The sequence below is a fragment of the Malania oleifera genome, chromosome 4, assembly GCF_029873635.1.
Source record: "Malania oleifera isolate guangnan ecotype guangnan chromosome 4, ASM2987363v1, whole genome shotgun sequence".
In the NCBI taxonomy this organism is placed as follows: Eukaryota; Viridiplantae; Streptophyta; class Magnoliopsida; order Santalales; family Ximeniaceae; genus Malania; species Malania oleifera.
In genome coordinates this window covers 6684860-6973217 of record NC_080420.1, presented here as the reverse complement: position 1 = coordinate 6973217, position 288358 = coordinate 6684860, and the positions used below count along the sequence as shown (strand labels likewise).

The following is a 288358-nucleotide window of genomic DNA, read 5'->3' as shown; positions in this document are numbered from 1 at the left end:
AGCCCAGGATTAAGGGTTCGGGGCATTACAGGCTTTCTTTAGTAACAGCAGCCGCAGTGGCCTAGTGTCCTCACGGGATTTCGACAGTGGCTGAGAGGCCTCGGCACAGTAGCAAGCAGACGTTTTCTTCAACAGCAGGCAGCTGGGCTTCCAGCTGTGGTTGGTGTGACTGGAATAGCAGGAGGAATAGAAAAATAGAGAGAGAGGGAGAGAGAGAGAGAGAGAGAGAGGAAAAGGGAGAGAAGGAGGAAGAGTAGAGAAGAGAGGGAGGCAGAGAGAGTTAGAGAGAGAGATAGAGAGATAGAGAGAGAGGAGAGAGAGAGAGAGAGAGAGAGAGAGAGAGAGAGAGAGAGATCCGAGAGAAAGGGAGAGTGTGAGAGTAAAGAAAGGGAGAAGAGAAAGTAGGGGAGAAAAAGAGAAAGGGTAGGGAAGAGAGAATGAAAGGAGGAAAGGGAGGAAAGCCCCCACGGGCTTGCTGTCCAGAAGGAGGAAAAAGAAGAAATTATAAAGGAGAGGGGGTTGTCTGCCCTATGACACTGCAAAGACAACCTGACCCAACCTACATGGCCGAGTCACATCAATGTTTAATGTTTTGTTTTATTTTTTTTCTTTTTTCTTATTTTTTTCTCTGAGAACGAGGCCTATTTTGACTCTTTTGGAGCCCATTTCTCTCAAAGTTAAAAACACGAAAGTTATAGATAATCTTCTCGTCTTTCTCTAAAAGTTCGAATCATATCAATTGGAACTCAGACGGAAAAGTTATGCATGAATTACAAACTAATGCCGATTTTAACTCCCGAAAATTTTCCTGTGATAAAAAAATGCCGAAAATTCATAAATCACTCAATAAAACCTAGAGATTATAAATAGGATACTTTGTTAAAATATTTAGAGTAATTAGGTATTTAATTAAAGTTATAATCCCTAATGCTCAGATTAAAATGCCTAATTACGCAGCTTAAGCACGTAATCAGACCCCCCAACTAACTTTTTGTTAGTCTCTAGAAAATAACGTGAATGAATTTCAAGGCGGTGCCCACGACTACAAACTCCAGCGAACATGAAATTAATGCACATGCGACACAACCATACCATTTCACATACAAGAATATAACTGAATTTCACACAAGCTCATTCATATTCAGCGCACACAATTACGAAGCATGTCACTCATGCAAGTTTCATTATATAGCATTTAAGAACGGTATACTCACATGAAGTTAACCAGCGGTACAATTCATAGTTAATGCGGTCATATAAGTTCGAGTATAAATAGGTAAAATCTCGAGGTGTGTGTGATGTGTGTGACTTATTACACCTAGGATACCAGTGGACACCTACAAAATGATCGCTTTGACTCGGCTTACTGGTATACCCTCAAGAACACTCAAAAAGAATGGATTCACTCGTCATATGTGAGGAGGAGTGTCGCGATCAAACATCCCACATATTAAAAGGAACAAACGCTAAGTGTATGGAGTGGACTAGTCTAAAAAGGATCTAGCCTATCTATGAGGTGTCGGGTCCTTCACCTTAACATCTTCTCACCTACTCAACATGTCCAACTGAGACCACCTTATATCAACTTATTCACAACTTGACGTGAATACATCTAAAGCATTAAACGATTGAAGAATCTTCATACGTGGAGAACATGTGTCTTGTCCTTAACTTTTTTGTTGTATTTCTGTGGAGCGGGCATTAGCATTTCATTTCATGTGCATTTCTATTTTTTTATTCTTTCTTTTGCTCATTCTTCATTTTCTGTCATTTCTTGATCAATTAAGACAATCATTACACTTTTTTTGTTATCTCTATACAATCAATGGGAATTAAGCTCGAATAGTAGTCCATGAACTAAGTCTATTTCTAGGGGTGGCTCAGCCTTCACATCTTGAGTAGACTGGCTCAGCCTTCACATCTTGAGTAGACTACAAGACCTAGGTTTTTATCTCCCCACTGGATGTCACCTCTAGGCTAGCAAGTCAAAAACAGAGACTAGTGTACGAAAAATTGTCTAGAAGAAAAGAGAACTGAGTTTCAAGAACGCTAATTTGATGTTAACAACTCAAAAGAACGATAAATGGCTCAAGAATACCTCATGAGGTGTCATAGTCACCATAGGTGTTCTCTCAATGCCCACAAGGAACTCTAAGTGCTACGAATCACGTGAATGTGTATATTCAGTCTTATGAGATACCGTGTAAATACAAGAAATTATATGGCCAGATTAACACAAGTGTACTTCCAATCAATTTTTCATGGAGTTACAAAGTCATATAAAGAGAAACTGCGTAAATGATTCAAGTGTCTAATTCTTAGGTTATATGCAAGTATGTGAAGGGTATAAATTAGTGTTAATCATGAAATAATCATGTAATTCCTCACTACTCTTCCTTTCTTTCTTTCTTTCTTTTTTTTTTTTAATTTTTTATTATTTTTTTTTGTTTTTTTGTTTTTGTTTTTTTTTTTCAAATTAATATATAAAACCCAGTAAGAATACGTGCACAGTTACATATGCAAATGCTCACCCCCCCCTCCAAAACTAAAGTGGAACATTGTCTTCAATGTGAAAGCATAGGGGAAATAGAAAAACTGTGCACGAGAGAAGTAGGGCGTACCTGGGTGGCAAAGTAATGAAAAGAAAAACTGAACTATAAGAAAATGTACCTAAAAATTAACTAAAAATAAAATAAGGTAAAACAAAAGGAAAAGAAGTGAAAGAAAAATATCACAATTGTTTGGAGGAGGCTCTGGAGGAATTTCGTCTGGTGGGTGTATGTCTATAAATTGAACTAGCGGGTCTCCAAATTTGAGCCACCATAATGAGTCGGTCTTCATACCTGCACGAAAGTCGGCCTCAAATGAATTAATACTCGTCAAAATACTAGACAGTATGTGTGCAGATCGACTTTCTTGTTATAACAAGAAAACGTCTTTATTTGGCATATTTTCTAGAAAATTTACTTCTTTACGAACTGGTGTTTGAGAAAAAGTTATTGGAACAATTACCTTTAGTTCTAAAGAAGCATTAGCATTAAAAGTTTTACCTAGTTCCTTGAAAGTTAAACATTCACCATTCTGCTCACCCTCTTTATCGGGTGTATCAAACATCTTACCGCTGCAAGGATTTGCTTCAACATTGGGCTTTTTGATATTTAATCCAGTCGGGAGTGACAGTTCTACGGTTTCCAAGCTCTGAGGATGAGGTACCATAGGTTGGTACCTATTATTAGTATCAGCCTCCTCATTAACTAACTGCCACTTCTAGGCCCGCTTCCTCTAGTTTTTCTTTGACTTCTTCTGTTTCAGCCATAACTTTTGGCGTTAGGACAATTGGTTGTTCGGCGATGAGCATCTTAGGTTGGGAAACTTCTTTCCCGCTTCTCTAAGTGATGGCGGCCTCCACTGTCTCAAGAGAAACATTATGTATTTGTTATTGTTGTTGCTGGTATTCTTGAGGACTAGGCTGAGGTTCCACAGGTAATTCCTCTTTTTCTAAGATATCCAACTGCGTGCTCATTGCATGAATGGTGTCCCGTAATTCATTATAATGATTGACTTGAATCTGCATGAATTGCTAGAGCATATTCGTCATCTGTGTCATGTTATCATCAAGAAGTCCTAACGGCGCATAGCTCTGAGGGATCTGTTGTGGCTGATATTGAGGCGGAAGATTGTTTGGGTAGTATGTTGGCTCATATGTATCTCCACCACTGATTGTGCTGATAGGGTGTACTATCATGGGTTCCTGATTGTATCATGTATTTCACTGTGGGACACTGTCAGCTAGGTAATCAAAGAATGATAGTACCTGATTTGGATCCTCGCTGAAGGGTTCTCCATTGCACATGGTTTAAACAAAATGCTTGCAATCAAGGGTAAGAGCAATATAAAAACAATTAACTAACCTCCATGATTCAAACTCGTGATGTGGACAAGTACTTAACAAATCCTTGAATCTCTCCCAGCAAGCCCGAAATGTCTCATCACCTTGCTACACAAATTGCATAATCTGTTCTTACAAAAATTGAGTTCTCTATGAGGGACAAAATATATGCAGAAATTCACGCTCCATATCAGCCCAATTAGTGATAGAGTGAGGTCTCAAGGAATTAAACCACATATGTGCCTCATCCTTCAAAGAAGTAAGAAATAAACGCAGTCTAGTAGATTCATCAGTCCTAGCATAAGAGAAAAACATATTGCAAGTTTAACTCGAACTCTATTAGGTGCTGATAAGGGCACTCAGATTCCGTCCCGTAGAATTGGGGTAACAATGACGCCCTCCCGCGCTACATCATGAAATCAAGTTCTTCATTAGGTAAAACAGTGGTAGATGGTACAGTGGTGTATTAAAGCTCCAAAAAGTCCATCATCGTGCGTGGTGCGGGTGCAATCATATTTATTTGTTTAATTTTTTTTCAAGACTCGATTTTTTATTTTTTTGTTTTCTTCTTTTTATTTTTCTTTTTCATAAGACTAATTAAAATGATGGGAAAAATGCTAATTTGAGACGAAGACCGACATTCCCCGACAACGGCGTCAAAAACTTGACTCACTCGAAAAATGAGCAGCTCGAAAGCTATCCCAAGTATAGGAGTTATGTCGTGTAATATTCAGCCTAAGGATTAGATTGTCTCCTCAGGGAATGCGTCTTAATCTCAAGTTTTATGTTTTTCCAATCAAAATTAAAAAGTTACTGAATTCAGTTCAAATTCGGGATTTTCAAGATTGTTAAGATTCTTCTAACAAATTAAACGAGAACACAAATTAAACCCTAATCCTAGCATGCACTGAATTAAATAACAAAAATGGAAACCTTACATTAACAACCAAACAAGACTTGAAACACGCGTTAAACTTCAGAATAGAAACTAAAGACGGTAACTTAGACACGTAACTAAAACACGAAATAATGGAGACTCAATCAATCACATACGCGAACGATAAAAATTGAACCTTTACCAAAATCAAGAGCTTGAACTAAAATCACAATTTAATCGCAACTGAACTCAGATATAAATTAAGCTTTAACAACCTAAACTAAATTGAACACGATAAAAATGACAAATTTAATAAGACTTGACCTTAAACTAAATCGAGCTTTGACAAAAAAAATTTAAAATTTGAGAAGATTAACTAATCTAATTTCTTAAAAACAAAAACACTCCTTTTTTTTCATATTTATTCTTTTTTTTTCTTTTTTTTTTAGAACCAACCCAGACTTTACTAGACTAATTCAATAAATCAAGCATTAATTAAATCTAATTGAAAGAAAGTAAATAAATAAGTACTTCAATAATAGTAAAAATTCTAAATAAATACTTCAATAATAATAAAAATCCTAACCAATATTCAAAGTCTAAAATTTTTAGTAAATTTCAATGCAAACTCAACAGTACTCAACTAAGTAATAAAAAAAAAAAAAAGATGAGAGAGAGAGAGAGAGAGAGAGAGAGAGAGAGAGAGAGAGAGAGAGAAAGAAAGAAGTGGTCTTGGCTGTTCTGGTGTGCGGTTGGAGAATCTTGGGTCTTCTTGGCAGAGGTGGTGGCTCGTGGTGTTGGAGGGGACTGTGGCTGTGGAGTCTCGGTGGTTGCAGCAGAGCCTGGAGTTAGGGAAGCACGACTGGCTGTTGATGGTCGCAGGGAGGCTCGTGCGTGAGAAGAGAGAGCATCATGAGAGAGGCTTCCTTCAGCAGCAGCAGCCGCGGTGGTCTGGTGTTTTCATAGGATTCTGCCAGTGGCTGAGAGGCCTCGGCGCTGTAGCAAGCAGAGGTTTTCTTCAGCAGCATGCAGCTGGGCTTCTGGCTGCGGTTGGTGTGATTGGAATAGTAGGAGGAACAGCAGAACAGAGAGAGAGCTAGAGGAAAAGGGAGAGAAGGAGGGAGAGCAGAGAAGAGAGGGAGGCCGAAAGAGTTAGAGAGAGAGAGAGCCGAGAGAGAGGGAGAGTGAGAGAGTAGAGAAAGAGAGAATAGAAAGTAGGGGGAAGGAGAGAAAGGGTAAGGAAGAGAGAATGAAAGGAGGAGAGCCCCCCACGAGCTTGCTGTCCAGAAGGAGGAGAAAGAAAAAATTATAAAGGGGAGGGGGGTGCCTACCCTACGACCCGGCAAAGGCAACCCGATAGGCCTGGCCGGGTCACATCAATGTTTAATTTTTTTTTTTTTTTTTTTTTTTCATTTTTCTCTCTAAGAATGAGGCCCGATTTGACTCTCCTAGAGCTCGTTTCTCTCAAATCTCAAAACATAGAAGTTGAAGATAGTCTTCTCATCTTTCTTTAAAAATTTTGAATCATCTCGATCGGAACTCGGACAGAAAAGTTATGCACGAATTACAAACTGATTCCGATTTTAGCTCCTGAAAATTTTTCCTGCGATTAAAAAATGCCAAAAATTCATAAATCGCTTAATAAAACCCAGATATTAATAATATGATACTTTGTTAAAATATTGAGAGTAGTTAGGCATTAAAAATATAAGCCCTAATGTTTAGATTAAAACGTCTAATTACGCAGTTTAAGCGTGTAATCAAGCAGTGAGACTGAAACTTGAAAATTTAAACTTGAACGTTAAGAGGATTGATTTGTGGGGGAGAAGTCCCTAAAAGAGAGTCTCTATAATCTAGTAAAGTGTGTTGAATACCTTATAAATTTCTTCTGAAATATTTGTGCCAATCGTGTTACAACGTTAGGATTCTAAAAAGATTTTTGTTCTGTTTTTAGAATGGACCACAGGGATAAGAACGTGAATGCTGGAGGGAGTAATAATGTGGGGGACTTTGACATAAAGGACAATGTGTAACTCCCCAACCTGTCAAGTGAGGCCTGAGGTGTTATGTGTTCCATTCACCAATCTCTGGTACCATAAATATCATCCAAGTAGAGGAATATAATTAAACATCCTCAAATATAACACTAAAGTACTATATTACACATCCAAAAAGGAATTTTTGTTTGTCCATATTACATACTAGAATTTTAAAAAAAAACTTATATGTTCCGATATCTTATATTCACTCACAGACACAAAAAAAAAACTAAACCCTTCCCAAGATTTCAAGCCCGATCTCCAGAAGGACTTGAAAAGTTAATAAATCACTGGGGTGAGACACTTTTCAGTAAGGATGGAATAAATTATATTAGTGTGTGGCGGATGAGTTTTAGTATAGTCAAAATATAACAGTTTAATTATTCCCAATAACTTAATAAACACTAGCAGACAGTACTCGCACATACATCCTCATCCATAACACAAAAATCCGCATACACATATATCACACGTATTACCATAGTACGTCCACCATCACAGATCACACCACAACATATCCACAATAATGATACATTCAATTCACATATACTATTATTTATAGCTAGAGTTTCTCGAGGATTGGGGAGTTTACACGCCCATACATGTAACGCCCCTTTGCTCTGATATTTTATGTAACTTTGCCCAATTAGCCAAGGTGCATCTACAATTGATACCTATCAGGGCACTCGCCTTACTCAGCAAGCCCTCGGACGAAGAGTTTACCTTACTTCAATCATACATAATGCCACAGTATAAAATTACATTTAATAATTTGCTATAATTAACTTTCATTTGCCAACTAGAACCCACACACATTCAATATCAACCATACCATAGAATCTGCATACATGTCTACCACATCACATCACAATTACCATACATTCAATTCATATTTATGCATGCACATCTATAATTAAAATGCACATATCTCCATCACACCTTTACTTTCTGGCCTTCTCGCTACGTACTGAGCATCCCTCCCCATCGTTCTTAGTACATGGCCCACACAGGCACTTTTACTGCGTACTTCTCAGTACATAACCCACACAAGGACTTTCATATCACACAACTGTGCACTGAGCATCCCTCCCCATCGTTCTTAGCACGTATATTACAACCAACATCCACTATTACACTTTCACAATGACCTATTCATAGTAATTCAGTAAAACGAACTCCTCAGGCCTACCAACGTTTTACCCCCATTTATATAAATGACAATATAACGAACTCCTCATATCTTGCTAACGTTATATTGTGATTTATATTAAGGACAATATAACGAACTCCTCAGGCCTGCCAACGTTATATTGTGAAATACATGAATAACCACACATCACCCAAACATATAAGTTTATCCACCGCAGTAATCACAACCAATTTATTATGAAAAATTAATCTCATGCCACACGATTTGTAGAGACCCAAAGAATTATGGTATTTAAATAATAAAAGATGGAGAAAAATGGAAATTGTAAAGGGGGGTCATAGCAGGTCCTCGTCGATGAACGTGAAGCTTATTGGGATCGTCGATGGAGACACATGTCTCATCGACGAGAAGTTACTGAGAGGCTATTTTCAGCTCTGAATTTTGTTGACGAGAAATAAACATTCATCGACGAAGTGATGTGGCTCGTCGACGAGTGCATGTGTATAAATAGATCAAACTCAATTTTCAGCGCAGATTTTTTATACAAAACGGTGTTTCTTTCTCCTCTTCGATTTTTATCACTTCTCTCTAAGATTCTGGGTCCATTCTTCCCCGGATCAACGATCCGAAGCTACTACGACACTCTTGGGAAAGTTCTTTTCAAGTCTACTGGAGTGGATCGCTGGTGGGGCTAACTTGGACTCCTTCCTAAGTTCAGGGTAAGGCTTTTTATTTAGTATTTGGCTGTCCTACATTTATAGATAGGTAGTACTCAAAGAGATACTGAAATTTTGTTATGGGCGATGTTATTTATAAGGTGTTGAACGGGGAACCCTACGGGTGCAGGACTGATTATTTTAGGGGTTTTCCAGAAGTCAGGTAAGGGGGATAAACTAAGTTAGGATTTCATGAAAATGTATTTATTATTTTACAGCATTTAATTTCAGATAAATATGTATGTTGTAGAATTATGTTGGAAATAATGCTGCTGATCAGAAATATGATTAATACCTCTTTTGTGTGGCATGGGTAAAATTTATCATGGAATATTATGTTTACAAAATAAGCATGTTTTTACTACTTCTGGGAAAATATTAAATGATACAGGGATTTTTCAAACTGAGGTTTTTATATGATATGTCGGCATACGGGCCGAGGTTTTTATATGATATGTCAGTGTACGGGCCGAGGTTTTTATATGTTATGTCGGTGTACGGGCCGAGGTTTTTATATGATATGTCGGCGTAAAGGCTGATGATTTCATATGGAACACCGGCGTACAGGTCGATGATTTTATATGGAATACCGGTGTAAGGACCGAAGATTTTTATGATATGTTATGCAAAATTATATGAAAATATTAACTTGACGGTTATTATTATGAAATAGCCATGTATCAATATTTTAAAATATATTATATGTTATTAGAACCTGGTTGGCTTGGTTTAGGCTTTCACGAAGCGCGGTACTGTAGATATATGATCACGATCATGATTAGTACTACCGCTTGTCATATGAGGCAGAGGGAGATCGGCATGCGATGTGGTTTATTGTAACGCAGGCGTCCCTCTGGTGTCCGGACCAAGATGGGCAGACCCATTGTACTTACAGACTTTTGTTTGATCTAGCGTGGTCGGCCAGCCATAGCTAGGTCCTACCTTTGGACCGCACAACCCAGTCATGTAGGGGTAAGACATGACACCAGCCAACTAACCATCTAGGATGTTTTCTATGTACAGTTATATGAGATGATTTATACGTATGGAAATTCAGTATGTTATATCATGTTATGATTATATATGTTTTCCTAGATATGATACGAATAGTTTTATCAAGTATGTTTATGTACTGTTATATGTATAACACGAAAATACTCATGTTGCCACACACTGATATTTGTTTATTTCCTTTATTGAGAGGTGTCTCACCCCAAATTATATAAACATTTTAGGAGTTCCAAATAGGAGAGCGGATAGAGCTCCGCAGCGTTAGGATTCAGCTGTTCTACCCTGTTTGAAGGGTAAGTCTTGTTGCTAGAGTCTGACAGATTTTTGCGTGGTGACCCTAGACCATTTTTGGATGTTTTGGGATATGTGTATGTATATGACGGTTGTAGTAAGACTCTGGTATTGTGTTGGTTGGACAATTGGATACGTATATGATTTTACGTTTCCTGCTGCTTAGGAATTTGTGTGGTGTTTCAGGTATTTCCCTGGTGCTCATGGGTCCAAGTTGACTATGATTTGCCAGAATTATTATATTGGATATTATTATGAAAAAAAATGGTAAAATAAGCAGGTCGTTACACAATTTAAGTGTTAACCATACTATAATATACTGCTTGTAGTGGTTCCAAAAAATAATTAATTAATTAAATTAAAATTAAAATTAATAAATAATTATTAATTATTATTAATGAAAGAATATAATATAATATATTAATATAATATTGTAATATGTTATATATATATAAGGTATCCTGAAGCTTCTTTTGAAGCTTCTAGAATTAAAATTCCTGAGAGCAATTTGCACCATCTCTCCACTCTCTCCAGCCGTCTCTCTTATCTCTCTCTCTCTCCTCAATTTCTTCGGCAAATCGTGCGCCGATTGAAGAACAAAAAGTATCCCTAGATTCCATTTCCAATCACTAACGTTTTTATCGGGGTGATTTCGCTGTTAGGGCGTCATAGGCACCACTCATGGGTGAGGTAAGGGGAGTAGATTATGTCAGTTTATTTTGAAAATATTCCTGATTAAATTGTAGTATTTGGTTTCAAGAACAATATACACGATTTCCTGAATATTTAGGCTTATAGGAATGGTAATTTTGAATTATTTTACATATGTTTTGGGGAATAAATTTTAATTAAATTAAATTGCATGGTTTTGATCAGATCAAAATTTTTGGGAATATATTCCAATTAAGTTAAAATCTAGGGTTTTGGTCACATCAGACTTTTTTGGGAATATTTTGGTGTTAAATTAAATTGAGGTGATTTGATCATATTCAGGTTTTTAAAATACATTGGGGATTAAATTTTAAAATGGAGAATTGAACATACATGTGTTATAATTAAATTTACTAATTATATATTTTAAAAATTCTGCAAGCAATTGGTGAAATTATAATTATTTAATAAATCGTGTGGCATGAGATTTAATTGTATTTTACTGCATAATTGAATCTGAGTATTTTTGTGGTATTATCATGGAAAAAATGTGATTTATACTGATTGATGAAAATACTGAAATTGTGGGAAATGGTGAAACTTTGAAATGACGGCTGAATGACGAGATTGATTTGACAGCGAGGTATCGGGTTTTGATATGACGATTGTATGCCGAGATTGATTTGATAGCCAAGTGCCGGGTTTTGATATGATGGATGTATGCTGAGGGTTTGATATGACGGCTGAATGTCGGGTTGTTGACTTTTTGAGTCCGATCCCTGATTTTGATAATGACAAACCGCATGTTACTAATGTGTGTATCTAAGCACTTAAACAGGTTAATCATTCAGAAAACACACATGTAAGTAAAGTGGAAGCTAGAAAGGGCTTAAAACATATAATCCTAGCTGATTCCATGAAGAGTCAAAAGCAAAAGAGGACATTCGTTTTTATTGTAAATGCATTTTGTTTCATTATTTGGTCTATAATATTGTGATCTGTAATAAATGCATCTCATGCATGATAGGTTTTTGCTCAAAGGTCATAGTCTGACCATAGGGAAATCAAAAGACCATAGAAAAGATTTCCGTCAACTAACGCCAGGTTTTTAGGCTTAATCAAAAAGCCTAGGCCGTAGAACGACCCTAGGACCCTACACGTCACTTGGAAAAATCCCCTTTATCTTATAAATCATTAGTATGCAAATAGGGGTAACTTATGCTAAAAAACACGACCTAGGTTTAAGTTTGAAAGGGCTTCAGGCGACCGAACCTAGCACGTTGAAAATGCCTAGGTCGACTGAATTGGTAGAAAGTCAACATGTTGACTAAGGCCCGGGCGACCAAACCTAAATTGAATATATTATTCTCGATCGATCGACCGAATGTAAAGGCTGACACTTTCTACCATCCCCGAGCGCCCGAATACTAAGTTCAATTTTACCCCGGGCGACCGAATCATAAAGTTTAGCAGACTAAACCTACCACCAGGTGACCGAACCTCGAACGATTGGGAAATTGCCGTAGTTCAGTCACCCAAACTTGTCCTTGGGCACCCAAAATTGAAAATTCAACTTTTTCAATTGTGAGTGTTCGGGCGACCGACCCTGAGGTCCGGGCGACCTAAACTCTCGGGTTGCCATATTTTTAACCAGGGTAACTGAGGTTAATTATAGGTAAATTGGATTAAAAATTCATTAAACATTTTAATAATACCCTTTATATCCCAACGATTATAATTTTAAGTATGTCTATATATATTCTTTCATTTGGAAAGATTAAGCATAGATTAGGAAAATCATTAGCCAAAAATTTCTCTGAAATTTCTTGTAACTTTCATTTCCATACAAGCCCATATACTCTACGCATTCTCATTCCTTTGCTAAAATATCTTTGGTGAGAGTATTGTTAGATACCCCATATTGTTTATACGTGCTTATACTCTTAAATACATGAATTGATTGTTGATTTTTTGTGAGAGTAAGCCAAGAGGTCTTCCCCGGTGATTTAATTCATAAATTCATTGTTGGGGAAACCTTCTTAAGCTTGTGAGTCTTTGCATCTTTATTGCAAGACTCTTGAGCTTGTCTTGTGTGTTGTAGAAAATATTTTTGACAAGCTTGTTTACTAAATATCTCTTGTGCTCAAACTTTTGGAAATCCTTTTCGAGATATTTGATTATACTCTTGAAAATCTTTGAAACCTTATTTATGGTTGATATATTTATATATATTGTTTCAAAGAAACTTTGCTAAACTCACTCTCATACTTTGATTGCATATTGACATAATATTAAGAGTAGATTCACATATCTTCACTGAGATTATATTTCCTATCATATTGAAGTGCATTGGATATTGCTTATACGTATCTGTACAAATCTTCTTGTACTAGAAGCATCTTTATTTGTATGTAAATTTTATATTCATTGTTGTATTCCAGGCATGGCCTGAGGGGGGTGTTGATCTAGCCTACAAGGATCGGTTGTTAGGGCCTTCTCCGCCCCGTAAGAAGAGTGTGTAAAGGTTGAGGTCAGCCCTGGTAATTTGTCCTGGTTCTAACCAGTGCCGCTCCACCCGTTAAGTGAGCATTAGTCGATCCTCAGGCTTACGAGCTGAGGCGAGGACGTAGGCAGTATTTGCCGAACCTCGATAACATATTGTGTGTGCATTGTTTTATTTTTCAGCAATTTATTTACTACACATGTATGTTATTTTCAATTGACTGTGAATGTTGCATGTGATTTAATTTCTGCACATTATTTTTATCTGCGCACTTGGGATTACATAGACAGACCCTAGATTGTGAAATACTGATAATATCATGTTAAAGCTAGGAATAAGTTTAGAATTCAAATTCACTCCTCTCTTGGGAACACACCAATTCCAACAATTTTTATATGACAGATTTTATACTAAATGACGAAATGATTTTAAATAACAATTTTTATTACTTAAATTGCATTATATTTTTTAAGAACCCTGAGAACTAGATGTGATGAGAGCACAGTACCATAGCTAGTGATTGAGAGAGTGCAACCACACTATTATGGATAGAAGTGTTGGTATTGACAAGTCGATTTGGCCACAGAAGGGTTGTGTACCCCCACTAGAATTTAGACCAGGCTGGGTAGGCAAATTGGACTTTCAGACATGAGATTTGACTTAGCCTGGTAGGCTAGCTAGGGCTAGGTCCAGTCTTCAAACTGCATAACCTGATCATGAGGGTTTATACATGATGATGTTGTATGTCCAAAAGGGGGTTTCTTCTACGCATATATGTGAATTTATGTAAATGGGGTTATTTAACGAACTATTTTATATTCTGAAAGAAATGTGTGTTTTCAACTATATAGGTATGAGCTATGTTGTACAAATGTCATATCTTTCAAATAAATTATATTAAAGAATGTGTTTAAATTCATGAGAACTCATATTAGCCACATACTAACAATAATATATTCCATCTTACTGAGAAGTGTTTCACCCCATTAAATATACAAAATTTTCAGGACCTTCAGGAAATCGAGTCTAGGAGCTTTGGGGCGGGACCTAGACGAGCTTGCTAAGAGTGAGTAGTGTTGGGACAATATTTTGTTTATATTTGATTGTTTTGATTATTCAAGATTGTAATATGTTTTTGGGGAGATGTTGATATTAAGGTTGATAAGTAGTACTCTAGTATGCATGGTTGTAAAAGTATATTTTGTTTCCGTTGTTTGTTTGTTTAAATTAATTATGAGATGGTATTACTTTCGACCCCACTAGGTCTAAGGATATAGTGTCTGTCGTATCAGAAATAGCATTGATGATGTCATTATTATGATTATTTGTGGATTAATTTTCAGGGGCGGTACAGATGTGGTATCAGAGCATAGATTGTTAGGTTCTGCAGACTTTAGAAGAATAGTACAACCAGAGTATAGGATTGAGTGGTGATAAAAGTAGGAATGGATCAGGTATAGGGTGGATAGTGAATCAGAGTACCTAAGAGGTTGGGGTTTTGTCTTGTAGCCTGGAGACAGAATTCCATTGACAATCTTCTGTGGTTTTCTTGGGACAACGGTCTCAAAAAAATCATAACAAATCATTGACGGTTTTGTTTATGAGTGGCGGGGCTGAACCTTGGGTTGGGAGTCTGAAAGTCAAATGGTTTGAAGTGAGTGGGGAATTTTACCATTTTAGCTAACTAGTTGTTCTGATCGTGCTCTACCAATAGGATTCTAAGAAACTATTCTTTGCTCTGTTTTCAGGATGGATCTTAGGGATAAGGGCGTAGACGCCGGAGGTAATAATAATGTGGATACTTCCAGCGAGGAGGATGTAGATACCTCAGCGGTATTGTGAGGCTTAGCCCGACAAGTTAGGAAGGAAATTTGGTGGGACCCCAGAGGACAGAATCACCTATAGGTAGATTAGGGTTGCACTATCGAGCAGTTCACCTGTATGAGTCCGCCAACGTTTGCAAAAGGAGCGGACCCAATCACGGCTGAGGATTGGGCTCAGGAGATTGAGGAGCTTCTGGCTGTTTTACATTGCACCGATGAGTAGAGGCTGATGTACACCACTTTCAAATTGATAGGAGAGGATAAATGATGGTGGAGAGCAGTAAGTTGGTGGAGGAACAGAGGCCAAGACTTGCGGCTATCACCTGGAGTTGATTTAGGGAGATTTTCTTCAACATGTATGTTGATTTAGGTGTAATCCTAAGAGGGGGGTGAATTGGGTATTTAAAAAATTCTTTGAAACTTAGTCACCACTTAATCCCTATGTCTAAATATAACCAATTACTTATCAAGTTCGTATGCGATTATTCAACAAACATACATGCAATGAAAGTAATGAAATGTAATGTGGAAAATAAAGAGATAAAGGAAGAGAGAGAATGCAAATACAATTTTTACGAGGTTCAGGCAACCCGGCCTACGTCCTCGCCTTGAGCAACCCACTCAAGGATTCCATTATAATCCCTACTCCTTAAATTGGGACGGAGCTTCCCTTACAATCCGCTACTTACAAGAGATACAACTCTCTCCTCAAACTCGGTTCACAACCTGAACCGTGAATACAATGAAATCTGTAAAAACACTCAAATTTGCTTCGAACAAAAGCTAGTGAGTACCATTCAAATTCCTAATACATAATCATATGATGAAACTTGAAGCTCAAAATGGATGAAACGATACAATCGTTTATGAATGAATATGCTTCAACACACAAATCCCTTTTTATCAAAACTCCTAAAAATATTTATATGAATCAATGCTTTGAAGAACTTAGGTTAAATTTTTGAGTACACAACAACTTTGAAGATTGCAAATACTTCAAACACACTTTATCACAACAATATTTCTCTCAAGTTTCCAACCACTATATGATCTTTGTAATATGCAACTTAGTATAAATACAATATGTATAACAAGGATCAAAATCCTAATGTAATATATTTCAGAAAATATCTCTCAATAATATATTGTTATGAACACTAAAGATATTCAAATAAGTAGATTTGCTATATTAAAAATATCAAGTCTTTGAAAGAAAACTCACTTGAACCTAAAGTATTTAATCAATAACTAAAGCTCTTCTCAAGTAGTAATCTTCTCAAAATTGATTTACTATATGCACACACAAGATCAACCTCTTATCAAATATTCAAAAATAGAGTTTGCAGTGACAAGCTCTTTAAAAAATGAATATCAACAAGTAGATCAGTTTATATATGAAGAACTCTAAGCAACTAACTCATAGCAAGAAGTTTGATTTACCAAACCTCAATATCAAATAAGCTTGTATAACAATCACAAGAAAACCTTTTGAGGATCAAAGTAGGTTTAACTCAGATGTGTAGCGTAAGTTTAATATCCCAGTCACAACCACAGTAGTGTGATCTCCCAAGCGGTGCTAGTATGCTCAATCACATTGCCAAGCTTTGATTTTCTTCTTCTTGTGGTTGATTTTTATCGTTGTTCTTGTTCTTGTTGATCTTAACTTCAGAACTAGGGTTTAGATGATGTATAAATAGGTGTCTTACCCTTAGAATCAATCTTGACCGTTGGATTAAAAAATATCTCGTGAGTTCTCTTAATAAAAATTAAATTTTTAAGTTTTCCTGCAAGTTCAGGCGACTAAGGTCGAAGGCCCAGGCGACTGAAGTTCCTTAGTGCTTCGAAAAAATTAACCTAGATATAGGGTCAGGCGATTGAAGTTGGGTTCAGGCTCCTGAAGTGACCAGTTCAGGTGCCTGAAGTTCCATGTTCAGGCGACCGAAGTGCCTCGGCCAGGTTCTATGTTTCCCATTAATTCTTCAGGCGACTACACTTAATTTTCAAGCTTGTGAAGAAATTCTTCAGGCGACTGAAGTTGAGTTCAAGCTACTGAAGTCCCTATTTTCCAATTTTTTTCTTTTTTAGTTTAAAAATCTACTTTGCTTTCTTTTTCTTGGGTCTTTTATAAAAATACTTTCTAGGGTTTTGAAAATAGTTCTAAGTCCATGAATGTCCCCTAATGATGTTCATGAAATGCATGAGTCCTAAGGTCATTCTAGTTTATGATTTGAGTCTCAAATTAAATCATATGAAAATGTAAATACATGAATTCTAAGTACCCATTCCCATGACGCTCTTGAACTTGGTGCTTGCATCTTCATTCTTATACTCTTTGAGTTCCATGGATTTTCCAAGTTGTGTATGCATTACTCTTTATGGCTTCCATGACTTGTTATCCTTCAATGTATACTTAATATAGTTCATGTTTACCATCTCAATGCACATATCAAATACCAAGTGAGTTGTCATTATCAAAAAAGGATTGGACTCGTAGAGTCAACAAGGTATTTCCCCGCTTCCATCAGGGAAGCTAAGGCAAAGGAGTTCCTAAATTTGAAATAGGGGCAATTGACCATACAACAGTATGCGGCCAAGTTTGTGGAGCTATCTCACTTCACCCCTTACATGATCCCAGATGAGCCGAAGAAGGCACGAAGGTTTGAGAGAGGTCTAAGGTAGGGAATACATGCGTAGGTGATGGCGTTGCAAGCCCAGAGTTGTTCTAAGTTGGTGGACAAGTCCATAGTAGTGGAGGCCAGCATACTGGAGTGTGAGGGGGTAGCGAACCAGAGGAAGAGACCCCTACCTCATAGGTTTCAGACTGGCACCAGTCAAAATACATAGAAGAGGCATGGTGATTACATGGGTTAGCAACACGAGGTGAGGCCTCGAGCCCCTCAAGGAACTCAGTCACGCCCTCCTTGCCCCAGGTGTCATTAGAAGCATTGGGGCGAGTGCTGGGGTAGATTCGCTAGTTGTTACCGATGTGGTAGATCTGGCCACATAGCATGAGATTGTCATGCACCGTTCAGTGATGCGCCCGCACCTCATCAATTCCTAGGACATAATTAGGCACCCCGAGGTGGCCACTAGAGGGGCACCGCCTAAGCGTGGTTGTATTCACTTACGCCGAGAGATGTAGAGGACGCCTGGTGACATGTACTATTTTATTTTTGTCGCATAAAGCTATTGTGTTGTTTGATTCAGGGGTGACACATTCATTCATGGATAGATAGTTCGTTAAATTGTGTGGGATAGAGGCTCAGCCACTAGGCGTCAATTTATCAGTGGCTACATCGACAGGGAACTTAGTAACGTGTAGGAGGATACTTGAAAATTTTTTGATCAGTATTCAGGGGAAGTCGCTACTTGCTAATCTTGTAGTTCTCGACATGCACGGATTTGAGGTGATTTTGGGGATGGACTGGCCTGCTTTTGGTTATGCCAGTATCGACTGCTACAAGAAGGAGGTGGTGTTCATACCTCGAGGAAAGCGGGAGTTTAGATTTTTGGGGTTATGTGTGCATGCCATGCCATCTATTTTGTCAGTCACACACTCTTGAATGGGTGTTAAGGGTACCTAGCTTGGGTAAAGGAAACACCAGAGGGGAAATTAAGCTAGAAGACATCCCGATAGTGAGGGATTTTCTTGACATTTTTCTTGAGGATTCGTCGGGGTTACCTCCCGAGCGTGAGGTGGATTTTTCTATCGACCTATCTCCTGGAATGGCACCGATCTCTAAGGCTCCATAAAGGATGGCTCCAGCAGAATCGAAAGAATTAAAGGAACCACTACAAGAGTTGTTAGATAAGGGATTCTTCAGGCCCAATGTATCTCCGTAGGGCACACCAGTGTTATTTGTTAAAAATAAAGTTGGGCCAATGAGGATGAGCATCGACTATCGAGAGATAAATAAAGTGACGATAAAGAATAAGTACCCACTATCGTGTATCGACGACCTGTTCGACCAGCTTCAGGGAACGCAGGTTTTCCCAAAAATCGATCTTCGGTCCAAGTATCATCTAGTGAAAGTTAAATCAGAGGGTGTACCGAAGACTACTTTCCGAACCTGGTATGGCCATTATAAATTTTTGGTTATGCCATTCGGACTAACGAATGCGCCCACTACATTTATGGACCTAATAAACAGGGTCTTCCACTAGTACTTGGATCAGTTCGTGGTAGTGTTTATTGACGACATATTGGTGTATTCAAAGAATACTGAGGAGCATGAGGATCATTTGAGGATAGTACTTCTGGTGTTGAGGGAAAGGAGACTGTATGCTAAATTTAATAAATGTGAGTTTTGGCTGAAACAGATGGCATTCCTAGGGCACGTGATATCGAGGGAATGGTATTTATGTGGATCCGGGCAAGATAGAGGTTGTTGTGGACTAGCCAAGATCGAAAAATTTCCACGAGGTCAGGAGTTTCTTGGGATTGGTAGGTTACTACTGCCGATTTGTGGAGGGTTTCTCCATGTTATCAGTTCCTCTAACAAAGTTGACCAGGAAGAATATGAGATATCAGTGGACATATGAGTGCGAGCGAAGTTTTTAGGAGTTAAAGCAACGACTTATCACTGCTGTGGTACTAACAATCCCTTCAGGAGAAGGGGGTTTTTTGATCAACAGTGATGCATCTCGAAAAGGGCTCAGGTGCATACCGATTCAATAGGGAAAGGTTATTGCATATGCTTCTCGGCAGCTCAAGGAGTACGAGAAGAATTATCCTACGCACGACCTGGAGTTGGCAGCGGTGGTCTTTGCACTAAAAATCTAGAGGCACTATTTGTACAGTGAAAGGTGTGAAATTTTCACAAATCAGAAAAGAATTAAGTATATTTTCACACAAAAAGAGTTAAATATGAGATAAAGAAGATGACTTGAACTTATAAAAGACTATGACTGCACCCTCAGTTATCACCTAGGGAAAGCTAATGTGGTAGCTGATGCTTTGAGTCAGAAGTCAGTGGATGCATCAATTTCAGCAGTAATGGCCCAACAACAGATCAGGATGGACCTGGAGAGGCTTGGCATGGAAATGGTGGAAGGGAATCACTCGGCATTTATCGCAAGTCCGGTAATCCAGCCGACCTTGCAACAAAGGATTAAAGCTACTCAGATGAAAGATGTAGAATTGGTGAAAATTGTGGAGAAAGTATGGAGTGGGCAACAAACAGATTTCAGTATCTTAGATGATGGGGTTCTCAGATTTCACACCAAACTATGTGTACCTAATGATGCAGAGATAAAAAGGGCGATTCTGGAGGAGGCTAATCGCTCTCTTTATACCATACATCTAGGGAGTACAAAGATGTAAAGAGATCTGGGAGAATTCTTCTGGTGGAGCAATATGAAAAATGAGATTGCCAAATTTGTGGAACAGCGTCTGATATGCTAGCGAGCAAAAGCGGAACATCAAAGACCAGCAGGACCACTACAACCACTCCACATTCCTGAGTGGAAGTGGGAGCACTTTTCTATGGATTTTGTCACAGGATTACCATCAGCGTTGCATGGACAAAACACCATCTTGGTAATTATGGATCGATTGACAACGACAACGCATTTTGTTCCGATTAGAGTCAGTTACTCTATGAATAGGTTTGCAGAACTTTATGCGCAGGAGATAGTTAGACTTTATGGCATGCCTGTGTCCATTTTTTTAGATCGAGATACACAGTTCACCTCTCGATTCTGGAAGAGCTTGTAGGAATCTTTGGGATCTTAACTTACTTTTAGTATTGCATTTCACCCACAGACTGACGGACAGTCAGAACGAATGATTCAGATTTTAGAGGATATGCTGGGGGCCTGTGTGCTGGATTTCAGAGGTAGATGGATCCGATTTTTACCACTGGTGGAATTCGTCTACAATAACAGTTATCATGCTAGTATCGAGATGGCACCATATGAAGCGTTGTACGGTCGAAGGTGCTGATCTTCGCTGTATTGGGACGATGTTAACTTTGGTGTATTCCTAAAAGGAGTGAATTGGGTATTTAAAAATTTGTCCTTAGGTCAACTAATCTAGTAGTAGCATTACACAAACCTAGAGTATTTCTATTTATTTATAAACCCAATCAACACATGTACTACATATAATGAATTAAGCATACAATATACATGTGTTGAAAATAAAAGTGCGAAAAAATAAATTTGCGAAAATATAAAGAACACGCACGATATGTTATCGGGGTTCGGCCAACAGTGCCTATGTCCCGGCCTCTAACTCGCAAGCCCGAGGATTTCACTAATGCTCACTTAACGGGTGGAGCGACACCTAATACAACCAGGTCAATTAGCACAGGGCTGAGCTCAACCTTTACAAATTCTCCTTGTGGGGCAGAGAAGACCCTAACAATCCTTACAGCCTGGATTACCGCCCCCTTAGGTCATGCCTAGAATACAACAGTATTTTTTACAATATAATTGGTACAGTGATTATGCTTTCATGTAAAGCAGATATGTACCCAATACGCGCAATCATATACACATCAACAATATAGGTAATGTAAGCTCAATGATGTGAATATATGTGCAAATAACACTCAACAAGATATGATCACAATAATTTTCAAGAGTATTCTAAGCAAGTTGTATCTTTGAAACAAGTTAAATGAAATCTCAATAGTAAATCAGGGTTTCAAAGATGTTGATCAAATATTCAAACTTAACTCAAAATATTTTCCTTCAATGTAATGAGCACAATAGTAGTATGAAAATATTTTAACTTGTAGAAAAATATTTTGCACACCAAAATCAAAGCTATGTGACACTTGCAATAACAATGCAAATATCCTAAGCTTGCTAGTTTATCCCAACACAAGATATATAATATTGAAATTTGTGGGATAAACTTAACTAAACTCCCAAAAATGAATCAAACAATCAACCAAACAAATGGGAGTATTAGCACTATCTAACAAACACAAGAATAATCAATAACCTCTCACAATATCAAGATCTATCAAGGGAATAAATATTTGAGAGTATTTTGGGCAAAATGAGATTTTGAGATAGAGAGAATTTTTGCTAATTATTTTGGCTAATCTCATGCTAATCCTCACAAATAAACCCATTTTTATAGGTTAGGGTAAAATTATAACCGTTTACAACCTATTGGGTATTATTAAAAAAGTTTCAAAATGCTTAAGCATTATTAACCCAAATTAACTCAATTTTACCTCAGTTAAAATAATTTTAACCCGACAAGGTTCGGGTGGCTGAATCGAGGTTCGGTCGCCCGAACAGACACATTTTTAAAAGGCCTTAAAAATAATTTGGCAGCCTGAGTGTAGGTTCGGTAGACTGAACAAAAGTCAGAAACATTTGTTCGTAGGTTCGGGTGCCCGGTCCTAGGTTTGGTAGCCCGAATGCACGTGTTTGGTCACCCAGAGCCTATTTTGAACTAAATTCCTCGACAGCCTGAGTTGGTGAAAAGGTCACATCTAGGGGTTCGGTCGCCCGGGGCCTATTTTGAACTAAATTCCTCGACAGCTTGAGTTGGTGAAAAGGTCAAATTTAGGGGTTTGGTCGCCCGGGGAAGATATGGTCAAAATGTATTTGGTCACCCGAAGCATGGTCAAACTGTTGACTTCTCAACAGTTCGGGCACCCGAGGTGAAATGAATCCCTGGGGTTCGTCGCACGAGCTCTCTCAATTTTCCCTATATTATTCAATTTTATTCATTTTTAACACTCCTCAATTTTGTATGATATATGTGCATGAGTGTTGGGACCTAGAGTCATACTAGGGTCTTTTCAAGGGCCGTTTTGAGATAGTCCCAAAAATCTGGCGTCGGTCGAACTTCAATCGACTGAAGGGTGCCCTAAGGTCAAACTATGGTCATGTTGAGCTTACAAAACCTATATGCATGACATGCAGAGATTATTATAGACCGATATAAATTATTACAAACCCAAATAATATAAATTACAACAAGAAACAATCTTCAAGGTCTTTAGGCTTTACTTCGTGTGCCATCAATTAATTTGCTAATATAAACCTGCACACAAACTTGAAAGCTATCAAATACTAGAATATTTGTCATTATCAAAACCGGGTGTGATCTATAAGGTTAATAGACGAAGTTGGAGAACGATAGATTTTGGGGCCAGAATTGATTCAAAAAACATTTGAGAAAATCAAACTGATTTGGGACAGAATCAAGACAACTCAGAGTCAGCAAAAGAGTTACGTTGATACTCGTCATTGGGAATTAGAGTTTGATGCGAGGGCTATGATTTTCCTGAGGATTTCTCCGATGAAGGGAGTCATGAGATTTGGGAAGAAGGGTAAACTAAGCCCTAGGTATATTGGGTCATTTGAGATACTAGAAAGAATTGGCCTGATTGCCTATAGGTTAGCATTACCCCGAGCATTATCCCGAATCCATGACATATTTCATGTGTCTATGTTGAAAAAGTATTTCCCAAATCTATCACATAATAAGTTATGAGACACTAGAGCTTGGAGGTACTTTATCCTATGATGAAGTGTCAGTTCGTATCCTAGATCGGAAGGAGCAAGAATTACATACTAAGAAAATTTCGTTGGTAAATGTACTTTGGAGAAATCATGCAGTTGAGGAAACCTCATAGGAATTAGAAGAAGAGATACGTCAGAAGTATCCGCAATTAATTGTTGAGGCCCCAACACTAGGCAGTTTAGTGTAACTGTTCAGGTTAGTATTTGTTTGTATGTAGGTAGGTTTGGTCTAGAGTAATTAGTTGAGTGTAATTAATTGTTAATTTAAATGTGATGGTTTTTATGTTGAGTGGTTTTGGGAGAATTTTGGTTTGGGCTATTTGTAATCTCCCAGAGTCATTTATGTAACTATGATATTCCTCTACCATAAGTGAGGGTTATTAATAAATTTGGGGCGGGCCCGTTATGTGGGTGGCCACTGGCTCTTTCTAGAGTCAGGTAAACAATTTGGTGATTTCCAGAGGAAATTGCAATAAGTAACGATTAGCAAATTTTGAGGACAAAAATTTTATAAGGAGGGGAGAATGTAATGGTTCAAAATAATATATATATAAATAAATAAATTTAATTAATTAAATAATATAATATAATATATTAATATATTAATATAATATTATAATATGTTATATATATAAAAGGTATTGAAGCTGCAGGAATTAGAATTCTTGAGAGCAGCCTGCGCCATCTCTCCGCTCTCTCCGGCCGTCTTTCTCACCTCTCTCTCTCCTCAAGTTCTTTCTCTCTCCTCAATTTCTTCGGCGAATCGTGTGCCGATTGAAGAACAAAAGGTATCCCTAGGTTCCATTTCCAGTCACCAACATTTTAGCCAGGGTGATTTCGTCATTAGGGCGTTGTAGGCAACACTCCTAGGGTGAGGTAAGCAGAGTAGATTATATCAGTTTATTTTGAAAATATTCCCGATTAAATTGTAGTATTTGGTTTCAAGAATAATATACATGATTTTCTGAGTATTTAGGCTTATGTGAATGGTAATTTTGAATTATTATACGTATGTTTTGGGGAATAAATTTTAACTAAATTAAACTACAGGGTTTTGATCAGATCAGGATTTTTGGGAATATATTCTAATTAAGTTAAACTCTAAGGATTTGATCAAATCAGATTTTTTTGGGAATATTTTGGAGTTGAATTAAATTGTGGGGATTTGATCATATTCGGGTTTTTAAAATATATTGGGGATTAAATTTTAAAATGGGGAATTGATCATATCTGCGTTATAATTAAATTTACCAATTATATATTTTGAAAATTCTACTAGTAATTGGTGCAATTATAATTATTGAATAAATCGTGTGGCATGTGATTTAATTTTATTTTACTACATAATTGAATCTGAGTATTTTTGTGGTATTATCGTGGAAAAAATGTGATTTATACTGATTGATGAAAATACTAAAAATGTGGGAAATGGTGAAACTTTGAAATGACGGCTGAATGCCGAAATTGATTTGATGGCTAAGTGTCGAGTTTTGATATGACAGTTGTATGCCGAGATTGATTTGACGGCTAAGTGTCGGGTTTTGATATGACGGCTGTATGCCAAGGGTTTGATATGACGACTGAATGGTGGGTTTTTATATTATAGATTTTATACTGAATGACGAAATGAGTTTAAATAACAATTTCTATTACTTAAATTGCATTATATGGTTTAAGAACCGTGATGACCACATGTGATGAGAGCACGATACCTTAGCTAGTAATTGAAATAGTGCAACCACACTGTTTTGGATAAAAGTGTTGGTATTGACAAGTCGATTTGGTCACGGAAGGGTTGTGTACCCCCCTGGAGTCTAGATCAGGCTGGGTAAGCAAATCGGACTTTCAAACATGAGGTTTGACTTAGCCTAGTAGGCCAGCCAGGGCCAGGTCCAATCTTCGGATCGCACAACCCGATCATGGGGATTTATACATGATGATGTTGTATGTCCAAAAGGGGGTTTCTTCTACACATATGTGTGAATTTATGTAAATGGAGTTATTTAACAAACTATTTTATATTATGAAAGAAAAATGTATTTGCAACTGTATAGGTGTGAGTTATGTTGTACAAATGTCATATTTGTCAAATAAATTAAATCAAAGAATGTGTTTAAATTCATGAGAACTCATATTAGCCACACACTAACAATAATCTATTCCATCTTACTGAGAAGTGTCTCGCCCCATTAAATATACAAATTTTTCATGACCTTCAGGAAACCGAGTCTAGGAGCTTCAGGGCGGGACCTAGAAGAGCTAATTGAGGGTGAGTACTGTTTGGACAATATTTTGTTTATATCTGGTTGTTTTGGTTATTCGGGGTTGTAATGTGTTTTTGAAGAGATGTTGATATTAAGGTTGAGAGGTAGTACTTTGGTATGCATGGTTGTAAAAGTATATTTTGTTTCCGCTGTTTGTTTATTTAAATTAATTATGGAATGGTATTACTTTAGACCCCACCAGGTCCGAGGATATGGTGTGAGTGGTATCAGAAATAACATTGATGATGTCATTATTATGATTATTTGTGGATTGATTTCAGGGGGCATTACTTGTAGAAAATATACCATAATATGCTTGAATACATTATTCCAGAAAAACAAGGATATGATCATCCCCACAAATTATAATAACCTAAGAATTCATATTTAAAAGAGAACGGAGATGATCAAACATATTCACTCTAATTCTTTACAAAACATATTTAATAACTCAAACTAATAATTTCAACCATTCAAATCATTCAGAAAATCCCTTACTTTAACCCTACAATCTTATATTTTTGTTAAATCGGTTCAAATTTAATAAAAAGCTGACATAATCTATTCTCTTTACTTGATCCTGAAAATATGCTTGAAATGATCGTGAAATGAAAACCCTAGCTTTATGAAACCGCCGCAGAAATTGATCCGATAACCCAAGAGAGGAGAGAGAGATGCTCGGGGAACGAGAGCGGCTTTAGGTGAGCGTTGAAGTGAGAGAGAGTCACGTAAGGGATGAGAGAGTGAGAGATTTGAAGCTGAGGGAGAGAGAATTGATTTTTCTAAAAAAAATGACCTAATGTCTATTTATAGGCAAGCTGTCCCCATACGAAATTGTAGACGGTTTCCCTAAAACCATCGACAGTTTGGCCTGTGCCAAACCCAAATCCCCTGTGTACTGCTCTCGGTAGTTTGGACCTGCAAGAAAACCGTTGACAATTTTTTCGAGTCCCTCCAAACCGTTGACAATTTGGTCCTAGCCAAACCCTTTTCCTTCATTTTTCTTATTTTTCCTTTCCTTTATATATTTTCCTTTTCTTTTATTTATTTATTTTTTATTTTCTAGGTTCGGGTCTTTACACAATGACTCTACTCCATTACTACGTGGGCTAGCTCAGTAGGTGATGACAGAGATTATGAGGAACTCTAGGGGACAGAACTATCCATTTGCTAACCAGGGTTGTACTATTGAGCAATTCACCCGTATGAACCCCTCAACTTTTGTTGGAGGAGCTAATCCAATTGTGGCGAAAAATTGAATTCAAGAGACGGAGGATATACTGGCAGTCTACTGCACTGATGAGCAGAATGTTCTGTACACCACATTTAAAATGATTGGGGAGGCCAAACGTTGTTGGCTTTTTGTGAAGCTACTCGAGGAATAGAGGCCAGGACCCGTAACCCTGACATGGAACAGTTTTAAGGAATTCTTCTTTGACCGATACTTTCCTTCCTCCACCAGAGTGACAAGGCGGAGGAGTTTATGAATTTAACCTAGGTGAACTTGATCGTTCGATAGTATGCGGCCAAGTCTATTGAGCTATCCCGATTTGCCCTGTATATGGTTCCAGATGAGTCTAAGAAGGCGTGGAGATTTGAGAGAGGTCTGAGTCTGAGGATCTACGAGCAAGTGGTGGCATTTCAAGTTCAGAACTTCTCAGAATTGGTGGATAAAGCAATGGTATTGGAGAAAAGCCTATAGAGAAGTGCAGAGTTGTCAGATCAGAGGAAGAGGCCCAAGTCTCCAAGTTCCCACGCTGATACCAGTCAAGGTCCATGGAGGAAAAATAATAGTAATGTGGGCCAGAGGCAAGAAGTGGAGAATCAAACCTATCAGGTTGAGTCTTCACGCCCTCATGCTTTCATTCGTTCTATTTGTTCTCGTGACGGGACATCGATTGGGGTGATTGAATTGATAAAGGTAAATGATCTCCGAAAGGACAATTGGAATAGGAATTATGAGAGACATCCATGATTGTTATTGTGACGCCCTGAACCCTATAGGGTCCAGGGTGCCACTTTCCATAAATAAAATCAATACAAGCAACGAAAATAATATAAAATCTCAAATATTTTAATACCAGAATACTAAACCACCAAATTTACATGAGTATCACCAACTAACAATATTTACATCCTGTGAAATCAAAAACATATTTAACTGGTTTTACACGAACACTTACTCTAAACTATATTTTTCTAACCCCGTCTAGAAGCTTGCTAGACCTGGTCTCTAGAACGTCTTGAAATATGAATTAATTATTGGAGTGAGACACCTCTTAGTAAGTAAGGACTAGATTAACATCAGTGTGTGGCTAGAATGTGCTTTAGTGTAGAAATAATTTAATAATAATTATAACTATAATAGAAATTTCATTTATAATCTTTAGGTCACATATCTATAAATAAATAAATAAAAATACGTATTTTTCTTCCAAAACAACATTTGGGCCTGTTAAATGGTCATAATCACATAAATACACAAATATGTATAAAAGAACTTATTTTGGCCTATGCACGTCATGTTTAACCCCTATGATCAGATTGTGCGGTCCGAAGACTGGACTTAATTTGGTTGGCCGACCAAAGCTAAATCAAAATATTATGTCTCTAAGATCGATTTGCCTACCACATTCTGGTCCGGAAATAGGTGAGTACAACCCTACTCCGATCAAATCGACTATCCACCGCCAACACTTCCACAACAGTATTGTGGCATTAATATTTCTCTGTAACTACGATACCGAACATTTACCACATTTAGCCCATCAGGGTTCTTAAAACACATAATTGCAATTTATGCACTTAAAATAATATCATAATCTCATCAATATTCCCAATATAAAATCTGTACAAAAATATCATCCTTATTCCTAATCTCATCAACATTTGCAATAAATCACATATTAAATATACACCACAAAAATCTCCAAACTTGCTCAATTATGCAATAAAATAAAATAAACTCATGTCACACGATTTGTATAATAATTATAATTTTATAAATTACTTGAGAAATTTTTATAAATATATATCCATTAGATTTAAATAAAAACGCAGGTATGATCCATTCCACGTATTTAATTTAATTCCAATATATTTAAATAAAACTGATATTATCAAATCCTCGCGTTTTAATTTAACTCAAATATATTTAAATAAAAACGGACTTGGTCAAACCTACGCATTTTAATTTGCTCGAGCATATATTTAAATAAAATAAATATCACCATATTCATATACTCAATTTAATCGGGTAAACTATAAAATAAAAATCTGACATGATATCACCATATTTATATACTCAAATTTAATCGGATAAATTTTTTTAAAAATAAAAATTTGACATAATCTAGTCCACTTTCCCTATCTTTGGAGTTATGCATTCAGCGTGCATAAGATGAAATTTCAGTGGTCAAATCTTTGGAGAACGAAATTGGGACTCGGGAATGATTTACGCTCTTCAATTTATGCAGATTTGTAGAGCAATTTGAGAGAGAGAGAGAGAGAGAGAGAGAGAGAGAGAGAGAGAGAGAGAGAGAGAGAGAGATAGTGTTCAAAGAGGGAGAGAGAAGGGAAGAGAGGGAGTGAGCTATGCAGAGATGGGGGTGAAAGAAATGGAATTGATCACAATGCTTTTGCAACCATCCTAATCCTTTATAAACTTATATATTTTATTATATTATTATATTATATTATTTAATTAATAATAATTATTAATTAATTTAAAAAAATTTACACTTACATGCATATTATTTTTGGGATCGTTATAGTTATCAATTTAACTCTTTCAATTATCTTATAAATGACTTCAAATTGTTGTCACTAAAGTCTAAATTAGGGTTTACTGGGTCAATCACGACCTTAGTTACCTAGAAAAAGAAGAAAGAGAAGCTTGAAGGACTCGAGTGTGTTTTGGGAGATTGTTTCAATACTTTAGTCTGGAAAATGAAGGGTAAGCAACAAAATATGAAAATGGATTGTTATAAGATACCTTATCTCTTCCAAGAATATCCCTTTTATAATCGTCCAAGTATTTCTCTCATTAATTTCCCTGTTAAGGAGAAGTTATTGAAGAGTTATGAACCTTTAATTCTCTTAATTCTCTAGCCTTTATTTTTTGGGGGGGGGGGGGGGTGAGGGTTTACAAATGTTTTAGTACCTTTTGATTATCCTTAATTACAGTCTTAATATACATTTATCTTGTGCAATAACTTTATTATTGGACTAAGATTTTGTCTCTTATCAATATTTATTAAATTATTCTCATAACTTTAAAATAAATTAGTTATGTTATAACTTAACTATTTTTATTCATATATTTGTCAATATACATTATTTTAATAACAATATCAATTTCTAATTAATTTTTTTCAAATACTATTAAAATCTTAGCCAGATTAATAATAAATATTGGTAGTCCATATACTTTCAATTTCTAGGATGAAATTCAACATCCATTAACATATTTAATTTTTTATTTTACTTCTATATTTGTAAAATAAATATGGTAACAGACATTGACCTCCTCCTAAGGATTGACAAAAAGATAAAGACCTTTCCTTAGGTTTTAAAAATCTCATTGACCTCTCCCGAGGCTTCAACAATATTTCAAACCTCCTCTGATATTTTATTTTTGGGACACTTACGCCCCTCCTCGAAAGACTTGTTTTTTCATAAAATACAAGTGGAAATTTGTACCTTTTTTGGCAAATCTTATGACAATCCTTAAAATTCTTAAAACTTCAATTTGGATTTGTGTGAATTTGAATAAGATGTAATACAAAATTATATTAAATTTTATCTAAATCTATCAAAATCCAAATCTAAGATTTGAAATTCATATTCCTAAATGCAACATAAGAGTTGTTGACACTAGACCGAGTAGCCTATTTAGCCAACATGTCTAATGACTAATTCTGTTAATAATGTTAAGTAAAGAGAACCAATTTATCGGTTTCCTAACTTAACCCTTTTAATTTGAAAATGAAGTTGGTACTTTATTTTTAGTTCTGAAAAGGTTAAAAATAAAGGGAAAACCATTCAAGGATTTGAGTTTGAGAGTATTTTTATTTATAGGGAAGGTAATCAATTAATTTCTTAAAATATATTTCAATTGAAAGAAGATAAATTAAAGAATTTTTTCATGTATAATTATTAAACATAAAAATAAAAATATATAATAAATTACTAAATAAAAATTCATTTTCACGTGATTAACATTTATTTTAGTTTTTTATCATGTTAGAATAAAAATTTATCTTCTCTCGAGCACATACGAACCTTCTGCGAGCCTATCTCGAGCAGTGCCATCATATTGCTTGTGGATGTGAGCAAGGTTCATAATCTTTGGGCCTAAATTACAACCAAGATGGGCTCCCCGGCCCAACACTTTGGCGGGCTAGTCCACGTCCAACATTATGGGCTTGTCTTATTCAAGTCTTAAAGAGGCAAAAGTATTTGGACTATGCACCATATTCCAAAATAAATTATAAACATAAACTTTCCAATAAACTAACGAACCATAGCCTTTAATGATTGTACAAGAAATTTATTTAAATTATTTAATATCTCATCAAATCTTAACTTGTGAGTGGAGCAAGCTCTTCCATTTTGATTTATGCTCTTTTTTTTTTGGATTACGCACCGAATATCCACATGTCCATTTTACGGTCCACGTGACTAATCCTGCGCCCCTTGAAGTTGACCCCACAACTCCAAAGGTAAGGTAAATTCAGAAGTTCAGGGGCGGAAACGAGTCAAAGAGGATTTGAACACCTGACCTCGTAAAAGGCACTCCTACAACCCGCACTACCATCTAAACCACACCCTGGGGGTGATTTATGCCCTCTCTTGATTATATGGGTCCCGGAGTAGGTTAGGTTACCCAAAAGATGGTGATCGGTTCAATGGTCCCAAGGGACATAATCGTAGGGCCACCAATTTCTCTGACCCATGCATGCGCAACATGGTGATGGAACCCATTACCAAAAGTCTGCATCACAACCCCCCACTGGCCACTATGCCCAGATATTAATAAATGTTTATAATATTAAAAATTATTTTGAACAGTATATTGCTTTTCTCTTTTTCCATAAAAGCTAGAAGACGAATACCTAAATTTGAGGACTACTTTAGGAAAGACAGAACAAGTTAACATGTAGGTTGTTAATCAGTAAGATTTAAACGAATTAAATTTGAGTTAACAATGAGTTGTAAACTGATACTTGTTAATAAATATATAATAAATTTATTCTATTTTTTTATATTTCAACAATATGAATTAAAAATTTTAAAAATAGCAATTATTTTGACTATTATTATTTTTAATAAATAGGAGTTCAAATTTATAAATTGGCTATATTTGGGTGAGCGTTATGGCCTACAAATATAAATCATATTTATGATTCATGATTCGGTCAAGTAAATTTTGATTAAGTTTGGGCCATGAACAATTAAGTGCAAGTAGGACGTGAATTAAATAGTAATTGACAAGTATTTGTTCCAAATTAACCTTCTTAATCTATCAACTAAATAGATTAAGTTTAGTTTAACCAGATCGATTGTAAAGGATCACTATAAGATAGATTGGAATTGACAAATCATGAATTATTTTTTGCTTTGCAATCTCTAACTTTTTCTTTTAATCTTATAGGTCGAAATGGACAAATCATGAATTATTCTTCGTTTTGCTATCTTCAACTTTATTCTTTAAGCTTTTGTATTTATATATGTTGTAAGTATTGCAGATGCACAAAAAAAAAAGAAAAAAAAAAGTTAAAGGAATAAAGTTGAAAAGGAAAGGAATATGGGTTGATGAAAAAGACAACAGCGTGCAATATACCAGTTTAGCCTATTTGATCAATTAATGGAATTAATCTAAAAAATTATGTTAACCATTCATCATAACTGAATTAACCGAACTACCCTTCTTACCCAAACTTTATCGGAATGACCCGAATATTGAGTTAATTTGATTAATCGAATTAACCGAATCAAATTATAATTAATTATGGAAAGAAAATATGAGTGTATGCTTTTAATATTTAATATATATTTAATTATTAATTATATAATAATATGGAACCCTAATTATAAATTATATAATTTATATTTAATTATTAATTAATTATATAATTCAATTAAATCGGTTAAATGTAATTTCTCCATAACCGAACCGAAAATTGAATAACTGATTTTACAGAAATATAAAGCCAAACCAAGCTAATTGAAATTTGGTAGGTTATTTTAGTTAATTCGGTTTTCACCGAATTATGCACATCTCTAAATAGAGTTAGGAAAGTTGGGACACTTGAAAGTATTTTAATTTTTTTATTCTTTAAAATTATTTTAAATTAATTATAAAACTCTCTCAATTAATTAAACAAAATATAAAATTAAAATATTTGGGAGAAAAGTTGAAAAAAAGCTATAACCAAATATCGAGCTTGTTTTATTAACAATTTGTCCTTCACTGCATTATATTCACGCACATCAAGTGTCTTTGTTTTATTTTTTTAGATATTTAATTATTCAATAAAAATAAGAAAGGACGAGAAGAAAATTAATGATCGTAAATAATTAATTTTATTGAATAGTGACTTTATTTCTAGTGGTGTTAAAAAAGTAGGATCTTATCAAATAATATTATTTTTTATTTTTCTAAAATTTACAAAAATTCTGCCCATTTTTCATATTTTCATAATTTAACTAACAAACCTAAGGGTTATATAAACTTTAATACAAAGTTATTATAAACATTTGTTAAGACTATACAATTCGATTATTTGCACACATAACAATTTATGTGATTTGATATTGATATAAATTAAAATTGAATATTTAAATTTGTACATCCAAACACAATCATAATAAAATTCAACATAATATTTATTATAAATATTAACATATTTATAAAATTATCATTCAAAAAATTTAATACAATTTTATGTTATATTTTTATTGAATCAAAGTAACCTAATAAAATCAAGCCTGCCAAATATAAATTATGCGTTTTGTTATGTTCATATTGTAATAATTGTAATTATTGAAATGAGAACATACTTTAAAAAGGTACAAATTCTCATTTGCATTTATTTTTTCATATGCTAATTAATAACTTTATCTTAATTTTAGAATGAAATGACAATTTTACCATTTTTTTTACTTTTTCTTTCATTGGTAGGAGAAAAATTGAAGGATAAATTTGTCATTTCAATATATAAAAAATATATTTAGAGAATTAGAGTGGTAAGATGTGCATAAACGTGGGACTACTTTTTGGCAAATATTTTTCAATGACGTGGCCGAATGTTTCATTGCCACGTATTCTCCACGTGGACATTGGAGGCGAATACGACGACAGCATTACGTCCGTCATCAAAGACAGAGTGACCGATTGTCACTGCAGCTGTTCTCAGCTGATGACATTGTTGTATAAAGAAGGTGGAGGTTCTTACACCGTTCACGATCGTTCTAGGGCTTGTAATCAGTCATCTTCACTCACTCCGGTGAGCTCCGTCTTCCTTCGTTTCAAGCTCTTCCGGTGAGCTCCGTCTCCCCTCGTTTCAAGCTCTTCCGGTGAGCTCCGTCTCCCTTCGTTTCAAGCTCTTCTGCTGGATTAGCTTGTCTCTATGTCAATTTCTCACTGTTTCGAGTTCTAGTCTTGAATTCGATGTTTATTTCATAGCTCTGTGTGTTCGTATTTTGTTTATTCAGACTCTGGTTTGATCGAAATTTACTGAGTTGATGCGTTCGCAGCTACACATTGACACAATTTATGTTTCTGTTTGAATGCGAGCCTTGTCTGTGTCCGATGATTTGTTAATTCGCGGATATAGCACCTTCGGCGTACAAAATTATCTCAATCACTGCAATTTTTTTCCCCCTGTGGTCACTGTACATTCTTTCTGGTTGCAATTGGCATGCTAACCTGATGCAGTTCTTGGAATTGAAATTGCAATTATTTAGAAAGCACATGACTATAATCGCAATAATTTAGATTGTCCAGTGATCACGTTAGAAAAGAGAAATTTGCAATGACCAAGGTAGAAAATTTCAAAAATTTAGTGACCAATAGTGCATATATGATTTAACTCTCTTTATGTCCTTTAAAAATCAGAGAGTCGAATGGTGCACTTTGGCGTGTGTTGATGTCTTAGAGTAGAAACATGTGAATCCTCTTTGCCTAGAGCAATTAGAGTCGATCTATTTTGTGTTGCATAGCTTTTAAGATGAGTCTTTCTGTTGCCCATAGAAGATTGCCCAAGCGTTTAAGAAACCGTGTCATTTTGCGTGTTTTGCCAATTTTTTTATGGATCTGTTTCAAATGACAAACACTATCAAGAAAAGCACAAACACCATCCCCAAGAAATTACAAGCCACGTTGTTTTGTGTTATTTTGTAGCACATCTTGTTTGTTGTGTCAAGTTTTTGATGCAAACACTATAGAAACCATGTTTTCTGTGAGGACATTTTGTATGTTGTATCAATTTTTCAATGAATCTGTTTCAAAGCACCAATGCTATACCCTAAAAAAGAAAAAGATAAAAGACCCTCTGCTTTGGCCCAAATATTCATAAAATACAAAAAATTGATTGTTTAAATCATATGCCATGTTGCTGAAACCAATCATTCGTGCAGGTTGTTGACATTGATTTCAGTATGTCTGGGTCTGCGCCTGCTGTTCCAAGTGATGAATTATTTGAATGGGCCAAAAAAGACAAGCGCCGCTTTCTACATGCTGTTTATCGTGTTGGAGATCTTGATCGTACAATCAAGTATGCCTTTAGGACTCTCGTTTGATCTTGTTATGCAACTTATAATTTCAGAACCGTAAAATTTCTCAATTGACAATTCGGTGTGTTGTCAGGTTCTACACTGAATGCTTTGGAATGAAACTGTTGAGGAAAAGGGACATTCCAGAAGAGAAATACTCTAATGCTTTTCTTGGTTTTGGTCCAGAAGATTCTCATTTTGTCGTGGAGTTAACGTACAGTAAGTTAAAAGTTCTGTTCTTTTGGAAATTCTTCTATAGGCACATCTCTTCCCCACACATCGACACATGTATGTAGACACATGTCTGTTTGTTATGTGTTATTGGTGTTCTCTAACAGTTCTGTTAATTATCTATATGCTGAAGACACAGCCCTTTGATGCTTATGCAGTAGTGTTTGGGAGCATAGATTTAAGGTTTTGGATCTAGATTTGTGGGGATGGATGAAATGCAAAACAAAATTTGCACATCTGCCTTTTTTCCACAGTGCACTTTGGATTTTCTGGACCACTTGAGAGCCCATCTAAGGGGAAATGCTAACCTGTGATACAAAAGGCACCGATTCAATCTGCTCACCCATCCAAAAGCAAACTCTTTGGACTAGCTTCATTTTGACCTTGTGGAGACTTGGGAGCTGTTAAGTTGCAATATACTGGCATTTTGCTTTTCTTTAGACAAAATTCATAGGAAATCAATGCAATCAGCCTTCATTTATTTACTTCATTTAAATCTTGTTTTATGGTATTCCTGATCATAAATATGAATTGAACAATAGCAAGGTGGACATGACTTTTTGTTTACAAAGAAGGTTTTTGTCACCTTCTCTAGCTAAGGGGGTCGGTCTCAAGCTGAATAGAGTGAGTTTAATGTAAAGAAGGTTAATTTGTCGCCTTCTCTAGTGTGGTATTATTACAGATGAAATTGCTAAGGTGTGAACCGCTGTTTGACTGTTCACGAGTGTATATTTGAGTATGCATATAAAGCCTGGTATTATTGCTGTATTGCAGATGAAATTGCTGAGATGTGAACCTGTGTGTGTATGTGTGTGCGCGTGTGTGTGCGTGCGTGTGTGTGTGCGCATGTTTGAGTATGCATATTTATATGCATCTCTGCATGTGATATACTATTGATCAACTTCGATACTGATTACAGACTATGGTGTCGATAGCTATGACATAGGAACAGGCTTTGGACATTTTGCAATTGCAACTCAAGATGTAAGTGTCATTCAGTTGTTCACAAAGTGTAAGCAAATGATTCAGTGTCCATTTTGAATTTGGATACCTCTTCCCATGGACTTCTAGGTTTACAAAATGGTTGGGCACATAAGGAGCAAGGGTGGAAATGTCACTCGGGAGCCTGGCCCAGTTAAAGGTGGAACGACTCATATTGCCTTTGTCAAGGATCCTGATGGCTACGTTTTTGAGCTCATCCAAAGAGGTCCAACTCCTGAACCACTCTGTCAAGTCATGCTGCGGGTGGGTGACATGGATCGTTCTATCAAGTTCTATGAAAAGGTAATTCAATCTTTATATTTAGTACAAATCATCATTGAATATCTATTCCAAGTTAACCTGCTGCTTAGACCTGTTTTGTGCTTGTGTTGGATGCATAAAATTTTTAAATGCATACTTATTTCAGAAAAAAAGTTGCTGTCGGATGATCTTTCCACATCCTATGTCCTGCACTTGAGAAATTTATTCATGTGGAATTCTTTAATTTTGGTGATTGCATATATTCAGATTTTTTAACAAAATCAGCTGTTTGGATATGTAAAATGGGAGGAAAATACCCAGTGAGTGCAAAACACTGGATCAATTTTTGAAAATTTGGAATTAAGAATCTGTCTGATTACTAGAAATTTTGAAGTTGCACATAAATACAGTGGCGCATTATTGAGTGAAGAACCAGAAAAATGTAATTTCACATTATGTAAATGTAAACCTTTGCCATGAACACAAATTAAGCATATGAAATTTTTGTGGCACAGGGAGAGTTTAGACTTCAGAAGCATTTATCCTTAATGATTTGAACCTGGTTACCATTTGTGGAGTTGCTCATCCATTATGCAGCCTTTATTAATATATTTTTTTTATGATGCATATATTGTCACTTAACATCTAGGTTTGATTTGGTTCTATTAAGTCTTGATATATGTTGTTAGCCACAGCCAAACAACCTAGAAGTTAAAACTGTTTGAGCAAGTGAGACATTGTTAGCTTTAAGGATAACCGGTGACCAGCAGAATCAGTGTTTGACAAAGTTGGTTTGATATTATTAGGAATTTCATATCTATCGAGTGTAGGGCAAGTGATATGGAGGACGTAGGCAGGGTCCTCGACTTGCACATAGCGAGATCTTCAGAACCCAAAGCAAATTCATTTTTTAGTGGTTCTCCTAACATTAAGGAACTTGGATACTTGCTTTCATATATATATGTCGAAGTTCTTTGTTTTCTACACCAATCCACTCTGTCTGCAACATGCTCTATGACATTCCTCATGTTATTGCATTTTACTCGATGTAGGCCTTGGGGATGAAGCTATTAAAGAAGGTTGATAGGCCCGAACAGAAGGTGAAATGTGTTTCTGTGTTTTCATGTTGTCTTCTGTAGGAGCTGCATTACTCTTCACTGAGACCAACTAATTCCCATAATTTCGGTTGTATGTTAATCAGTATATTATAGCCATGATGGGGTACGCAGATGAATATGAGACAACTGTTCTGGAGCTGACTTACAACTATGGAGTGACTGAATACACAAAAGGGAATGCATATGCACAGGTTATTGTTATGATTTCTTTTTCTTTAAATCTATTTGTTGGGTGCTTGATGCAAAACCGCTTTACATTTAGATCACTCTTTTCCCCTCTGTGAATGCGATTTCCATTCTAGGTTGCCATTAGCACTGATGATGTGTATAAGAGTGCTGAGGTTGTCAACCTGGTTACACAAGAGCTTGGGGGAAAGATTACCCGACAACCCGGACCGATTCCTGGACTCAACACCAAGATCACCTCTTTTCTGGATCCAGATGGCTGGAAAACGGTAAGCTTTTTGTAGAGTGAAGATGTTTATATTCGGCAGTTTTTGGTATGATTTTGAAAGCAGCAGCCGAAAAATGCAGGCACGAGCCACTTACGTTGTGATTTTGGTGCTTGTATGTTTCTAGGTGCTGGTTGACAATGAAGATTTTCTGAAGGAACTGAAGGAAGAGTAATTGCTCGCAGGGCGTGGGGAGTTTATGTGATTCCTCTTTAACAAATAAATACTAGTATCACTTTCTAATATTAGTAAGCCAAAAGCTTCTGCGAGGAATCAGCACCTTGAATTCAAGTTTGTGTGTGATGGGTGTTTTCAATAGTGTGTAAAGCCTAAAGCTACTGGTGGATGCAAGGCAGATGTGTAACATGTGTTTGTGTTACTATCTATCTATATATATATATATATATATATATATATATATATATATTGATCATTGGTACAGAAAAATCTGAAACATACACCGAGAAGGGAGGTCAAAGCTCCCAATAAAAAACAAGTAGCATCAAAATTAGGAAAAAAATTAGGATGAACTTAGAAACAAGTACAGTTAAACCTGGGCATATCCCGGGCATAAAGACTTAATAACAAGCAGCATCATAATTAGGAAAATCTAGAGACAAGTCTGGGCATACTCAGAGATCAAAGGGAGCTTGGAGTGTTGGGGAAGGCGAGATACGGAGGTGATGGTAAAGTATAAAATCTCAAAACAAATTTTTTTCCTAATTTAATTAAGTATAATTATCTAATAATTTGAAATATTTAGCAGTCAAAAAGATTAAAATTAATCACATAATCACAATGAGAAATTGGGAATACTCAATTTACTTGATTTTTTAAATCACGGGATTGGAGTTTGCTTTTGATTTTTTTATTATATTAAATAGTATGTTATAATGTCTTTTTCAATTAAAATTAGAGGTATATATCAATTAGATTCATCAAAAATAAGGAATTTTTTATATACAAATCATCATGAATCATCATCAATGGAAAAGTGGGATTTAACTTTAAGAAAAATGGAGAGGTCTCAAAAAAAATAGAGGTTGTATCTAAACGATGAAAACTAATGAAGATGATCTAACAAATATGGTGGCAAAAAATTAGTTTGATATGATAAATTACCATATGATTGTAATAATTAATTGATTATTGAGAGGCACCTCTAAACTTGGCTTTCATAAAGTTATTTGTCCTTTTTTTCTCATCGTTCTTCCTTTTCAGTTCTCACCATAATGCATAAAATTTTGTAACTCTTAATCGTAATTTTCTCTAATTTGCTACCTTTAATTTCTCTACAGATAATCAATCATTTTTCAATCAAATCACAATTAATTACGTAATGAGTTAATCATTCCATAACAGGTAAGTATGTTATATTCAAACTTATAAAAATTCTTTTCTTCCACTTAGGCATAGATTTCACTTGGGCATTGACCGAGAGATCTAAGTGAACCAACACAAATACTGGCTATTGTTCATATAGAAGGGAAACCCAACAAATCTCGCCCTCCTAATTATGTGGAGGAATTCATCATTTCGACAATTATACAACAAGTTTTATGTTTCACCCTTGATAGAGATTTTATCATGTCTAAACTATTGTCATTGGTATGAATCTTTTCAATTTTTAGTAAACCAGAATCCAATGCATCTCTAATCCAATGGTAGTTCACATCAATATGTTTAGATTGTGAATAAAAAGCATGCTTCTTACAAAGATAAATCGCACTCTGACTATCACAATGCAACACATACCTCTCTTGTTTCAATTTGAGCTCCTGTAGAAATCTTTTCATCCACATCACTTCTTTGCAAGCATTACTAGCTACAATGAACTCCGCTTCAGTAGTAGAAAGGACAACACATTTTTGTAACTTTGAATGGCAAACCACAACTCCCCTTATGAAAGTAATCAAGTACCTCGATATAGACTTTCTAGTATCAACATCTCTAGCCATGTTTGCATCTGTATAATTGACCAATAATGATTTTCCATTCCCGAAGAAAACATATAAGGAGGTACCTCAGACTTGAGAATCCATATCATAGCATTCCAATATCCTTTACCAAGATTGGAGAGAAATCTACTAACAACACCAACTACATAAGTTATGTCTGACTTTGTACAAACTATTGCATACACCAAACTTGCAACTACTGAAGCATATGATACTCTTTTCATCTCTTCCTTCTCCTTCTCAGCTGAAGGACATTACTTGGAGCTCATTTTGATGTGATTAGCAAGAGAAGAACTAACTGCCTTAGCCCTATCCATGTTAAATCTTTGAAGTACTTTCTCAACATACTTTCCTGTGATAACCACAACTTCTTGGCTTCCTCGTGATAAGTGGTTTCCATGCTTAGGATTTTCTATGTTGGCCCTAAGTCTTTCATGGAAAAATACCTACTCAAATCTTTCTTCAACTTGTCAATCCTACATATCATGGCCAACAATTAGCATATCATTAATATAGAGCAATAAAATAAGAAAATTACCTTCAAAAAATCTTCTAATGAAAACACAATGGTCAAAAGTAGTTTTCTTATAACCATGTTGCTCTATAACTGATTCAAACTTCCTATACCATTGCCTTGGTGTTTGCTTTAAACCATACAAACTCTTTTTTAACTTGCAAACTTTATTTTCCTTTCCTTTCACCTAAGAACCCTCTAGTTGCTCCGTGTAGGTCTTTCTTTCAAGTCACCATGGAAAAAAGCAGTCTTCACATCCATCTATGCTATCTCCAAATCCATATTAGCTGTTAAACCAAGCACCACTTTGACAGATGTCATCTTTACAACTTGAGAAAAATATGATTAAAGTCAATTCCATATTTTTGGTTGAAGCCTTTTACAACCAAGCCCGGGTTGTGAACTATTTTCTTCAATCTTCAATCTGTATACCCATTTATTCTTCAAAACTCTCTTGCCCTTAGGCAACTTCACTAGCTCAAATGTATGATTTTTATCTAGAGATTTTAACTCTTGCTACATAGCCTTCATCCACTCTTCTTTGTGCTTGTGTTGTAGTCTAATTATAACACTCTGGTTCTCCTTCATTAGTGAGCAATATATATTCATATGGAGAATACTTGCTTGATGTTTGGTGATCCCTCGATGATCTTCTTAATGGTATATTAGATGAAGTTGGTGGTTGCTTATTTAGTTCAATTGCCTCATTACTGGCTGTAAGTGGATACACATCACCTGGATCACCTTGATCATCATTTGCATCATCTCCAACCTGATCTGAACTTGTAGAAGAAGGAACTAGATCTAAATCAACAAAGTCACCATAATTTGTCTTTACCTTTTCAACAACCTTTTTGATGTCTTCAATGGTCTGGTATTCAACAAACACAACATCTTTGCTTCCGATCAATTTCTTCTCAAATGGATCATACAACCTATATCTAAAACTGCCAAGCCTATATTCTAGAAAGATACGTGGCTTCATTTTTTAATAAAGCTTTGATCTCTTATCCTAAGGAATGTGCATAAAACCTTTCCAACCAAACACTTTCAAGTGATTGTAGGAAACATCTTCCCCACTCTAAACTCTTTCTGGCATGTCATACTGTAAAGGAATGCATGGAGAAAAATTTATCAAATGGACTGTTGTACTCAATGCCTCACCCCAAAAAGATTTTGCAAATTAGCATGTGATAACATACATCTTACTCTATCTACCAGACTCCTATTCATTCTGTCTACCATACCATTCAATTGAAGAGTTTTTAGAGGAGTCTTCTAATGTTGAATGTCGTAAGCTTTGTAATACTCATCAAATGACCCTAAATATTCACCATCATTATTTAATCAGATGCACTTCAATTTTATGTTTGTCTCTTTTCCAACACTAGCCTAAAATTGTTTAAATACATCAAAAACTTGGTCTTTGGTCTTCAAGGTGTACACCCATGCTTTCCTCGAATGATCATCAATAAAAGTAACAAAGTGTAATGCACTATCATTTTTCATAGGATCACACACATTTGAATGCACTAAATCTAAAACATTAAATCTTCTAAATGAAGGAGCACTTTTAAAAGAAACTCTATTTTGCTTCCTAGCTAAACAATGATTATAAGACTTTAGAGAAATCCCTTGCTTTTTTTTTTTTTTTGGCTAGAAAATCAAGTCTTTTCTAACTTATGTGCCCAAGTTTCTTATGCTACAACTCTAAAACTAAATCATTCTCCTTTATACTAACCATGCTCTTGGAGAGCACTGCTTGCATTAAGTAAAATGTAGAACACTTTTTCTCTCTACCAATAACCATAGAACCTTTAGTGAGCTTCCACTGCCCATCACAAAGGCGTTATAGTATCCCTCATCATCAAGCTTTCTTGTAGAGACTAAATTTAGTCTGATGTCTAGAATATGTCTCACATCTCTAAGAATTAACATGCTACCATGGTTAGTTTGCAAGCATACATCTCTTATGCCAAGAATTGTAGATAAACCATCATTCCCTATCTGCACTACACTAAAATCCATAGGTGTATATGATAAGAAGAAATCCCTTCTGGAAGTGGCATGAAGGGAGGCACCACTATCTATTACCTAATTGGTCTCCTAGAAAACAAAATTAATATCATCATTATCACTTACAATAAGAAAACCATAAGATGTAGTAGCAACCTCATCCTTGTCTTCGTCTATTTTGTCATCTTTTTCTTTTAGTTGTTCTTTCTTCCACTTCTGACAATGTTTCTTTATATGCTCTTTTTCAATTTGATTCCAATGTGGCCTCACTTAGTTACAATTATGTTGATGAGGAAGAAGCTGATCTTGTACCATTGAATAGGGTTGGTGTTACGACATAACATGTAAGGACTAATGACATTGAAATTGATGATGTACATGTTCATTTCATCGATAATGATGATACTGATGTAGAAGATGAAACAATGGTGCATTACTATACTAAGGAGGAAGAGATACTAAAATGTCATGATGACACAGATATTGAGGATTTGTAATCATTTCATGCATGCTATCATACTACACTTCATAGGGGTAAGCATATTATGTTGTCATATTACATTCCATATATTTGATATGTATAAATTACTGAAAATATATTTACTATAATTCCATTAAATATGCATTTATCTTATTCAATGTTGTCTATAATGCAGACATGACACTAGGAGGTCTTAGACAGCTGAGGCGTATGCAGACCAGGATGACCAATCAAGACCATGCTACGGTGCCAATACATTTGCAACATGTCCATGTCGATGTGTCACTAACATAGCCAGAGGAAACCCATGCCAATGTGGCACGATCAGTTAAGGAGACCCAAGGTGATTTGCGCACCCACATAAGTAGCGTTGGTAAGATTATTGTTGATTTTTTGAGTCCGTCTCCTGTTTTTATTATGACAAACCACAGTATCTCATCTGTGTTCTAAGTGTATGGACATGTTTATTTTTATAAGCACGGTTGACAGATGAGATATGGAAGCCGGGATGCACTTAAATGAGCACATCTTTCAGCGAAGCCCATGGAAATGACGAGGAGTAGAGCATGAAACCTTCGTTTATTTTAAGTTGTATTTTTATTCGAGTCTGTAATAATAATCTATCAGGCTATAATAATTAATGCATGACATACATGGTAGGGAATATAAGCTTAAGACCATAGATGGACCTTAGGGATCACCCTTCGGTCGACCGATGTCAGATTTTTTGGACTATGTGCTCAAAGACCTTAGACTGACCATATGTAACGACCCCCTTATTTATTTATTTATCTATTTATATATATATATATATATATTACTGTTATGATACCCCCTGCTATGGAACTCGAGCCTCGGAAGGCACCGGGCTAAATCTGAATATATAATCATACCTATGCAGCGAAAACGTAATCCATACATCCATACACATCATACAATACCAGAAATCCGTATTTCTATACCATAACTATATAATACATCTCTCTCCAAAATATCTGTCCCAAAATACAAAACCCTATACAAACTTACCCTCTAAACCAGGGTAATCAATATACTTTCTATCCGTGAGACTGATCTGCTCGCCCAGCTGGCTCACCTGAAAAATGTTAAAGTCATAGGGTGAGTCGACACTCAGTAAGTAGAAATATGATATTACTAGTGTGTGGCAACTAAGTTAAGAATACTGTTTGAAGAACAACTGAACTGTAATATAATAATAAATCTGTAAAGCATATATTTCTTTTCACAATTTAAAATATAATTGTATCATCTGTGTTTTTTACTTTTCATACTGCTAATATCATACTATACTCATCATATACTGTAAAGCTGTATACATATACATAACTGTGTTTTATCCCTAGAACTCTGTATGTCATGATTTGACCCCTTATGACAGGGTTGTGCGGCCTGTAGGCGGGACTTAATATGGTCAGCCCTCTAGATAAGTCAATATACTCTACACTACCTCAGCCCAGCCAAACTGCATCCACTCCTAGGCTCGGGACTGACTGCTACCTCGTCAAATTGGCCCCCTCCACCCAGTGAACTGAGGAGCTGCATACTCTCCGAGCACGGTCGACGGTACCCACACACTATCTGAGATATGTGGTTGCACTCTATTTGTATATAGCAACGGTAACATGCTCTGTATTCTTTATCTATATCTGTCTGTATTCTTTCCTCAGGGATCTGATACTCTATATATATATATATATATATATATATATATATATATATATATATATATACATATATACTCTTTTACTGTTTTCATCATGTTTCCAAAATTACCATAACACTACCTTTCTGTACTGTAAATACTGTAATCTCTATATATATATAGTATCTGTAGCATCTTGATGCTATCTCTGTATATCTGTCTATATACTCTGTCTATATGCTCTGTCTGTATACTCTGTATGTTATGGTAATGGGAAACATGACATACTATAATACTGTATATACTGTTCTATATAAAACTGTAATATATACTGATCTGAGTAAAGTTATAATATACTAATCTGGATAATATATCTGTTTTATGAAACTATTCGTATAAAAGTTGTATATGCATGTATATCTTTTTGTATAATCTCTGTGAATATAAAACTATATCTATATATTCTGTATAACTCCATATACTGGAAAAACTATATAAACTGTATATACTGTCTATATTTATGTATTCTGTATAGTATGATACACTGTAAAAACTATATACATTCTTCATCACATAAATTATCCACTCAAACCACACAAGCATTTAAAACTCATACTTTGTAAAACTAGGTAATAAGCTGGTATATACATATGTGAAAAATCTCTGTTATCATTATAACAATTCCTAACATAGCATATTTTCCTTACCTCATCTTTGAAAAGCCCCTACTGTACTTTAGCCCGATACCCGTAGGGTTCTCCACTCAACACCCTGAAAATCAAATCCCCCAGAACAAAACATCAGTATTTCTTTGTGTATTGTATTTTTTATAACTGAGGAAAAGACAAATACTGAATAAAATGTCTTACCCTGAGATTGGGCCAAAATCCAAACCAACTCCACCAACGATTAGTTCCAGAAGACTTGTAGAGAACTTTACCAAGAGCATTTTGGTGGCTTTAGATCGTCGATTCGACTTAAAACGGGCTCGGAATCGAAGAGAGAAAGGGTGGAGAGCATTTTTAGAGAGAGAGAGAAGTTTCTTGTGCCAATTCTCATCAAAAATCCGGTTTTTGGCAATTTATAGCCCTGGGTTCGTCGACGAGACACGTCATCTCGTCAACGAGTCTTTAAGGAATTTCATTGACGATTTTCAAACTACCCCAAAACCTCTCTTGGTATTTTCTTATCGATGAGGCGCGGCTTCTTCAACGAGGTCCCTTATGTGCTCGTTGACGAATTCCCTGTGTTTTTCGACGAGGCCTTGTGTAAGAGTTTCGGGTTATTCCATCCAAAATGCAATGTCATCGATGAACTCCTTTCATTTCTGTTTTCATTTCCCTCTCTCTTTAATATTTAAATACCATTATTTTCTGGGTCATTACACCTTAGGTCCAAATATATTGCATGAAAAAGTTCTCTATTGACTTAGAACTGATTATCATGTGATTAGAGACATTGCATAAGAGAAATAGAACCGAAATGCCCAAAGTTGGCATGTTTTGTTGACCAAACTCTAATACATAGAGGACCTCAGTCGAACAAACTTCCCCAGGGTCAATAGTTTGACCCTTCGATCGACCGACCTTAAAATGTGCTGCAATGCCCTGGTCAACCGAATAGACACGTGGGAAGAACCCAACAGCCTGGTCGACCGAATGTTTAGAAGAAAATTTGGCTGGTTGATCGAACACCCCAGTTTGGTCAACCGAACTCAATCCGGTCGATCAAACCTCGGAGGTTCTGAAATCGCCTCAAGTCCGGTCGACTGAGCCTATAGTAAAAAAATGCCTCGGTTGACCAAAGCTGGCAATTGTGTCAACCAAACCTCAAGTACGGTCGACTGAACCTCTCGAGTTGCGTAATTTTTACCAAGGTTATTTGGGGTTAAAACATGGTTAATTTTCCTAAACATTTTTTTAAACAAATTTAATAATACTTCATGTGTCCCTAACGGTTATAAAATTGGGGAAGTCTATAAATATGAGTTCATTTGCTCAAATTAAAAGGGATTAGCATTTTGATTAACTCAAATATTTTCTGTATTTTCAAAAGACCATTTTCCAAAGAAAAAGCCTATACTCTCTAAAACACTCATTCTTTTGTTAAATCAAACCTTGTGAGAGTTATTTGAGTGGTTATACATCATCCATATTTACTAGGAAACTCTCATTATATTGTGCATTTGATTTTTATATTGAGAGTCGAGCATAAGATTTTTCCCTGGATTTTATTTGATAAATCGGAGTGTGGGAAAATCTAGTGGCTAGTGAGTCTTTGCATCTTCATTGCAAGACTCATTGAGCTTTTATTTTTGCGTGTGCAAAAATCATTTTACAAGCTCATATTTGAATATCTCTTTGTGCTTTGATATTGAGAAAACATTTTTCTTGAGATATTCATATTACTCTTGGTAGAAATCTTTGAAACCCTAAACTGTGATTGAGATTAGCTTCAAAGATTAGCTTGATACACTCCTGTGCTTGATTAGATATAGTCAATACTATTGAGTGTTGATTGCACACATATTGCACTGAGCTTATAGTTCTTATTGGATTGAGATGCATTGCTTATTGCTTGTGCATATTGGTACAAATTTTCTTGTATTAGAAGCAACTTTATTTATACGCAAAAATTCATAGTGATTAATTGTATTCCAAGCGTGGCCCTGAAGAGGGAGAATTGCCCTATGGAAAAATCTCGGATTGGCTTTGACCCGGTTAGGAAAGTTAGGTGCATCATCCTGTTAAGGTGTTGTAATCGGTGTTGCTCCACCTGTTAAGTGAACTATAGTGGAAACCCTCTTGCTTGTGAGCTCGAGGTGGGGACGTAGGCACAATTGGCCGAACCCTAATAACATATCGTGCGTGTACTTTATATTTCCGTAATTTCTTTTCTGTACTTTCATTTTCAGCACATGTATGTTCTATGCCTGATTTATTGTATGCTTCACATGTGTTGATTGGGTTTACGATTATTTAGACAGACCCTAGGTTGTGGTTATACTGCTACTGGAATTTAGTTGAACCTAGGCATAAATTTTTAAGTACCCAATTCACCCCTCTTCTTGGGAATACATAAATTCCAACAATTATGATTCTTTAATTTTTTTTAATAAACTTATTATCTTAGATACACATGTGTGTGTGTGTGTGTGTATTATAAATCCTCAAAATTTATTTTTAGCATCGACCTCATTACAAACGAGGCCAGGGCATGTTGCAGCGAAAAACACCACACTCTAGAGGCATCTGCAGCTGACGAGAGAGCGTATTGGGATAGAGATTCCTGTTGGCAACACGACACCGATGGATGTTTGGTGTCAGACTTGTGTACACAAGGTCGGCATTATATGCTGACAATTTGCTCTAGTTACGTGCCACACTTGGCCATAGGTGATTAAGGAGTAGCGCTTGGTTTTGTACAAATGCATATTGGTAAGACTTCCAACAAGTTGTATTAATTTTAATATACTTTATTTATTTACTTTCTAAGATTCTATATGTATTTCATAAGCATGTGTCTTTTGATATTGACATTTTCACTTACACTCACGTCAAAAAATCGGTGAACAAGAAATTATGTGCTCGGTTTAAGAGTTACCGACATAACATGTACAAACATTTCAAGAAGATCGGAGATGAATCTGAATGACACCCGTTCGATAAGATCTCCCATGAAGATTGAGAGCTGGTGTGTCGACATTTTTGTGATCCTCACTACTTGGTGATGTATTTAAATTAGTACTACTTTTTGGTATCGATATTATATTTTGACTACTATGCATTAACATTGATGTGGATTATGATCTCACCAAATCTATTCTATAGGAAATATGTCGAATAAATTTTTAGAATTGAAGTAGATTAGATGTGATGCATTGTGGTGGGTCAAGGTTATTTATGCATCATCGAGGGATAATTTCTATAAAACTAGCATACGATTATATTAGAAATGTTATGTTTAAACATGAAAAGTTGTTAATATATAAGTTTTGATATGATAATGTAGCATGATTCAGTCACTAGACAACCGAAGAGCAGGTCTAGTCTGTATTAGAGAACACATCAAAGGAAGTCGAGGGAGTGTTGCCAGAGTGCTCAAAGGAAACATGTTAGTATGTTATAGTTGTAGTTATTTAGTTCGTTATTGAATTCAACTAGCTTATAGCATTGTTATTTAATTATTCTATAATTTTTTTTATGAATGAAAATAGGAGAGGGTGGTCTAGCTGAGGGACGTAGGCATTTTTTAGGGTAGTCAGCGACCCACAAATGGTAGCCATCGACCAGGGGTTCACATGAAAGGTCTTCAGGGTGGATACATAGCCCTAGCATCATTGAGGGAGGGTTTAAAGGGACACACTTTTCTAAGACCTTGTCAAGTGTTTAATCTTGCAACACTTGATTTGTAAGAGTAAGTTACTGAGAGTTGCTCTGAAAGTGTGCCCCCTTGAACCATCCCTCAGTGAGTACATGGATTGGTGCAAGACAAGATGGTACACCCTAGTTGTTTATGCTCAGATGATGTAAATGTGATGGATGGATTGTGATAGATAGATGTTGGAGAGGTTGTTAGTCTCACACCAACTGATCTCCAAGGAGAACATCGTAGCCTCTCGCCACTCAATCACAAGGACCAGAACAAAGCTTCAAAAGCTTCACAAAGGAAGAACCTTTTTCATTCAACAATAATACTTGGCTGCCTTCCAGCGTTTACAATAGCAATATATATAGGGAAAAATAAAGACCTAAATGATAAATGATCTAAACTGTAACAACCTCAAAATTCTTACCATTTTTTTTTCTATCTATATAAATATATCTGTGCAATTACATCCATACCTAAGCAGCGGAAACACATATCATGCAAACATTTACATAATTACTAAACAACCCCAGAATTCAGTGTATACAGACTATAGTTATACAAAAATACCCCTCCAATATCCTCTACTAAAAAATATATAGTTCTGACAAAAACTCACCCTATAACCAGGGTAATCTAACTACTTTCTATCCGCGAGCCTGATCTGCTCGCCCAGCTGGTTCACCTGAAAAATGGTAAAATAATGGGGTGAGTCGACGCTCAGTAAGTGGAAATATGCTAATACTAGCGTGTGGCAACTAAGTTAAGAATACTTAAAAATAGCAGCTAAATTATAATGCAATAAATAATCTGTAAAGCATACATTCCTTTCTCAATTTAAAATATACTTTATCGTCTGTATTTTCTACTTTTCATACTGATAATATCATACCGTACTTATCATTACTGTAAAACTATATACATATACATATCTATGCTTTATCCCTAGGACTCTGTACATCATGATTTGACCCTTCATGACAGGGTTGTGCGGCCCGTAGGCGGGACTCTATCTGGTCAGCCCTCTAAATAAGTCAATATACTCTACACTATCTCAGGCCAGCCAAACTGCATCCTCTCCTAGGAGCGGGACTGGCTACTACCTCATCTAACTGGCCCCCTTTACCCAGCGTACCAAGGAGCTGCATCCTCTTCGAGTACATTTAGACGGTACCCACACACTATCTGAGATATGTGGTTGCACTCTATCTGTATATAGCAACGGTACCGTACTCTGTAATCAATATCTGTACTATATCTGTCTGAAATCTTTCCACAGGGATCTGATACTATATACATATATATACATATATACTCTTTTACTGTTTCCGTCATGTTTCCAAAATTACCATAACTCTATCTTTCTGTTCTATATATTCTGTAATTTTTGTATACTGTATTCGTAGCATCTTGATGCTACCTCTATATATATATTTGTCTATATCTTTGTCTATATACTCTGTCTGTATACTTTGTATGTTATGGTAATAGGAAACATGACATGCTATAACTCTGTATTACTGTTCTGTGTAAAACTGTAATATAAGTACTGATCTGAGTAACTGTAAACATGTGTATGTATATATGTACATATCTGTTTCATGAAACTATTCATATAAAAACTGTATATGCATGTACATTCTCTGCGAATATATATATATATATATCTGTATATTCTGTATAATCTCATATACTGGAAAAAAAACTATATAAACTGTACATACTGTCAATAACTGTGTATTCAGTATAGTATGATACATTATAAAAGCTATATAAATTTCTTCATCACATGAAAATCCACTCAGGCCACACAACATTTAAGTTCACATTCTATAAATACTGTATAATAAATTGGAATAAATATGTGTCTATGAAATCTCTATTAACATTATAAAAACTCCTAGCATAGCATATTTCCCTTACCTTAACTTTGAAAAACCCCTATATAATTCTGGCTCTGTACCCGCAGGGTTCCTAGCCCAACATCCTGAAAACGCAATATCCCAGAACAAAATATTAGTATTTTTCCGCCTACATCATTTCCTATAACTGTCATAAGGCCAAAATCTGGATAAAAGACTTTACCTTGAATTTGAAATGAAATTCAACTTTGTTTTCCTGACGATATGCTCCGGCAGACTTGTAGAGAATTCCGCCAGGAGCATCGTGGTAGCTTTGGATCGTCGATCCGGCGACTAGTGGGGCCGGAATCGAAGAGAGAAGGGAGAGGATTCGTAGAGAGAGAGAGAGAGAGGAGAGAGAGAGAGGGGTGCTGGTAAATGGATAAAATCCTGGTTTTCAAAGATTTATACTGCCAGATTCGTCGACGAGACACATCACCTTGTCGACGAGTCCTTCATTAATTTTCTCGACGAAGCCCTGTATTCGTCGACGAAATTCAGGCTGCCCTAGAACTCCTCTTGTTATTTCTCGTCGACGACAAATTCTCTTCTATACTCGTCGACGATGCCCTGTATTCGTCGACGAGTTTCCTTATGTACTCGTCGACGAAGCCCTGTATTCGTTGACGAGTTCTGGCAATTCCTTGAAATTACAATATTTTCCAAAATGCAATGTCGAAGTCTACTGCCTCCTTCTATTCCTGTTTCTATTTTTCCCCTCTCTTTAATATTTGAATATCAATATTTTCTGGGTCGTTACATTCTCCCCTCTTTATGAAATTTCATCCTCAAAATTTACTAGCTGGATCCCATCAATACACTTCATCATTCGATAGAAGTAAAAGGGGTCTACTTATTTTATTACCTGCCCTCACTTGTGGCTGAGGAATACCGTGGTTACATTTACGTCCTGGGAGATTACATATATAAACTAAAACTATTACATATATAAACTAAAACTATCTACTAAATAGAATCAATACATGTACCTGCAAAAGAAACCTATCTAACTATTATGCTTTACCTGAGTACCTCTATACCTCTTGGAACAACTGCGGGTATTTCTGTCTAATATGTTCCTCCAGCTCCCAAGAAGCTTCCTCTATAGCATGATTCCTCCACAAAACTTTAACTAACTGTATTTCTTTAGTACGTAAAGTCTGAACCTTCCTGTCCAAAATCTGTACTGGTACTTCTTCATATGTTAATGAATCTTTAAGCTTTATCTTTGCATAGCTAACGATGTAGGACGGGTCCGGGATGTATTTCCGTAACATGGCAACATGAAACACGTCATGAATAGGAGCCAAAGCTAGCCTGTAGGCAACTGACCCAATTCTCTCAAGTATCTCAAAAGGGCCAATAAACCTAGGACTCAACTTGCCCTTCTTTCCAAACCTTATAACTCCTTTCAATGGAGCTATCTTCAAAATACTCGATCTCCCACATCAAATTCTAACTCTCGGCGGCGAGTGTCTGCATAACTTTTCTGCCGACTCAGTGCTATATTGATTCTTTCTCTAATTAGCCGGACTTTGTCGGATGCTTGTTGTATTATCTCGGGACCCAAAACTCGCCTTTCACCTACTTCATCCCAGAAAAGAGGAGAACGACATTTCCTGCCATATAATGCTTTGTATGGAGTCATGCCGATACTAGCCTGATAGCTATTATTGTAAGCGAACTCAACCAACGGCATAAATTGAATCCAATTGCCCCTAAAATCAAGCACACAAGCACGAAGCTATCTTCTAATATCTGAATGGTCCTCTCCGTCTGATTATCAGTTTGGGGGTGGAAAGCAGTGCTAAAAGCTAGCTGCGTACCCATAGCCTCCTAAAAACTTTTCCAGAATCGTGAAGTAAACCAAGGATCTCGGTCTGAGACTATGGATACTGGCACTCCATGAACACGAACTATCTCCTGAACATATATCTCTGCCAGTCTATCCATGGAATAACCAATTTTAATAGGGATGAAATGAGCAGTCTTCGTCAAACGATCAACAACTAACAAAATTGCATTCAATCCCTGCCGCATCGGTGGCAACCCTGTAACAAAATCCATCGAAACGTGGTCCCACTTCCACTCCGGAATAAACAACGGCTGCAACTGTCCTACTGGTCTCTGGTGTTCATCTTTAATCTGCTGACACGTCAAGCACTGCTGAACAAATTCGACTATCGCTCTCTTCATTCCACTCCACCAGAAATTCTCTCGTAGGTCCCTGTACATCTTAGTACTACCGGGATGGACCATGTATAAGGATCTGTGAGCCTCCTCCAGTGTAGTCCTTTTGATCTCAGCATCTGCAGGAACACATAGCCTAGTACGGAATCGCAGAGCTCCATCATCTGATATGCTGAACTCCTCACCCTGTCCATCACGTACTCTAGCCATCACTACTACCAACTTTGCATTATCACCTTGAGCTGCCTTAATTCTCTCGTAAAGTGTAGGCTGAACCACTAAGCTGGCAATAAATGGCTGAGGACTCTCCTCTACCAATTCTATACTAAGCCTCTCCAAATCCACCAGAATTGAGTGTTGAATATCCATGGTTGCCAGCACGAATCCCCCTGATTTTCTACTCAGGGCATCTGCCACTACATTTGCTTTTCCTGGGTGGTAGCTAATTGTGCAATCATAATCTTTGATAAGTTCCAGCCACCTTCTTTGCCGCATATTCAACTCTTTCTGAGTGAAGAAATATTTCAGGCTCTTGTGATCCGTGAAAATCTCGCACTCTCTACCATATAAATAATGCCTCCAGATTTTAAAAGCATACACCACTGCAGCAAGCTCTAAATCATGGACAGGATAATTTTTCTCATATTCTTTAAGCTGCCTCGATGCATATGCAATAACCCTGCCGTGCTGCATCAATACACATCCTAACCCCTTCAAAAAGGCATCACTGTATATCACAAAACCGTCCTCCCCTGATGGAATAGCTAGTACTGGAGCTGAAACTAACCGCTGCTTTAACTCTTGAAAGCTCTGCTCACATTCATCAGTCCATTCAAATTTTACATTTTTTCTCGTAAGTTGTGTCAATGGACCTAATAACCTGGAGAAGCCATCCACAAAACGCCGGCAATAACCTGTTAACCCTAGAAAACTCCTGACTTCCTAAACATTTCCCGGCCTCTCCCAATTTACCACTGCCTCTATTTTACTTGGATTAACTAATACGCCTGCTTCAGAAATCACATGGCCGAGAAAAGTAACCCGCCTTAACCAAAACTCACATTTCTTAAATTTTGCATATAATTTCCTTTCTCTCAATATCTGTAATACCAGCCTCAAATGATGCTCGTGCTCCTCCCAACTCCTCGAGTAGACCAGTATATCATCAATAAACACCACCACTAACTGGTCCAAATACTGGTGGAACATCCGATTCATCAAATCCATGAAAATCGCTGGTGCATTAGTCAACCCAAATGGCATTACTAAAAACTCGTAATGCCCATACCTGGTACAAAATATGGTATTCGAGATGTCTTGTGCTTTAACTTTCACCTGATGGTATCCAGACCACAGATCAATTTTAGAATAAACCTGGGTCCCTTGGAGCTGATCAAATAAATCATCGATCCTAGGGAAAGGATATTTATTTTTGACTGTTAATTTATTTATTTCCCTATAATCGATGCACAATCTCATGGTTCCATCTTTCTTTTTCACGAACAGAACTGGCGCACCCCAAGGTGACACACTAGGCCTGATGAAACCTTTATCCAGTAACTCCTGTAGCTGATCTTTCAATTCTCTCAACTCGACTGGTGTCATACGGTACGGTGCTTTAGATGCTGGTGCAGACCCCGGCAACAAGTCTATAGCGAACTTAATCCCACGATCCGGTGGTAAACTAGGCAATTCTTCTGGAAATACATCTGGGAATTCCCTCACTACTGGTATGTCAGCTTGTCTCAATTCTTCTTTTGGCAATTCTTTTATGTATATGACATATCCCTGGCAGCCACCCTGTAACAGTCTCCTTACTTGAATAGCTGACACCAGCTATGGCGAAGCATGCACACGTGAACCTGTAAATCTAAATTCTGGTTCACCAGGGGGTCTGAAAATTACTTCTTTCTGATGGCAATCTATGCTAGCATGATAAATGGCTAACCAATCCATGCCTCATATCACATCGAACCCTTATATATTCAGGACCACAAGATCGGCTAACAGCACTCTCTCCTGAATACCTATTGGAAAATTCTGAAGTACCCTTCTGCATCTAATCACAGATCCCATCGGCGTACCCATAGAAAGTTCTATATCTAACGGTTGTGTCTCTATCCCGGCTATCTTCACATACCCCACCGATATAAAAGAATAGGTGACACCTGTATCAAACAAGACAATCATTCTATATGGTAAAGCAGTAAGAGTGCCTGTGACAACGTCTCCAGCCGTCTAAGCGTCTCCTGGTGTCAACGCATAAACCCTCGCCGGCGCAGTGTTCCTCTGCTGACCACTTCGGGGTGCCTAATATCCACCTTGAAATGGTCTGGAAGCCTATGCATAATTCGATGGCAGCTGACATAATCGAGCCATATGACCGGGTCTCCTGCAGCGGTAGCAGACATTCTCCCCAAATCGACATTCACCCGGGTGTCTCCGTCCACATCTGGCACAAGTGGTGGGAGGCTGACTGCTATGGAATCCCCTGTGCTCTACCATCTGTCTCTGACCTCCACCAGATCTACCTCCTCTCCAAGGGCCTGGACTAGGACCTACCTGATAACTCGAGGGCACAGCCCTCTTCTTCTGACTTTGTGTCTCTGTCTCTCTAGATAGACTCTCCTACACTATAGTGGCCCTGTCAACCAGTTCTGAAAAGTCCTAGATTCTCAACCGCCACCTACCTGTAAATATCGCGCCTCAAATTTCTCTCAAACATTCTAGCCTTCTTTGCTTCATTTGGGACAATATAGGGGCAGAAGCGAGAGAGCTCAATAAATCTCACTGCATACTGTGGGACAGTCAATGACCCTTGGGACAGACTCAGAAACTCCATACTCGAGCCTTTCCGACTGAAGTTGGATAATATCTATCAAAGAATATGTCCCTAAATCGGGTCCAGGTCATCTGCACTGCTCTCTGTTCTTCCAACAACCTGGTGGCTACCCACCATCTCTTGGCCTCCCCCGCCAGCCTATATGTGGCATATAAAACTCTTTGCTCGTCGGTGCAATAGAGTACTGTCAGAATCTTCTCTACCTCTTGCACCCAGTTCTCCGCAACTGCAGGATCAATCGCTCCAGAGAAAACTGGCGGATTCATCTTCATAAATTTCTCTATGGTACATCCCTGAGCTGAGGATGGACCTCCCTGCTCTTTAGAGCTTTGTGCTATCTCAGCCATAACTTGCTAAGCAACACTGCATAGCACAGCATCTGAATCCCCACTTGCTGCACCAAAAGGACTCGCTCCATCATCCCCACTGGCGTGAGTGCTATTACCTCCTGGGTCCATCCTGCAAACACATAGAACATCGTTTCAAAATTCTATCCTTCTACAGACCCAACTTATTTAACTAAAATTCCAAATCCTCTATTAACAATCCCTCCTATTCCTAGTCCCAAAATCAACTCTTGTAACCCAAACACATGACTCGTCGATAGTTTACTATGATTTTCTTGGAATCGTCACCCCAGGAAAAACACAGAAACAATCATGAAATCCTATATTCGGATCACAGAACAAAACCTCAAATCTCTTTTCTATATTCTGGTATTATATTCTGCTGCACTTTAGAGTTTACAGAACCTAACAATCTAGGCTTTGATACCAAATTGTAAGGACTTCAAAATTCTTACCATTTTTTTTTCTATCTATATAAATATATCTGTGCAATTACATCCATACCTAAGCAGTGGAAACACATATTATGCAAACATTTACATATTTACTAAACAACACCAGAATTCAGTGTATACAGACTATAGTTATACAAAAATACCCCTCCAATATCCTCTACTCAAAAATATACAACTCTGACAAAAACTCACCCTATAACCAGGGTAATCTAACTACTTTCTATCTGCGAGCCTGAGCTGCTCGCCTAGCTGGCTCACCTAAAAAATGGTAAAATAATGGGGTGAGTCGACGCTCAGTAAGTGAAAATATGCTAATACTAGCGTGTGACAACTAAGTTAAGAATACTTAAAAATAGCAGCTAAATTGTAATGCAATAAATAATCTGTAAAGCATACCTTCCTTTCTCAATTTAAAATATACTGTATCGTCTGTATGTTCTACTTTTCATACTGATAATATCATACCATACTTATCATTACTGTAAAACTGTATACATATACATATCTATGCTTTATCCCTAGGACTCTGTACGTCATGATTTGACCCCTCATGACAGAGTTGTGCGGCCCATAGGCGGGACTCTATCTGGTCGGATAAATCAATATACTCTACACTACCTCAACCCGGCCAAACTACATCCTCTCCTAGGCGCGGGACTGGCTGCTACCTCATCTAACTGTCCTCCTCTACCCAACGTACCAGAGAGCTGCATCCTCTCCGAGCACAGTTAGACGGTACCCACACACTATCTGAGATATGTGGTTGCACTCTATCTATATATAGCAACAGTACCGTGCTCTGTAATCAATATTTGTACTGTATCTGTCTGATATCTTTCCACAAAGATTTGATATTATATACATATATATATATATATATATATATACATATATACTCTTTTACTGTTTCTGTCATGTTTCCAAAATTACCATAACTCTATCTTTCTGTTCTGTATATTCTGTAATTTTTGTATGCTATATTCGTAGCATCTTGATGCTACCTCTATATATATCTGTCCGTATCTTTGTCTATATACTCTGTCTGTATACTCTGTATGTTATGGTAATAAGAAACATGACATGCTATAACTCTATATTACTGTTCTGTGTAAAGCTGTAATATAAGTACTAATCTGAGTAACTATAAACGTGTGTATGTATATATGTACATATCTGTTTCATGAAACTATTCATATAAAAACTGTATATGCATGTACATTCTCTGTGAATATATATATATATATATATATATATATATCTGTATATTCTGTATAATCTCATATACTGGAAAAAAAACTATATAAACTGTACATACTGTCAATAACTGTGTATTCAGTATAGTATGATACATTATAAAAGCTATATAAATTTCTTCATCACATGAAAATCCACTCAGGCCACACAACATTTAAATTCACATCCTGTAAATACTGTATAATAAACTTGAATAAATATACGTCTATGAAATCTCTATTCACATTATAAAAACTCCTAGCATAGCATATTTCCCTTACCTTAACTTTGAAAAACCCCTATATAATTCTGGCTCTATACCCGCAGGGTTCCTAACCCAACATCCTGAAAACACAATATCTCAGAACAAAATATTAGTATTTTTCCGCCTACATCATTTCCTATAACTGTCATAAGGCCAAAATCTGGATAAAAGACCTTACCCTGAATTTGAAATGAAATTCAACTTTGTTTTCCTGACGATCCGCTCTGGCAGACTTGTAGAGAATTCCGCCAGGAGCATCGTGGTAGCTTTGGATTGTCGATCCGGCGACTAGTGGGGCCGGAATCGAAGAGAGAAGGGAGAGGATTCGTAGAGAGAGAGAGAGAGAGAGGAGAGAGAGAGGGGTGCTGGTAAATGGATAAAAATCCTGGTTTTCAAAGATTTATATTGCCAGATTCGTCGACGAGACACATCACCTTGTTGACGAGTCCTTCATTAATTTCGTCGACGAGGCCCTGTATTCGTTGACGAAAATTAGGCTGCCCCAGAACTCCTCTTGTTATTTTCTCGTCAACGAGATGTAGCTTCATCGACAAATTCTCTTCTATACTCGTCGACGAGTTCTGGAAATTCCTTGAAATTACAATATTTTCCAAAATGCAATGTCGTCGACGAACGCTACTGCCTCCTTCTGTTCCTATTTCCATTTTTCCCCTCTCTTTAATATTTGAATATCAATATTTTCTAGGTCGTTACATAAACGTCCCCATACATGCATGGGAAATAACTTACTTAATGTTCAAAATTAAAACTTATTAATCACTCAATATTCTTATAAATTAAATACCTAACAACTCATAATGCAATTAATTAAATAAAATAAAGTCAAAAGGGAGGTCCAAACTATGTGGGGCCTAGATGAGCCATGTGGGGCTCAATTGGTCCGTGTGGGAAGGGCCTTGATCTTGGAATTGCAAAATCACAACTCGGGCTTCTTTATGCTGAAAAATCTTCAAGTATATTCATAAAGTCTTCAAATATATGTGGACATCTGGGGGGCCATCCACGTGTCACCATGTCGGCGAACAAAAGGTGGCCATCATGTCAGTGAAGAACGTAGACATCTGGAGGTCGTCCACGGTTGTCACCATGTCGGCAAAGAACGTAGACAGTTGGAGGTCGTCCACATGTCAGAACATCTACAAAAGGAAGGGGTAACGCATGCTGATCCCCATCATCTCTCCCGTGCCCAAAACAATTCTTCTCCGAATAATTAAAGACAAAGTGCTAGGAGTAACTTTCCGGGTTGAGACGAATTAGCTTCCTTCAAAATCCAGCTGCACTATGAAATTGGCTTATCTCTCCACTTGACCCAGAATTTCTGATAGGATCAAGCTCGTGTGATCATGGTTTTGTCATCCATTATTTCCTCAATGTCATCACGGTCCTTGGATATTGGTGGTAATGGTGGTAAAGGCAATTTTTGTGGTTCGGGTGCATGATGAATGGAGAACGAAGTGGGATTACCTGCAGGGTTAGAAATAGAAGGCTTTACAAAAGTAGATGCTCTAAGAAATGGGGTTAAGTTCTCAACATTAAACACATTACAAATTTCAGGTTCAATGGGAATATCAATCAGATAAGCATTAGAACTAATTTCCTTTAAACTCTTGAAAGGACCCATTTTCTTAACATTTAACTTTCTTACCTTTCCTATCGGAATCTGTTCGAGACAAATACGGATCATGACCATATCACCCTCTAAAAATTCTTGTAACCTGCAATGAATATCAACAATAGATTTATAATGTTCACTGTCCAGATTGATCATCATTCTAATTTCAGAGTGTAGCTCATGTATGTGTTTTGCAAAGGCATCAGTCGGCTCACTCACTCTAGACTTAAGTGGTAGTGGAATAAGATCTACAGGCTTCCTATTCACTACTTCAAATCTCAAGCTCTTGTGAACAAAGTCATATTCTTTTAATTTCCGCCACCAACATTTCTACTGGAGCAGATTTATCGTGGGAGTGGCGTAGGCACCATTCATGGGGTAAGACAAATTTTCCCTAATTTCTAAATTTCTCTTTAAATTTGTTGTTAAATCGATGATTGGGCATCACTGCGTGGTCCTAGTCGTGATTGTCGTCATTTTGACATGAGTAAATTTTCAATTGGAATTTTCTAAGCCCCACTCCAAATCGAGAGTGGGATTTGGGGAATTAAGTAAATTGGTTATATTTGTGAGTATAACTATTTATTTGGAAATTATGTCCCTAGGAAATATTTAAATAATATTTTATTTTAGGTTAATTTAATGGAACTAGGGTTTTTGAACCAGGGTCCGGGTGAGCGCCGCGGGCATATGTGTGGGGTTCCTACAGTGTAATTTAAGGATTCAAGTAAGGGGAAATTACATATTAAATCAGGGTTTTTTTTTTCATGAATTAAAATGGATTATGTTTATTTAAGTATATATGTTTCCATGTGGGTATAAAATGTCAGTCATGTAAAACTGTGTTTTCTGAGCCTAAGATTGCGTATATAACTATGTATATGTGAAAGTAAACGGATGAAAGTGAAAAGTAATTTCTGAGGAATTCTGTAAGAAATGAAATGTATTTTCAGTATGTAAATGTTAAATGTGGGTTGGCTTATTTTACGAGAAATATATATGAATTTTACTGTTAAATTGTGTGGCATGAGATTCTGTGCAAATATATGTTAAATGTATGAGATGCAGGCTAAGTAAGTAGAGCATTGAAAATAAAATATGAAATGTGCTATGTTGCTTGTGTATGTTAAATGCAACCATGTAAATGTAAGACAACTAAAAGACAGCTATGTTAGCAGATTCTAGCACACTTCTGTGTAGAATAACTTATGACAGCTAAAAGGAGCTGTAGACTAACTGATGATGGCTAAAGACCAGCTGTAGTATGAAGGAATGAAATGAAAACGTTATGAAATGATAATGAAACAACAATGGAATGAAATGACAATGTGAAAGATGTAATGTTGAAAATTACGTAAAGTGAAATGCAATGCAATGTTTAAGTTATAAACATGAACAAATGTGTATGATTGAATGATGACAGAGAGAATAATGTATTATGATATTAGAAGTATCTATGTATATAGAACATGTTATGATTGGACGAGGCGTACTCTTCGCCCGAGGGCTTGCTGAGAAAGGCGAGTGCGCTAGTAACTTCAAATGTGGCAGTAGCTGCATAACGTACTAGGGCAGAGGGAACCTACTTGTATGGGTGGGTAGATTTTCCTATCATTGGGGCCATCGCTAGTAAACCATTGTTGAACTGTGTGAGTGCGATATTAATATAATACTTAAGGGCTTACTAAGTAAGGTGTCACGACCTGCTCATTTTTCACATATTTTTTTTTAATAATAATATCAACGTCATACATTCCAGCTCAGCAGGTCACAATCCTCCTGGACCCGTGGGTACCAGGGATACATCAGAATATATATATATATATATATATATATAGCAGAAGCCTAAGCAGCAGAAAACATACAGACATATACATCTTAATGTCATATATCACAATATATCAAAGTTACTACAATCACTGTATCTCAATATATACATCTCAAAAAAATCAAATTTAGGGACATTCCCCACAAAATCTAACTGTTCCTACAAAACTTACCCTTCAAAAAAGGCAATTAAACCACACTAGATCAGCAGGGCTTTTCCCGCTCTCCTATCTGGGGCTCTTGAAAAGTTTATAAGATTTAGGGGTGAGACACCTCTCAGTAAGGGAAATAAACTAATACTAGTGTGTGCCAACATGAGTATTCTGTGTTCTACATATATCATATATAACATATTCAATACTGTTTGTCAAATCTGGGAAAACATATGTGTATTAAATCATGGCAGAACATATTGCATTTTCATAAACATATCTCATCTCATATAGTAATAATAACATAAAAACAATCCTGGTAGGTTAGCTGACTATTGTCATGTATTACCCCCACATGATTAGGTTGTTTGGCCCGAAGGCGGGACCTGACAATGGTTGGCCGACCACTGCCAAGTCAAACAGTAGTCTGTAAGTCTGATGGGTCTGCCAGACCAAGTCCGTACACCAGGGGCGATCACAGCACGCTTCTTTAATAACCACATCGACCATCCAATCTCACACCACTCCGTACAGCGGCGTTAACACAAATATCATGATCACGAAGACCATGGACACATAGCAATGGTACCGTGCAAGTGCTAGCCTAGACCAAGCCAACCAGGTTATGATATCATATACATATACTAAAATTGTGATACATGAATATCTCATATCATTAATTATCAAATGAATCATATCATTTACACATATACGTATATCATGAAAATCATTGGCCCGTACGCCAGTATTACACATTTTATCATAGCACAGCCCGTACGCCGGCAACCACATCATAGCACAGCCCATACACTGGCAAACATATCATAGCACAGCCCGTACGTTGGAAAATCACATCATAGCACGACCTGTACGCCAACAAACATATCATAGCATAGCCCATACGCTGGCAAATCACATCATAGCACGGCCCGTACACCAGTAAACATATCATATATAAAAATCTCGGCTCGTACGTCGGTTTTCCCATTATAAAAATCCATATCACCATCCCATTCCAGAAAACAGTAATTCATACATTTTATACTCATGTCACACCAAACAAGTTTTCCATATTCAACATACGATTATATTCAACAATATTTCCCCAAGTATAAATCATGTATATATATATATATATATATATATATATATATATATATACATACTTTCTTTCTAGAAATCAAGTGCTATAAATATACATACATTTTTCATAAGATACTAGCTTAGTTTATCCCCTTACCTGGCTACTGAGAAAGCCCCCAAAACAATCTAATCTAACTCCCGTAGGATTTCCTGACCAATACCCTAAAAATGAAAACTCCCAATATTAAAGTTCAGTATTTCTGTACGTACAACATTTTCTATAACTACCACAAAGTCAAATTTGGCTTAAAAAGCCTTACCTAAACTTAGGAATGATTTCCAACTTTGTTTTCCCAACGATCCGCTCCGGCAAACTCGTAGAGAACTTCGTTAGGAGCGTCGTGGTAGCTTCAAATCTTCGATCCAGCGAGAAACGAGCCCAAAATCAAAGAGAGAGAGAGAGAGAGAGAGAGAGAGAGAGAGAGAGAGAGAAACCGAAGAGGAGAGAGAGAGAGGGAAAACTTAGCTTCTTTAGAAAGTCAAAATCCAGATTTTCATATTTATAGAACAGGGGATTTCGTCAACGAGACACGTCACCTCGTCGACGAGTCCTTCATTAAATTCGTCGACGAGACCCTGTATTCGTCGACGAAATTTAGGCTGCCCCAAAACCTCTCTCATATTTTCTCATCGACAAAGCCCTATGTTCGTCGATGAATTTTCTTATGCACTCATCGACGAAGCCATGTATTCGTCGACGAGTCCTGGCAGTTTCCTTGAAATTATGGTTATCCCCCAAAATGCAATGTTCGCGTTCGTCGACGAAGTCGACTGTCTCCTTCTGTTTTTGTTCCTATTTTCTCTCCCTCTTAATTATTCAAATTTCATTTTAATTCGGGTTGTCACATAAGGTGAGTGCCCTAATATGCTTCAACAGTGACCCTAGGGTTGCCCAAGTATCAAAGCAGAGGGGTGCTACTTGTATGGGCGGGTAACCACCCCTATCCTTAGGTAATCTCATGGGTTAAATCTTTTGCATGTGTTTGGTTAGGTTCAGAGAATGGTTTCAATGTTATATTAATGATTTGTTAATGTCATTAAAATGATATCTATATACCTTATGTTAGTCACACGTTGTTTTAATATGTATATATCTTTCTTTACTGAGATATCTCTCACCCGAATATGATTATTTCTTTTTCAGGACATCCTTGAGGTCGGGCTTAGGGAGCTCGAGGGTTTATAGTCTTTTGAGAATTGTAAAAGAGAAATGGTATATTATGATAATACTTTGAGGAATGTAAGCATTTATGTTTTATGTATTTATGTTTTAAGACTGTTGAGTAAGGAATGGTTGTGAAAAATACTGAAATGTTTTAGATTATGGATTATCAGGTATAACGCACCGGACCCGAGTTTAAGTGTTCGGGGTGTTACAACACATGTCACGGCCTAGCTGCTGCACAACCACCCACTCGGACACAACCCACATGGCCTCTCTACATATGCTTGTTACTTATCAATAGGCCTCACAAAAAAAATTTTCTTCGACTTTAATTTTTGAAAGAATTTCCTACAATAATAAAATATCAAAAATCTGTAAATTATTGAATAAAAACCCAAATATTATAAATTGAGTTCACTGTTAAAATATTGAACACAATCAAACATTAATTAAAATTATAATCTTTAATGCATGGATTTAAATGTCTAATTACGCAACTTTGACACGTAATCAATTATGTTTAGTACAGGTTCAAGGGACGAATACATGAAGTATTGGTCATAAGGCAAAGATCGGACCGAGTTGACATTCAAATATGAAAATCAAATGGACACATACTCAGAAAAACCCAAGCACAACCAAAGGAAGCTTAAATGTAGTCTTATATGTATTTGGGGAATGTTTGAGGTAGTCTATGTTGCAACTCTTGCGGTTTTGTTTCTTGCGTGATTTTTGAGAAAGAGTTAAGCAACATGCATGCATACTAGGATGCATGAATTTATAGGATTTCACAAAATCACAAACTCACATTCACGGTTTTCAAAGTTAACTCAAAGAGTGTGTCAAAAGAATCCTGAACTCAAAGTTGTTTTTCAAAGGGACAAGTTTTCAAACATTTTGGTTTTACAAACATTTACATACTTTGTCTCGGTTTTGACAAAACATGTCTTATGTCCTAAAGGCTCAAAGAAAGTCAAGTGTATTTTCAATCAAGGACATAGAAGTATATAAGATATCAAAAAGGTTTTTCAAATGTGTTTTTATTAACAAGATATCTTATATTCAAAGGGAAACTCATTTGGACAAGTATTAATCTTCATTATACTTTATATATTTTATATACTTTTGTCCAAAAATGTTTTCAGTGATTAAAAGGCTTTTTGGTTGGGTTTAAAACCTCTGTTATGCACCTATCAAATTTCCTAAATACCCTTCGATATTTGAGGCATAAATTTTGCTAGAAGAGTTCAAAAAAGACAATCTTGGTATCCCTAGAAAGTTAAGAAAAAATCCCACAACTTTCATGTTGGTGACTTTTTCTTGTTCAGGGCACTAGTCGACCAGAGCAAGGGACTAGTCGACGAGTGATAGCCAATAGCTAAAACATATCTTTCTGCCAGTGACTAGTCGACCAGTGCAGGGGACTGTTCGACTAGTGTGGTGACTAGTCAACCAATGAGGGTGACTAGTTGACCAGTGGTCTCGTGAACAACACAAAACGGTTAGTTTTGTTTGGGAATTGCTCCTAATGGTATAATAATGGCTAGTTGGGTGTTTTGGTTATAAATACAGGTCCATAGATTTTTTTAGTGTGGTTTTGGTGATTTATACAAGCTTATAGTGAAAAATATCATTTTATACAAAACCTAGACTGTAATGACCTACTATTTAACTTGGGGGGTTTTTTTATTTATTTATTATAACATCTATCATGCTCTGATGCCAAACTGGATTAAACTCAACCATCAACCTAAGCAGCGAGAAGCGAAAATCAAACAACATAACCATATCCAAAATATACAAGATCAGAGTGCTAAAATGTTTCCAAAATATACATGTACAGTTGTTCCCCAAAATACCCTCAACTGGGCTAGGGCTATACAAAAATACTCCAAAAACATACTCACTCTACTAACAAGGTGGTACTGAGGCCCCCCCTCTATCTGTGAGCCTGGTCTGCTCGCTTACCTGGATCACCTAAAAAATGTTAAAGTAATGGGATGAGCCTACGCTTAGTAAGACGAAATATGTTATTGCTAGTGTGTGGTAAATGAGTTACAATACTATGAAAATCTATTACTATATAATCATGTATCACTGAAACTGTAAAATACAATACCAGTAATATAACCATCACCTTTCTCCTGTTGCTTAACACTTCTATACTTTAGGTTTCTACTCAAAATACTTCTAATATATATATTTTCTGTCTCTATAAATCTGTATAAATATAGTAATAATTGAAAACTTCCCTGTGGATAACTGTGTGTCATGATTTAACCCCTTATGATAGGGTTGTGCGGCCTGTAGGCGGGATCTACCTTGGCTGGCCAACTAGGAATAAATCACTATACTCCATAGGTCTGATCAAGCCTCCTCAACCCATATCAGATGGGGAGCATGGCCACTTGTGGGCTCTATACGATCGACCTTTATACCACATATTATCTGAATAGGTGGTTGCACTCTATATACTATATGTAGTTACGGTATCGTGCTCTGTAAACTGTATGATCCAACAGGGTCTAAAACTATATAATACATCTCTATATATAACTATCTATTTTACCATGATTCTGTAATAACTGTATAAACCATGATGTTATGATAAATTGTATCTGTATCAACTGTATTTTCTAAAATAAACTGTAAAACTATATGTCATGGTACTGTAAACTGTATCTATATCAACTGTATTTATGTATAAACTATAAATCTGTATATTCATGGTATTCTGAAGATGCTGTAAAACATATTCACTATCTGTATATTCTATATAACATACTCTGAAAATACTGTAAAACATACTTTTGTACTATATCTATATTCTCAAGCCACACAGTAATTTAAAACATATTAAATATACTTGATAAACTGTATTAATTTCTACTGTGAATAATAATCTGGTATAAATATATATACTACACTGAAAATCATACTAAATTTACCTAACATAGCATATTTCTCTTACCTGACTATTAAAAACCCTTATCGTACACTAGTCCTACCCCCGCAGGGCTTCCTACACGACACCCTGAAAACGATATTTGCCAAAATATAATATCAATATTTCTTTACCTACATCATTTCCTACAACTACTAGAAGGCCAAAAATTGACTAAAATGTCTTACCCTGAATTTGGGATGAAATCCAACTTCGTCCCACCGATGATCCGCTCCAGCAGTCTTGGAGAGAACTTCCCCAGGAGCGTCATGGTGGCCTCAGATCGCTGATTCGGCTACTGATGGGGCCGAAATCGAAGAGAGAAGGAGGTAGAGCTGTAGGAAAGAGAGAGAGAGAGAGAGAGAGAGAGAGAGAGAGAGAGAGAGAGAGAGAGAGAGAGAGAAAGAGAATTCAGTGAATTTCTTGCCAAGAAAATGAGCTAAGCACTATTTATTCTGCGGCCTTCATCGACGAGCCACGTCATCTTGTCGACGAGTCCTGTAGAAAGTTCATCGACGAACTTGCACTCTCGTCGACAAATTTCAGACTTCAAAAAATCCTCTCTCGGTATTCTCTCATCGACGAAACCTGCCCTCGTCAACGAGACCTTCTTGTACCCTCGTCAACGAATCTCATGTGTTCGTCGACGAGGCCATGAGAAAATCCCTTGGGTTATTATATTCAAAATGTAATGTCGTCGACGAACGCTCTGTCAAATGCCTCCTTCTATTACTGTTTCCATTTCTCTCTCTCTTTATTATTTAAATACCATTAATCTTCGAATCGTTACATAGACACTTTGCATCTTTATTATTCATTCACAAGTGCTCAAACTCTCTTTGTTCTCTAATCTTATTTGAATCATTCCTTGAGAGAGTAGTGTGAGGTTTGTTTTGTAATTACAATCAGCTCATTGTGAGGCGCATCATTTGTACACCTATCTTATTGTAAAGGTTCTTTGTGAACCAACTTGGTGAAGGTTCTTGATGAACCGAACTTGCAAGGCTCTTGGTGAGCGCGGTACGGATTTATTCCTGAGTGTAGGATTTGGTACCCGAGTTGTAAGACTTGCTCCGCCGACGAAGGAGTATTTATAGTAGATTGTGCAATTTTTGACTTGATGTTAAGGCATGGACATAGACTTGGTGTCGAACCACGTTATATCTCCAGAGTTAAGCTTTCTCTCCCTTCACTCTTTTATTTACGTGTTGTGCTTGAATTTATTTTATATATTGTGATATAATCGCTTGAATTCTTGCCAAGTATTTTGTTTTGTAGAGAAAATTTTAAATACGCGAAAAGAGTCCATTCACCCTCTTTTCTAACTCTATATACTCCCAGGTGGAACGTTTAACACATGGTATTTTGTGTCTATATTAGACACTTATTAAAAACAAAAATTTGTTCTTATATGGTTAAACTTTTTTTTTTTTTTTTAAATCAAATGATATGATGCATAGATTAAAATTTTATTCATTGATTTACTACAAATCAAATGATATCTATGGAAAACATTTTCAGTTTCCATTGTTTAGCTTTCCAAAAAATTATCAAAATTTCATCTATTCATATTGAAAAGATAGACAATAAAAAAAAAATGTTTAATTATGTGAAACAATTTTTTATTTCTATTTCTTGATTTCAAAATAATTAAAAGGAGACAACTACTTTTTCAAATTTTAAGAATTATATAAGGTAGTATATGTGATAATGTATTTGGGACTTAACTCTAGATTTTTTGTGTGAATTTGAAAAAAACTCCATACATAATTCGTAAAAATCATATGGGGCAAAATCCAAATTTTATGCTCTTATACACAGTTAAAAGTTTGAAATCTAGAAAATAGTAATAAGATATGTTTTAACTTTTTCATATAAATTTAGCAATTTTTTTAAAAAAAGGTTTTATTTTTATAATTATATAAAAAAATAAAAATAAAATTATTTTTACAAGAAAATACTGCCAAAACTTTTTATTGTTATTTTATTTCATACAAATGTTGTAAAAAAATAACAAATTAAATAATTTTTTCAGCAACTTTTTGAAAATTAAAATTAAAATAAAACTATTTTTCACAATTAAATTGTCCTTAATTTTTAAATATATTTTTAAAATAAAATTTAAATTTCAAACAGACCTGAGTGCCTAGTCAGCATGCAGGAAAATAAGATGACTTGATTAAAATTGGTAAAAGAAATTTATATGGAAACATGGAAAAGCAAGCCAATCAAAATTTCCAGCCTAGAAAAATTAACGTTTATAAAAAATTTAGGATTCTTTTGAAGATGGAAGTTGTTCAAAATTCTGACAATGATTTGGCTTATTGGGCAGGGGAATTAAATTGTACTGCGGCTACAGTCCATTTAACCAGGCTGTCATTGGCCTGTCTTCCACGTCAATTGCTCATCTTCTCACTCACTTTTAAGTAAATAAAAACCTTTACTCACTTTTTTTTGCTTTTAAAAAAATCTTAATACATTATTGTGCCGGAAAAATGATTTGAAATGACGAGAGATAATAATAATAATATAAGTTCGATAGAGTTGTCATATTATTTACTTAAATATGATTAGTTTACCTAATGATTACTCGTTAATTGGTCATTATGTTAATCCTAAGGTCAAGGTATTAATAGTCTCAATTTGTATTTAACAGAATTGGAATCGGAAGTTCAGTTATACATGGAGAGGTACTAGTACTCCCTATACACTCAATCTAGGAACGGTACCTAATTAACCATGAATTATCCCTAAATTAAATCTAATGGTCTTTAATTAACTCTTTAAAAAAAATAATATTAAAATATTAAAATAAAATATAAAATAAGATCCGATTTAGAAATGTCTAATAAGACCTTAAATGGAGGGGATCTCATTAGATAAATCCCCCCTTAGTTTTAATATAAGTATGGTTAGAAATATCTTTTTACCATTTGTTTAATCATTGGAGCATACACATATAAAAATAGAATATATATGGATAATAATCAAGAAAACATCATCAAATTTGATCAAAAAGAATCTTTTAAATATTCCCAAATTTGTTTAATTTTTTTCTTTACAATTTTTTGAAAAATTTTCAACACTTTTTTACAATTTTTTGAGATTTTTAAAGACTTTTTTCTTCATTTTTGATGTTTTTATTTTTAAATTGTTTATCTGAGTCAAAATAACTCAAACAACTTTTTTTTATTTTTTCTAATTTTTAAATATTTCTCCTAATTTTTTTTACTATTTTTTCCAATATTAAAAAATTCAAAAATTAAATTTTAAATTAAATAAAATGAACCGATTGTTAGTACGAGTCAAATCGGTTTAACTGGTCTGAATCGGGTCAATAGGTCAACTCAAGTTAACTCGAGTCAAACCGGTTGGACCTGGTTGGGTCAAGGTGCTCGGTCACGTGTTAGCCCGTTATGATGACACATGACACTACTTTATTATTTATTATTTATTCTTTTTGTTAATTTTCTGTAAAAGGGCAACATTAGTACAACATCATCAACTACGTGGTAGAGTGTGATTCGTTTTGGGAATTTGACGCGGATCACTAATATGGCAACTCAACCCTTTACATGGACCGAGGTGTCACTCACTCATACCAAATATCTGTACTTGTTTAAGATACATAAACAATCCGCTCTAAACAAGGACATACAGGTATAAATCATACATAACTTCAATGTAAATGTTGCGGAAAAACATAAACATCCATTGGGATTTCTATCAATCTTATACCAGAGTTTACTAATACATCCATAATTATATAAAACCAGACATTGAATAAATCTTGTTATTACAACCCTCCAAAAAGGACTTTCATCTAGGTTTAATACAAGATTCAAATGCTCACGTAAGCTAACCAAAAATAATCTCTCCAGTCCCTTTAGCTACTAGGACCAATGTACTGATGAACCTGAAAACAAAGGTTGTATGATAGGGTGAGACACCTCTCAGTAAAGAAGAAAGTGTTACAACAGTGTGTGACTGCATAATTGCACATTTTCATATAAACTCATACATTTGAAACATTTGTTTATAATACTGTACCATATAACATTTATCTGCACATTGAATATTTAAATTATGCATATGATTATTAGAACCCCTCTAGCTTGGTATGACAATTTGTTTGTTTACCCCGTGGCACGGGTTGTGCACTGATTGCCTCTAATAGTGTCCTGTTCATGCAGACAAAGCCGAGCATCTTTATAATCCGATCGCCCCCTGGTTTATTTTTACCAGTAGCTTACTAACTCCTCGCAGATCAACCATCTAATATGCCCATATTGATTTTCTCATGTATGGTTGCACTGCCAGCATCGGTACCTAGCCCTAGAAGTTTATTTCAACCCTCGAACTGGAGTATCTTTCAACCCCTTTTTCTGAAGTTTCTTTCAACTTCTTTTAGTCACAAGTTGTGGTTCCAGTATTATATATATAATTTATAGCAAAACAGTAACCTGTGCAATTTTAGTATTTTTCACAAATTCAGATAATCACATTAGGTTCAAACCGGCGTCTTTCCACTCAGTTTACCCCTTTTTGTTTACTGATTCAATTCGGTGTATCATTGGCCTCCGTTTTTCACATTCTTACTATAACAAATTGGAACTTTGTTCCTATATCTGTATCAATAGTATAAAAAATTCATACATTTCCATTTCAACATATTCAGTATAACAAATTGGAACTCCGTTCCCATAATTTATATCAATAGTATAGAAAATTCATACATTTCCATTTCAACATATATCACACAAGTTTAATCCAAAACCCGCTAAATGAAAGAAATCCAGTAAACATCATTTAAATGAATAAGTAAAGGATCGAGCATCTCCTACTATAGTATAAATATAAATAAATGATTTTTGTAAAGTTTGGAAATTATACGCCGAAATCCTTGTTTTTACTAAAAATCGTAAAATCGTAAAACCAACATTTCTACTCGGTATAATTTAACAAATAAGCAGTTAAATCATACATATTAACATAAACTAGCTTTTTAGCGGTTTGATTTTTCAAAAAAAATGTTGTTGTAATCAAATTCCCCTTACCTTAAACTCGAAACGAAACTTCGTACGATAACAATCCAAACCGACAACCCAGAATCCCGAAAACCTAAAACCACAAAACATAATCTTACTATATTTTCTACTACTATCTAAATATCCAATCAAAACTAAGATTAGATCTCTACCTCGATTTTTGAGAAAAACTCGAAAATCTCTAAAACGACGATCTGATCCGCTAAAATTGTAGAGTTTCATTTTCTGATCCACGCAGTACCCTCTATTTTTGGAAACGGAGGACGAATGACAAAGAATCTTAGAGAGAGAGAGAGAGAGAGAGAGAGATTTCGTTGGTAGAGAGAGAGAAAGAGAGCTTTTTGGAGAAACTTAACTCTTAAGCAACTCAAATTAGATATTTATAAGACCTTTGACCAAGTCTAATTAGTCAACGAGGCGGCATCTTCGTCGATAAAGCCGCCACACAGCTCGTCAATGAGGCCATCCTTTTGTCGCCGAGTTCAAGTACCAAATATTTCTCTGATTCGCTCGGTATTTGCTTGTTGACGAGGTTTTGAATTTCGTCGACGAGTCTCTGAAGGACTTCGTCGACGAATGTGGCTCCTTCGTCGATGAACCCAGCCTATTACGGTTTGGGTCTCTAGAGCTAACATGACAATGATCCGATCGTTCGGAGAAAACACACATTAGATGATTAGGATTGCACCACGTTGCTTTCCAGATACGTGACCCTAGTTGTGTCGAATAGTGACACGTGTCCCACTTGTGTGTATATAAGAACCTTTTTTTGTTCTCTCTTTTATTTTCTTTCTTCGCTCTCTCTCTCTTCCCTTTCTCTTTATTTTCTATCTCTCGCTCTTTCTCTTGTTTTCTGTTTTCTTCCTTTCTTTTTCTCAATCTCCCTCACCCTCCCATCCGGCTTGTCTCTCTTAGTCTCTGTGTCTATCTCTCAACTGCCGGCCTGCATATATGGTCACCGTCTCCTCCAGTGGTCCTTCCAATGTAATCACTTCCAATAATTAATGGGTCTCGTTGGCCTACATATGAGTCTTGTTAAGCGGTCTTATATGAACTACTATTCGGAGTGATTTTATTGAACAAGAAAAGTTTGACCAAAGGACCATGCTAGTCTTTCAGGAAGACTTTTTTTTTTTTTTTTCTCTTGAAGAATAGTGTTAATAATTGGGGCAAAAAAACACCAACATCCCTTGAGGTGTAAGACGAAAAAACTGACTCCCTTTGAGGTTTCAAAAATTTCAGAGACATCTTCTGAAGTTTTGAGAATTTCAAGACCCCTCTTGAAATTGGTAAAATAGATACAAATTTCTCTTTGTATTTTGTTAAAAGACAAATCCTTTGAAGGGAGATTTTATGTCTATTTGAAAAATCTAGTGAAGGTTTAAGATATTTCTAAATCTCATGGGAGATTAATAGAATTTTTAAAATTTTATGAGAGGTCTTTATATTTTTGTCAAATTTTAAAAACGGTCGGTATCTTTTGTCCTAATTTTTTTTTTATTTTTTTTTCATATTTTCATATTATACTAGGACTAAATATAAGATGGTGGGACCCATGGACACAGTGGCAACATCCAGCATTTGCCTCCTAAAAAGGCAGGAAAGAGGGATATAGAGTCCATAATGAGACCAGAGAGGTGTCCTCGGATTCTATTTTCATACACTAAGAAATAGAATCCCAGCTATGGACATGCCAAAAGCACATTTCCTTTTTCATAAAATCACAGGGGACAGCTAATTATGTGTATTTTTAATAGGAATGAAGGACATTCTGCAACTGCACCCACTATCCCAACTTCAACTTGCTCTCCCACATTCCATTTTCAGGGTTTTGAATTCTTTCATAAGGCAAGGAGAGACTCTTTTATGGGGCTGCAAACCCTAAAAATCACCTCACTGACCAACCATGCATCGTCAATGTTGTAATCCCCTACTCTATTGTTGAAGAGGAGAGAGCAGGCATACAATGGAGAAGGGCTGGTTGATTCTTTGATGGGCACAGTTTCCTTGTGGTAATTAATTGGACAAGAGTGTTTGGGTGCCAGATTATAACATTAAAGTTTTCACTACTTTTAAGCGTTTTCATCAAACCTCTCACCTCTCTATAATATTGATTTTCTAACTTGTCCAGTTTTGCACCAATAAAAACATGTACTTTTTTTTTTTTCAATAATTCAGGGACGCCAACCATCATCGTGTTACTTTGAATATTATGGTGTGACATCAAACCCGAGAGGGTGAAAGTCGCCCGCCTATTGACGGACCCTTAATAATTTACCAGCATAATACTTCAATGGGGAATCGAACTCGTGATCTTAGGAAGGAGTAAACGTCATGATAATGCATCGATATAGGGAAGACAATAGTGCGGCTGATTTTCTTACTAGAGAAGGAGAAATAAAAATAATGTAATTTACAAAAAACAACACATTCTACCATGTTATCTGAAAGATATTTTTCAGATAGATATGTGAAGTCTCGTTTCCGTTCGTCGTTAGTTCAACTCTGGAGTTTCGTTTGGTGTATTTTGATTTGATTTTGGTTGTATTTATGTTTTTAACTTCTTTGTTAGTTATGTTAAGTTTTGTTATCCTAATTTCGTTGGTTACTAGTATTATTATTATTTTTTTTTTTTGGAGGGTTTTTCTGTAATCTACTTTTTACTTATCTTATAACCATGGTATTATTCCATCAAAAGTGATGGTATGTTAATAAATAAATGAAGATGCCGCCCACTTTTAGTTAAAAAAAAAACTCATGATCTTGTAATCACCAAAGTCATAAGTCGCCCTTATTTAAATTTTTAAAAATAATTTTCTTAATTAAAACACTTCACACTTATTTTTGGTTACTATTTTGTATACTTTATACATTGTATGCGTTTTGAATTTGTTAGCCAAAGAATATCTCGAGAAGACACAAGATGTAAAGAAGACAAATCACAAACACCTAAGCATGAGATCTACTTAGATATGGGGCTACTCACATTCAAAAAACTCTTCTAAGAAGTATTATCATCTTTTTTTTTATCTTTTTTTACTCTTTAGAGATTCACATTAGAGCATATGATATAGAACACTAGATAATCTTATTTTCTTCCTTTATTCTTTTAATTTTAAATTTAAACTTTTAATGTGAAAGTCTAAAACTTTAACAATTAGATTTTCTCATTAGGATATGTATTCCGATTTCTTGGATTTTCGAACATCAGCTTAAAGCAAGCTAATAAATTAATCCAATACTTTAAGAAATAATCAAATTCAACAAATTTTACTTCAATTGTTGAAAAGAAAAAAAAGTAGACAAGCAGTTAATATTTACAAAAGAGCCAGCTTAAACCAAGCAGATGAAATAATCAAACAGTTAAAATGCAAATTCAAATTTAACCTCGACTTGTGAAATTTTTTTATTTTGTAAAATTGACAAGACCCAGCTTAAATTAAACGGAAGAAATTCGTCCCATGCAGTGCCGACGACGCCGGAGCGCTTTGATTTTGTTGTCGGTCCACTAGGTCAGTTTAGTAATTTACCGCTGGCAAGTCACAACATAAGTGCCCTGCTTCAACAATTCAACTTGCATTCGATGTCTTTTAGGAAGCCAAAGAAAAAAAAAATCCAGCAAGAACCTTGTGAGGTGCTGTGGCTTCTATAATTCTTTTTCTTTCATCTCTCTCTGTCCCCTTCTTCTCCTTCCCCAAACAGTACCCCCCGTGGGTCTGCGACACATTTGCCGGGAAAGTATCAGAAAAACTCGAAAAGGAAAGCAAAATTTCTCAGTTTCTCGAAGATAATGCAAGGATTTGCAGCAGACCCAGAAGCAGAGGGTGAAGGAACAGAGCTCCACCTCGTCTTTAATGGCGGATTCTAAGCTCTCTCCCCTCATCTTTTTCTTATTCTTCTTCTTACTCTGTACTTCGTCTTCCTCAGGTAATTCCCACAAACCCACTTCAGAAACAACATTCAAATGAAGAAATTCGAAACAAAAACAAGAACAAATCCTTCAGTTTCCACCACCATTCTCATGCCTTTTTTGCTCTGTTCGCTTAATGGGTTTTCAACAGTTGCAGAGATTAAGCAACAGTCAAACCTGAACCAGCCCTTCGTCGGAATCAACATCGGCACAGACGTATCCAACCTGCTCCCGGCGACGGAATTGGTCTCCTTCCTCCAATTGCAGAAGATCGGCCACATTCGGATCTACGACGCGGACCCGAACATGCTCAGAGCTCTGGCCCGAACCAAGATCCGGGTCGTGATCGGAGTACCCAACAACCAGCTCCTCGCACTCGGCTCCTCCAACGCCACCGCCGCCGCCTGGGTCGCCCGAAACGTCGCCGCTTACCACCCCGAAACTGTCATTACCGGCATTGCCGTCGGCGACGAGGTCCTCACCACCATACCCTCCTCGGCTCCCTTGCTCCTTCCGGCGATAGAGTCACTCTACAGTGCTTTAGTGGCTTCAAATCTTCATACCCAGATCAAGATTTCAACCCCACATGCCGCCTCCATCATTCTCGATCCTTTTCCCCCTTCGCAAGCCTTCTTCAACCAAACCCTAACTCCAATTCTGCTTCCCCTGTTTCAGTTCCTGTCAAAAACAGAGTCTCCCCTGATGATGAATCTGTACCCTTACTACGTTTTCATGGAGAACAAAGGGGTTGTACCTCTGGAGAATTCGCTCTTCAAACCCTTGACCCCTTCCAAGGAAATGGTCGACCCCAATACTCTGCTTCACTATACCAATGTGCTTGATGCAATGATTGATTCAGCCTACTTCTCTTTGAAGAATCTCAACATCACTGACGTTGTGGTTTTGGTCACAGAGACTGGGTGGCCTTCAAAGGGCGAATCGAAAGAGCCTTACGCCACTAGAGATAACGCAGACACCTATAATTCGAATCTGATAAAGCACGTTAATGACCAGAGCGGGACTCCCCTGCACCCGGAGATCACCTCCAGTGTGTACATATATGAATTGTTCAATGAGGACTTGAGGTCGCCTCCCATATCAGAGGCGAATTGGGGGCTGTTCTATGCAAACATGACTCCTGTGTACCTGCTTCATATATCTGGAAGTGGGTCTTTCTTGGCGAACGACACTACGAACCAGACATACTGTGTGGCCATGGATGGGGTGGACTCGAGGAGCTTACAGGCTGCGCTGGACTGGGCATGTGGACCGGGGCGGGCGAACTGCTCAGAGATTCAGCCGGGGGAGGATTGTTACAATCCCAACAATGTGAAGAGCCATGCTTCTTATGCGTTTGATAGCTATTACCAGAAGGAAGGGAAGGCTGGTGGGTCGTGTGACTTCAAGGGTGTGGCCATGATCACCACCACTGACCCTAGTAAGTGATTACTCCTATCTAAACAGAAGTTCATTTTTTTCTTTTTCGAACTTAGCTTTGAAATAAATGAAAATGAGGGCATGCAGTTCTGTGTAGAATTGGTAAAAGTGATAGTGGTTATAGCACAAATGATATAGATTTGGATAATCAGAGATAACCCAGTTTGGCTGAAGTCCAGAAAAGGAATTCACTAATGCTTATAAGTGTGTCCCTGATGCCTCTGGTGGGGGTTTAGATGATAGCTTCATATGCATTACTGCTTAATCCCGCACTGCTTAACCCCTTGGGCCAAATTCTCCAAAGACTGGAATTCTTGATACAATATTTGGTACATAGGAATGCAATGGGATGAAATGAAATTGGTCACTTTACATCTAAAACCCATTCCTAACACATCCCATTTGGCATTCAAAGCATTGCCCAAGTTCCTTGGAGGAGATTTGGTGCCTAATTCTGTGCCATGTATGAAGAAGTAATAGAAATGGTCACATTCCCATCACAAAAATGATAAGAGATGGTGCAGTGGGAATTGTGTGATGCTCACCCACAGGCACCTTGCTTCTTCTGTGGCTGTTTGCTCGGAAAATGAATTGGGAACAGCTTTTTTCCTGCTTGGAAGAAGTGAATTGTAATTCGCATTTCAGCATCCTTCTGACCAAGGCAAGCGAGAAACTGTCCCCATTTGTTAAGATGACCCAGGAAAGAAGACAATGTCCCTTTCCTCTTTAAAAGGGGCTCCCACTTGCATTTTGCAGTTATTTTGCTATTGTACTACCGGGTTATGGCGATCTGATCTTTCTAACCTTGTCTGGTCTGTTTGGAATATCTGCAGGTCATGGAAACTGCATATTTCCTGGAAGGTGAGAAAAAGACTGCCTTTTGTTGCAACCCTTCTTGTTGTTTTTGACCTTGGTGTTCGATCTCCCAAACGGAGATCGATTGTTCCCCTAAAATGGGATTTTCTTTAAAGCATTGTCTCAATCATTCAACTTATAATTCATCTGACGTATATATATTAATAAATCTAATATGGGTGCAGTAAGAAGGTGAGCAACAACACAAATGAGGTAACGAAGAACAACACAGAAGCAACTAGTGCAGCAGACAGACTAAGATTCATCAGCATCACAAGCACTCGAATAATTGTAATCCACAGTGGTTTGCACATTCTCTCTGTTGTAGCTGTGTTCTGTAGTTTATTCATTTCTTCAATGACTCCATGGTGGTGAGGTACAAATGAAACAATTTTTTCTTCTCATTTTGGTGATTTCAATCTGGAAAAAAAGTAGATATATGTTGTGATTTCAGTGCCAATCAAGGGAGGTGTAGCTTGCAATGGATGCTGTCATTTTTTGACTTATCCCTTAATTCTTTTATAGCAGTGTCTTTGTTACAAAGTTGTATCAGTGTAATTTTCAATATGATTGGTGAGATAAAGTGCTGTACATCCACAAAAAAAATGTTTTGACCTTTGGACTTACTCTTTTCTTAGAATCTTAGGGAGCGTTTGGGATGGACTTGGGACCCAAAAAGGAAAAAACTTAATGACTCTTGAAGAAAAGTAATTTGTTTGAATGATAAGACTCCAAAGTTATTTTAATGCCTTTTATTTTTTGTTTCTTATTTTTATTTTTTGTGAGAAAGATGACTTTTTGGGGGTTAAGATTTAGAAGTAAAAGCTTTTTGGCCTTTTATTTTGTTCATGAAAGAGATGGTAGGGTTTTACCTTTTTTGTTTTCTTTTTTTCGCTCATAAGCTGTTGCAAGAATGAATTTACATTAAAAATTTCACTGTTATGCTTATGATCATAAGGAAGGTGTAGACACTCCATTTTGCCGGACTTATATTACACAAATTGGGCAAAATTTATTAATGTAATAAAGTAAAAAAATATTGAAAAAATTTTCTAATACTGGAAAAATGAAAAAAATTGAATACATTAAAAAAATAAAAAAAGGAGAAAATTCAATGGGTCAATATCTTTAAGCCCGCAAGCAAAAGGAAAAAGGGGTTAGACATATGGGGTTGCAAAATTAACATGTGGGTAAAATGTGAGTTTAATATAAGCATAATTTGAGCTATCAATTAAAATTGGATTGATTAGTTAAATGCTGCTAGATTTGATTGACTTTGATCCCTCAAATCTATAAATATTGAGCCTCAAAAAGGGGAGGGGGGGGGGGGGGGAGAGACAGAAGCATAGAGAGTAAATTGTTTATTGAGAGTTTTTGAAAGACTTACAAGAAGAGCAGGGAGTTGATAGCAGAAAGGTTAAAGGAAGGGTGGTTCGAAGGGCAAGTGCAGCAAAAGGGAATTCATGGCGTTTGGATAAAAGGAAGAATTGCAAAGTGGAGAATTCATAACAGAAGATGAAAGATTGGCATAATGGAATTTAGGAAGACTCGGGCAAAGGAAGACGAAGCTACAAAAGTTAAGAGTTCAAGGACAGAGGTAAAAGCTGATTAATTTAGCAAGACAAACACAACACACACAATCATGAACACAAAAGAAATACGTGGTTCGGCCAAACTCGGCCTACGTCCACGAGAGAGAGAGAGAATCACTACATGATCTTTAAGAAAAATACAATGGAGGAGGAGAACACACTCTAACTCAACTCTGGGCTCAAACCTCTCTGCCTCACGCACAACTCTCTCTTCTTCTGCACTCTGTATATTTTTCACACACACTTAACATTATAAACCAGTGTATAAATATATGCTAGAGAGAAGCATTGAGATGGAGCAGCAATAAAGACAAAATGCATGCTCGAAGCTGCACATGCTCCACGAGTTGTATCTTCCCGAGCAATAAATAAATGCACCCACATAGGTGGGTCAACAAATCACCCCCTCCAAACATGTGGGGGCAACCAAGTGTCCACTACTCTAATGCTGCAATATTGACCTCGCCCTAGTCTCTAGGTGTCCGCACCCCCTCGAGAGAGTGAGTGCCCGCACCCCCTTGCTAAGATGCTCATGCAGGGATCATCTTCTAGATGATTTCAGTAGATCTAAGAGACCCATTGAATCTGAGCATGACTCTAATTTCTCTCTAGTTAGTGTCTTTGTCAACATGTCTGCTGGGTTTTAACTGCCAAAGATCTTCTCAACTGCTAATAACCCTTCGTCTAGAAGAGATCTGATGAAGTGATAGCAGAGTCCAATGTACTTGGTCTTTGAGTGGAATGCTGAATTCTTCACCAAGTGTATAGCGCTCTGACTATCACTATGCAAAACACTCTTCACCTGCTTGAAACCCAACTCTGTCAACAAATCCTATATCCAAATCATCTCTTTGCTAGCTTTTGTCATGGCTACATACTTTACCTCTGTAGTGGGTAGAGCAACGATTTTCTGTATTTGTGATACCCAACTAACGATAGTAACACCTACTGTGAATACATATCCAGTAGTGCTTCTTCTGTGATCTATCTCACCAGTAAAGTCTGCATCTATGTATCCTTGCAATGTCAGATCACTTTTGGCAAAGCATAAACATTTTTTAATTGTACCTCGGAGATATCAAAATATCCATTTTACTGCTTCCCAGAGGATTTTTCCTAGATTCGACATGAATCTGCTAATGGCACCCACTACATCACTGAGATCTAGTCTCGTGCAAAGCATGACGTACATTAAGCTTCCTACAGATGAAGCATATGACATTTTGTCCATTTATATATTCTCTTCCTCTGACTTTAGAGACTGAGTCTTTGATAACTTGAAATAACCGGCTAATGGTGTGCTAACTGCCTTAACATCACTCATATTAAACCTTCTAAGAATCCGCTTGATGTACTAGGCTTGAGACAGCTGCAAGGTTCTCTCCTTTCTGTCTCTAGTGATTCTCATCCCAAGCATCTACTTTGTTGGACCTAAGTCTTTCATTTCAAATTTAGCGGACAACTGCTTTTTTAATTTTTTGATCTCGTCCATGTCTGATCTTGCAACTAGCATATCATCAACATAAAGTAAAAGAATTATGCAACTTGATTTATACCTTTTGAAATAGTAACATTGATCGGCGTTGCATTTTCGATAGTCATTCTTTTGCACAAAGCAGTCAAATTTCTTATACCACTACCTTGGAGCCTGTTTCAAACCATACAGACTCTTATTCAACCTACAAACAAGTTTTTCTTTACCTTTATCTACAAAACCTTTAGGTCAGTGCATGTATATCACCTCCTCTAGATCACCATGGAGGAAATGAGTTTTTACATCTAACTGCTCGAGGTGTAAATTCTCTGCTGTAACAATGCTCAAAACTGTCTGAATGGTTGTGTGTTTCACAACTGGTGAGAAGACTTCTGAGTAGTCAATACCTTCTATTTGTTGGAAACCTTTTACCACGAGTCTTGCTTTGTATCTTCTTGAACCATCATGCTCTTCTTTTATGTAGTACACCCATTTGTTTTGAAGAGTTTCCTTTCCCTTGGGTAACAAAGTTAGCTCCTAAGTCCTGTTGTCGGTGAGGGATTTCATCTCATCTTTCATGGCAAGTTCCCACTTGTTGGCCTTATCCACCTGACATGCTTCATCATAGCACTTTGGTTCACCTACATCAGTTAGTAACAAGTAATCAAAATATCTCCTATTTGATACATGCGGTCAGTAAGACCTCCTCAGTGTTGGAGTAGGAGTCGGAGTTGGAGTCTGTGGTGCTTGTGAGCACTCCTCTATAATAGCTTCCCCTGTTTGGGAATTATCAATAGTCTATTGTGCCTCGTTTCTGTTAGTGATCTCATCCAACTCTACAATATCGGAGTTATATAGTGTGGGATTACTTGATGATGTCGCGTCTTTGAATATAACCTTTTCATTGAAAACAACACCTCGACTTCTGATTATTTTCTTATTTTGATCATCGCAGATGCAGTAACCAAACTCATCTTCACCATACCTAAGAAGTGTGCTTTTATGAGATTTTGGATCAAGCTTGTCCCTAGACTGATCACTAATATGTACATAAGCAACGCAACCGAAAACTTTTAAATGTGAAAGTTTAACCTCCTTTTTGCTCCATACCTCCTCTGGTAACTGGAACTGCAATGGTACTAATGGACTTCGGTTGATTAGATAAATAGTTGTGTTGATTGCTTCTGCCCAAAACTACTTTGGTAAACTTGCTTTTAATCGCATACTTCTGGCTCTGTCAGTTAAGGTTTTGTTCATTCGTTCTGCTACGCCATTGTGTTGGGGTGTACTTGGCACGGTTCTTTCAAGTCTGATCCCATGCTCGTAGCAAAACCTTTTGAATTATCTATCTTCATATTCACCACCATTGTCTGATCTCAGCTTTTTGATTTTTAAACCTTTTTCATTTTCCACCATGACCTTCCATTTCTTGGAAACATCATACAATTCAGATTTATGTCTTAAGAAATAAACTCATACCTTCCTGGAATGGTCTTCAATAAAGGTGACAAAATAGGATTTCCCGCCAATGGATGAAAGTAGACTCAGTCCCCAAACATCGGTGTGCACCAGCTCTAATTTTTCTTTCTTTGGAGTTCTGCCGAATGTCTGAAAACTGACTCTTTTCTGTTTGCCGAGAATGTAGCTCTCACATTGGTCAATATTAGCTGATTGGAGACCTGGTATCTTTCCCTTTGAGTTCATAATTTTCAAACATTTCTCACTCATGTGACCGAATCTTTGGTGTCATAGGTTTAAATCTTCATTCCTTTCAGCAACTAAAATTGACATGCAAGCATCCATGGTCATATAAAGAGTACCAATTTTCTTACCACATAAGCATGTCATTGCACCTTTGGAAAATTTTCAACTATCGCCACAGAAGGTTGTAGAGTAACCTTCACTTGCAAGTTGCCCAACAGAGATTAAATTTTTCTTAAGATCAGGGATATATCTAACATCAGTCAAACTCCAGGTGGTACCTGTCAAATTTATTTTTGCTTCTCCTTTTCCTGCAATTTCACAAGGTTTTTCATCATTAAGATAAACATTGTCAAGGTTTTCAGGTACATACCTGTTAAGCATTTCTTTGTTGCCTATTGTGTGAAATGAGGCTTTAGAGTTTCATACCCAAGACTCTCCCTTCCTTTCCAAAGAGCATAACAGTGCATCTCCTGCTCTTGAAGAAGAGGCGACATTTGTTTCAGTCTTATTTTCTGGCTTCTTCTTCTGTGATCGACGTTGATTTTTGTAGTGGTCATTCTTGCCACAATTCTAACACTCAATCTGCTTTTTACTCTAAGTGTTGTTGGAATTTCCTAAAGCTCTTGATTTGGACCGTCTGCTTCTCGATCTTCCACAGTTTTGATTTCTGTTTTGATTTCTGCCCCTGGTTTGTTTCTCACCTTGTGTGACCAAGGCACGCCCTTGGAAGTTAACGGTTGGCTTTCTCAGGGTGTCAGTATCCTGTAGTGAAGTCATCACTTCTTCCAAATTCAAGGTTTCCTTACCAACAAGTAATGCTGTGATAAGACTATCATAAGAAGGTGGTAGAGATGCTAGGAGAAGAAGCGTTTTATCTTCTTCTTCAACTTTTACACCAAGACTCATTAACTGGGTCATGATCTTGTTATAATCATTTATGTGGTCAAAAATATTTACCCCTTCTCCCATTTTTAGTTGATAGAGTTTCTTTTTTCAGAAATAGCTTGTTTGTTAGAGATTTTGACATGTATCTCTGGTTGATAGAGTTTCTTCTTCAAAAATAGCTTGTTTGTTAAAGATTTTGACATGTATCTCAGTTCTAATTTTTGCCATAACTCAATCAGTGATGATTCATCTAACATAGAATAGTTAACTTCATTTGACAGGCATTAACGAATGGTACTAACCATTTTCATTTCCATCTCTGCCCAATCATCTTTGATATTTTATGGCTTCTTCCCGATTAGCGGCTTGATCAAGTCATGCTGAATCAAGATATCCTTGACTGTACTCTGCCATATACTGAAATTGTTCCGACCTTCAAATTTCTCCATGCCGAACTTGGATAAATTATCATCCATTATAAAACAACAGCTTAGAGGCTGATTTTGGCAAAATCGACTGCACCAATGCGTCCAAAAAGACCAAAATAGCTAAGAAAGAGTCTGATCCGATATATGTGGGCCCCACAGATGACGTAGTAGGTGGGCCCCACTGGTGACGTGGTAGATGGGCCCACAAGTGACGTGGACAGATTGAATCTTTGCGGCGTGTCAAGTACTTTTGCAATCTTCTGCTTCCAACAATTTTTTGTGCAGATCCCTCCTTACTTTTGTATTAAAAAAGTGAAGTGACAACACCCCTTTTATTTAATAATAAAGGACCTCTCCTTTTAGTGACTTGTTGGGGAAGATTGAATTATCTTCTTCCTTTACCTGCTTCGTCTCTGTCTCTGTGGAGAGAAAAAAAAAAATGGTCCTCACCAGACGTTACAATCACTCGCGGTTGAAAGATCCGACACGATCAGCAGCAAACAATTTTGTGGCGTAGAGGCGGAAACAACTCGAGGAGCTGATATGGCGACACATGAAGTCGCCGTTTACGCCTCTACGACTGCTGTCCCAGCTTTGTCTCAACGTCGCCAAACCCAAAGGTAAGCTTAGACTTCTCCAAGCTCTGATACTAGTTGTTAGGGATAGGGAATGAATCCAGCAACACAAACACAACACACACAATCACGAACACAGAAGAAATACGTGGTTCAGCCAAACTCGGCCTACGTCCACGGGAGAGAGGGAGTCTCAATGTATGATCTTTAAGAAAAATATAATGGAGGAGGAGAACACACTCTAACTCAACTCTGGGCTCAAACCTCTCTGCCTCACACGTAGCTCTCTTTTCTTTTGCACTCTATATATTTTTCACACACACTTAACATTACAAAGCAGTGTATAAATATATGCCAGAGAGAAGCATTGAGATGGAGTAGCAATAAAGACAAAATGCATGCTCGAGGCTACGCGTGCTCCATGAGCTGTATCTTTCGGAGCAATAAATAAATGCACCCACATAGGTGGGTCAACACTGTCATTGGTTTTATTTCAATATTTGGCAAATGTTTAATTTTGAACATAGGGTTCAATAATTAGAGTTTAAATTTAAACAAGACAACAATTCAGACTTTTTCCACAAATTCCAAATAAATTCAGGTATTTAACCTTAGTTCAAAATATCCACACCCGGGTGTTCACCTTGATTTGATATGAACACTCAAGTTAGCTTGACCTAGGACCAAGTCAATTGACCCGAATACCCAACCCGGGTCAAACCCAAACTCTTTGACCCAAGCTAAAGTTGATTTGGGTCAACTTAGCTTTTTTTCCTTCTTTCAAGACCCAAGTGGGTCTGATTTTAATTTAACCCATTCCCCAACTAGCCTACAGGCCAAATAAGCCTAGTTCAACCTAGCCTAACCTGATTCCAGCTAGATCTAGCCTAAAACCAACCTGAGCCTAATAAGCCCAAGCTTGAAATTAAAAACTAAGCCCAAACTGGACTTAATCCAATCAGGATAGCCGATACCCAATTGGGCCGGCCCCAGTAAGACAATTCAACCCAAACTTAACTAACCTAATTCACTTAACCCAACTTAAACCTGACTAACCAAACACCAATTTTAACCCAAACCTGAGTCTAAATCTAACCTAGGTTAGAACCTAGGTTAATCAACCCTTAAACCAATTTGGATCCTAGGAAAATGTGTGAGAACTCAAGAAAATTCATAAAAAAATCACATGATAACAAAAAGAAAAGGTAGATACTCATCATTAGGGGCTTGGATTTGTTGTTCTCTGCTCCTACTTTTGAATCGAGGCCTACAAAAGAAAATTAGGAAGAGAGTCAGAGAAATAGAAAGAAAAGAAAAAAGGAAAGAGAGAGTGAGAGACAGAGATACAGATCCTTGTGAGAGAAAGGAAGAGTGAGAAACGGAGAGATAGATTTGTAAGAGGGAAAGAAAGAAAAAGAGAGAGGATTCATGTGAGATTAGAAGTGAGGTGTGTGTAGGAGAAGGAAGAAAGGAGAGAGAAAGAGAGAGTGAGAGACAGAGAGGGATTCATGTGAGAAGGAGTGAGAGAAACACAGAGAAGGAGAGAGTGAGAGGCAAAGAGAAAGTGAGAGAAAAAGAGAGAGAAGAAGGAGAAATAACAGAGAAAAGAAGGTAGGAGAATAGAGCACTAGGAAGAGAGAGAGAGAGAGAGAGAGAGAGAGAAGAAAAAAGAGAACCACGTAAGTGATCTGCGTCAAATTCCCATAACGAACCACGTTTTGTCACGTGACGAGTGGCGTCATGCTGATGACACCCTATTGCAAAAAATTAAAAAATATATAATAAAAAATAACTAACAAAAAGAAACAGTGCCACATGTCAGAATTACTAGTTGACGTGTGGTCAGTCATCCTTTCCCAATTGGGTCAACCTAGTCTGACTTGGGTCAACTTGAGTTGACATGTTGACTCGGTTTAGACTAGTTGAACCGGTCAGGCCCATCTTAACTGCTGGTTTATTTATTTAATTTTAAAATTAATTTTTTATTTTTAAAAATTGGAAAAAATAGTAAAAATCAGAAAAAATATATTTAAAAATCATAAAAAATAAAAATGATTTGAGTTACTTTGACTCAGACAACAAAAAAATGGAAAAATAAAAATACGAAAAATGAAGAAAAAAGTCATTAAAAATCCTAGGAATTTGCACCCAAAAAAAAAAATGTTGAAAAATTGTCAGAAAATTCTAAATTTTTTTTTTTGAAAAAATATGGAAATGTTTTAAAGACTCTTTATGATAAAAAATTGTTTTATTATTATCTATATATATATATATATATAGAATATATATATATATATATATATTCTATTTTTATATATGTGCATTCTAATGATTAAACAAATGGTAAATTAGGTTTATAAGACCTCACCTATATTAGTTTTGAGTGGGGTTTATCTAATAAGATCCCCTCCTTTGGAGATCTTATTAGATATTTCTAAATTATACCTTATTTATATTTTTTAAATATTAATATTTATTTATTTATTCAAGGAGTTAATTAAAACCATTATATTCAATTTAATGATAATTCATAATTAATCGAGTACATTTCGTAGAATGAGTGTGTTGGGGTGCTAGTGCATTTTCCTTGCATAACTGAACTCTCAATCCCAACTTTGGCAAAAGCAAATTAAGACTATTAATTCCTTGACCTATGATTAGTTTAGAGACCAACAATTAGGTGAGTTAACCTCACCTAAATAAATAGTAGGTTAGTGACGACTCCATTGAACTTTTAACATTCTTATTCCTTACTATTCCAGACATTTTCTGTGATGCCCCGATTTTTGTATAATTTTTTTTCCAATAATAATAAATAATTTACACATCATCAATAACATCCACAAATCGGTCACGTTAACAATCCTACTATCATTCATATGACCCGACTCGCATTGGGTACCGGGTAAAAAGTTATTTTATTTATATAACCTAACAGCGGAAGTTAATACATACTTAACTACCAAAATATAATACCCAGAGTATCAACATACATACAAATATATACACTACCATCACAACCTAAAAACACAACTTTAGGGGAATTACACCTCCCATAGTCCACAAAACTCACCCTGTGTGTCAGGGTCCCAGCTCCCATTGATCACGAAGCTCTATCACCCGATCTATCACTGTTCCCTGAAAAATTTAGATAATTTGGATAAGACACATCTCAGTAAGAAGGAATAAATTATTCACAGTGTGTGGCCATATGAGTTCAATTATAACATACTTTACTTTTCAAAATAACATTTCATCTGAGAAAATACACTGACAAATATATTCTCAATCATATAGATATACAACACAAACTTTTATAAGCTTTAAGATCATTTCTCAAAATCAATCATTCCAACACATTTTTACTTGCGAAGTTCCTGAGAATATGGAAGATTACCCGCCCATACAGGTAGCTTCTCTCTACCCTAACACGTTATGCAGCCGGGTATGGCCACATCTGATACCTATTAGGGCACTCACCTTACTCAGTAAGCCATTAGGCGGAGAGTTTCATTTCGCCTCAACTATTTATGTCGTTAACTCACACAGTTCATTTCTCATATTTAACATTCTTTATTTCTCAATTTCCATTCTTTCTTTCATTTCTCATTTTAGCCAATTTTATCATTCTTTCACTTTCCGTTTTCATTTTACTTTCTGACTCATGAGTATCCTTGGTATCAAATACCAATATCACGTCTGTAACTCATGGCCACCCTGAGGATCTTTCTATCCACGTCATGCTTCCCTCCATGGTCAAGGTTATGCATCTCGAAGGCTGGATCTAACCGCGATTGCCTGACCTGGTTAGATCAAAGTATCATATCACATATCGCGTCTGTAATACGACTGGTCAGCCTATAACCCTGATCCGAACTCAGGGGGCCCAACAACCTTACAAAATGGCTCAGTCAACTATCACGCCACACGCTCCAAGAGTCCGTGTGGTTGCACTAACACCACTAGCAACGATACCATGCTCAATATCATAACCATTCATCAAAGTTCACTACCACATACCCGCAATCATTATGCGGTATTGACATTTCATCAATCATATTTTAGTAAATCACAATTCAGTTCAACATAAATATTCTCATCATGTTCTATGCATATTTCATCATCTCGTTATAATATATATCATATTTCATGTATTTTCATATTTTCCCAAAATACTCATACCAGTAATTTGTACAAACTCATTTCTTATGCAAATAATTTTCACTCACATACAAATACCACATTTCATTATTTTTCATTAGTTACATTAATCATTCTCATTTCAATATTTTTTCAGAAAATACTCATCGTTATATTTCATATTTTTCAACACATGTCAAGTGTCACACAGTTTTCATCTAATATTCATAATATATTAATTTCAGACTCCAAAGCATCACAAATTAATATTACTTAAATGCCACACAATTTATCTGATATTTATATCATAATAATTTTCAGGCAAAATACAATATGCTCATTTTCACATATTAATTCACATAGTAATTCTAAAAATACTGTTATAATTTATTTCCCTTACCTGACTTATTGAGAGTCTCGTTAGGATCCAAATCCTACGCCACTGGCGTCCGAAATTCAACACCTGTAATTTACATTTTTCCCATATTAATTAATTCATTTCTCCAAAATACTACCCAATATAGCCTTCATTAGGCTCTATGTACTCCAAATTAACATTTAAACCAATATTTGACATCCCCACTTAATCTTCTGAATTTTACCTGTGAGTCCCAAAATTACACCCGCAGCGCTCACCCGGACCCTAAATTCTGAAAATTTTACTTCAACTCCAGATGCTCAATATTTTAGCATTTTTAAATTAATCCTAATTAATTAAAAATAAGCCCCTTAATAACCCCGTACCTCAAATTTGGGATTTTGCCCACGACGACCCCACAAGAATTATGTCCAACTAGACTTGTAGAATCATCTCTAAATTCTCGTGGTGGTGTCTGTTCGTCAATTAGACTTATAATTTGTAAGAAATTAAAGAAAAAAGAGAAATTGACTTATCCCAAAAGATACGTCTACGCCGCTCCTACCATCGATCCGCTCAGGTAGAAATGACGGCAACGGAGAATGGAGTTCAACGGTATCTTCTGATTCTCGATCGGGCGAGAATCCGCCACGTAACTAAGGAGAAAGGGAGAGAGAGAGTCTGTCTGCATGCAGGATAGAAGGAGAAAAGAAGAAGAAAGAAAAGAAGAACACAAAACAAAAATAAAACAAACCTCTTTAAGCTAGAGGCTTCAGGAGAGTAATAATAATAATAATAATAATAATAATAATAATAATAATAATATATTTAATTAATATTAATAATAACATATTTTATTAATAAAAAAATAAGTTTTAATTATTTTTTTCTTTTTTTTATAAATCTGATTAATTAATTAATTTTTTTTTTGGAATCACTCCACTAATCTTGTATATCCCTTTTTGGGATTATTACACTTTCTCTAGGACGTTGCGACAGAAGACACATGCTTATATTGGACAAATAGAAAAAAAATATATATATGCAATTGGCACCTTTTTAGGATTTGATAAAAGATATAGACTTATTCTGAGGTCTTAAAAATTTTATAGACATTCATATTTAATTTTTAGGACATTTATAACCCTCATCGAGTTTTTATTTTTGCAACTATAAGAGGAAGTTTATTTTTTTCTTAATCAAAATTTATGAAAAATTCATGGCATTTATAAAATCTAAATAGAGTTTCGTAGGCTTTTGTCAAATCTCAATGAGCTTTGTAAAATTTTTGAGATTTGAGAGATTTGTGTTTTTTGCCAAGTGTTACATAGCTTTATGTTGAAAATGTTTGTTGGAAGTTGATTTTCTCCTCTTGACCATCCCAAAGGAAAATAATGAGTTAGTCAATAGAAAAGCTTTCCAACTTTTCTCCCCCTCCCCATCTAATTCTATCAAAAGTTTAAAATGAAAAAATATTGCCAATTGAAAATGTTGACTAGTGAATGAAAAAAGCTAGCTTGCGCACTTTTCAATCAAATAATTATGAATGAAACATTTTAATTATGGAATATTTGTTATAAAAATTTTATGACTTTTCATATATTTTGTCGTGGATGATACTTTTTTTTAAATTCTTTTTGGTGCTATATTGGATTTGAATTAGATTTCGGATCAATCTATATTAATTGAGTGTCTCTATTATGTTGTTGCTAGCAAATACCGCTATTTTTTTATTTTAGATCTTCCAAATTATTCGTGCAGGAGATCCGAACCCTTTTTTTTTCTTATCCTTCAATACAAAAATTCATTATCTTAAAAAAAAAAAATAGGAGCTAGAATCAATAAAGATTTCTTTTTCGATTCATCTTTGAAGTTTAATACCTTATTCAAGAATTGTTTTTTATACAATTTGTAGGAATCAATAGCAACGGTAAATCCCTTATGATACACCAGATCCGACTCCGTTATTAATAGAGTTAATAGATTTGTCATTTCTTGACAATAAAGGTGTCTTTGGTTAAAGAAATATTTTTAAAAAAATTTTATTCTCAATTTTCTAAAGAATTACAAGAATACAATATTATTTTCTAGTTTTCCAACACTAACATAGAAAGCTACAAATATGTATATATATAATTTTACAACTTTTTTAATACAAAAAATGCAAAATTGAGAAGTAATGTGGTATTTTTTTTTTGTAGTTTTTAGAAAATTGAAAATAAAAAATAAAGCTATTTTCGAAATTGAATAGACCCTAAAAAGTTGTTTGTCAGCTTTTTATCATTATCTAAGGAGAATTATCACAACCAAAAAATTATCATCCTAAAAGATAAATGCAATCTTCTTATTTTATCAAGCTCTACGGCCTCTTCTTCATCACTTTAGCCCACGCCTGCATATACGCAGCGGCCTTAATTTGTTTCTCCCTGTCTCCCTCCGCCGCTAATGTCCTCCATCTGCGAAGCTATGGCGGCTTCCAATATCTTCGACCAGAGATACAGGGTGGGTCGGAAGATCGGCGATGGCGGTTGCGGCGCTGCATTCGCGGGTTTGTGTATTCTTCAACTCTATGGTTTTCTTTCCGGAAAACACATACATGTTTCTTTTGGAAATACTTAAATTTAAAATTTTCATTTATTTAATTTTAATTTGAGTTAATATGTACTTGTTCAATTCAAAAATTGACTGATTGTAACTAATATATCATAATACATGGTAAAGTAATAAATAATTATGTTTAAATATATTTTGAAAAATATTATAGCTTATAATTATAATTTTAAATAAAAATTATAGTAAATTATAATTAAAATTTAAATATTCTCTATTAGTTACAATAATATAATATAATTATTTATTGATTAACAATAATTTTACTTTTAATTTATAAGTATAATATATGATTATCGCATTACTTTATGTTAAAAATAGGATTAATAACTAAATTAATTTTTTTAAAGATTTATTTGATGTTAATTTATATTTATAGACGGTTCTTTTTATTTATTTCAAAATTTAATTATATTTTATTAATAGCTAATAGGTTATAATGCACAATAAAATAATATATATTTAATTTCTAATTAGTAATTTAATAAATAATTATGTTAATTGTTATTTTTAATTAATATTTCAAAATATTTTTATCAAGTAAAAAATAAATATTATTTTTGATTATCAATAATCTTGTTCCTAATGCAGACTTATAACATATGATTATCATGTTAGTTTGTAAAATAATATTATTGATTAAATTAATATTTTTAATTTTATTGTTAATTTAAATTAACAGATGATTTTTTTTTCTTCATTCCAAAACTAAATTATGTTTCATTATTAATTAAACATTATAATATATAATAAAATAAGATATGATTTTTTAATAATATGTATTTTAAATTATAAAATAGTAACTAAGTTTTCATATGTTTACAGAGTTGATTACGCTTATGAACTATATACTTATAACTGACCAAAAAGTTATTTTATATTAGTTATCAAAATTTACTTAAATAGTAGTACTTTTGTAATAAGTGTTTGTTATAATACAAGTCAAATGTCAATTTTTCTTTTTCTTTTTATTTGTAAAAATGCTTATTTTAAACATGTTAATATAAGGGTTTTGTATGTGTACCGATCTCTTTACGGGTGAAAAAGTTGCCATCAAGATTGTGAGTGTATATTAACATCAATTATCTCTTGTTGCTTAATTTATATATTAACTCTTTGTCTTATTCTTAGGAAAATGCAAGTACAAAACGTCGTCCTGTGTTAGAATACGAGTCAAATCGTACAATATTCTCAGGAGAGGAAGTAATTAATAACACCAATAACTTCACCCCAATTTTATGTTACATACATATGCATACATAAATATATATAGGGGTGTGCAAATGGTTGGTTCGGCCAAATTCGATTAATTAACTGAATTAATTAAATTTTTTGTTTAACACTAATCTCTAACTGAACCAATCGAATTAGTTGCTATGACCGAACCGTACCCGATCAAACCAACTTTTCGAGTAATTTAGTCAATAGAATTTGACCGAATAAATTTAAATTTAATTATAAAAACAAAATATGATTGCAAATTTTGTTTCTAGTTTACCAATTACAGCTTAATTAATAGAAGGGTTTATTGATAAAAGGGATATTTTAAGATTTAACATATATCATATATTAATATTACTAATTTATATTTATATACTAATTAATTAGTAATTCGGATAATTCGATTAACCGAATTAAATATTTTCCGTACCCAAACCGAAAATTAAATACCCAAAATTATCCAAATCTAGAGCCAAATCGAACTCGATCGATTAATTTGGTTAAACTCGAAATTATGCTCACCCCTGCACACACACACACACACACACACACTGTAATGCCCCGAACCCGAAAACCCGGTCTGGTGCGTTATACCTGAATAAACCGTGCTTTGTGGCTCCTTGAACCCGCCGAGTGGGACTCGGGTACCATCTCATTCATTCATTTACCTGATACCTAACATTCTATTATCATTTACGCAGCGCAAAACATAACTACAATCCTCAACCAATATAATACCAGAGTTTTCTACATCTATCTACAATCCAAAATAAACCATTCATCTACCTGTATCCACATATTTACATATCTCCAAAAACATAATTCACAACTCTCAGTATTCACAACTCAGAAGACTTAAAACATAAAACATAAAACAGAAAACTTATACATCCCAAAAGTATCAACGTTTATACCTTTTTTCTTTCTAAATCCAAAAATGTTATAATAACCCCGAGCTCTCTAAGTTCGATCACGTGGAGGTCCTGAAAAAGATAAATTTATATTCGAATGAGACACATTTCAGTAAGGGAAGAAATAATATATTAAATCAGCGTGTGGCCAACATGAGGTTTGTAAATAACATATGTATATGTATTCATCATTTGCATATCATTATCATAATTTATAAAATCCTTTCCTGAACCTGATCAAATATATGTAAGGTATTTTACCCACGAGAATACCTAAGGATTGGGGTGATTACCTGCCAATACAAGTAACACTCCTCTGTTTTGATATTTTAGGCAACCATTGGTCACAATTGAAACATATCAGGGCACTTACCTTATTCAGTAATCCTCAGGTGAAAAAGTAATCTCGTACTCACACAGTTCATACAATGGTTTACCAACAAAGGCTTATGAGAATAAAAAAATTTACCTGCTCATACAAGTAATTTCTCTATGCCCTAATACGTTATGTAGCCCACTGCTACATCTGATCCTACTAGGGCACTCGCCTTTCTCAGCAAGCCCTCCGACGAAGAGTTTGCGCCACCCACATAAATACATATCATAATAGCATAAAATACTGATACTACAATGATATATTACTCTGTCTATCATTTATTTTGTATTTCTCATCTGTTCATGTTCTCAGCTTTGACATTTTGTAGCATTTCACTTTACGTGACTCTTTCCCATTTTATATTGTTCACATTTTACATTTCATTTCCATTTTATTTACCTTTTATTTAATTCTTTCATTTCATTTTCTGCATTCATTACTACAACTCCTTTTAACTGTACATTAGTTAGTCCACATATATATGCGCTATTTTGCTACTATATCTCCTTTCGGCTGTTCATCAGTTAGTCCACATAGATATGCGCTATTTTGCTGCTACAGATCCTTTCAGTTGTTCATCATTTATCAATTGTTGAATTAACAATCGCATGCAGTATAATTCATAACACATTTTCAGTCTCTTTACATTTCCTGTATAACCTGCATTTTATACATATAACATAATTCAACATAAAATTTCCATTTTACTCATGCCACATAATTTAATAATATATTTCAAATATTTTCTGTAAAATAAGTCAACCCTCTTTTATCATTCATATACTAAAAGTGTACTTTTAATTTCCTACACAATTATCCTGAAAAATCTTTCACTTTCATCAGTCCATTTTCACAAATACATATATAATAAAACAACCTTAGGTTCAGAAATTATAATTTAAACGGTTGACATTTTAAACCCATACAGAAACATATACATATATACATAACATAATCCATTTATCCGTTTAATTCATAAAACCTGATTTAATATATATTCCCCCTTACCTGCTTTTTTGAATTACGCTAACAGGAACCCTGAAAAGATACATGCGGTGCTCACCTTAATCTTAAATAAAAAATCCTAATTCCATTAAATCAATTCTAAATAAAATACTATTTTAATATTTTCTAAGCTCATAAATTCCAAATAAACAATTAAACTCTCGAATATAACCAATTTACTTAATTTCTCAAATCTCACTTTTACTTTGGAGTGGTGTCTACGACCCCCAAATTGAAAAATTATTTAGACCAAAATGACGACGATTGAGACTAGGACTCCGTGGTGGTACCCGATCGTCGATTTAGCTGAAAATCTAAGGAGAAATTAAGGGAAAAAGTGAGGATTTACCTTACTCCAGGAGTGGTGCCTATATTGCTCCCACGATAAATCCACTCCAGTAGAAATATCGGTGGCGAAGTAAGGAACCCAATGGTATTTCTGTTTTCCGATCGGCCGAATATTTGCCAAAAAAATAAGGTGAGAGAGGAGAAGGGCGGAAGAGGAAGACATTAAAGGGGGGGAGGGGGGGCTCTATGTTCTTCGGAAATTGAAATTCAAGATTTGAATTGAAATCATTGCTTTAAATGCAATACTGTCTACATATATATTATTATTATAACTTTACACATATAATAATAATAATAATAATAGTAATAATATATTATTATTATTATATTATTTAATTTATAATAATTTAATAATTTAATTAATTAATTAATTAATTATTTATTTATTTATTTATTTATTTTTTTAGGATTACTACATTCTTCCCTCCTAAAAAAAAAAAAAATTTCATCCTCAAAATTTTGCTACCCGATCATTTTCATATTTCTAAAATTTATCAACTAACTATCTCACACAATCCAGTACATATCATTATATAAATTTCTACATTGTCCATAATTAAATAACATCATCATATAAACTTCCAAATCATCCATAACTAAATTAAATTATAATTATTTATCTTAAATATAAACACATACCTGCATTCCTGGCATTATCTGGCTTAGGTTGAATTAGCAAGTAAACTTGTGCTGGACTACCTCTGCTAAGTGGTATCTGCTACTTCCCCCGGTCCTGGTCCGGTACAGGTATAATAGGCAACGATTCCTGACAATTCTTCTTGATATGCCCTAATTTACCGTACTTGAAACAATTAGGAGTTCCAAAACAGCATTCACCCCTATGTCTCTTGTTACATTTCTGGCATACGGAGTAAGACCGATTACCCTTATAACCAGGATAACCCCAATCTCCTGTCTCCTATCTCGAGCCCATAGCATCTTTCCCTTTTTTCTCCGATCCCTGATTGACCTCAGTTTGGATGCTAGATGATGCAGGTTTCTTCTTCTGCTTTGTAGGCTCTGTACTGCCTTGGATGCTCTTTTCTTGCACCAAAGTCTTTTCAACTAAGTCTAAGAAATTCTAGACCTGAAATCCCACCACCAGTTCATAAATTCTGCGTCTCAGGTCCTTTTCAAATTTTTTGGTCTTTCTTACCTCATTCGGGATCAAGAACGGTGCGAAGCAAGATAACTCCACAAATTTCGCTGCATATTCCCCAACGGTCATATTCCCTTAGGTCAGGTTAGTAAATTCTTCAATCTTTTCCTCTCTGATAGATAAGGAAAAATACCTATCAAAGAATAGCTCTTTGAATCGTTCGCAAGTCAATGCTATCTTTCATTTATTTATTTTTTTTATGATCACTACACACACACACACACACGATGGATTTTTTTTTTTGTTTTTTTTTTTTTTACTAAAAGAGGGTGGCACATCCATTTATTTATTAATATACCCTCACTTTTGGTGGAGGAATACCGTGGTTATAAGTTAAAACAAACCAGCCAAAACTAGGACAAACAAAATTAAACATAACTAACAAAGGAGACAAAAATATAAAAACTACCAAAATCAAAACGAAATACACCAAACGAAACTTTAGAGTTGAACTAACGACGAACGGAAATGAGACCCCACCTATCCATCTGAAGGATACCTTTCAGATAACGTGGTAGAAGGTGTTGTTCTTCATAACTTAAATTGTTTCCTATTTCTCATTCTTTAACAAGAAAATCAGCCGCACTATTGTCTTCCCTATATTGATGTATCACCATGATTCCCAAAGATACCACAAAATACATCTACCTTTTCGAAGTCAATCAACTACAATTCGTGAGTCACTTTCAATAATCACATTAAACTAAAGCAAACGTTTACACAAACGAATTCCTTCCCTGATTACTTTTAATTCCGCACTATTATTCGTACCTTTGTCAAAATAACTTGAAAAAGCCGCTTTTATCATGTCATGACAAATCCGAATAATTTTTCACCTCCTGAAGTACCCGGATTGCCCCTACAACTCCCATCACAATTAAGTTTTATTCATCCTACTAGAGGTTTAACCTACGAAATAATTTTTTTAGGCCTGTCGCAAACTCCACACACGATGGAAATGTAATATAATAATGCATGTTGATTTTGGCATATGGAACTCCAAAAAAAAAAAAAAAAACAAGGGTTGGAGTGGTAGAAATCATAACATTCTTGTACCTAGAACACTTGTTCAACTTTTGCAATGGAAGATTTTCTTTAATGTCTGTCCTTATGATCACGGATCACTTGGTAATTAATTATGTTTGCATTTACATGTGTTCTAGTTCAGTTAAATCTTTTGATTTAGTCTTATTAACTAGTAGTTTAAGAATTATTCGTGGTGATTTTTGTTTTTTTGGTGTATCTGACAGATCCAACGGTTTAAATTTATTCACTCTAATTATTTAATACACCGCGATATAAAGCTTAATAATCTGGTTATGGCCGTTGGGAGTCATGCCGATAAGGTCTAATATTGAAATTCCATGTTAAAATATTTGGACCCTATTTAATTATTGGACCTACACTAAATTAATTAAATCATATACTTCACACGTGTGAGTCCAAGTGGCTATGATGTGGCTTCCACTCCCTCCTTTATACAGTTTTCTTTTTGTGATGCTTTGTCTAATGCTCTCTTTCATTTAGGTTTATCTTATTGACTTTGGTCTAGCCAAGAACTACGGAAGTCGTTCAACCTGTCAACATATTCCCTATAGGTTGGTGAATCATTTGTTCTATTAAAAAAAAAGATTATCAAATGTTTGTGTTACTAATTTGAAATACCATGTTTGTTATGATTTTGTTAATTAATTAATACATTACTCTTTTTTAAAGTGCATGCATATGATCATGCACATCAATTTGTTTATAATTAATTATTATTATTTCTTTTGATGATGGGAAGCGGGTGTTTGGGTCTTTCAAACTCTTGCCTAGGATGAATTTACTACACCCAGCAAATTCAATTAAATATGTGAGTCTCAGATAATGACCCATTTTGCCTGGCTTTTATCAGCCAACAATGATAATTTAACTCATCATGAAACACTCGTTTGATTCACGATATAAAATTGCTTATGTCCATTTTCAGTAATATTGATTCGACTAAATTCAATTGTCTTTGGAATTAATGGTTAATATTAATTTGCATACGCCTATTTCATTATGACTAATCAACAATATTAATGTAGAGATGGTCTAGGCTTTGTTGGAACTTCAAGATATGCTAGCAAGAACGCTCACCTTGGCATTGGTAAATTTTATGTTTATTTCTTTATACAATTTTAATGACATATTTATCAAACATGAATACACTTAGGTTTTAAAAATTTTGCACACCAACAATTTGTTTTTCTTTTAGTCTGCAGAACAAAGTCAAAGGGATGATCTGGAGTCTCTCGGATATACTCTTGTATATTTATTATTAGGAAGGTGAACTTGTTTCAACCCTAACTTATTATAGTCATTGCTCTTTCTCTTTTAAAACGGTGGTGTCTGATGTCTTTTGGACATTGGACTAATCCACCGGCATAATTGACATACCCCTCTACCATTCTCCTCTTAAATATCAAGGTTAAATTTCAAATGAAGAGTCGTAACCCTCCAAGACACAACTTTGAACATTAAACCCAGAGTACCTTGAATTTATCGACTGAGCCACCCTTGGAGCATCATAATCACTACTTTACTACAGGGCCATTACATTCTCCCCATATATATACTTCATAGTCATTCATATGTTCTTTCCTTTCTCTTTTTCAATCTCCTATGGCAAGCACAAGCGCCATGGGAAATAATGCAACTGTGTCAGATTCTATTCAAAAGAAGTTATCATTGTGAGCAATGTGAATGACACTTTGATTGTCACAATAAAGAGGATGTTGGAATTGGTATATTCCCAAGAGGGGTGGTGAATTGGGTATTTAAAACATCCTAAGTTGATTTCAGTTCCATAAATAGTATTTCGTAACCTAAGGTCTGTCTATGCAATCTCAAATGCACAAATAAATATAAAGTGCGAAAATTAAGTCATGCGCAACATTCACAAACTATTGAAAGTAACATACACATGCAGTAAATAAATTGCAGAAATATAAATTGCACACACGATATGTATCAAGGTTCAGCCAATACTGCCTACGTCCTCGCCTCTAGCTCGCAAACCCGAGGATTCCACTACGGCTCACTTAACGGGTGGAGCGGTAGCGATTGCAACCAGGTCAATTCACAGGGCTAACCCTAACAATTACATACTCTCCTTGCGGGGCGGAGAAGGCCCTACCGATTCTTACGAGCTAGATCAATGCCCCTCAAACCATGCCTGAAATACAACAAATATTCAATACAAATTTTTTGTCCAAAGATATGTGCTTCTAATGCAAGTAGATTATGTACCAATACGCACAACCAATAATCAACGCACGTCAAATGATAGAACTATAAGCTCAGTGTAGATATGTGCAATAACACTCAATCTAATGTCAATAAGCAATCTAATGTAAGAGCGTATTACCAATCTATCTTTGAAACAATATGTAAATATATTTCAACCACAAGTAGGGTTTCAAATATTTTTAGAGAATGTAATCAAAATATCTCTAAGATGATTTTCTCATAATTCCAGCACAAGAGATATTTGAAATCAAGCTTGTTTGAAAAATATTTCACAAAGCACAAGAACAAGCCTTTGAATACTTGCAACAATAATGCAAGATTCACAAGCTCTAGAGAGTATTCTCACTGAAGACTTATGAATTAAATCACAAGGGAACTCTCAAACTCACTTTCAAAAAATCAACATCAAACACATACAATGAGAGTGTGAGCCAATATAAACAATCTCAATAATACTCTTACCAAAGGATTTTAACAAGTAGGATGAGTAAGAGATGAATTTATGGCTTGTATATGATAAAACAAGGGTTTTGAAATTCAGAGAGTTTTGACTAATGATATTTGCTAATCCATCATTAATCTTTCCAAATGAACTTGTATTTATAGACATTCATAGAAATATAACCGTTGAGGGACATAGGAGTCTTTTTGGAAAAGATTAATGAAGGTTAGATAAAGTTAACCTTATTTTACTATAGTTAAAAATTGACCAACCCGAGAAGTTCGGTCGACCATTTTTACGGTTCGGTCGACCGGGTCACTTAGTTTGGTCGACCATGGTGTTTTTGAATTGAGGAGATGATCGACCAAACTTGAGGCGATTTCAGAACCTCTGAGGTTTGGTCGACCAGACCAAGTTCGGTTGACCGAATTGGATGTTCGGCCGACCAGGCCATTTTTCTTCTTCAAGTTTGGTCAACCAAGATGTTGGGGTTTCCCCACATGCCAGTTCGGTCAACCAGGGCATTGCAGCTCATTTTAGAAATGGTCGACCAACTAGTCAACTTTTTGACCCTGTAGAGGTTTGATTGACTGAAGGACTTAGTGTATTTTGGTTCGATTGACTGGCCATATAAAAAATTCAATTTTGGTCCTATTTTTCTTTTGAAAACACCCCTATTCTCATGATAATTATTTCTAAGATATGTGGGGGCTTTTTCATGCAATATATTTGGACCTATACTGAAAAAATCTGGCATTGGTCAACCAAAGGGTGATCCCTAAGGTCAATCTATGGTCTTGAGCTTATAGTCCCTACCATGCAAGATATGTAGATTATTACAGACCGATAGAAAATTAATACAGACCTGAATGATAAATATAAAAATATAATATAACTTGAAACACAAATCGATCTTCGTGCAAGATCATATGGCAAAATAGATGACTGTGGCAACACAACATTTTTCAACATAAGATTTTCAATAAAGTCAATTCATTTTATCACACGCCACAGCAAGTTTAGATAAGATCTAAGCTAAACAGGTTGGTGAGCATAACGAGATAGAAACTTTTCAATTTAGATGCTCCCCCTTTCAATTTGAATGATTGCTTAGATGCTTCTAAGTGCTTATACATATCAAAAATTACTTTCATTTGGAGGGCCAAGTAGTATAAGATGTTAATTAAAATCTTTTAACATAACCATACTGGATATTAATTAATTCAATTCGATCTTGCAGTCAGTATAGTCTTCTTATAAACACGTATGCATAATATATATTCAGGCATTGCAAAAGAGCACATAACCTAGAACAATCCATATAAATTCATAGAGTTTTAAAAGCTGGATATGATGTTCCAAGTTTTTCAGAAGAGCCTCAATATACAAAAATCAAAACACTGATGCATATGAGTCTTTTAAGTTCCTTTTCTAGGGATGGAGCTTAGCTCCCCTAAGTGTGTACTCATGCATGCATTTTCATATAAGGATGATGATTAAATATTTAGTTGATTTTCACCCATCCTTTCAAAAATATTTTAGCATGCATTTTATCCTCATCATCTTGGTACATGGTTTTAATTTGGAAAAATCTTAATGAAATTTCGGTAGCATGCCGTCTGTAAATTGAACATTTCTCAAATTTTCATGTACCAACACCTGATAGATTCAAGGAACAACCTATATCCACTACTAGCATGATATTCATAATCTACTGCATCAGCCATGCAGTTGGCGTTTCTATACAAGCATGCATTTCAATAGTACAATCAAAAGTTCATAAAAAATAAACTATCCATCAAGATAATATGAACAATAAATAACAATTGATAGTTATGAGTTCAGTGCAGTTCTCATAAAGGCATATGGATAAAACAGAATCATAAGAGCATTAAATTTATAGCCATGAAAGAGATATGCTCCCCCTGAGTTATGTGCTAAACAACTTTATGCCTTTTCTTAATTTTCTAATTCCATTAGCCAAGTTTTTTAAGATTTTCAATGGTTTAATCTTGGCGTTGATTTCTTGAGGTTTATCGGACCAAAAAGTCACAATGAATATTCGTTAAGGTAATAAGCCTATGTTTGCCTTTTTTTCTTATGATTTCAATACGTGAGAGAGGCACAAGTTCATAATGGCTTTCAATTTATACTACTCGTGTATAGGTTTCCTTTGAAATATGATTCTTCATCCAAATTGAAACCTAAGCAATTATCTTAGCCATTGAACACAATTCTAAGGATATGAAGCTCTAACTGATTTAATTTAAAGTCTGAGAGCTTGAGAAAGAAGTTAAGGATAAATACTCTCAACAATTAAATTTCTATTAAGTTCAGAAGAGTGTTTTAGAAGTAGCGGGACATTTTTCAAAATATTTTCATTCTAGTTAATGTGTCCACACCTTTTTGGCAAAGAGCAACTAGGAGTATATGATTATATTTGGCTGTAGCTCTTTGGTGATTGGAAGGTATCCTTTAGATATGATCACGAATCATGGCAAGAATACAATCCAATGGATAAGTAAAATCTCTACCTGATGTGATCATGGTAAGGTAAATATTTCTTGTGGATGAGAATAACCAAAATTGGAGGATTTATAATTTAAACTCAAAGGGCAACTTTTATGATATCAAGATGAAGACTTGATTCCCTTAGTGGATGCCCCCTAATTTGGTTGAGGAAGGATGTCTTCTGATGATAAGCACTCAATATATATTAGTCATTTATGATCAATAGTGTTTTAAGCCTAGAGCGGTGACTCAATTTTGATTAAAGAGTTTAGGGTAAAATGATATATGGCCAGATGATTTCCCTAAAGCTCGGCTTTGTTCAATGGACAATAGTTGCTTAACTTAAGGTGTTTACATGTAAGCATGAGTTAAGCATTTTGAATTGTTTACCAAGCAAAAATGTTTTGTCCATTTTGAAAGTGGATTTTATTCAATTTTTATATTGGCTTGGTTATCTTATGATTCTTAGTATGGCAATAGTGTATAGTGAATACGTATACTAAGATTTGGAATTTTAAGCATGCACCACTTCCCGAGCCTATAGTCATCACTACCCCTTAAACCTAGGAACTAAGGAAGCTTAAAAATATTTATGCAATGTTAATTTGGATCCATTTCACTTTAGGTCCTATGAGGTTTGCTTTCATGATTACCCACATCATTTCTTTTTCTAGGCCTCTGGCACTTCTGGATGAGCAAGTAAATCGATTGTGCCCTTTTCTTTTACAATGTAAGCTAATACGTGAAAGGTTATGCTTACAATTCTTATGATTACTTGTTGAAATATGACAGTGGGAATCATATGATAATCCTAAATCCTTTCAAAAAAAAAAAATTCTTTTTAATCTCTAAGGATTTATTATGATTATTCTTTTCATTTATAACTTTAAGTGTCGCTCTAGAATAATCATCCATTTCTTCTTTTAAGAAAATAATTTTTAAGATCTTCTTAATCTTTCTCTTTTCTAAGATGACATAATAATCTTTTATTTCTCCTAATTGCTTTGCCATGCTTTTATTTTCCTTTTTCAAAAAGGATTTCTACTTAGATAACTTCGCTAGAAATTTATTCATTTTCAATAAAGTTTTATTTAACTTTTTATATGAAGGCATGCTTTCTTTTATCAATTCAGCAAATGATTCATCATAAGATATATCATAGTTATTATATAAATCATTGCATGCAATGTTAGCAGTATTATCACATGGAATATTAGATGATTCATCATATAACACAACATAGCATTCAACATAAGAATCATCACATGCATCATCAACAGAATTATCCTGGTATCCAATAAATGATTCAACATTTGACATATCACAGCATTTAATGTAAGAATCATCAAATAGGTTTGAGTTAAAATCATATACCTCTTTTTCTATTAATGCATTTTCACTATCATTTACCACTCTGTGATCATTTGAAAATGATACTGCTGGAGTGGTGGACTCCTTTTCCTGGGTCTCTCCATATCTCTTTTCTAACTCAACCCAGATCTCCTTCACATTTGTACATGCCATAATCTCATGAAGAATATTAGCCTCTAAAGCATAGTATAATAAATCCATGGCATGTGAATTTGCATACATCAAACAATTATCATTTTCTACTGGCATATAAATTCCTTTATAAATCACCTACCAGGCCCTCCAGTCCATAGATTTTATAAAAATGTTCATTCAAATTTTCCAGTGGGTGTAGTTAACACCATAAAACAATAGAGGACTGGAAGGTGATTGTCGCTCTTCGAATGGGGGTACACCAATGTGAGCAATCCCGATTTTTAGCAAAAACATTTAAGTCAATGCTACGAGACTCTGATACCAATTGTTGGAATTGGTGTATTCCCAAGAGGGGGGTGAATTGGGTATTTAAAACTTCCTAAGTTGATTTCAGTTTCACAAACAGTATTTCGCAACCTAGGGTCTATCTATACAATCTCAAATGAGCAAATAAATATAAAGTGCAGAAATTAAGTCATGTGCAACATTCACACAACCCGAATAATAATGGAATTTAAATAATAAGAGGAGGGAAAATGGAAAGGGTAATAGAAGGAGGAAGTCGACTTCGTCGACGAATACACAGGATTCGTCAACGAGATCTTAAGAAAATTCGTTGACAAAGAAATACCGAGAGGGTTTGAGCTGACTGAATTTCGTCGACGAATTTATTAAAGGATTCGTCGACGAATGACGTGGCTCGTCTACGAATCCAGTTCTATATATATCAAAAATTTGATTTTTTACTTCATTATTAAGCAATCTTCATTCTCTCTCTCTCCCCTTCGGCCCTCTTTCTCTTTCTCTCTCTTCATTTTTTGGCCATATTTACGTCGGATCGACAATCTAAAGTCACCACGACGCTCCTGGGGAAGTTCTCTCCAAATCTGTTGGAGCGGATCGTTAGTGAAAGCTAGTTGGAAATCATCCCTAAGTTGAGGTAAGACTTTTTAAGCCAAATTTGGTCTTACGACAGTTATAGGAAGTGATGTACACGTAGAAATACTAAAATTTAATACTGGAAGTTTTCGGTTTCAAGGTATTGATCAGGAAACCCTACGGGTGTGAGATTAAAGTTTATAGGGGCTTTTCTCAGTAGTCAGGTAAGAGAATAAACTAAAACAGTTATTTTTTTAAAATTATTGTTATTTATGAGAAATGTTATTTTCAAGAAAAACATATATTATATTTGTATATTACAAAGGAAATGTATGTTTGCGAAAATACTGCTATATGTTGAAATGTATATATATATATATATATATATATATATATATATATATATATATATATATATATATGTATGAGATGCTAGAAAGTATGATTTTAAAATGTAATGTATGGTTTTATACAGCAAATGTGTGGTATGAATATTCTTTTACATGGAAGAATAGTATGATATGATGATGTTATGAATGCAGTATGATTTGAGAAACTATGAAAGTATACAGTATATTATGATTTTGACAAATATATGATTAAATGATCATTTTCAGAATGACGTATATATGTATGATTTCGGGGCAAGGTTGTATCGGCACGAGGCCGTATTTATGTATAAGTTCGGCGCGAGACCGTATTTACATATAAACGGCATGAGGCCGTATTTATGATATATTCGACATAAGGTCGTAATTATGAAAGATGTTATATAATCATATATTATATGTTATCAGAACCCGGATATTAGTTTAGTTCAATTCAGGGGCTCGGTACCGTAGCTATGTATAGATCAGATATCTATGTTCAGATTAGTGCTAACCACCCCATGAGGGGGTGGGAGATGGATAGTCGGTGTGGCTTTCAGTATAGAGTTGTAGATGCCTACCTGGCAGTCCGGACCAGAGTGTGGTGGGCCCATCGTACTTATAGACATTTTTTACTCAGCAATGGTCGGCCAGCCATTGTCGGGTCTCGCCTTCGGGCTGCACAACCCGTCATGAGGGATAATACATGACATTAGCTAGCTATTTATCTTGAGTGTATTTCCAGTATTACAGTTATAGAAGATGTTTTATGTACGTTATGAGTTATTAGAAAATATGAAAAAGTATGATTATTCAGTATGATATGATGAATGTTTTCTGATTTTATGAAATGTACTGTATATGTATAATTGCATTAAATATTCATGTTGCCACACATCTGTATTTAATTTATTTTCCCTTACTAAGAAGTGTTTCACCCCCAACATTAATATATTTTTCAAGAGACCCTGAGTGATCGGCGGATCGTGGCCGCCGTTAAGTTAGGGATATTACCCCGTTATGAGGGTGTGGTTTTTGTACTAGGGTCAGAATTATTTTGTGTTTGACCCTAGAGTTATTTTGATGTTTATGGGGATGTATAAAAATACAGTTTTATGATATGTAGTAAACTCTAGTATTATGCTTGATAGGTGGATGATTTAAATTTTATGATTGTTGCTGCTTAGGTTTCCGCTGTGATTGACAGGTGTCCCCGTTACCCACGGCTTTGGGTTGACTTTTCCATTCATTATATTACATTTTATGTTAAGAAATTGAGGTCTCTACACATGTGCAGTAAATAAATTACAGAAATATAAATTGCACACACGATATATTATTGGGGTTTGCCCAATACTGCTTACATCCCCGCCTCTATCTCGCAAGCCTGAGGATTCCACTACGACTCACTTAATGGGTGGAGGGGCACCGATTACAACTGGGTCAAATTCACAAGGCTAACCTCAACCTTTATACACTCTCCTTGTAGGGCAGAGAAGGCCCTACCGATCCTTATGGGCTAAATTAACACCCCCTCAGCCCACGCCTCGAATACAGCAGATATTCATTACAAATTTTGTGTACAAAGATATGTGCTTCTAATGCAAGCAGATTATGTACCAATACGCACAACCAATAATCAACACACGTAAAATGATAGAACTGTAAGCTCAGTGCAGATATGTGCAATAACACTCAATCTAATGTCAATAAGCAATCTAATGCAAGAGTGTATTACCAATCTATCTTTGAAACAATATGTAAATATATTTCAACCACAAGTAGGGTTTCAAAGATTTTCAAAGAATATAATCAAAATATCTCTAAGATGATTTTCTCAAAATTCTAGCACAAAAGATATTTGAAATTAAGCTTGTTTGAAAAAAAATTTAACAAAGCACAAGAACAAGCCTTTGAATATTTGCAACAATAATGCAAGATTCACAAACTCTAGGGAGTATTCCCACTGAAGACTTATGAATTAAATCACAAGGGAACTCTCAAGCTCACTCTCAAAAAATCAACATCAAACATATACAATGAGAGTGTGGGCCAATGTAAATAATCTCAATATTACTCTTACCAAAGGGTTTTAACAAGTAGGATGAGTAAGAGATGGATTTATGTCTTGTATATGACAAAACAAGGGTTTTAAAATTCAGAGAGTTTTGGCTAATGATATTTTCTAATCCATCATTAATTTTTCCAAATAAACTGGTACATAGAAATATAACCGTTTGAGGGACATAGGAGTCTTTTTGGGAAAGATTAATAAAGGTTAGATAAAATTAACCTTATTTTACTGTAGTTAAAAATTGACCAACCTGAGAGATTCGGTTGACCATTTTTATGGTTCGGTCGACTAAGTCACTCAGTTCAATCGACCAAGGTGTTTTTGAACCAAGGAGATGGTCGACCAAACTTGAGGCGATTTGAAAACCTACGAGATTTGGTTGGCTAGACCAAATTCGGTTGACTGAATTGGGATGTTCGGTCGACCAAGCCATTTTTCTTCTTCAAGTTCGGTCGACCAGGACGTTGAGGTTTCCCCACATGCTAGTTTGGTCGATCAGGGCGTTGCAGTTCATTTTAGAAATGGTCGACCAACTAGTCATCTTTTTGACCCTAGAGAGGTTCAGTCGACCGAGGGTTTTAGTGTATTTTGGTTCGGTTGACCGACCATATAAAATTTTCAATTTAGTTTCTATTTTTCTTTTGAAAACACCCCTATTTTCATGATAATTATTTCTAAGATATCTAGGTACTTTTTCATACAATATATTTGGACTTATGGTCAGTTTAAGGTCTTTTGAGAGCTGATCGAAAAAATTTGGCGTCGGTTGACTGGATCCCTTAAGGTCAATCTATAGTCTTGAGCTTATAGTCTCTACCATGCATGATATGCAGATTACTACAGACCGATAGAAAATTAATACAAACCCGAATGATAAATATAAAAATATAATACAACTTGAAACACAAATCGATCTTCATGCGCTGCTCCTTTGCAACTCTATGGAATACGCCGGGGTATGCTCGTTCAGGTGCTCTTACGGCTTCCTCATTGCATCATCATCTATGCTAACTAAAACATAAACCTGCTCAAGTACTCAAAGCACTCAGATGAGATACTGTGGTTTGTTATAATCAAAATAGGGATCTGACCAAAAAGTCAACAAATGAGTAGCAGAGGATGTGGACACACCTAAGTCCTTAAGAAGTTGTCGTAGCCAAAGGAGCTCATATATGGTATCAACAAGAGCATGATATTCTAGTTTAGTATTAGAGCGGGCCATAAGGGTTTGTTTCTTACATCGCCAAAGAAATCAGAGAAGTGGTAAGAAGAAAACAATAACCAGTGGTGGACCTGCGATCAATGGGATCTCCAGCCTAATCAGCATTAGAGAATGCATGGAGAACAAGCAGAGACTAAGCAAAGTAGAAAAGTCCATGGAAGAGAGTGCCCTTCAGATATCAAAAAATGCGCATTACAACAACATAGTGTGTCGATTGTGGAGCAAATAGATACTGGCACACCTGGTGAAGAGCATAGGAGATGTCGATACGAATGACAGTGAGATAAACTAGGCTGCCAACAAAGTGTTTGTAAAGAGAGAGATTAGACAATGGTTTCCCCCCTGAGAGAGTCAGATATGCATTAAGTTCAACTAGAGTGTCAACAATCTTGCTATCAGTGAGTCCAACTTGAGACAAGGGTTCATATGCATACTTGGCCTGAGAAATGTAAAGATCATCTGTGGAATGAGTGATTTCAAGACCAAAGAAGTAGTTGAGATGACCAAGATTTTCATCTCAAACTGCTGTCTGATAAAATCCTTGAGTTCTTGAATGCCAAGGAGGTCATCACCAGTTATGATCATATCATCCACATATAGGAGAAGCAAAATGATGCCTTTATAGTGCGATGAAGAATAAGGCAGAATCATAAGAATTGGCAGTGTAACCCAAGCTGTTAATTTAGGTGTAATCCCAAGATTGTGGGGGGGGGGGGTGAATTGGGTATTTAAAAATATTTTGATATTTCAATACTTAATTGAAAACCCAACCATACAAGCACAAATTTGGATATACATCGATTTCAATATTATACAACTTAATTGATTTAGTAAGTGGATATCTCAATTAATTTAGCATTGCCCAATTATTCTCACGTATTTTAGATATTCATATATACCAATATTTAAAACATGCGCAACAGATATAATATGAATATAAGTGCGGAAATGTAAAGAGAGAGAGAGAGAGAGAGAGAGAGAGAGAGAGAGAGAGAGAGAGAGAGAGAGAGCAGACACCGAATTTTTAACGAGGTCCGGTTAAACTCGGTCTACATCCTCGCCTTGGGCAAAACCCCCAAGGATTCTACTATTTCGCTCCTTAAATAGGATGGAGCTTTCCATTACACTCCGCTTCTTACAAGAGGCACAGCTTCCTCTTACTCCGCTGCTTACAAGAGGTACAACTTCCTCCTACTCCGCTGTTTACTTGAGGCACAACTTCCTCCTCCTCGGTTCACAACCCGAACCATAGATTGATAAAATTTCTGAACACTTAGATGTTTCTCAACAAGCTAATGAGTACAATAAAATCTTAAACATACTCACAGGATATAATCTTGAAACTCTGTGAGTGTATGTGATGCTTTCAATAATATTTTAGCAATAATCAAATATATGATCTTTGTCTATAAATATATATATATATATAATACATTTGCTCCAAAGATCTAAACTTTATTTAAAAAATTTCTCCACAAAAGATATCTCAAAAATATGTATTTTGGAGATTTTTGGATTTGCTCTCAAATAGATTTTGCAATAATGGAATTCTATAAAATATTTGAATAAAGTATAAACATGAATGCTTTCAAAGATCTAAGCTCTAGAATAAACTTATCCCAAAGGATTTATCAAACAACGGATATATGGAAAAGCTAGGGTTCTTGCTCTCAGTAAAATATGAAATAAAAATATGAGAGAAGAAAAACTTTTACAATGAAGATTAAATGCCCAAATAAATCTTGTATACCAAACCTCAATATCAAACGTGCTAGCAAGATGTGTGCAAGAATGCCCTTTGTAAAACTGAGAGAATGCCCAAAAGATGTTTGAACTTGATACAGTGTTGGCAAAGTATGCAAAAGTTGTTCAAATAGGGTTTAGGGTTGGTATTTATAAACATGGTCGACAGATGGGCGTATCTTGACCGTTGGATCATTAAGATATATTTTAGTTAAGAAAATTTTGCCTATTGTGCGCTGGAGCGTCTGTCTGCCCGGCAGACTCGTCGACGAGTGCACACGTTTGTCGACGAGTGTTCAACACTCGTTTGTTGACGAGAACATGGGTTCGTCGACAAGTGCACTATTTAATATTTTTGAGCTCTCAGTATTTTCTCGTCAAGGAGAGCAGAGCATTTGTTCATGGTCGAGTGGACATATGAATTCGTCGACGGGGTCAAGAGGTTCGTTGATGAGGCCTCTGATTTCAATCCTATTTTTCCTCTAAAATGCAAATCCAATCCCATGATAAATGTATGTAGATTTTTCATGAAGTGCATGAGTCCTAGGGTCAGTCTATTGATCATTTTGAGCTCCCAATTATATCTTATAAAATATGTAAATACAAGTGAGACTAAACACACATTACAACTTAAAATCTGAAGTATCTTCATTCTTTTGCTCTTTTAATTTTATGGAATGTGCCAGGTTGAATGCGCTTCAAGTTCCTCATGGCTTCCATAGCATTCGTATCATCCGTTCGTGCTAAATAATGATCCTGCTAAAAGGCTCAATGCACAGATGAGATAATTGTGTTTTGTCATTATCAAAACAGGATCAGACTCAAAAAGTCAACACAAGCAAATGATGGTGGAGTTGAACTTGGCAAACCAAGCTCACTGAGCTTGTTTAAGACCATAAAGTGCACGTCGAAGGTGACAAACCTTGTTTGGTTCAATAGAGAGACTAAATGGAGGTTGCATATAAACTTTTTCTCTTAACTCCCCATTAAGGAAGTCATTTTTTACATTCATCTGAAAAAGGTTCCACTTACTAGCAGCAGCAACTACTAAAAGGGCACGTGTAATGCCCAAAAAATTATGCTATATTTTTTTAAATAATAAAAACCTCTGATACAATAAGACATAAACAAAGTCAACCCCGACCCAAGTGGGGTGCCGGGGATATACTTGTTCATAAATACATATCAACTATGCAGCGGAAAACATGATATACCCAAACCTTATATACAATACTAGAGTTCTATTGTTTCCGTAAAGATACATATACAACCTCCAATATCCATAGAAATATATCAGGGACACACAAAATCCATACCCCAGCTCAACACTTGCCCTGCACTAGGGCAGTGCTAAAGTCCCCTCTATCTCGGAGCTCGCTCCACACGTTGGTTTGGATTTCCTGTAATGTTTGAATTATGGGGTGAGATACTTCTCAGTAAGATGGAGTAAGTTATTCCCAGTGTGTGACAAATAAGTTTTACATAAATATCATAATTATTAATTAAACTGTAATTGAGATAGTAATTGAATATAAATACGTATCTTAATTCACACCTTTGCCATTTAAAATACAAACTTTCTATTTGATCATACTTTTAACTGTAATACGTAGTTCCTATTTTCTGTAAATCTGCTTATATATAGATATAACTATGAAAACTTCCCTAAATAGATAATTGTAATCATGAATTAACCCCGTATGATCGGGTTGTGTGGCCCGTGGATTGGACTTAACCATGGCTGGCCTACCAGGTTAAGTTAAACTGTAACTAGTCTATAGTACAATTGGCCTGCTCAACCTAGTCTGGACTGCCAGGGAGCTCCTCTACTCTCCTCTGAGACACAATCGACTATCAACACCACACTCTATCTGAGATGTGTGGTTGCACTATCTATTTTGTATTATCTACCGTACCGTGCTCTGTGTTCTGTTTTGGTCCATCAAGGTTCTAATATTGTACAATATTATTACTATATATTACTATTTTACCATGATTCTGTATAAACTTTATTACCATGATTTTATAATAACTGTATTACCATGATTCTGTAGTAACTGAAATATCATGGTTCTGTAATAATTGTAATATCATGGTTTTGTGTAACTATAACATCATGGTTCCGTAAAACTATAATATCATGGTTATGTAAAAGTTATATAAAATTCTATATTAAATTCTGTACTAAAACTGGTATTTCTCATGCCACACAATTGAGTAATGCTCATAATACTATATTCTATATGGGAAAAAACTGTATTTTACTACTGTATGGGTAAATTATATTTTCTACTGTCTGAAAATAGTATATCATCTATAGGAATTTTTCCTGTAATCCAAATTTTTGAATTTTTCCAATTATGCATATCATATGAAAAATCATAAATTTTCATGCCTATAATTTCATATCTTGTAATATCTAGAAAATCAAACACTGTTATCTCATTATCTTATACTATACTTTAACCGGTAAAATTTCTAAAACAAACTGGTATAACTTATCCTCTTACCTGATTCTTGAGAAAACACACGCAAGGATCCTAAATTCCTGTTTGCGACATTCGCACAAAACCCTGTATTCCACAATTCCTAATTTTATCAGCTCAAACCCAAAATGCATACCATCCTACTATTCCTAAGTCCACATAATCCCAATAACTATTTAAACTTAAAAATAACTCCCTTACCCTAGTTTTGGAGTGGTGCCTAAGAACCCCAAATCACGAATTCGCTTTGATTAACTTGTAGAGAATCGCCCCTAGAACCTCGTAGTGATGTCTAATCGTTGAATCGGATCGAGGAGAGAAGGGAGGAAAGCTGCAGTCATAAGAGAGAGAAATGAGATGAAATTTTTTCCATAAGAAAAATGATTTAAAGTCTATTTATAGGCTACTAGCCCAGTCGTACTCATCGACGAGAACATAAGATTTCTTAATGAGTCAAAGAAGAACACTTGTCAATAAGAACAGTGGGTTCGATGATGATCCTTTAAATATGAGATTTCTTGGCTTTCGGGATCTCCTTGTCAACGAGCACAAGGCACTTGTCGACGAGTCTCTGTTGTGTTGCCCCTTCAAATTTTCTTCCTCCTTCTTTTCTTTTTTCTTTTTTCATTTTCCTTTATTATTTTCATTATTATTACTTTTCCGGGTCTCTACAACACAAACAGATAAGATACGAGCTACTGGAGGAAAGGTGTCCTCATAATCAATCTCGTACTCCTGTGTAAAACCTTTTGTAATAAGACGAGCCTTATAGTGCTCAATGGACCCATTAGAGCGAGTCTTGATCTTGTAGATCCACTTACAACCAACAACAGACTGTCCAGGAGGGAGAGTAACCAAATCCCAAGTATGGTTCTTAGATAATGCATCAAGTTCCTCTTTCATTGCAATCTACCATAAAGGGTCGGTGGAGGCCTAATGATAGGTGTGAGGCTCGTGCAGTGTAGCAAGGGCAGTCTAACAATGATAGTCTAGTAAATGTGTAGGAATGGATCTTACCCGAGTTGAGTGATAAGGTGGAATGTCTTTTACAAGATCTTCTGGTGGAGCAGGAGTAGGAGACCCAAGCTCAGGGTTGGGTAGCCCGTCGTATGCCTGTTCATCTTCCACCTATTCATTGAAGGGTGAACTAGGAAAGGGATCAAAAGTATCTGGTGGTTGGATAAAGAAGTCTATAGGAGGATCATAAGCATCTATAAAGGAAATAGGTGACTCATCTGGAAAGATTTCTAACACAAAGGAGGTAGATAGGGAACATCGAAAGTAAGAGAGCTCAACAAAGGATCGATGTTCCTAAAAGACAACATTACGATAGACACGAAGATGATGAGAGATAGGATTATTACACTGATACCCCTTTTGAGTTTCGCCATAGCCAAGGAAACAACAAAGTCTGGATCGAGGCTCAAGTATTTTGTGCTTGTGTGGCTGAAGAAGAATGAAACAAGCAGAACCAAAGGAGCGAAGGTGATGATAGTCTGTAGGTGACCCAAAAAGACGCTCATATGGAGTTTGATTTTGGATAACAGGTGTAGACATCCCAATTTTCACTAGGCCTTTTCGAGGAGACCCCGTGTGATAAGAAAGTCGACTTTGTATATCATGAGTAGGAGGATCCAATTGAATCCTGATTTATTTCAAAATTGAGCCTCTTTGATGCTAACTTTGATTCCTACAACCCTCACGCGGCGTATAAGCCCCACGTAGCTTGTGGGCCCTACATGGATTATGGGCCTCACATTCCTTGATACGCTACGGCTTGGATTCCCACATCCGATGCATGCCATCTCCTATTACACTAGATCGGATTCCTACATTAGGTGCATGTTACCCCCTTTAGTGCATTAGCACAGATTACTACATCCAGTTCACGTTACCCCTTTTAGTACACTAGCACGGATTACAACATTCAGTGCACATTACCCTCTTTAGTATGTAAGCTCGGATTACTACATCCGGTGCACGTTACCCTCTTTGAAACTAGCTTGGATTCCTATAACCCTTACGTGGCTTGTAGGCCCCACGTAGCTTGTGGGACTCACATGGCTTATGGTCCCCACTTCCCTTGGTACGCTACTACTCGGATTCCCACATCCAATGCACGTCATCTCCAGGTATGCTAGTTCAGATTCCCACATCCGGTGCACGTTACCCCCTTTAGAACACTAGCTCAGATTCCTACATCCGGTGCATGTTACCCTCTTTGATGCTAGCTTGGGTTCCTACAACCCTTATGCGGCTTGTAGGTCTCATATGGCTTGTGGGCCCCACATATCTCCATTGGGCTCCACCTGGCTTCATGGGCCCCACGCGGATTGGGCCGTACTCTACGTATATTTGTTTTTATTTATTTATTTATTCATTTATTTATTTATTTATTTATTTATTTATTATTATTATTATTATTATTATTATTATTATTATTATTATTTATCTAATTTGTAAAATGCAAGCATGCTTTTTTCATCACCCTATGCTATATTCCCTTCATTATTATTCACTCTATACATTGTTCCCCTTATTATCATTCATCCCATGCTATATTCCCTTCCTAATTATTCACCACATACATTGTTCCCCTTATTATTATTCACCCCGTGCTATATTCCTCTCATTATTATTCACTCCATGCATTGTTCCCCTCATTATCATTCACCACATGCATTGTTTCCCTCATTATCATTCACCCCACGCTATATTCTCCTCATTATTATTCACCCCATGCATTGTTCCCCTCATTATCATTCACCCCATGCTATATTTCCCTCATTATTATTCGACCCATGCATTGTTCCCCTCATTATTATTCACCTCATTCTTTGTTCCCCTCATCATTTTTTACCCAATGCTTTATTCCCCTCATAATTATTCCCCTATATCTTATTTCCCATGCTTGCCCTAAGCTAAGTTTACAAATAGCCTTCTCATTGTAAGCACAAAGAAGGAGATTTTGGGAGATATTGAAGTCTTGCATTATTAAATTTGTTTCTCTTTTGCGAGTGAACGATAAGGTTGCGTTTCATTCTAACAGAAAATCCAATGGTCGACCAATCATGTTTCCTACTACTGCTGGGTCATCCCATCTGAAGGAAGTACTCCATAGTGCCTCAACTCAGAGTTCAGGAACCATCCCCAAAAAGATGCTATAGATTGATCCCCTGAAGACTAACCAAAAGGAAAATAAGACCGGAGGAGAGGAGGGCGAGACGTAAAACTAATAGATTGCTCCCTCCTGAGTTACATTTTAAATTATGATAGAACAGGTATGAAATTGTGAATGCAAGAATTCAAGCTCAATGTTAGGTTCAACCTTGGATTTAAACCCCGTTTGCTCTTCTAAGAAACATTGGATTCACTGAATCGGTTTGAACCAGTTACCCAGTATTTTTCTTATTTATTTTTCTACTATGTTATCTAATTGAAAATTTAGGTAAAATGTGAAAAAATTTAAAAAAAAATCCAAAAAAATATTTTTTTCAAAAAATCGTTTTGTAAACTTTTCATCCAAAATGAGTTTAAAAACCTCCCAGAAAATTTATAAAATACTATTTGATATTTTGAAAAAATCTATAGAGTTTGTGAAGCAATTATGGGAGTTATTTTCATAAAATATTTTCTCGATTTTTATCCCTATGATTTCAACAAATGGGCATAAGCTTTTAAAACTTCCCGTGCCTTAGTTTTGAGGGAATATGCATACTGTATTATTTATTCGTTTGTTTGCATTTTGTAAATTCACAAATGGAGGAATCTAAATGATAAAAATTACCTCTGCTAACTAATCACTTTAAAGTTAATGTGAATAACCTTGAGGATCACTCCTTCCACTACAATGTCTCTTTTTCTTATGAAGATGGTTGATCATAGATTAAGCTGTTTAAGTTTCGTATACTCTTGCATTTCATAAATTCATAAAAGGGGGTAATTTCAAAGACTTGTTAAATTTACTATGTGGGATAATTTTTGATTAATTAGATACCATTCGCAAGTACGGGCATGTAGGGGGTGTTCACATCTTCCCTTTGTGTAACCGAACTGCCGATCCTGACTCTGGTAACACGAACCGATTCTACCCTTAATTGGATAGTAATCAAGTGTTCTAATCACACTAAAATTTTAGTGGTGACTCCATTACACCATTTTCACGAAAATTTAAATTCACTTTTCATTCGCCTCGTTTCGCTTTGGGGACACTTGAGAGTCGAGTCAGTAATTAATTAAGAATTATCCCAATTTCAAATATAATAAGTCTTTTTGGTTACTCCACCATATTTTGTACATGATATTTGATTATGTTGATTGTTTCCATGGTTATTTGAATAAGCATGTGATTAATACTTTGTTAAGCATATGATCGATTGTGAATACTTTAAATAAGCATGCTACTTTGTTTCCTTTGTTGTTTTATTAAACATAAGATTACTTATGAATATTTTGTTTGAATACGCATGAGATCACTTGTGAATGTTTTGATTAAATAACATGTGGATGAATGTGGGATAGAGGGTATAGGCTAAAATGGATGGACTCACACACTTGCGCACACCCTATTCGCGGGCTTTCCTACTAGGACTAGATATCGGTGTTAAAGCATTTGTCCCTTCGTAGCTAGAGCTTGATGGGACCCACGAACCATAACGTTCTGTGCAAGGTTTGTCTGGACCTCTGTGAGGGAGGATGAAGTCTCAATCTGGGAACCTATTGTCTATAGGAAACAGAGCCTAACCACACATGATTGCCCGAAATCCCCCACCTAGGATAGAGTCTCGAAGAACCCTGTATATATCTACCCCGGGTTTAGGACAGAAGCTCCATCGTTCTCCAGGTGGTCTCATGTCTGTACATATATGCTTTAAATTGCATGGTAGTATTACTAACATATTCCATCCATATATGCATCCCATTCACTTTACCAAGGTTTCGGAAAAGATCAGAGTCATTTATGGAGGATACGGGGATTTACTAGGAAACCGAGTCTGTAGTATAGCTATATTATGAAAATCAGCAGAGGTGGTGGGGAGATAGTCTGAACGAAGAGTCAGTGGTGAAGCTACCGACCAAAGTCTACGTATATACCTGATCAAACCCCTTGGATGAACTAAAAACTATTTGGAAGGGGTGGACACCGTAGCACCATTTAGAGTTCTCGCAGTTATATGGCCATATCAATTTCCTGTTGCACATATTAGTGAACCTCCAAATGGTGGAGGCAATAGTCAATTTCTGAAATCCCACTTACATATGCTTTACAGTAAATAGAATAGACATGGTTCCTACAATCGAAGAGTACACATCATTCATGCATCTGATGAAACAACAGTCACCTTACCAGATCTATACAATCGATTCTTGTACTTCCTTGGCAAGAGACTGCATAATGTCACGAGAATCAATATTCAGCTAATCATAGGGGAAAATGAGAAAGTCACTTGGAAATGTTTGAAGGAACTATTGGAAGAAGAGGAAGATAAAGAAACCCAGATGCATTTGTTAGCCCTAGCCATATATGGTCTAATTATATTTCCCAAGGAGCTGGGAACCATTGATAGAGCCATTATTTCTTTTGTGGCGCAAATAAAGAATGGAATTAATCTAGTTCCTAGCATTTTGGTAGAAACTTTCCGATCCCTCAACAAATGTAGGAGCAAGGGTCAGAAACCGAACCTAACAATGACTCAACTAAATGAAAATAGACTAAGCTAGACAATAAATAAAGTTCAACTAAATAAATAAAATAAACCTAACAATAGATAAACTCAAATAACTCTTAAATAAAGATAACTAGATTTAAACTAACTAAAGCTCCAACAAGATATTCAATCATGACATTAACTAGGACAAAACAACAAAACAACAACTAAATTTTTCAACCTTGATGCTTCTAAAATAACAAAATAAAAGACAAGAATTTATTTTAATCTAATGAACATACTCAACAATAAAGTAACATTTAATATTCAGTCTAACATTAAACTACTCCAACAATCCATTAAAACAAGTATTCAAACAAATAAACAAGTTGAGAGAGGAAGCAAAAATAAAAACAAATTAAACCCACCAATACAATATTCAACATTAACTTTAAACAAAGTGCTTAATATAGTAAATAACTCAACCAACACAAAAAAAAATATATATTGAAAAGTCAAAGAATAATAAATAACAATTTAACAAAATATTTAATTAAATAGAAGAAGAAAGAGAGGGGAAGAGAGAGAGAGAGAGAGAGAGAGAGAGAGAGAGAGAGAGAGAGAGAGAGAGAGAGAGAGAGAGATGAGGAATGAATGGAGAGTTGTGAATTGCCCCACACAACAGCTATGACTGCTGTGGTTTCTCCTTGCTGCGGCGCAGAACCCAAGGTGAGTCCCTCTCAAAAAACCCTAGCTAAGGCCCTACTAACCCACTTTTTCTCCCTTTTCTTTTCCTAACCTTTCTTTCCTTTTCTGCCCTTCATGCCTCACTTCAGCGCTCAGTGTGCCAGCCCACATTAAAACCTAGGGCACACACACACATATTGGGCTTGCATGGTCGGGTCACATCAAGACCCGACCCACTTTATTTTTTTTATTTTTTTTTGTTTTCTTGTTTCTTTTTTTTTTAATATATTATTTCCCAATGCACAAATCCAATTTCAACCTCCTACAGCCCGTAACTCTCAAAATTCCAAACACGAAAGTTGTAGAGCTTTTTCTTGGCTTTTCACATCATTTTGAATCGTCTCGATCAGAGCTCAGACAAGAAATTTACGCCTAGGATACGAAGTATGGTGGGTTTTTAGCTTCCAATAATTGCCCTGCAATAAAAGAAAATACCAAAAATTCATAAATTACTCAATAAAACCAAAATATTATAAATAAAACACAATGTTAAAATATTGAGAGTAATTAGGCATGAAATTAGAATAGTTTTCCCAACTCGTAGTGCCTTTGTCGTACCTCATTTGTTTTAAAGTGGTAACATTGAAAAGATCATATCGGGTTCATTTAACAAAGAATTCAGAACTACTGGTGATATGAAGATGAGCAAAAGGAAGGGTGAGAACACCACCATAGGGGAGAACAACTCTGGAGGATTCTAGTTTGGCCCACATCCATTTCATAATTAAGCTGGCCAAATCTACCCTTTTACCCTTAAGAAGACGCCAAAGGACAAAACATTCCATGTAGGAAAGATGATCAAACAAACCTTGTTTGGGCAGAATATTATAGGAGATAATCTTATGTAGAATTTAAGCTTTTAAATTGAGTTGTTTATATAATGGAGGATGCCCAAAGTATACAAGTTCGCTATCCATAATTAAAGGGAGAAAGGTTTCGGGAGTAAAACCTTGTTCCAAAATCCAGGATTGAGTGAGAGTAGGACTTTCAAATTCTCCTAGAGTGATTTTGAAAATAAGAGATAGTATTTCAGAATTTAACAAAAATTTCTTCCCTTTGACTTTGGATGAAAAAATGTCATTTTCATAAGTCATGTTTGCGTAGAATATTTTGATAAGATGAGGAAAGATGCCTTTGGGTTGTTGAGTAACAAAATCATAACAACTATGTTCTTAAATAATAGAAGAATTTTAGGAAATTCAGCATTGAAGAAGGAAATATCTAAAACCTTACCCAAAATAGGATCAATGGTGCCAAGAGAGGCACGATAACGGAGTTTGGCTTGTGATGCAACAAGCCATTTTTCAATAGTTTTTTCATCCCTTCCAGAAGATGATCCATGATTAGCTGTTTGTTTGAGACAAGGCATGACTGGATAGGCGAAAATAACTTGTTTGGAAACCCTAGACAACGTGAGATTGACTTTGGAAGAGTGAATGGGGCTTTGGATTGAAGAATTTTTTATTAAGAGTGAAGGGAGATAGAGAGAGGTGAGTTCGGAGGAGTGATGGAATAGGCTTCAGATGTCTGAAATTAGGGTTTTGAAGGAGTTGTTATATTTAAACTCCGCGACTTCAGAAGACTGAAGATTATCTTCAGTCATCTGAAGATTTTCAGATCCTAAATTTGAAAAGTCAATAGCCTCTCAGACGTCTGAAGTTGTGACGCCCCGATTTTCCATACAATTTTTTTCACTAATAAATAAATAAATTTATATTCACTCTTCATCCACAACACTCACAAATCGGCCACTTCAACAACCCTACTACCATTCATACGACCCGACCTGCATTGGGTACAGGGTAAAAAGTCATTTTATTTATAAAACCTAACAGCGAAAGACAGTATATTCATATCAGCCAGAATACAATATCCAGAGTACTAACATACATATTTACACAAATACTATCTCATACCAAAAAATGATACAACCCTAGGGAATCACACCTCCCTAGTCCAAACTCACCCTGTATATCAGGGTTCCAGCTCCCTACTATCACAAAGCTTTATCACCCGGTCGGTCTCTGTTCCCTGAAAAATTTAGATAAATTGGGTGAGACACATCTCAGTAAGAAAAAATAAATTATTTACAATGTGTGGCCAAATGAGTTCAAATATAACACACTTTACTTTTCAAATCATCATTTCATCTGAGAAAATACACTGATATACACATTCTCATAATCATATAGATATACAACACAAGCTTTTATAAGCTTTAAAACCATTTCTCAAATTCAATGATTTCCAACACATAATTATCCGCGAAGTTCTTGAGAATAGGGAAGATTACCCGCCCATATAGGTAGCTTCCCTCTGCCCTAACACATTATGCAGCCAGGTATGACCACATTTAATACCTATCAGGGCACTCACCTTACTCAGTAAGCTCTCAGGTGGAGAGTTTCACTTCGCCTCAATTATTTATATTCTTAACTCACACAGTTCCATTTCTCAATTTTATCATTCTCTGTTTCTCAATTTCCATTTATTCTTTCATTTCTCATTTTAGCCAATTTTATCATTCTTTCACTTTCCGTTTCCATTTTACTTTTCGGCCCATGAGTATCCTTAATATCAAATACCAACATCGCGTTTGTAACTCATGGCCACCTTGAGGATCTTTCTATCCACGCCATGCTTCCCCCCATGGTCAAGGTTGTGCAGCCTGAATGCTGGATCTAACTGCAGTTGGTCGATCCGGTTAGATTAAATATCATATCACATATCGCGTTTGTAGTGCGACTGACCGGCCTATAGCCCTGATCCGGACTCAGGGGGCCCAACAACCCTACAAAATGGCGTAGTCGACTGTCACGCCACATGCTCCAAGAGTCCGTGTGGTTGCACTACACCACTAGCAACGGTACCATGCTCAATATCATAACCATCCTTCAGGGTTCACTACCACATACCCGCAATCATTATACATTATTAGCATTTCATCAATCATATTCCAGTATATCACAATTCAGTTCAATATAAATATTTTGTTGACTTTTTGAGTCCAATCCCTATTTTAATAATGACAAACCACAGTATCTTACTTGTGTAACTGAGTGTGAATAGGTTTATATTTTTGTAAGCACAAGTGATGAATGCAAAATGGAAGTCGTAAAGAGCACTAAGAAGAACACCAATCGGCATACTCCATGGAGCATTAAGGAGTAGAAGATACGAAAACTTATTTACTTTCTAGGTTGTAATAGTAATTAAGGTTGAATGTGCGTGCATCTTACATGATTTAAAATTGAAACTCTACCTGACCTTAAATTGACCACAGGACCTCCAAATAACATGGAAAACTATTTTCATAAAATGCCTAACTTATACAAAGGTTTTTAAATGCTTTTAAAGTTAAAAGAAGGCAAAAACTAAATTTTTCAAAGGGACAGGTCAACCGTCTAGTCGACCGAATGTTAGAAATGAGTAATTTTCTCACTCAATTCGATCTCATATCAAACCATGTTCAACATGAAAATTGTGGAATTTTCCCATAGATTGAGTTTGATACCAAGAACGTCCAAATTAGAGTTACACATAAAAAGTTATGGCCAAAACACTGAAACATGTCCGTAAGAGAAAAACTCCCTTCATGTTTCTTCCATATCATTGATGGACATTTTTCTTAAGCCAAATATCATTATCTTAAAATTTATTCAAAATGAAAGTTGTGAGATTTTATCTTACCTTTCTATTGATATTAATAACATCTAATTTGGAGTTTGATATAAAAAGTTATGGCTAAAACACTGAATAGTGTCTGCACAGAAAAGTAGAGGCCGGTTGACCAAGCCTTCACTACGGTCGACCGAAACTCGTTGATTTCAAGCCCCGGTCGACTGTACCTTGAGCCTGGTCGACCGACCTTCTCGGGAAAGTGTCCCAACGGCCAAAAAATGGCTAGTTTTCAAAATAAAAATATATTTTAAAGTCCCAACGGCTATATAACGGTCACAAGGGGTTTTTGCCTATAAATACAACCCCAAAACACTTGAAAATGTTGGAGAATCCCTTTGTTAATTTAGTTTATCATTCTTTGATTCTCCCACGCTTCTATACCCCATTTGTTCTTTAAATTCTCATTTTTCTCCTACTCTTCTTTTATTTGAAAATCATTTTGGGAGAAAATATTCTTGGGGGTTTTATGTGAAGAGGCTTGAGCATATATCATATACATATATATTGCTTGATGACCTTCTTCTTTCATTTTTGATATATTTTCAAAGATTAAAATGTCTCCTATTCTCTTCTTTTGAAAACCATTTTTGGGGAAAATATTTTTGGGGTTATATTTGAAGAGGCTTGAGCATATAACATTCTTTATATGTATATTGCTTGGAGGCCTTTCTATTTTTCATGTTTTCAAAGATTAAATTTCTCCCATATTCTTTTATTTGGAAAAAAATTTTTTGGAGAAATTTATTGTGAATAATGTCTTGAAGGCTTGGGCTGATATCCTTGCTCATATATTTTGCTTGAATGCCTTCTTGAGATTAATTTTACTAAGGTCAATCATTTTGAAGAAAACCCTAATATTCTCCTACTCTTATCCTCACATACATTTGTTGGAGAATTTCTTTAGGTTATACAAGAGGGAGCCTTGAGCATATATCAATTTAATATATACTTGCTTGAGAGGCTTCTCCTTCTATTTTATAAAGGTCAATCATTTTAGAAAAGAAAATCATTTTTCAAACTCTCAAGTTTTACTTGAAAAATATTTTGAGAGAAAACCCATACTCTACATGAGCTTCATTTCAAAATCATATGAGAATGCATATTAGATTTTAATGTTGTACATCTCTGCTTGTATTTCAGAAGCATATTTTATGTACAAAATGATTTTATTATAACGGTTGGGTTCAGCCCGTTAATTGAACTGGGGAGTCTCAGCCCTGTAAATGAGATCGATTCTGTTCAGCCCGTTAATTGAACTGGGAAGTCTTAGCCCCACAAGTGAGACTAGTTTGGCTCAGCCTAGTAATTGAGCTGGGGTTTTCCTCGCCCCGTAAGGAGAGGATGTAAAAGGCTTTTGCTTCGCCCGGTTAAGTGAGCAGGTATAGTGGAATCCTTGGGGGTAAGCTCCAGGTTGGGATGTAGGCTGGTTTGGCCGAATCTCAATAACAAATCTAGTGTCGCTCTTTCTATTTTATTTAAATTCCTATACTTTAATTTCAGCATGTGTATGAATGTTTATTTAATGTCGAAATTATTCTCATGCACACATTTGATTTAAATAAGATACTGCACATGTGTATGTTTGCTTTTATTGTTAAACTCGCTTTACATACACGTATACATGTTGAATGGGATATGATACTGTAATGAATCGGCGAATTGTTTAAATTAGCCAAAAAGTTTTTAAAACCCAATTCACCCCCCCTCTTGGGATCACACCAATTCCAACATATTCTCATCATTTTCTGTGCACATTTCATCATCTCGTGATAACATATATCATATTTCATGTATTTTTCACATTTTCCCAAAATGCTCATATCAATAATTTGTACAAACTCATTTCTCATGCAAATAATTTCCATTCACATATAAATACCACATTTCATTATTTTCCACTAATCACATCAATCATTCTCATTTCAATATTTTCTCAGAAAATACCCATCATTATATTTCACATTTTTCAACACATATCATGTGCCACACAGTTTTCATTTAATATTCATAATATATTAATTTCAGACTCCAAAACATCACAAATTAATATTACTCAAATGCCACACAATTTATCTGATATTAATATCATAATAGTTTTTAGGCAAAATACAATATGCTCATTTTCATATATTAATTCAAACGGTAATTTTAAAAATACTGCTATAATTTATTCTACTTATCTGGCTTATTGAGAGTCTCATTAGGACCCAAATCCTACGCCTTTGGCGCCTGAAATTTAACTCCTGCAATTTACATTTTTCTAAGATTAATTAATTCATTTTTTCAAAATACTACCCATCTAACCTTTCCTAGACTACATATACCTCAAATTAACATTTAAACTAACATTTAACACCCCATTTAATTTTCTGAATTTTTCCTGCGGGTCCTAAAATTACACCCGTGGCGCTCACCCAGACCCTAAATTTCGAAAATTCTACTTTAACTCCAGATGCTCAACATTTTAGCATTTCTAAATTAATCTTAATTAATTAAAAATAAACCCTTTAATAACCCGCGTACCCCAAATTTGGGGTTTTACCCACAACGACCCCACAAGAATTCCGTCTTGCTAGACTTGTAGAGAATCATCCATAGATTCTCGTGGTGGTGTCTGTTCACTAATCAGTCTTATAATTTGCAAGAAATTAAAGAGAAAAGGGAAAATTAGCTTACCTCAGGAGATACGTCTACGCCGCTCCTACCACCGATCCGCTCCGGTAGAAATGACGACAACGGAGAATGGAACTCCGCGGTATCTTCTAATTTTCGATCGGGCGAAAATCCATCACGCAACTAAGAAGAGAGGGAGAGAGAACGAAAGGAAAAGAAAAGAAATTCAGAGAGAGAGAGAGAGAGAGAGAGAGAGAGAGAGAGAGACGCGTACTCAGAATTCACTTAAAGCTTCTCTGAAGCTTCAGGTGAATGTATATAATAATAATAATAATAATAATAATAATAATAATAATAATAATAATAATAATAATAATAATAAGATTTAATTAATATTAATAATAATATATTTTATGAATAAAAATAAAAAATAAATTTTAATTATTATTATTTTTTAAATTTTAATTAATTATTTATTTATTTAATTAAATTTCTTTTTTTTTTTTTTGGAATCACTCCACTAATCTTCTATATCTTTTTTTGGGGTTATTACATTCTCCCATCCTTATAAAAATTTCGTCCTTGAAATTTGTTATTCGTCTGCTTCCCATTTTTAGAGAAAATATTTCCAATTTATTAACTACCCTCACTTATGACGGAAGAATACCATGGTTATAATGAGAGTTTTGGGAGATTACAACTTTTCCAAAATTCTCTCAAAACTATTCATATTTCAAAATTAAAAACCCTATCTATCCTACGTTACACTATACAAATAAAAATATACAATATTATTCCGTTCACTTGACTGACTCAACTCTAAGCTCCACTGAATAAGTGTGGATATCTTTGGCGCATCTGATCCTCTAATTCCCAGGAAGCCTCCTCAACGACATAATTGCGCCAAAAACTTTCACCAATAGAATCTTCTTCGTGCATAACTTCTGTTCCTTCTAGTCAAGAATCTGCACTGGCACTTCCTCATAAGCTAAAGTATCTCCCAACTCCAGTGCTTCATAGCTGATCACATGAGAGGGGTCGGGGATGTATTTTCTCAACATAGAAACGTGGACTACGTCATGGATCCTGGATAGGACCGGTGGTAATGCCAAACGATAGGCAACTGGACCTACTCTTTCAAGAATCTTGAATGGTCCAATATACCGAGGGCTCAGCTTACCCTTCCTCCCAAATCTCATAACCCCTTTCATTGGTGCCACCTTCAGGAACACGTGATCTCCTGTGTCAAACTCCAATTCTCGTCGGCGAGTATTTGCATAACTCTTCTGCCAGTTCTGTGTTGTTCTGATCCTGTCCCTAATGAGTCTGAATTTATCCTTAGTCTACTGTATTAGTTCTGGCTGCAATATCTGTCTCTCCCCGATCTTATCCTAGTACAACGGGGATCGGAACCTCTTGCCATATATCGCCTCATACGGTGCCATCCCAATGTTGGCCTGGTAGCTGTTGTTATACTCAAACTCGACCAGTGGCAAATATTGCATCCAACGACCTCCAAAGTCCAGCACACATGCTCGCAGCATATCCTCTAGCATCTGTATTGTCCTCTCTGTCTGCCCATCTGTCAGAGGATGAAAAGTTGTGCTGAACGACAACTGAGAACCCATGGCCCCTTGCAAACTCTTCCAAAAACGAGATGTGAACCGTGGGTCTCTATCTGAAACTATGGACACTGGGACACCATGAAGTCTAACTATCTCCTGATTGTATCGTGTATTCCACTGTGGGACACTTTTAGCTAGGTAATTAAAGAATGATAGTACCTGATCCGGTTCCTCGCTGAAGAGTTCTCCATTGCACATGGTCTGGACAAAGTGTTTGCAATCAGGAGTAAGAGCTGTCTAGAAATAATTAACTAACATCCATGATTCAAACCCGCAATGTGGACAAGTACTTAGCAGATCCTTGAATTTCTCCCAGCAAGCCCGAAAGTCTCGTCACCATTCTGTATAAACTGAATAATCTGTTACTGTAAAAATTGAGTTCTCTATAAGGGACAAAACATATGCAAAAATTCATGCTTTATAGTAGCCCAATTAGTGATAGAGTGAGGTCTCAAGGAATTAAACCACATCTGCGCTTTATCCTTCAAAGAGGCAAGAAATAAATGCAGTCTAGTAAATTCATCAGTTTTAGCATGAGGGAAAAAAATATTGCAAGTCAATTCGAACTTTGACAGGTGCCGATAAGGGCACTCAAATTTTGTCCTGTAGAACTGAGGTAGCAATGACGTCCTCTTGCACTGTATCATGAAATCAAGTTCTTCATTAGGTAAAACAGTGGAAGATGGTGTAGTGGTGTATTGAAGCTGCAAAAAGTCCATAAGTGTGCGTGGTGCAAGTGCAGTCATATTTCTTTGTTTATTTTTTTTCAAAACTTCTTTTTTTTTTTTTGTTTTTTTTTTTTGTTTTGTTTTTCATGAGACTAATTAAAATGACGGGAAAAACGCTAATTTGAGACTAAGACCAACATTTCTCGGCAATGGTGCCAAAAACATGACTCACTCGAAAAATAAGCAGCTCGAAAGTTATCTCAAGTATAGGAGTTTTATCGTGTAATATTCAGCCCAAAGGTTAGATTGTCTCCTCATGGAATGCGGTTTAATCTCAAATTTTACGTTTTTCCAATCGAAAATAAAAGGTTACTAAACTCAGTTCAGATTCGGGGTTTTCAGGATTGTTTGAGATTTCTTTTGAAAAATAAAACAAACACGTAAATTAAACCCTAATCCTAGCATGCACTGAATTTAATAACAAGAACAGAAAACCTATGTCCAATTAGGCAAACATCAAAACACGCGTTAAACTTTGGGATAGAAAAGATGGTAGCTTTAACACGTAATTAAAACACGCAATAATGAAACTCCCACAAACGCAGATGCGAACAATAAAAACCGAACCTTTAACAAAATCAAGAACCCGGATCAAGGTCAAAAATTAAACGCAACAAGAGTAAGATCAATCCTAAACTAAACCGAACTTCAACAAACACAATTTAATTGTTAAAGAGAACTACTAATTTAACTTCTAAAAACACAATTTTTTTTCTTTTTATATTTTATTTTATTTTTTAGAACCATACCGAACCTTACTAAACTAATTAAATAACTCGAAGCATTAATTAAAATTTAATGCTAAAGTTAATTTAGAGAAAGTAAATAAATAAATAAATTTCAATAATAATAAAAATCCTAAACAATATTCAAAGTCTAAAATTCCAAATAAACCTAAAAAACTAAACTTTATCAATATTTAATTAACTAACAATAATAAAAAAAGAAAAGATGAGAGAGAGAGAGAGAGAGAGGGAAAGGGGTGCGCTTGGTAGCTTTTGCAGGAGCAGCTACGGTGGATGGTATTCGTGTGGTGTGGCTCATGCGTGGTTGGTGTTGCAGCAGATGAAGATGGAGCAGCTCCTCTGGTGGCTGGAAGGGTTGCAACAGCTATAGCAGGTTGGCGGCCGGAGCTGTGCCGCAGTCTAGAGGAAGGATGGCTCGGCACTCAGCACACCAGCAAGTTGTCTCGGTGGTTGGAGGGTGGCTGGCAGCCGGCTGTGTTGTGGCTTTTGCTGGCAGCAGAGGACTTCGGCAGTGATGTAGCTGTTCATGGGCAGCAAGAAGGGAAGCAGGGAAGGGAAAAAGAGAGATAGAAGATAAGAGGATAGGGGAGAGGAAGAGGAGAGGAAATGGAGAAGAATACAGGGAGGAGAAGGAGGCTTCGCGAGCAGCAGGGAAGGATCAGAGGGAGGCTGAAGTTGCAGCAGATAGAGAGAGAGTTGGAGGAAGAGGGAGAGAAAGGGCGGGGAAAGAAGAAGAATAAGGAAAAGGAGAGTTAGGGGAGACAAGCAGAGATTAGAGGGAGAGTTGGGAGAGTTTGAGAGAAAAGGTAAAAAAGGAAGAAGGGGTGACGGGTTTAGCTGGGAAGAGAAAAATATATAGGAGATGGAAAGGAAAACCCTACGCAGCAACTATGCCCGGATAAAAGAACCCGACCCGGCTGCATGGCCGGGTCACATCAAGTTTTTTTTGTATTTTTTTTTCTTTTCCATTTTTTTGTTTCTTGGCGAATGAAGGTGATTTTGACCCTTCTGGAGACTGTTTCTCTCAAAGTTCAAAGCATGGAAGTTGTAGATAATCTTCTCATCTTTCTCCAAAATTTCAAATCGTCTCGATTGGAGCTCGGATGTAAAAGTTATGTACGAATTACAAACTAATACCGGTTTTAGCTCTCGAAAATTTTCCTATGATAAAAAAACGCGAAAAATTCATCCGGAGCTGCTTTGTGGGTAGCTGCTGACTCTTTTGTAGGTCTCCGACGTAAGGTAGAGTATGCTTGGGATCGATTGGTGAATTTTGGGGATGAAACTCTTATAAGGAGGGGAAATTGTAGGGACCCGAATCCGAAAAATAAATAAAGAAAAGAGAAGGAAATTTAAAAAGGATAAAACAGTAGAGCTTGTCAACAAGGCTCCTTTTCTCGTCGACGAAGTCTCTTCTGTGGCTTGGCGACGAGACGCAGGGATCCGTCGATGAGAAGATACCGAGGGATTTTCAGAAATTCTGAAATCTCAAGCTCATTAACGAGGTCACTCTCTCTGAGATGAACGCCCTTCTTCAGCTCGTCGACGAGAACTCCAACTCGTCGATGAGGCTAGCTGGGTCAACCTAGTTATAAATAGAATATTCATTGAATTATTGCTAAGTTATCTCAATTCTCTCTCTCTCTCTCTCTCTCTCTCTCTCTCTCTCTCTCTCTCTCTAAGATTTCGTGTCTTTTGTTGCCGGAATCAATGATCTGACGTCTCTACGTGGATTAGGAGGAGAATCTCTATAGTTATAGCGGATCATATCTTCGTTCTAAGGATTTTCGGGTTTTTCCCTAAAATTGAGGTAATGATCTGATTTCGTTTTTCGTTCGGTAGATATGTAGTAGTTGGGATTGTAGTGAAGTATTGTTTTTTGATTTTTAGGTTTCAAGGATCTTATGTCATTGTTTTAAAAAAGATAAAACAGCAGAGCTCGTCGATGAGACTCCTTTTCTTGTCAACGAAGTTTCTTCTGTGGCTTGGTGACGAGATGCAGGGACCCGTCGATTAGAAGATACCGAGGAATTTTCATAGATTCTGAAATCTCAGACCCATTGATGAGGTCACTCTCTCAGTGACGAACAACCTTCTTCAGCTCGTTGACGAGAACTCCAACTTGTTGACGAGGCTGGCTGAGTCAACCTAGTTATAAATAGAATATTCATTGCTTCATTGCTAAGTTATCCCAATTCTCTCTCTCTCTCTAGAACATGAACCAACCCTCTCTCTCTCTCTCTCTCTCTCTCTCTCTCTCTAAGATTTCGTGTCATTTGTTGCATGAATCAATGATTCGACGTCGCTACGTGGATTAGGAGGAGAATCTCTACAGTTATAGCAGATCAGATTTTCGATCTGAGGATTTTCGGGTTTTTCCCTAAAATCGAGGTAAGGATCTGATTTCATTTTTGGTTTGGTAGATATGTAGTAGTTCAGATTATAGTGAGGTATTGTTCTTCAGTTTTAGGTTTCGGGGATCCCGTGTCGTTGTTTTGGATCGATTCGTTCATGTTTCGGTTTCGGGATAAAGGTAAGGGGATTCGTTTACATCAATATTTTTAGAAAACGAAACCACTAGATATGTAACTTATGTTTATATGAATGATATGACTGCTTATTTGCAAAATTTCACCAGGTAGATATGCCGGTTCTGCAGTTTTACGGTTTTGGTAAAAATGAGGTTTTGGCATATGATCTCCAAATTTATTAAAATTACCTTATTTGCATTAAAACTAAAGTAGGAGATACTTGAAACTCTTGATTGTAGCAGAAATAATATTTTGCGAACCAATTTATAGGAAATGTATATTTTGACCAAATAGGTGTGGCATATGATATGAAATGGTACTATAAGAGAATATACTAATTTAGTTAAGTACGTATATGAAATATGGGGACTGAGTCCCAAATGACTTTCAGGAATGCATGAATGAGATTGTGAAAATACTGGAATTGCACAGGTTAATATGTTTTATGGTAAATTGTATATATGATAATTGGGACTGCAGCTTGTCACTTAGAGCATAAGAAGCTTAATGTTATATGAAACCTTAAAAAGCTGAAGCACGGTACCGTTGCTAGAACAGATAGATACAGTGCAATCACATTGGGTATCTAGTAGTCGGCTTGGTATGAAGGGTCACTGGTTAAAAGGGATCAGGGTGGTGATGGCCAAGTCGAGCTACAGTATGTTATGATGCCTGACAATGCCTGCATGAACAGGGCTCGATCAGTGCATAATTATCGCACAACCCTGGCCATGGGAAGTTACTGGCATATTTATGATAGTTTCAAAGCTGAACGGCGTTCTAAATATGCATATACATGATTTAAAAGTTTTAATGGGCAAAGTCATAGGTTTGAATATCGGGTGGAGGGACTGTGTAGTGTATGAACCTGTACCCTACCCTAACCTCGGGAACTCTCGCTTGTTATAATGCTGAGTTATCTATTGTAGGAATTATATACATATCTCCTGTATTAGATTACTGAGAATGTTGTGAATGTTAACTGCTACTAATAGTTTAAACATATGTTGTCACACACTGATGTAATATCTTCCTTCTTACTAAGAAGTGTCTCATCCCAATCTAACAACCTTTGTTTTAAGAGTTACAGGAAATCGGTCCTAGTCTTCTAGAGAGACTGTGGAGTGTAGAGTCTTGTTAGTTAACGTAAGTTTCTATATGAGTTATGGGTTGTTAGCTTGGTTGGCTTTTTGGGAATGTAATACAGTTTATGTTTTGCGTACGGATGAACGTATGTAAGGAACAGTTAGATACTCTGGTACGTCTATTAGAATCCATATAAATGTTTATATTTTTCCGCAATATATGAAAGTACAGATCAGTATGATATACCCGTATGTTCCCTGTTTAGGGCGGGTACTTGATGTATGTTATCTGATTGTACAAGTTATGTATGTATAGTAGCACTCTGGGGCCATATAAAGGGCCGGGGCATTACATGTGTCTAATTTGATTATCAAAACAACCTTTAACAGAGAGTTTTGATCTTTCACAGTCAAATCCTTAAGTGTCTCACTTGTGTTCTTCTCTTTATATGGGGAAAAGAAATAACGTGAAACTGTTTCTGATTTGACTTGGGGACCATAGTCCTATTAGGTTTTCCTTATATAGTACGTTATTTTAGAAGCTCATCAGTGCTAAATTAACTTAGTATTGAATTTCTACACATTGCAAATCCCATACCCAATAGATGTTAAAATAACCGAGTAACATAATTGCTTTTAAATATGTGAGTCCACAATAGGAAATTAAAATTTCCGAACATTTATTAACTACCTAATGCAACCCTCTTCCTTTATCCAAATTTGGGACTGATTGTGTGAAAAAAATGAGGATATTAAGCTCATCACAAGCAGCTTTAACAAGGTGATATTAAATACACTATATATTTTTTTGAATTATAATATTATCTATCATATGATATTATTGTAAGAGCATGAAGCATGTCTGCTTATGTCCCAATACATAAATTAATTGTATAGACCCAACTTATGGGATATGATTGGTTTTGTTTCATAAAAGGTGTCTTATAATTTTGACTCATTCTCGTACGATCAAGATCTCCATGTTACATTTTGATATCGACATAAGCGAGTTTTTCCACATAATTTCTGATACCTTTGTCAAAGTGGTCCATAAATTTTTTTAGGATTCATATATATTGCAATACTCCCAAGATGACTCTAATATTAAATATAATGGTCTTGACTCAACTTTGTAAAAAAATATTGTTTGATTCAACTCATCATGATTGAGGTTTGTTAGTTGTCTATCTGAATGAGTTTCATAAAATTAAAATATAAATCCTTTCTATTATATGCTCGATTTAAAATATATATATCCGATTTCGATTATATGTTGGATGTATGATCACAACATATATCAAGTGAGCCCTAGTATTTGACCTTCACTTACTGCAATATCATTACTAGACCAAATCACTCATGTTATTTTTTAATTAAGAAGTAGAATAGAATATAATAAAATAAAATTTTTAAAAATAAAAAAATTCAAATGCTAAAAATTCACAATTCCTATCCACTCTAATTTCCAACACACCAAACATGTATAACCAGTGGAAAGAGAAAAACAATTCCTTCGGCCTAATGACTTGTAGGGGTGAGCATAATTCAGGGAAAATCGAATTAATCGGCTAAAATTGGCCGGTTCTATTCGGGTAAAAAACCTGGTTCGGTTGGTTCGGTTGAGATTTTACAAAAATTCGATTAATCGGTTTCGGTTGGGTTAACAGTAAAAAATAATTCGTTTAACCGATTAACATTACATTTTAAATATAAATTATAAATATAAATTTTATTTGTTAGGGAATAGGGCTCGGGCAGTCGGGCTTGTGCCTTGGGGGAAAAAGAGCGGAGGGGTCTCGCACTCTCGTCTCTCACAGCTCACTTCATTCTCAGACCGAAACCCCAACCAGTCGCTGCGTTTGTGTTCCATACTTCCATTCTTCTTGCTCCGGCGGCCACCAGCTCGCCGTGCAAACCCGGTAACTCTTCCTTTCCTCCTCTTCTTCTTCTTCTTCTTCTTCCACTTTTGTTATTATATATATCTGCGTTTTTGGGTTCGCATTTATCGACATTTTTGCTGCTCTATTTTTAATTTCTGGTTGAAATCTTCACACTGCTTCGTAATTTTTCGTTCTTGGCTGAAATTTTCATATTTGATGTTTGACTTTCCTTCATATTGCGGTTGGGAAGGAGGCATGATCCTTTGAGTTAACATTTTGGTATTTCCTGATGTTGGAGACGACAAAGTTTTGACGTTTACAAAGTGGAATGGAGATGGATGCGTTGAATTTAACTTCTTAAGTTCATTACTAAGCTGTTGAACTGTTTGTATCAAGGTCAAATTTGTTTACTGATATAGGGCTGTTCAAGCACCCAATTGAAATTCAATTACTCTATGATTGGGTGTATATGAGTTTCAGGCATTAAAATTGAATTTGTGTGGATTTGGACAAAATGTAGAATAAAATTGTATTGACTTTCTTTCAAATTTACTAAATTCAGTTTCAAAATATTTAATGGATGCTTCTAAACACCACCTTAGAGCCATGAAAATTAGGTGAAATCTAGAGAAAATTTATCCTGGTTCTTGGTTAGTTTTATTAGAATGCATTATTTAGTGCTTGGAAATTTTAAATCTTGAAAGTTCAATGAGAACATATTCCATTGAAACATTATCAAGTGTCTTCTTGGAAAAATGCTGTATTGTAATTTTATTTTATTTTAGCTACAAAAAGTGATGCAAATTTATTCATTAAAATGCTATTCACAACAAATGCTTCGATTAAATTTCAGTGGGATGATCAATGCGTGCTTATTGCATTCATTTTTAATAATTGAAACCCAGATCCACATTTTTTTTGAGCTTTCTGCATATGATTGCCACTTGCTAAGTTATGTATATAAATGCAATAGGTAAGCATATTGTTTTATTTTAGTTTTTTCCTTCAATAAACAAAGCCATGCGTGTTTCTTTAGGTCAATTGACTGTTGATGACATAGTAAGCATGTAAAAGTTTTTAAGGTATGAATGCTTTATGTTGTGGATAGGGTACCATTCTTCGTTTTATTGCCTGTGTAGGTCTTGCAAACTTCAATTGTTTGGATCAAGCATTTTGTTTGAGGAAATGAAAGTAAAACAAGAAGCAATTAAGCTGGATTTGGTTAAAAAAAAATTTATAATTGTATTCTGTTTCTTGCAATTAATTTCAAATAATTTCGGTTAAAATCGGTTAACTGAATTACCCGAATTGGCAATTCGGTCGGGTTGGTTCGGTGTCATCCATCAGTTCAGTCGGTTCGGTTAACATCACTATTTAACCGAATTTTTTGGATAATTCGGTTAATTACCCGAATTTGGCCGAATTGACCGTTTGCTCACCCCTAGTGACTGGTGAGGGCCCAACATGCGGCAAGTAAAACATTTCAAACATGACATTCCATTTGTTTCGCTTCCACACAGTGCACACACCATCATTTTCATTTCCCTTGCTCTCTCTCCCAAACCCTAGCAAAACCTTTCCCGCTCCCGTTCCTGTTCCTGTTCCAGTTCCAATTCCACCCAACCCAATGTCTTGGACTTGCTCAAAATGCACCTTCAACAATCCCCCATTGCAGAAATCATCGTGCCAGATCTGCCGGTCTCCCTCTACCCCCCCACCTTCATCTCCCTTCTCCTCTTCTTCATATCCCTCCGCTCCGAAATGGTCTTGTAGGGCTTGCACTTTTTTGAACCCATATCGCAATGCCAACTGCGAAATCTGCGACACGAGTGCCTCGACCTCCTCTCTATTGAGCTTCGAAGAGTTGGATTGCGTGGGGCCCGATGAGGATTTGGACTCTTCGGTTGGGTCTGTTTTCTTGCCTTTGTAGCGTTGCAAGAGGAAGGATCCGGATGTGGCTGAGTCTTCTGTCGAATTTGGTGGGTCGTCCAAGAAGGCGGTGGCCGTAATGGGTCAGTACGATTTATTGTGTTCTTTTTTCAATCGGGCGTTTGGTTTGTGGGTTTTGATGTGTTTGTTTTTTGTTCTTCTGTTGTCTTGTTTTCTACAAATGCAACTTCCTCTTTTTGTTTCATTTTCGTTCCTTTTTCTCCCATTGGCTACCTTCATGATATCTCTAAGTTAGTTTCTTTAATTGAGTTCATAATTTTGCGTCATTAGTGGATTTTGATGGGTTTTGTTAGAAATACTGAACAAATATAATTGTATTTCTTATTCATAAGACTATACATGGGTGCCTATTTATATAGGAGGCACAGAGTGTTGTACAAGTATAGTACAAGTGTAGTACAAGTGCAGTACAAGTGCAGTACAAGTGTGTAGTACAAGTATAGTACAAGTGTGTAGTACAAATAAACAAAATAGGGAATGTACAAGTAAATATGGAATATACATTAACAACCCCCCTCAAAACTCAAGATGGGTGGGAGACCAGCTTGAGGTTGTCAACCAAAGTACGATGACGTCCCTTAGGGTGTGACTTGGTAAAGATATTTGCAAACGGATCTTTAGAAGAAACTGAGAAGAGCTTGAGAGCACCATGGACAAGATGATAATGGATAAAATGACAATTAATCTCGATGTGTTTAGTCTGTTCATGGAAGACATCATTGTGAGTAATGCGAATGACACTTTGATTGTTACAATAAAGAGGAGTAGTAGAGGATGTGGACGCGCCTAAGTCCTTGAGAAGCCGTTGTAGCCAAAGGAGCTTAGATGTGGTATTAGCAAGGGCACGATATTTTGCTTCAGTACTGGAGCGGGCCACAGGGGTTTGTTTCTTACTTCGCCAAGAAATTAGAGAAGTGCCAAGAAGAAAACAATAACCAGTGGTGGACCTGCGATTAGTGGGATCTCCAACCCAATTAGCATCAGAGAATGTACGAGAACAAGCGAAGACTGAGCAGAGTAGAAAAGGCCATGGAAGAGAGTGCTCTTTAGATATCGAAGAATGTGCAGAACATCAGCATAGTGTGTCGATTGTGGAGCGGACAGATACTGGCACACCTGGTGAACAGCATAGGAGATGCTGGACGAGTGACAATGAGATAAACTAGGCTACCAACCAAGTGTCTGTAAAGGGAGGGATTAGACAAGGGTTTCCCCCATGAGGGAGTCAGATGTGCATTAAGTTCAACTGGAGTGTCAACAGTTTGACTATCAGTGAGTCCAGCTTGAGACAAGAGTTCAGATGCATACTTGGCCTGAGAAATGTAAAGACCATCTGTTGAATGAGTGATTTCAAGACCTAAGAAGTAGCTGAGATGACCAAGATCTTTCATCTCAAACTGCTGACTGAGAAAATCCTTGAGTTCTTGAATGTCAAGGAGGTCATCACCAGTTATGATCATATCATCCACATATAGGAGAAGCAAAATGATGCCTTTGTCAGTGCGACGAAGAAATAAGGCAGAATCATAAGAACTAGCAGTGTAACCCAAGCGAATGATGGTGGAGCTACACTTGGCAAACCAAGCTCATGGGGCTTGTTTAAGACCATAAAGTGCACGTCGAAGGTGACAAACCTTGTTTGGTTCAACAGAGAGACCAGGTGGAGGTTGCATATAAACTTCTTCTTTTAACTCTCCATTAAGGAAGACATTTTTGACATCCATCTGAAAAAGGTTCCACTTACTAACAACAGCAACAGTTAAGAGAGCACGAACAGATGCGATACGAGCAACTGGAGCAAAGGTCTCCTCATAATCAATCCCGTACTCCTGTGTAAAACCTTTTGCAACAAGACAAGCCTTATAGCGCTCAATGGACCCATCAGATTGGCAGTTATTTCTATTTCCTATCACTTGCATTCCACAAGGCTGCTGGAGCATTTGGTGGCATCAGAATTTGGAGCCATCCTCGCATTTTGGTGCCTTTCCCTCCTGCTAGTGATTACACCATACTGGCTGGGGACTGGTTCAAAAGAAATCACAATGTGGGTGTTTGTATATATGTTCGCAGATATATGACAAGACAAATTATGACATCAAACCAAAATCACAATGTGGGTTTACTTCTGTTTTATAGGATTTGAAAGCAATCTTGGACAGTGGTCACAATCTTCCCTTCCCTGATGGACTTCTCATCAATGGTCGTGGGTGGAATGGATACACATTCACTGTCATTCCAAGTGCCTATTATGACAACAATGCCACAGAAAGAAAGAAACAGATATGAAGTTTTAGATTGTTTTTGTGTTTATGAAAAAAAAAAAAAAAATCTCTTGGCAGGTAGGACTTATAGGTTCAGGATATCAAACGTGGGGGCTTACGACTTCTATTAACTTCAGAATCCAGGGTCACTAGATGAAACTGGTGGAGGTAGAGGGATCCCGCACGCTCCAAAACACATATTCTGCCCTTGACAGCCATCTTGGCCAGACCTACTCAGTCTTGGTCACAACCGATCAGCCTGCACAGGATTACTATGTTGTGGTTTCTTCCTCCCGCTTTACGTCTCCGGTGTTGACAACAACAGCCATTCTTCACTACAGTAACTCAGCCAAGGGAGTTTGGGGTCCTCCCCCTAGTGGCCCAACCACCCAGGTTGATTGGTCCCTCAACCAGGCCAGATCTATTCGGTAATTCACCACCTTTTCCTTTCCCTCCTTTTCCATACTACTTCTGTTCTTCAGGTCTGTAATATTATTTAGTTACCAGTTCTCCATTTCCTACACATACTACTACTTGTGTGACAAGTATAACTAAGCCTTATGTACACCAACACCAAGTTTTTTTCATTGAAACTAGCTCCCATTTTTGTAAATCCAATATTTTCTCTTTGTTCGTGTTAAAGCTTGATATACATTGTTGGCCCACAACCTAACAGCTTAAGCTTTTAGGTAAAGTGGTAATCTAACATGGTATGAGAGCTAGTTACCAGGAGGTCCTGGGTTCTAGTCTTGTTGTCCGCATTTGTTATATGGCATTTTAAGAAAATTATTATATTCCTTGTAATGAGTATTATATTTCGTGTGTGTATCTCTCCATACATGTGCTGTTGGGCTGAACGTGTGGGGTAGTGTTAAAGCTTGATATAAATTGTTGGCCCACAACCTAATAGCTTAAGCTTTTAGGTAAAGTGGTATCTGACAGTTTGTTGTTTTTGCTCTCTCAATTCAGATGGAATTTGACAGCGAGTGGTCCACGGCCTAATCCCCAAGGCTCCTTTCACTATGGATTGATCAAAACCTCTCGTATGATCATGCTGGAAAACTCTGCACCCATTATAAATGGCAAGCAGAGATATGCTGTGAACAGCGTCTCATTTGTTCCTGCAGACACCCCTCTGAAACTTGCAGACTATTTCAAGATCCCCGGAGTTTTCAGCCTTGGAAGCATTCCCAGCAACCACCTGGGGAGTTGCATACCTCCTGACCTCGGTCATGGCTGCTGATTTCCAAGCTTTTGTTGAGATTGTGTTCCAAAACTGGGAGAACACTGTGCGGTCCTGGCACATTGATGGCTATTCCTTCTTTGTTGTTGGGTAAATATTAAGCTTCTTATTGTATGTATATATGTGCTTGGCAGTTTTACTGCATTACTGTTTCAAGTGTCTTTGTTTCTGAATCTGCAGTTCTAGTGCATGACTGTCTAAGGTTGTGTTTGGGAGCACGATTTCAAGTCTTGGATTTGGATTTGTGTGTACTCGAATGAAGCTCAGTATAATAATCTTGTATTTCAGTTTGTCCCTCCAAGGTTCAAACACTAGGCTCCCAAACATGGAACAAGTATTTTTGTTTCTGAATATCTCTTAAACTCAATGACTACTTGAGCAGCATGGATGGTGGGCAATGGTCGGCTTCCAGTAGATCACGCTACAATTTGAGAGACCGTTGCCCGGTGCACCGTTCAAGTATTGATGTTTCTTTTTTGAGGAAAGGAAACTCATTTTCTTATGAATGAATGATGTTATGGGTAGTCACTATACATCGAAAGGGGAAGGGAAAGGAGAATTTTGATCATGGTTGATATGTTTGAGTGGCTGCAGGTATATCCCAAATCATGGACTGCGATATACATTGCTCTGGACAATATGGGAATGTGGAACATAAGGTCTGAAAATTGGGACAGGCAGTACTTGGGTCAGCAATTCTATCTTATGGTTTACTCTCCAACAAATTCATGGAGGGATGAGTCTTCAATCCCAAAGAGAGCTCTGCTGTGCGGTAGGGCATCGGGTCATCACACTCGACCTCTTTGAACAACTCCAGCTAGCTTGCTAGTAGGACTTCGATTTTGTCATGAGGGGATGACTTAAATTTGTTATTAAGAAGTTAGTGGAAGAGCTCAAATAATTGAGCATTGAGCTTGTGTAGTTTCCTTCAAATGTTGAGGGTTCTTGTCTCCTTATTTCTCTTTTCTTGAGATAGCAAACATCATGTTTTCAGTTAAATTATGATCAAATAATTTACATGGAGAACTTCTTGTTCTTGCTTCTTTGACAATGTTTTCTTTAAGTTTTTCTATTGGGTAAGGAGGAACTTTGCTGCAAAGTAGGAGTGGGCTAGAGGTATGACAATGCCATTGGGTTCCCAAAATGAGTTTCTATTCTAAATTTTCAAAACACTTTTGCAGCACTGAAAATATCGTCTTTTTCAGGCACGGCCTAATTGTGGAAAATCAAACAAATGTTTTTCTTTTTCGGCTACTCTTGCAGCTTAGGCTGTGCCTCCCGAATACACCGAAAAAAAAAAAAGCAAAAAAAAAGGTTGTGTTGGGCTTGTTTCACGACCCAAAAACATGCATTCCCAATTACATTGATTTTTTGGCCATTTTACTCTTATTGTGGAAGGATAAAATTAGTCTGTCTTTTAGAGCTCTTAAATAAGACAGAGCTAAAGAAATTATAAAACATGGATGACAGTCAAAATTTTAATCATATTGAGGAGATTATCTTTAATTTTTATTTACCATATGATCCTAAGGAAGCCTCTCTTTATTTTAGTTTTTGTAGGTAAAACAAAATTTTTAAGTAATGAATAAATTAGTAAAAACAGAACTAGAAATTGAAATTGAAAGATTAATTTTACTTTCTAGTTTTAATTTCTGAGAAATTAAAATTGAAAATAAATAGATGAATGGGTTACTAAATACTAAATACCTTATTTTTACTAAATACTAAATACCCTTTTTGATAACTTAGAAATAATTTTTTCATTGACTCAAATTTAATGTGTCGGCTAGAGCCCCCATTGAATTTGGGAGCCTTAATTAATTGAAAGAGGAGCTTTTTCCTTAAAAATAATTATCCAAAAATTGTCTATAATTAAAGAAATTTGGCATAATAACACACAATTCAAAGTTTAAGCAGAAAACGTTACCCGTTGACCGCTGCTAGTCCCGGCGTTGCAGAACTTGAGTTAGCGGAAAGAATGCATGTCCCGGCGTTACAATTCCGGCCGCCCTACCAGTACGTGCTTCTTTTTCTACGGCTCTTCAATTTTATATGTTTAGAATGGAGTTTATATAAACTGAACTTGAGTTAGCGGAAAGAATGCATGGTATCGGACAAGGGCGACCACATGGTTTTTGTGTTGAAGGCCAAATTGTTTATTTATGAAATAACATAAACGAGAGCATATGGAACGATTGTTCTTTGCTCAGCCTTCGGCAATGGCAAACATTGAGAATGAATTTGATCCTCTCTCTGTCTCTCTCGCTCTCTCGCTCTGAGAATCTGAATTTGTGCGTTGTGGAATACAGTTGGAATGGACACTTACCAAGCAGGTGAAATTTGATTTGGATTCCCCACTTAGTGTTTGATGCAATGTCCCAAAGAATGGGTTCATCCCGTTTTCGGGTTTTTCATGCTTGTTAGTTAGTCCACTCAGTTCATGTTTCTAGACTTTCGTGCCATCCATTTAGTTCACTCAGTACCCCGCTTAGTGTTTGATAAATGACCCAAAGAATGACTTTCCTAAAGAGCTTCATTTTTCTATACTCTCGTGCCTTTCGTTTAGTTCACTCAGTACCCCACTTAGTGTTTGATAAAATGTCCCAAAGAATGACCATTTAAAGAGCTCCATTTTTCTATACTTTCTTGCCTTTCGTTTAGTTCATTTTTCAATTTGAATTTTCATTCCATTCCTTTATTATGCACATTCCATTTGATAAAATGTCTCAAAGAATGCCTTTCCTAAAGGGCTCTATTTTTCTATACCATTGTGCCTTTCATTTCGTTCACTCAGTCCCCCACTAAGTGTTTGATAAAATGTCCCAAAGAGAATGACTTTCTGTCACAAGTATTACAAAGGAGCTCCCACAACAAAGACCTGCAAATTATGATAAGCTCCATTCAGTCATGAAAGTTCTTGTGTTCACTTGTGGTGGGCTTCTTGGGCATGACTATGTCAGCTTGAATATTAGATTTTTGGCAGCACTTTATATGAGTGCTTATCAATAAGTGCTCCTAAAGAAGTGTTTAGGAGTGGTCTTTAAAAAATATATATTTTGAGTGGACTTCTTTAGTTGCAAGAGTGTTGCTGATACTACAACAGGTGACACTCGTAATTTTGGCCAATAGTATTCCACTTTGGCAAGCTAGGAATTGAATAGAAAATTACAATCAACAATCTTTAATAATTTATAACTGATATTTTAATAACATATATAATTTAGTTTTACAGATAACATTTTTTAAATAGGAAGAACTACAAATTATATTAGTAATTTTTAATATCATTTATATATTTTGTAATCTATTTATTTTGATTAATATATTATTAAAATATGTAAATTATTTTCATAAAAATTATTTGTATAAATTTTTTTGATAGCAAAAGAAGATGACTTTATTAGATTCAGAAGAAACTACAAGAAGGAGAACTAGAAATCCTCCACAACAAAAGAAAGAAAAAGAGGAAATAAAAAATATAACAAAACTCAACAATTAGGCTAACAAAGCCAACCAATCCCATTGGATATTAGAAAACCTCCCTCTTTCAAAACAACTCCAGGATCACACCAAAATAATTAATCTTCTACCATAACAAAAATACTTTTAGCTTTTCCCCACAAGCATATGAGTAATTCGTTCAATCCATAAACCCCACAGAAATGCAAAAACTGCATGTCCACAAGGCATGAGTATCCTTCCTTTTACCAAAACCTGAAAAAAAGAAGTGGCTAACAGATCCTCCACTAACACTGGGCAAACCCAGTTTTCTCCCAAAATACCAAAAAAACATATTCCAAGAAAATGAGCAGTGCAGAAACAAATGAGATGCTGTCTCAGAACTATCAAGACAAAGAAAACATATATTGGAAAAAGTGCCTTTGAAGGTCTCCTATTGTGCAGCAAATTGTTGGTGTACTCTTTTAAGAAAAGCCAACCAAATAAAAGCCCTGATATTTGAGGGAACTTTGGCCTTCCAAATACTTTTATGGAGTGGGAAGGAGATATTAGCATTAATAAAGTAGTCACAAAAAGATTTACAAGAATGAACCACCGAAGAGTCTAAAGATCAAGAACACCTATCCAACCCAAAAGAAGGACAGCAAGTCCGAGAAAGACAACTCCTTGACCTCTCTATCATTAAGAAATCTACAGAAATGGAAGTCTTAGGAAAACGAATGACGAATGACCTTCATAAATCCAAAAGAAGGAAAGAACCTCATTATGACCTAAACTCAAATGATAAAGACAAGGAAAAGAAAAAAAAAAAAAAAAGCAACATTATCCTCCCACTTCCCCAAAAGGAATACAAACCATTACCTAGGACAAGCTTAGTGTGAGGGACAAAGAGTGGGTGGACTTGAGAAATATACCTCCACGGGCTTTCGGAAAAATGTCTAGTTCCTAAATTAGCATCCTAGTCATTCACATGCAAGCCAAATTTACTTTTAATGACTTTATGCTAGAGAGAGGACTCCTCTTAAGGAAATTTCCATAACCATTTAGCCAAAAGAGTAGTGTTTTTAAACACCAACTAACCAAAAAATTAACTATGCAATTTGCCTACTTAGTATTATCTTTTTTGTCTAATAGGTAGGCGTTAGTATTACTATTCCCCCCCCCCCCCCCCTTTTTATTGTGAAATAGAGTATTTGTTTAACTATTATTAAAGCTTAAGCTTTTAGGTAAAGTGGTAATCTAATATAGTATCAGAGCTCGTTACTAGGAGGTCTTGGGTTCTAGTCTTGCTGCGCGCATTTATTGTGTGGTATTGAAAAAAAAAATTGTATTCCCTGTAATGGGTGTTATTATCGTGTTTTTATCTCTCCATGTGTTATTAGGCTGCACGTGCAAGGGAGTGTTAAAAATTAAGCTTTTAGGTAAAGTGGTAATCTAACAAATATATAAAAAATCCAAGGAGACTAGTAGAAGTTCTGACTGTTTCTCATAGACAAGATCATGTTTGCCTAGGCCGCCTTGTTTGTAAAGATCATACATGTATATTACAGCAAGTTCAAGAAAGATAAACAAATATGATACTTATAAATTTTTAAGAACAATTTTTTTTTTATTTGCTGATTGTGTATTATTCTTTCAAGAATCACCTGCTTGACAATAGTGTTGTTTATTGCTCGATGACAAGCATTGTTGTATAATTGCCTAGGCCATGCCTTGCCTGTAAAGATCATGCAAGACTATTGCATCAATTTCAAAAAGATAAACAAATAGGATACTTTTTTAAATTTCTCAATTTTTCGGCTGGTTTAGCCGGAGTAATTCCTTCTCCGATCATGCACAATTTCATGCTTTATGACCTCGACATAACTGAGCTTGTTTGGTAGCCCCATAAGTGTTGTATCCATTCCATTTCTTTGCTCTATATCGATAGAATTGCACTACCTACACAACATGCCCAAGAATATTCGATGGTTCCTTTTCAAGCTATGTTCGCTACCTTTCAACTATCTGTAAAAATTCCACCAACTCGAGGCTTTCCTGCCCTCTAGAATTCTCAGCGAAAATATTCCCCCTAAGTACAACAATTTCTCTATGATGATCATGTTGTAAATAAGGATCAGATATAGGATGCACAACAAAATAAAAACGCGACAAGCAAATTAAACTCAACCAGTAAATAAGAAACAACAAGCACAACAATAAGATTGACGTGGTTCGGCAAAGCCTACATCCATGGAAGCAGTGACACAAGAATTTTATTAAGGAAATATCAAAGTACACAATACACTTAAAAAATGATCACACTTTCTGTCAATATATGCCCAAAATGACATATATAACAGTTCCTCGGAGGTTTCCCTCCAATTACTCAACCACTCCCACGTTCAAATTCAAAATTCAAAAAGTCTGCTCACAGCCTAGAAGCACTCATCGATGAGAACAGGGCACTCGTCGACGAGGCACTGAAGACCACTCGTTGACTAGTCTGGCCATTTGTCGACGACTCCATTTTTCTGCTCTTGGTATCTCAGAGACCCTGAGTTTTCTTTGCTCTTGGGATCTACTCGTCGACGAGCATAGGACACTCGTCGACGAGTCCCTACTGTGCAGTCCCCTTCCTTCCTTTGTTTATGAAACTCCAAGTATAAGAGCCACACCTTAAACAACAATCTCCACCTTGGCGATTATACGCCCCTTAGGAGAATCCTGAAAAAATGTTTAACTGCTTCGCCTTGAATTTGAAAACGTTTGGTTGGGTATGTCTCCCTTTTATCACTTGGAGACATGGAGTAAGTCCAAGCAATGCTTGAACTTCTTAGAAGTAACCGATTTCGTCAACATATCCGCTGCATTTTAAGAAGTGTGAACCTTCTCCAATATAAGTTCACCTGAAGTAATCAACTCTCGAACCCTGTGGAACCTCACATCAATATGTTTAGTTCTAGCATGGTATACTTGATTCTTTGCCAAGTAAATGATACTCTGACTGTCACAATGCAACACCACTCCATCTTGCTGTAATCCCAGCTCTTTGACCAAACTAGTAAGCCATAAGACTTCTTTTGCGGTTTCGGCAATTGCCATTTATTCTGCCTCTGTTGTGGACAACGCTACCAGAGATTGAACCATGGATCTCCAACATATTGGTCCTCCTACAAGGGTAAAGACATAATCCGTTGTAGACCTTCTGTCATCCATATCTCTTGCATAGTCAGCATCAACAAACCTTAGAACTAAAGGACAACCCTGTTGCTTGCCAAACGTAATGCCATATCCTGATGTACCCTGTAAGTATCTAAATATCCATTTAATGGCTTCCTAATGCTGTCTTCCTGGATTAGATGAGAAACTTACTCACCACACTCATAGCATGTGCCAAATCTGGCCTCGTACACACCATGACATACATTAAACTCCCCACAGTGCTAGCATAGGGGGCTCTTGACATGTCCCGGATATCCTCATCCGTACTTGGGCAATCTGTAGTAGACAACTTAAAATGACTCGCTAGAGGTGTACACACTGGTTTTGCATCAGCCATGCTAAACCTTTCCAATACCTTATGCACATAACCGTCCTGAGATAGCCATAACCTTCCTACAGTTCTGTCCCGATGAATCTCCATCCTAAGTATTTTCTTGACTGAACCAAGATCCTTTATGTCAAATTCCTTATGCAACAGTTCCTTTAACTGATTTACCTCAGTTAAATATTTTGTAGCCATCAACATGTCATCGACGTACAATAACAAGAAAATAAGAGAACCATCATCAAGTTTTTTCACATATACGCAACAGTCATACTCACACCTTTTGTAGCCAATGTTGATCATGTAAGAATCAAATCTTTTATACCATTGCCTTAGAGACTGTTTCAACCCGCAGAAAGATTTCTTCAACTTACAAACTAAGTTTTCTTTCTCTAGTTCATTGAATCCCTCCGGATATACCATGTTAATTTGTTTTTCCAAGTCACCGTAAAGAAATGCCGTCTTTAGATCCATTTGTTGCAAATGAAAATCATAATGAGCTACCAACCCCAACACAATCCTAATAGAAGTATGTCGGACCACCGGTGAAAAGATTTCATCATAGTCTATCCCCTTCTTCTATGAGTATTCTTTTGCCACCAACCTTGCTTTGAATTTCTCTCATTCCTTTTCTAAAATTGCTTTCTTCTTCCTATATACCCATTTACAGCTTATCGTTCTCTTCTCATCTAGAAGCTCCACCAAATCCCAAGTTTGATTTTTATGTAGTGATTCCATCTCTTCAATCATTACTCCCATCCACCTACCTTTCTCCTTACCGTGCACAACCTCTTGAAATGTAGTTGGATCATTGCAACTGGTAAGAAAAGCATAAGATACTAACTCTTCAAACCCATACCTTAGCGGAGGCCTGATAGTGCATCTGGATCTCCATATAGGAAGATCGTCAACTTACTGGTTTCCCGATCTAGAGCTCCTTGCAACCATAGGACCATGATCATTTCCATTGCCCTGAGCTTCCAACTCCACTTGCACAACATGTTCATCACTGCCCCAGCTTTTTGGTTTTTGTTTTTGTTCATAACACTCTTGAGTACGCTTCAACATAGCCTTCTCTGATACAAATTTTTTGTAAATAAGATTGGATATAGGATGCACTGCGGAATAAAAATGCAACAAGCAAATTAAACTCAACCAGTAAATAAGAAACAACAAGCACAATAACAAGATTTACGTGGTTTGGTAAAACCTACATCTATGGAAGCAATGACACAAGAATTTCACTAAGGAAATATCATAGTACACAATACACTTCACAAATGATCACACTCTCTGTCAATGTATGCCTAGAATGACATATGTAATAGTGTCTCGGAGGTTTCCCTCCAATTACCCAACCACCCCAACGTTCAAATTCAAAATTCAAAAAATCTGCTCGTAGGCTAGAAGCACTCGTCGACGAGAACAGGGCACTCGTCGATGAGGCACAGAAGACCATTCGTCGACTAGTCTGGCCATTTATTGACGACTCCATTTTTCTGCTCTTGGTATCTTAGAAACTTTGAGTTTTCTTTTCTATCGGGATCTACTCATCGACGAGCACAAGACACTCGTCGATGAGTTCCTAGTGTGCAGCCCCTTTCCTTCCTTTGTTTATGAAACTCCAAGTATAAGAGGCACACCTTAAACAACAAATCATTCTTCCAAAGTTGTTTGTCATAAATCTGACGTTCAACAAACCTCCCAGGAATTTCATATGCTTAATAGACAGGAATTTAGTATTCTGCTGCCAAAACTCTGACATCAGTTCCTCTAACCAGCGAACCTCATTATTTAGCATAACACAACAAGGCCAAGGTCTTAAATTTTGATTTCGACTTAAATTTTGAAGCTCCAAAAGTACAAAATTTTTTATGGAAATTTCTATTTCTATGTAAATTTCATTTTGATTTGAAAAAACAACATAAATCAGTAGTAAAGCTTGAAATTCTTTTAAAAAAACTTCAGAAATGGTTAATAGACATTATAAATGTAAGTTTTTAGACTAATATAATTACAAGTTAAATACATCTATTTTGTGTATGAGGTGGAAAAGTTGTAATATAATATGTGTATGAAACATGTCTGTAAGATAATGTGCTTTAAACATATTCACTTAATACAAATAAAATTCATAAATCATTTTCATTTTATTTACTATACATATAATGATAGTTTAGACATGAGTGGTTAAATAGAATGTTGTTGTATGTTTATATGAATTTGAATATTATTTATTATACAAATAATGATAATTTAGATATGAATGATTAAATAAATTGTTGTCGTAAGTTTATTTTTTTCATATAATTTCAAAAATAGTTGTAAATTGTAATAATATTTTGTTTCAATAAAAAAATAAATAAATTGAGAGATAAATTTCACTTCACTCCTAAATATCTCTTTTGAATTCCAAGAAAATTTCATTCTATAATTAAAATTTTGACAAATTTTGCTAAAATTTTGAGATTTTAATAAATTTTAGATGATTTGTTGAGATTTTGATAAAAATTATGTAAGACAAAAAACAACTGCCATTTCAATTTTGAGAGTGATGAAAACAAAAAATTTTGACTAGATTTTTGGTATTTGTATGGAAATTTAAGACCATGAGCAAAACATCTTGCTTCCTAACTTCTCCAAAATTCGAAGGGCTCCCAACGTCATAATCCATTCAAAAGAGAATAGTTTCTATATATTAAGATGGATATGGGCATTGTGGGTGCTCTTGTACTCACTCTATACATAGACTCTTAGGAAGAACTGAGAGACTTCATTAATGGGTAGGCAAAGTATCTCAAATTCAAGCTAAGAATTAGCAACTGAGTAGATTCTCAAGAGTTTCAAGCTTTCGAGAGAGAGCACATAGAGCATAGTAGTCAAAGGCATAAGGCGCACTGAGGTGCGAGGCGTGAGGCGAAGGCACACACCTCACGAAGGTGAGGCGCACAATTATTAAAACTGTGTACAATGTCAGAGAATAGCTTCGACATGATCCTTCGGTGAAGACGACCCTTTAGTGAAGAGTGGGCTGCTTCGACAGAAGAAATCTTTGATTCAAGTCGAAATTGTTGTTGCACAGGCTTGAGGTGTCCGACAGACAAGGTTGGGAGGCTGAAAGGAGCTGAATTGGACTCGCGAGTCCCACTAGGGCTGTGGGGGTCACAAGTCCCTCTTTTGATAAAAGAGTGCTGCTTCGAAAGGGGGTGCTTCAAATCTAACTAAGGTAATCGTCAATCAAACTTGAGATGTCTGTTGAATAGACTAAGAGGCTAGGATGTAATCGTCAATCAAAGCTTGAGATGTCTGTCAAATAGACTAGGAGGCTAGGAGGTTGAGGAAGTGGTTTGATGCAAGTTACTTCTTGACCATCAACAAGTGTTACTTCTTGACCATCTAGTGTAATCTTTTCTTTTTCAATATTCATTCTAAAATAATAATTATATATATATTTTCTTATTTCTACTTATCACATAACCTCTAGATTCTAAAGTTTCTCTTTATAATTTCAAATTAGGGTGTTCATCAATCAAGACAACATCATCTGCAAATAGCAACAATGGCACCTTGTTTTGCACATCCTTAGTAAGTTCATCCATCACTAATACAAAAAGACAAGGACTTAAGCGAGCCCTCTCTTTGCACACGGTCCTGATAAGAGTCATTACTCTGTTGTACAAAGCTTATATACCCTTTAAAAATAAATTAAAGATCAGAGTATTTTGTGCTAAGATCAACATAACCCTTTAAATTTTAGGCCATTGTGTGGATCCTAATAGAGAGGGGTTGTCGTGGCCCTTTTAGAAGTTTTGAAAACTTTGTATTCCTTTTAAAATTAATGAGCATATGGTGTAGGTAGAGCTAGAGACTCAAGGTAGAGATGACAATGTTCAGAATGTAGGGAGTTTTAGCTGAGGAGACCAGGAACAACATAGTATAGCTATAGACAGGCCTAGACACACTATCAGGTCACCCCCCAGTTATGGATTTGATGATCTGGTTTCTTATGCACTCATTACAAGTAACGGGGATCCTACTACTTTTCAAGAGGCAGTGCACAGTCAAGAAAAAAGTAGATGGATGGGTGCTATGGTGGAAGAGATAGAGTCTTTGTATAAGAACCAGATGTGGGAGTTGGTGGAGCTTCTAGAGGAGAAGAGAGCGCTATGTTACAAATGGGTGTATAGGAAGAAGGAAGCATTATAAAAAAAAGGAGAAAATTTCAAGGCTTGGTTAGTAGCAAAGGGTTACTCACAGAAAAAGGGAGTTGATTATAATGAGATCTTCTCCTTTGTGGTTAGACACACTTCCATCAAGGCAGTGTTGGGATTAGTGACGCATTTCGTATGCATTTGGAGTAGATGGACATAAAGACAACGTTTCTCCATGGTGATTTGGAGGAGCTGATTTATATGGTACAGTTAGAAGGGTTCAGTCAGTCTGGACAGGAACACCTGGTCTTTAAACTAAGCAAATCACTTTATGGGTTGAAGCAGTCTTTGAGGCAGTGGTACAAACGGTTTGACTCCTACATAATCCGGATTGGCTACAGGAGGTGTGAGTATGATTGTTGCGTTTATGTGAAGAGCATTGATGATGGTTCATTAAATTTTTTTGTTGCTTTATGTGGATGACATGTTAATTGTTGCGAGGAGTATGACTGAGGTCATCAATTTGAAAACCTTGTTGAGCAAAGAGTTTGACATGAAAAATTTGGGTGCGCCCAAGAAGTTTCTTGGGATGGAGATTCTTGGGACAGAGCTTCCAGGAGATTGTGGTTATCTCAACGGAGCTATGTTGAAAAGGTGTTGGAGAGGTTTAGCATGGATAATTCAAAACTAGTGAGTACACCATTGGCGAATCGTTTTAGGTTGTCTACCGCTCAGTTCCCATAGACAAACGATGACGTTCGTGACATGTCAAAGGACCTATATGCTAGTGCAGTGGGGTGTTTGATGTATGTTATGGTTTGTACAAGGCCGGATCTAGCACAAGCTTCTAGTGTGGTGAGCAAGTTTCTTTCAAATTAAGGTCGACAATATTGGGATGTAGTCAAGTGGATTTTCTGATACTTATGGGATACTACAGACTATGACATCATGTTCAGCAGACAACAGGCTGATCCTTTAGTGGTAGGATATGTGGATGCAGACTATGCAGGGGACTTGGATGACAGGAGGTCTACCATAGGGTATGTATTCACCCTTGTGGGATGGCCTATTTGTTGGAGGTCCATGGTTCAGTCACTTGTTGCATTATCTACTATTGAATAGGAGTATATGGTAGTGGCTGAAGCAGCCAAGGAAGCGTTGTTTCTTACATAATTGATCAAGGAGCTGGGTATTTAGTAAGGTGGAGTTAAGCTGCATTGTGATAGTCGGAGTGCCATTTATTTGGCAAAGAACTAGGTGTATCGTGCGAGGACCAAACACATAGATGTGAGATTTCACAAAATTAGGGAATTAGTTGCTTTTGGTGAACTACTACTTGAGAAAGTTCACTCTTCTAGGAATGCAACAAATATGTTGACAAAGCCTGTTACCACGGACAAATTCAAACATTGTTTGGACTTGATCAATGTCTCCAGTTGCTAGATGGGAGTCGTCCAAACCTATTGTCCCAGGTGAAGTTGCAAGTTGTGTTTTCGTGTTTCTCCTAAGGGGTGAATATTTGCCAAGGTAGAGATTGTAGGAGTATGTGGCTCATATTGAGTGGAACACTTGCATAGGAAAAACATATTGAGGAAAAACAAGGAAGCCGGGCTGTAGGAAGAAGCAATCGAAGGTTACATTGACGGTTTAATCTCGCGAAGAAACTGTCGACGGTTTGCTGAAATCGTCGGCGGTTTTGTTCAGCGCTGTTTTTGAATTTTGAATTGGGAAGATCAGTAGGTTGGGGATGCGGAGGCAAAACCTCCGGGGATTGATACAAGAGTATTTGGGAAACTTCCTAATCCCTTTGTACGTGTATGGTTAGCATATCTACAATGTTGTAACCTTGGTTTTATGATGATAGTGAAAATCAGCCACCACTTGCTCCCGTGGATGTAGGCACATTGCCGAACCACGTTAATTCTTGTGTCATTGTTTATTTGCTTCCCTTATTATCTGTGTGTGATTTTGTTTCCATATTGTTCATCGTTGGTTGCTGCATTACACGATCCGAACCGTTTTCTGTTGCGCATTGATTTGCACAATAGTAGTGGATATTGATGCAATTGGGTTGGCATACTTGCTTTTCCTTGGACATTGCTGCCTTAGTAATTTTTTGATGTCTGCTTTTTGGTCCAAAAACACTTGTGTTCTGCTTGGGAGCATGGTTTGAACTTTTGATTGGGATTTGTAGGGATTTAAACAAAACAAAATATAAAATTGTATCAAATTTCCTTGAATTCCAATCGAATGCACTTCGAGCCCAACTCAATGCTCTCATTAATAGATATATTCTTTTTCATGAGCATGAATGATTTTTCTTCTGATCTCTTGTTTAATTCCAAATATAGATTTTATCAACCAAGTGTTTTCCATGCTATTTTCATATTAAAGTCCATCTCTTGGAGTTACCAGATTTTTGTTATGTCTATGTGCAGGCACTAGGCCTGCTTATGTACAATGTGTAAGCCACATGGTATCCATGTCACCTGATTGTTCTTTCAACTTATAGGTTCTCATCCTAGTAACACCTGTAGAATGGAGAACGGGAAAGGAGCTGAAGTTGCGAGTTTGCTGAAAGTTCTTCCCCCTGTAGAGTTCTGTTGTGTTTATGGCTCATCCCTTCATCCCAACAATTGTGACAAGGTTTTTTTTCATCATTTACTTTTTTTTTTTTTCATTTTTGGGTGCATGCTCAATTTTAATTAATAAATCATTTTCAACTGTTTGTTTTACTTTTTTTATTTCTTTTATTTGGATTTTGGTTTCGTAGTCAAAGATGATCGATTACATTCTCGGTGTAAAGGATCCCATGAAATGGCATTCTAAGGTAAGATTTGGATTGCTGTTTCGAATTCCTTTATGCTGAGAAAATGTATTTATTTCTAATTTTATTAATTGTACAACCAAGAATTTGAAAATGAATAGAGATCACTATGCTTCATTGGTGTTACGTCTCGGTGGGGCAAGGCTGGTGCGGCTCTCTCTCTATCTCTCTCTCACTGATGTAAGCTTGTGCACATGCATAACACTGTTTTTTAGTTTGATATGTTTGTTTCTCTACCTTAGATTACAGATGTTGCAAATGACATCGGCGCTGGAGTACACTTTAACTCGTATGTTTCTTTGGGCCACAAGGTACCAAACATTTGGATGACTTATGTGCTGCACTTGTGCACCATGTGTATTCAATTTGTTGTGAATTAGTAAAGTGGTCTATATTTTGGCATGTGATGAATTTCTGTTTTCTAAGTGCAGTATCTCATTATAATAGCTCATATCTAAGCAATTTTGGACAGCTATTCAAGTATGGTGTTGTTAGAATGAATGACTTGATCCAGGATATCATGTGTTGGGAGACATTCTACTTGAGTGGTCGTCTGCAGAAACCGGTATGTCTCATCTTTTTGTGCTAGTCTTGTCCTTTTTTCTTGGATGTGTAGTCTCTAAATTTTCTTTGGGGACATGATGCAAATAATGTTGTTAATATTGATAAAATATACATACAATGAGAATGGGAATATGAATGAATTGGTATGGCCCCCCAAACAGTTATGTTTTTGTTTGGTTTATATATCCTTTTTCTTTTTCATTTTTTTTTCATTACATGTTTCTCCTATGAAGAGAGATTATGCCTATTGTTGATGGCCATTTTTTCTGAATAATCGAAAAACCTAATCCAAAAAACCAAGACTGGAAAAACCCTAGTTCCCTCTCTTTACTTGTTAATTCAAGGCATTTCTACTTTTTTTTTGGCTATTTTTGACCATCCCCAATGGTCCGGAGTGGTTCGAAATAGTTACAAGCAGTCTGACAAAGTTCCCTTTCTGCACAAGAATTGAGAAAACCTCTAGTTTTTTGGAATTTTTCCCTTTAGTGCTATTTTCTAGATTTTTTGAAAATTTTGGGTATTTTCCTAGGATTCTGTTTGAGATTTTCTTCATTTTGGTAAATTTAAGAATTTTTCAAAAAATTAATTAAAAATAAATAAAAATTAATAAAAAAAATATTTGGGGTGGTCACATACACAAAGCGAAACAACGTTGTTTTTTGTAAGGTCAGTGATCAAAATTTTTTTGCTCGTGCTGTCCATGAGCACGCTTCTTTCTTGTCTTCTTCCTCCCGTGTTTGATCACTGTCATGGGTGGATCTTCCACCATGATTTCCAGCAGCTTGCCGCAGTTCTCTGCCCCCTGTTGTTGTCTCCCTTGTCCCTTTGACCTCTCCAAACCCCCAAATACCTCTTCGAGCCTTCTCTTTCCCGTGGTCCATCCTTCTCAGACCAACGTTGGCTGAGCCAGCTCTGGCTAGGTCCAGACTCAGCTCAGCCAAGTCATTGCCCCCCCTTTTTTGTTGTCTTTTATTATTATTATTATTGTGTTTCTTCGTCTTTAAAAACCCAAAAACAGAGGGCTCCCCGGGGGGGGGGGGGGGGGGGCATTTCTCCCGAGGAAGGTAAGCCATTTCCTTCTCTCTCTCTCTCTCTCTCTCTCTCTCTTCATGATTTATGCCTGTGCTTCTGGAGTGTGTGAATACATGAATGGCAGTACTGTAATGCATTAGATCCATATGTATGTTAGAAATGTATTTGGGTATGTATGCATGCCATATGGTATGTAAGAGCATTTTAGAAATGCATTTTGGTATGTATGCATGTCATATGGTATGTAAGAGTATGTCATGTATATGTGTCATGTCGTGTGAATGTGTACGTAAATGCATGCATATATGTAGCATGTAAATGCATACATGTGAGTGAGCAGTATGGTGTGGTAGTGCATGTGTATCTATGTGTATAAGCGTGTGTGAATGCATGCAATTCCTATGCATGTGACATGTGAGTGCGTTTGTGTGAGTATGTGTTCTGTGCATTAACATGAGTAGGCAGTGTGTAGAGTAGTGCATGGTCCATACATGTCTGTGTGTGAAAAATGTATGAATATATGTTGTTGCATGTCTGTGGCTGGGACATGTGTATGTCCTAATTTGCATGATGTGTATGGATGAATGTTCATAAATGCATGTGTTAGCATTTGCATATTGGTGTATGAATGCATGTATGTGGGTAGGAGACTAAGAGTGTCAATATGGTGCATGTATATGATTGGTTTATGTCATGTATGCATGTGGGTGAGTTGATCTAAATATGTATAAGTTGCCATGTTGATATATGCAAATATATGATGTGTTTATGCATGAATGATGAATATGGTATGTTTATGCATGAATGATGCATGCTCATGCATGTGAGTATGGCTGCGTAGTCATGAGTTTTGTATACCCATAAGACATGAGTGTTGATACTTGTAGTTGTATGCATGAGTAAGAAGCCTATATGCATGCATTTAGGTAATAATGCATATAAGTTATTGAGGTATGGGTTTGCATGAATGTGATCTAGTACATGGGTATGGGTAATGATGAATGTGTTTTGGTTAGGATGTATGCATCTAAGCATGATATGAATGGAGGCATGAATGGGTTGGTGGGGACATTGAGTGTATGAATGCATGTATGAGGATTTGTGTGAGTGCATGTGAGGGGGTGGGGGTGAGAAATAATAATTTGTAGGCTGGGATTTGTATGTGCAAATACATTTCATATGCATGTGTGACATTGGGAGATGATATGTCTGTTGTTATTATCATTGTCATGTGATCTTATGTGTATGTTATTAGTGTATTTGGTGATTTATTAATCAGTATACAAGCATGTGTTAGAATATTGTTATATTTCATGTGATTATGTCTTAACAAGTGCTTTTGTTAACTAATTTATGCGTGCTTATGTTGTTGTAGGTTATTTAATTCTCTCTTTTGTTGTTGCTTTTAACAATTCAAAAAATGTGAAAATCTCAAAAAGTAAAATTGTTTATATTCAGAAAACATGTTTCAACAAAGATGTCTTTAACTTATAATGCTAGTGTAATCCAACATATCCAATTACGCAACCTTGGTTTATGATTATGTAAGGGGAAGATCTTACTATATAGTGTTTTCTTCCTTTTGTCTCTAGGCATGGTGGGGATTTTTTAACTCTTGGAGATCATACGATTAAGGGGGATCATGGTCTCAATCAACGGGATTAGATCAAATGAATCAAGGAATACCTAATCGGATACTTGTTAAGTAATTTGGAGTCTCTACCTATAAAATGTTTTTGAAAAACCAAAAAAATTGTTTGCAAAAGTCTTCTTGATTATGAATTAGGCGTCCAATGATGAAACTCTAGAATTTTCACCAAAGTGACATTTTAAATTGGTGATACAACCCAATATTTCTTTCTAAACACATTTTCTCAAAGGTCGGTAATACAATTTGATATCTCTTTCAAAAAACCAATTTTCAAATCGGTAACACAACCCACTGTTTTTAAACCAACTCTTTTCATCATAATCATATTTTTAAAAAGTTAAGGTTTTGAGGCCAAACTCTTTTAGAACAATACTCTGCACTTCTAGAAGTCACGTTGGAGTGCTCTTGGATAGTAATTATATTGTTTGAGGATCAAAAAGGTGTCTTTTGATTTTGTTTCCTTCACTTTCTTTTCTTTTCTTTTCTTTTGAGGCACACACACACATACTGCGATAACTGTTCTTAGAACGGGTGACAATAGGGGTGCTGCTTGGTCAACCATCATTGAGATAATTAGTCAACCACCTTCTCTATGCAAAAATGTACTCCAAACCTAATCTTTGATTTTGTAGACTTTAAAAGTTTTTCTTTGTTTTCCCTTTTCTTTTAAAAAAATAGGATGGGAACTCTGTGTCTTATGTGTTTGTTGATTTATTTCCTTGTCTCCCCCCCTCCCCCTCTCCCTAGTTTTCTTGTTTGGGATCACCATTGTTAATTTAGGTGTAATCCTAAAAGGAGAGGGGTGAATTGGGTATTTAAAAATATTTTAGTACTTCAATCCTTAATTGAAAACCCAAACATACAAACACAAACTTGGATATACACCGATTTCAGTATTATACAACTTAATTGATTTCATCAGTGGATATCTCAATTAATTCAGTATTTACCCAATTATTCTCACGTATTCTAGATATTCATATATACCAATATTTAAAGCATGCACAGCTGGTATAATATAAATATAAGTGCGGAAATATAAAGAGGGATAGAGAGAGAGCGCAGACACCAAATTTTTAACGAGGTTCGGCCAAAACCGGCTTACGTCCTCGCCTTGGGCAAAACACCCAAGGATTCCACTAATCTGCTCCTTAAACCCGAACGGAGCTTCTCGTTACAAACTGCTGCTTACAAGAGGCGTAACTTCCTCCTACTCCGCTGCTTACAAGAGACACAACTTCCTCCTCCCCGGTTCACAACCCAAACTGTTAATACAATAGATTGATAAAATTCCTGAGCACTCAGATGCTTCTGAACAAGCTAATGAGTACAATAAAATTCCCAAAACACATTCATAGGATATAACTTGAAGTTCAATGAATGTATGTGATGATTTCAATAATAATCAAATATATGATCTTTGTATGTAAAAATATGTATGATAAATTTTCTCAAAGATCTACACCCAATGCAAATATCTCAAAAAAATTATTTTTCAAATAATATGTATTGGAGATCTAGGGTTTTCTCAAATGACTTTTGGCATGAATAAAAGAATATTAAATTTTTGAATAAAAATAATATCAAGAATGCTTCAAAGTTTTTAAAGTCCTAAAATGAACTTTTCCCACAAGATTTTTCAAACAAAAATATGAAACTTAAGGTTCTTGCTCTCTCAATAAAATATTAAATAAAAATATGAGAGAAGAAAAACTTTTACAATGAAGATTAAATGCCCAAATATAAAACCTTGTATACCAAACCTCAATATCAAACGTGCTATCAAGATGTGTGCGTGAATGCCCTTTGTGAAGCTGAGAGAATGCCCAAAAGGTGTTTGAACTTGATAAAGTGTAGGCAAAGTATGCAAAAGTTTGGCAATCTGTTCAAAACTCTCAAAAGGTAGGCAAAAACTCATGCTCTAGGGTTTAGAAGTCATATTTAAAGGTGTTCTCGGCCTTAGGTTAAGTTTTGACCATTGGATCAATTTAATCAAGAAAATTCCGCGCGTATCCGCGCTGAATCGACGTTCTGCGAGAGCGACCTTCAGTGTTTTGGACATAAATTTTACTATAGAACTCCAAATTGGACGTTCTTGGTGTCAACGGAAAGTTAAGAGAAAATCCCACAACTTTTATGTTGAACACATTTTAAGATAAGAAGTTATGGATTAATAAAAATGGGCATCAATGTGACGTAAGAAACATGAAGGGAATTTTTCTGCTACGTACACCTTTTAGTGTTTTGGCCATAACTACTATATGATTCCAAATTGGACATTCCTAGTATCAACAGAAAGTTAAGAGAAAATCCCACAACTTTCATATTGAACACTTGTTAGAATAAAAAGTTATGGATTGAGAAAAATGCTCCTTTATACGGTCGGCTGTCCAATCAACTAACCCCTTTGTAAAAATTAGTTTTAGCCTTCTTTTAACTTCAAAACCATTTTAAAACATTTGTATAAGTTAGACATTTTATGAAAAAGGTTTTTCATGTTACTTGGAGGTCCTATGGTCAATCTAAGGTCATATTTGAGCTCCCAATTATATTTTATGAAATATGTAAATACAAGTGGGACTAAGCACACATTACAACTGAAAATCTGAGGTATCTTCATCCTTTTGCTCTTTTAATTTCATGGAATATGTCAGGTCGTATGCGCTTCAAGTTTCTCATGGCTTCCATAGCATTCGTATCATCCGTGCGTGCTAAATAATGATACTGCTAAAAAGGCTCAATGCACAGATGAGATAATTGTGTTTTGTCATTATCAAAACGGGATCGGACTCAAAAAGTCAACAACCATGCTAAAATCCCTTCCATTGTCACCTTGGACAAAATCTGGTGTCAATATATACGCAATGAAGTAATTTAAAATTTAGATAATCTACAATGATACAGTTGCACCATTGTGGTTCCCCAAAACACCTCTGATTAATCTATTGTCCAAGATAAATTTGGGTCTCTCTCCTTTGCTTTCAATTTTTTTCCTGTTTATTCAGTCATCTTCATCTCTCTCTCTCTCAGCTTGTTCTTCTGCCCACAGCTCTCTTTTTCCGCACAGCAACTGTGTTGTCTCCATATGTCTCTCTCTCCCCAATTTTTCTCTATATGCATGGAAAGTTCCTTTGTTGTTGGCAAGAAAAAGACATGCAGTTGTGGCAGATGAGAACTAGTGACATGGTTTCCTTGCAAGCAACTTCAAGCATTCACTAATATAAATGCAGGCCTCTCCCCTCTTTCACTTTGATTCAATGGAAAGCAATATTTTGAGGTTCAGATTTTCACAATCTGACTGCAAAAGGGGGGATGAAGAGATTGTCCCTCGCCAGTTGTCTAATTTTCATATGATGTTTTCATTTTTTTTTTTTTTTAATCTTCCTAAAAAATAATGAAATAAATACTAGCTATTGACAAACTTCACTCACTCACACACACACAAAGCGTTGCCTTTTCATGTCTTAAACAAATAGGCACTGAAAATTTTTTGCACTTGAAAAGCTTCACTTCCCCGACGTTGTGTCCCATCTAAAGATACTTGTAGTTTACATATTTTATGAAACAATTCTATTTAGAACAGAGGACTAATTAGCAACCAAATTCTAATTTTGTATACCACAAATATGTAGTAATTGGTCAATTAGCACTGTTCAAAAATAACATTTTCATTGGTGATAGCATGTCTAATCAAAGCAGTCACAGACAGATTCTTGAATGTGCCTGGTCATCAATACTCATTGCAGGAAAATTAGTATGGCTGTATGTGATGCATAACATCATTAGAACATAGATAGAATGAGGATTAAAACCTACATTTAATATCCTTTCGACGTGGTGGTAGGGTAGAGCAGGATTTGGTACGCTGTATGCATAATATTTTTGGGCATAAGCACGAAAATGCTCATGTCTATGCATGCATGTGTAATATGCATCTAGTTTTTGTTTTGGTTTAACTAAACTCTAATTATAGTATTAATCAAATGATAGTAATGTCGAACTTTTTTTAATTTGTGTATTGGTATTTTTAGGGTCAGAGTTAAAGCACATGTATCTATTTTTTCAATATATTTTATCTTTTTCAAGTTTATCTTTTTTAGGGTTTACAATTTCACTGTAGAGAAAATATGTTATACAAAAATCATAGGTTGCAAACTGCACAGGTTATAAACTAGTATGCTAGAAATACCTTGACAGAGCCTTAGATATGGTTTAAAGGCAATTCCACTTAGTAACACTGGCTAATCATGATGGAACCCTGAAACCTGTTCCTCCTTGAGCTGCCTTATTTAATTGTTTTGTTTGGAACATGGTCTAACAGCAAATGAGGTAGACTCCTCCAGAAAAGATTTGATCAGTAAATCAACCATGATGGAATGCTTATGGTCTTTACTTGTACTGCAACATTGAAGTTAATCCAATATGCACCTTATGGTAATATGTTGGTTGGCAATGACTAATAGATATATGGTCTTGAACTGGAATACAACACTGGATTTAATCCATGGGCTTAAGAAAGTGACACTGTGACAATTGACTTGACAGCTGAATTCATAGGCTTATGTCCTTTTCCTGCACTATGGGTTTATGGGTGATTATAGTTGTCAAATTGAGATTCAAATCATGAATCAAAATCCCAATTTAAGGGATCTTGAATCGAGAACCAAATTGAGTACGAAATTTCAAAAATTGATACCAAATGACAAGCATATAGCAAAATACATACCACAAAATAATGAAATACGTTTAAATTTTAGTAATAAAAAGCAATCATATTTCATGTGTATGCTTTCTCTAAACAATAAAAAGCAATGGAGTTCAGAAAAATTAGTAAAAAACTAAACTTTATGTTATTTAAGGAAAGAAATCAATAAAAATAATAATAAATGAACTTTTAGTGCTTATCAACAATTCAAAAAAAAATACCGCATGGATAATCTAATTAAAAATGCAAAAAAAAAAAAAACAAATTTTTTTAAAAAAAACAGATAAATATTTGAACAAGCGACTAAAAAGATGATGATTTATATCTTAACTATAAGTGAAATGTGAGTACCACTTTAGTCGATCCAGTGTTCTTCCCCTTCTTCTTAATGGCAGAACACTGCAAGAGTGAAGAATTGTTTTGTGAGGCAACAGAAGACTTAAAGTTATGTTTTCTCCTCTTTTTCTAAAGAAGGAATGGAAGGCAATTGTGAAAAAAGCAGCAAAAGAGGTTGTTTTTGACAGGGTTGGGGCTTTGAACCAGTCAACATGACTAGATAAAATTGGTTCAGAATCATGTGAATCAATTGATTTGCATCAATTATGATTTAGGGGATGAATTGATAGTCTTAGATTACCACTTTACCTAAAAGTTTAAGCTGTTTCATTGTAGGCCAACAATGTATATCAAGCTTTAACACCCCCTGCACATGTAGCCCGATAGCACGTGGAGAGATAAACAAGCAATAAATAACACCCATTCCAAGTGATGGCAGGTAAGGTTGCTCCTTTGTGACCAGTTTGTCATGGGTTCAAGTCCAAAGAAACAACCTCTCTACATAAAAGTAGGAGTAAGGCTACGTACACTGTGAGGACCCTCCCCCTAAGCCTTGTGGCCTGGGGATGCCCTTCGTTTCCTTTTTTTTTTTAGTAGGGAATACAATAATTTTTTGAACATCACACAATAAACATGGGCAACAAGACTAGAACCCAGGACCTCTTGGTAACCGGCTTTGATATGATGTTAGATTACCACTTTACCTAAAAGTTTAAGTTGTTAGATTGTGGACCAACAATATATATCAAGCTTTAAAAGATAGATTCAACAATTTTGTTTTGTGGTTCTCTAGTAAGAGTCAAAGTTGGTGTGAAATTGATGCAAATCGTAAAATTCAAATACGATTCTTAGGATTCTAACAACTTTGACTGGTATAATTGTTTGCAACAATCTGATATTTCATTCGTTTACATAATTACATCTATGGAGTTAGCATGTGCAAGAAGACAAAATGAATGATTTAATCTTAGACAGAACCCACCCGGTATTTGGTTGACTTGGCCACCGAATGTAGGTCCTTCTTGGATTGCTGCAAGGATATCACCATCTTTAGTAGTACTTTTTAGTTGAAGTAGACAATAACCTAGACACTGATTTCTTCTTGTTCTTCTTCTTCATTTCAGTTTGATAAATATCTGAATGTTGACATGGTTACCAAAAAAATATTTTGTCATGTAAAAAAACAAAAAAAAACCTTACCAAAATAATATTTTGATATGATTACTACAGCCCAAACTCTTTTAGTTCCAGTAGCTACACCATCCACAGAATTTGAAGTGCTTAAAGGGGCATTACAATGAGGTCTGTGCCCTATGGAAGTGTTTGGGGCATAGTGCCATTATCCAACCCCACCTTGTAGGGGAACTTTTATTTCCAAACCCTTTATGACCCTAAGCAGGGACTGAGCAACTAGAAAAAGAAATGAAATGGGTAAGGATTATGCCGCCTTCTTAGAATCCGCAGAGTAAGAGGTGACTAGCTAGGTCCCTGCTGGGCTAAAAAGGGGGTTCTTGCCAAGGCTTTTGCAGTTAAAAACATGAAGAAAGGCATGAGGAGGACAAACAGAGTCTAGCAACAACCATGATTGGAAATAATGAGGGCTTTGAAGCTCTTTTTTGTCTGTGTTTATGAATTCCCAAACAATGTTGTTGTGAAATGAAATACACTTTTCAACATGAAAAATGTTTGTGTGCACGCACTCACATGCATTTTTGTGTGTGTGTGTGTGTGTGAGAGAGAGAGAGAGAGAGAGAGAGAGAGAGACCACTGAACAGTAAGTCATTTACATCAGTGACCAGCAATTTAGACTCTTGCTCATGATTTTTATGATGCCTTGCTTCACTAAGTCTGCAAGCCATTACATGTTCATATCGTTTTGGCTTTCCTGATCCAATTCCCAGCTCATATTTTCCCTATTCTTCCTTCACAGTTACTTGTGATATGCTGTGCACAAATGTGGTTGTTTGATGCTCACATATTTAGCCTCAAGAGGGATCTAAGCATGCTTTTCTTCCCCTCCAGGTTCATATTCTTGTGGATACTTTGGATGTGGGAAATGTGAATTTCGTTAATTTGAGGGCTGCAACATCTGCTGCTCTCCTTCTCTTGCCATCTAAATTCACCGAGGTTTGCATTTTCTTCACTGCTGAGTCATTTTAGACCATTAGAATTTTTTCTTCAATCTATTGTCTTGCAGGAAGATCTATATGCCAGAATTTGTGGCCTGTCATACATGGGTGACTTGCGGATGCTATTTGCAGAGGACAAAAATAAGGTAAGCTTAAAGAAAAAATTGCTTGTAGCTTGAATAGGTCTGAATTACTTAAATTGTTTTTGATATTTTGCTTGTAAGTTGTGGATTTAATGGAGTCACTGGTTGGTTTTACACATAGAGATTCAGATCCTTGATCAATCCTGTGAGCTTCTAACTGTACGAACTATGTTGCTATATATACTGTAAGTGACCAATAAAATAGATTACAAGTCCAGTGTGCCTTTAAAATTTGACTTGGGACAATTTCAACTATTCTAACAGAACGGTTCGTGTTGTCTTGACATCTCTTACCCTCATTCTCTAACATGCTTTATCTTGCCATTTTATATTGTTGTGCATTAGAGATGTTATTGATGACACATCTGATAGACCATTTTCTTAGCCTAAGCATGTTAATGGTTCACATCATTTCTTATTACATATGTTCTTTAATATTATCTATTCATCTTCCAGGTGAAAAAGATTGTTCAGGGTCAGTTTTGTTCATTCCAAAAGATGTATAAGCCAGTTCTGACGGAGTATGAAACTAGAGATTTGATAAGATTCTCGTCAGGGGGTGACCAGGAAAATATATATCAGGTCTGTCTGGATCTCTGTGTGCTTCACACAAAGATGCTTTTATCACATGTCCTCCAAACACAAGGGATCTGTAGATTTCAATCTTAGTTTGAACCTGTAACCTTTATATGGTAAAAAAAGAAAAAAAAAAAGGAGGGGGGGGGGGGGGAGCCCAGTGCACAAAGCTCCGGCGTATGCAGGGTCCGAGGAAGGGCGAACCCCAAAAGACTGCAGTACTCTTTTCCTGTATGACCATTAACTGGAAATCAGTGTCAATGTATGTGCATGATGGCTTCAAAATACACTCACATTTTTCTCTACAAAACTAGTTACATTCCCAATTTTAACACTTGTTTAGCCTTTCCTTCATGGCCATGAAGCAATTGCACATTTTTTATGAGTATAGGAGCTAATGTTGTATTAGTGAACTCATTATTAATAAATATTTTTGCATTATTATCTGCGTGTAAATATCATGCTATTACGTTTGTTCCATGAGGCTGAACAAGGTACTTCAGCTATATTGAGTTTTTGGAAGTTACGAAATTTAGTGTCGAGTTTATCAGCATTCTTTGCTTCACTGCTCTTGCAATTGTACGCATTTATATGTCTAAACAAAAATTACTAAGTGAATTCCTCATTACCTAGAAAGCCAAAAACCGTAAATGCCTTTTTATGGCATGATAATTTTTACAGTTGGCCCCAAAAGATTTGATAATTTCAACCTCTCAATAGCAGGATTGTAGTTTATCATCAGTTCGCTCCCTTGTTGCTTCTCTTCCGTCAACTATCAGAAATCAAATGGGGCTGAAACTGGGAGAAAACAGAATACGGAATCAATCTGGTATGCACATGAACTTCTCTACAAAGTGGATTGATAAGAAACGCTGGCTTTTAAAGCATAGCTCAGGTTTTATATTTATTTGTTTCTTCACCTGAACCCTCAACTTAAATGCATTCTAAAGTGTATTTGGAAAAATAGAGTTAAAATACCACATCCAAGCATCCAAATGGGGGCGTCTATTCAATGATCTATCCAAGTGGAATAGACCACATTAATGTTATGCTGCAAATGCAGGTCGGACCATGTTTGAAGTTATGATCAACTCTAGAGAAGAGGCCGCTCAATGCATGCAGAAAGTCCTGAGGCAGAAGGTTATGGGTTCGAGTGTGAGGCAGGCTGTTTCTGGTCTACTGGCTGTTGGTTGTGTTAATGCTGCTAGGTATGCTGCGAATAAAATGCTTAAAGCTTGGAAATCTTGGACCTGATATTGTTAGGGGTTTTTTCTGTGATTTAAAATTGAAGGCAGGTCCCCGGGAATGGCAATGAGAAAAAACACCAAAGGCTCAAATTTTTTATTACTTCAACACTAGTTGTTCAAACCATGCAGCTGAGTTGGAGTTGTTGGGACTTGCGGATCAACTTTTCATTGGACTTGAGTTTTATTTTTATTTTTATTGTTATTTTTATTTTTTATTTTTTTGTTTAAAAAAGACTTGTGTGATGCTAGAGCATCTGTATATGGGTAGAAATCTCTATTTGTAGCAAATTTTGGGGTAATGATGTATGAGTTTATTTTCTTCTTGTCATAAATTATGGATGCACATTCTTTTGGAATGACATTGTTGAATTGAAGGAAAGTTTTATTTGTTTATTCTTCTAGGAAGTATTTTTTGATCTGTTTGGTGACTGGCTTCCCGGGAAAAAATAGCCAACTCTTTGATATGACTTTTAGATTTATGGAGTGTTGTGTTGATTCATTATGTACCCTGGTGTTTTGCCTCACTGTAAAACCATGCTGATGTGGCATGGCCCAGGTGGGACCCATTGAAAATCAGGCTTAACTGAACAGGAACATGACAAAGCTTCAAAAAGTAAAAGAAAATGCCTACCAGAAATCAGTTTCTCTCCCTCCTTTCTCATATCGTTGGAGCTCCTCCTCTCTATAATTAACCTAGAAAGCCCTTTCTGAGTACTTAACTGGTGCACTCTGAGCACTCAATCAGCAGCAGGAGCAAGATGTGCCCCTGACTTTCTCGCATTCAATGCCATTCCACCTCACCTGGCACGCATTGGTCCTGTTACTAGTCCCTCAAAATCAAAAGCCAGTGTGGCGTAGGTGGGTTCTAACTATCTTGCACTGAATAAACAATAGCTGTAATTGTTTTTTATTTTTTATTTTTATTTTTTATTTTTATTTTTTGTTTTAAGAGGGGGGTAGGGGAGCAGCTTTGAACAATAATGCAGAGGTGAGTTCTCCATTCTTTTGCAGACTTGCTTGTTCTTTTTTCCCAGCCATGACAACAGCAGCAGTAGGTACCTGCAGCAAAACCTGAATAATGTCATCAACTCTATCCCCAAGGCTCGGCCTCCACCACCAGCTCTCACTTGCCATGTCTTTCTTCATCTTCATTCCTCATCTCCTTTCCTCCAACGTTTGTCTGTCTACCTCATCTTCTTTCAGTTTCCTACTTCCTCTCTGTTTCCAAGATTTCAAGTTTGGATACTGGTTTAGATGTTCATTTTTTATTTTCATTTTGCAGGAATGCTCTCGTTTTGGAGCTAGGCAGCATGATATATAATTTGAAAAGAGCAATAGTTCAATTTCTGACAGTGGTGCTTCAGTATGGCTTCTGTTCTCCTTATTAAAAAATTAATCAAATGGAACTGGGTTTCCCCTCTATTATGGCTTCTATTTTTCTGAATCTATTTATATTCATCCTTTTGATGGCATCTTCATATACTAATTCTAAATAGAATTAGGATTTGGTTGGACATTCATTGTAATTTTGCATAAAAATCTTTGTAGTTTGATTAGTTGTTTAACATTGTTCTTTTTTTGTTAAGCAATCACTTTACCTAAAAGCTTAAGCTATTAGGTGGTGAGCTAACAATATATATCAAGCTTTGACACCGCCACATGTGCAACCTGATTGCACTTGGAGAGATAAACAAATGATAAACAACACCCATTTCAAGGAATAAGATTATTTTTAACTTCCACATAATAAACACGAGCAAAAAGACTAAAACCCAGGACCTCTCATACCATGTTAAGCAAACACCTTACCAAAAATCTTAACCTGATAGGTTGTGGGCTAAAAATGTATATCAAGCTTTACCTTTTCTTCTCTTTTCTTTTTACAATTAAGTATATTTTTTTCAGCTGCTCGTTGCTACTGATTAGCAGTTGCTGCGCTTGTTGCTATGTAATAAGGTCAATTATTGGTTTAAAGAACTAAAGCAATGGGCATTTCATTGTCATAACGCTGTGGCCATGCTTAATTACTCTGCAAGGGGAATTTTTTTTCTGTGAATGAAGTGGGCAAGTAATTAGGCCACATATTAGTTTTATATCTCAAAGCCAGTGCATTTGTCACTGCACACACTTTCTTTGCTAGATGAAGAGATAGGTCTCCACTCTATTAATAGAATGGTTCAAATTGTCCTCTCTTTTGAGAAGGTCTTTCCTTATATAGGCAAGATTGCCAGTTATACAAGGAAACTTAAATTTTAAAAAAAAGGCCGTACCTAGTGGTTTTAGGAAGCTATACATGGTAAGCTAAATTTCCTCTCCTCTCCTATTTATGAAAGTATATACAGCATAGATTAGTAAGCTATTAACAAGGCATAATTTATGGCCTTCTATTGACATCCACCTCAAATTGATGAGGCTTATCCATAAGCGTCAATTTATTTGTAAGAAAATTATGTCATTGTCGTGTGAGAGCCTTCATTGTAAATGAAGGTTACGAATCAATCAGAATTAGAGAGAACCAGAAGAACTGTAAAAGAAGATGAAGATTTGTTGAAGAAGACGAAGATGACGGCTGTAAGAGTTTGAAAACGAAGACGAAGACAACGAAGATGACAACTGTGACGGCTGCAAGAGTCTCGAACAATGGCGAGATTACGACTCGATCAGAATAAGAGTGCCTCCGTAGAACCAAGAATCCAGGACATGATTTGATTATCTTTGGCATCCCAAGCTGCCTTGTCGGCCATAGACCTTTCCGCAGTAGATTCCCCTTTGCTGTTGCCATCTGTATGTCCCCACTCCAATTGAAACTCCAAAGCAGCATAACTTTTGCCAGTGAATCTGACACAAACATTATTTGACTTCTCCATAAGTATTGAGGCTATGATTGAAAAAACTAGGACTGAGATTTTTTAGAGAATGGCTCTGATACCATAACAGAATGGTTCGAATTGTCCTCTCTTTTGAGAAGATCTTTCATTATATAGGCAAGACTGCTAGTTATACAAGGAAACTTAAATCTATACATATTAATTACACAAAGTGATCTTAGGAAGCTATATATGGTAAGCGAGCTAATTTACATAGAGTGATTTTAGGAAGCTATACATGGTAAGCTAAATCTCCTCTCCTATTTATGAAAGTATATATAGTCTAGATTAATAGCTATTAACAAGGCATAATTTATGACCTTCTATTGACAACTGTGCTAGATCCCTACTTTTTGTGATATTTGCAGTTTGATCTTCTACATCATCAATCACTACATGGGGGAGAGATTGAGCTGGAATTGAATATCACAACCATTATTGGGGGGGGGGGGGGGGGTGGTGTCTAAACTATTTTGCTTACACTTTCATCTGTAATAGGGTCAACATGCCCTGGCTTCTCAAACTAATTAATAAGTGTATGCCCTCGCTCATCCCAACCTTCTAAAAAAGTATTTTAGGAATAAAGCCCTTGAACTTTCTGCTTGTCTGATGATCCACCTGTTTGGCAAGTTGATATAGACATTAGACATTGTATTTTACTTTACAATTGGTGCCCTGAACCTCAGCTCTTGGTTTCTAAAACACAATCTTATCTTGTTTCTGAAAATGTATGCAGCATCTCTAAGAAAAATTAATAATCATGAAGGGTACATTGTTTTGGTAGGCATGGGGCTGCAAATGAATCAAGCCATTTTTGGGTAGCTTGGTAGCTCAGCTCAGCAAGGGCTTGTTTGGCTCATTCATTTGCATAAATGAGGAATTTCCAAGTCTATTTTTTAGGCTTGTTTGTTAAGTGAGTCAAGCCAAAAGTGGCCTAGAACAAGGTTGAACTCTCGTATTTATGCTCATGAACCATTCATATATTTGCTTGTTGGGCTCATTTATAACCTCGGGTAAGGTCCTTCTAAAAGCTTGCTGGTGGAACTATTTGAAGGCTTAAATAAGAGTAGTAGAGATAAAGATGTCAATTTGCAATCCACTTAATCCGACTCTGTTTTGATCTTCAATTTTTATTCTTTCCCCAATTCCATGATTACCAATTTGACGAGCCTAACCATAATCCTTTAGTACCAAGATCTGAAAGACATGAGTTTGCATCTAAAAGAGGAGTTGCAAACTCTTTCATTCTCAGAAGACAGAAGTTACTGTCACAGTATGATAAAAGGATGTCCATGTGTCATAAGTTTATCAAATTAGCTTATTTTTAAATTAAAATTAACCGAAGCTCAGTTTTGTTGACTTTAGTGCAATTCGAAGAGGGGGGTGAATTGGGTATTTAAAACTTCTGCCACCTAGGTTAAACCAGATCAGCAGTATTACGCAACCTAGGATCTGTCTATGCAATTATAAACCCAATCATTCACAATAAGACATACACGTGCGGTAAATAAATTGCGAAAATGTAAATTGCATACACGATATATTATCAGGGTTCGGCTAATACTACCTATGTTCCTGCCTCAGCTCGCAAGCCCGAGGATTACCACTATTGCTTACTTAACGGGTGGAGCGGCACTTATTACAATTAGATCAATTAACAGGGCTGACCTTAACCTACAACTACACCTTACCAAGATGGTGCGCCTAGATTTCCAATTTGGGACTATTCACCAGGGTTAATCTCCCTCTTTAGACCCACGCCTGGAATACAACAATCAATACAATTTTTGCATACAAATGAAGTACTTCTAAACACAAGCAGATTTGTACCAATACGCACAAGCACTAATCAATGCACCTCAGAAAGATAGGAACTATAAGCTCAGTGCAATACATGTGCTAAACACCCAATCTTATATCAATATTCAATCAAGCACAAGAGTGTACAATCAAGCTAATCTTTGAAACAGTGTATAAATGTATATTTGAATCACAATTCATGGTTTCAAAGATTTCTACCAAGAGTAACAAAATATCTCAAAAATATTTTCTCAATATCAAAGCACAAGAGATATTTGTAGTGAAAGCTTGTAAAAATATTTTGCTTCACAAATCAAAATATAAGCTTAGAAGTCTTGCAATACAAATGCTAATACTCATAAAGCTACCAAGTTTTCCCCACTCAAAGATTATTAATTAAACCGGGGGGAAAAACTTTATGCTGAACTCTCAATCAAAAATCAATCACACAACTAAACACAATGAGAGTTATGGCTTTGTAGGATCTCTCAAGATATACTCACTAAAAAAGATTTTGCAAGGAAATAGTAAAAGTGAGGAGTATTAGGGTTTGGATGTGGAGAAATAGCTCTTAAAAATTCAGAGGAAATTTAGCTAATCAAAATCCCTAATCTCTTCTTAATCTTGCAAATGAGACCCTATATATAGAGATGAGAAGAATTATGACTGTTGGGGATATGTAGGGTATTATTAAAATTATTTTAAAAATATTTAAGAAAATTAAACTTATTTAACCCCTCTTAATCGTGGTAAAAAAATAGCCAACCTGAGAGTTTTGGGCGCCTGACCCATGGTTCGGTCGCCCGAACTTACACAATAGAAAAAGTTAATTTTGAAGTTCGGATGCTTGAAGTCATGGTTTGGTTTGCTGACCAAAGGCGATTTCCATTCTATTCGCAGTTCGGTCGCCTGGTCCTGAGTTCGGTAGCCTGAGACATTTTTGAACATTACGTTCGGGCTGCCTAGTTGGTGGGAAAAGTCAGAATTATGGTTCGGTGGACCGGGGATACTACGGTCACTTTGGTTCGGTCGCCCGAAACCAAGTCAACATTCTGACTGGTCAAAGATTCGGTCGCTTGAAGTGTTTTGAACACAACGGTTCGGTTGCCCAAAGCCTCACTGATTTATCCCTATAAGTCCAGTTTTACTTCAATCAATTCCCTTGATAATATATGTGATTTTTGGGGACATCTTATGTGGTGCAAGGACCTAAGGTCTTTCTAAGGTTTTAGACATTTTAACTTAGCCTAAAAAACCTGGTGTCAGTCAACCATAAGGTCTCTCGATTTCTAAGTGATGTGTAGGGACTTAGGGTTGTTCTAAGACCTTTGAGCTTGTAGTTCCAACATGCATGATATGTGGATTATTATAAACCTTTTCCTATATTACTATTACAGACCCAGATAAAGCGTAATATAAATTACAACAAAAATGAGTCTTCTAGGTCTTTAGTCTTTAAGTCTTCTAATGCCATCAAGTGATTTTGCAAATATGAACTTGCACATAAACTTGATAGACATTAAATATCTGAGTATTTGTCATAATCAAAACCGGGTATGACCAATAAGGTCAACAAGTTTCAAACTCACGTGAATAAGTATATTCAAGCTTAGTTTAAGGTTGACTTGACCTCTAAAGTTTTATTAAAAAAATTTAACCAATAGGCTTTGACATAGCTCAGCTCAGCCTAGCTCGACCCAAACCCAATTGATGCTTTAATGAAGAACCTTGAACAAGTATACGGAAGCTCAGTTTGAGCTTGGCTATTAGCAGGTTGCTTACTTTTTTACAGTAAATGCCTTCCTACCAGTTCTTGCAACTTTTTTGAAACATTAAGTCACACAATTCTTCCCTATCCTTTCTATTTCAGATTAGAAATGTTACTATATGTTGAGTGTCTTCTGAAATATTAGTTGCTATTTGTAAAGATGATCAATTATTTTCCTAAAGCCAACTTCCTCTTCCTGTGATGCAAGCCTCAAGGATTCAGTTTTGGTTATAATTTAGCAGAGATATACATGAAGGTCAACTTCAGCTATAAATTCGCTCTGTATTCATGTTATCTAGGATTTCCAAGGAATGAGCTACTGCATCGTGCTTGCCCAGAGTGATCTGTTGATGGTAAGGCAAATCAGCTGCCTATAGCTTTTTTCTTTTGGCACATTATTTTTCCCTTTCTTTTTGGTTTTTGATACACAACTTCACATTTGAAACCTTAAAGCTAGTGCTGAAAAATTGGGAAATTGGTAATTCCTTTGCCCTGACTAGAAAATGCAGCCCATCTGTTAAATGTATCTGAACATGGTCAATTAATCAAGTTACATGTTTACTCTTGTTTTTTGTTGCTATTCTCTGCTATTCTCTCTCTCTCTCTCTCTCTCTCTCTCTCTCTCTCTCTCTCTCTCTCTCTCGTTATTTTGAGTTTATTGTTTTAACCATTACATCTGTTTCTGAGACAAGTTGAAAATGTAAATTGAAGTGGTTATCTGAAACTGTATCAGTCCCATCCTTGGAACAACCATGAATTGTGTTTCATACGGACCAGTAAACAATGCAGACTCCTCTGTGTGTATGTTCTGTTTTCCTTTTTTTTTTTTCCTCCCAGTTTGGTAGATATTCTGTTTTCTAATGCAAACAATTCTAATGTCTTTTGTTCCAAGTTTGTCTTTGTTGTTTCTATTTTGATGTCATTGAAAGGGCTGTGCTCTGTTCGAAGATGCAAGGTTGAGAGGTAGAACCTCTATTGTGGTTTTGTGTGGGTGGAGTCGTCCAAAATAGAGTTGTCACTCTGTCTCTTCTCTCTGAATCTTAAACAATATACAGCTTATGCCATTTTTCTAATGGTTGGGACATGAAACTTACTACTATAGGCTCCAATGAAAAAAATTACAAATGGTGGTTGTGCCTTATGCATAAAAAGATATGCGTACATGATTGTAATCAAATATCTGTTCCCCCCCCCCCCCCCCCCCCCCCCGCCCCCCCCCCCGCGGCAGTTACACTGCCATTGGAGAACTATTCTAGTTTGTTTCTGGTTTTAGAAACTTTTTATCCCATCACAAAAGATATTGTTGGGATTAGCATCTATGTGATTTTTTGAGGTGTGAAGATGAGCTTAAGTATTGATTTCTTAATATGAATTTCATATTTTTAGTACCAATTATTGAATGGCTTCAATGACAATTTTTATATTATCCTCTTTTGGATTCATATTTGCTCGAACAACTTCTAGGTCAATCATATTCCCTTTCAGGTTCAGATTACTCTTTTAAAACATTGGTTTGAATGAAAAAACGAAGCACCCGATACACAATCTTCATGATTAGAGGATGACATGATGTATGTAGTCTTACCTCCACATTCAGAGAGGTTGTTTCCTTAACTAGGACACTTTTTTTTCTAGTTAAAGTGTAACACTTGTGCCATTTGGGTCAATGCTCACCCTTTTCATGCATCCAAAGTTCCTTTGCCATATTAAGGATCTAGAGAGGGTATGATGTACACATTCTTACCTTCACAATTTGGGACATTCTTACCGTGTCTTGAACTTTTAACTTGGTTTAGTGTAGCATCCTTACCATTGAATTGAGGCTTGCCTTATGAGACACCAAATTTTGCTGAAGTCTTTTGTTGCAATTTTTTTTTATCCTTACTGTTGGACAAAGTATTAACCACGGAGACAAACCAAATTTGCTGCAAAAGTCTCTTGTGTTTTTCCATAAAAATCTTGGTTACAAAGCGTTGCAGAGCAATGAAGTTCAAAGAGAAGTGCTTGCTGACTTTTAATTATTTTTTGGTGTCCTTTTGTAGGACATCATATGGTTAATGCCTTATTGCATTTATTTATTCATCCTTCACGAGTACATACACCTCGTGTTAAATAGCATCTATGTAGCAATGTGAAGTCTCGACATTATAACATTATTTATCAAGATGCAAGGTTTGCATATATATATTCTTTAAGCAAATCATTAAAAGGACATGTCGAGACCTAGACTCCTAGACTGCCATGCATTCAAGACTACACAATGGAAATAAACATACACATATGCACAAAGTAAAATCTAACCATATTCAATCAAAAAAACAATAAAGAAGGTTTCAAAAGACTAACCCATATCCAAGTTGAAGAAAGAAAGAAACTAAAGAGAGAAATTCTGTATATTTTTGCATTATAAAATGTACAATAGAGGGCCTATTTATATGCGAATGAAGCTAAACAATAATAAAAAGATAATAAATACAAAGAATCAAATTAGAATAAAGTAAGCATAAAACCAAAATATTCTAACATATATTCTAACATCCCCCCTCAATTCTCGAGATGATGAAGTCAACTTGAGTTTGGAAACAAGATAACGTAGCCAACTAGGGGGATGAGACTTCGTGAAAATATCGACAAGTTGATCTTTAGAGGAGATAGATCGAAGATAGAGGGTGCCTTGCTGAAGGTGGTGTCGAATGAAGTGACAATCAATTTCAGTATGCTTGGTATGCTCATGGAAGACATCATTATGAGTGATTTGGATGGTGCTCTGATTATAATAATAAAGAGGGGAACTAGTTCAGCTGTAGTATCAGCAAGGGCACGATACTTAGCCTTAGTATTGGATCGAGCAACTATAGTCCGCTTTTTATTTCGCCAAGAAATGAGAGAGATGCAAAGTAAGAAACAATAGCCCGTGGTGGAGCGACGATAGGTAGGGTCACCGGCCTAGTCGACATTAGAATAAGAGTAGAGCTCAAGAGATGAGTGCGAAGAAAAGTGAAGGCCATGAAACAAAGTCTCCTTAACATAGCGTAAGATACAAAGAACAGTAGCATAGTGAGTAGAGCGAGGTGCACTCATAAACTGGCTAACCAAGTAAACTACATAGGAAATGTCTTGGCGGGTAACGGTGAGATAGATGAGACTGCCGACCAGTTATCTATAAAGAGTAGCATCTGGAAGAGATTCACCATCAGTAGTAATAAGCCTAATATATGGTGAGTCACCAGTGGTTTCATTTTGTTATTTTGATGGGCTGTATTATATAGATAGATAGTTGTATGTATGTATTTGGGGAACAGTTAGAACTCTAGTAAAGTGATTTGAATGTTTTAGTATCTTTCGTTGTATGGTTTTAATTCTAGTAACGACAGGTGCACCCGGGATTCCTTGGTTAGGGCGGGTTGCAATATATGATATATAGATGTGGTATCAGAGAGTATTTATGTCTTACTAGCACTTCGGGCCCACGTGACGGTCGGGGCGCTACACATTGGCACTTGTCCTAGCATGAGTTAGTACATTTAGAGGCTTACTAGTGTGGAAAACAGAGGACTCGTTGACTAATGCATAGCACTCGTCGACTACAAAATCCAATAGCCAAACTTAAGAAATTGCCCAGGCAAGTCGTCGACGAATGGATAACATTTGTCGACTAGTGAGGCTGACTCATCGATGAACAGGCTTGGCTCATCAATGAGAAAATCCAATAGCTAAATCATGTCTCGTAGCTCAGGTGACTTGTCAACAAAAAGCAAGGCACTCGTCGAAGACTCGATGGCACTCGTCGACGACTGATTGCGGCAGACCTGTAACAAATGAACTTCAAACGACTTGCTCATCCCCTTGCCCATAAATATAACCCATTAGCATTTATTAAATACATTGATTGAGCATTGGTTGTTGATTAAGTTTGTTGAATCATTCATTTTAGGGTTCATATTGCTCAAATCTCTCTTGCACCTTATTCTTGGTATTCATCACTTGATGAAAGAGAGTAGTGTGACGTTTTATTTGTAATATTAGCTCAAGAAGGAGCATCATTTGTAATCTCTACTTGCTTTTAATTCATTGTGAGTTTGAAGGATCATTTGTAAGCCATTGGTAAGGTGGTTCTTGGTAAACACCTTGGTTTCAACTCTTGGTGAGCAACTATGATTGGTTCCCTTCTTGTAAAGGCTTCTCTGTCTTGAAAGGAGATCATATAGTGGATTTGGCAATCCTTGAGTTGATCTTAAGGCATGGATGTAGGCTGGGTGCCAAACCACGTTAATATCGCGATGCCAAGCTTTTCTCTCTTTCTCTCATTTAAATTATTTGCTTGTGATGATTTGCATTGAAATTTATTGTGGCATTATTCACCTGCTTCTTGCCAAATTATATTGTTTTGTAGTAAATTTTATTATCCGCGAAAAGTGTTTATTCACCCACCTCTAGTCGCACACTCGGGCCAACACTTCTCCCCAGAGAGATTCTGGTAAAGAAGAATGACTAATCGTACTTCTTACCATGTCCTTAAGTGTCTTGTTTCATCTTTCAGCAACACCATTCATGCTAGGTTTCTTTGGCATGGTGTGCTGTGGGATGATACCGCATTCCTCTAGGAATTTAGCGAAGGGTCCTAGACATTATTCTCTTGATCCGTCATATCTACCATATTATTCACCACCACAGTTAGATTTGATGACCTTAATTTTCTTGCCCTGTTGGTTCTCAACTTTGGCTTTGAAAGCCTTGAAAACGTCCAGAGATTTTGACTTCTCATGTTTCAAATAAAGATACCCATAGCACGAGTAATCATCTATGAATGTGATAAAATATTGTTGTCCATTCCAAGAAGCCATAAGGAATGGACCACATATATCAATATGTATCAGTTCTAAGACACCTCAGACTCTATTGATACCTAAATTTCTTTTGTTTGTCAGTTTCTTTTTAATACATTCCACACAAATTATAAAGTCTGTTAAGTTGAGGGGTCCCAGGATTCCATCTAACACAAGCATTTCCATTCTCTGAACGCTTGTGCCATAAGGTGGTAGAATCCTCCTCGGTTAATTTGTATTTAGTACCTCGTGAACTAATATGCAAGGACTCATTATTAGAGGCAATTGTAGTGATCCAAAAAAAAAAAAAAAATTATTATTATTATTATTATTATTATTATTAATCAATCAATTAATTATATATTATTAAATTAATTAATTAAATAAACAAATAAAAGGAATAGTGTGGAAAAAAACTAATTGAAATAAAGATATATATATATATATATATATATATATATATATTGTTAATATAAAATAATCTAAATGACTGAATTAAATGGATTAGATTTCAATTTGAAATCCAATTGAATTCCATTTCTTCATCCTCTCCAATGCCCTCTCTATCTCACGCCAATCTCTCTGTGCCTCTCTCTAGCTCTCATGTTTCCCTCTGTCCCTCCTCTCTCTCTCTCTCCTCATTTTTTTGGCAAATATTCGGCCTATTGGAAAACGGAAGATACCGCTGGGTTTCTATCTTTGCCATCGACATTCCTACCAGAGTTGATTTGTCATATGAATGACGTAGGCACCACTCTTGGGGTAAGGTATACTCTCTCTCTTTCCTCAATTTCTCCTTAGATCTTCAGTTAAATCGACGATCGGACACCACCACGGGATCTTAGTCCCGATCATCGTCATTTTGGACTGAGCAAATTTTCAATTTGAAGGTCTTAGGTACCACTCCAAAGTAAGAGTGAGATTTAGGGAACTAAGAAAATTTGTTATTTCTTAGAGTTTAATTGTTTATTTGGAATTTATGGGCCTTAGAAATGTTAAAATAATATTTTATTTAGGATTGATTTGATTGAACTAGAGTATTGAATCAGGATTCAAGTGAGCATCGCAGACATTGTTTCGGCGTCCCTGCGGGCGTAATTCAGGAAATCAGTTAAGGGGAATAGATTAGTCCAGTAGACTTGTAAATTTCACCGATTTAAATAGAAAATTTTATGAGTATATAAATGTATATGATTATCATGTGAGTTTTAAAAGAAAAGCCAATTGTTTGAATTATGATTTTGAGCCTAGGGTTGTATAGATATTATTTATGAAAATGAAATGTGGAAAGTAATGAATTTTCTGGATAATTGTGAAGGATATTATATGTGTATTTTAGTAATCTGAACGATGAACATGGGTTGAATTTTGTTATTTTAAATGATATGATTATGCATATTATTTAAATGGTGTGACATGAGTAACATGAAAATACTGAGTTGAGTTATGATATATATATATATATATATATATATATATATATTTATGTATGTATGTATGACATGTTGGAAATATTGAAATGTATTGGTGATATTAAATACATTATAATTTTTTTTTTAAATTATAATATTATCTATCATATGATATTATTGTAAGAGCATGAAGCATGGCTGCTTATGTCCCAACATAATTTAATTATATAGACCCAACTTATGGGATATGATTAGTTTTGTTTCATAAAAGGTGTCTTATAATTTTGACCCATCTTGTATGATGAAGATCTCCATGTTATATATTTGATATGGACATTAGCGAGTTTTTCCACATGATTTCTGATACCTTTGTCAAAGCGGTCCATAAATTTTTTCAAGATTCATATATATATATATATATTACAATACTCCCAAGATGACTCTAATATTAAATATAATAGTTTTGATTAAATTTTATAAAAAAAACTATTGTTTGATTCAACTCCTCGAGGTTTGTTAGTTGCCTAGAGTTTCATAAAATTAAAATATAAATCATTTCTATTGTATGCTAGATTTAAAATATATATATATATATATATATATATATATGTATATATATATATCCCATTTCGATTATATGCTGGATGTATGTTCACAACATATATCAAGTGAGCCTCACTAGTATATGACCTTCACTTCCAAGCATTTGGACGTTACTGCAATATCATTATTAGACCACAACACTCACGTTATTTTTTAATTAAGAAGTAGAATAGAATATAATAAAATGAAATTTTTGAAAAGAAAAACAAAAAAATTCAAATGCTAAAGTTTTACAATTCCAATCCATTCTAATTTCCAACACACCAAACATGGTATAACCAGTGGAAAGAGAAAAACAATTCCTTCGGCCAAGGGACTGGTGAGGGCCCAACAGGCGGCAAGTAAAACATTTCAAACATGGCATTCCATTTGTTTCGCTTCCACACAGTGCACACACCGTCATTTTCGTTTCTCCTGCTCTCTCTCCCAAACCCTAGCAAAACCTTTCCTGTTCGTGTTCGTGTTCCTGTTCCAGTTCCAGTTCCAGTTCTAGTTCCACCCAACCCAATGTCTTGGACTTGCTCAAAATGCACCTTTAACAATCCCCCATCGCAGAAATCATCGTGCCAGATCTGCCAATCTCCCTCTGCCCCCCCACCGTCATCTCCCTTCTCCTCTTCTTCGTCTCCCTCCGCCCCGAAATGGTCCTGTAGGGCCTGCACCTTCCTGAACCCATATCGCAACGCCAACTGCGAAATCTGCGGCACGAGAGCCTCGGCCTCCTCTCTATCGAGCTTCGAAGAGTTGGATTGCGCGGGGCCCGATGAGGATTTGGACTCTTCGGTCGGGTCTGTTTTCTTGCCTTTGCAGCGTTGCAAGAGGAAGGATCCGGATGTGGCTGAGTCTTCTATCGAATTTGGTGGGTCGTCCAAGAAGGCGGTGGCCGTAATGGGTCAGTACGATTTTTCGTGTTCTTTTTTCAATCGGGCGTTTGGTTTGTGGGTTTTGATGGGTTTGTTTTGTGTTCTTCTGTTGTCTTGTTTTCTACAAATGCAACTTCCTCTTTTTCTTTCATTTTCGTTCCTTTTTCTTCCATTGGCTACCTTCATGATATCTCTAAGTTAGTTTCTTTAATTGAGTTCATAATTTTGCGTCATTTGTGGGTTTTGATGGGTTTCATTTCGTACACTGTTTTGTTTTGTGCTTTGGTACCATTAGAGAAGTGAAGCATATGACCTTTTTTATCAATTACCTGCCATGGTTAAGGTTTAGTTGTAGTTCATATTGGAAAGCACAATGCGAATAGAGAAAAAAAGATATCCAGTCCAGATGCCCAATGCGGTTTCTGTTTTTCGCTTTGTTGGCATATTTATTGTAGTACCTTGGAAGCTGCTTTGTTATTGTTATTGTTGCTGCTGCTGCTGTTGTCGTTGTTTTTTTTTTTGCTGCAATTCCAGTCCTGCCATGCGGAGCAGAACTTCTTTGCTACTTGCACATTATTTAAGTTAAAGACAAATTAAACATGTGACAGAGGACACTAATCCGGGCACAGTGTTGACTACCTTGAAGATTTTGAGTTACAATGTTTGGTTCCGAGAAGACCTGGAAATGTATGAGAGGATGAAAGCATTAGGTGACCTTATTCAACTGTATTCCCCAGACCTAATTTGTTTCCAGGTTTTTCCTGTTTATGTTTCTTCGTAGCTTGATCTGTTCATTCGCTTTTTTACAACCGTGCATAATATTTACTGCCTCTTAATTTTGCAGGAGGTTACTCCTAATATCTATGGGATATTTCAGCAATCCAGTTGGTGGAAGGTATATCGGTGCTCAGTATCAAAAGAGATGGCAAACACAAGGCCGTATTTCTGCATGCAGGTGAAGTTATGATTCCCCTTCTCGCCGTAATGTTCTTTTGTTTCTCAAGGCTGCATGACGTACGACTATTATTGTCAGCTGTATGAATTCCTTTGTGACATACAACTATTATACATAAAACTAAATTGAACTTGTATGTTGAGTCAAGATTGATGATCCATTTTAATTTACTCCATTGGACATGATGACATGTATGCATAGTGCTTGTCCTATCTTGCAGAAGCTGGCAATTATCCAAAAGTGTTTTTTCTGTCGCTTGGATAATTATTTCCTAGTTCTTGATATTGAGCACCCTTTCCTCTTCCTCTCTCTTTCTCTCTCTCCGTCCGTATGTTTGTGACTGTGTGTGTTGTGGGGGGGGGGGGGGGGGGTTAAAGCATGTTTCGTACTTATGTATCAATTGCTTTCATATGTTTGGAATGAGTTCTTTTGTTACTATTACTATTACTACTATTATTATTGACAGATATATTTATTAAATAGTGGCATAATATTTTTTAAAATTTGCAGCTAAGCAAGCTTCCAGTTAAATCATTCAGCTGTAAGCCTTTTGGCAATTCTAGAATGGGGAGAGAACTATGCATTGCTGAGTTTGAAGCGAACAAGCCATTGGTTGTTGCCACTAGCCATCTTGAGAGTCCCTGCCCGGGTCCTCCAAAATGGGATCAGATGTATAGCAAGGAACGTGTAGATCAGGCAAAGCTTTCCCTCAACCTTCTTAAGAATAACCCGAATGTTATTTTTTGTGGTGACATGAACTGGGATGACAAGTTAGATGGGCAGTTTCCTTTGCCTCATGGATGGGTTGATGCCTGGACAGAGCTAAGGCCTGGAGAAAATGGATGGACATATGATACAAAGTCGAACCAGATGTTGACTGGTAACCGGACACTGCAAAAGCGACTAGATCGTTTTATTTGTAGTCTGCGAGATTTCACGTGTAGTGATATTGCTATGATAGGAATGGAGGCAATTCCAGGTCTATCATACTGCAAAGAGAAAAAAATGAAAACCGAGATGCGGAACTTGGTCCTCCCTGTTTTGCCTAGTGATCATTATGGCATACTCTTAACACTTTCTAGCAAGCAATGTTGAGTTGATTGAAACTACCCTCAGCAAGTCGATGATTCCCCTTTTGTGCTGCTTACATGCTGTCGCACCCGACATGCAGTGATAAGAAATGATACAAAGACTTGTAAGTTGTAATATTTTGTGAGGCACTGCATTCCTCATTTTGTATGAAATGTCTTCAGTGGAAGTGAAGAGATATTAGAGATCTCATCCTTGAATTTGGAATTGCTTCATTTTGTGTGAAATGTCTTCAATGGAAATGAAGAAATATTAGATATCTCATCCTTGAATTTGGAATTGCTTTTACATATACATATATATATATATATATATATATATTTATTTATCGTACTTTCGCATCAAATTTGAATTTCTTTTTCATCAATTTCGAATGTGAGAATCTGTTAGTAGATTATTGTGAATGTGTGCTAGCAGCACAAGTACTTAGCCATTGGATGGAAATGAAAAAATACTGTCTTCTCTATTTATCAGGAGCTGTATGCTTTTGAATGAGCTAATGTAAGCCCAAATTTAAGTTTTCAAAGGCATGATAAGATTGGAAAGCATAAGGGAAAGATGGAAAAAAGGAGAGAAAATCTCTTTTTTGTTTGGTTATGAAGAAAAATGAAAATAAAAACACGTAGTAACTCAATTAAAAAAATTTATTTAGCCTCATTAACGCTTGTTTTTTATTAAATTTTCAATCATATTTGAATAAAAGTTAGTTGTGTTGATGATATATAAACTACCAAATAAAACACACACAATGAAATATTTCTTTCTCCGGATAGATTAATGGTTAGCGAGAATGAGGAATGTTGTGGCAGGTTTAGTTATGGAAATGAAAACTATTTTCTTTTGATAGAAGAGATCGGTAGTACACATTTTTTTTTATTTAAAAATTTATTGGATATGCTTCATAATTCTAATAAAATATGAAGCTTACCCAATATTTAATAGATTGAAACGAAATAAAAAATTATACGATAAATATGTAAAATTGTAAAAATTAATGTTATATTTCATATCATTTTTTTTATATATTAAAAAAATCATTAGTTTCTTCAAATAACTTATAATGAAAATTAAAAACGTATTACAGGGAATACATGTAATTACTTTTACGCACCCTTTTGCAACCGATTTCAAAGTGTTTTTCTGTTTTTTGAAAGCAATTTGTCTTGCAAAACCACTTTCAGATTTCCGATGGAAATCTCCCTCTGTGTCCAACCGTAAAAGACGATGACGAAAGTGCTTATTGGTTGACGTAGCAGTTCCTCACGTGTAACGGGCTTGTAAGGCGAACAGAATGACGTAACGTAAAATAATTCGAACAAAAATGCGGTGAGCGTGGATCGAACACGCGACCTTCAGATCTTCAGTCTGACGCTCTCCCAACTGAGCTATCCCCGCGTTGAAAAGTGACTGAGAATTTATTTTTTAAACAAACGAATAGTTCGTGAATGAATTAGTGGAATCAGAGAACCAACTGCTAATAAATTTTAAGTCATGACGAACAAATTAATGTTATATGTAACCTAAGCCCACATGGATTTAGATATATAAGTATTTTATTTATCTACTTTTAATAAATTATGGTAATAGTTATGTTTTATGGTAAAATAAAATATTTATAGTAAAAGAATTTTCTAGTTTACCCGGTAGACTATGTTTGGATAGCTTTTCAATTTGGATTTAAATAAAATATAATATAAAATTATATTGAAATTTGTCAAAATCTACTTAAATCCAAATTTAAAGTATGAAATTCATGCTTTCAAATGCAGTTTAAAAAAATTTATTTTTAGTGAAGAACTTTTTTGTGACAATTTTTTTTAACATTTATTACTAATTTTGGTCTTTTAGATGATTTTTTATCTGTCATTAAAATATTCATTACTAGAGAGAATTATGGTGCTAAACCTTTTGCTTTGATATTAAGAATAATAATAAAATTTCAAGGAAATATAAGACGCTTGTACTTTATCTTAAGCATAAGGTTGATATAAAGAATAATGATAAAATAATTTTTTTAAAAAAATATTCTTTAATTAGCCAATAAATGTCAACTTCTAAGAAAAAAAAAATATCTTTATGTTTGAGGAGAGATTTTAGATTTATATTTGTTTGAGTTTGAAAGAAATGAATATAAAATTATATTAAATTTTGTCCAAATTCACGTAAATCTAAATTCAAGGATCGAAATTCATACTACCAAATGTAACGTACTTATATATATATATATATATATATATTAATGTATTTTGATAAAAAATTAACAAATAAAATAAATAATGAAAATTACTAAACTCATTAAATTTAAAAAAAAAAAAAATGAGCAAGAAGCACAAAAAAAAATGAGAGAGAGAGAGAGAGAGAGAATATAATATGAGAATGAAATGTGTTGTAAACATGTAGATGTTTTTTGATATTTTAAAATAAAGTTACGGCTTTTTTGTCAATTCCTCTTGGAAATTTAAAGGTCAATTGACTCGAGAAGTACGTACCATCTCTGAAAATGAGATTTCTAATTATCTAATTTTAACCAAACATGAGAATGGTAGAGAATCAATAAGAATTGTTAGGTATTTACGGTTGAAGGTATCAATTTAGATGCTGGATGGAGATGGACTACCTCTTATTGCATAGTAAATGCTTAAATAGGCCTCAACTAGACCCCCGAAAAAAATAAAAAGGTTATAAACTTCTATCAGTATCAAATAGTCAAACATTATTATTTATTTACTTTTTAAATATTAAAGTTGGTATGTTTAGTAATAATTTAATTTGTAGCATCAAGATTTTATTATTTTTTTTTTCAAATTTTTAGCACTTTGTATGACTTTCTCTTTTATGTTTTGCTCCCAAAGTGGTCTTTGTGGAGACGTTGGTGTCCTTTAGTAATAATTTAATTCATTTGTCAAATTGTTAACTTATTTTATTCTACAATTACAGTCCCAGTTATGATTAAAATTAAATGAAATAATCTTACTGTGAATTGCTTTGTGGAAAGAATTTAAAAAATGTTTACATGTTATATATGCATAATTATCATCCAATGGAGTGAGTGGGCATTCCCTTCCATCAGGAGACTGCCAAAACTAGAATGAGGAGATCCTTGTTTTATACTTAAAGGGTTTTTAAATTTGGATAAAATATTATATAAAATTGTATTCAAATTTATCAAAATCTACTCAAATTTAAATGTAAGGTCCAAAAAAAAATTCACATTCCCAAACACTACCTTAATTACTCACCTTAATTAACAATCCTGTCGTTGAAGCAAATGAATTCAGACCTTAGATTTGGATTTGAATATATTTGAAAAAATTTTAATATAAATTTTATATTACATGTTATTTAAATCCGATACAACTCTAAATCAAGCTCTCTCTAAAGTTAGATTGAGAGTGTTTCAAGTGAGTAGAGTTGAAGTCTTCATTGCCAATAAGAAAAAAAAAAAAAAACTAAAATCGACAATATCATGTCTTTCCTTCTCCATTTTGTTTGAGAACAGTGTTTCCAAATACTGAAGCACCATAGCATGGTAAGGGATTTTGTCTTCTTCTTTCCTTTGTTTCGAGAGTGTTTCACTACTGAGATTGTTTCAGGTGAATTGAGTTGAAGTCTCCCCATTTCCAATGAAAAACCATAACATGACAATAATTTTTCGTTCTTCTTTGGTTTTGGGGGGGGGGTTGGGAGTGCTTCACTGTTCTTTCAATTATATTTATTTTGTTGGCAAGTGTGAGATTGACCTACCAGGGGAGTGGCCCGCCTTAACCCGCGCCTCTCCCAAAGGCCCCTGTCCCGGTCACTCTCAAATCCTCCGATGTTTGTCGGATGAAATCTTCTCCATATGAGGATTTGCACTTCCGTCTCCCTTTTAGATCTTCTAAGTTTGTTTGTGCAATTTTTTATGTGCGGTCACGTGGAACCTGAAAAAAAAAAGCTCATATTTTTTTTTTGTCTAAAAATGAATATGGCTTCATTGTAAACCTTCATTATCTTGGTTCATCCACATATAGCAAAGTACGGCCGTATTATTATTACAAAAAAAAAAAAAAACACAAAAACGAAGAAAACAAAGAAGCCTATAAAAGGAACACTGTTCACAAACACCCCACTTGGGGTCTTGTGGGCACTATTCATCATGCTCTTCCATTCTCTCTCCGTCCTCTTCTCTCCTCTTGTTGGGATGTGGCTTGTATGGATGCCCCGGTAGCCGCCCACCACCCCGCACCCAGCACAATTGTTGAAGCTGAGACAACGACCACCACACTTTGCCTACCATGTTGAATGGTATAGCTGCATTGTTTGACTTCCCTCCCTCTCCCTATTGTGTGTATAGATATGTGTGTGAATTGAGTGTGGCAATTGTGTTGATTGCAGTAGATTGTGGTTGAGTGCGGAGTTGCAGTGTTTAGGCCTTAGGGCCGTATGTGTGCAGCAGAGGGCTGTGTTGTGTGCGTGCAGAAGCTGTATTGTGAGAGTGTAGAGAGCGTGGTTGCAAAAGGTGTGGGTGTGGTGTGTTGTAGTGTGATACAAGTGAAACCTTTAGAGAGATTGAGAGAGGATTTGAGGCATAGCCTCTTACCTCTTCCTTCCCTTTGTATAATCATCCCAGCTGCTTTTATAGTGATTTTGTGCTCATCCCCTTCTCGTGGACAGGTCACGTGGCTCTCAACCACGTAAATTTGTCTCCGTATATTGGTTTTGCGTATGTTTCTTATGTCGATTGTTGCTCGTGAGTTCCACTTCCGCGGTTCCCAGCAATGTTATCTCAGAGCGAGGTTTTGATAGCAAATTGCCGAACGAAGCAAAATGCCCCAGTTTGAGCCTCGGCCCAGAGCTCGAACTCGGTTTTTGAGACCACGCAAAACATTCCTCCATCGTTGAGACGAAGCTCAATGACGGTAATTCGGCAGCTCAAACGGAGCTTGGACAAACGAGGCACGTGCTCACACGCTCTCAGCGCTCCACCCATCTACACCGGTGGAAAGACCCGCGTTGCCCAACGCGTCGACATCTGATCGGGAAGGGCGTTAGGCGTCCGGTGAAAGTCTGGAGTCACGTTCGGAGGTTGAGGCGCTAATGTTAGTGGCCACTAAGCGCTAGTTAGCACCGATCACAAGTGGTATGGCCACATCAATCAGGCCACATTAGCGCGAAGTCCGTTGCAACAGTCAGCAACCACATCAGCGGGGACACGACACACATGCAAGCCCGTATAAAAAGTTCCACATCAGCAATTGATATCCCCAAACACGTTAGCAGTGGGCCCCATACGAGGTGGGCCCTAGGACACGTCAGCAAGGTGGGACCGCAGCCCACGTCAGAGACCGGGGTCAATGCATTTAACGCCATTAAGATATTCGTTAAGGGAGGTAATAATACATTAAAAGGACGGAAGAGTTGGCTTTTTTTGACACCGATTTTGGCCATGAAGTTTGATCGGGTTTTTGGAGCCATTTCGGGTCGATTTTTTCGAGTAGTTTTGAACACCATTTTTAAAAGGTTTTCGACCATTTCAGAGCCATTGGAAATGTCCGTTTTTGAGATCGGCGCATCCAAGTGTGCAGGTGGTTGGCACTTCAAAATTTGAGGTTTAGAAGTTTGATGGGCAGAACCACTTCAATTTATGGCAAGCACGGTTAAGGATATTTGGGTTCATCAAGGCTTGATTTTCAAGCCATTGATCAAGATGAAACCAGATGATTTCAATGATGATGATTGGCCCAAATTGGAGATGAAGATATGATCCAATCCGATTGTGTCTGAAAATGAAGTTAAATATTTGGTGTTAAAAAACGAAACCTCAATTCACCGATGGAGCTCTAGAGAAATTGGAGCAAAGGTATAGGTCGAATCCCTTACCGAATAAATTATTTTCTAAAGAAGAAACTAATATCAACTTCCAAATTAACAAGGAAACAGCTTTTTTGTCACATAAATGATTACAACAAAATTTGACGCTAGTTGCTGACCTCGGTGTAAAAATTTTTGAAAGGATCAGCGCTTCTACTATTGTCGTCTCTAACTAACCTTACATTGATGTTTGGGGGTAACGCCGCATTGCTCGTGGGAATGATAGCTTGAGTTGATGCTTTGATGGCATAACTTCAAGATGCGGAACGTTAAGAAATGCCGATTGTGATGTATCGTGAGTAAGCTTTGGTAGCTAATAGTGAAGACAAGGAAGAACAAGAATCGCAAGCTCAGCGGTAAAATGGCCATTCCAATCAAGATGGACGAGATAGAGCGAGTCCGTATGTTTACTGTGGATAAAAAAACGGGGCACGGTCAAGAGGGATTGGTTGAAGATCGAAAAAGATACGAATAAGAAAAGAAGATACCGGGGACCGGTGTTATGTATCGGAGTCATGCCACATGGCATGGTAGGCGAGGTCCTTGTGACAGCGAGCAGTTTACTCACAAAATTGAGAATGTGTAGTGTCGATACTGCAAGCGCACAGCAATGACGAGAGAGTGTCGAAAGATTGATGAGAAAGAACTGAATGCTCATGACAGTCCAAAACGATTATTGATGAGTTTTTGACTCTGGGAGTTCAGTTCATTTGTGTTTTAGAAGAAAAATTTTTTTCATTCTTTCAAGAAGTTCGCGTACGGTTCATTCGGTGATTGTTTTCATACGATGTCAGAGGGATTGGATCTGTGAAACTTAGAACGCCTGTTGGAGCGGTTCGTATTTTGGATGATTAAACTTCATTCCAAGGATGTGAAGAAATTTTATCTCCCTTAGTCGGTGGATTCTAAGGGTTGCAAATCTCATCACAGTGGAGCTATGGAGGTGACCCGACATGACTCAATGATATTTACTAGGAGGGAGTCTCAGTGGGCTGTATTAGTTTGATGGGAACCACGGTGGTTGGTGTCTGACCTTTAGTGATGATAGCTGTACGGTGTCCAGAAACGACAGAAAAAGAAAGTTCGGTTTGTCAATGAAGAAATGATACTCTTTGCATGGTTCAGACGTTTTTGAAACCAAGTTATGAAGACCTTGCCCTTGATTGAGTTCCGTATCAAGGTGGAGCTGTGGGACTTTGGAGTTGATAACTCGCCAGCGGTGGAAAATTGTTGGGAGTTCTTTGTATGGGTGTCGGCAGCCGCACACCCGCCCGCAATTGTTGAAGCTGGATATGGACGACCACCAAACTTTGCCTACCTGTTGAATTGGCGTTGACTTTGTAATAACCCGAAAAACAAAATTAAATAAATAAAATTATTAAGCATGTAATTAGTTAACCATTATTACAATTAATGTATGAAATAAACACGTAAAAAGCAATAGTATGAAAAAAAAATTAGAGTAATTATTAATTAGTAATTAATTAATTACATATTATTAACATTCATAATAACATAAATACTATGATAAGGAAAAAAAAAACATATTGAAATACGATAGATATATATATAATATATATTATATATATATATACTATATATATATTATATATATCGGGTAAGTTAAATACAAGGAAAAAAAGAAAAAAAAGAAGAAGGAAGCTGCATCTTCCTGGAATTGCATAGATCTCTCTCTGCGCTCTCTCTATGCTCTCTCTCCTGCTCCTCGTCACTCTTCTCCGCTCCTCTCCCGCCGCTCTCAGAGCAGGCAAAGCTTTGCCCATCAACCCTTCTTAAAATAACCCGACTGTTATTTTTTGTGGTGACATGAACTGGGATGACAAGCTAGATGGGCAGTTTCCTTGCTGCCTCATGGATGGCGGCGTGCCTGGACAAGGAGCTAACGGCCTGAGAAAATGGCTGGACTTGAATACAAGTCGAACCAGATGTTGACTGGATAACCGGAACCTGCAAAAGCGCCTAATCGTTTTTATTTGTAGTTCTGCGAGATTTCACGTGTAGTGATATTGCTATGATAAGGAATGAGTGCAATTCCAGGTACTATCATACTCAAGCAGAAAAAATGAAAACCCGATGCGGAACTTTGTCCTCCCTGTTTTTGCCTAGTGATCAGTATGGCAACTCTTAACACTATTCTAGCAACAATGTTTGAGTATGATTGAAACTACCCTCCCAGCAAGTCCGATGATTCCCCTTTTGTGCTGCTTACAGGCTGTCGCACCCGACATGCAGGGATAAGCATGATCAAAACTGTAAAAGTTGTAATATGTTGTGAGGCAACTGCATTCCTCATTTTGGATTAATGTCATTCAGTGAGATGAAAGAGATTATTAGAGATCTCATCCTTGAATTTGAGGAATTGCTATCATTTTGTGTGAAATGGTCTTCATGGAAGAAGAAATATTATATATCTCATCCTTAACTTTGGAATTGCTTTTACCTTACATATATATATATATAGAATCTATATAACTTTATTTATCGTACTTTTCGCATCAAATCTTGAATTTCTTTTTCATCAATTTCGAATGTGAGAATCTGTTAGTATATTATTGTGAATGTAGTGCTGCAGCAAAGTACGTAGCCATTGGATGGAAATGAAAAAATACTGTCGTCTCCTATTATCAAGGAGCTGTATGCTTTTGAATTGAGCAATTTACCCAAATTAAGTTTTCAAAGGCATGAATAAATTGGAAACATAAGGGAAGAGGAGAAAAAGGAGAAAATCTCTTTTTTGTTTCGTTATGAAGAAAATGAAAATAAAAACACGGAGTACTCATTAAAAAAATTTATTTTAGCCTCATTAACGCTTGTTTTTTATTAATTTTAATCCAAATTTGAAATAAAAGTTTAGTTGTGTTTCATAGATATATAAACTACCAATAACACACCCACAGTGAAATTTTCTTCTCGGATAGATAATGGTGAGCGAGCGATGAGGAATGTTGTGGCCGTTTTAGTTATGAAATGAAAACTATTTTCCTTTTGATAGAAGATCGGTAGTTAACCACATTTTTTTTTTATTTAAAAATCTTCTTGATATGCTTCATAATTCTAAATAAACATATGAATCTTACCCATATTTAACTGATTGAACGCAAATAAAAAATTCTAAATACGATAAATATTGTAAAACATTGTAAAATTAATGTTATAAATTTCAATATCACTTTTTTATATACTAAAAAATCATTATTTCTTCTTCAAATAACTTACTACACTGAAAATTAAAACGTATTACAGGGAACTACATGTAATTACTTTTTTAACGCACCCTTTTTCACACCGATTTCAATTGTTTCTTTCTTTTCTGTTTTTTGAAAGCTGCAATTGGCTCTTGCAACACTTTTCAGATGTCCGATGGAAATCATCCCTCTGTGTCCAACGTAAAAGCCGAGGACGAAAGTGCTTATTGGTTGACGTAGCAGTTCCTCGACGTGTACAGGGCTTGTAGGAGCGACAGAATGACGTAACGTAAAAGCATTCGCACACAATGCGGTGAGCGTGGATCGTAACACGCGACTTCAGATCTTCAGTCTGACCGCCTCTCTCCAACTGAGGGCTACATCCCCCGCTTGAAAGTGACTGAATTTATTTTTTAAAAACAAACGACTAGTTCGTGAATAATTAGTGGAAATCAGAGACCCACTGCTATATAAATTTTAGTCTAACGAACACATTCATTTATAATGTAACCGAGCCCACATGGATTTAGATATTACGCTCATTTTATTTATCTACTTTAAATAAATTATGGTAATAGGTTATTTTATGGTAAACACTAAAATATTTATACGTAAAAGAATTTTCTACTTTTACCCGTAGAACTCTGTTTGGAGATAGCTTTTCATTTGGATTTAATAAACATAAATATAAAATTATATTGAATTTGTCAAAATCTCCTTAAATTCCAAATTTAAAGTAGAAATTCATGCTTTCCAATGCAGTTAAAACAAATTTTATTTTTAGTGAAGAACTTTTTGTGACATTTTTTTAACATTTATTACTAATTTTGGTCTTTTAGATGGATTTTTTATCTGTCTTAAATATTCATTACTAGGAGAATCTATTGTGCTAAACGTTTGCTTTGATATTAAGAATCAAATAATAAATTTCAAGGATATAAGACGCTTGTACTTTATGCTTAAGCATAAGGTTGTATAAAGATAATGATAAAAATAATTTTTTAAAAGAAATATTCTGTCTATTGTCCAATAACATGTCAACTTCTAAGAAAAAAAAAATAATTTAAAAAATATCTCTTTATGTTGAGGAGAGATTTTAGATTTATATTTGTTTGGTTTGAAGAAATGAATTAAATTATAAGATTAAATTTTGTCCAATGCGTAAATCTAAATTCAAGGATCAGAAATATCATACTACCAAATTAACGTACTTATATATATATATATATATATATAATTAACTGTATAGTTGATAAAAATTACCAAATAAATAAATAATGAAAATTACTAAACTCATTAATTTTAAAAAAAAAATGAGCAAGAAGCACAAAAAAAAATGTGACAGAGAGAGAGAGAGAGGAGAATGAATATGAAAATGAAATGTTTTGTAAACCATGTAGATGTTGTTGTGTATATTTTTACAATTAACGTTACACGGCTTTTTTGTCAATATCCTCTTTGGAAATTTAAGGTCAATTGACTCGAGAGTTACTACCCATCATCTGAAAATGAGATTTCTAATTTCTAACTTTACCAAACATGAGATGGTAGACAGAATCAAATAAGGAATGTTAGGTATATTTCGTTTGCACGGTATCAATTTTAGATCTTATGGAATGCGACTACCTCTTATTGCCATAGATAAATGCTTAATATACGGCCTCAACTAGACCCCCCCGCAAAAAATAAAAGGTTATAGACTTCTATCAGTCACTCAATAAGTCCCCCCAAACACTTATTATTTATTTACTTTTTAATATGACAGTTGCGTATTTTAGTATATATTAATTTGTAGCATCAATGATTTTATCTATTTTTTTTTTTTCAATTTTTTCGCACTATTGTATACGACTTTCCTCTTTTATGTTTTGCTCCCAAAGTGGTCCTATTGTGGACTACGTTGGTGTCCCTTTAGTAATAATTTAAAATTCATTTGTCAATTGTAACTTATTCTTATTCTACAATTACAGTCCCAGTATGATTAAAATGACAACTGAACTAATCCTACTCGGTGATTGCTCTTGTTGTGGAAAGAATTTAAAAAATGTTTACATGTTATATATGCATAATTATCATCCAATGGAGTGAGTGGGCATTCCCTTCCATCAGGAGACTGCCAAAACTAGAATGAGGAGATCCTTGTTTTATACTTAAAGGGTTTTTAAATTTGGATAAAATATTATATAAAATTGTATTCAAATTTATCAAAATCTACTCAAATTTAAATGTAAGGTCCAAAAAAAAATTCACATTCCCAAACACTACCTTAACTTAATCACTCTTAATCCTGTATTTGAAAGCATGAATTTCAGACCTTAGATTTGGATTTGAATATATTTGAAAAAATTTTAATATAAATTTTATATTACATGTTATTTAAATCCGATACAACTCTAAATCAAGCTCTCTCTAAAGTTAGATTGAGAGTGTTTCAAGTGAGTAGAGTTGAAGTCTTCATTGCCAATAAGAAAACCATAAAATCGACAATAATTTGTCTTTCTTCTCTCATTTTGTTTGAGAGTGTTTCAATATTGAGAGAACCATAGCATTGGTAACAATTTTTCTTCTTCTTTCATTTTGTTTTCGAGAGTGTTTCACTACTGAGATTGTTTCAGGTGAATGGAGTTGAAGTCTCCATTTCCAATAAGAAAACCATAACATTGACAATAATTTTTCTTTCTTCTTTGGTTTTGTTGGAGTGCTTCACTTTCTTTCATATATTTATTTTGTTGGCAAGTGTGAGATTGACCTACCAGTGGGAGTGGCCGCATGAACCGCCTCTCCCAAAGGCCCCTGTCACCCTGTGCACTCTCAAATCCTCCGTATGTTATCGGATGAAATCTTTTCCATATGAGGATTTGAACTCCGTTCCCTTTTAGAATCTTCTGAAAGTTTGTTTGTGCAATTTTTTATGTGCGGTCACGTGGAAAACTTGAAAAAAAAAAAAGCTAATATTTTTTTTTTGTCTAAAAAAATGAATATGGCTGCATTGTAAACACTTCATTTTGTTCATGCCAAATATAACAAAGACGCCGTATTATTATTACAAAAAAAAAAAAAAAACACAAAAAAGAAGAAAACAAAAAGAAGCCTATAAAAGGCACACTGTTCACACACACACTTGGGGGCTTGTGGGCACTATTCATCTTCTTCTTCATTCTCTCCTCTTTCTCTCTCTTGTTGGGATGTGGCTTGTATGGATGCCGGTAGCCGCACCACCCAGCCACAATTGTTGAAGCTGGAGACGAACGACCACCAAACTTTGCCTACCATGTTGAATTGTAGCTGCCTTGTTTGACTTCCTCCCTCTCCCATATGTGTGTGTATATATATGTGTGTGATTGAGTGTGGCAGTGTGGTGAGTTGCAGTAGATTGTGTGAGTGCAGAGTTGCAGTGTTTAGGCTTAGGGCCGTATTGTGTGTAGCAGAGGGCTGTGTTGTGTGCGTGCAGAAGCTGTATTGTGAGAGTGTAGAGAGCTGTGTGTTGCAAAGAGGTGTGGTGTGGTGTGTTGTGTGTGAGACAGAGTGAAACCTTGTAGAGAGATTGAGAGAGGATTTGAGGGCAGTAGCCTCTTCCTTCTCCTTGTATAATTCTCCCAGCGGTTATAGTGGATTTTGTGCTCTCTCGTGGACGTAGGTCACAGTGGACCGAACCACGTAAATTTGGTCTCGTATATTGGTTGCGTAATTTTTCTTATGCGATTGTTGCTCGTGAATCACTTCCCAGCAAATGGTATCAGAGCGAGGTTGAAGCAAAATTGCCGAATCGAAGCAAAATTCCCAGGTTTGAGCCTCTGCCCAGTAGCTCGAAACTCGGTTTTGAGACCACCAAAACATTCCTCTCGTTGAGACGAAGCCAATGACGGTAATCGGAGCTCAAACGGAGCTTGGACAACGATGCACGTGCTCACACGCTCCACCGGTGGAAAGACCGCGTTGCCACGCGTCGACATCTGATCGGGAAAGTGCGTTAGGCGCCGGTGAAAGTCTGGCGCACGTTCGGAGGTTGAAGGCGCTAATGTTAGTGGCCACGTAAGCGCTAAGTTAGCACCGAGTCAGCAAGTGTCTGCCACATCATCAGGCCACATTAGCGCTAAGTCAGTTGCACAGTCAGCAACCACATCAGCGGGGAACAACGACACATCAGCAGCCCGTATAGTGCCACATCAGCAATTGAGATCCACAAACACGTTAGCAGTGGGCCCCATAAGAGGTGGGCCCTAGGACACGTCAGCAGGTGGGGACCGCAGCGCCACGTCAGCAGACGGGGTCAGTGGCATTTAACGCCATTAAGGATATTTCGTTAAGGGAGGGAATATTCCATTAAAGTTAACGGAGAGTTGGCTTTTTTTGACCGATTTGCCATGAAGTTTGATCGGGTTTTTTGGAGCCATTTCGGGTCGATTTTTCGAGTAGTTTGAACCATTTTTAAGGTTTTCGACCATTTCAGAGCCATTGGAAGTGTCCGTTTTTTGAGATTCGGATCAAAGTGGCAGGTGTTGGCACTTCAAAATTTGAGGTTGAGAAGTTTGATGGGCAGAACAACTTCAATTTATGGCAGAGCACGGTGAAGGATATTTTGGTTCATCAAGGCTTGATCAAGCCATTGATCAAGAAGAAACCAGATGATTTCAAAGATGATGATTGGACCAAATTGGAGATGAAGATAGTGAGCACAATCCGATTGTGTCTGGAAAATGAAGTTAAATATTTGGTGTTAAACGAAACCTCACCGATGGAGCTCTAGAAGAAATTGGAGCAAAGGTATAGGTCGAAGTCCCTTACCAATAAATTATTTCTAAAGAAGAAACTATATCAACTTCAAATGAACAAGGGAAACAGTCTTTTTGATCACATAAATGATTACAACAAGATTTTGACCTAGTTGCTGAGCCTCGGTGTAAAAATTTATGAAGAGGATAAGGCGCTTCTACTATTGTCGTCTCTACTAACTTCATTTGATGGTTTGGTAACTGCATTGCTCGTAGGGAAGGATAGCTTGAAGTTGGATGCTGTGATGGCATAACTTCAAGATTCTGAGACGTTAAGAAAGCCGATTGTGATGTATCGTGAGTAAGCTTTGGTAGCTAATAGTGAGAGACAAGGAAGAAGCAAAGATCGAAAGCTCAGAGGTAAACAATGGCATTCAAAATCAAGAGGACGAGATACGAGCGAGGTCGTATGTTACTGGTGTGATAAAAAGGGGCACTTCAAGAGGGATTGTGAAGATCGAAAAAGATACGAAGAAGAAAAGAAGATACGGGACGGTGTTAATGTATCGGAGCATGCCACATGGCATGGTAATGACGAGGTCCTTGTAACAGCGAGCAGTTTACATCGACAAAATTGAAGAAATGTGTAGTGTCGATACTGCAAGAAGCACAGCCATATGAAGAGAGAGTGTCGAAAATTGATGAGAAAGAACATGAATGCTCATGACAGTCCAAACGATGATGGATGAGTTTTGAACTCTGGGAGTTCAGTTCATGTTTGTTTTAAGAAAAAATTTTTTCATTCTTTCAAAGAAGTTCGCGGTACGGTATCATTCGGTGATGGGTCTTCATACGATGTCAGAGGGATTGGATCTGTGAAACTGAAGACGCCTGTTGGAGCGGTTCGTATTTTGGATGATGTAAACTTCATTCCAAGGATGTGAAGAAATTTTATCTCCCTTAGTCGGTTGGATTCTAAGGGTTGCCAAATCTCTATCACAGGTGGAGCTATGGAGGTGACCCGACATGACTCAATGATATTTACTAGGAAGGAGTCTCGTGGGCTGTATTAGTTGATGGGAACCACGGTGGTTGGTGGTCTGACCTTAGATGATGATAGCGGTACGTTGTCAGAAACGAACAGATGAGTTCGGTTTGTCAATGAAGAAGATGATACTCTTTGCATGGTTCAGACGTTTGAACCAAGTTATGAAGACTTGCCTTGATTGAGTTCGTATCAAGGTGGAGCTGTGGACTTGGGAGTTGATACTCGCCAAGGTGGAAATTGTTGGGATGTGGCTTGTATGGGTGTCGGCAGCCGCACCACCCAGCCGCAATTGTTGAAGCTGGAGATGGACGACCACCAAACTTTGCCTACCATGTTGAATTGCAGTTGACTTTGTAATAACCCGAAAAAAAAATTAATAAATTAAAATTATTAATCAATTAATTAGTTAAACATTATTAAATTAATGTATGAAATAAACAAGTAAAAAGAAATAGTATGAAAAAAAAAATTAAGAGTAATTATTAATTAGTTAATTAATTAATTAAATATTATTAAATTAATAAGTAAAATAAATACTATGATAAGGAAAAAAAAACATATTGAAATAAGATAGATATATATATATATATATATATATATATATATATATATATATTTATATATATAGGTTAAGTTAAAGTAAAAGGAAAAAAAGAAAAGAAAAGAAAAGAAGGAAGCTGAAGCTTCCTGGAATTGCAGAGATCTCTCTCTGCGTCTCTCTATGCTCTCTCCTGCTCCTCGTCCACTCTCCGTCTCCGCCTCTCTCTTCCCTCATTTCTCGATGAATATTCGATCGATAGGGAAACGGAAGGTGTCGTTGGGTTCCTAACTCCGCCACCGACATTTCTACTGGAGCGGATTTATTGTGGGAGCGGCATAGGCACCATTCCTAGGGAAAGGTATATTTTCCCTAATTTCTCAGTTTCTGGTTAAATCTACTGTTGAATCGACGATTGGGCACCACTATAGGATCTTAGTCGTGATCGTTGTCATTTTGACATAAGTAAAGTTTCAATTGGGGTTTTTTAGGCCTCACCCCAAAGCGAGAGTGAGATTTGAAAAATTTGGTGGCTATATTTATTTATTTAGAATTTATGGGCCTAAAAAATATTAAAATAATATTTTATTTAGGATTAATTACATGGAACTAGAATTTTTAATTTCAGGGTTCAGGTGAGCGCCGCAGGCATCTTTTTGGGGTCCCTGTTGGCGTAGTTCAAGAAACCAGGTAAGGGGAAAAATATATATTAAACCAGAATTTTTATGAATTTAATGGAAAATAAATTATGTTATATATACATATATATGTTTCGGTATGAGTTTAAAATGCCAACCATTTAAATTATGTTTTTCCGAGTTTAGAGCTGTTTATTAGATATGTATATGCCAAAATGAACTGATGAAAGTAGAAAAATATTTTCAGGATAATTATGTAAGAAATTAAAGATATTTTTCTAGTATATGAATGTTAAATGTGGGTTGGCTTATTTTCAGGCAATGTATGATTTTTACTGTTAAATTATGTGGCATAAGTAAATAGATTTTTGTGTGAAATTATGTTATATATACGAGATGCAAGATATACAGAAAATGAATTGAGTATGAAAATGATATATGTAATATGCTGCATGTGAGTGTTAATGCAATCATGGAACCAACCACGGCTGAAAAGATGCTAACCACGGCTGAAAGGATGCCGAAACTAACCAACTAGGGCTGAAAAGATGCCGACCACGACTGAAAGGATGCTGAAGTTAACCAACCACGGCTGAAAAGATGCCAACCACGGCTGAAAGAAAGCCGAAGCTAACCAACTATGGTTGAAAAGATGCCGACCACGACTTAAAGGATGCTAAAACTAACCAACCACGGCTGAAAAGATGCCGACCACGGCTGAAAGGATGCTGAAACTAACCAATTACGGCTGAAAAGATGCCGACCACGGCTGAAAGGATGCCAAAGCTAATCAACCATGGCTGAAAAGATGCCGATCACGGCTGAAAGGATGCTGAAGCTAACCAACTACGGCTGAAAAGATGCCGAGTATTTATGAATTAAAATAAAAATAAGCGCGAAATGAAAATGGAAATGATTGAAATGGAAATGAAATGTGAAATGTGAACGATGTAAAATGGGAAAGAATCACGTAAAGTGAAATGCTACGAAATGTCAAGTTGAGAACATGAACAGATGAGAATTACATAATAATGATCGACAAAATAATGTATAATGGTATTATTAGTATTTATGCTAGTAGAACATGTTACGTTTGGGCGGGGCGCACTCTTCGCCTGAGGGCTTGCTGAGTAAGGCGAGTGCATTAGTAGCTTTAAATGTGACAGTAGCTACATAACGTACTAGGGCAGAGGGAACTTCCTTATATGGGTGGGTAGATTTCCCTATCCTGAGGGCTTTTGCCGGTAAACTATTGTTGAACGGTGTGAGTATGAGATCAATCTAACACTTGAGGGCTTACTGAGTAAGGTGAGTGCCCTAGTATGCTTTATTAGTGACCTTAGGGTTACCTAAATATCAGAGTAGAGGGGTGCTATTTGTATGGGCGAGTAATCACCCCTATCCTCGGGTAATCTCGTGGGTTAAATCTTTTGAATGTGTTTGATTAGGATTAGAGAATAGTTTAAAAAATTATGTTAACGATTTTTAAATGTTAAATATTATGTTGTTATATACCTCATGTTAGCCACATGCTGTGTTTAATGTCGCGACGTCCCGGGAGCGCGTGTGCCCCGCGCGGCGAAATTAAAATTGGTTTAATATTTTCATGGAAAAACATGGATATCGGAGTCGCCACTAACCTTTAGTGCGGTTAGAACACATGATTACTACCCCGTTAGGGGTAGAATCGGTCTACATTACCAGAGTTAGGCTCGGGAGTTCGTTACGCGAGGGGAAGGTACGAGCACCCCCTACGTGCCCGTTCTTACGAACGGTACCTAATTAATTTAAAATTATCCCTAAGTTAATCTAATAATTCTTTAAATTACTCCTTTTTTTATGAATTTATAAGTACATGTAAAAAATAAATAAATAAATAATTAAAATAATAAATAAATAAAGATAATATATATATATATATATAGATATTCCCTCAGAGCTTAGGGTACGTGATGCCCGAAGGCTCATACCCTCGCAATAAAATCATAGGGAACTATGTACACGAAAATAAATAGTAAAATAAAATAATAAGAGTAAATATCATAATACATAATACCAAATTTGAACATACCCGAGAAACAAAAATATAAAGAATATTTGATATTAATAATAATAATAAAGAGTAATAACAATAGTAACAATAATGAAACATTATACTATAATAATATTCATGCACTAATAATACCATATTAATATTGCAAGCTATACAGTAATAATAACATACAATGATATCATAATGATACTACATAAAATAATTAAAGAATAATAATTATATACTAATAGTAATTTCACATGATAATAACACTACCTTAGAATATGAATATGTACGTAAATAAATGACCTGTGCTCTTATATATTGTAATAGTAATACGTAAATCAAATATATATAGGTACACTAATAGTAATAATAACATTTATTTTAACACACACACACACACACACACGCACACACACACACACATATATATATATATATATATATATATATATATATATATACCTGTATAAAAATAATAATGTAAAATAATACTACATATCTAAAAACATATATATGTGTATGAATATAATAATAAAGATGATAATTACAGCAATACTAATACTAATAATGATAATAAGCATATTTTAGTAATACCAAACCTACCTTAATATTAACACATAATTAATGAATACACGTACAATATGGAAATAATTAAAGAAATAAATTAATCATGTAATTAACACGTAAATTATGCAATTTGGAAACAAATCAAGTGGAATTATGGGAACAGTTCAAATTACAATATATTATACAAATATATATATATACAATATGGAAACATGTGATAATTATGAAACATAGCAAAAATTTAAGATTGAAATACAATAATAATACAAGCTAATATACAATCAAATGTGCAGTCAGTAGTAATGTAAATATCCAAATAAATGCATGAGGCAATCATTATAATAAATACACAAACTATACAATTAAATGACAATATAAATATGCCAATAAAATAAAAGCGATGACAATAATACATATGCAAATTAAATATACAATTAAAATATGCAATCAATAGTAACATAAATATAAATATATAAGGTAATAATAATAATCACATAAATATGAAAAAATATATAATAAAATAAATATGCAACATAATAATATGAAAAATAAATATACAACAAGATAAGCACACAATACAATAATATGATAAATATGCAAAATAAATATACAATAAAATAAACATGCATCGCAACAATATAACTATGCAAAATAAATACACAATAAAACAAGCATGATAATATTAACACGGCAACGATATTAAAGTATACAACAATAACAATAGATACCATAATTAATTAAATACTAAAAAAAAAAATGTATTAATATACACACATACATAGCATAGAAATAAATTTTACCTAAATATCACAACATATAATATATCAACGTACACATTTACACCGCCTAGATATAAAAATTTAACCAATTAATATATATACATATATATATATATATATATATATATATATATATAATAAAAGCCTAAACATGAAACCTACATATTACAAATAAATAAATAAAAATCCTTAAATATTACACATGCCTGCATAAATAAAAAAAAATAAATAAAAACAAAAATGTTAATTTTCAATACAAGACAAGACCAGAAAAGAAAAATAGAAAAAAAATATAAAAATAAATAAATCAGAAATTGCATGCCTGTGCGTTTGTGTGCGTGTGTGCAGAGGCTTACAGGGGGAGGTCGCTGGGGCTGCAGGTGGCTTCGGGTGGTTGGGTCAGAGGAGGATGCCGGAGACGACAACGACGGCGGCGGGAGCGAGTGACGAGAGGCGAAGATGACGGAGTCTGCGGAGCGACGGCCTCGGGGGATGACGACGGTGGTGGCACAGCGGGTTGGCAGCGGGTTCTCGGCTATAGTGAAGAGGGTGACGGAGCCGCGGGAGAGAGATGTGGCCGGCCGGAATATGGAGCAGATCTTCGGGCTGCTGCTGTTCGGCGGCGACTTGCAGCAGAGGCGGTGATTGCTGGGGCTTTCGTTTGTGGTAGCCGGAGAGAACGAGATGCTGCGGCTGCGTGGAACTACTGCGGCAATGGAGACAGAGCTGGTCTCGTGTGATGCCTGCGAGGGATAATCCAGACCTGGAGAGTGTCCTGGGGAGGTGGCGAGCTAGAGAAAGGATGGATGGCCTGAGGATGAGAGAAGATGAACAGTGGGAGAGGCCCTTTTTTTTTGTTTTGGTTTTCCCCGGTGTGCTGTGCCTGCGCTGTTTGAAGAGAAGAAGAGGTTTTTTATGAGCAAAAATTAGAAACCCTAAATCTCCCCTTTCCTTTTTAGTTTATGGTATATTTTTCTTTTGGAAATAATATATATGAAAATAATTATTAATATGGTAATAATAATAATAATAATAATAATAATAAGGGAAAAATAATGATAATAATAAAATAATAATAATAATAGTAATAACAAAGATAAATAAATAAATAATAATAATAATAGTAAAATTCCTAATATTAAAAATAATGTCAATAATAATGAAAATAATAAATAATAATAATAATAAACAATATAAATAGAAATAAAAATAAAAGTAATAATAATAATAATAATGAAAAATAATAATAATAATAATAAATAAAATAATAGTAATAATAGTAATAAAAAATACTAATAATAATGATAATAAAAATTAAAAATAATAACGAAAATAATAAATAATAATAATAATAAAATAGACGTAACAAAATAAAGATAAAAATAATATTAATAATACTAATGAAAAATAATAATAATAATAAAGAAAATAATAATAATAATGAAAATAATAATAATAATAAGATTAGTGAAAATTAATAATAATAATAATAATAAGAATAAATAAAATAATAATAATAATAATAATAATAATAAAATAAAATAACAATAATAATAATAATAGTAATACATATATTGGGCCTGGGTAAAAATGGGGTGTCTACATTTAATATATGGTTTCTTCCCTTACTGAGATGTGTCTCACCCGAATATGAATGTATTTTTTTTCCAGGATTTCTTCGAGATCGAGCTTTGAGAGCTCAAGGTTTTTATAGCATTATTGGGAATTGGAAAAAGAAAAGGGTATATTTTTATGTTAATTTTGGGGAATGTAAATATTTAAGTTTTATATTTTTATGTTTTAAGGCCATTGAGTAAGGAATGATTGTGAAAATATTAAAATGTTTTGGGAGTTATGTAGATTTATGGAAATGCAGGTGATGGATGATTACTATGGATTATAGATTGGAATTAGTAAACTCTGGCATTATATTTGTTGGAAGATTATAATTATGTTTTTCGCTGCGTATATGTTGATTATGAATTATCAGAGATTTTATCAAGTATAACGCGCCGGACTCGAGTTTAAGGGTTCGGGGCGTTACAACCTTGTTTGACTTCCTCCCCCTCCCATATGTGTATATATATGTGTGTAATTGAGTGTGGCAGTGTGGTGAGTTGCAGCAGATTGGGTGAGTGCAGAGTTGCAGTGTGTGGGCTTAGGGCCGTATTGTGTGTAGAAGAGAGTTGTGTTGTGTGTGTGCAGAGAGTTGTATTGTGAGAGTGCAGAGAGCTGTGTGTTGCAAAGAGGTGTGGTGTGTTGTGTGTGAGGTAGAGTGAATCCTTGTAGAGAGAGTGAAAGAGGAGTTGAGGGCAGTAGCCTCCTGCTTCTCCTTGTATAATTCTCCCGGCGGTTATAGTTGATTTTGTGCTCTCTCGTGGACGTAGGTCACAGTGGATCGAACCACGTAAACCTGGTCTTGTATATTGGTTGCGTGATTTTGCTTATACGATTGTTGCTCGTGAATCACTTCCCAACATCTCTCTCTCTCTCTCTCTCTCTCTCTCTCTCTCTCTCTCTCTCTCTCTCTCTCTCTCTCTCTCTCTCACGCTTTCTCTATCAGCTCTCCCTTTCATTCTCTAGCCTCCCTCCATATCTTGTCTCACAGCAACCCATCGCCACCATCACAGCAGCCCACAACACCACCATCTCCACCCCTCATGGCATCTCTCTCTTGATCTCACTCTCCAACCTCATCCCTGCAAACCATCTCATTTCGGCAACCCCGTACCAGCAACTCACTTCCTTCTCCCCCTAACCACCATCATCGCACAGCCAGATACAGGTGAAGGAGCACGACCTCCTGCACTGTCTTAAGCTCCCCTGCCCCATCTCCCTCTTGTCTTTCCGGCCACCTCACCATCTCACAATAGCCGCTACCGGTGCTCCTTGCCTCGTAGCCGTGAACGCCACCACGGCCAAACCATCCCCATCACTCCAACAGCTCACTCCTTCGGCAACCATGAGCTCCTCGATGACGTCCAGAGCACCTATTTCAACTCCCACAAATCCGGCAAAGCCTATCATCCCCATCACCGCCGATCCTTCCTCTGTCAATCATCTTCCCCTTCCAATATCTCCTCGGCTGTTGTGTGTTTATGACACTCTACTAACATTTTAACAGATGCTGTATATGCTGCTATATACACAACAGCAGTAGCAACATTTTTTCCATCAGGTTGCAATACACAACAGCAGCTCTCTAGCTCTCCATCGAATGCTGCAACAGCAGATCATATCCTGCAGCAATTCTTCACCAGGCTGTAATACACAGCAGCAGCTCTCTAGCTCTCCATCAGATGCTGCAATAGCAAATCATTAATTAGTTAAATTAGCTATAACAGAGTTAGCAATAGCAGTTATTGCTTAGTTTAAGTTCTGTTATTGAGTTGTTATTTTTCTTCTCTGATTGTTAATTCAGTTGCTGAATTATTGTATATATACCATTGTAAATCACTCTTCAAGTATGAATACAATTGAAGTTCTTTCAAAATTTTAATATGGTATAGAACAATTCTGAATTTCTTCTGCATCTTATTTCTTCTTGAAGCTTTTCTTGAAGCTTTCATGGCTTCCACTAATTCATCTTCTTCCTCTACTACTTCCTCAAATTCATCAACTGTGGAAGATTTCATTAATCCTTATTTTCTGCATCATGGAGATAGTCCTGGTGTTGCTCTCGTTACAACACCCCTCACTGAAACTAACTACCATACATGGAGTCATTCCATGATTACATCTCTTCATGCTAAAAATAAGCTTCCATTCATTGATGACTCTCTTCCACAACCTGCCATTAATGATCCTCTTCATTTTGCATGGGGGCGTTGCAATTCAATGGTTGTTGCATGGATCACAAATTCATTGTCTAAGGAAATTGCATCCAGTGTTTTGTTCTCTGATAATACAAGAAATTTATGGCTGGATTTGCAACAACATTTTTCCAGGAGCAGTGCACCACGCGTTTATCAATTGAAGAAATCAATCATAGATCTTTCTCAAGGGCAATTATCTACCACTCAGTATTACATTCAACTGAAGACTCTCTGGGATGAGCTCCAGACTTACCACCCTGCTCCTTGTTGCTCTTGTTCACCATCCTGTTCTTGTGGAGCACTTCAAAAAATGTTTGAGTGTGAGCAATTTGATTATACTATTCAATTTTTTATGGGATTAAATGATTCCTTCTCAGTTATACGAGGTCAATTGTTAATGATGAATCCTCTTCCTACCATTAACAAGGCATTTTCTTTGCTCTTTCAAGACGAAGGCCAGCAACAGCTTACTTTAGCTTCAGCTTCGATCTTTCATTTTGCTGCCATGGTTACAATTGCTAAACTATCATCAACTACTACAAAGCCTTTCAAGAAAGACAAGCTTGTTTGTTCTCTGTCGCGACGTCGTCCGAGCGCGTGTGCCTTGGGGTGGCGAAATAAAAAATGTGGTTTAAATTTTTGGGAAAAATGGGAATGAAGTTGCCACTAACATTTTAGTGTGATTAGAACACTTGATTACTACCCAATTGAGGGTAGAATCGGTCTGCATTACCAAAGCTGAGGTCGAGATTTCGGATATGCGAGGGGAAGGTACGAGCACCTCCTACACGTTAATTATAAAATTATCCCTAAGTAAATTTAAAAAGTCTTTAAATTACTCACTTTTAGTGAAATTTTGAAATACTAACAAAAATATATACAATATATATTCCCTCAGAATCGGGGTACGTGAAGCCTAAAAGAGCTTGTACCTTTTTTAATTGCAATCATAGGGATAAAAATTGAAAATATTTAATAAAATACACTCCCAAATTTTTGAAATTTTATAAGGTTTTTCAAGTATGAAAATACTAGTTTGGGAGGTTTTTAGAACTCAAATGGTATCAAAAAAATGATTTACAAGTCTCAAAACATTTTTCTTGATTTGACTTATTTTTCTATTTTTCTGAATTTTTATATTTTCCCATACTTTTGAAGATTTTTGAAATAACAAAAAAAAAAAAAAAAGAATAAACAAAACAGTGAAATTCAATTCAAAAATATTTTCAGAATTTTCTCATAATTTCCTATTTTTATGATTTTTCTGTAGTTAACCGAACTTTTAAATAGCTAATAGAGGAAATAATATAATACTAATACTATATATATATATATATATATATATATATATATATATATATATATATATCATAACACGTAAGTATCATAATACTCAAAATTTCACTGATAAAGCCACGGTATTCACAATCAATCCAACCCTAATAATATAACCTAGATATGCATATAACATGAGCCATAAAAAAAACCCAACGTAATGAATATACACCCACAATGGAAACCCTAAATATGCATATATTATACATTAAACGTATCTTCAATTAAGTAAACGCTAAATATGAGTACAACATCAACATTCAAGAGAGCCTAATATGAATATCACACATTGAAATCAAGACTATGATAATAAAAATCTTGTAATATAAATATTAAGCACATAATAAACACAACAAGATAACAACCAAACCCTAAAAATACATATTACACATTAAAACAATGTAAACTTTACAATATGAATACTAATAAATACCATTGTGATAAAATCTTAGAATATTACCCGAATAACAACCACACCCTAAAAAATACATACTAGACATACAATAATAACAAAAATCCTAAATACATACCGTAATGACAAATGCCCTAAATATTAAACCTATAATATAACAATGAAAACCCTAAAATATTTCAATAAGTACCACGACAACAATTAGAATAAACATGAATATTTAAATGTAAAATAGTAGAATCCCACGACCATAACATTAACACTTTATTGTATAAAATAAAAGCCTAGATATAAAAACTAAATATATATTATGATAAATAATGCATTATAAGAATAAAACCTAAACCTTAAATATTAAACAGACCTGCATAAACAATAAAGAAAAAAAAAACCCAAATATTAGATGTCAGTGCAAACCAAAACCAGAAAAGAAACAGAAAAGGAAAAAGAAAAAAAAAAATTGCATGCATGTGTGTGTGTGTGTGTTCGCGTGTCTGCAGAGAAGCTTACCGCCGGGGATTCCAACAGAGCCACAGGAGCGCTCTACTTCTTCTTCTTCTTCTTCATTTCTCGCGCGCGCGCACGCACAGAAAATGCATCTCTACAATGCTTGGCTTCGGCCGCCGGTCGTAGATGAAACCAAGAGAGAGAAGGAGTCTTTCGCCCGCGTCGTCTGCTCTGTTAAGGAATTATGGCGGCCGGACGATCCCGATTCCGTCTACTCCACTCTCAGATGGGTCTCCGTCATCGACCTGTGAGTTCCATCTGCTTTCTTCTGATTCTCCCCCCTTTTTTAACGTTCTTTTCATTTTATTCTAATTTTGCACCGCCTACTGATTCTATAATTTTAATCTGAGCTTCGAGTTATGTTACGAGTCCTCCACCGCAGTTGCTTAGTGTTCTTCTGCCTCATTTTTCCTAGTTGAGGCTCAACTAGTCCTGCTACGAATTTTATTATGAGTACATGACCGCAATTCTATTTCTGCAGTGTTACGGATTCTAAATTTTTAACTTTCGTTAATTTTGTACACGATCTTAGCAATAACGTCCTAATTCAGACAAGTTGTATTTCATTAGCTATCCGGGGAAAGTACTCTTAGTGGAATATTCATATAGAAATTTCATATGAATAACGTTAATTTTGGGGATTGAAGTGAGATGATTGACGGAGCTGTATGCATTGTAACAGTTACAGAACGAACTATTTTCTGAATTTCTCACCATTTTTATTGATGAAGAACCTACTGCATTCCTCTTGTACATGCTAATGGTAGTACCATATTAGGCTGTGAGGTCCAGGATCACTGGAAACTGCATCCAGTGTTTTGTTCTCGCAAGAAATATATGGCTGGATCTGCAACAACGTTTTTCCAGGAGCAGTGCACCATGCATTTATCAACCGAAGAAATCAATCATAGATCTTTCTCAAGGGCAATTATCTACCACTCAGTATTAGCGGCTATATAATCATGGAACTTGCATGAATGACCTGTTTCGGAATTGTGTGAATTGTGTATGAGTTTGTGTGTAATCTGGTGATATTTATGTATGTGAAATAGTATATTTTTGTTGCATTAAAATAGTAGAAGTTTTTAAGTTTGTTGGGGATTGTTAATTTAAGTTGTCTTTTTCTTATTTAAATATTGTTTTAGGATTTCGAATAATTGTTTGGGTACTTTATTAATAAAGTTTGTGTTTTTTTTTATTTCATTATTCAGTAATCGTGCTAGACTTTAATTTTGGTTAGTCTAAATACAAAATCAGGTATTTTTATTTAGTGAAAGCTCATTCATATTATCAAGTTTAGTCTTTTATTATTGTTGAAGTGGAATCATGTTTGAGTTAATTACTAGTTTAATTATTTACTAGAGTTTTATTTATTGTTTAGTGTAGTTTAATTTTATTTAAGTGAATGACTACCGGGTCTTTCTTTTATTATTATGATATTAAGTCTGGTTTTTTATTTTGGGTGTGTTTAATTTTTAGTTAGGGTTTAAATTTTATTGCAAAATCTAAAAAATCCTAGGAACTCGAATCTGAACTGTGTCCAGCAACCCTTTTGTTTATTTTCTGTTGGATTTACATGAAATTTGGAATTACACTGCATTCCCTGAGAAAACAATCTCACATTTGGGCTAAGTATTACACGACTGAATTCCTATACTTGGGATAGCTTTTGAGTTGTTCATTTTTCAAGTGAGTCAGAGCTCATCCTCAAAATCTAGGTGTTAGGGAGAGGGAGTTAAAATGATCTTATACTGACATTGGAATTGCTCACAGAGATCATGTGGGACTGGACGAACATTAATAAATTTCTTCCAAATCTATAGAAGCTTAAATCTGAATCTAAAAATTCATGTTCTCAAACACTATTTAGAAGTCTTCATTTTAGGCGCTTTGCATGTATTCAAGAAATTGAGTCTAAGATTCTAAAGTGTGCAAGCTCAATTTCAAAATCTCAGTGCAATTGTGGTATGATTTTCAAATTTTCATCAGTGTGTTCAGATTTAAAAACCTAACAAGTTTCAAATTCAAGTGTGATTAGAGTAGTTCTTAGTCTACGTGTATCTACCTCTTGTTGAGTTGGAACTTTAGGTCACGTTTGGTTCATGGAATAACTATTCCTTTTCAATAAGATGTAATATATATAATGAGAAATTTGAGAATGAAGGCAATATATAGCTATTCCTTGTATATATTTGTCATTGTTTCATTCCCATAGTGACATTTGGGAGTAGTTACCTTATCTATTCCTTGTTATAGATATATAAAAAGTTTCACATAGTTATTTATTTTATGGTAACAATATATTTTTTTATATAACTAAATATAACTGACCTCTTGTAACTAATCTATTTCTTGGAATTGGCATGCTGGGAATAGAATATTCATAATAGGTTAGTTACAATTAGTTATTAAAAAATTAAATTATTATCAAAAAGTAAATATTAACAAAGTAAAACTTTTTATGAATTCATAAGATAAAATATAGATAAAGAATAACTATTCCTAAAGTTCACTATGGGACTGTCTATTCTTTTCTTATTATATAACAACACCAACAAAACTAAGCCTTAGTCCCACTAAGTGGGTCAGCTTCCTTTCTTATTATATGTTGAATGAAATAATTGAAATATATATATAAAGAATAATTGTGTTGCCCTGTCCCAACTTTTCCTTGTATTTTATCTTATTTTAAGAAATGGGTATTTCATGAACTAAATATGTAATGGTAATTAGTCTTCTATTGAGTATAAACATATGATTTCCATTTGTTTAAATGCATTGGGGGAGGAAAATTACATTGTTGTGATTTTGCATGTGGTGAATCTTGGCCTCTTGATGGGGGTAGCTTTAATAGCACTAGTTCTTTTCTTTTACTACATTCTTTAAGATATAAGAAATTATACCCAAACAATATTTAGGTTGAGTTTTCAAATGTGGGTATCAAATTTCAAGTTGAAAGTTGTTTGAATTTGAACAAAATTGTGGTTATTGTTTGGAGTTTGAAATTAAGATTGTAGGTTTGGATTTGGACAAAATACTTTATAAAATTATATTAAATTATGTCCAACCCCATGTAATTTCAAATCTAATATTTGAAATCTATATTTATGAACACAAACCTTAATTTTTATTTTCATTTTTTAAAATTGCAAAATCCCAAATCCAAATCCATAAAAACCTCAGATTATATTTAAGTTTATAGATTGCAGACCTTAGAATTATATTTCTTTGGTTTATGTTAAATCATATAATTGTGTGATGCATGTTGTCGACATCCATGTAAATCCCAAACACATGATCATATCAAGGCAGTTCCAAATAAATTATTAGTTGAAAAAACATATAAAACAACAATATGCAAATTCCCAAACCCTTTGTGAGCAGCCCACCAGCAAATGCATAAAGAGAATGTCTATTATTACTTAGGAGAGTAGAAACTAAGGGGGAAAAAAAAAGAAAAGAAAAGAATCTAGATACCACTATTCATGGAAAAAAAAAAAAAACTTACTCGTTAATTTGTAGAAATAACATAAAAAAAGAAGAAGAGAAATTTCTCATATAGAGATCATATTATTAGACAAAAAACAATAATAACTCCCCTCTAATCCTAGCCCAGGTTAATTAGCAAGCGGAGCTAGGGCACCATCACTGGATGATGTATTACAATAGTTAGGAAAAGTTATGTTATCATTAGGCTTTATGCCGATGTCATTAAGCAGCACAAGCGTGCATTGATAGGCTATGGTGTCCAATGTTGCACAACAACGCGGTGATAAAATGAGTTTCTTGTTGTCCAAGAAATTATGAGTTGCTTCTTTCAAGCATTCAACCCATGTCTTCCCTAACGCAATCTCGCATCTTTCTATATCCGCATATGCATTTGATTCAGGTGCTGCTATAGGAAAATCTTTACCCTCATCAGGAGTAACCAAAAAGCATGTGATTGCAAAGAAGAAGAGCATACTTTTGTTGAGAGCCATTGGTGAAGTTCTATTGTATTTCTATATTCCAAATAGAGAGGATTTTTGAGTTTTTATAGAGAATATTTTCGTTAAAGCATTAATACGTGATAAATGTAATAATTATTTTTTTCCTTGTGCCACATGTTGCAAAAGATTTTGTCGAAATTAATTCTACATTATTTCACTAATTGTGATGAAATCTTATGAGATGGCGAAATTTTAGCTAGCAAATCGCCTATTTATGCATTACTCATAACTCACTCTAACACATAATAGAAGAGCTAGAATTGCAAACATGGTGCAAGTGGAGCTAAAATTTTTATTCGTCATATCTTCTTGATAACTTTAAAGATGGGGCATTAATTTCTTTAGAAGACAAATAAGTATTAGCCATCACAAATTATTTGCACACATTAAAAAAATAAGAAAAATTACATGAACCAGCCCTCTCCCTAATAGAAATGGCTTAATTTTTATTAAGAGAATTTAAAATACATCAAATAACAAAGAAACTTAAAATATTATTTAAATGATTTGGGACTTCGTACTTAGTTTTTTGTTAAAGCTTGCTTAATACTTTTCTTTTCATTTGTATATTTTAGTTTGAGTTGTAATTAGTAGAAATCTCTATAACATAATTTGCAATCCATATATATATATATATATATATATATATATATATATTAGATTTTATTTATTCACCTAATTAGTTGAAGTAATTGAAAATATGAGGATATGGAGTATAAGAGTATTAATCTGATCCAACTTTTGGAGTAATTAATTTTTCATTTTTTTAAAACATTTGCATGAAATAAATGAATAAAATTAAATAATTTAGATACTATTTTCTTGTAAAAATCGTTATATTTTTATATCAAATATTTCAAATAATTGTGGAAATCCCACCTTATTTTCTAATAATAATAATAATAATAATAATAATAATAATAATTATTATTATTATTATTATTATTATTATTTCTATTATTATTATTATTATTATTATTATTATTATTTCTAACTCTTACTTTGGATATTATATTGCAAATAGAACTCAAATCTTGAACTTTAATTTGTGTAGATTATATAAAGAGTTTATTTACTTTTTTTTTCTAATCTTACACAAACCCAAATTCAATCTCCTAAATCCATAATTCAAAACATGACCTTATATAAAATTTGGAAATTAAAAAATAAGTTATATTTTTTGTTATTATTAGGAAATTAAAAAATAAAAAATGATAATTCTTTTGCACATTAACAATCTCTTTATTTTAAAATTTTTTTGATAAAAATTTTAAAAATAAGTTAAAAATTGGAAAACTGAAAAATTTAAAAGCAAAAAATTTTCTCCACAACTAAACGAGCCCTAATATTTGATTTAGGAGCTATTGCACGCATTTCCTAATTACTTTCCTGGGAATAATCATTAAGCATGCAATTGCATAAAAGGAAAGCATGCTTCTGTTGAGAGCGAGTGATTAATTTCTATTTTAAACTTTTTTTTTTAAATAGAGAGGATTTGTCAAATTTCCATAGAAGATTTTTTCATTAAAGCATTAATATGTGATCAATGTGGTAGTTATGTCGTTGATCGACCAATGATATGGATTGACTAATAATTTGGGATTTTGCACTTTTAGATTTCCTATCATATAAGCGAAAAAAAAAAAAAATTGTTTAAATTGATTATGCTTTATTTGACTAACAATGGTGCGATTTTATTACATGGAAAAATTTTAGTTTGCAAATCACATGTGCTATACTCTCACTTATGCATAAGAGATTTTTGTGTCAACAAGGTTTTCAAGCATAAACTTTTGATTGATGGTAACTTCTTTCTGATTTGTGTCGTTAAAGTTGCCAAATATGGCTAGGAGTACTTCAAAGACATGAATCTCATCCAATGCCAAACTCTACCTCATCATAGTGTAGCTTGGCTTGAGGATGACTATTCAATGATGGCAAAACATTTTGGATGCCTAGGTCAGAAAGGTATAGAGACACACACGAAGGACATTATTAGGTCCCTAAATCAATTGAATTGGAAAATAAAGAAGGATTTGCCAATTCGTTCCATACTCGCTATATTTCAAAACTGAACACTTGAATGGCATTATCCATTCCATTCAATTCCACTAATAATTCTATTACTTATTTGCTTCCATTCCCATCCTAATTCCATTCTACAAACCAAACAAACCATAATTAAAGAGAGATGACGATCAAGATTACTTTCAGTTTAGTAGTCCATGCCTTTTGGATAGTTAGATTTTCCTATATATAGTTCGCTGTCCCAATATGGATTCTAGCTAAAAAATTTGAGCGCAACGTATGCTTTAGTTACCTCTTATGTGTTTTTCATTTATCCACCACCTAGACTCTATGCTACTATTAGTCATTCTAATATTTCATCTATAAGTTGTAGCTTAACCCTCTTAGTCCTATCTGATATTTTTCTATTAATGAAATTTTCTTGATAATGTACAATGATACTCATCCTATAATGCTCCTTGAACTATGGGCTAATCACTATACACTTTTAACTGTAGATGTAGCATTGGCAATTTTGAGATATTACACAAGCATGTCGAAAACAAGTTTTGGAGCATAATTCCATGTAATAACAATTAGAATTAAACCTAAACCTATATCACTATATTATAACTTTTACACCCTCAACTAAACATGGCTTATACTCATAGAAGTAGAATAGTTAAGCCCACACACACACACACACACACACACACACACACATATATATATATATATATATATATATAAGTCACCCATACCTTTTTTACTCATGCAAACAATTTTCACTAGTGAAATTTCTAATTATTTCCTCTCTCATTTGTGAGGGAGAGACTGAAAATTCTAATTATTTCCTCTCTCATTTGTGAGGGAGAGACCCTTTTATGATCTTATACTACTCACTTTGATACCACTTATTAGCATAAGAGGAATCACTAAACTTGATACCCATAGGTGGAGTACCAACTTGAAGTAAAAGTTTAAGTTCTTAGGTCTTGGGTTTATTCATGTATATAAGTCACCATTCCTCCACTTAACTATATGACGTACAATAACTTATAAGTGAACTTTTCAATTACCTTTCTAGCCATTGTCAAGCTTCCAAACAAAAATTTCATATTTTAAAGTTTTATTTTTGTAGTCTATAAGACATATTTTGGGCACCATAGCATTCAATGTGACATTTTTTTAAAACGTATTAGTACAACAATTGACAACATTAATGATATTATTTACTCAGGAAAATTTGAATATATACATATATATATATATATATATATATATATATATTCCTTTAAAGTTTAATAAATGAAACCAACAAGTAGACATAAAAAATTATGCCAAATAGTTAACTCATATGGGCCAAGCCTTTACATTCTAAAAAAAATAATTTAAAATGACTCCCAAGCTGTGAGAACAATTATCAAACCCTAATTATAGATTCAAATTTATATATAACTTTTGGACTTCATTTGGCCTCTCGATAATTTGTAGCCTTTGGGCTTACCTTAACGGTAATGAATTTCTATAACTGTGCTCTAAAGTCTCCATAACTTTTGAGTTATATATTTATTGCCTCTTGCCTCCCTTACAATCTTCAAATTTTGTATAGTAGGCAAGATTCTTATGACTTCTGGGCTCCCTATGATATCATGACTATATAATTGGTTACTTGTCAAACTATAGATTTCTTATAAGTGTCGAAATACCTTTTTTCGTATAGACTTCGCACAATTATTATAATTTCTTATTTGCTTCCAGAGCTCATGCAATATTTTTCTTACTTCAACTCTATCACTCATATTTCAATCAATCAAGTGTTGGAATATGTCCCACATGAAAAGGGCAATATGGACATTTTTTGGATTAATGAATTAAGAAGGTTATTGGCTTTTAAAATTCAATGAGAGTTAATGGGAAGTGGAAGAGATTTTCCTTTTTATGCCTACTTTTATAGGGAGTGGTATAAGGGGTTTCATATTGAACGTAGGAAATTTATCCTCTCTCTACCTATCTCTTTGTTTCATCAATTTTCTCCTATATGACCTGGTGAAGCATCGAAAGGGGGTTAAGCAAGAGAAATGATTTATACAAGTCTTGAAGATTGATTTACGTTATGGCTGATTCTGGTATGTTTGTTTATAGATCTTTTATTTTCCGGATAAAGGTGATGCGTGTGATGATCATGATAGTTAATGATCCCTATTTCAGCAAATAAAATTAGAAAAAAAATTCTTACATGTGGCATCAGAGCATGGTTGAAACTATCATGATTTTCCTTTTAATATAGAGATCGACTTCGTTAACATCTTTCGATCTCGCTATTGTTTTACATGTAATGTTTTGTGTTCATGATGTTCGTTTATTTGATTCTGAAAAATTCCTATGATTTTTTTTCGAATTTAATGAAATCTTGATGAAAGCATGTAGTGGCTGGATTTATTGGGATTTTACATTATTGTAATATCATGATTCTGAAATCGTCGAAGGATTTTTGAATTTGAACCGTGCTGCCTCGAACAAAACCGTCGAAATGTATATATGTTTTATGATAGTAAATTAGTAATGGTGGCTATATGTGTTATGGACTCACTTGTACTAGGTTAATAATTGTATTTATGAATGCATGAGCTGAAATTTTATGGGTCGGATTTTACATATAAGTGAGGTACTCTCTTTCATGATAAAATTCTCATTCTACGATATTATTTATCTGCTTTGAACATGGACAAATTTTTGCTTGGTTATTTATCAATCAATGTTTATATTATGGTTAGCATGTTATTACCAAAGTGATCTTGCTGGGAAAAGTTATAAATATTGAGTTGAATTATGACTTTGCAAAAAAAAATTATTATGAAATGATTTTTTGATTATTATGGTTTGACCCACAAGTACACCAACTTCCAAGTAATCATTAAATTAGTTAGGATAATTGATAGAATTGTAGTGAGATTGCAATGGATGCCCAAACGTAACAAACTAATCACACTTTAAAGGGTTATCAATTATGCCTAGGTGGGTGAAAATCACCATTAAATTTGAGTATTAGTATATTGCATTAGCTAATCCAAAGATTGAATGCAATTTTACTAATGGAAGTATTTTTTTCTCAAAGCATTAATGTTGTGATGATTTTATTGCAGTGTTAGTTCCTATTTCACTTCATTCGCTAACTTCTTCTGTTTCAATCTTTGATGGAACTAATCTCTTTGTTGACCTTATAGGTCATACCCTGTTTTGATTATGACAAATAGTTAACTCATATGGGCCAAGCCTTTACATTCTGAAAAAAATAATTTAAAATGACTCCCAAGCTAGTGGGAACAATTATCAAACCCTAATTATAGATTCAAATTTATATATAACTTGTAAGGACCTGCTATTTATTTTCCAGTTCTGATTTTTTTTTTTTATACTGTAAAATTTAAAATGCTCTGATACCTACTAGATTAAACCAAACCATCAACCTAAGCAGCGAGAAGCAGAATTCATATAAAAACAATAAAAAAAATAGACAATACCAGAGTGCTAAAATGTTTCCCAAAATATACATATATGACTATTTCCCAAAATACTCTCAACTGGGCTAGTGTTATACATAAATATTCCCAAAAATACTCACTCTACTGACAGGGCAGTATCGAAACCCCTCTATTTGCGAGCCTGATCTGCTCGCCTACTTGGATTACCTGAAAAATGTTAATTTAATAGGATGAGACGACGCTCAGTAAGGCGAAATATACTATTGTTAGTGTGTGGCAAATGAGTTACAATGGTATGAAGATCTGTTTCTATAGAATCATGTATAACTGAATCTATAAATATGGTACAAATAATATAAACCACCACCCTTTTTCATGTTGCTTAACATATCTGTATTTTAGGTTTCTATACATAATACTTTTAATATATATATATATATATATATATATATATATATACATATATTCCCTAATACTGAAAAATGGTATATACATAATAATAGCTGAAAACTTCCCTAGATGGATAACTGTATGTCATGATTTAACCCCTCATGATAGGGTTGTGCAGCCCGTAGGCGCGATCTACCTTGACTGGCCGACCAAGATAAACTACTATACTCCATTAGTTTGATCAACCCTCCTTAACCCATATCTGATGGGGAGCCTATCCACTCGTGGGCATTTAATCGACCTACTTACCACGTATTCTCTAAATAGGTGGTTGCACTCTATACTGTATGTAACAACGGTACCGTACTCTGTAAACTATATCTGTAATGGTCCATCAAGGTCTAATACTATATAATATGTCGCTATATACAACTTTCTGTTTTATCATGATTCTGTAATAACTGTATTAACCATGACACTGTGATAAACTGTATCTGTATCAGCTGTATTTCTGAAATGAACTATAAAACTGTATGTCATGGTACTGTAAACTGTATAATCATGGTATTCTGTAATTACTGTAAAACATATCCACTATCTGTATATTCTGTAAAACATAACTCTGAAAAATACTGCAAAGTATGTTTCTGTACTATATCTATATTCTCAAGCCACATAGGAATTTACAACATATTATTCATAATTGATAAACTGTATAAAGTTCTGTTGTGAATAATAACCTGTAAAAAATATACATTTCATATTGAAAATCATTTTAAAATTGCCTACCATAGCATATTTTTCTTACTTGATTTCTACTAAAATCCCCCTAGTGTGACGGGTCCTACACTTGCAAAATTCTCCACTCAACTCCCTAAAAGCCATATATCCCAGAAAAAAATATTACTATTTCTACGTCTACGGTATTTGCTACAACTGCTGGAAAGTCAAATTTCAACAAAAAAGTCTTACCTTGAATCTGAGATGAAATCCAACTTTGTCCTACCGACGATCCACTCTGGCAGACTTGGAGAGAACTTTCCCAGGAGCGTCGTGGTGACCTCAGATTGTCGATCCAGAGACTAATGAGGCCAAAATCGAAGAGAGAAAAGGGAAGGACTATAGAGAGAGGAGAGAAAGAGAGTGTTCCATCGACTTTTCTGCGTGAAAAACTGAGTTTAGCACTATTTATACTGCGGGTTTCGTCGACGAGCCATGTCATCTCGTCGACGAGGTCGAGAAGGAGGTTCGTCGATGAATACCATCTCCTTCTCGACGAAATTCAGAATTCGAAAAACAGCCACTCGGTATTTTCTTGTCAACGAAATGCTTCTTCGTCAACGAGGTCCTCATGTACTCTCGTCGACAAATCCCCTGTGTTCATCAACGAGGCCCTAGGAAAATTCTTGGGTTATCACATCCAAAAGTGCAACATCATTGATGAATGCTTCGCATTCGTCGATAAAGTCTGCTGCCTCCTTCTGTTTCTGTTTCTATTTCCCTCCCTCTTTACTATTTAAATACCATTATTTTTCGGGCCATTACATTACTTTTGGACTTCATTTAGCCTCTCAATAATTTGTAGCCTTTGGGCTTACCTCAATGGTAATGAATTTCTATAACTATGCTCTAATGTCTCCAAAACTTTTGAGTTATATATTTATTGCCTCTTGGCTCCCTTACAATCTTCAAATTTTGTATAGTATGCAAGATTCTTATCGTTTCTAGGCTCGCTATCATATCATGACTATATAATTGGTTACTTGTCAAACTATAGATTTTGTATAAGTGTCGAAATACCTTTGGTCGTATAGACTTCACATAATTATTATAATTTCTTATTTGCTTCTAGAGCTCATGCAATATTTTTCTTACTTCAACTCTATTACTCATATTTCAATCAATCAAGTGTTGGAATATGTCCCACATGAAAAGGGCAATATGGACATTTTTGGGATTGAATTAAGAAGGTTATTGGGTTTTAAAATTGAGTGAGAGTTAATGGGAAGTGAAAGAGTTTTTCCTATTTATGCCTACTATTAAGAAGGTTATTGTTTTTTAAAATTCAGTGAGCTACTCTCTTTAATGATAAAATTCTCATTCTGGGATATTATTTATCTGCTTTGAACATGGACAAATTTTTGCTTGGTTATTTATCAATTAATGTTTATATTATGGTTAGCATGTTGTCACCAAAGTGATCATATTGGGAAAAGTTTTAAATATTGAGTTGAATTTTGACTTTACAAAAAAAAAAAAAATTATGAAATGAGTATTTGATTATTATGGTTAGACCCAAAGGTACACAAACTTTCAAGTAATCATTAAATTAATTAGGATAATTGATAGAATTAAAGTATGATTGCAATGGATGCCCAAAGGTGACAAACCAATCAAACTTTACAGGGTTATCAATTATGCCTAGGTGGGTGAAAATCACCATTAAATTTGAGTATTAGTATATTGCATTAGTTAATCCAAAGATTGAATGCAATTTTACTAATGGAAGTGTTTTTTCTCAAAGCGTTAATGTTGTGATGATTTTATTACAGCGCCAGTTCTTGTTTCGCTTCATTCGCTAGCTTCTTCTGTTCCGATCTTTGATGGAACTAATCTCTTTTGTTGACCTTATAGGTCATACCTTATTTTAATTATGACAAATAATCAAGTATTTAATGTCTATCAAGTTTGTGTGCAGGTTCATATTAGCAAGATCATTTGATGACATGTGAAGACTTGAAGAATAATGGCTCAAAAAATTCATTTGTTGTAATTTATATTATCTTCATTTCAGTTCTGTAATAGTAATATAGGAAAGTTATGTAATAATAAATGCATTTCATGCATGTAGGAACTATAAGCTCAAAGGCCTTAGAACGACCCTAGGTCCCTACACATCACTTGTAAATCGAGAGACCTTAGACGGTTGATCGACGCAAGGTTTTTTAGGCTAAGTTAAAATTCCTAAAACGTTAGAAAAGACCCTAGGTCCTTGCACATGCACTTAGGATAGTCCCCAAAATCACATATACTATCAGGGGAAATAATTGAATTGAAACAGGACTTAAAGGGTTAAAATAGGAAGGTTTCGAGCAATCGAACCTTGGTGTTCATTATACTTCGGTCGACCAAACCGTTGAAAGGTCAAATAGTTGACCTGACTTTGGGCGATCGAACCAAAAAGGACTTCACCATCCTCGGTCAACCGAACGCGTACCAATTACCTTTTCATCAACTTGGCAACCCGAACTTTCATGTTCAAAACTGCCTCGGGCTACCGAATGCTTAAGTTTGGTAAACTGGACTTGGTATCGGGCAACCAAATCGTGAACTTTTGGAAAATCGCCTCGGTAACCTGTCCACGGGCACTCGACACCCTTTTGCTCATGTATCTATTCAAGCGACCGAACGACAGGTCAGGCGCTCGAAATTCTCGGGTTGTCCTAATTTTTACCATGATTATTTTTAGTTAAACAATGTTAATTTTCTTAAACATTTTTAAAACAAATTGAATAATTCCCTGTGTATCCCCAACGACTATAATTTTAACCTTCTCTATATATAGGGGCTTATTTGCTTGTATTAGCACCTAATTAGCACATTGATTAAGCAAAAAACTCTCTGAAATTTTTTAAACTCTATTTCTTCTTACAAACCCTATACACTCATATACTACCATTCCTTCGAGAAAGCAAGCCTTGTGAGTGTTTATTCATTGTTCTAGTGTGCTAAAAATCCTTATTGGTTTATTGCATATTTGATTTTCGGATTGAGGGTTTAGCTAGATTTTCCACCAATTTTATTTAATAAATCTGTGTGTGGGAAAAACCTTATAACTAATTGAGTCTTTGCATTATTATTGCAAGACTCATTGACCTTGTATTTTTGTGTGTGCAAAAATATTTTTACAAGTTCATCTTTGAATATCTCTTTGTGCTTTGATATTGAGAAAATATTTTTTGAGATATTCTAATTACTCTTGGTACAAATCTTTGAAACTCTAAACTGTGATTGAGATTTTCATCTTTACATAGTTTCATAGATTAGCTTGTTGATACACTCTTGTACTTAAATTGAGATAGTTATTACCTTGAGTGTTGTTTGCATATATACACCATTGAGCTTATAGTTCTTACATTATTGGTGTGCATTGATTGATATTGGTACAAATCTACTTAGTTGAGAAGCATATATTTTGTACACATCTTGTATTGTATTTCATTGATTGTATTCCTGGCGTGGGTCTGAAGAAGGAGACTTGCCCTGTGAAAAGCCCCGGATTGGCTTAAACTCGGTTAGAAAAGTTAGGTGCACAATCCTAGTAAAGTGTTGTATTCGGTGTTGCTCTACCCGTGAAGTGAGCTTTAGTGGAATCCTTGTGCTTGCGAGCCAAGGCGAGGATGTAGGCAGTATTGGCCGAACCCCGCTATCATATTCGGTGTCACTTTTACAATTTTTGTACTATATTCTGTTTTGTGCTTGATTTAATTTCTTTATTGAATATACTGCATATCTAATTGACACAGTATTGCATTTGGTTGAGAAATACTGGAATTGTGTTGCATATACTAAAATTGATTACTATATCATATCTCCAACATCATAAATACTTACACTTCCTCTAGGTTGCGTAATACTGTTGCCAGATTGGTTGACCTAGGAAGAAATTTTTAAATCTCCAATTCACCCCCCTCTTGGGATTTTACCAAAATCAACATCTTTTACTGGAAGGAACAGATCCAATTTCACCATGGTGTTCTGGATCTTGACTTAGCACTACAAATTGACAAACCGACTACTATTATTGAAACAAGCTATTCAGAGTAGCAAGTTTTGTCTAAGTCATGGGAAAGATAGAATAGATTAAGCATCATGTTTAATTATGTGAATGTGTATTGCAAACAATATTAATTCAACGGTTCCTCAAATTGAAAATGCAAAGGAATATTTCAAAGCTGTGGAAGATCAGTTTCGTTCAGCGGACAAGTCCCTTGGAGGGAGATTAATGGCTAAACTTACCATTATGAAATTTGATGGTAGTCATGGAATGAATGAGCATGTCCTTGAAATGACCAATCTAGCTACCAAACTCAAATCTCTGAGTATGAATGTTGGTGAAAGTTTCCTTGTTCAGTCCATTCTGAATTCCTTGCATACTCAGTATGGGTCATTTTTGATTCACTATAACACTATTAAGGAAAAATGGAATGTGAATGAATTGGCGAGTATGTTAATTCAAGAAGAGGCAAGGCTTGGGCAACAAGGAAAACATTCAATTAATGTTATGAGTTATGGAGTTGGAAGCAAAGGAAAGAAACCAAAGAAGAGTTTCAAGAAAGATCCATTGAAGGTTGCGGAACCTTTTATTGAGAATGAGGCTCGCAAGAGGGAACATAATGGACCGAAAATGCTATTTCTGTCATAGCTATGGGCATTTAAAGAAAAATTGCCCTAAACGTAGAGCTTGGTTCGAAAATAAAGGTAAGCTATTAGGTTATGTATGTTTTGAATCAAATATGACACAAGTTTCTTCTAATACATGATGGATTGACTCTGGTTCTATTATTCATGCTTCAAATTTGATGCATGGATACCTTTCGATCCAGAACATAAAGGAAAATGAGCGTTTTATAGTCTTGGGAAATGGAACTCAACTACCAGTTGTTGGTGTTGGAACTTTACGTTTGTTTTTAGAGTCAGGCCACTGTTTGGAGCTATTTGATATTCTTTATGTTCCTACTATTTCTAGAAATTTAATTTCCATGTCAAGACTTGATTATGACGGTTATGCTTAGTATTTTGAACATAAGGGTTTTCGTTTGTTGAGAAATGACTTATTTGTTGGATCTGGTGTTTTATTCGAGAAGTTATATAGATTTAATCTTAACAAGAATTTTTTTGAAACACTCCTCACCCTACATCATGATATTGGAACTAAACGTAGCAAAGTTAATGAGAACTCCTCTTTCTTGTGGCATAAAAGACTAGGTCATGTATCGAGAGAAAGAATGGGGAGATTGGTAAAAGATGAGATTCTTTCAAACCTTGATTTTATTGATTTCAATGAATGTGTGGATTGCATTAAAGGAAAGCAAACCAAACATACAAAGAAAAGCGCCACAAGAAGTGGAAAACTTTTGGAGATTGTCCATACTGATGTTTGTGGACCTTTCGACTCACCGTCTTTTGGTGGAGAAAAGTAGTTTATCACTTTTATGCACACACATATTCATGCATCACATCATTATAGTGTCATTGTTCATTCATGCATGCATGCACATGCATGCCAGTTCACACGTCATCCATGCATACATTACATCATTATCTATACCATTGTTTATTCATGCATGCATGCGTGTGCATGCCCGTTCACACACCATGCATGCATGTTCATTCTTTATGCATACATATTCGTGCATCACATCATTATATGTGTGATTGTTCATTCATGCATGCATGCATGTTCATTCTTATCTATGCAAAGATATATACACATGCATTACATCATTATTCATGTCCTTATTCATGCATGCAAGCATATGCACGCCCGTTCACACACCATGCATGCATGTTCATTCTTATCTATGCACACACATATTCATGCATCACATTATTATAAGTGTCATTGTTCATTCATGCATGCATGCCCATTCACATGTCATCCATGCATACATTACATCATTATCTATGTCATTGTTTATTCATGCATGCATGCGTATGCATGCCCGTTCACTTAACATGCATGCATGTTCATTCTTAACTATGCATACATATTCACGCATCACATCATTATATGTGTCATCATTCATTCATGCATGGATGCATATGCATGCCTGTTCACACATTATACATGCATGTTCATTCTTATTTATGCAAACATATACACATGCATTGCATCATTATCCATGTCCTTATTCATGCATGCATGCATATGCACGCCCGTTCACAAACCATGCATGCATGTTCATTCTTATTTGTGCATGCATACTCATGCATCACATCATTATATGTGTCGTTGTTCATTCATGCATGCATGCATGCATCTGCATGCCCATTCACACACCACACATGCATGTTCGTTCTCATCCATGCATACACATATTCATGCATTATGTCATTATCTAGGTCATCATCCATTCATGCATGTGCCTACCCATTCACACGCCATACAAGCACATTCATTCTTATTCATGTGTACACATAGTCATGTGTTCATGCTTATACATGCATCATGCATCATTCGTGCACTCTAACATACACATGAACACACACAACCCACGTGGAAGGCAACGCGTGTTGACTATGGTTTTGACCAAGACCTTAAACTGGTTGACCCCCTATGTGAACCGGTTCTCCCCGAACCGATTGGCTCCTTTGAACTGGTATGAAATCGGTTTAGCCTTTTATTTTATTTTAAATTTAAACTTTTAAAAACCCATAAAAATTCATAAAATTTTCAGAGAAATCACAAAAAAAAAAAAAAAAACTCGAGAAAATTTTAAAAATATTTTTGGGACTTGATTTTCAAGAAAATATGGAAAAATCACCAAAAATCAATAAAACAAAATCAAAAAAAATGTTTTGAGGCCCCAAAAATTGTTTCCATCACAAATAAATTCCAAAACCTCCTAGAATATTACTTTTCACTTAAAAAATTCTGTAAAGATTTCAAAACCCCGGGAGTGTATTTTTGTAAACTATTTTCTCTATTTTTCGATCCCGATAATTTAGAAGGGAGGCATGAGCTCTTCGGAGTACGATATGCTCCGATTATGAGGGAATACTTTTATAGTATTTTTTTTGTACATTTTCTTTAATTTTTGATAGGGAGTAATTTTTTAAGGCTTATTAAATTTATTTTGGGATAATTTTCGATTAATTTGGTATCGTTTGTAAGAATGGATGCGTAGGGCGTGCTAATATCTTCCCCTCGCATAACCGAACTTCTGGAGTAGCACAACTCGATTCTACCCCTAACAGGGTAGTAATCAAGTGTTTTAACCACACTCTAAAAGGTTAGTGACGACTCCATATACCTTGTTTTTCCACAAAAATACTTTTTCACAATTCACAATTTTTTCCTAGTTCGCAGCCGCACCTACTGCAGTGTTTTCCAGGTCCGAGACGTTGTGACAAGTATCAATTTAAAGATAAAAGTATTTAATTTTGTAATAAGAGTGTATCAAGTACAAAATAGTTAAGGATAACTTTAGTCAGTACAAAAAAATTAAAAAATTACTTATAACTCCAAGGATATCAATAAATAAATGAAGGTGCCGCCGTCCTTTTGCAAAAAAAAAAAAACAAAAAAAACAAAAAAAAAAACTCCAAGGATATAAATTTTGTTACATATCTTTTACAAGGGACACCTCTCAAAATGTTCATGACTAATACATTTCTTTTGGCCCCTATGCCCGATCGACAAATGATAGCTAATTAATTATGAATTATTACTAAATTAATTAGATGATCTTTTATTAACTCCTAAAAAAGTAAGTAAATAAGTAAAAGTTTAAAAGGGGAATGGAAATTAAGGTGTGATTTAGTAATGTTCAATAAGACCTCCAAATGACGGGATCTTGTTAGATAAACCCACCTTAGAGCTAATACATGTGAGGCCTGAAATACCTCATTGCCCTTTTCACAATCATAGCGACACACCCAAGCAAAAATAGGAAAACAAAATCATGAAATTTGGGAACCACAGAGTCTTTAGGAATATCCCTTAATTTTTCCAAAACTTATAAAAATTTTATGAGATTTTTCAAAAAAAATTTTTTAGAACTTTTTGGGATTTTTAAAGGCTCTTTCTCATTTATTTTGGCTCAAAATAGCTGAAAAATATTTTTTTTCTTGTTTTTCTAATTTTCAAAAATATTTCCTAATTTTTCACAAATTTTCTCTAATTTTTTCATTTTTAAAATTAAAAATCCAATTTAAATTAAATTTACACAGGAAAATAAAATAAAATAATAAATAATAAAAAAATAAAATAAAATAAATTCAGAAAAACCAAATCAGTTCACCTGGTCTAGGTCGAGTCTAGCATGGTTGGATTTGGGTGGGCCACATGTCCACCCACGATGGGGACACGTGGTAGCCTCATTTACCTTTTTTTTTGTTTTTTTGAATTTACTATAGCAGCATGATGTCACATGCCACGTGTTAGCACCCGCTGAATCCACCTGTTTTTTTAAAAAGAATTTACTGTGATAGGGTGATGTGACCTACCACGTGTCAGCACCTGATTGGTCCTAAAAGTTTGACCTGGATCATTGACGTGGCAGCAATCCAGCCGTCTAAAGAAAATGCAGATCAAATGACCAGGATTGCTCCACGTTACCCAAAAAATATTTGGACCGAATTGTGCCATGTGTCACCACTGAGCCCTAGGTATAAAAGCCTCATTTTTTTTTCTCCCTATTTTACCCATGCACTTTCTCTATCTTCCTCTCTAAGAATCTCTTTCTCTTTTCTCTTTCATTTCTTAGTGTTCTTTAGACCAACTTCCTTATTTTTCCCCAACTTGCTCTCTTTACACAAGTATTCCACCCGATATTGGTGTGATGTAGCGTGGGATGCAACTATGGGAAAGACAACAACAGGAATCATTTTGAGGCATGAAGAGCTTTCCCCAATTACTATTTTGGGAACGAAGTTTTTTACATGTTCTTTAATGCAAGCCGAAGCATTGGGCAATCATAGAAAGTCTAAATTAAGAAATCAATCAATCAAGGATGGTAGGATTTTTGTGTGGTCACAGATGGAAAAAAAATTAGTATTTGACATTAGCTCGGGTCATTGTAATGATTGGGAACACTCTATTTTGTTGGATGATGTTTGCATAATCATGAACAACATGTCTAGTGTGCAAGGGATTTCAATGGCCTTGCGCATTACATCAGTCCATGTGTGCAAAAATGTAGGAGGGAGTTTATCATCCACCATCCTTTTAAAAAAACACACTAAAAAAAAGGTTGTAAGTCGTACCCAGTGCACAAGGCTCCCACTTTGAGTGGGGTCTGGGAGAGGTGGATGTCCCCCACTACAAATTGATATTAAATTTCCCCTTGCTAGAATGACACAACCCAAATCCAAGACTAACCTTGATACATCTAAGTACATTCTCCTTGTGTTTGGGAGGATATATATATCAAAGTTTGGATTTATTTTTGATTTTGAAAGACATGTAATGCAAAAATTGTATTAAATTTCTTCCAAATCTACAGAAGCTTAAATTCAAATCTAAAAATTCATGTTCTCAAACACTATTTAGAAGTCTTCATTTTTGGCGCTTTGCACGTCTTCAAGAAATTGAGTCTAAGATTCCAAATTGTGCAAGCTCAATTTCAAAATCTCGGTGCAATTGTGGCATGATTTTCAAATTTTCATCAATGTGTTTAGATTTAAAAACCTAACAAGTTTCAAATTCAAGTGTGGTTAGAGTAGTTCATAGTCTACGTGTATCTACTTCTTGTGGAGTTGGAACTTTTAGGTCACGTTTGGTTCATGGAATAACTATTCCTTTTCAATAAGATGTAATATAATGAAAATTTGAGAATGAAGGCGATATATAACTATTCCTTGTATATATTTCTCATTGTTTCATTCCCATAGTGACATTTGGGGGTAGTTACCTTATCCATTCCTTGTTATAGATTTATAAAAAGTTTCACATAGTTATTTATTTTATGGTAACAACTTATTTTCTTATATAACTAAATATAACTAACCTACTGTAATTAATCTATTTCTTGGAATTGGTATGCTGGGAATAGAATATTCATAATAGGTTAGTTACAAATAGTTATTAAAAAATTAAATGATAATCATAAGGTAAAATATTAACAAAGGTAAACTTTTTATGAATCCTTAAGATAAGAAATAGGTAAAGAACTATTCGTAAAGTTCACTACAAGATTGTCTATTCCTTTCTTATTATATAACAACACCAACAAAATCAAGCCTTAGTCCCACTAAGTGGGGTCGGCTTCCTTTCTTATTATATGTTGAATGAAATAATTGAAATATATATACAAAGAATAATTGTATTTTCCTGTCCCAACTTTTCATTGTATTCTATCTTATTTTAAGAAACGGGTAATTCATGAACTAAATATGTAATGGTAATTAGTCTTCTATTGAGTATAAACATATGATTTCCATTTGTTTAAATGCATTGGGGAGGAAAATTACATTGTTGTGATTTTGCATGTGGTGAATCTTGGCCTCTTAATGGGGGTAGCTTTAATAGCACTAGTACTTTTCTTTTACTACATTATTTAAGATATAAGAAATTATACCCAAACAATATTTAGGTTGAGTTCTCGATTGTGGGTTTCAAATTTCAAGTTTAAAGTTGTTTGAATTTGAACAAAATTGAGGTTATTGTTTGGAGTTTGAAATTAAGATTGTAGGTTTGGATTTGAAGAAAATACGCTATAAAATTATATTAAATTATGTCCAACCCCATGTAATTTCAAATCTAATATTTGAAATCTATACGCAAGCCTTAATTTTTATTTTCATCTTTTTTAAATTTGCAAAATCGCAAATCCAAATCTATAAAAACCTAAGATTATATTTAAGTTTATAGATTGCAGACCTTAGAATTATATTTCTTTGGTTTATGTTAAATCATATAATTGTGTGATGCATGTGGTCAACATCCATGTAAATCCCAAACACATGATCATATCAAGGCAGTTCCAAATAAATTATTAGTTGAGAAAACATGTAAAACAACAATATGCAAATTCCCAAACCCTTTGTGAGCGGCCCACCAGCAAATGCATAAAGAGAATGTCTATTATTACTTAGGAGAGTAGAAACTAATGGGAAAAAGAAAAGAAAAGAAAAGAATCTAGATACCACTATTCATGGAAAAAAAAAAAAACTTACTCATTAATTTGTAGAAATAACATAAAAAAAGAAGATGAGAAATTTCTCATATAGAGATCATATTATTAGACAAAAAACAATAATAACTCCACTCTAATCCTAGCCCAGGTTAATTAGCAAGCGGAGCTAGGGCACCATCACTGGATGATGTATTACAATAGTCAGGAAAAGTTATGTTATTATTAGGCTTTATGCCGATGTCATTAAGCAGCACAAGCGTGCATTGATAGGCTATGGTGTCCAATGTTGCACAACAACGCGGTGATAAAATGAGTTTCTTGTTGTCCAAGAAATTATGAGTTGCTTCTTTCAAGCATTCAACCCATGTCTTCCCTAACGCAATCTCGCATCTTTCTATATCCGCATATGCATTTGATTCAGGTGCTGCTATAGGAAAATCTTTACCCTCATCAGGAGTAACCAAAAAGCATGTGATTGCAAAGAAGAAGAGCATACTTTTGTTGAGAGCCATTGGTGAAGTTCTATTGTATTTCTATATTCCAAATAGAGAGGATTTTTGAGTTTTTATAGAGAATATTTTCGTTAAAGCATTAATACGTGATAAATGTAATAATTATTTTTTTCCTTGTGCCACATGTTGCAAAAGATTTTGTCGAAATTAATTCTACATTATTTCACTAATTGTGATGAAATCTTATGAGATGGCGAAATTTTAGCTAGCAAATCGCCTATTTATGCATTACTCATAACTCACTCTAACACATAATAGAAGAGCTAGAATTGCAAACATGGTGCAAGTGGAGCTAAAATTTTTATTCGTCATATCTTCTTGATAACTTTAAAGATGGGGCATTAATTTCTTTAGAAGACAAATAAGTATTAGCCATCACAAATTATTTGCACACATTAAAAAAATAAGAAAAATTACATGAACCAGCCCTCTCCCTAATAGAAATGGCTTAATTTTTATTAAGAGAATTTAAAATACATCAAATAACAAAGAAACTTAAAATATTATTTAAATGATTTGGGACTTCGTACTTAGTTTTTTGTTAAAGCTTGCTTAATACTTTTCTTTTCATTTGTATATTTTAGTTTGAGTTGTAATTAGTAGAAATCTCTATAACATAATTTGCAATCCATATATATATATATATATATATATATATATATATATATTAGATTTTATTTATTCTCCTAATTAGTTGAAGTAATTGAAAATATGAGGATATGGAGTATAAGAGTATTAATCTGATCCAACTTTTGGAGTAATTAATTTTTCATTTTTTAAAACATTTGCATGAAATAAATGAATAAAATTAAATAATTTAGATACTATTTGCTTGTAAAAATCGTTATATTTTTATTTGAAATATTTCAAATAATTGCAAAAATCCCACCTTATTTTCTAATAATAATAATAATAATAATTATTATTATTATTATTATTATTATTATTATTATTATTATTATTATTATTATTATTTCTAACTCTTAGTTTGGATATTATATTGCAAATAAAACTCAAATCTTGAACTTTAATTTGTGTAGATTATATACAGAGTTTTTTTTTTTTTTTCTAAACTTACACAAACCCAAATTCAAGCTCGTAAATCCATAATTCAAAACATGACCTTATAAAAAATTTGGAAATTAAAAAATAAGTTATATTTTTTGTTATTATTAGGAAATTAAAAAATAAAAAATGATAATTCTTTTGCACATTAACAATCTCTTTATTTTAAAATTTTTTTGATAAAAATTTTAAAAATAAGTTAAAAATTTTTTAAATTATTTGAAAACTGAAAAATTTAAAAGCAAAAAATTTTCTCCACGACTAAACGAGCCCTAATATTTGATTTAGGTGCTACTGCACGCATTTCCTAATTACTTTCCTTGGAATAATCATTAAGCATGCAATTGCATAAAAGGAAAGCATGCTTCTGTTGAGAGCGAGTGATTAATTTCTATTCAAACTTTTGTTTTAAATAGAGAGGATTTGTCAAATTTCCATAGAAGATTTTTTCATTAAAGCATTAATATGTGATCAATGTGGTAGTTATGTCATTGATCGACCAATGATATGGATTGACTAATAATTTGGGATTTTGCACTTGTAGATTTCCTATCATATAAGCAAAAAAAAAAAATTGTTTAAATTGATTATGCTTTATTTGACTAACAATGGTGCGATTTTATTACATGGAAAATTTTTAGTTTGCAAATCACATGCGCTATACTCTCACTTATGCATAAGAGATTTTTGCATCAACAAGGTTTTCAAGCATAAACTTTTGATTGATGGTAACATCTTTCTGATTTGTGTCGTCAAAGTTGCCAAATATGGCTAGGAGTACTTCAAAGACATGAATCTCATCCAATGCCAAACTCTACCTCATCATAGTGTAGCTTGGCTTGAGGATGACTATTCAATGATGGCAAAACATTTTGGATGCCTTGGTCAGAAAGGTAGAGACACACACGAAGGACATTATTAGGTCCCTAAATCAATTGAATTGGAAAATAAAGAAGGATTTGCCAATTCGTTCCATACTCGCTATATTTCAAAACTGAACACTTGAATGGCATTATCCATTCCATTCAATTCCACTAATAATTCTATTACTTATTTGCTTCCATTCCCATCCTAATTCCATTCTACAAACCAAACAAACCATAATTAAAGAGAGATGATGATCAAGATTGCTTTCAGTTTAGTAGTCAATGCCTTTTGGATAGTTAGATTTTCCTATATATAGTTCGCTGTCCCAATATGGATCCTAGCTAAAAAATTTGAGCGCAACATACGCTTTAGTTACCTCTTATGTGTTTTTCATTTATCCACCACCTTGACTCTATGCCGCTATTAGTCATTCTAATATTTCATCTATAAGTTGTAGCTTAACCCTCTTAGTCCTATTTGATATTTTTCTATTAATGAAAATTTCTTGATAATTTACTATGATACTCATCCTATAATGCTCCTTGAACTATGGGCTAATCACTATACACTTTTAACTGTAGATGTAGCATTGGCGATTTTGAGATATTACACAATTTTGTGCATGTCGAAGACAAGTTTTGGAGCATAACTACATGAAATAACAATTAGAATTAACCTAAACCTATATCACTATATTATAAGTTCTACACCCTCAACTAAACATGGCTTATACTTGTAGAAGTAGAATATTTAAACCCACACACACACACGCACACACACACACACACACACACACATATATATATATATATATATATATATATATATATATAAGTCACCAATTCCTTTTTTACTCATGCAACCAATTTTCACTAGTGAAATTTCCAATAATTTCCTCTCTCATTTGTGAGGGAGAGACCCTTTTATGATCTTATACTACTCACTTTGATACCACTTATTAGCATAAGAGGAATCACTAAACTTGATACCCATAGGTAGAGTACCAACTTGAAGTAAAAGTTTAAGTTCTTAGGTCTTGGGTTTATTCATGTATATAAGTCACCATTCCTCCACTTAACTATATGACGTACAATAACTTATAAGTGAACTTTTCAATTACCTTTCTAGCCATTATCAAGCTTCCAAACAAAAGTTTCATATTTTAAAATTTTATTTTTGTAGTCTATAAGACATATTTTGGGCACCATAGCATTCAATGTGACATCTTTGTAAAACGTATTAGTACAACAATTGACCACATCACTTCATTCGCTAACTTCTTCTGTTTCAATCTTTGATGGAACTAATCTCTTTTGTTGACCTTATAGGTCATACCCTATTTTGATTATGACAAATAATCAATTATTTAATGTCTATCAAGTTTGTGTGCAGGTTCATATTAGTAAGATCATTTGATGGCATGTGAAGACTTGAATAAAAAAAACCCAGAAGATTCATTTGTTGTAATTTATAGTATCTTCATTTCGGGACTGTAATAGTAATATAGGAAAGGTCTATAATAAGGAATGCATATCATGCATGTAGGAACTACAAGCTCAAAGGCCTTAGAACGACCCTAGGTCTCTACACATCACTTGTAAATTGAGGGACCTTAGACAGTCAATCAACGCGAGGTCCTTTAGGCTAAGTTAAAATGCTCAAAACCTTAAAAAAGACCCTTGGTCCTTGCACTTGCACTTAGGATAGTCCCCAAAATCACATATACTATCAGGGGAAACAACTAAATTGAAATAGGACTTAAAGGGCTACCATAGTATGGTTTGGGGCGATCCAACCTTGGTGTTCATTATACCTCGATCGACTGAACTGTTGAAAAGTCAAATAGTTGACCTGACTTCGGGCGACCGAACCAAAAAGGACTTCATCATCCTTGGTCAACCGAACGTATACCAATTACCTTTTCACCAACTTGGCAGTTCGAACTTTCATGTTCAAAACTGCCTCGGGCTACTGAATGCTCAAGTTCAGTAAACCGAACTTAATATCGGGCAACTAAATTGCGGAATTTTAGAAAATTGCCTCAATTCAACCACTCGAACCTGTCCATAGGCACCTGAATTTCAAAAACACCTTTTTGCTCATGAATCTGTTCAAGCGCCCAAAACTCTCAGGTTGTCCCAATTTTACCATGGTTAGTTTTAGTTAAACAAGGTTATTTTTCTTAAATGTTTTTAAAACAAATTTAATAAATCCCTGTGTATCCCCAACGGTTATAATTTTAACCTTCTCTATATATAGGAGCTCATTTTCTTGTACTAGCACCTAATTAGTACATTGATTAAGCAAAAACTTTCTGAAATTTCTTAAGCCCTATTTCTTCATACAAACCTCATACACTCATATACTACCATTCCTTTGAGAAACCAAGCCTTGTGAGTGTTTATTCATTGTTCTAGTGTGCTAAAAACTCTCATTGGTTTATTACATATTTGATTTTCGGATTGAGGGTTTAGCTAGATTTTTCACCTATTTTTTTAATAAATCTATGTGTGAGAAAACCTTATAGCTAAGTGAGTCTTCACATTATTATTGCAAGACTCATTGGGCTTGTATTTTTGCGTGTGCAAAAATATTTTTATAAGCTCATCTTTGAATATCTCTTTGTGCTATGATATTGAGAAAATATATACTAAGATATTCTAATTACTCTTGGTACAAATCTTGGAAACTCTAAACTGTGATTGAGATTTTCATCTTTACATAGTTTCATAGATTAGCTTGTTGATACACTCTTGTGCTTAAATTGAGATAGTTATTACATTGAGTGTTGTTTGAACACATACATCATTGATCTTATAGTTCTTACATTATTGGTGCGCATTGATTGATACTCGTACAAATCTGCTCAGTTGAGAAGCATATATTTTGTACACATCTTGTATTGTATTTCATTGATTGTATTCCAGGCGTGGACCTGAAGAGGGAGACTTGTCCTGTGAAAAGTCACAAATTGGCTTAGACCCGGTTAGGAAAGTTAGGTGCACCATCATGGTAAAATGTTGTATTCGGTGTCGCTCCACCCCTGAAGTGAGTCTTAGTGGAATCCTTGTGCTTGTGAGCCAAGGCGGGGACGTAGGCAGTACTGGCTGAACTCCGATGTCATATTCGGTGTCACTTTTACATTTCTTGCACTATATTTTGTTTTGTACTTGATTTAATTTCCTTACTAAATATACTGTATATCTGATTGACACAGTATTGCATTTGGTTGAGAAATACTGGAATTGTGTTGCATATACTGAAATTGATTACTATATCATATCTCTAGCATCATACATACTTAGATTGCCTCTAGGTTGCGTAATATTATTGCTAGACTCGTTGACCTAGGAAAAAATTTTTAAATCTCCATTTCACCCCCCTCTTGGGATTGTACCAAAGTCAACATCTTTGACTGGAAGGAACAGATCCAATTTCACCTTGGTGTTGTGGATCTCTCTCTCTCTCTCTCTCCTCCTTACTCTTCTAATTTATTTCCAATCACCTCCCATATTCTCCCTTTTTTACAATTCTAGAACATATTTGCCCCATCCTATAGAGCACCACATACTTAATAAGATATCCTACATTTTTTAGAGGGTAATTTGAATTCACACACCACTTCCACATTGGGAAAAAAAATGTGTCATGACGTGCCCCCGACGGGCGAAATGTGCCTTGGGACTTGCGAGGGATCATAAATGTTGAAAATTGAAATAGAGTCGCCAATGACCTACTATTTACCTAAGTGCGATTAGAACATCTAATTACTACTCATTTGATTGGTCTTTAGACTAATTATAGGCTAAGGAACCAATAGTCTCGATTTGTTTTTACCAGAGTTGGGATCGGGAGTTTAGTTATGAGTGGAAAAGATATCAGCACTCGTTCGAAAAATGATACCTAATTAATTATGAATTATCACTAAATTAATTCGATGATCTTTTATTAACTCCTAAAAAAAATAAGTAAATAAGTAAACGTTTAAAAGGGGAATGAAAATTAAGGTGTGATTTAGTAATGTTCAATAAGACCTCCAAACGAGGGGATCTTGTTAGATAAACACACCTTAGAGCTAATACATGTGAGGTCTGAAATACCTTATTGCCTTTTTCACAATCATAGGGACACACCTGAGCAAAAATAGAAAAAAAAAAAGTCAGGAAATTTGGGAACCAAAGTGTCTTTAGAAATATCCCTGAATTTTAGCAAAACTTATAAAAATTTTATGAGATTTTTCAAAAAAAAAATTTAGAACTTTTTGGGATTTTAAAGGCTCTTTCTCATTTATTTTGGCTTAAAATAGCTCAAAAATAATTTTTTTCTCATTTTTCTGATTTTCAAAAATATTTCCTGATTTTTCAAAAATTTTCTCTAATTTTTTCTATTTTTAAAATTAAAAATTGAATTAAAATTAAATTTACAAAAGAAAAAAAAAAAAAAATAATATCGAGTCTAGCACGGTTGGATTTAGGTGGGCCACATGGCCACCCATGGTAGGGACATGTGGGAGCCTCATTTACTTTTTCTTTGTTTTTTTTGAATATACTGTAGTAGGATGATGTCAGCATGATGTCACATGCCATGTGTTAGCATTCGGTGATTCCCCCTGTTTTTTTTTTTTAAAGAATTTAATGTGATAGAGTGACGTCACCTACCACGTGTCAGCGCCAGATTGGTCCTAAAAGTTTGACCAGGATCATTAACGTGGCAGCCATCCAACCGTCTAGAGAAAATGCAGATCGGACGGCCAGGATTGCTCCACGTCACCCGAAAAATATTTGGACCGAATTGTGCCACGTGTCACCACTGAGCCTTAGGTATAAAAGTCTCATTTTTTTTTATCTCCCTATTTTACCCGTGCACTTTCTCTCTCTTCCTCTCTGCGAATCTCTTTCTCTTTTCTCTTTTATTTCTTAGTGTTCTTTAGACCAGCTTTCTTATTTTTCCCCAACCTGCTTTCTTTACACAAGTATTCCACTTGATATTGGTGTGATGTAGCGTGAGATGAAACTATGGGAAAGGCAGCAGTAGGAATCATTTTGAGGCATGAAGAGCTTTCCCCAGTTACGATTTTGGGAACAAAGTTTTTTACATGTTCTTCAATGCAGGCCAAGCATTGGGCAATAAGAGAAAGTCTAAAATACAAAATCAATCAATCAGGGATGGAAGGATTTTTGTGTGGTCACGGACGGAAAAAATTAGTATTTGACATTAGCTCAGGTCATTGTAATGATTGTGAACACACTATTTTGTTTGATGATGTTTGAAAAATCATGAACAGCATGTCTAGTGTGCAAGGGATTTCAATGGCCTTGCACATTACATTAGTCCATGTGTGCAAAAATGTAGCAGGGAATTTATCATCGACCATCCTTTTAAACTCCTCCTTTATAAAGATACCATATTGAAGACTCATCCTCTGAGATGAGGCCGATTTTATTAATGAAATATGCAGTGTGCCTCAAAAGAAAAAAATCATATTACAAAATGATATTAAATTTCCCCTTGCGAGAATTATACAACCCAAATCCAAGACTAAACTTTATACATCTAAATACATTCTCCTTGTGTTTGGGAGGATATATATATATACATCGAAGTTTGGATTTATATTTGAATTTGAAAGACATGTAATATAAAAATTGTAGTAAATTTCTTCCAAATCTACAGAAGCTTAAATCCGAATCTAAAAATTCATGTTCTCAAACACTATTTAGAAGTCTTCATTTTTGGCTCTTTGCATGTCTTCAAGAAATTGAGTCTAAGATTCTAAATTGTGTAGGTTCAACTTCAAAATCTCGGTGCAATTGTGGCATAATTTTCAAATTTTCATCAAAGTGTTTAGATTTAAAAACCTAACAAGTTTCAAATTCAAGTGTGGTTAGAGTAGTTCTTAGTCTACGTGCATCTACCTTTTGTCGAGTTGGAACTTTTAGGTCACGTTTGGTTCATGGAATAACTATTCCTTTTCAATAAGATGTAATATAATGAGAAATTTGAGAATGAAGGCAATATATAGCTATTCCTTGCATATATTTTTCATTGTTTCATTCCCATAGTGACATTTGGGAGTAGTTACCTTATCTATTCCTTGTTAAAGATTTATAAAAAGTTTCACATAGTTTTTTTTTTTACTAAAAGAGGAAGGAACCTCCATTTATTTATTAATATACCTTCATTTTTGGCGGAAGAATACCGTGGTTACAAGTTAAAACAAACCAACCAAAACTGGGACAAACAAAATTAAACATAACTAATAAAAGAGATAAAAGACATAAGAAGAACCAAAAAACAAAACAAAATACACCAAATGAAACTCTAGAGTTGAACTAACGACGAACGAAAATGAGACCCCACCTATCCATCCGAAGGATACCTTTCAGATAACGTGATAGAAGGTACTGCTCTTCATAGATTAGTCGCACTCTTTCCTTCCCTATATTGATGCATCACCATGACATTCACTCCTTCTAACTCCGCCACGAGCTCCTTCCAAAATTCCCAAAGATACCACAAAGTACATCTACCTTTCCGAAGCCAATCAACTACAATTCGCGAGTCACTTTCAATAATCACATTAACATAATGCAAACGTTTACACAAATGAATTCCTTCCCTGTTTGCTTTTAATTCCACACTATTATTCATACCATTGCCAAAATAACTTGAAAAAGCCGCTTTTACCATGCCATAGCAAATCCGAATAATTCCTCCACCCCCTGAAGTACCCAGATTGCCACTACAACTCCCATCACAATTAAGTTTTATCCACCCTACTGGAGGTTTAACTCACAAAATAATTTTTTCAGGCCTGTCGCAAACTCCCTGATGCTTAATTTATAACTCATTCAAAATCTTAATGTTCGACTTCTTCAATTTTTGAAAAGAATTGGTGCTCTCAATAATAAAACTAACCCAAAATCGAACACTTCTCCGCATCTGATCTGCACTTTGATAAACTCCTTCCATTCTCACTTTACATCTTCGATTCCAAAGGCACCACGTAATCAAACATGGAATCAACCCGATTAAAATATCTTTAATAGACGATTTTTGAGCATAGTAGAACTAATTTGCCATTTTTTTTTCCAGAGAAGAGATTATTGGAAAGGAATCCCCAACGCCACACTAGCCCGACGCCAAACCTCTGAAGCCACCTCACCTAACGAAAGAATATGATCAATGTTTTCCTAACTTCTCTAAACGCAGCAATCACAAGTCGAAGCCATCGATATTCCTTTGGTCTGAATTCTATCATCTACAACCAAACATTTAAACCAGGCTCTCCATAAACACATTGAGATTCTTCTGGGCAATAAAGAATGCCAAAACCAATCATTCCACAAAAAATTATCACTTCTACTCCTCACTGCCTCCCAAGCCGTTTTTGTAGAAAAATTACCGTCCGAAGCGGGTTTCTAGACAAAAATATCCTGCCCACTTTTACTCGCCGGCACCTGATGCAAAATTTCCCTTGTTTTATCAGCACCAACCAATTCCCGTACTAAATCAAAGTTCTAATTATTATTTAGCCAATTAATACACAGTTTCTTATTCAAAATATCCTCAGTGCTCACAGATAACGGGCCTGATGACTGCCATCTGTCGAATCAAAAAGAAGAGTTCCCACTGCTCACCAAAATTTTAACATTATCCATAACTTCTGAAATGGTGGCCATAATTGATTTCCAAAATCGAAAGTCATTTGGTCTCCCCTTCCTTATTAATAAATGATCATTTCTGCAATATTTAGCTCTGAAAAAATCTGCCCACAGATTGTTAGAAGTGAGCAATCTGAAGGCAAATTTCATGAGAAGAGATTTTTAAACTTCCTTAAGATCTCTTAGGCCCAGACCCCTTTCCGAGGTAGGTTTACAAATTTTCCCACAAGAGCGCCAATGAATATTCTTTTTATCTTTCACCTCTCCCCATAAAAAATTAGAAAGATGAGAGTTAATTCGAGAATATGTGACCTGCGAAACCTTAATAACAGACATCAAATGAATAGACATGCTAGACAACACATGTCTTAATAAAATCAATCTTCCACCTTGCGATAGCAACTGAGATTTTCACCCTATAAGTTTCTTTTTAATCTTCTCCACAAGAGGCTCCAATGTCCTGGAAGACAATTTTTTAGACACCAAAGGCGCACCCAAATATGTAACAGGGAATTTACCTTCCATGAAACCCGTGATTTTCAATAAAACACGCTTTCGAGAGGGAGTGATGTATTTTGAAAGGAATAACGTTGACTTAGTCTTACTGATTTTTTGACCTGACCACTTCTCATACCTTTCCAGAGCAAAAACTAAATTTTTAATAGACCTCTTCCCACCATTCGCAAAAATAAGAATATCATCCGCGTATAACAAATGCGAAACCAATGGAGTCCCAATCGAATGATTAAATTTACCAATCCAACCAGTCTTATAGTTTTTCCTAAGAAACCTTGTCAAGACCTCCTCCATTATGATGAATAAATAAGGAGAGAGTGGATCCCCTTGCTGCAAACCTCTCGTAGATTGAAAAAACCCTCTAAAGGTTCTGTTCATCAAAATAGAAAACCATGGGGACTCCATACAATTTTTTATGAGCTTGCAAAACCTTTCTGAGAAACCAAAAGCCTTAAGAACCTCCAGAAGAAAATTCCAATTCACTCTGCCACAAGCCTTAGCCATATTGAGTTTTATCATCACATTGCTGCCAGCTATTTTTTTGTGCAAAGACTAAACCATTTCTTGAGCCAGTGTAATATTTTCAAAAATACTTCGCCTAGGAATAAAATCGCCTTGTTCATGCGAGACCAACTTATCAACAACCTCGGTTAGTCTAAAAACAATAATCTTGGAAAAAATTTTATAAGCCACAGAGCATAAACTAATAGGCCGGAATTTATCAAAGCTAGAAGGATTATCCACCTTCTGAATTAAAACAATAAATGAAGAGGAAAAAAACTTGGAAAGAGTAGTGCCCTGAAAAAAATCTATTTCCGCGTCCAAGAGATCTTTTTTTACAATGTCCCAACAAGATTTATAAAATGCAAATCCAAATTCATCCGGTCCCGGACTGCTTTCTTTGGGAATAGAGAACACTGCTCTTTTGACTTTTTCTTTTGTTGGTTCAGCGCAGAGGAAATTATTATCAAAATTGAAATTTGTCTTTGAATTAACTCGGAGAGATCGCATGGTTCAACCGTTGAAGACTCTGAAAGAAAATTTTGGAAAAAAGCAGTTGCCTCATTATGAATTGCTTTCGCACCCTCCAATATCCTCCCATCGTTCAGAACCAGACGGTCCATACAACTCTTATTCTGCTTTTGATTGATAACTGAATGAAAGAATTTGGAGTTTTGATCCCCCTCAGCCAACCATTTTTTTTTTTCGCAATTTGTACTAGGCAAGATGCTTCCCTCTTCTCCCACACTTGAATCTCCACCTTAGTAGTCAAGTAACCAGCTTCGACGTCCTTAAAAAAACCTGCTTGTAGTTGATTTTATAGATATTCCAGCCTTTCCTCAAGAGCTTTTAAATTTTCTTCCACTCTCCCAAAGAAATTTTTATTCCATGCACGCAATGCAACTTTAGTTCTCTTAAGGCGAATAGTAAGTTTCAGAAGACCCAAGGCCGAGTCATTCCTGATCCAGACATCATTAACATACGATAAAAACATATCATGCTAGCTCCACATATTTAAGAACCTAAATAGGGTAGGGCCATACCGAGAGAAAGACGTATTTGTATACAACACCATAGGGCTATGATCTGATGATTTCCGACTTAGATATTTGAATTGAGCCAAATCATATAGGTTGGAAAAACCATTATTAATAAGAACACGATCAAGCTTTGCCCAACTACGAGCCACCCCTTCATGGCCATTGCAACATGACATTCGTGAGCCTGTGTTTGATAAATCAAAGAGATCACAATGATGTAAGCAGTCACTAAACTCCATCATAGATAACAGTGGTCTTGGATTTCCACCAATTCTTTCAGTATCTGTTCGAATCACATTAAAATCACCCATGACCAACTAAGGAAAATCTTATTGGCACTCCTCCAGTTGCCACCATAACTCTCTTCTTTCAACATAAGAACATTTGACATAAACAAAACTCACCAAATTATTTGTCCATCCTTAAAAAACCACCCAGATTTCTTCTGAGTCGTGATTGAAATCACCACAAAGGCATTTATATCCTTCCAAAATAGCCACAATTTGCCGCCCTGATTTTCATTAGATATAAACACATAGTTATTATTTTTATGGTAACAACTTATTTTCTTATATAACTAAATATAACTAACCTACTGTAATTAATCTATTTCTTGGAATAGGCATGTTGGGAATAGAATATTCATAATAGGTTAGTTACAATTAGTTATTAAAAAATTAAATTATCATCATAAGGTAAATATTAACAAAGTAAAACTTTTTATGAATCCATAAAATAAGAAATAGGTAAAGAATAACTATTCCTAAAGTTCACTACGGGATTGTCTATTCCTTTCTTATTATATAACAACACCAAAAAAATCAAGCCTTAGTCCCACTAAGTGGGATCGGCTTCCTTTCTTATTATATGTTGAATGAAATAATTGAAATATATATACAAAGAATAATTGTGTTTTCCTGTCCCAACTTTTCATTGTATTCTATCTTATTTTAAGAAATGGGTATTCCGTGAACTAAATATGTAATGGTAATTAGTCTTCTATTGCGTATAAACATATGATTTCCATTTGTTTAAATGCATTGGGGAGGAAAATTACATTGTTGTGATTTTGCATGCGGTGAAACTTGGCCTCATAATGGGGGTAGCTATAAGAGCACTAGTTCTTTTCTTTTACTACATTATTTAAGATATAAGAAATTATACCCAAACAATATTTTGGTTGAGTTCTCGATTGTGGGTTTCAAATTTCAAGTTTAAAGTTGTTTGAATTTGAACAAAATTGTGGTATTGGTTGGAGTTTGAAATTAAGATTGTAGGTTTGGATTTGGAGAAAATACGCTATAAAATTATATTAAATTATGTCCAACCTCATGTAATTTTAAATCTAATATTTGAAATCTATACGCAAGCCTTAATTTTTATTTTCATCTTTTTTAAATTTGCAAAATCGCAAATCCAAATCTATAAAAACCTAAGATTATATTTAAGTTTATAGATTGCCGACCTTAGAATTATATTTCTTTGGTTTATGTTAAATCATATAATTGTGTGATGCATGTGGTCAACATCCATGTAAATCCCAAACACATGATCATATCAAGGCAGTTCCAAATAAATTATTAGTTGAAAAAACATGTAAAACAACAATATGCAAATTCCCAAACCCTTTGTGAGCAGCCCAGCAGAAAATGCATAAAGAGAATGTCTATTATTACTTAGGAGAGTAGAAACTAATGGGAAAAAAAGAAAAGAAAAGAATCTAGATACCACTATTCATGGAAAAAAAAAAAAAAAACTTACTCATTAATTTGTAGAAATGACATAAAAAAATAAGAAGAGAAATTTCTCATATAGAGATCATATTATTAGACAAAAAACAATAATAACTCCACTCTAATCCTAGCCCAGGTTAATTAGCAAGCGGAGCTAGGGCACCATCACTGGATGATGTATTACAATAGTCAGGAAAAGTAATGTTATCATTAGGCTTTATGCCGATGTCATTAAGCAGCACAAGCGTGCATTGATAGGCTATGGTGTCCAATGTTGCACAACAACGCGGTGATAAAATGAGTTTCTTGTTGTCCAAGAAATTATGAGTTGCTTCTTTCAAGCATTCAACCCATGTCTTCCCTAACGCAATCTCGCATCTTTCTATATCCGCATATGCATTTGATTTAGGTGCTGCTATAGGAAAATCTTTACCCTCATTAGGAGTAACCAAAAAACATGTGATTGCAAAGAAGAAGAGCATACTTTTGTTGAGAGCCATTGGTGAAGTTCTATTGTATTTCTATATTCCAAATAGAGAGGATTTTTGAGTTTTTATAGAGAATATTTTCGTTAAAGCATTAATACGTGATAAATGTAATAATTATTTTGTTGCTTGTGCCACATGTTGCAAAAGATTTTGTCGAAATTAATTCTACATTATTTCACTAATTGTGATGAAATCTTATGAGATGGCGAAATTTTAGCTAGCAAATCGCCTATTTATGCATTACTCATAACTCACTCTAACACATAATAGAAGAGCTAGAATTGCAAACATGGTGCAAGTGGAGCTAAAATTTTTATTCGTCATATCTTCTTGATAACTTTAAAGATGGGGCATTAATTTCTTTAGAAGACAAATAAGTATTAGCCATCACAAATTATTTGCACACATTAAAAAAATAAGAAAAATTACATGAACCAGCCCTCTCCCTAATAGAAATGGCTTAATTTTTATTAAGAGAATTTAAAATACATCAAATAACAAAGAAACTTAAAATATTATTTAAATGATTTGGGACTTCGTACTTAGTTTTTTGTTAAAGCTTGCTTAATACTTTTCTTTTCATTTGTATATTTTAGTTTGAGTTGTAATTAGTAGAAATCTCTATAACATAATTTGCAATCCATATATATATATATATATATATATATATATATATATATTAGATTTTATTTATTCACCTAATTAGTTGAAGTAATTGAAAATATGAGGATATGGAGTATAAGAGTATTAATCTGATCCAACTTTTGGAGTAATTAATTTTTCATTTTTAAAACATTTGCATGAAATAAATGAATAAAATTAAATAATTTAGATACTATTTGCTTGTAAAAATCGTTATATTTTTATTTGAACTATTTCAAATAATTGCAAAAATCCCACCTTATTTTCTAATAATAATAATAATAATAATAATAATAATAATAATAATTATTATTATTATTATTATTATTATTATTATTATTATTATTTATAACTCTTAGTTTTGATATTATATTGCAAATAAAACTCAAATCTTGAACTTTAATTTGTGTAGATTATATACAGAGTTTTTTTTTTTTTTTCTAAACTTACACAAACCCAAATTCAAGCTCATAAATCCATAATTCAAAACATGACCTTATAAAAAATTTGGAAATTAAAAAATAAGTTATATTTTTTGTTATTATTAGGAAATTAAAAAATAAAAAATGATAATTCTTTTGCACATTAACAATCTCTTTATTAAAAAATGATTGCAAAGAAGAAGAGCATACTTTTGTTGAGAGCCATTGGTGAAGTTCTATTGTATTTCTATATTCCAAATAGAGAGGATTTTTGAGTTTTTATAGAGAATATTTTCGTTAATGCATTAATACGTGATAAATGTAATATTTATTTTGTTTCTTGTGCCATATGTTGCAAAAGATTTTGTCAAAATTAATTCTACATTATTTCACTAATTGTGATGAAATCTTATGAGATGACGAAATTTTAGCTAGCAAATCACCTATTTATGCATTACTCATAATTCACCGTAAAACATAATAGAAGAGCTAGAATTGCAAACCTGGTGCAAGTGCAAAATTTTTACTCATTATATCTTCTTGATAACTTTAAAGATGGGGCATTAATTTTTTTAAATTATATGGAGTATAGGAGCATTAATCAGATCCAACTTTTGGAGTAATTGATTTTTTCCTTTTTTAAGACATTTGCATGAAATAAATGAATAAAATTAAATAATTTAGATACTATTTGCTTGTGAAAACAGTTATTATTATTATTATTATTATTATTATTATTATTATTATTATTATTATTATTATTGTTATTATTATTATTATTCTAGATTTCTAACTCTTACTTTGGATATTGCAAATGGAACTCAAATCTTGAACTTTAATTTGTGTAGATTATATACAGAGTTTTTTTTTTTTCTAATCGTACACAAACCCAAATTCAAGCTCCTAAATCCATAATTCAAAACATTACCTTATATAAAATTTAGAAATTAAGAAATAAGTTGTATTTTTTGATATTATTAGGAAATTTAAAAATAAAAAATGATAATTTTTTTGCACATTAACAAACTCTTTATTTTCAAATTTTTGTGATAAAAATTTAAAAAATTCTATTTAAACTTTTGGGTTTAAATAGAGAGGATTTGTGAATTTCCATAGAAGATTGTTTCATTAAAGCATTTATATGTGATCAAAGTGGTAGTTATGTTGTTGATCAACCAATGATATGGATTGGCTAATAATTTGGGATTTTGCATTTTTAGATTTCCTAACATATAAGCAAAAAAAAAAAAAATGTTTAAATTGATTCTGCTTTACTTGACCAACAATGGTGCGATTTTATTACATGGAAAAATTTTAGTTTGCAAATCACATGTGCTATACTCTCACTTATGCATAAGAGATTTTTGCGTCAACAAGGTTTTCAAGCATAAGCTTTTGATCAATGGTAACTTCTTTCTGATTTGTGTCGTCGAGGTTGCCAAATATGGCTAGGAGTACTTCAAAGACATGAATCTCATCCAAGCTTGAGGATGACTATTCAATGATGGCAAAGACAATTTGGTTGCCTTGGTCAGCAAGGTGGTGACACACACGAAGGACATTTTTAGGTCACTAAATCAATTGAATTGGAAAATAGAGAAGGATTTGCCGATTCATTCCATACTTACTGTATTTCAAAACCAAACACTTGAATGACATTATCCATTCCATTCAATTCCACTAATAATTCTTGTACTTAATTGCATCCATTCCCATCCCAATTCCATTCTACAAACCAAACAAACCTATATCATTTTTGAGTAAGAAGGACATTGTGCAAGTCGAATACAAGTTTTGGAGCATAATTACATGAAATAACAATTAGAATTAACCTAAACCTATATCACTATATTATAAGTTCTACACCCTCAACTAAAGATGGCTTATACTCATAGAAGTAGAATACTTAAACCCATATATATATAAAAGTCACCCATTCTTTATTTACTCATGCAAACAATTTTCACTAGTGAAATTTCCAATTATTTCCTCTCTCATTTTTGAGTGAGAGACCCTTTGATGCCATTGGTGAATCACTAAACTTGATATCCATTGGTGGAGTGCCAACTTGAAGTAAAAGTTTAAGTTCTTAGGTCTTGGGTTTGTTCATGTATATAAGTCACCATTCCTCCACTTAATTATATGACGTACAATAACTTATAGGTGAACTTTTCAATTACCTTTCTAGCCATTATCAAGCTTCCAAACAAAAATTTCATATTTTAAAGTTTTATTCTGTAGTCCATAAGACATATTTTGGGCACCATAGCATTCAATGCAACATCTTTGTAAAACGTATTAGTACAATAATTGACAACATCAATGATATTATTTACTCAGGAAAATTTGAAAAAAAAAATATTCCTTTAATGTTTAATAAATGAAACCAACAAATAGACATAAAAAATTATGCCAAATAGTTATCTCATATGGGCCAAGCCTTTACATTCTGAAAAAAATAATTTAAAATGACTCCCAAGCTAGTGGGAACAATTATCAAACCCTAATTATAGATTCAAATTTATATATAACTTGTAACGACCTGCTATTTATTTTCCAGTTCTGATTTTTTTTTTTTTTATACTGTAAAATTTATAATGCTCTGATACCTACTAGATTAAACCAAACCATCAACCTAAGCAGCGAGAAGCAGAATTCATATAAACACAATCAAGAAAATATACAATATTAGAGTGCTAAAATGTTTCCCAAAATATACATATATGACTATTTCCCAAAATACCCTCAATTGGGCTAGGGCTATACATAAATATTCCAAAAAATACTCACTCTACTGACAGGGCAGTACCGAAACTCCTCTATCTGCGAGCCTGATCTGCTTGCCTACCCGGATCACGTGAAAAATGTTAATTTAATAGGATGAGACGACGCTCAGTAAGGCGAAATATACTATTGCTAGTGTGTGGCAAATGAGTTATAATGGTACGAAAATCTGTTTCTATATAATCATGTATAACTGAATCTGTAAATATAGTACAAATAATATAAACCACCACCCTTTTTCATGTTGCTTAACATATCTGTATTTTAGGTTTCTATACATAATACTTTTAATTTATATACATATATTCCCTGTTTCTGAAAAACTGTATATACATAATAATAACTGAAAACTTCCCTAGATGGATAACTGTATGTTATGATTTAACCCCTCATGATAGGGTTATGCAGCCCGTAGGGGCGATCTACCTTGGCTGGCCGACCAGGATAAACTACTATACTCCATCAGTTTGATCAACCCACGTTAACCCATATCTGATGGGGAGCCTATCCACTTGTGGGCATTTGATCAACCTACTTACTATGTATTCTCTAAATAGATGGTTGCACTCTATACTGTATGTAACAACGGTACCGTACTCTGTAAACTATATCTGTAATGGTCCATCGAGGTCTAATACTTTATAATACATCGCTATATACAACTATTTGTATTATCATGATTCTGTAATAACTGTATTAACCATGATGTTGTGATAAACTGTATCTGTGTCAACTGTATTTTTTGAAATGAACTATAAAACTGTATGTCATGGTACTGTAAACTGTATAATCATGACATTCTGTAATTACTGTAAAACATATCCACTATCTGTATATTCTGTAAAACATAACTCTGAAAAATACTATAAAGTATGTTTCTGTACTATATCTATATTCTCAAGCCACATAGTAATTTAAAACATATTATTCATAATTGATAAACTGTATAAAGTTCTGTTGTGAATAATAACTTGTTAAAAATATACATTTCATACTGAAAATCATTTTAAAATTACCTAACATAGCATATTTCTCTTACCAGATTTCTACTAAAATCACCCTAGTGTGACGGGTCCTACACCCGCAGAGTTCTCTACTCAACTCCCTAAAAACCATATATCCCAGAAAAAAATATTATTATTTCTACGTCTACAACATTTCCTACAACTGTTGGAAAGTCAAATTTCAACAAAAAGGTCTTACCTTGAATTTGAGATGAAATCCAATTTCGTCCTACCGACGATCAACTCTGGCAAACTTGGAGAGAACTTTCCCAGGAGCGTCGTGATGACCTCAGATCGTCGATCCGAAGACTAATGGAGCCAAAATTGAAGAAAGAAGAGGGAAGGACCGTAGAGAGAGGAGAGAGAGAGAGTGTTCCATCGACTTTTCTGCGTGAAAAACTGAGTTTAGCACTATTTATACTGCAGGTTTCGTCGACGAGCCACGTCATCTCTTCAACGAGGTCGAGAAGGAGGTTCGTCGACGAATACCATCTCCTTGTCGACGAAATTCAGAATTCAAAAAACAGCCGCTCAGTATTTTCTCGTCGACGAAATGCTTCTTCGTCGACGAGGTCCTCATGTACCCTCATCGACGAATCCCCTGTGTTCGTCAACGAGGCCCTAGGAAAATTCTTGGGTTATCACATCCGAAAGTGCAACATCATTGAAGAACGCTTCGCATTCGTCGATAAAGTCTGCTGCCTCATTCTATTTCTATTTCTATTTCCCTCCCTCTTTACTATTTAAATACCATTATTTTTCGGGCCGTTACATTACTTTTGGACTTCATTTAGCCTCTCGATATTTTGTAGCCTTTGGGCTTACCTCAATGGTAATGAATTTTCATAACTATGCTGTAAAGTCTCCAAAACTTTTGAGTTATATATTTATTGCCTCTGGGCTCCCTTACAATCTTCAAATTTTGTATAATATGCAAGATTCTTATCGCTTCTAGGCTCGCTACCATATCATGACTATATAATTGGTTACTTGTCAAACTATAGATTTTGTATAAGTGTCGAAATACCTTTCGTCGTATAGACTGCACACAATTCTTATAATTTCTTATTTGCTTCTAGAGCTCATGCATTATTTTTCTTACTTCAACTCTATCACTCATATTTCAATCAATCAAGTGTTGGAATATGTCCCACATGAAAAGGGCAATATGGACATTTTTGGGATTAATGAATTAAGAAGGTTATTGGGTTTTAAAATTCAGTGAGAGTTAATGGGAAGTGAAGAGTTTTTCCTATTTGTGCCTACTATTAAGAAGGTTATTGGTTTTTAAAATTCAGTGAGCTACTCTCTTTAATGATAAAATTCTCATTCTAGGATACTATTTATCTGCTTTGAACATGGACAAATTTTTGCTTGGTTATTTATCAATCAATGTTTATATTATGGTTAGCATGTTGTCACCAATGTGATCTTATTGGGAAAAGTTTTAAATATTGAGTTGAATTTTGACTTTACAAAAAAAAAAATATTATGAAATGATTATTTGATTATTATGGTTAGACCCAAAGGTACACAAACTTTCAAGTAATCATTAAATTAATTAGGATAATTGATAGAAATATAGTATGATTGCAATGGATGCCCAAAGGTGACAAACCAATCAAACTTTAAAGGGTTATCAATTATGCCTAGGTGGGTGAAAATCACTATTAAATTTGAGTATTAGTATATTGCATTAGTTAATCCAAAGATTGAATGCAATTTTACTAGTGGAAGTGTTTTTTCTCAAAGCGTTAATGCTGTGATGATTTTATTATAGCGCCAGTTCTTGTTTCGCTTCATTCGCTAGCTTCTTCTGTTCCGATCTTTGATGGAACTAATCTCTTTTATTGACCTTATAGGTCATACCCTATTTTAATTATGACAAATAATCAATTATTTAATGTCTATCAAGTTTGTGTGCAAGTTTATATTAGCAAGATCATTTGATGACATATGAAGACTTGAAGAATAATGGCTCAGAAGATTCATTTGTTGTAATTTATATTATCTTCATTTCGGGTTTGTAATAGTAATATAGGAAAGTTATGTAATAATAAATGCATTTCATGCATGTAGGAACTACAAGCTCAAAGGCCTTAGAACGACCCTAAGTCCCTACACATAATTTGTAAATCGAGAGACCTTAGATGGTCGATCGACGTAAGGTTTTTTAGGCTAAGTTAAAATTCCTAAAACGTTACAAAAGACCCTAGGTCCTTGCACATGCACTTAGGATAGTCCCCAAAATCACATATACTATGAGGGGAAATAATTGAATTGAAACAGGACTTAAAGGGTTAAAATAGTAAGGTTTCAGGCAATCGAACCTTGGTGTTCATTATACCTCGGTCGACCGAACCGTTGAAAGGCCAAATAGTCGACCTGACTTTGGGCGATCGAACAAAAAAGGACTTCACCATCCTCGGTCAACCGAATGCATACCAATTACCTTTTCACCAACTTGGCAGCTTGAACTTTCATGTTCAAAATTGCCTCGGGCTACCGAATGCTCGAGTTCGGTAAACTGGACTTGGTATCAGGCGACCAAATTGTGAACTTTTGGAAAATCGCCTCGGTTTAGCCACTCAAACCTGTCCACGGGCACTCGAATTTCAGAAACACCCTTTTGCTCATATATCTATTCAAGCGACCGAACGATAGGTCAAGCGCTCAAAATTCTCGGGTTGTCCTAATTTTTACCATGATTATTTTTGGGTAAACAATGTTAATTTTCTTAAACATTTTTAAAATAAATTGAATAATTCCCTGTGTATCCCCAACGACTATAATTTTAACCTTCTCTATATATAGGGGCTCATTTGCTTGTATTAGCACCTAATTAGCACATTGATTAAGCAAAAAGTCTCTGAAATTTTTTAAACTCTGTTTCTTCTTACAAACCCTATACACTCATATACTACCATTCCTTTAAGAAAGCAAGCCTTGTGAGTGTTTATTCATTGTTCTAGTGTGCTAAAAATCCTCATTGGTTTATTGCATATTTGATTTTCAGATTGAGGGTTTAGCTAGATTTTCCACCAATTTTATTTAATAAATCCGTGTGTGGGAAAAACCTTATAATTAAGTGAGTCTTTGCATTATTATTGCAAGACTCATTGACCTTGTATTTTTGTGTGTGCAAAAATATTTTTACAAGCTCATCTTTGACTATCTCTTTGTGCTTTGATATTGAGAAAATATTTTTTGAGATATTCTAATTACTCTTGGTACAAATCTTTGAAACTCTAAACTGTGATTGAGATTTTCATCTTTACATAGTTTCATAGATTAGCTTGTTGATACACTCTTGTACTTAAATAGAGATAGTTATTACCTTGAGTGTTGTTTGCACATATACACCATTGAGCTTATAGTTCTTACATTATTGGTTTGCATTGATTGATATTAGTACAAATCTACTTAGTTGAGAAGCATATATTTTGTATATATCTTGTATTGTATTTCATTGATTGTATTCCTGGCGTGGGTTTGAAGAGGGAGAATTGCCCTGTGAAAAGCCCCGTATTGGCTTAGACTCGATTAGGAAAGTTAGGTGCACCATCGTAGTAAAGTGTTGTATTCGGCGTTGCTCCACCCGTGAAGTGAGCTTTAGCGGAATCCTTGTGCTTGCGAGCCAAGGCAAGGATGTAGGCAATATTGGCCGAACCCCGCTATCATATTCGGTGTCACTTTTACAATTTTTGTACTATATTATGCTTTGTGCTTGACTTGATTTCTTTACTGAATATACTGCATATCTGATTGACACAGTATTGCATTTGGTTGAGAAATACTGAAATTTTATTGCCTATACTAAAATTGATTACTATATCATATCTCCAACATCATACATACTTACACTTCCTCTAGGTTGCGTAATACTGTTGCCAGATTGGTTGACCTAGGAAGAAATTTTTAAATCTCCAATTCACCCCCCTCTTGGGATTGTACCAAAGTCAACATCTTTTACTGGAAGGAACAGATCCAATTTCACCTTGGTATTCTAGATCTTGACTTAGCACTACAAATTGACAAACCGACTGCTATTATTGAAACAAGCTATTCAGAGTAGCAAGTTTTGTCTAAGTCATGGGAAAGATAGAATAGATTAAGCATCATGTTTAATTATGTGAATGTGTATTGCAAACAATATTAATTCAACGGTTCCTCAAATTGAAAATGCAAAGGAATATTTCAAAGCTGTGGAAGATCAGTTTCGTTCAGCGGACAAGTCCTTTGGAGGGAGATTAATGGCTGAACTTACCATTATGAAATTTGATGGTAGTCATGGAATGAATGAACATGTCCTTGAAATGACCAATCTAGCTGCCAGACTCAAATCTCTGAGTATGAATGTTGATGAAAGTTTCCTTGTTCAGTTCATTATGAATTCCTTGCCTACTCAGTATGGGTCATTTTAGATTCACTATAACACTATTAAGGAAAAATGGAATGTGAATGAATTGGCGAGTATGTTAATTCAAGAAGAGGCAAGGCTTGGGCAACAAGGAAAACATTCAATTAATGTTATGAGTCATGGAGTTGGAAGCAAAGGAAAAAAACCAAAGAAGAGTTTCAAGAAAGATCCATTGAAGGTTGCGGGACCTTTTATTGAGAATGAAGCTCGCAAGAGGGAACATAATGGACCGAAAATGCTATTTCTGTCATAGCTATGGGCATTTAAAGAAAAATTGCCCTAAACGTAGAGCTTGGTTCGAAAATAAAGGTAAGCTATTAGGTTATGTATGTTTTGAATCAAATATGACACAAGTTTCTTCTAATACATGATGGATTGACTCTGGTTCTACTATTCATGCTTCAAATTTGATGCATGGATACCTTTCGATCCAGAACATAAAGGAAAATGAGCATTTTATAGTTTTGGGAAATGGAACTCAACTACCAGTTGTTGGTGTTGGAACTTTACGTTTGTTTTTAGAGTCAGGCCACTGTTTGGAGCTATTTGATACTCTTTATGTTCCTACTATTTCTAGAAATTTAATTTCCATGTCAAGACTTGATTATGACGGTTATGCTTTGTATTTTGAACATAAGGGTTTTTGTTTGTTGAGAAATGACTTATTTGTTGGTTCTGGTGTTTTATTCGAGAAGTTATATAGATTTAATCTTAACAAGAATTTTTTTGAAACACTCCTCACCCTACATTATGATATTGAAACTAAACGTAGCAAAGTTAATGAGAACTCCTCTTTCTTGTGGCATAAAAGACTGGGTCATATATCCAGAGAAAGAATGGAGAGATTGGTAAAAGATGAGATTCTTTCAAACCTTGATTTTACTGATTTCAATGAATGTGTGGATTGCATTAAAGGAAAGCAAACCAAACATACAAAGAAAAGCGTCACAAGAAGTGGAAAACTTTTGGAGATTGTCCATACTGATGTTTGTGGACCTTTCGACTCACCGTCTTTTGGTGGAGAAAAGTACTTTATCACTTTTATGCACACACATATTCATGCATCACATCATTATAGTGTCATTGTTCATTCATGCATGCATGCACAAGCATGCCAGATCACACGTCATCCATGCATACATTACATCATTATCTATGCCATTGTTTATTCATGCATGCATGCGTATGCATGCCCGTTCACACACCATGCATGCATGTTCATATTTAACTATGCATACATATTCATGCATCACATCATTATATGTGTGATTGTTCATTCACGCATGCATGCATATGCATACCCTTTCACACACCATGCATGCATGTTCATTCTTATCTATGCAAAGATATACACATGCATTACGTCATTATTCATGTCCTTATTCATGCCTGCATGCATATGCACGCCTGTTCACACACCATGCATGCATGTTCATTCTTATCTATGCGCACACATATTCATGCGTCACATTATTATAAGTGTCATTGTTCATTCATGCATGCAAGCCCATTCACATGTCATCCATGCATACTTTACATCATTATCTATGTCATTGTTTATTCATGCATGCATGCGTATGCATGCCCGTTCACTTAACATGCATGCATGTTCATTCTTAACTATGCATACATATTCATGCATCACATCATTATATGTGTCATCATTCATTCTTAACTATGCATACATATTCATGCATCACATCATTATATGTGTCATCATTCATTCATGCATGGATGCACATGCATGCCTGTTCACACACTATACATGCATATTCATTCTTATCTATGCAAACATATACACATGCATTGCATCATTATCCATGTCCTTATTCATGCATGCATGCATATGCACGCCTGTTCACACACCATGCATGCATGTTCATTCTTATTTGTGCATACATATTCATGCATCACATCATTATATGTGTCATTGTTCATTCATGCATGCATGCATGCATCTGCATGCCCATTCACACACCACACATGCATGTTCATTCTCATCCATGCATACACATATTCATGCATTATGTCATTATCTAGGTCATCATCCATTCATGCATGTGCCTACCCATTCACATGCCATACATGTACGTTCATTCTTATTCATGTGTACATATAGTCATGTGTTCATGCTTATACTTGCATCATACATCATTCGTGCACTCTAACATACACATGAACACACACAACCAACGCAGAAGGCAACGCGTGTTGACTATGGTCTTGACTAAGATCTTAAACTGGTTGACCCCCTGTGTGAACCGGTTCTCCCTAATCCGGTTGGGTCCTTTGAACCGGTATGAAGCTGGTTTAGCCTTTTATTTTATTTTAAATTTAAACTTTTAAAAACCCATAAAAATTCATAAAATTTTCAGAGAAATCACAAAAAAAAAAAACTCAAGAGAAAATTTTAAAAATATTTTTGGGACTTGATTTTCATTGTTTTTGCTTAATTGTCTTTTTATTATTTTAAAATTCAAGAAAATATGGAAAAATCACCAAAAATCAATAAAACAAAATAAAAAAAAAATGTTAAAAATTGTTTCCGTCACGAATAAATTCCAAAACCTCCTAGAATATTACTTTTCACTTAAAAAATTCTATAAAGATTTCAAAACCCCGGGAGTGTATTTTTGTAAGCTATTTTCTCTATTTTTCGATCCCGATAATTTAGAAGGGAGGCATGAGCTCTTCGGAGTACGATATGCTCCGATTATGAGGGAATACTTTTATAGTATTTTATTTTGTACATTTTCTTTGATTTTTGATAGGGAGTAATTTTTTAAGGCTTATTAAATTTATTTTGGGATAATTTTCAATTAATTTGGTATCGTTTGTAAGAATGGATGCATAGAGGGTGCTAATACCTTCCCCTCGCATAACCGAACTTCCAGAGTAGCACAGCTCGATTCTACGCCTAACAAGGTAGTAATCAAGTGTTTTAACCGCACTCTAAAAGGTTAGTGACGACTCCATACACCTTGTTTTTCCACAAAAATACTTTTTCAAAATTCACAATTTTTTCCTAATTCACAGCCGCACCTACTACAGTGTTTTCCAGGTCCGAGACGTTGCGACAAGTATCAATTTAAAGATAAAAGTATTTAATTTTTTAATAAGAGTATATCAAGTACAAAATAGTTGAGGATAACTTTAGTCAGTACAAAAAAATTAAAAAATTATTTATAACTCCAAGGATATCAATAAATAAATGAACGTGCCGCCGTCCTTTTGCAAAAAAAAAAAAAAACAAAGAAAAAAAAAAAAAAAAACTCTAAGGATATAAATTTTGTTACATATCTTTTACAAGGGACACCTCTCAAAATGTTCACGACTAATACATTTCTTTTGGCCCCTAGGCCCGATCGACAAATGATAGCTAATTAATTATGAATTATCACTAAATTAATTCAATCATCTTTTATTAACTCCTGAAAAAGTAAGTAAATAAGTAAAAGTTTAAAAGGGGAATGAAAATTAAGGTGTGATTTAGTAATGTTCAATAAGACCTCCAAAGGAGGGGATCTTGTTAGATGAACCCACCTTAGAGCTAATACATGTGAGGCTTGAAATACCTCATTGCCCTTTTCACAATCATAGCTACACACCCAAGAAAAAATAGAAAAACAAAATCAGGAAATTTAGGAACCACAGAGTCTTTAGAAATATCCCTTAATTTTTCCAAAACTTATAAAAATTTTATGAGATTTTTCAAAAAAAAAATTTTAGAACTTTTTGGGATTTTTAAAGGCTCTTTCTCATTTATTTTGGCTCAAAATAGCTCAAAAATAATTTTTTTTTCTTGTTTTTCTGATTTTCAAAAATATTTTTCTGATTTTTCACAAATTTTCTTTAATTTTTTCATTTTTAAAATTAAAAATCCAATTTAAATTAAATTTACACAGGAAAATAAAATAAAATAATAAATAATAATAAAATAAAATAAAATAAATTCAAAAAAACCAAATCAGTTCACCTGGTCTAGGTCGAGTCTAACATGGTTGGATTTGGGTGGGCCACATGTCCACCCACGATGGGGACACATGGTAGCCTCATTTACCTTTTTTTTTTTTTTTTTGAATTTACTATAGCAGCATGATGTCACATGCCACGTGTTAGCACCCGGTGAATCCACCTGTTTTTTTAAAAAGAATTTACTGTGATAGGGTAACGTCACCTACCATGTGTCAGCACCTGATTGGTCCTAAAACTTTGACCTGGATCATTGACGTGGCAGCAATCCAACCGTCCAGAGAAAATGCAAATCAAATGACTAGGATTGCTCCACGTCACCCAAAAAATATTTCGATCGAATTGTGCCATGTGTCACCACTGAGCCCTAGGTATAAAAGCCTCTTTTTTTTCCTCCCTATTTTACCCATGCACTTTCTCTATCTTCCTCTCTAAGAATCTCTTTCTCTTTTCTCTTTCATTTCTTAGTGTTCTTTAGACCAACTTCCTTATTTTTCCCCAACTTGCTCTCTTTACACAAGTATTCCACTTGTTATTGGTGTGATGTAGCGTGGGATGCAACTATGGGAAAGACAACTAACAGGAATCATTTTGAGGCATGAAGAGCTTTCCCCAATTACTATTTTGGGAACGAAGTTTTTTACATGTCCTTTAATGCAAGCCGAAGCATTGGGCAATCATAGAAAGTCTAAATTACAAAATCAATCAATCAAGGATGGTAGGATTTTTGTGCGGTTACAGATGGAAAAAAAATTAGTATTTGACATTAGCTCGGGTCATTGTAATGATTGCGAACACTCTATTTTGTTGGATGATGTTTGCATAATCATGAACAACATGTCTAGTGTGCCAGGGATTTCAATGGCCTTGTGCATTACATCAGTCCACGTGTGCAAAAATGTAGGAGGGAGTTTATCATCCACCATCCTTTTAAAACAACACACTAAAAAAAAGGTTTTAGGCCGTACCTAGTGCACAAGGCTCCCACTTTGTGTGGGGTTTGGGAGAGGCGGACGTCTCCCACTACAAATTGATATTAAATTTCCCCAATGACACAACCCAAATCCAAGACTAAACTTGATACATCTAAATACATTCTCCTTGTGTTTGGGAGAATATATATATATATATATATATATATATATATATATCAAAGTTTGGATTTATTTTTGATTTTGAAAGACATGTAATGTAAAAATTGAATTAAATTTCTTTCACATCTACAGAAGCTTAAATCCAAATCTAAAAATTCATGTTCTCAAACACTATTTAGAAGTCTTCATTTTTGGCGCTTTGCACGTCTTCAAGAAATTGAGTCTAACATTCCAAATTGTGCAAGCTCAATTTCAAAATCTCGGTGCAATTGTGGCATGATTCTCAAATTTTCATCAATGTGTTTAGATTTAAAAACCTAACAAGTTTCAAATTCAAGTGTGGTTAGAGTAGTTCTTAGTCTACGTGTATCTACTTCTTGTTGAGTTGGAACTTTTAGGTCACGTTTGGTTCATGGAATAACTATTCCTTTTCAATAAGATGTAATATAATGAGAAATTTGAGAATGAAGGCAATATATAGCTATTCCTTGTATATATTTCTCATTGTTTCATTCCCATAGTGACATTTGGGAGTAGTTACCTTATCTATTCCTTGTTATAGATTTATAAAAAGTTTCACATAGTTATTTATTTTATGGTAACAACTTATTCTCTTATATAACTAAATATAACTTACCTACTGTAATTAATCTATTTCTTGGAATTGGCATGCTGGGAATAGAATATTCATAATAGGTTAGTTACAATAAGTTATTAAAAAATTAAATTATAATCATAAGGTAAATATTAACAAGGAAAATCTGATTGGCACTCCTCCAGTTGCCGTCGTAACTCTTTTATTTCAACATAAGAACATTTGGCATAAACAAAACTCACCAAAATTATTTGTCCATCCTTAAAAAACCACACAGAAATCTTCTGAGTCGTGATTGAAATCATCTTAAAGACATTTATATCCTTCCAAAATAGCCACAATTTACCGCCCTGATTTTCATTAGATATAAACACATAGTTATTATTTTTATGGTGACAACTTATTTTCTTATATAACTAAATATAACTAACCTACTGTAATTAATCTTTTTCTTGGAATAGGCATGCTGGGAATAGAATATTCATAATAGGTTAGTTACAATTAGTTATTAAAAAATTAAATTATAATCATAAGGTAAATATTAACAAAGTAAAACTTTTTATGAATCCATAGGATAAGAAATAGATAAAGAATAACTATTCGTAAAGTTCACTACGAGATTGTCTATTCCTTTCTTATTATATAACAACACGAACAAAATCAAGCCTTAATCCCACTAAGTGGGGTCGGCTTCCTTTCTTATTATATGTTGAATGAAATAATTGAAATATATATACAAAGAATAATTGTGTTTTCCTGTCCCAACTTTTCATTGTATTCTATCTTATTTTATGAAACGGGTATTTCATGAACTAAATATGCAATCGTAATTAGTCTTCTATTGAGTATAAACATATGATTTCCATTTGTTTAAATGCATTGGGGAGGAAAATTACATTGTTGTGATTTTGCATGTGGTGAATCTTGGCCTCTTAATGGGGGTAGCTTTAATAGCACTAGTTATTTTCTTTTACTACATTATTTAAAATATAAGAAATTATACCCGAAAAATATTTAGGTTGAGTTTTCGATTGTGGGTTTCAAATTTCAAGTTTAAAGTTGTTTGAATTTGAACAAAATTGAGGTTATTGTTTGGAGTTTGAAATTAAGATTGTAGGTTTGGATTTGGAGAAAATACGCTATAAAATTATATTAAATTATGTCCAATCCCATGTAATTTCAAATCTAATATTTGAAATCTATATTTATGAACACAAATCTTAATTTTTCTTTTCATTTTTTTAAATTTGCAAAATCCCAAGTCCAAATCTATAAAAACCTAAGATTATATTTAAGTTTATAGATTGCAGACCTTGGAATTATATTTCTTTGGTTTATGTTAAATCATATAATTGTGTGATGCATGTTGTCAACATCCATGTAAATCCCAAACACATGATCATATCAAGGCAGTTCCAAATAAATTATTAGTTGAAAAAACATGTAAAACAACAATATGCAAATTCCCAAACCCTTTGTGAGCAGCCCACCAGCAAATGCATAAAGAGAATGTCTATTATTACTTGGGAGAGTAGAAACTAATGGGAAAAAAAAAAGAAAAGAAAAGAAAAGAATCTTGATACCACTATTCATGGAAAAAAAAAAAAACTTACTCATTAATTTGTAGAAATAACATAAAAAAAGAAGATGAGAAATTTCTCATATAGAGATCATATTATTAGACAAAAAACAATAATAACTCCACTCTAATCCTAGCCCAGGTTAATTAGCAAGCGGAGCTAGGGCACCATCACTGGATGATGTATTACAATAGTCAGGAAAAGTTATGTTATCATTAGGCTTTATGCCGATGTCATTAAGCAGCACAAGCGTGCATTGATAGGCTATGGTGTCCAATGTTGCACAACAACGCGGTGATAAAATGAGTTTCTTGTTGTCCAAGAAATTATGAGTTGCTTCTTTCAAGCATTCAACCCATGTCTTCCCTAACGCAATCTCGCATCTTTCTATATCCGCATATGCATTTGATTCAGGTGCTGCTATAGGAAAATCTTTACCCTCATTAGGAGTAACCAAAATGCATGTGATTGCAAAGAAGAAGAGCATACTTTTGTTGAGAGCCATTGCTGAAGTTCTATTGTATTTCTATATTCCAAATAGAGAGGATTTTTGAGTTTTTATAGAGAATATTTTCGTTAAAGCATTAATACGTGATAAATGTAATAATTATTTTTTTCCTTGTGCCACATGTTGCAAAAGATTTTGTCGAAATTAATTCTGCATTATTTCACTAATTATGATGAAATCTTATGAGATGGCGAAATTTTAGCTAGCAAATCGCCTATTTATGCATTACTCATAACTCACTCTAACACATAATAGAAGAGCTAGAATTGCAAACATGGTGCAAGTGGAGCTAAAATTTTTATTCGTCATATCTTCTTGATAACTTTAAAGATGGGGCATTAATTTCTTTAGAAGACAAATAAGTATTAGCCATCACAAATTATTTGCACACATTAAAAAAATAAGAAAAATTACATGAACCAGCCCTCTCCCTAATAGAAATGGCTTAATTTTTATTAAGAGAATTTAAAATACATCAAATAACAAAGAAACTTAAAATATTATTTAAATGATTTGGGACTTCGTACTTAGTTTTTTCTTAAAGCTTGCTTAATACTTTTCTTTTCATTTGTATATTTTAGTTTGAGTTGTAATTAGTAGAAATCTCTATAACATAATTTGCAATCCATATATATATTAGATTTTATTTATTCACCTAATTAGTTGAAGTAATTGAAAATATGAGAATATGGAGTATAAGAGTATTAATCTGATCCAACTTTTGGAGTAATTAATTTTTTGTTTTTTAAAGCATTTGCATGAAATAAATGAATAAAATTAAATAATTTAGATACTATTTGCTTGTAAAAATCGTTATATTTTTATTTCAAAATTTTCAAATAATTGCAAAAATCCCGCCTTATTTTCTAATTTTCTAAATTTGTATAGAAAAGTTGGAAAACATCTTTCTAACTCTTACTTTGGATATTATATTGCAAATGGAACTCAAATCTTGAACTTTAATTTGTGTAATTTATATATAGAGTTTTTTTTTTTCTAATCGTACACAAGCCCAAATTCAAGCTCCTAAATCCATAATTCAAAACATGACCTTATATAAAATTTGGAAATTAAAATATAAGTTGCATTTTTTGTTATTATTAGGAAATTAAAAAATAAAAAATGATAATTTTTTTGCACATTAACAATCTCTTTATTTTCAAATTTTTTTGATAAAAATTTTAAAAATAAGTTAAAAATTTTATAATTATTTGAAAACTAAAAAGCAAAAAAATTTCTCTACAACTAAACAAGCCCTAATTTTTGATTTAGGTGCTACTGCAGGCATTTCCTAATTACTGTCCTCGGAATAATCATTAAGCATGCAATTGGATAAAAGAAAAGCATGCTTTGGTTGAGAGCGAGTGATTAATTTCTATTTAAACTTTTGTGTTTAAATAGAGAGGATTTGTCAAATTTCCATAGAAGATTTTTTCATTAAAGCATTAATATGTGATCAATGTGGTAGTTATGTCGTTGATCAACCAATGATATGGATTGGCAAATAATTTGGGAATTTGCATTTTTAGATTTCCTAACATATAAGCAAAAAAAATTGTTTAAATTGATTCTGCTTTATTTGACAAACAATGGTGCGATTTTATTACATAGAAAAATTTTAGTTTGCAAATCACATGTGCTATACTCTCACTTATGCATAAGAGATTTTTGCGTCAACAAGGTTTTCAAGCATAAACTTTTGATCGATGGTAACTTCTTTCTGATTTGTGTCGTCAAGGTTGCCAAATATGGCTAGGAGTACTTCAAAGACATGAATCTCATCCAATGCCAAACTCTACCTCATCATAGTGCAGCTTGGCTTGAGGATGACTATTCACTGATGGCAAAGACAATTTGGATGCCTTGGTCAGAAAGGTAGAGACACACACGAAGGACATTATTAGGTCACTAAATCAATTGAATTGGAAAATAGAGAGGGATTTGCCAATTCGTTCCATACTCACTATATTTCAAAACCAAACACTTGAATGGCATTATCCATTCCATTCAATTCCACTAATAATTCTATTACTTATTTGCTTCCATTCCCATCCCAATTCCATTCTACAAACCAAACAACCCATAATTAAAGAAAGATGGCGATCAAGATTGCTTTCAGTTTAGTAGTCCATGCCTTTTGGATAGTCAGATTTTCCTATATATAGTTCGTTGGCCCATATGGATCATAACTAAAAAATTTGAGCGCAACATACGCTTTAGTTACCTCTTATGTGTTTTTCATTTCTCCACCACCTAGACTCTATGCTGCTATTAGTCATTCTAATATGGCATCTATAAGTTGTAGCTTAACCCTCTTAGTCCTATCTCCTATTTTTTTATTAATGAAATTTTTCTGATAATTTACTATGATACTCATCCTATAATGCTCCTTGAACTAGGGGCTAATCACTATACTCTTTTAACTGTAAATGTAGCCTTGGAAATTTTAGAGATTACACAATTTTGTGCATGTCGAAAACAAGTTTTGGAGCATAATTACATGTAATAAGAATTAGAATTAAACCTAAACCTATATCACTATATTATAACTTCTACACCCTCAACTAAACATGGCTTATACTTATAGAAGAAGAATATTTAAACCCATACATATATATATATATATATATATATATATATATATATATATGTATATATAAGTCGCCCATTCTTTATCTACTCATGCAAACAATTTTTGGAGCATAATTACATGTAATAAGAATTAGAATTAAACCGAAACCTATATCACTATATTATAACTTCTACACCCTCAACTAAACATGGCTTATACTTATTGAAGAAGAATATTTAAACCCATACATACATATATATATATATACATATATATATATATATATGTATATAAGTTGCCCATTCTTTATCTACTCATGCAAACAATTTTCACTTGTAAAATTTCCAATTATTTCCTCTCTCATTTGTGAATGAGAGACCTTTTTATGATCTTATAATGCTGACTTTGATACCACTAATTAGCATAAGGGAAATCACTAAACTTGATATCCATAGGTGGAGTAACAACTCGAAGTAAAAGTTTAAGTTCTTAGGTCTTGGGTTTATTCATGCATATAAGTCACCATTCCTCCACTTAATTATATGACGTACAATAAACGTACAATAACTAATAAGTGAACTTTTCAATTACCTTTCTAGCTATTATCAAGTTTCCAAACTAAAATTTCATATTTTAAAGTTTTATTTTTGTAGTCTATAAGACATATTTTGGGCACCATAGCATTCAATGTGACATCTTTGTAAAACGTATTAGTACAACAATTGACAACATCAATGATATTATTAACTCAAGAAAATTTGAAAGATATATATTCCTTTAAAGTTTAATAAATGAAACCAAGAAATAGACATAAAAAATTATGCCAAATAGTTAACTCATATGGACCAAGCCTTTACATTTTGAAAAAAAAAAAAATTTAAAATGACTCCCAAGCTAGTGAGAACAATTATCAAACCCTAATTATAGATTCAAATTTATATATAACTTTTGGACTTCATTTGGCCTCTCGATAATTTGTAGCCTTTGGGCTTACCTCAACGGTAATGAATTTCTATAACTGTGCTCTAAAGTCTCCATAACTTTTGAGTTATATATTTATTGTGTCTTGGCTCCCTTACAATCTTCAAATTTTGTATAGTAGGCAAGATTCTTATCGCTTCTAGGCTCCCTATGATACCATGACTATATAATTGGTTACTTGTCAAACTATAGATTTCTTATAAGTGTCGAAATACCTTTTGTCGTATAGACTTCACACAATTATTTTAATTTCTTATTTGCTTCCAAAGCTCATGCAATATTTTTCTTACTTCAACTCTATCACTCATATTTCAATCAATCAAGTGTTGAAATATGTCCCACATGAAAAGGGCAATATGGACTCTTTTGGGATTAATGAATTAAGAAGGTTATTGACTTTTAAAATTCAGTGAGAGTTAATGGGAAGTGGAAGAGTTTTTTCCTATTTATGCCTACTTTTATGGGGAGTGGTATAAGGGGTTTCATATTGAACGTAGGAAATTTGTCCTCTCTCTACCTATCCCTTCGTTTCATCAGTTTTCTCCTATGATCCGGTGAAGCATCGAAAGGGGGTTAAGAGAAATGATTTATACAAGTCTTCTTGAAAATTGATTTACGTTATGGCTGATTCTGGTATGTTTGTTTATGCAAGGTCGGCTCTTCCATTAGGCAGCTAAGGTGCTTGCCTAGGGGCCCCCAATTTTTTTTTAATATAATAATGTATTTTTGGGGCCCCAAAATTTTTTTTAATTAAATAATGTTAACACTATTTATTATGCTCCCTTCTCATACATTGAATTCCCAACTAAAAATTGTATTTTAAAATGTAAAATAAATGCAATTTAATTCCTTTTTTTTGTTCAAGTCTCATTGACTTCCTAACTAACAATTTTTTTATATTTCTAACTATCTATTACTCTCATCTCTCTCTCTCTTAGCCTCTCTAAAAAAATCTTTCCATCTCACACACTCTCTCACTCTCATCTCTTGGTCTCTCTATGATTTTTACTCTGACTCTTGTGTTCATCATTTTCAGGCCTCCAATTCTCTATAATTTTCATCAACCCTAATTTTGATTTCAATATTTGTGCATTATTTTTCTATTATTTTCACTCTGAATTTTTTTTTTTTTCTATTTTTTCTTAAATTTTGGAAGCTTTGAGGCATAGAGCGTTGTATCCGACAAGAATCCAATATCTCTAAAGCCTCGCTCGTTGATCGATTTGCAATAATAATAATAATAATAATAATCAGGTTATATTGTTTCAATCTATTATTTCTATAGATTTATTAAATTTATATTTATTTGTTTACATAATTTGCCAATTTATAGTTAGTGTTAATTTTGAAATTTAATTATGTCAATGAGAAAATATGAATCCGGATATAAAAAACGAAGAAAAAAGAAGAAGAAGAATTAGTGTCATCTCAAAAGGGAGCTCTTGATAAATTTATTTTTAGTTCTAAACAAAATATAAATGAGCAAGATGAAAATCCTCCAAGTAACGAGCAATCAATTCTAGAGATAGAATTAGAATCTAATAATAATAATAATAATAATAATAATAATAATAATAATAATAATAATAATAGTGATAAAGATAACATTGATATACAAGAAATGCTAACTAATGATATTTCTTTTGAAAGACATTTTAAAAATATAGAAGAAGAAAAAATAAATAATGATGATAATATTTATGATCCAAAATATTGGGAAAATATAGATACCAAATTACGAAATTTATTAGTTGAACACAAAATAAAAATTGAACAAAATATTAAAGGTCCTTGATTAAATCATTTGTCTAGGGCCCCATATCATGAAGAGTCGGCCCTGTGTTTATGGATCTTTTATTTTCCATATAAAGGTGATACATGTGATGATCATGATGGTTAATGATCCCTATTTCAGCAAATAAAATTAGAAAAAAAATTCTTACATGTGGTATCAGAGCATGGTTGAAACTATCATGATTTTCCGTTTAATATAGAGATTGATTTCATTAACATCTTTCGATCTCGCTATTGTTTTACATGTAATGTTTTGTGTTCATGATGTTCGTTTATTTGATTCCGAAAACATCCTATGATTTTTTCCGGATTTAATGAAATCTTGATGAAAGCATGTGTGGCTGGATTTATTGGGATTTTACATTATTGTAATATAGTGATTCCGAAATCGTCGAAGGTTTTTTGAATTTGACCATCACGGCCCCAAACAAAACTATCGAAATGTATATATGTTTTATGATAGTAAATTAGTAATGGTGGCTATATATGTTATGGGCTCACTTGTATTAGGTTAATAATTGTATTTATGAATGCATGAGATGAAATGTTATGGGTCGGATTTTACATATAAGTGAGCTACTCTCTTTCATGATAAAATTCTCATTATGGGATATTATTTATCTGCTTTGAACATGGAAAATTTTTTGCTTGGTTATTTCTCAATCAATGTTTATATTATGGTTAGCATGTTGTCACAAAGTGATCTTGCTAGGAAAAGTTATAAATATTGAGTTGAATTATGACTTTGCAAAAAAAAAAAATTATTATGAAATGATTATTTGATTACTATGGTTTGACTCACAGGTACACCAACTTTCAAGTAATCATTAAATTAATTATGATAATTGATAGAATTATAGTGAGATTGCAATGGATTCCCAAAGGTAACAAACCATCCAAAGATTGAATGCAATTTTACTAACGAAAGTATTTTTTATCAAAGCATTAATGTTGTCATGATTTTATTGCAGTGTCAGTTCTTGTTTCGCTTCATTCCCTAGCTTCTTCTATTCCAATCTTTCATGGAACTAATCTCTTTGTTGACTTTATAGGTTATACCCTATTTTGATTATGACAAATAATCAATTATTTAATGTCTATCAAATTTGTGTGTAGGTTCATATTAGTAAGATCATTTGATGGCATGTGAAGATTTGATACACTATTGTGCTTAAATTGAGATAGTTATTACCTTGAGTGTTGTTTGCACATATTCACCATTGAGCTTATAACTCTTACATTATTGGTGTGCATTGATTGATACTAGTACAAATCTGCTTAGTTGAGAAGCATATAATTTGTACACATCTTGTATTGTATATCGTTGATTGTATTCCAAGCGTGGGCCTAAAGAGAGAGACTTGTCATGTGAAAAGTCCCAGATTAGCTTAGACCCAGTTAAGAAAGTTAGGTGCACCATCCTGGTAAAGTGTTGTATCCGTTGTCGCTCCACCCGTGAAGTGAGCCTTAGTGGAATCTTTATGCTTGTGAGCCAAGGTGAGGACGTAGGCAGTACTGGCCGAACCCCGATATCATAAGTAAAAGTTTAAAAGGGGAATGAAAATTAAGGTGTGATTTAGTAATATTCAATAAGACCTCCAAACGAGGGGATCTTGTTAGATAAACCCACCTTAGAGTTAATACATGTGAGGTCTGAAATACTTCATTGCCTTTTTCACAATCATAGGGACACACCCGAGCAAAAAATATAAAAAAAAAAAAAAAAAAAGTCAGGAAATTTGGGAATCAAAGAGTCTTTAGAAATATCCCTGAATTTTAGCAAAACTAATAAAATATTTATGAGATTTAAAAAAAAAAATAGAACTTTTTGGGATTTTTAAAGGCTCTTTATTTTGGCTCAAAATAGCTCAAAAATATTTTTTTTTTCTTATTTTTCTGATTTTCAAAAATATTTCTTGATTTTTCACAAATTTTCTCTTATTTTTTTTATTTTTAAAATTAATATTGGAATAAAAATTAAATTTACACAGGAAAAAAATAATAATAATATCGAGTCTAGCACGGTTGGATTTGGGTGGGCCACATGTCCACAAACGGTGGGGACACGTGGCAGCCTCATTTACATTTTTTTATTTTTTTTTGAATTTACTATAGCAGGATGATGTCCGCATGATGTCACATGCCACTTATTAGCACACAATGATTCCCCCTATTTTTTTTAAAAAAAGAAATTACCGTGATAGAGTGATGTCACCTACCACATGTCAGGGCCAGATTGGTGCTACAAGTTTGACCAGGATCATTGACATGGCAGCCATATGGCCATCTAGAGAAAATGCAGATCGGACAGCCAAGATTGCTCCACGTCACCCGAAAAATATTTGGACCGAATTGTGCCACATCACCACTAAGCCCTAGGTATAAAAGCCTCATTTTTTTTTTCTCTCCCTATTTTACATGTGCACTTTCTCTCTCTTCCTCTCTACGAATCTCTTTCTCTTTTCTATTTCATTTCTCTGTGTTCTTTAGACTAGCTTTCTTATTTTTCCCCAACCTGCTTTCTTTACACAAGTATTCCACTCGATATTGGTGTGATGTAGCGTGGGATGCAACTACGGGAAAGGCAACAACAGGAATCATTTTGAGGCATGAAGAGCTTTCCCTAATTACGATTTTGGGAACGAAGTTTTTTACATGTTCTTCAATGCAAGTTGAAGCATTGGGCAATCAGAGAAAGTCTAAATTACGAAATCAAGCAATCGGGGATGGGAGGATTTTTGTGTGGTCATGGACGGAAAAAAATTAGTATTTGACATTAGCTCGGGTCATTGTAATGATTGCGAACACTCTATTTTGTTGGATGATGTTTGCATAATCTTGAACAGCATCTCTAGTGTGCAAGGATTTCAATGGCCTTGCTTATTAGATCAGTCCATGTGTGCAAAAATTTAGCAGGGAATTTATCATCGACCGTCCTTTTAAACTCCTCCTTTATAAAGATACCATACTGAAGGCTCATCCTCTGAGATGAGGTTGATTTTATTAATGAAATCTACAATGTGCTTCAAAAAAAAAAAAAAAAAAAACACACATTACAAAATGATATTAAATTTCCCCTTGCGAGAATTATACAACCCAAATCTAAGACTAAACTTTACACATCTAAATACATTCTCCTTGTGTTTGGGAGGATATATATATATATATATGTTTGGATTTATATTTGAATTTGAAGGACATGTACTATAAAAATTAAGCGAGTGATTGATTCTAATAAATTCTACGAATCATCTTGTTGGCTTAGTTAGTTGTCCTAACTAAGCGAGTAGTCTAGGGTTTTTTCTCTCCATCCACCGACCATCCCACCCAGTTCCGACACCAACTCTGGCCATCCTCTGCACAACCCCATCCTCCATGCTCCGGCCTTTCTTATCCAGTAGCCTCCTACGACACCAGCAACCATCGGAGCTCTATGCAAAGCCCCCAGCCACGCTCTCTCTTTCTGGCAAGTCTCCATCACCAGCCCTGCCGTCCATCATTCCCAGCTGCTGCATCAACACTTGTTCCGCCTCCCTGTTCCACTCTCGCCCAGCCAGATCCGAATCTCTTGAGGCCTCCAATTCGCCGTTGAAACTCTGGCAGCCAACATACCAGTGACCTCCCCCTGCACAGACTTCAGATCAGCAGGACATCCTCCGGCGACCACAGCTCTAGCCCACACCGCACCATGCCAACCTACTGTCGCCTCAGTCCAGCGGCTGCCCTCCAGCCACCCTCGACTAGCTGCTTCCCAGCGCCGTCGCTGCGTTTCTCCCGTCATCATCACTGCTTTTCCCTACGAAGCGAACGCCAAGACTCAAGGTTTGTTGTTTTCTGAGGAGACACATGAGGGGTAGCACAGAACAACGATCTGTGCCAAAAACTGCGAGTCGTCGCCGTCGAGGATAGATCACGGAAACTGCAAGCCGTCGATGCTCAGGGAGTCACCAAACAATGCAATTTAGTCTATTTTCCATTTAGAAAAGTTTGGCTTTAATCTCAATATTTTGCAATACAATGTCGTCCCCCGCCGATGGTCGCACCGTTGGTGGGGAATGTCGTCCAGGCTAGTCCCGAGGTGCAGTCATATGCGCAAATTGTAAGTAAAAAATTGGAGATGCCTGCGTTCAAAATTCCCATGAGATTGCCCGTTAATATCAATAGGGAATTGAGATTTATTTTCTCAGAAACAGAGATGGTTAAGGCTGAGGAAGAATTTCGTTTTGCATTATTAATGAAATTTTTGAGGAATCGGCCATCTATTAATAAAATTTGGCTTTTGATTGTGAAAATGTGGGGTTTGACGGAAATTCCAAAGATCAGTGTTATAGATGATTATCATGTGTTAATTCACATGAAAAACAAACGTGACTTTCTGCATGGTTGGGCAAGGGAAGGTAGAATTATGGAAGGCAATTCTTTTCAGATGTTCAAGTGGACGAAGAATTTTGATACCAAAAAAGAATCCCCATTGACTCCTCAATGGATTTTCTTACCGGGTTTACCAATGCATCTTTATCGAACGTATTTTCTCCAAATAATAGTGGCTCATTTTGGTCGTTATCTTGGAACTGATAATGCAACAATTAATCGTATGAGAGCATCGGGGACACGTATTTGCGTGGAAGTTGACCTAACATTGGAGCCGGTAAAGGGATTTCGTCTTGTTTTATCTTCGAAACAATGTATTTGGAAAGAGGCCAAATATGAAAAGATGAGTTTTTTCTGCTCTAAATGTTGCAAGAAAGGACATACCTCGATTGTTTGCAGGGTGGGAGAGAAGCGAAGGGAGGAGGAAAAATATAAAGAAAAAAAGATATGGAAACCAAAGACTAATGACGATGTAATAGAAACCAATTCCGACATGGATAAAGGAGCAAAGAAGGTGGTGTAAGAAGCAGGACCCAGTAATGTGCATATGACGAAGCAGATTAATGATAGGGGCCCTAAAATAGCGAAAACTCTTGTAGTTCAAGAAAATGGGGATCATGCAAGGCAAAACTTTGATATACCGCAGAGAGCATTAGAAAATAATGGGAATGAAGATTCAATAGAGAGGAATGAAGGAGAGTGTGAAGAAGTCAGATGTGATGATGATCCTCAAGTTTCAAATGATGAACCTCTATCTCAATAGGAAGTGGATCACGTGGATAGTTCTAAACTGATTGAAGGCTGATTGAAGGTCGGGACCAAAGTTTGCAACAGGAGGATTCTGATACAAGGCAGGGATGGATTTCTGTAAAAAATTCGGTGAGAAAATCTAAAAGGGTTCTCATCCGACCGCATAAATTAAATTTATGACGAATACAATTCTAATCTGGAATATTAGGGGGTTGGGCAGGTCTAGAGGTAGGTTAAAGATGTTAATTAAAAAGTTTAATGTTGGGTTGTTTGCTATTTCAAAACCGTTCGCAGCTGAGGAGCGGATGGTAATGTTGGGTAATTTTTTGAATTACCACCATTTTATATCTAATGAAAATCAGGGCGGTAAATTGTGGTTATTTTGGAAGAATATAAATGCCTTTGAGGTGATTTCAATCACGACTCAGAAGATTTCTAGGTGGTTTTTTAAGGATGGATAAAGAATTTTGGTGAGTTTTGTCTATGCCAAATGTTCTAATGTTGAAAGAAGAGAGTTATGGCGGCAATTGGAGAAGTGCCAATTAGATTTTCCTTGGTTGGTCATGGGTGATTTTAATGCGATTCGAACGGATACTGAAAGAATTGGTGGAAATCCAAGACCACTATTACCTATGATGGAGTTTAATAACTGCTTACATCATTGTGGTCTCTTTGATTTATCAAACACAGGCTCACGAATGTCATGGTGCAATGGTCATTAAGGGGTGGCTCGTAGTTGGGCTAAGCTTGATTGTGTTCTTATTAATAATGGTTTTTCCAACCTATATGGTTATGCTCAATTCAAATATCTGAGTCAGAAATCATCAGATCATAGCCCTATGGTGGTGTATACAAATACGCCTTTATCCCGGTATGACCCTACCCTATTTCGGTTCTTAAATATGTGGAGCTCGCATGATATGTTTTTGTCGTTCGTTAAAGATGTCTGGATCAGGAATGACTCGGCCTCGGGTCTTCTGAAACTCGCTATTCGCCTTAAGAGAACTAAAGTTGCATTACGTGCATGAAATAAAAATGTCTTTGGGAGAGTGGAAGAAAATTTAAAAGCTCTTGAGGAAAGGATGGAATATCTAGAAAATCAACTACAAGCAGGTTTTTCTGAGGACGTCGAAGCTGATTACTTGACTACTAAGGTGGAGATTCAGGTGTGGGAGAAGAGGGAAGCATCTCACTTAGGACAAATTGCAAAAAAAAATGGTTGACTGAGGGGGATCAAAACTCTAAATTCTTTCATTCAGTTATCAATCAAAAGCGGAATAAGAGTCTTATAGACCGCATGGTTCTGAACGATGGGAGGATATTGGAGGTGTGGAAGCAATTCATAATGAGGCAACTGTTTTTTTTTTCAGAATTTTATTTCAGAGTCTTCAGCAATTGAACCATGCGATCTCTCCGAGTTAATTCAAAGGCAAATTCCAGATGTTGATAATAATTTACTCTACCCTGATCCAACAGAAGAAGAAGTTAAAAGAGCGGTGTTCTTTATTCCCAAAGAAAGCAATCCAAGACTGGATGGATTTGGATCTAAATTTTATAAATCTTGCTGGGACATTGTAAAAAAAGATCTCTTGGATGCGGCATTGGATTTTTTTCAGGGCACTACTCTTTCCAAGTTTTTTTCCTCTTCATTTATTGTTTTAATTCCGAAGGTGGATAATCCTTCTAACTTTGATAAATTCCAGCCTATTAGTTTATGCTCTATGGCTTATAAAATTTTTTCCAAGATTCTTGTTTTTAGACTAACCAAGGTTAAGTTGGTCTCGCATGAACAAGGCGTTTTTATTCCTGGGAGAAGTATTTTTGAAAATATTATACTGGCTCAAGAAATGGTTCAGTCTTTGCACAAAAAAATAGTTGGTGGCAATGTGATGATAAAATTAGATATGGCTAAGGCTTATGATAGAGTAAATTGGAATTTTCTTCTAGAGTTACTTAAGGTTTTTGGTTTCTCAGAGAGGTTTTGCAAGCTCATAAAAAATTGTGTGGAGTCTCCATGGTTTTCTGTTTGATGAATGGAACCTTTAAGGATGAGAGGCTTGCGGCAAGGGAATCCACTATCTCCTTAATTATTCATCATAATGGAGAAGGTTTTGACAAGGTTGCTTAGGAAAAACTATGAGACTGGTTCGATTGGGACCCCATTGGTTTCGCATTTGTTATATGCGGATGATATTCTTATTTTTGCGAATGATGGGAAAAGGTCTATGAGAAATTTAGTTTACGCTCTGGAAAGGTATGAGAAGTGGTCGGGTCAAAAAATCAGTAAGACTAAGTCAGCGTTATTCCTCTCAAAATACATCACTCCCACTAGGAAGCGTGGTTTATTGAGAATCATGGGTTTCATGGAAGGCAAATTCTCTGTTTCATATTTGGGTGTGCCTTTGGTGTCTGGAAAATTGTCCTTCAGGACATTGGAGCCTCTTATGGAGAAGATTAGAAAAAAAATTGCAGGGTGGAAATCTAAGTTGCTCTCACAAGGTGGAAGATTGATTTTATTAAGACATGTGTTGTCTAGCATGCCTATTCATTTGTTGTCTGTTATTAAGATTTCCTAGGTCACATATTCTCGTATTAACTCTCTTCTTTCAAATTTTTTATGGGCAGAGGTGAAAGATAAAAGGAAGATTCATTGGCGCTCTTGAGGGAAAATTTGTAAACCTACCTCGGAAGGGGGTTTCGGCTTAAGAGATCTTAAGGAAGTTCAGAAATCTCTTCTTATGAAATTTGCCTTCAGATTGCTCACTTCTAACAATCTGTGGGCAGATTTTTTCAGAGCTAAATATTACAGAAATGATCATTTACTAATAAGGAAGGGGAGACCAAATGACTCTCGGTTTTAGAAATCAATTATGGCCACCATTCCATAAGTTATGGATAATGTTAAAATTTTGGTGAGAGGTGGGAACTCTTCTTTTTGGTTCGACAGGTGGCTAACATCAGGCCCGTTATCTGTGAGTACTGAGGATATATTGAACAAGAAATTGTGAATTAAGGATTGCTAGCTAAATAAAAATTGGAACTCTGATTTAATACGGGAATTGGTTGGTGCTAATAAAACAAGGGAAATTTTGAAACAGGTGCCGGCGAGTAAATGTTGGCAGAATATTTTTGTCTGGAAGCCTGCCTCGGACAATAATTTTTCTACAAAAACGACTTGGAAGGCAGTGAGGAGCATAAGTGTTAATTTTTTGTGGAATAACTGGTTTTGACATTCTTTATTGCCCAGAAGAATCTCAATGTGTTTAGGGAGAGCCTGGTTTACATGTTTGGCTGTAGATGATAGAATTCAGACCAAAGGAATATCGACGGCTTCGGCTTGTGATTTCTGCGTTCAGAGAAGTCAGGCAAACATTGATCATATTTTTTCTTTAGGAGAGGCGGCTTTAGAGGTTTGGCGTCGGGCTAGTGTGGCATTGGGGATTCCTTTCCAACGATCTCTTCCTTGGAAAAATAAAATGGCAAATTGGTTCCACTATGCAAAAAAAAAAATCATCTATTAAAGGTATTTTAATCGGGCTAATTCCATGTTTGATTACATGGTGCCTCTGGAATCGAAGATGTAAAGCGAGAATGGAAAGAGTTTATCAAAGTGCAGATCAGATGTGGAGAAGTGTTCGATTCTGGGTTAGTTTTATTGCTGAGAACACCATTTCTTTTCAAAAATTGAAGAAGTTGGACATTAAGATTTTGAATGAATTTCAAATTAAGCATCAGGGAGTTTGCGATAGGCCTGGAGAAATTATTTCATGGGTTAAACCTCCAGTAAAGTGGATAAAACTTAATTGTGATGGGAGTTGTAGAGGCAATTTAGGTACCTCAGGAGGTGGAGGAATTATTCGGGATTGTCATGGCATGGTAAAAGTGGCTTTTTCAAGTTATTTTGGTAACGAATAATAGTGTGGAATTAAAAACAATTAGAGAAGGAATTCGTTTGTGTAAATGTTTGCATTATGTTAATGTGATTATTGAAAGTGACTCGCGAATTGTAGTTGATTGGTTTCGGAAAGGTAGATGTACTTTGTGATATCTTTGAGAATTTTGGGAGGAGCTCATGACAGAGTTAGAAGGAGTGAATGTCATGGTGATGCATCAATATAGGGAAGGTAATAGTGCGACTGATTTTCTTGCTAAAGAAGGAGAAATGGGAAACAATGTAATCTACGAAGAACAATACCTTCTACCACGTTATTTGAAAGGTATCCTTTGAATGGATAGGTGGGGTCTTGTTTGCATTCGTCGTTAGTTCATCTCTAGAGTTTCATTTGGTGTATTTTGTTTTGTTTTTTATCGTTTTTATCTTTTTATCTACTTTGTTAGTTATGTTTAATTTTGTTTGTCTTAGTTTGGTTGGTTGGTTTTAATTTGTAACCGCAGTATTCTTCAGCCAAAAGTGAGGGTTTATTAATAAATAAATAGAGGTGCCGCCCTTTTTTTACCAAAAAAAAAAAAATGTAATATAAAAATTGTATTAAATTTCTTCCAAATTTACATAAGCTTAAATCCGAATCTAAAAATTCATGTTCTCAAACACTATTTAGAAGTCTTCATTTTTGGCTTTTTGCACGTCTTTAAGAAATTGAGTCTAACATTCTAATTTGTGCAAGCTCAATTTGTGGCATGATTTTCAAATTTTCATCAATGTGTTTAGATTTAAAAACCTAACAAGTTTCAAATTCAAGTGTTGTTATAGTTCTTAGTTTACGTGTATCTACCTCTTGTCGAGTTGGAACTTTTAGGTCACGTTTGGTTCATGGAATAACTATTCCTTTTCAATAAGATGTAATATAATGAGAAATTTGAGAGTGAAGGCAATATGTAGCCATTCTTTGTATATATTTCTCATTGTTTCATTCCCATAGTGACATTTGGGAGTAGTTACCTTATCAATTCCTTGTTATAGATTTATAAAAAGTTTCACATAGTTATTTATTTTATGGTAACAACTTATTTTCATATATAACTAAATATAACTAACCTATTATAACTAATCTATATCTTGGAATAGGCATGCTGGGAATAAAATATTCATAATAAGTTAGTTACAATTAGTTATTAAAAAATTAAATTATTATCATAAAGTAAATTTTAACAAAGTAAAACTATTTATGAATCCATAAGATAAAAAATAGATAAAGAATAACTATTCCTAAAGTTCACTATGGGATTGTCTATTCCTTTCTTATTATATAACAACGCCAACAAAACCAAGCCTTAGTCCGACTAAGTGGGGTCGGCTTCCTTTCTTATTATATGTTGAATGAAATAATTGAAATATATATAAAAAAATAATTATGTTTTCCTGTCCCAACTTTTCATTGTATTCTATCTTATTTTAAGAAACGGGTATTCCTTAAACTAAATATGTAATGGTAATTAGTCTTCAATTGAGTATAAACATATGATTTCCATTTGTTTAAATGCAATGGGGAGGAAAATTACATTGTTGTGATTTTGCATGTGGTGAATCTTGGCCGCTTAATGGGGGTAGCTTTAATAGCACTAGTTCTTTTCTTTTACTACATTATTTAAGATACAAGAAATTATACCCAAACAATATTTGGGTTGAGTTTTCAATTGTGGGTTTCAAATTCCAAGTTTAAAGTTGTTTGAATTTGATAAATATTGTGGTTATTGTTTGGAGTTTGAAATTAAGATTGTAGGTTTGGATTTAGACAAAATACTATATAAAATTATATTAAATTATGTCCAACCCCATGTAATTTCAAATCTAATATTTGAAATCTATATTTCTAAACACAAACCTTAATTTTTCTTTTCATCTTTTTTAAATTTGCAAAATCCTAAATCCAAATTTATAAAAACCTAAGATTATATTTAAGTTTATAGATTGCAGACCTTGGAATTATATTTCTTTGGTTTATGTTAACTCAGATAATTGTGTGATGCATGTTGTCAACATCCATGTAAATCCCAAACACATGATCAAATGCACACAAGCCTATAAATACTACCTTAATCCCAAGAAATTAACACACAAGCAAATACACAACATACTTGCATTAAATCTCTTAATATCTCTCAAAGTTCTCTATTGTTCATACTCTTGCTAGAGGAAATCATCTGAATTGCCACTGAAACATCAACCTACAATTCTCATACTGAGTTTTCTCAATCACTAAAGAACCCTTGGCGAATTCTACACTTGAACTTCAATTCTATTTCATATTGGTATTTAAATTATTAAAATACATAGTGCTAAATTTGTACTAATCTACTCTGTTTGAGAGTGTTCTTGTACGCAGCTACCCTTTTGTATTCTTTTAGTATTCTTGAAGATTTCAAGGTGTTTGGATCGTTGGCTAGGCGTAGGGATATCACTTAGAGAGGCGAGCTCTAGTCTAATTGAAGGAGTGACTGAGTGAGGGGATATTACTTGGAGAGACAGGCTCTAGCCTACTGAATGAGTGTGTTAACGGTGTTGTTCCGCCCAGTAAAGTAACTGGTATTAGTGAATCCTTTGGTGGTTTACCAAAGTCAAGGACGTAGTTTGGGTATAAGCCGAACCTCGTAAAAGTCATGGTCTCACTCTCTCTTTCCCTTGTTCTTTATTTTCAGCACATATAAATTGCGTAGATGATTCAATTTCTTAATCATATATACTACGTAAATTTGGAAATTAAGTAAACTTAAAGTCTAGTTTTGATTTGGGTTGCGAAAACCGAAAGGGAGTGTGTAACGCCCGGACCCCCTAAATGGGCCCGGAGTGCTACTAATTAATTCATTTACCTAATAATCCACATTCTAATATCATTTATGCAGCGGAAAACATAACTAAAATATTTCAACAAATACAACACCATAGTTTTCTATATCCATCTACATTCTAACATACATCATACATCCACCTGTATTCACATAAATACAAATCTCCAAAACATAATCCCCAAATATCAATATATTCCACAACCATCCATCACTTAGAAGACTTAAACATAATACATAAAATATTTACATTCCCAAAAACATCAAAATTATACCCTTTTCCTCAAAGGTGGTATAACAGCTCGAGCTCTCTAAGCTCGATCTCGTGGAGGTACTATAAAAGATTAGTTCATATTTGAGTGAGACACATCTCAGTAAGGGAAGAAACAATATATTAAAACAGTGTGTGGCCAACATGAGTTTATAATCAACATAATATTTAACATTTGCAAATCCTTAACATAATTTCTGAAATCATTTTCTGATCTTATTCAAACGCATGCAAGATATTTTACCCACGAGATTACCCAAGGATAGGGGATATTACTCGCCCATACAAGTAGCGCCCCTCTGCTCTGATACATTTGGCAAACCAAAGGCCACAGCTAAAGCATACTAGGGCACTCACCTTACTCAGTAAACCCTCAAGTGATAAATTAATCTCGTACTCACACAGTTCATACAAAATTTTACCGGCAAAGGTTCCCAAGAATTGGGAAATCTACCTGCCCATACAAGTAGTTTCCCTTTGCCCTAGCACGTTATGCAGCCTACTGCTACATCTGATACAACCAGGGCACTCGCCTTTCTCAACAAGCCCTCGGGCGAAGAGTTGGCCTCGCCCAAATGTAACATATTCTACTAGCATAAATACTACTAATACCATAATACATTATTTTGTTTGCCATTATTCTGCATCTCTCAACTGTTCATGTTCTCATCTTTTACTTTTCATTTCATTTCACTTTATGTGACTCTTTCCCATTTTACATTGTTCACATTTCACATTTCATTTCCATTTCATTCATTTCCTTTTTCATTTCATTTCATTTCATACCCAGCATCTTTCAGCTGTTTTACCCAGCATTTTTTAGCTGTCGCACATTTACCTGGTATCTTTCAACTATTTTACCCAGCATATTTCAACTATTTTACCTAACATTTTTTAGCTGCCGTACATTTACCCAGTATCTTTCAACTATTTTACCCAACATTTTTCAGCTATTTATCCAGCATATTTCAACTGTTTATATGGTCGCATTAACACACACAAGCAATATATTTCATTTAACATTTTCGTACTCAGTTTGTTCCCTGTATATCATGCATCTCATACATATAACATATTTCCACACAGCATTCCTATTTACTCATGCCACACAATTTAGCAGTAAAATTCATACATTGCCTGAAAATAAGTTAACCCATATTTAACATTCATATTCTAGAAAAATACTTTTAATTTCTTGCATAATTATTCTAAAAAATATTTCACTTTCATCAGTTCAATTTCACATATATATATATATATATATATATATATATATATCTAATAAACAGTCCTAAATTCAGAAAAAACATAATTTAAATGGTTGGCATTTTAAACCCATACCGAAAAATTTACACGTACATATAACACAATTTATTTTTCATTTAATTCATAAAAATTTTGATTTAATATATATTTTTCCCCTTACCTGATTTCTTACACTACGCCAACAGGGACCCCGAAAAGATGTCTGCGGCACTCACTTAGACCTTGAAATTAAATTCCTAATTCCATTAAATTAATCCTAAATAAAATACTTTTTAAATATTTTCTAGAGTCATAATTTTCAAATTAACAGTTATACTCGCAAATATAACCAATTTGCCAATTTTTCCAAATCCTACTCTCGCTTTGGAGTGGGACCTAGAAAACCTCAATTGAAAGTTTACCTACGTCAAAATGATGACAATCACGATTAGGATCACGTGGTGGTGTCCGATCATTGATTTAACCGCATATTTATAAAGAAATAAGGAATATAGGAAAAAATTACCTTTCCTAATAGCAGTGTCTAAGCCGTTCCCACGACAAATCTGCTTTAGTAGAAATGTCGGCAACGGAACCAAGAATCCAATAACACCTTCCGTTTCCTAATCCGCTGCAAATCCGCCGAAAAATTGAGAGAAAGAGAGAGACGGAGACGGAGGTGGCTGGCCGCAGTAGAATCTCAGGGGGGGTTGTTTGCGTGCCTCTGTAATTCCAATCCTTCCTGAAGAGTCAGGAAGGATTGTTAACTTATATATATATAACTTAATATATTATATTATTATATTATATTATATAATTTAATTAATAATAAAATATTTAATTATTTTATTTTATTTATTTATTTTATTTTATTTATTTATTTATTTATTTATTATTATTATTATTTTTTGGGATCACCACATTCTCCCCTCCTTAAGAAATTTCGTCCTCGAAATTTTACTAACTAATCCCATTTTCACATCACTAGAATTTATCATCTCATGCACTTTAGTATATATCACAAAATAAACTTCTGTATCATCTAAAATTAAATAAGATCATTATTATTTTAAACATAAATTCATACCTGCCCCCCTTGGCATTCTCTGGCTTATGCTGGATCAACGAGTAAACTCATGCTGGACCACCTCTACCAAGTGGTATTGGTTGTTTTCCTCAATCTTGATTTTGTGCAGCTACTACCGGCAACGGTTCTCGACAATTCTTCTTAACATGCCCTAGTTTACCACACCTGAAACAGGTAGGACTCCTAAACCAACATTCACCCCTATGCCTCTTGTTGCATGTCTGGCATACAGGGTAAGACTGATTACCTTGATAACTAGGACCCACTGCATCTTTTCCTTTCTTCCTTAACCCTTGATTGACCTCAGCCTAGAAATTAGGTGGTGCAGGCCTCTTCTTCTGCTCTGAAGGCTCAGTGCTACTCTGAATACTTTTCTCCAATACCGAGACCTTATCAACTAGTTTTGAAAAACTGTGGATCTGAAACCTGACCATTAGCTCATAGATTCTGTGCCTCAGTCATTTTTCAAATTTTCTAGCCTTCCTCACTTCATTCGCGATTAGAAATGGAGCAAAACGCGACAATTCAACAAACTTGGCCGCATATTCGCCGACCATCATATTCCCCTGTGTCAGATTAGTAAATTCTTCAATCTTTTCCTCTCTGACAGACGAAGGAAAATACTTGTCAAAGAACAGCTCCTTGAATCTCTCCAAGGTAAGAGCTATCTTTACTACCCTCTGATCCTGTAGCAGCTTCGCAGAAAGCCACCAGGGCTTCGCCTCTCCAGTCATCTTGAATGCAGCATAACAGACCTTTTGCTCGTCCGTGCTATTAAGTACCTCCAATATCTTTTCTATCTATTGAACCCAATTCTCTGCAATCACTGGATCAGGTCCCTCCTCAAAAGTAGGAGGGTTCAAACTTATAAATTCCTTGATACTCCTGCCCTTATCTACAAGTGGACAGTTCTATTCTTTAGGTTCCTTTTTCATCTCTACCCTAACCTGACGAACTATACCCTGCCGCACCTTGGAGGTATCATTGTCCTCTTCTTCACTAGAAGTCACTGAATCCTCTCTTCTTCAGCCTCTACATTCTCATCTCCAGAATCCATCCTAAAAATAGGGTAGAGAAAAGATAAGTATTTCATATCATAACTTCAAACAATGTACTCATTAAATTAAATCCAATAAAAATCCAAAATCTCCATATAAGGACCAATCTCACAGCTAGGAAACATCACCGTCAATGGATTTGCTGTGGTATTTTGAAACCATCGACTGAATTAGAAAATCACAGAAGTCTACCAAGGGATTTCTGCCTCCAAGCTATAAGATAAAATCCTATACTTCCCTACACCAAACCTACTTCTCAACACCTAACCTAACCTATCCATCTAGCGTCCTTATCCTAAATGATTCCTATACTTTAGTATAAATCATTTTCTAAATTCTCAAAATCCCAAAATCATTGCTCTGATACCATCTGTAATGCCCCGACCCCCTAAATGGGCCCAGAGTGCTACTAATCAATTCATTTACCTAATAATCCACATTCTAATATCATTTATGTAGCATAAAACATAACTAAAATCTTTCAACAAATACAACACCAGAGTTTTCTACATCCATCTACATTCTAACGTACATCATACATCCACCTGTATTCACATAAATACATATCTCCAAAACATAATCCCCAAATATCAGTACGTTCCATAACCATTCATCACTTAAAAGACTAAAACATAATACATAAAATATTTACATTCCCAAAAACATCAAAATTATACCCTTTTCCTCAAAGGTGCTATAACAACTCGAGCTCTCTGAGCTCGATCTCGTGGAGGTCCTGAAAAAGATTAGTTCATATTCGAGGTGAGACACATCTTAGTAAGGGAAGAAACAATATATTAAAACAGTGTGTCCCCGACATGAGTTTATAATCAACATAATATTTAACATTTGCAAATCCTTAACATAATTTTCGAAATCATTTTTTGATCCTATTCAAACACATGCAAGATATTTTACCCACGAAATTACCCAAGGATAGGGGTGATTACCCGCCTATACAAGTAGCACCCTTCTGCTCTGATACATTTGACAACTCAAAGGTCACAGGTAAAGCATACCAGGGTACTCACCTTACTCAGTAAGCCCTCAAGTGATAAATTAATCTCGTACTCACACAGTTCATACAAAAGTTTACCGGCGAAGGTTCCCAAGAATTGGGAAATCTACCTGCCCATACAAGTAGTTTCCCTTTACCCTAACACGTTATGCAACCTACTGCTACATCTGATAGAACTAGGGCACTCGCCTTTCTCAGTAAGCCCTCAGACGAAGAGTTGGCCTCGCCCAAATGTAACATGTTCTACTAGCATAAATACTGCTAATACCATAATACATTATTTTGTTTGCCATTATTCCGCATCTCTCAATTGTTCATGTTCTCATCTTTTACTTTTCATTTCATTTCACTTTACGTTACTCTTTCCCATTTTTCATTGTTCACATTTCCTATTTCATTTCCATTTCATTCTTTTCCTTTTTCATTTCATTTCATTTCACACCCACCATCTTTCAGCTGTTTTACCCAACATTTTTCAGTTGTTTTACCCGGCATTTTTTAGCTGTGGTACATTTACCCAACATCTTTTAGCTGTTTTACCTAACATTTTTCAGCTATTAACCAACTTATTTTAGCTATTTACATGGTTGCATTAACACACACAAGTAGTATATTTCATTTAACATTTTCGTACTCAAATCGTTCCCTGTATATTATGCATCTCATACATATAACATATTTCCACACAACATTACTATTTACTTATGTCACACAATTTAACAGTAAAATTCATACATTACCTGAAAATAAGCCAACCCATATTTAATATTCATATACTAGAAAAATACTTTTAATTTCTTGCATAATTATTCTAAAAAGTATTTCACTTTCATTAGTTTAATTTCACATATACATATCTAATAAACAGTCCTAAATTTAGAAAAACATAATTTAAATGGTTGGCATTTTAAACACATACCGAAAAATTTACATTTACATATAACACAAGTTATTTTTCATTTAATTCATAAAAATTCTGATTTAATATATATATTTCTTCTTACCTGATTTCTTGCACTAGGGCAACAGGGACCTCGAAAAGATGCCTACGGCGCTCACCCAGATCCTGAAATTAAATTCCTAATTTCATTAAATTAACCCTAAATAAAATACTATTTAAATATTTTCTAGGGTCATAATTTTTAAATTAACAGTTATACCCGCAAATATAACCAATTTTCTAATTTTTTCAAATCTCACTCTCGCTTTTGAGTGGGGCCTAGAAAACCCCAATTGGAAGTTTACCTACGTGAAAAAGACGACAACGCGATTAGGACCACATGGTGGTGCCCGATCGTCGATTTAACCGCATATTTACAAAGAAATTAGGAATATAGGGAAAAATTACTTTTCCCCACGAGCAATGTCTAAGCCGTTCCCACGACAAATCTGCTCCAATAAAATTGTCGGCAGCGGAATCAGAAATCCAACGGCACCTTCTGTCTCTTGACCCATTGCAAATCCACCGAGAAATTGAGAGAAAGAGAGAAGAAAACTCTAGTAGTGAAGAAGAGATGGATGAAGAAGATGAACTAGCCTATATCTCTTAGAAACTTACAAAAATCCTTAGAAGGAAGAACAAATTTAAAAGAAGAAATCAAAACTCCGAATCAGATGAAGAAGAAACTAATACAAAGAAATCAAAGAATAAAATCCCCACATGTTATAATTGCAACAAAGATGGACATATAAAACTGGAGTATCCACTACTTAAGAAAGATTCAAAAAAGAAAAAAAAAAAAAAGGCCATGAAAGCCACTACTTGGGACAACATGAGTACAAGTAATTCGTAATTTGAATCAAGTGACCAAGAGGTTGCTTATACTTACTTCATGGCATGGGATGATGATAAAGAACAATGTTCCTCATCCAAATCAGATAATGAATATGATAGTGATTCATCTAATGAAACCGATGATGAAAGCAGGCCATCTTATGATGAACTTCAAAATGACTTATTCAAGGTGCGTAAGATGTTAATTAATGTGACTAAACGATATACTTCATTAAAGAATAAGAATGAAGGTATAATGAAAGAGTTAGAATCCCTTAAAATTGCTGAAAAAGAAAAGGATTTAAGAATTAAGAAAATAGAAAGTAAGAATGAAGTTATGACAAAGAGTTAGAATCTAAAAATTTTGCGGAAAATATAAAAGATTTAAAAATCAAGAAACTGAAAAGCAAAAATGAAAAGATGATAGAAGATCTTCGATCCCTATCTTCTGTGGAATATGAGAAAGACATATATATTTCTGAATTAGAGGATAAAATTAGAAAAATATCTCAAAAATTAGAGAAATCACAAAAGAAGGTTGATAACAAGAAAGATATTGAGATAAATGATCTCAAAAATCAAATTAAAGATAAAGAAAATATCATTTACAACTTCACAAATGGAGAGGAAAACTTTAACAAAATGATAGGCTCACAAAGGATGTTCTTATACAAAGAAGGCATTGGATTTAATGGGGTTGAAAATAAAAATAAAAGGAATCTTTACATAGGATATTTTTCAAAAGCATCCAAAGATTATGCTAACACATCTTCTAATGCCTACACTAACACCATATGCTTCCTATGCAAGAAAAAGGGTCATATAAAATTTGAATGTCCATTAAAGAGAAATGATGTAAGAATTAAACAAGTATGGAGAATAAAAGAAACATCACTTATGAAACCTGTCATGCTCCGAACCCGGAAATGGGACCCGGAGGTGAATTTAGTAACCTAATCTATCTCTGTATCAATTAAAACATACATGATACCACATACAAAGAGGGTTTAACCCCGCGGAGTGAACGGATGTCCCATTTATATACACATAAACATTCATACTCATCAAAATACGCAGCGAAATATAGTCTTTCTATACATAAACAGTAGCATACCAGAGTCTATACTATACAAGCTAGGATATACATTCCCATAATACAAAACACACTTAGGTGTCTAAAAAAACTATCCCGACAGCCTGGATACCAAAACTTGTACCTAATGGGTACAAGCAGTAGCTACAACACCCTTAGTTCCAAACGCGAGGATGCTACTTACCGCTACCTGAGGGACCTGAAAACATTATACGTATATTCGGGAGGAGACACCTCTTAGTAAGGAAGAAAACAGTTTATATTAGTGTGTGACATACCGATGTTATTTTACATACTTCATAACACTATGAAATACGATACAGTTTGAACACATGATTACTACCCCGTTAGGGGTAGAATCGGTCTACATTACCAGAGTTGGGCTCGGGAGTTCGGTTACACGAGGGGAAGGTACGAGCACCCCCTACGCGCCCGTTCTTACGAACGGTACCTAATTAATTTGAAATTATCCCTAAGTTAATCTAATAATTCTTTAAATTACTCCTTTGTATGAGTTTATAAATACATAGGGAAAATAAATAAATAAATAAATAAATATATACATATATTCCCTCAGAGCTTAAGGTACGTGAAACCCGAAAGCTAATACCCTAGCATTAAAATCATAGGGATATAAAAACCAAAAAATATTTAATAACAAAAATGTAATAATACTAAAATAGTTACAAGTTAATACAAGTACTAAAAATAAATCAGTTGAATATACGTATGCTTCAAGTGAGAATAATGATAGTAATAATAATAGAGATAATTAATACAATAATAATATTAATAGTAATAATAGATAATACATTAATGATGATAATAATAATGGTAATAAATAATAGAAGTAACAAAGATAATATACGTATTTTGATAATATGATACTTACCTTATTATTAACACGCAGTTAAGGACATGCACATATATATAAACAATTAATTAAGGAAACAAATCAGTCTTAGGATTAAAATATGGAAACTAAGTAGCCCTAAGATTAATCTGTAAATATACAATAATATATATGGAAAACAATTAATAAAATTATGGTAACAAAATGAACCCTAACCAACAATGATAATACAATAAATCAGAATATGATATACAATGTTAAAAATATATAACAGTAATGCAATAATTTTAAATATGCAATAATATACAATATCAATAAACACAAATATATAATAAGGATAAAGCATCAAACAATTAAACATTAATGTGGACATCCTGAATAAATATACAAATAAGAATAAATATATTGTCATACAAACCCCCTAAATACATATACAAATAATAATAAAAAAATTGCATATATAACAATGATGAAATATTAACAATAAAAATACCCTATACAAAACATGAATACCTAAGCAATGCTTTTTACAAATAATAAACAACAATAATATCTAGTGATAATAACAAATGATACACAATAATGTTAACAATATGAAATAACAAACCCTAATAAAATAAGAACATATATATGACTACAAAAACAATACAAAATAACAAATCGCAATATTACTTACATAATATAAGCATACATTTGATAATAACATGATAAGTAAAAAAAACCATA

General features: G+C 35.1%; 5 protein-coding genes and 1 non-coding gene across 16 annotated transcripts; 5 read left to right on the top strand and 1 right to left on the bottom strand.

The window, feature by feature from the left end:
* The first annotated feature begins 34059 nt into the window (after window positions 1-34059).
* Window positions 34060-38906, top strand: LOC131152777 (lactoylglutathione lyase GLX1-like). Of its 2 annotated transcripts, none has more exons than XM_058104635.1 (9): window positions 34060-34217; window positions 35350-35486; window positions 35579-35703; window positions 36635-36699; window positions 36787-36999; window positions 38010-38057; window positions 38159-38266; window positions 38378-38530; window positions 38655-38906. In XM_058104635.1, exons 1-9 carry the CDS (start codon window positions 34131-34133, stop codon window positions 38700-38702), a joined length of 984 nt encoding a protein of 327 aa, XP_057960618.1. In that variant the 5' UTR covers window positions 34060-34130; the 3' UTR covers window positions 38703-38906. The 2 variants fall into 2 exon arrangements, with proteins under 2 accessions (XP_057960618.1, XP_057960619.1); XM_058104636.1 differs by having other exon boundaries at window positions 34128-34287.
* Window positions 38907-76073: 37167 nt separating this feature from the next.
* On the top strand, window positions 76074-79620 carry LOC131152776 (glucan endo-1,3-beta-glucosidase 1). Of its 2 annotated transcripts, none has more exons than XM_058104632.1 (4): window positions 76074-76599; window positions 76734-78020; window positions 78853-78880; window positions 79060-79620. In XM_058104632.1, exons 1-4 carry the CDS (start codon window positions 76527-76529, stop codon window positions 79247-79249), a joined length of 1578 nt encoding a protein of 525 aa, XP_057960615.1. In that variant the 5' UTR covers window positions 76074-76526; the 3' UTR covers window positions 79250-79620. The 2 variants fall into 2 exon arrangements, with proteins under 2 accessions (XP_057960615.1, XP_057960616.1); XM_058104633.1 differs by having other exon boundaries at window positions 76236-76599; window positions 76740-78020.
* Window positions 79621-92347: 12727 nt separating this feature from the next.
* On the top strand, window positions 92348-167633 carry LOC131152774 (uncharacterized). Of its 9 annotated transcripts, XM_058104624.1 has the most exons (16): window positions 92348-92578; window positions 99188-99258; window positions 99735-99794; window positions 135312-135490; window positions 140632-140995; window positions 154557-154690; window positions 154818-154874; window positions 154956-155018; window positions 155114-155182; window positions 155344-155436; window positions 165182-165286; window positions 165357-165434; window positions 165888-166013; window positions 166731-166836; window positions 167071-167215; window positions 167299-167633. In XM_058104624.1, exons 5-16 carry the CDS (start codon window positions 140971-140973, stop codon window positions 167480-167482), a joined length of 1185 nt encoding a protein of 394 aa, XP_057960607.1. In that variant the 5' UTR covers window positions 92348-92578; window positions 99188-99258; window positions 99735-99794; window positions 135312-135490; window positions 140632-140970; the 3' UTR covers window positions 167483-167633. The 9 variants fall into 9 exon arrangements, with proteins under 9 accessions (XP_057960607.1, XP_057960611.1, XP_057960613.1 ...); XM_058104623.1 differs by lacking the exons at window positions 92348-92578; window positions 99188-99258; window positions 99735-99794; window positions 135312-135490; window positions 140632-140995 and adding an exon at window positions 142793-142921; XM_058104628.1 differs by lacking the exons at window positions 92348-92578; window positions 99188-99258; window positions 99735-99794; window positions 135312-135490; window positions 140632-140995 and adding an exon at window positions 142712-142921 and having other exon boundaries at window positions 167071-167633.
* Window positions 139816-140905, top strand: LOC131153660 (L-ascorbate oxidase homolog). Its single transcript, XM_058106111.1, has 2 exons — window positions 139816-140090; window positions 140632-140905. The coding sequence occupies exons 1-2, from the start codon at window positions 139816-139818 to the stop codon at window positions 140903-140905; spliced, it is 549 nt and encodes a 182-aa protein (XP_057962094.1).
* Window positions 167634-180792: 13159 nt separating the features above from the next.
* On the top strand, window positions 180793-183709 carry LOC131152773 (uncharacterized). Its single transcript, XM_058104622.1, has 4 exons — window positions 180793-181422; window positions 182002-182147; window positions 182238-182348; window positions 182859-183709. Exons 1-4 carry the CDS (start codon window positions 180888-180890, stop codon window positions 183441-183443), a joined length of 1377 nt encoding a protein of 458 aa, XP_057960605.1. The 5' UTR covers window positions 180793-180887; the 3' UTR covers window positions 183444-183709.
* Window positions 183710-184759: 1050 nt separating this feature from the next.
* TRNAF-GAA (transfer RNA phenylalanine (anticodon GAA)) lies at window positions 184760-184832 on the bottom strand. Its single transcript has one exon. It is a non-coding gene; the product is annotated as a tRNA-Phe (tRNA).
* Window positions 184833-288358: the final 103526 nt, after the last annotated feature.

Coding starts and splice junctions, on each gene's coding strand:
- LOC131152777 (XM_058104635.1), top strand. CDS start 34,131: ATGACATTGTTGTATAAAGAAGGTGGAGGTTCTTACACCGTTCACGAT. Junction 36,700..36,786: donor TTGCAATTGCAACTCAAGAT/GTAAGTGTCATT, acceptor ATGGACTTCTAG/GTTTACAAAATGGTTGGGCA. Junction 38,267..38,377: donor AAGGGAATGCATATGCACAG/GTTATTGTTATG, acceptor TTTCCATTCTAG/GTTGCCATTAGCACTGATGA.
- LOC131152776 (XM_058104632.1), top strand. CDS start 76,527: ATGGCGGATTCTAAGCTCTCTCCCCTCATCTTTTTCTTATTCTTCTTC. Junction 78,021..78,852: donor GATCACCACCACTGACCCTA/GTAAGTGATTAC, acceptor GAATATCTGCAG/GTCATGGAAACTGCATATTT. Junction 78,881..79,059: donor AACTGCATATTTCCTGGAAG/GTGAGAAAAAGA, acceptor ATATGGGTGCAG/TAAGAAGGTGAGCAACAACA.
- LOC131153660 (XM_058106111.1), top strand. CDS start 139,816: ATGAAACTGGTGGAGGTAGAGGGATCCCGCACGCTCCAAAACACATAT. Junction 140,091..140,631: donor AACCAGGCCAGATCTATTCG/GTAATTCACCAC, acceptor CTCTCAATTCAG/ATGGAATTTGACAGCGAGTG.
- LOC131152774 (XM_058104623.1), top strand. CDS start 142,888: ATGTCCCGGCGTTACAATTCCGGCCGCCCTACCA. Junction 154,875..154,955: donor CCATGAAATGGCATTCTAAG/GTAAGATTTGGA, acceptor TGTACAACCAAG/AATTTGAAAATGAATAGAGA. Junction 155,437..165,181: donor GTGGTCGTCTGCAGAAACCG/GTATGTCTCATC, acceptor CTTCCCCTCCAG/GTTCATATTCTTGTGGATAC.
- LOC131152773 (XM_058104622.1), top strand. CDS start 180,888: ATGGCATTCCATTTGTTTCGCTTCCACACAGTGCACACACCGTCATTT. Junction 181,423..182,001: donor GAAGGCGGTGGCCGTAATGG/GTCAGTACGATT, acceptor AACATGTGACAG/AGGACACTAATCCGGGCACA. Junction 182,349..182,858: donor GGCCGTATTTCTGCATGCAG/GTGAAGTTATGA, acceptor TAAAATTTGCAG/CTAAGCAAGCTTCCAGTTAA.